General features: G+C 45.1%; 8 protein-coding genes and 1 long non-coding RNA gene across 26 annotated transcripts in view; 7 read left to right on the top strand and 2 right to left on the bottom strand.

Moving 5' to 3' along the window:
- The window catches only part of GPR132 (G protein-coupled receptor 132), an 18,664-nt gene extending 2,402 nt beyond the window's left edge, over positions 1-16,262 (top strand). The window contains exons 1-2 of one of the 2 annotated variants that reach the window (XM_060271514.2): positions 14,189-14,328; positions 14,685-16,262. In XM_060271514.2, coding sequence (XP_060127497.2) covers positions 14,716-15,726 — 1,011 coding nt within the window. In that variant the 5' untranslated portion in view covers positions 14,189-14,328; positions 14,685-14,715 and the 3' untranslated portion in view covers positions 15,727-16,262. Of the gene's footprint in view, positions 1-14,188; positions 14,329-14,684 lie in introns of those variants that run through there. The other variant, XM_035104748.3, reaches the window with a different exon arrangement.
- Positions 16,263-25,513: 9,251 nt separating this feature from the next.
- On the top strand, positions 25,514-39,841 carry CDCA4 (cell division cycle associated 4). Of its 6 annotated transcripts, none has more exons than XM_088673696.1 (4): positions 25,514-25,576; positions 27,505-27,557; positions 32,622-32,706; positions 36,618-39,841. In XM_088673696.1, exons 3-4 carry the CDS (start codon positions 32,668-32,670, stop codon positions 37,365-37,367), a joined length of 789 nt encoding a protein of 262 aa, XP_088529822.1. In that variant the 5' UTR covers positions 25,514-25,576; positions 27,505-27,557; positions 32,622-32,667; the 3' UTR covers positions 37,368-39,841. The 6 variants fall into 6 exon arrangements, with proteins under 6 accessions (XP_088529822.1, XP_088529839.1, XP_088529831.1 ...); XM_088673713.1 differs by having other exon boundaries at positions 27,505-27,626; XM_088673705.1 differs by having other exon boundaries at positions 25,514-25,646.
- Positions 39,842-53,540: 13,699 nt separating this feature from the next.
- On the top strand, positions 53,541-74,766 carry LOC118079958 (SERTA domain-containing protein 2). Of its 2 annotated transcripts, XM_060271525.2 has the most exons (5): positions 53,541-53,681; positions 61,117-61,228; positions 62,400-62,502; positions 62,944-64,503; positions 71,209-74,766. In XM_060271525.2, exons 4-5 carry the CDS (start codon positions 64,430-64,432, stop codon positions 72,065-72,067), a joined length of 933 nt encoding a protein of 310 aa, XP_060127508.2. In that variant the 5' UTR covers positions 53,541-53,681; positions 61,117-61,228; positions 62,400-62,502; positions 62,944-64,429; the 3' UTR covers positions 72,068-74,766. The 2 variants fall into 2 exon arrangements, with proteins under 2 accessions (XP_060127508.2, XP_034960690.3); XM_035104799.3 differs by lacking the exons at positions 62,400-62,502; positions 62,944-64,503.
- A 78-nt stretch (positions 74,767-74,844) lies between these two features.
- On the top strand, positions 74,845-86,919 carry LOC148687745 (uncharacterized). Its single transcript, XR_015950939.1, has 4 exons — positions 74,845-75,081; positions 76,333-76,408; positions 83,165-83,286; positions 85,534-86,919. It is a non-coding gene; the product is annotated as an uncharacterized LOC148687745 (long non-coding RNA).
- Positions 76,853-99,073, bottom strand: CLBA1 (clathrin binding box of aftiphilin containing 1). 2 transcript variants are annotated; one of them, XM_035104775.3, is made up of 6 exons: positions 99,027-99,073; positions 92,394-93,098; positions 89,586-89,734; positions 86,914-87,043; positions 82,970-83,080; positions 76,853-79,284 (listed from the first exon to the last, which is right to left on the bottom strand). In XM_035104775.3, the coding sequence occupies exons 2-6, from the start codon at positions 92,868-92,870 to the stop codon at positions 79,117-79,119; spliced, it is 1,035 nt and encodes a 344-aa protein (XP_034960666.3). In that variant the 5' UTR covers positions 92,871-93,098; positions 99,027-99,073; the 3' UTR covers positions 76,853-79,116. The 2 variants fall into 2 exon arrangements, with proteins under 2 accessions (XP_034960666.3, XP_088529797.1); XM_088673671.1 differs by lacking the exon at positions 82,970-83,080.
- A 10,379-nt stretch (positions 99,074-109,452) lies between these two features.
- Positions 109,453-136,181, top strand: LOC148687744 (inverted formin-2-like). Its single transcript, XM_088673662.1, has 13 exons — positions 109,453-109,906; positions 110,681-110,823; positions 111,230-111,291; positions 112,452-112,554; positions 113,891-113,976; positions 115,409-115,509; positions 116,757-116,827; positions 120,306-120,413; positions 128,017-128,087; positions 128,668-128,788; positions 131,997-132,161; positions 133,570-133,669; positions 135,710-136,181. The coding sequence occupies exons 1-12, from the start codon at positions 109,462-109,464 to the stop codon at positions 133,663-133,665; spliced, it is 1,572 nt and encodes a 523-aa protein (XP_088529788.1). The 5' UTR covers positions 109,453-109,461; the 3' UTR covers positions 133,666-133,669; positions 135,710-136,181.
- A 4,958-nt stretch (positions 136,182-141,139) lies between these two features.
- On the top strand, positions 141,140-173,673 carry ADSS1 (adenylosuccinate synthase 1). Of its 2 annotated transcripts, XM_035104825.3 has the most exons (13): positions 141,140-141,423; positions 152,482-152,584; positions 153,928-153,990; positions 154,784-154,834; positions 155,914-155,980; positions 159,244-159,351; positions 159,664-159,745; positions 160,748-160,874; positions 161,668-161,822; positions 163,366-163,490; positions 167,916-168,013; positions 168,642-168,791; positions 169,749-173,673. In XM_035104825.3, exons 1-13 carry the CDS (start codon positions 141,223-141,225, stop codon positions 169,799-169,801), a joined length of 1,383 nt encoding a protein of 460 aa, XP_034960716.1. In that variant the 5' UTR covers positions 141,140-141,222; the 3' UTR covers positions 169,802-173,673. The 2 variants fall into 2 exon arrangements, with proteins under 2 accessions (XP_034960716.1, XP_034960725.1); XM_035104834.3 differs by lacking the exons at positions 141,140-141,423; positions 152,482-152,584; positions 153,928-153,990; positions 154,784-154,834; positions 155,914-155,980 and adding an exon at positions 158,684-158,800.
- A 2,108-nt stretch (positions 173,674-175,781) lies between these two features.
- SIVA1 (SIVA1 apoptosis inducing factor) lies at positions 175,782-183,297 on the top strand. Its single transcript, XM_035104848.3, has 4 exons — positions 175,782-176,066; positions 178,720-178,911; positions 179,383-179,539; positions 183,039-183,297. The coding sequence occupies exons 1-4, from the start codon at positions 175,949-175,951 to the stop codon at positions 183,094-183,096; spliced, it is 525 nt and encodes a 174-aa protein (XP_034960739.1). The 5' UTR covers positions 175,782-175,948; the 3' UTR covers positions 183,097-183,297.
- Positions 183,298-185,055: 1,758 nt separating this feature from the next.
- Positions 185,056-286,444, bottom strand: AKT1 (AKT serine/threonine kinase 1). Of its 9 annotated transcripts, none has more exons than XM_088673615.1 (15): positions 286,177-286,444; positions 286,092-286,140; positions 267,117-267,278; positions 218,643-218,771; positions 212,379-212,490; positions 210,582-210,729; positions 208,642-208,773; positions 208,394-208,459; positions 204,601-204,669; positions 203,194-203,319; positions 200,113-200,241; positions 192,678-192,892; positions 190,551-190,638; positions 188,387-188,489; positions 185,056-187,136 (listed from the first exon to the last, which is right to left on the bottom strand). In XM_088673615.1, exons 3-15 carry the CDS (start codon positions 267,160-267,162, stop codon positions 187,057-187,059), a joined length of 1,443 nt encoding a protein of 480 aa, XP_088529741.1. In that variant the 5' UTR covers positions 267,163-267,278; positions 286,092-286,140; positions 286,177-286,444; the 3' UTR covers positions 185,056-187,056. The 9 variants fall into 9 exon arrangements, with proteins under 9 accessions (XP_088529741.1, XP_088529750.1, XP_088529756.1 ...); XM_088673624.1 differs by having other exon boundaries at positions 286,192-286,444; XM_088673630.1 differs by having other exon boundaries at positions 286,195-286,444.
- Between the last annotated feature and the right edge of the window lie 328 nt (positions 286,445-286,772).

Here is a 286,772-nt window from a genome sequence, read left to right as displayed (position 1 = left end):
TTAAGGGTGCTGGGAGTTGTAGCTCTGTGAGGGGTCCCTTAGCAACTCAAAGCACACTTAACAAACGACAGTTCCCAGTATTCTTTGGGGGAAGCCACAAGTCTTGGGCTGGGAGGGTTGTTGAGGGGTTTGGGGAGGGGGTTGTTGCTGTTCATGATGTTATTTCTTTGGACCTTTGTTTTGAGATCTTACTATGATGGAAACTGTTCGGTTTGGCTGTGTGCTATCAGTGCATTTTATTTATCATTCTTCACCACTTTCCTTGCATTTGCAATTCATAGAATCATAGAGTTGGAAGAGACCACAAGGGCCATCCAGTCCAACCCCCTGCCAAGCAGGAAACACCATCAAAGCATTATGTGAATCTTTTAATGTGGTAAGCCGCCTGGAGTGTGGTTTTAACTATGGAAAGGCTGCGTACAAATAAAATGATGGTGATGACTGTTTAAAGCGGTATAAGAGTATATCTTGTGGATGTGAGCTTAGTGGTGGGCTGGCCCAGCTCTGAATTAAGAGTTGATGGCTGTGTCTTCTCCGGAGCACAGCAACCCAGGGATCCTCTCTCATTGCCTCACCTTTATTTCACAACCGGGGTTATTTTGTACATTCCACCCATTCCATTAGCTCTTTAAGAAATTATGAAATTGAGAGTTGGCAGAAGGCTTTTTCATTCTTCCATCCTCCTCCCAGATGCACCATTTGCCTTGCCTTTCTTCCCTGTGACTTTGCTAAGGGCTCTGGGTGCTAAAAGCCCGGCACCATGATTATTGCTTCTGCGTCCCACTTCTCATTGGTGCAGGGGCCTTACCCTAGAGGTCAGGGACAAACTTTGCACATCCCTTCCTTGTTGGACGGTTGCCTGTTTATCTGCTCTGTAAGTTGACTCGCTGCTGCTTCCTTTCCCAGTCCATGGTTGCCATAAGCATTGTGTTTTCGTTTTAATTTGGGCGTGAGCTAATTTGCACTTCCTTTGGATGATTTAGATCTAGGGACATCCACAATATACACACAAACAGAGAAAGAATTGCCTTTATATATGAAAAATACACATATTTACAAGCAATGCCACAGAATCATCCAAAGAATCCTAGAAAATGTAGTTTACTCTTCTTCTTCTTCTTCTTCTTCTTCTTCTTCTTCTTCTTCTTCTTCTTCTTCTTCTTCTTCTTCTTCTTCTTCTATCACTCGTAGTCAAGTAAGATTGTCTTCCATGAACACAGTTTTAACAATGAGTCTGTAAGCGATTGTGGAGGCCAATTCTGGACCCACAGGTTCTTCCACAGTGGGGACATTGGTTCCCGGGCGGGAGTTGATCACGGTGTGGATTTGCCAAGCGTGCCTTCCTCTTAGCACGTTTCTCCCTTGTGTCCTGAGTTTGAGCGTCTTCAAAGCCCATGACACCTTTGGTAAAGGCTGTTCTCCAATTGGAGCGCTCACAGATAAGTGTTTCCCAATTGTTGGTGTTTATACTACATTTTTAAAGATTTGCCTTGAGACCTCTTTTGTTGACCACCAGCATTGCGCTTTCCATTTTTAAGTTCGGAATAGAGTAGTTGCTTTGGAAGACGATCATCAGGCATCCGCACAACATGACCAGTCCAACAAACTTGATGTTGAAGAATCATTGCCTCAACACTGGTGATCTTTGCTCCTTCCAGTACACTGGTATTAGTCTGCCTGTCTTCCCAAGTGATGTGTAAAACTTTTCGGAGACACCGTTGATGGAATCTTTCGAGGAGTTAGAGATGGCGTTTATAAGTGCTCCATGTTTCACAACCATACAGTAAGGTTAGTAGTACAATAGCTTTGTAAACAAGCATTATGTTTTCCCTGCGGATGTCCCGGTCCTCAAACACTCTGCACTTCAATCGGGAGAAAGCCACATTCGCAGAGCTCAGGCAGTGCTGGATTTCGGCATATAATTTTGTTGCAGGGGTGAGGCAATTCTCCATAGACATTGGTCAGTGTAGTTTAGATTGTAGAGCCAGGGGCCTAAAGAAGAGATGAGGAACCCATGGCCCTCCAGTCATTGTTAGACTCCAACTCCCATCAACCCCAGTTGGTGTGGCCAATGGTCAAGGATGATGAGAGTTGTAGTCCAGCAACATCCGGAGGGCAACGGATAAGCCTGGCATCACAGGATCTGGTGTCAGGGCTGGACCAGGCCTTTAGCCAGCATAAAAGTTCAAGGAGGGGCACTGGGGGGAAATATCCAGTTTATCCCTTGTTGGTATCCATTTGTCTCAAGGGTCAGTGACCTCTCTAGGGCGCAAGTCTGGGCAGTGTGTCTGGAGGTCCTGGGCTGCCCAGACAATGACCCCCCCCCCATGGCCTTGCTGATGCGCTTCAAGGGAAAGCAAAGCAATACATCTGGCCTTAGCTTGGCTGCAGAAGTTGCTAGAAGACACCCCTCTTAGGGACTCCCTTTTGGATTTGTGTAGGGTTTACTCCAGAGCCTATCCTTCTCCTGAAGATATCCTGCAAAGTAGCAGAGGTTTAGGATCAGAGTTTTCCTTCTCCTGATAGGTCACCTTCCCAGGTGGATGAGCCCCATCTGCCTCTCACTTCCTTCTACAGTACAGTGGTACCTCGGTTTAAGTACTTAATTGGTTCTGGAAGTCAGTACTTAACCTGAAGCATACTTAACCTGAAGCAAACTTTCCTGTTGAAAGTAATGGAAAGTGGATTAATCCATTCCAGCCAATGAAAAACACCCCCTAAAACAGCAATTGAACACGAATTTTACTGTCTAACGAGACCATTGATCCATAAAATGAAGGCAATAATCAATGTACTGTACTATAAAATAAATAAGACAGTATTTTAGATGAAAAAAATTAACATTTCCAGTACAGCATACCTGCCAAGTTCCTGCCGGAAAAATAAGGGATCGGACCGAAAGTAGCAGATCGGAAGTAGCGCTGCCACCATTTTGGAACTGGGCGGAGCATGCTCAGAACCGACTTTTGATGCTGCTCTGCCCAGTTCCAAAATGGCCGCCACACCAGAAGTCGCGCTGCAGCCATTTTGGAACTGGGCAAAGCAGCATCAAAAGTCGGTTCTGAGCATGGGGGGGGATTATTGATTTCATTTGTGTTTTGAATGGTAATGGTTGCATAACTTGTTTTTGGTTAGTGTTTTGATGTAATATGCTTTTCTGGATGTTTCAACTTTGTGCTTGTATTTATGGTTTTTAGTTTTTTTAATGGTTTTCAGTTGCAATGAACTGAAACACAGGCTTTTTTCTAAATTCCCATTTCCCCAAATTTTGCAATACAGTTCTCCAGCCAAGAACTGTGTAACAAAAACGCACCTGCTACAGTAAAGTGTACACATAAATGTGTGCATATTAGTAAAAATGACATATAAAACATGAATTATATTGTGAGAAACGGCTTATAAAAATGTGTATATTTGGCAAAACTGCCTAGAAAAATAAGGAAAAAATCAGCCTATAATGTTGATGGATTTTCACAAGGAATTTTTTTTAAAGTACTTTGAAAATTGCATTGTGTCAGGTGTGATGAGGGTGAGAATGGGCTTCTCTAACAACTGAGTTAGCCCTTGTAGAACAGTATCAAATATTCAATAGACACCACCAGTAAAATTAAACTTGGAAACAGATAGACATAATAAAATGCATCAGGGTATAGACAAATAATAACCAGCAGTTTTTTTTAAAAAAAAAACACCTAATAACATTACATTTCTGGGTAGGATCACAAACTTTTTAACGGTTGTCAAGAAAAGTACAGCAAAGGCACCAGCCTAATATCAATAGGCAGGGAGTTTCAGAGAAGTTTTGCCATACTAAAGCATTGGTGGTCTCTTGCAAGTGCAGGACAGAGATTTATGTTGTTGTTGTTATGTTATGTTATGTTATGTTATGTTATGTTATGTTATGTATGTTATGTTATAGAAATTATATTTCACCCTCATATAGAAGAGGGTGAAATGTTTTTTTCTGCTGCTCCAGAGAAGCAGACACGGAGAAATGGATTCAAACTACAAGAAAGAAGATTCCACCTAAACATTAGGAAGAACTTCCTGACAGTAAGAGCTGTTCGACAGTGGAATTTGCTGCCAAGGAGTGTGGTAGAGTCTCCTTCTTTGGAGGTCTTTAAGCGGAGGCTTGACAGCCATCTGTCAGGAATGCTTTGAAGGTGTTTCCTGCTTGGCAGGGGGTTGGACTAGATGGCCCTTGTGGTCTCTTCCAACTCTACGATTCTATGATTCTATCTATATGGTGTTTGCAAAAGTGCCAGTTCCATAGATCACAGCAGTCGAGTCCTACTCAGAGTAGACCCACTGGAACAAAAGGTTATCTTAGCCATATTCATTAACCTATGGGTGTAACCTGCAGAGGATTAGCATTGGCATCAACCCCCATATCCTGTTATATTACATCCTGTTGCCAAGTATTACTTTCCCCTCGAGATGGTAGGCAAATGAGTCCTCTAGCAACTCGCATTCTCAGGTGCCCTTTAAATGTTACAGAAACCAGACATGACAGAGGTTTGACGTGGGATGGAATTCATGAGAAAGACTCTCCTATGCATCAAGGTTCTTTCGCCTCGCTAGCCTGTGGGCAGTGGGTTAACCAAGCTGGAAACACCATTTCTTTGCAACCAATTAGTGGTTGCTGAGCTTTGTGAAGAGGAAAGAGTTTTGCTAGCTGCCTTGTGGTTTGGTGTCTCCAGGGCTACCCATGCCCAACAGAGTGCAGAGTGCCACAGGCCCTTGTAGAGGTCTAGAAGACATTCAGGCATCTATCTGTTTTGCTCAGGATCTGGGCAGAGACAGCAGAAGGAAGAATCATTGTTGTTTAGTCGTTTAGTCGTGTCCGACTCTTCGTGACCTCATGGACCAGAGCACGCCAGGCACTCCTGTCTTCCACTGCCTCCCGCAATTTGGTCAGACTCATCTTCGTAGCTTCGAGAACACTGTCCAACCATCTCGTCCTCTGTCGTCCCCTTCTCCTTGTGCCCTCCACCTTTCCCAACATCAGGTTCTTTTCCAGGGAGTCTTCTCTTCTCATGAGGTGGCCAAAGTATTGGAGCCTCAGCTTCACGATTTGTCCTTCCAGTGAGCACTCAGGGCTGATTTTCTTCAGAATGGATAGGTTTGATCTTCTTGCAGTCCATGGGACTCTCAAGAGTCTCCTCCAGCGTCTTTTAATTTCGTGACTACTGTCACCATCTGCAGTGATCATGGAACCCAAGAAAGTAAAATCTCTCACTGCCTCCATTTCTTCTCCTTCTATTTGCCAGGAGGTGATGGGCCAGTGGCCATGATCTTAGTTTTAGGAAGAATAACTGAGTATTATCTTGGAGTGATCGTTTCAAATATTTTCAAGAAACCTTGTATATACAGCTGACAGTTTGGATAGTTTTATTCTGTATTCCTCTCTGGTCCTCCCCCCCCCCCCAGGCACGCTCTGGTCCTTTTAAAATTCTTTATTCCTCTCTGATCCTTTTTTCTCCCTGTGTGGGAGGCAGGGAAGGGAGAGATCTCCCAGGGTGAGAGGCTGGGGAAAGAAAGGGATGCTTCCACGTGAGAGCTGGGAGGACACACCTTTTTCTGCATGGGACAAAAGTTAAGATACAGTGGTACATTGGTTGTCGAACTTAATCCGTTCCGGGAGTCCGTTCGACTCACGGAACCGTTCGAAAACCAAGGCGCGGATTCCGATTGGCTGCAGGAGCTTCCTGCACTCAGTCGGAAGCCGTGTCAGACATTCAGCTTTGAAAGAACGTTCAAAAACCGGAACACTTACATGCGAGTACCAAGGCATGACTGTATGTCTGTGAGAGAGGGCTTCACATTTTTCTATCTCTTTTTCTTTCTCTCTCTCTTCTTCTTTCCTTCTTTCTTTAGATTAGTTTGTTTTTTATTGTAAAACCTCATTTTTTAAAAAGGGAACTGGGCAGAGATGGTAGCAAGCAAATGAGAGCAAGTTGTTGTCTAATAACCCTGGAATGTGTGCTACGAAGGTTCTTTTTTCATGTTACTTTCCCCTGTAATTCTCATAGGCAACAAAGATCAAATTAACTCCCCATTGTCGTCATCCTGTATCTATACCATTCCATAGTAAACTACACTCAAGGCAGATCACAATCCCAAATAATTCCCCCGCCCCCCCTCCTCCCGCCCCGCAATTCATAAATTACAGAATACAACGAGCTGCTTTCTGTTTGCTTCATGTTTATTTTTATTTTTAAAAAATAAGAAACCAAACTTTAAATCCTCAGGGTCCCTTCTACAAATCTATGATTAAATTATTCTATGAAATAATCGGTATGTTAGTGAAAGCCTCTCATCCAAAAAATATTCCACAAAATTAATCTATACCCTTAATAAGGTCTAACAACAAAATGCAAAAATTAAAAATAATGCATCACCAAAAAATTAAATCTTGGTGTCAACAGAAGCCTTAAACACCACACCACCCTGATCACAGAGCAGCTCACAAAATATACTATTATTATAGCTTTTGCCAGCCTGGCACTTTCCAGGTGTTCTGGACCGCAGTTCCCATCAGCCCCAGGCAGCGATGATGGGAGTTTGCATCTGGAGGGCACCAGGTTGACAAAGGTTGGAAGATGAGACAGCAAACAACTAAAAACTGGATCAGTTCATAACCCAGTAACCTAGCAGTAAAGTCAACAGGAAATTTGGTTGTCGTCGTTATTTCTTCACACTCTCTGTCTGTTTTTGTCTGCTCTTCCACCCCGCTTCTCACACACTGGCAACCCATGTTGCCACGCGGACATGCCTGGCCTGGTGTGATTTCCTGCTTGGTTCAGTATCTAAACACCTCCGTTCTTTTCACTTTCCCCTACAACAACAGGACCGACTCTAGGTTTGAGCCAAGCTGGCACCCTTACCCAGAGAGGCAACAGGCAGCAGCACCCTAGTCTGTGCCAGCCACCGTTTAAATTTCCCACAGTGCCTACATTGCTCCAGAATATTGTGGGAAATTAAAACGGCAGGTTCCAAACCCCAATCGAGAGGCCCCCATATTTGTTTCCCACAATGCCCCGGGGAAACGTTACATTAAGGGCATTGTGGGAGATTCCTGGAATTGTGGGAGATTCCTGGAATTTTTCCGCATGCAAAGGGGATGCCTCATCACTGTGCTATGGTCCTTCCCAGTGATTTGGGAATCAATGCTTTTAAGGTGTGAGGAGATCCCGTATTTTTCGTTCCATAAGACGCACTTTTTTTCCTCCTAAAAAGTAAGAGGAAATGTCTGTGCTTCTTATGGAGCGAATGCGTGGTCGCCTGGAGCCAAATTGCCCAGGGGCTAAAGGCAGATTGTGCTTTTTAAAAAAAGAAAGAGCTAAAGGCTAACAAGAGGGAATGAACTGAAAGGAACTGGCTCAACAGCTGATTGCAAGAGATCGGGAGGGAGATAAGAGAGCTAGCTCCCTTCCCGGCCCCTCCCAGCCCCTTGCCTAGGCCTCAATTGATGTCTGCAGAGGGAGACATGTAACTGGCTGATTAGATTATCTTTCTGGAAACTGTAGAAATGGGCCCCTTTCCTTTCTTATAGACAAAGCTGCAGAACTGTGAGTTGAACCCCATACAAACAGGATTTTTTCCCTTTGCAAGGAAACTCAGCAACTTTGAGCTGATCCTTAAAAATGGAGCTTTCCCCCTTTGCAAAAAAAAAGATGCACAACTCTAAGCTGACACACACACCCAAAAATGGGGCTTTTCCCATTTGCAAAAAAAGCTGCTTCCTCAAATATTTAATTGGGGGGGGCAAAAGCATCTATGCCTCTGGAGTTGGTTGCTATGCCTAGGACAATTCAAGAAAGCAAAAAAAGTTTTTCTTGTTTTCCTCCTCTAAAAACTAGGTGTGCCCTATGGTCAGCTGCGCCCTATGGAGCGAAAAATACGGTGATATTGTTACAAAAGTTGTGTGCCACTCACACCCTCTGCCAAGCTGCAGCAAGAGCCCATGGGGTGCCAGGCATTCACTCAGGGTCTGTGTTCCTTTGGAGAAATGAGACATGGCAGGAAACTGTCGTAGTTTTACGACATATGGCTTATTCACCTATTTACATATGGCTTATTCACCTATTTACACTGCAGTCTGCAGTCCACATCTTACAGCATGGTCATTTCAAGAGGGGCTTGTCCCTCACAGCAAAACAGCCCTGGAGTCCAAGGCATCTGCCTCAGCCAGCCTTCAGCCAGCCTGCCCAAGATGAATCCCAGTCTTTATTCTCCCTTCTTCTTCCCAGAACACCCTGCTAAAAACTCTCTTTTCACCTCACACCCAGTTAACCCTGCCAACCTTCCAAAGCCCCAGTCTCTGTTCACACCTCAGGGCAAGGGGGAGGACAGTTTCCTTGCATTGCCAATGCCCTGCAATGGCCCTGTATTGTTTCTTAATGTCCCCGACTTGGCCAGGTCGTTTTGCATAGGCTAGCTCAGGAATTCCTCTGCAGCTTGTATTTCTCCCTTCACATCCCATTTATTAATTTCTAGGGTTTAGTGCTGCCGCCCCATCTATAGCAATATTATGCAGTTAAGAACTCTCCCAAAGGGGAGCTTTGGGGCATTTTTGAGTGGGCGCCAAACCGATTTCTCTACGATTTCCACATCCTCTTTCATAGAATGAGATCTCTGTTCTCAGATCCTCTTTTGAAAACTAAACGTAAGAGCGGCTTCCTTAACACTGGGGAGAGGAACCCAGCCATCTTGCAGACGTCTCCACAAAATCAACCCACTGCCATTGAGTTCTTCAGTGGAACCGTGGGTGGAGCTGTTGGGGCCATGGGACTTTTTAGTCCAGAGAAAAGGCATGACAGAAGTCTATAAAAGTCTTGTGAAAAGGAAAGTGGTGGCAAAACCCACACGGAAGTGTGGAATACACCATGCTTTGACACAGCTCCATTTAACCACTTTGTAAACAAATCAAGATAAATGCTCATCAAATAGGCAACGTTGTATAATCTGCAGAGGGATCAGGAGAAATGCTCATAAACAGCCTCACATAAGCAAATCCGGACAAGTGCTAATTGATGTATAACCTCCCTGCAAGCAAATCAAACAAATACAAGAAATGGAAGAAAGGGAAAATCCCAAAGGAGGAGTATAGACGAATAGCCAGTGGTTGCAGGGTGAAGGTCGGGCTGGCTAAAGCTCAGAATGAGCTCAGGCTTGCAAGAGAGGCTAGCAATATTATTATTTTTTAAGGTTTCATAGGATGTGTCCGAAACAAGAGGAGGAAGAGGCAAAAGAGGTTTAGGGAGGTTTAGATCTAGGGAAGTAATAGTACCACTGTATTCTGCTCTGGTCAGACCTCACCTGGAGTACTGTGTCCAGTTCTGGGCACCACAGTTCAGGAAGGATACTGACAAGCTGGAACGTGTCCAGAAGAGGGCAACCAAAATGGTCAAAGGCCTGGAAACGATGCCTTATGAGGAACGGCTTAGGGAGCTGGGTATGTTTAGCCTGGAGAAGGGAAGGTTAAGGGGTGATATGATAGCCATGTTCAAATATATGAAAGGATGTCATATGGAGGAGGGAGAAAGATTGTTTTCTGCTGCTCCAGAGAAGCGGACACGGAGCAATGGATTCAAACTTCAAGAAAGAAGATTCCACCTAAACATTAGGAAGAACTTCCTGACAGTAAGAGCTGTTCGGCAGTGGAATTTGCTGCCAAGGAGTGTGGTGGAGTCTCCTTCTTTGGAGGTCTTTAAGCAGAGGCTTGACAGGCATATGTCAAGAATGCTTTGATGGTGTTTCCTGCTTGGCAGGGGGTTGAACTGGATGGCCCTTGTGGTCTCTTCCAACTCTATGATTCTAGGATTCTATGATTCTAAGTCCTCTGCATGGAGATGATGGAGAAAGGTTGTTGGGAGACAGTGAGAAAGCAGAACTACTCAACGCCTATTTTGCCTCTGTCTTCACCCAAAAGGAAAGCAGTGCCCAATCTGGTGATAACAGAATAAATGATGTAAGGAGGGAGGGAGTTGCAACCCAAGATGGGAAAAGAGGTGGTAAGGGAACATCCATCTACTTTAAATGAATTCAAATCTTCAGGACTTGATGAGCAGCACCCAAGGGAACTAAAGGACTTTGCAGGTGTAATCTCAGAGCCTTTGTCTATGTTCTTTGAGAATTCTTGGAGAACAAGTGAGGTCCCTCCAGACAGGAGGCAGGCAAATGTTGTCCCCATCTTCAAAAAAGGGAAAAAAAGAAGACCTAGGTAAATACCAACTGGTGAGCTTGACATCAATATCAGGAAAGGTCCTAGAACAGATAATTCAACAGTCGGTCTGTGAGCGCTTAGAAAGGGATGCTGTGATTGCCAAGACCCAGCATGGGTTTCTCAATGCCAGGCGAATCTCTTTTTTTTTTTGATGGAGTTACAAGCTTGGTAGATCAGGGGAATGCTGTGGACATAGTGTATCTTAATTTCATTAAGGCTTCTGACAAAGTCCAACTCTATGAGTCTATTATTTTATGAAATATATGATAAAGACTGACCATAATCTATCCTCCCCGTAGGCTTTGTTCAAGCAAATCAGGATGAGCACCCAATAAATAGGGCAGCTGGAGGAACCCATAGTTACAAAACCCAGCCAAAACTAAATACATAAACAACAAAAGCATCACAAAGAGGACCCATAGATATGAGAACACAAGTGCCCCCCCCATTTTAATACCCCTGTTGTTTCAGCAGGCTTTGCTGCTTGACTATCCTACCCGCTCCCTAAAAGCCTGCCCCACCCTGTCAATATCCTGTCCTGCACTGGCTTCTGAAGCAAGGTGTGTTAGCAACCTGACCGCAGCCTGAAAAGCAGATGTTTTATCTCACAAAGGATCTGGCTATTCTTAGTATAGAATAACCACAACTTAAAGACACACAGCAACCGTTGCTTTCTGAAGTACCAGTTCCCGCCGGGGCTGGGAAGAGCAGTAGATGTGCGTACAGTGTTTTGTGTCCAGGCGCATTGATCTCACTTTTATTTACTGATAACGTTATTTATATGCCACCTTTAAGATTCTAGACCAGCCAAAGCAGCCCACAATATCGTAAGGGCACAATGGATGCTGTTGCGAACACCCTCTGAGTGGCAGGAGATTCCAGGCGTGCCAGCACATAACCAGGGTTGGGTTTCTTTGGGGGTTTTCCACAAGTTTTTCTAAAGGACTCTGAGCAACTTGCAGAATTAATGATTAACTCTTTCTCTGCCACCCGCTTTTTTTTTTTGTCAAGGGCCACATGAAAGCACACCAAGGGCTGGTGTTTGCTCACACCTTGTCCTCCAGGAATGGACTGCCTTTCAGCCAGGCTGCTCAGGACAACTTGATGATAAAGAGATCCCTGGGATACCTCTAAAGTTTTTCATTGAGGGATGTTTCAAAACCTTAGGAACATAGGAAGCTGCCCTGCCCTCAGTCAGACTATTTGTCCATCAAACCCAGTGTTGTCTACACTGGCTGGCAGCAGCTCTCTGGGGTTTCAGGCAGGAGACATTCCCAGCCATACCTGGAGATGCCAGAGAGAAGAACATGGGACCTTCTGCGCACAAGGGAAATGCTCTAGCACTGACTCGTGGCCCTTCCTTCAGAAGAAACTCCTTGAACATAGTTTCAAAATTTATATCATCAAATTGCCCAGGGTGGCTTAACTGAAAGGCAGTACATTCCTGGAGTATTGCAGATATTAATATCGTTCAACTTGAAGCAAATGGATGCATAAAAACTGACACCTCTTATTGGAATAAAACATTGTCCAGACAATGTATTAAGTAATGTATTGATGTGTTAAGTATTGTTCAAAAATTTACTTGCAGAACTTTCTTCCAAAACAGGTACAAAACAATCAAAGATACATCCAGATAGTTCCATAAGGCACACGCCTGTCCAGGGCATAGGTTCATCTTCTTTGAAATGAGCTCCATTAGCCTGCATTTCAGTTCAAGGCTGTAAGCTCCTTGGAGTGAGTAATTTGCACATCCTTCACTCATGGAGCCTGGGAACAAAGAAAACAGCCACCAGCCTTCCAAGATGGCGATTTGCAATTGAATACCTTGATTATGTGATCTAAGGTTAAACACTCATGTGATAGAGCAGAGAACATTCTCAGTTAATCGTTAACTTAATCAGAAAGCTCTTAGTATGCTGCTATGGAAAATCTCCAAAGTCAGCAATACACATTCAAGCATTCTCCATTTTGGTGTCAATTAAACAATTATATTAACATGGAGGGCAGGGAGTAGGCAAATTTCAGCCCTCACATGGCCCTTGGTCTAGGGGGATAGCAGAGAGAGAAAGAGAAGGAGGTGAGCACCTCCCCTGGCAGATAATCCCCAGCAGCCCTACTGTAGGGCGACAGTTAAGTCTGGCCAGTGAATAAGCCCGCTACAACATTCCCCATGATCCTTTGCCTCATGCAAGTGGAAGGTGTGCCAAGCAGAAGTGCTCCTTGTTATACAAGTTGGTGCAGAAATGAAACAGCCTGCAAAAACTTTCCCTGAAGCTGGAAAGTATCAAAACCACAAGCCCAAAGCAAATTCTAATTTGTCCAATCCTCTTTTAAAACCAACTAAATTGGTGGCTGTTACGGAGCGAGTTCTGTAGTTATCCACATTTCCACATCAGTCCTTATGAAAATTCCCCCTTCATTTTAGTGCAAATTCCTCCTAATATCCTCATTTTTAATTTTATTTTTACACAATCTTGCCTAATACACACGTTTTGCAAAACAGTTTCCCCTAAGATAGTGCAATTTTGTATGTTATTTTCGCCAGCATGTGCATTTCTGGAGAAGTGCATTGCAAAATTCAGAGATCCACACATTTTGACGGTAGGCATCATTTTGGGTTTTTTGCATCATTTTGGGGAGCGTGAACCAGGTAGGTTCGCCGTGAAATGTGAACTTCTCCAAACGTTGTGATGCCGTTCTCCTGCAGAGTAAGTCGTGCATAAGTGAAAATAACATACAAAAACATTCCACTTTGGCTGACTGACATCCAATGCCCTTTTAAAATGTGTTGGGAAAGGGGGAAGGTTTATTGGTTTGTTTTTGTTAATTATTTCTGTTATGTATTTCATATTTTTATATTGCGATTTTGTGTTGTAACCGCCCTGAGACCTGTGGGTCTAGGGCAGCATACAAATTTAAATAAGAATAGGAATAAGGATTTCTTGCACACACAAAAGTATATTAGTCAAAACTGCATGCTAAAATCTGAATATTAGAATAAATTCAAACCAAATGCTGGAGAAGAGAAGGTTAAGGGGTGATATGATAGCCATGTTCAAATATATAAAAGGATGTCATATAGAGGAGGGAGAAAGGTTGTTTTCTGCTGCTCCAGAGAAGCGGACACGGAGCAATGGATTCAAACTTCAAGAAAGAAGATTCCACCTAAACATTAGGAAGAACTTCCTGACAGTAAGAGCTGTTCGGCAGTGGAATTTGCTACCAAGGAGTGTGGTGGAGTCTCCTTCTTTGGAGGTCTTTAAGCGGAGGCTTGACAGCCATATGTCAAGAATGCTTTGATGGTGTTTCCTGCTTGGCCCTTGTGGTCTCTTCCAACTCTACGATTCTATGATTCTATTCTAGGATTTTTTTAAAAAATTCAAATTTCTGCAGAAAGGTGAAGAACTAGAATTTAAGCCCGGAAGGGGGGGGGTGAAAAGCAGGGAACCAAAACTGGCAAATCTGTCCATCCTTAATCTATCGAAACGTGTTGGGTTTTAAGGTGCCAAAGGGGGTGTTCTCTTTCTTTCTTTCTTTCTTTCTTTCTTTCTTTCTTTCTTTCTTTCTTTCTTTCTCTCTCTCTCTCTCTCTCTCTCTCTCTCTCTCTCTCTCTCTCTCTCTCTCTCTCTCTTCTCTCTCTCTCTCTGTCTTTCTTCCTAGCTGGTGCCACTTGCATAATTTCTTACACATAGTGGCGCAGGAAATATAAAAGGCAGAAGGAACTGAGAAAAGGTGGGGGCCTCCCTGGGAGGGGGAGGGCTGTTTACGTTAACTGGGGCCCCAGCCATTTACAACTTTCTCTCGAAGGCAAGGCTTGCAGTTGGATTCTGTGCGAGCTTTGCGAGAGGCGATGGTGCAAGGACTGTTGCGCCATGCAGGCGCTCTTGCTATTGAGCTCCAGTGGGCTTCCAGAAGTGGGGCAAGACCCAGGCAAAAAGTCCAGAGAGGAGGGAAGTCATGGCTTTGAAGCAGATCGTGAAGCTCGCCAAGGAAGAAGATAAAAGTCCCTACCGGAGAAGAATGGCAGATCAAGTTGCTGGATTGCACCGAAATGGCTAAAATGACCGGAAGAATCAGAAATCAGGAAGAACAAAATTGTAATAAGGAATGGGGGGAAATTTGTAATTTATCTTAAAAACCATTGTAGACAGTTAAAATTGATAGTGAGATTGGAATAACCCTTGTAGTTGAATGGTGAATTTTCGACACAATGGAGAGGGGGTAAAAGGTTTTGATTATTATAAAAGGTTCAGGAGAAAATGATTAACAATAAGACCCATAAAGGGGAGGAGGGAAGTCCAGGAGATTCTTTGGAACCTTGTTTCTATGTTGGATAGGTGACTGCAAAATTTTAATCTGAAAAAACCATATATACAAGCAAATGCAGACGGGCTGGCCAGGGAGGGTTTGCAAATTCCTTAGCGCATCTTAACTTTCTCCGTTTTGCTTCCAGACCTTCCAAAGGCCCAGATGAAGAAGCCCAGATGAGTAACCCCACATGCAATTCCACGGCCATGCCGTACAGAGACAGCCAGAATCTTCTGGTTGCGGTATACAGCATCGTCTTCATCATAGGCATCCCAACCAACTGCTTAACTGCCTTCTTGACGCTCGTTCAGATTCGCAGGGGAACCATCACTGCCATCTACCTCTGCGCCCTCTCCCTCTGCGAACTGATGTACCTGTGCACCCTCCCTCTTTGGATCGTCTACTTGCAAAACGGCCGCGAGTGGAAGATGGGGGACCTATCCTGCCAGGTGACCGGATACATCTTTTTCTGCAACATCTACATTAGCATTCTCCTCCTGTGTTGTGTCTCTATCGACCGCTATGTGGCGGTCGTGTACGCGCTGGAAAGTAGAGGGATACGGTCCCAGAAGGTGGCTGCGATAGTCACCACCTCCCTCTTTGTCACGGTCGCCGTGATCTACTGCCCCGTTTTTTTCCAGGAAGAAATACAGGACAAGAACAGCACGATTTGCTTTGAAACGCCTCTCAACCGCCGTTTGGCCTTTTACAACGTGGCACGGTTCTTTGTGGGCTTCCTCGTTCCGTTCACCCTGCTCCTTTTCATGAACTACCGGATCTTCCAAAGTATCAAGAGCAGCTGCGGCCTCAGCCCACCCCAGAAAACTAAAGTGAAGTACCTGGCGATTGCCATCATCGCCATATTCCTGGTCTGCTTCGCCCCTTACCATGTTGTGCTGCTCATAAGGTCCGGGGTCTACTTCCTCTACCCAGCGGAGAGCTGCAGTTTCGAGAGAGGCGTCTACACTATATCTGTGGTGTTCCTCTGCTTCTCTACCGCCAACAGTGTGGCAGACCCCTTCATCTACGTGCTGGCTAGCGAGAACGCCAGGCGTGAAATTTGCCGGGCTTTCGCGGCGTGTGGGATTTCACTGTCCATCAGCTCCAGGACGGACAGCAGCAAGGCCGACGATTCCCAGAGGCCACCGAAGGAGATAGGCACGTTAGGAAATAAAGAGGACAGGTAGCGCCAACTCCTCCGTAGGACTTCTGTGTTAAAAAGCAAGTGGGTGGTGGCCGTTTTCTTCAGAAGGGAGGGAACGCCTTCATCTCCCCCTTATGTCACTCGGGCTGAGTAACAACTTGCCCACTTTGGAGGATAAGCACTGGCCAGTGTATGGTGTGGTCTCGTTTGCATTGTGTCCAGTGAATAGCCCTTTCTGCAAATCCTGGCTGTTATACATATCAGGATGATGTCATGATGTCGTGACTTGCAGCTGAATCTGGGGGATGCTTGTTGATGCACCAACGAAAGACCCCACAGCACCGGGAGACCCTGCTGGTGAGGAAGCCGGCGTCGCTTGTGCATGGTTTATTATTTATTGTCCTCTGTGCTAAGAGGGAAGGGTTGGAATATAGCAGTTCAAGAGAATGCTAAATGCAAAGAGGAAACTATTGCTTTACCTCTTTGGGGTATCCTTTTTTTTGTGTGTGTGCGATATTGGACCTTGTACAAAAACTCACAAGTTTGTATCTTGAATAAACGACCCACTTTTTCACTGCATGCATGACGTCTAATGTTCACAACAAACGCTGCACGGAAAGCGTGAGGATCTCTCTGTGTGGGGGGTTAATCGGGGGGGCCAGTCGCACTAGGGCAGGCATGGCCAAACTTGGCCCTCCAGCTGTTTTAGGGCTACAATTCCCATCATCCCTGACCACTGGTCCTGTTAGCTAGGGATGATGGGTGGGAGTTGTAGTCCCAAAACAGCCAGAGGGCCAAGTTTGGCCACCACTGCACTAGAGCAACTGTTTCACACAGTTGTTGATGGTGTCGTCATTTAAGATGTCTGTGTCTGCATGGCAAGATCCTGGTTCTGGCTCCCAGATGCTGAAGAGCAAGGAGGATTCTTTCCAAAGACTTTAATGTTGAGATTGCTGCGGTACATATGCAGATCGCAGGCATCAGGCAATACATATAATCAATCCTAAACACAGCTGCATCAAAGGCAGGGGCTCTACCTGCCAAAGTGTTGATCTTTGCTATCCTATATACAGGAATAGGGCAGGCAAACTTATATATATATATATATATATATATATATATATATATATATATATATATATATATATATAAAAGTTTGTAGAGACAGGCTCTGTAGAGCCTATCGACTTCCCGCCCGCCCGCCCCATGGCTTTCAAAATTAACCTTTATATCATTGCATTTTGTACATTTTCCAATTCTAATTACACTCATTATAAAATGGCTCAAACTTTAAATAAATATAGAAAGACAGAAAATTTCTCATTACAGGTCTTCAGACAACCCTGCTAGTGATGTTAATTGTTTACAATAATCTTTCAGATATCAAAAAGATTTACTCCAGTCCTTTTGGAATACTTGATGGTGCTGGTTTCGGATTTTTCCTGTCAGCTTCGCCAGTTCTGCAAAGTCCATCATCTTCATCTGCCACTCTTCTTTCGTTGGTACTTCTTGTTATTTCCATTTTGGGGGCTAAAAGAATTCTTGTTGCAGTTGTTGCGTACATAAACAATCTTTTATCTTCCCTTGGTATCTCTTCACCCAGTAAAAAGGCTTCTGGTTTTTTAACAAAAGTATTTTTAAACATTTTCTTTTAATTCATTATATACCATTTCCCAGAAAGCCTTTACCTCTTTACAAGTCCACCACATGTGGTAGAAGATACCTTCCCTTTCTTTACATTTCCAGCATTCATTAGTTCTTGTCTTGTACATTTTAGCCAGTTTAAAAAGGTAAAGGTAAAGGGACCCCTGACCATTAGGTCCAGTCGTGACCGACTCTGGGGTTGCGCGCTCATCTCGCATTATTGGCCGAGGGAGCCGGCGTATAGCTTCCAGGTCATGTGGCCAGCATGACAAAGCCGCTTCTGGCAAACCAGAGCAGCACATGGAAACGCCGTTTACCTTCCCGCTGTAGCGGTTCCTATTTATCTACTTGCATTTTGACGTGCTTTCGAACTGCTAGGTTGGCAGGAGCTGGGACCAAGCAATGGGAGCTCACCCCGTCACAGGGATTCGAACCGCCGACCTTCTGATCGGCAAGCCCTAGGCTCAGTGGTTTAACCACAGCGCCACCTGGGTCCCTTTTAGCCAGTTTAGCTGGTGTTAAATGCCATCTGTACATCATTTTCATAACATTTAGGGCAGGCAAACTTAGTGCAGTGAGCATTCCTGCAATTTCTCACAGGCTCCTCCTCTACCTAGGTGAAAGGGAAAGTCTCTCTGCCTCCCCAGAGGCCGCCAGGACCAGCAGAACATTCCCCTGTGGAAAGGCAGAGTGATTCCCAGTATCTTACGGTGCCGGGGTGGGTGCCATAGGCAGGTACCATGGAAGTGTCAGAGGGAGACCCCGACAGCTGTTGAGAGGGAGATGGGGGGCTGGAGAGGGAAGCAGGGGTCACAACTCTCATTGCACAGACAGATGGGACTAGAGAGCAGGTTGAGGGATCCTCGCTATCAGGCTGCCCCAATCCTGGTAGAGGCTCACATTCCACTGGAGCCCTTCGCCTGGGTCCTTGGCAAACCCACCATCTGAATTCTCCCGACTCGGCCAGCCCACAATGATAATCTTGGTGGTGGTGATGATTAATTACATTTGCATACCGTCCTACATGGGACACGGGTGGCGCTGTGGTCTAAACCACTGAGCCCAGGATTTGCCGATCGGAAGGTCGGCAGTTCGAATCCCCGCGATGGGGTGAGCTCCTGTTGTTCGGTCCCAGCTCCTGCCCACCTGGCAATTCAAAAGCACGTCAGAGTGCAAGTAGATAAATAGGTAACGCTCTGGCGGGAACATAAACGGCATCTCCGTGCACTGCTCTGGTTCGCCAAAAGTGGCTTAGTCATGCTGGACACATGACCCGGAAGCTGTACGCCGGCTCCCTCGGCCAGTAAAGTGAGATGAGCGCTGCAACGCCAGAGTCGTCCGCGACTAGACCTAACGGTCAGGGGTCCCTTTACCTATACCGTCCTATACCCACAGGTTTCAGGACGGTTACAACACAATATAAAGACACAAAATACATAATAAAAACAAAAGCAACCCAATAACACCCCCCCCCCAAAAAAACCACTGACCATAGACAGAGCAGGCATTATCTGTGCAAAGTTTCCCAGTGTAGGCAATGGCATTGTTGGCAGCCTTCACGTGGCCCCTGAGACGGGCAGCCGTCAAGTGACAATTCCAGTTGCCTGGATGCTAGTTCTGGACTCAAGTTTGTATTTGGGAAAGAACAAAGTTTGTATTTGGGAAAGAACAATCCGTTTACTTGTCTGAGATGCAGTGTGTGGTTATGGTCACTAGAGGGCAGAAAAGGCTAGGCTATTTCAGCAGCTATATATATATGGAGGAAGAAGAAAAAAACAGCAGTTTAACCACAATCCTTAGTATAGTCATCAACATAGAATTGCAAAGTTGGAAGAGACCCAGGGGTCATCTAGTCCAGCCCCCTGCAATGCAGGCATCTCAGCTAAAGCACCCATCACAGGTGGCCACCCAACCTCCAAGGAAAGAGGGTCTGCCACCTTTCATGGGAGCCCGTTCCACTGTCAAACAACTCCTACCGTCAGAAAGTTTTTCCTGATGTTTAGTCAGAATCTCCGTTCTTTTAACTTGAAGCCATTGGCTTGAGTTCTGGGCATGGGGACAGTGTTTTTTTTTGTTTGTTTGTTTTTTTGCTTGCTTACTTAAACGACTTCCCACAAAATATCTCAAAGTGATCTTATAGTCAAAACAACAAGCAATTAAAAGAGTTGCACAGATAAAAAAGCAATCAAAAACCATTTCAAATCCAGTACAGAGGCAGACTGGGATTACGATGAATGAATGAAAAGGATTTCCAAAGGGGAGATGCCACCATGCTGAAGGCCTTGGGTCTACTCTATGCCCACTCCCAAGCTTCTGCCGCCCCCGCCCCGAGATGGCTGCCTCACTCTTGTCTAATGGTAGGGTCGGCCCAGCAGTACTAATACTTCTCCCGTTGTTCTCAGTGTAGCAGTGGAGCCATTCATAACTTGTTTTTAAATATATCCTTTTTGTCCAGCCCTTCCAAGTTCTCAAGAGTGATGTTCATAATCTTCCCCGTCTTAGGTTTTTATCCCAAGAACAACTGTGCAAGGTAGGCTGAGAGAGGCCTAGGTTCAGCCAGTAAGCCTCACAATTCCGTGGGGAGCCAAACCCCCGTTTTTTTGTTAGCAACACGCTAAGTGCTGCACCACAGATGCAGGCAAAAATGGCAGGTTCCAACAAGTGTCTGGCGGGAGTGGGGAATCTAAAAAGAATAGCAATAGATATATACTATGAGGCCCAGCTGAAACTGTCACAAAGCAGGCATGCTAAGGCCAAGAAGAAGAAAGTAGGAAGGGAAAGGGGGGGATTACTATTTATTTTATTTCTGTGCCGCTTTTCATGCAAATAAGTAAATAAGTCCTGGAGTGCTGTAGTTTGCAAACAATACAGAAGAAGAAGGAGGAGGAGGAGGAGGAGGAGGAGGAGGAGGAGGAGGAGGAGGAGGAGGAGGTGGAGGAGAAGGAGGAGGAGGAGAAGGAGGAGGAGGAGGAGGAGGAGGAGGAGGAAGAGGAAGACGAGGAGTTTGAATTTGATATCCCGCTTTATCCCTACCCGACGGAGTCTCAAAGGTGCTAACATTCTCCTTTCCCTTCCTCCCCCACAACAAACACTCTGTGAGGTGAGTGAGGCTGAGAGACTTCAGAGAAGTGTGACTAGCCCAAGGTCACCCAGCAGCTGCATGTGGAGGAGGAGCGGAGACGCGAACCCGGTTCCCCAGATTACGGGTCTACCGCTCTTAACCACTACACCACACTGGTGGTTAGAACATAGCAGAACATCACAAATACATCATAAATCATATTTTGTTGGGTGTGATGGAAAAGAGACCCAGTCTGCTCATTGCAACAATCCGGAAGAGCTGCTTTGCGGACAGAATTAGGTCCCTGGTTTTAAAATACAGTACTAATAAGAAATATCAGGTTGCAGCAAGGCATGCTGGGTGAAGCAGCGTTTGAAAAACCTAATAGCTACCAGCAATCCACATCAGAGGTACCCTACATCTGCTGAGGGAAACGGCATGCATTTTGTTTACAAGCAAAGGAGGCAAGCAAGGGGGAGGCTCATGGTCCAGACAAAGAACAGAAAACAATGTTTCTTGGGGCCAAGGGAGAGGAAGAGGGAAGACACATGTCAGCTGGAGGGAGGAAGCAAAGACCAAAGAATCTAAAAATAAGTCAGGAAGGTCTCCTTATTAAGGAGTACATATGGCAGAAAGTGGGCTGTGATTGGCTCTTTTATCAGTCACCTGACTCCCAGGGCTCAGAAACGTTGGTCCGAGCATGAAACTCCTGCAGCTCCAGCCTCTGGCCAGTGGTGGCGGCAGGGAGCAGAGAATCCCCAGCAGGGCTGAAAGGCAGCTGCTCGTGACTCACTTGCAAGATCTGCAAAAAGTTTCCTACAGATCTGATGGCCCAGAGGAGGACACAGAAGGAAAAAGGGTTGAGGAGGGAAGAGGAGGTCAAGCAAATTCAGGCGCTGATTTTTAAAGGCTGTGTAGACAAACTGCGGGAGGCGGTGGAAGACAGGAGTGCCTGGCGTGCTCTGGTCCATGGGGTCACGAGGAGTCGGACACGACTAAACGACTAAACAACAACAATACATATTTTATTCCGGAAGAGAGAGAAATGGATGGGGGAAAGCGATTTTGGCAGGGGGGTATGGACGCCACCTTCCTTTAAACTGTTCACTAGCCCTTTGCGGAAGGGCTTTCAGAACCCCTTGAGAGCTGCTGCTATTAAACAATACTGAGCTAGAGGGAACATTTTCTGATCCAGGCTATGTTCACATTACCATTGTGCTCTCATTGCTGGTGTTTGAAACTGTGTGTAGGGATTATAACTGGCAGGGCTGTGTCCTAGACAGCACCTTAATGGGGAAACCGCACAAGGTATTTGATTGTCTGTGTGAATAAGGTTACATCCTCACCAAACCTTTAGAGAGTGCATGGCTTACCTGCCCTCCCCCCCCCCCCAATCCACACTCATGCGAAGAAACCTTGGAACTGCAGTTTGTTAAAGGCACTGGGAAGTGTCGCCTGTACGAGGGGTAACCATGCAGGCTTCCCACAAGCATCTGGTTGGCTACTGGGAGAAGAGGATGTTGGAATAGATGCTCCACTGCACCCATCCAGCAGGCTTGCCTTATGCTCTTAAAACCACAGTTCCCAGGATTCTGGGGTGTGTGGGGGAGAGTCATGTGTTTTGAATGCATGGTGTGTGGATGTGACCTAAAAGTCATGATTGCCAATGAATGTCATTTATCCATTTTGCACCAAGGCACTTCATTTCTTGCCTAGTTTGCCTTTGTTTTGTCTCCAACCCTTTTGGCTTACGTTGAGTGACGCTGACGCAGAGCCTCCGACTAAATATAAGACTTGCAGTCCCCACCATTCTTGGTTTGCCCAAAAAACTTTTATTTGCTCTCAGGCAGCTCAAGGTCCTCTCTGTTGTGTCTCTCCTAGTAGTTGGGCCCTTTGTCTGACCCTGCTGTTCTGAAATCCCTGTGTGTGTGTGTGTGTGTGTGTGTGTGTGTGTGTGTGTGCGTGCTCGTGCGCTTTGCTTCTACAACAATTCTCCTTTCTTCATTTTCTCTTTCCAGGCTCCAGCCCTGCCTTCTCTCCCCCCCCCCCAGCTCCTTGCTTGCCTTGCCTATAAAGATCCTTGTTCTGCAGGAAACTGCAGCTTTGCTACTGCTTCTCTGGCTGCATTTCACTCCTTTCTCCTTTGTCGCCTGGAGCAAACCTGCTTTCTTCCCCTTCCCCCTCTCCTGATCACTGAAAGGCAAGCAGGCAGGCTGGCGGCACCAGTGAGGAGCACCCTTTTAGCAGAGCTCGACACGATTGGCAAAGTTTCAAAAACAGGCTAGGCGAGCTGGAAAGCAAGAGAGAGGAAACAAACAAAAAAACAGCAAAGAGGGAAGGCATCAGGAATAGCTGGATATGATGATTGCCAGAAGCGCCTTACTAAAAAGGTTGCCTGTTATATTTGCAGAACCTTCGTCCAACACCCTAATCCAGAGCTTTCCAAACTGTGTGTCGCAACACGTTAAGTGTGTCGGCTGCAGCGTGTAGATGTGCTGTGCAAACGCTCCCTGCACTTCTCCCGGGGCTGGGAAGGGGTTAGTTTAACCTCTGGTTTGCTAGTAAAACTGAATTACTGTGTCACGAAATGATACATGTCTAAAAAGTGTGTCACCGACATGAGGAGTTTGGAACGCTCTGCCCTAATCACTACACACACACACACCCCGTTCTCGCCAGTGTCTGTGAACAGAGCTCAGAGCCACCTCTCTGCTGCCTCATTCCCAGGGCTTCAATACCGTGGTAGTTTTGAATCAGAGGTTTTGAAGCAGCACATCAGTCATAGGCACCCATGTTCCTGGAGATGCCTTCTCTGGCACCTTGGACGGCCTTTCTACCTCTGAAACTGGGCTTTGGGGGGGGGGAAGCATTCTCTTGTGTTCCTGACAATCAGAGGTAGCATGCCTTTGAATACCAGCTGTTGGGAGTCACAAGTGGGGCAAGAGTGCAGTGGAGCTCAGCTCCTGCTCATGTGCTTTCCATTGATACCTGGGCCAGCCACTTTGAGGGCTCTTAAGAACATAAGAACCTGCTGGATCAGGCCAATGGCCCATCTAGTCCAGCATCCTGTTTCCCCCAGGTAATGGATAGCTGATTCTGAAAGCAACCTCTGAGAAGAGGAAACAGAAAATAGGCAGATGAGTGGCGCAAAGAAAGTCAAAAGGATAAAATGACTTACTTTGTGACATTTTAACAGGTCATTACCAATAACGCTGGTAGTGGTTAAACCACAGAGCCTAGGGCTTGCCAATCAGAAAGTTGGCGGTTCAAATCCCTGCGATGGGGTGAGCTCCCGTTGCTCGGTCCCAGCTCCTGCCAACGTAGCAGTTCGAAAGCACGTCAAAGTGCAAGTAGATAAATAGGTACCGCTACAGCGGGAAGGTAAACGGCATTTCTGTGTGCTGCTCTGGTTCGCCAGAACTGGCTTTGTCATACTGGCCACATGACCTGGAAGCTGTATGCCGGCTCCCTCAGCCAATAACGCGAGATGAGCACCGCAACCCCAGAGTCGGTCATGACTGGACCTAATGGTCAGGGGTCCCTTTACCTTCACCAATAAAGCTGAACAACACAAACCCCTTGATTCTGCCCCAATTACTTAATACCACTGCTTCTTTCTGTACCAGAGCAATTAAAGTTGAAAGGTTGCATGGTCAACACCAAAAGAGAGCGAGATTAAGATGATTAAAATTTTGTACACAATTTGTAGCAATAAACTCATGGCATACAAGCAGTGCTTTTTTTCTGGGGGCACAAGAGTCTTGTAATCTGGTGAACCGGGTTCGTGTCTCCGCTCCTCCACATGCAGCTGCTGGGTGACCTTGGGCTAGTCACACTTCTTTGAAGTCTCTCAGTCCCACTCACCTCACAGAGTGTTTGTTGTGGGGGAGGAAGGGAAAGGAGAATGTTAGCTGCTTTGAGACTCCTTCGGGTAGTGATAAAGCGGGATATCAAATCCAAACTCTTCTTCTTCTTCTAAACATTTTGTGAATCTTTGTACTTTTGTCCATTTACTGTATTTATTTTTCCCGATTTGAACTATAAAATAAAATGGTGGTTTTCTTGAGTCAAAATGAGAGTACCCCTAAACATTTTTTTGGGGGGGAGGAGCACTGCATACTAGGCCTCCCTGTTTCCTATTGAGTGCTAACCATAGCTTAACACAGGGGAGAGGGGCTTTATTTCACCCTGGCCAAATAAATTTTGGCATGTGTATGTGCATTTACACACACACACACACAAACAAGCTGGGAGCCTCAATGGTGTCCTTCTGGAGGCCTCCCCTGGGGCAAAAAAACCCGTCTAGCCCACCCCATGAGTGTAGCCAGGATTAGGGGTGGGCAGGCTTCATTTTAGGGGGGGTTGAACCTCAGTTAAGTATTTTCATTGATTTTACTTGTTGGGGGGGCAGCTGCCCCTTGGTTACACCCATGCGCCCCCCCCCCAGCTACCGTTCTGCATTAACAGCAACTATGGTTAGCACGTGGGCCTTCAAACCAAAAACGGTAGCCTATGGTATCTGATTTAAACCACAGTTTGCAGGTTTCGGATATCATAGTAAACCAGGGTCAACGTTTAAAAGGAATCGAAGTGGGAGTCCACGGAAGTAATGCGTAGGGTTGCAGCCCGACGTTCGGCGAGGCTTACTCCCATGTAAACGCGCGTGGGATTCCCCTCGCGTGGGAATCCTGGCCAGCCTTTGGCAGGAGTTTGAAACTTCGCCTGCCTCCTGGCCAGCCACTTACAGCCGAGGGGGAGGGGCTGAGTGCCATGGCAACCCCCTGCACCAATGCCCGGCCGAGGGCCCAAGAATGAGAAGGAAAAACGAATGGCGGGTGGGCGGGACTAAATCCCCGTAGCGATCTCCACCCCCACCCCCCACAACAGCGCGAATGATCTCAGCGGAGAGCGTCTCCCCCGCTTCCCTCGCGACCCAATGGGAAGCCCGAAGCCTGCGACGGGCGGTGCCGAAGGCCTCCCACGTGCCTCCTCCGCGCCAATAGCAAGGCGGGAGAGGGAAGAAGGGGGCGTAGGCGACCGTTTCTTTGTGGGGTTTGACAATAAGATGGCGCAGGGGGGAAGGGGGAGGAGCTCCCGGGACCGTTGGCCCCGCCCCTTTCCTCTCAGGCGCGGAGATCGTCCAGGCGGGAGCGGGAGCTCGTCTGGGGCAGGCGGCGCGGGCCGGCGGGTAAGAAGAGTCGGGCGGCGGGCTGGGCCACGGAGGGGGCCGCTGGCCCCGGGTCGCTGACTCGCAGTAGGTGAGGGGAGGAGACGGGGAAGCGGACGCGGCAGGGCCGGGCCAGCCGAGGAGGAAGAGCCCGCGGAGGGTCACGGAGCCGCGGCTCCAAAATGGCGGCCGAGGAGGAGGAGGACAGGATGAATCATCCCGCCCGCTTCCCCTGGCGCCCCACAGCAGCAGCAGCCACGTCGGGTCTTGCCCCACATGCTCTACTGCTCCCTCCGGCTTCTCTCCTCGCGGAGAAGAAGCAGCTTTGGCTATCCTCTCCTTCCACCCGCTTTGGCTCCGCTCCAGCAGCAGCCTCGCTCCCCGTCCGGAACCTGCTTCTACCTCCTTCGCCTCCTTTTCTTCGCCGCTCCGCCGCCGCCACATCATCCCCGTCTGAGCATCAGGAGTGGGGTCGATTGGGGGGGGGTGGCGGCTGCTGCAGCTCCGGTTCCCCTTCCCCACTCCCGCCCCGAGCCCTTTTGAAACGCGCTCATCCCCCGCTTCCAGGCACATGCACGGGAGTTTCCACACCCACGCGGGTCCCTTTACGTTTCTTACATCTTGCCCACGTTTTCTCTTTTCTGCCCGCTCCCGCTGGAAAACATCTGCTGCTCCTTTTTTTCTCTTCCTTTTTTTCTAGTAGAGGAGAGGGGAGCAATATAATGTAATGTAATGTAATATAATATACACACACACACACACACATTGCGCGCGCGCGCGTGTGTATTGCCCTTCATCCGTAGATCTCAGGGCGGCTCGCAATACAATGTTTCTCTTGCTCTCCCCCTCCCCCACTAGAAAAAAGCCCCGATTGAAACCTGGTGCTCCTAGTCCCGTCAAGCCCCACTTCCCCACACCCCTCCTCCGACACGTGCGCGCGTACGTGTGTGCCTTTCTCGCAAGCAACCGTGGCATGTCTTTTCCCCCCACCCATCAGTAATTGGTGGGTCGAAGCTTCGGAGGTGTATGGGTACAAACAGGAGTCATTGGAAAGTTGGGTTCTCATACTGTATCTCTTAAGACAGTGCAGGGGAGGGTGATACAGGCAGACAGGGTGGGTGGTTCTCTTTTGTGGTAAGAGAAGGGTTAGGTCAGGCATCACCAAACTTCGGCCCTCCAGATTTTTGGACTACAATTCCCATCATCTCTGACCACTGGTCCTCTTAGCTAGGGATCATGGGAGTTGTAGGCCAAACCATCTGGAGGGCCGCAGTTTGGGGATGCCTGGGTTAGGTGGTCTTCTTTACCATATGTGGGATGTGTGTGATGATTTATGATTTAGAATAAAGATGTGTCAGCATTTAACATCACCTACCTGCCTGACTCCTTTATATACCTTGACTGCTGTCCTTCATCTCCACCTTTGCCCTGCACCCTTTCTTGAGTGAGTATTGTCTCTCAAAGCAAAGTATAATATTAATATTTGCGTTCCTGCCTTTTCATACTTACTTTTGACTTGAAATTATTATATCCTCTTGGACTTTTTCCTCACAGCCATTGCATGCTGTCTTCCCTATTGCCAAAGAATTTTTCCCATAATTACGTCATCATATTTATCCATATATCGTTTCATCTGTGACTTTCCATCTTTTGAAGCAGTTTCTCAGTTCCCCATGAATTCTTCACAGTTATCCTGTTCTTTTTGTCCTTTCTGTGACACCATATATTTGATTCTCTGGTCTACCTGATATTCTGAACTATCCCTTTTACAGAAACAGTTTACAACACAATTGTAAGAATGCATATTCTGAAGTCAGTCCAAGGGGATTTGCTTATTAGTAATTGTGTTTAGGAGTACAACTTTAGTTTATTACAATTGTCCAAGGCAGAAGTTTTCAATTATCTGACTTCACAGTATTTTAGTTAATAATTCTGTTCTATTTGTATAGATCTCTTTCAGTTGTTCGACCCACATTTCAGTTGGTTGCTTAAAGCGACTGAGGTAAGATTTGATATGTGGGACTTCTCAGTTTTTAAGCCTGCTAGAAGGTTCAGACCTAAGGCAACTGAGGTAAGATTTGATATGTGGGACTTCTCAGTTTTTAAGCCTGCTAGAAGGCACAGACTTTCATTAGTCAGAAGAACCCAGTTTATAAGGAGATACCTACCGGATCACATCAGTCCATCTTAGTACAGTGGGCAGTTGGATGCATCCTCGGTGGTGGCGCCTACCCTGTGGAACGCCCTCCCAACAGATGTCAAAAAGGAAAACAACTACCAGACTTTTAGAAGACATCTGAAGGCAGCCCTGTTCAGGGAGGCTTTTAATGTTTAATAGATTATTGTGTTTTATTCTTTTGTTGGAAGCCGCCCAGAGTGGCTGGGGAGACCCGGCCAGATGGGCGGGGTATAAATAATAAATTATTATTATTATATTATTATTCATTAATCCCACAAGTACAGAACAAAGGCAAAAATACACTGTTTCCATTCCAAGTTAGTGGTATTCAGTGGCATGCTGGCTACTTTTGGATACATTGCCAAAACATGGTTTTCTACATCAAAAGAACAAACCTAGCTGCACCTCTCCTCAGGGGCAACAGTGAGGAGAAAATTGGGTTGTTCTGCTTCTATTCTATATTAACCACAGTAGTGTACAGTCTGAACCCTGACAATGGTTAACGTTAAGTATGTTTAATTAAAACAAGTTATCTGAATAAGCTGTGGCCTGAAGTCAGCATGTTTCCACTAACCATAGTTAAGATTGGCCACAGTTTGTCAGAGTTCAGATAGAATAGCAAGCTGTGGTTAATCCAAAATGAAATGTAAAGTTTCTAGACTCCAAATCAGAATGAGGAAGTATATGCGAGCCTGTGGGAGGCTAGGTTTGTTCTCTTATATATAAACTTGGTTAATATTGTGTCCTAACCACCTATTAAGTATTCATGAGTTTGTCTAAGCCCTTTCTATAGCCATCCTAAACCAATGAGCATCACCCATGTTTTGTGGCAGGGACTTTAATAAAACCATGTTGCATGAAGTACTTTTTGTCTCTCCTACATCTACTACACATCAACTTTTATGAAGTAAAACCTTGGTTTATTAAGGGAGGGATTCTATTTGGTTTCACCACACAGTGCATGATTTCAGCTGTTGCTCTTAGTTGTCTTTTTCTAAACCGAAAAGCTCCACACGTTAGCCTTTCCAAACATTGTCCCTGTACAGTGGTGCCTCGCTAGACAAAATTAATTCGTGTAACGAATTTTTCGTCTAGCGAGTCCGTTTCCCATAGGAATGCATTGAAACGTAATCAATGCGTTCCTATAGGCTCTGGGGGACTGGCGGCGGCGGCATGCAACGGGGCTTCGGAGAAGGTCTCCGAAGCCCCGTCCGATGCCGGCTGTGTGCAAGGCGGCGGGGGGAGAAGCTCTCTTCTCCCACCACCGCCTTGCCTGCCTCCCCTGACACGGAGCACAACTTCGGAGGTCTCCGAAGTTGTGCTCCGTGCCGGCTGTGTGCGGCGGGAGAAGAGCTTCTCCCGCCGCCGCCTCCCGTCTGCCTCCCCCGACACGGAGCGCAACTTGGGAGGTCTCCGAAGTTGCGCTCCGTGCTGGATGTGCGCGTAAGACGAAGCGGTGGTCATAGAAAATTTTGTCGTCTTACGAATGCCTCTCGGATGTGCGCGGCGAGAGGCGGCGGCGGGGGAAGAGCTTCTCCCGCCTGCCTCCCCCGACACGGAGCGCAACTTCGGAGGTCTCCGAAGTTGCGCCCCGTGCCGGATGTGCGTGCAAGACGAAGCGGTGGTCATAGAAAATTTTGTCGTCTTACGAATGCCTCTCGCAACGCAAAACTCTTTCGTCTAGCGAGTTTTTCGTTGTGCGAGGCATTCATAAAGCAAGGCATCACTGTATTTAGTTTTGCAAGAGGCTTCAACAAGCCTCCCTTTTGTGTCTTATTACATAAATTCACTCAGTGCTAGAAAAGGTTCTAAGTATTCAGTTGCCCTAGCACTCAGAAACTTGATCTTGGCAGCCCTATGCCTGGCTTGTGCTTAACTTCATCTTAAAAACCTTAAAATAGTTTTCCAGCTGGACCAGCCCTTGCCACGTCACTTTGGTAACACTTATCCTCACATCCTACATAATCTAGTAATTTCTTGGCCTCTTGTGTCATCCTCCAATCCTTCTCTTCTCATACATTGGACAGAGTTGTCCTTACTATCCTGTACACAGAAACATTGTTTCCTGATTTTTATCTCTATATCTCACACAAGCATCCCACCCTATCCATACAACTTACTGCAGTCCATAAAGTGCCACCTATCTTTCCTTACTGCAGTAACTTGAAAGAAACTAGTCTCTCTAACTTTTACAGGTATATGGCGATTAATTCATAGAGACCTTAGTTGTCCAGGCCCCCACAGCCCATCTTTCATTTTATCAAATATCATGTAGGAGATCACAAGATAAGTCCTCTCAAATACCTTTCACCATTACATTTAAATATGGTGACATGACCTGAGCCATTGTAAATTAAAACCTCTCGTATAGTTAACTCTCGAATGAAGCACTTGGTGTATCCTATGCAGGACACATTTGGAATGTTAATGCAATCTCAAAGTACAGTACTGTGGATTTTCTACTTTGGTAATCATGTTGTCTGCTAGTATTATGTGGGTGACTTGGATTCAATCCACAGCAACTACATATTTTTTGCAGGAAAAGGGAAATTTTAGAATAACATCAATAAATATTAATAAGGTAGAGAAATGTAGATGAGTAAAGGGACAGGTATCTTGGCATGTAAAGAAGCAAATAATAATCTTTGAAGCACAATAAAATCTGATAAGTAACTGGTTCATACCCCAGGTTTTAGAGATCCATGAACTATACATAAGCAGTAGCTAAAGGGATTAGCTGGCTGCATCTAGCTGGTAGATTTTAATTCCCCATTGAGGGAGAAAGTAATTAGCGTTGTTAGGACATACAACATATTTCCAACAGACACAGGTGGCGCTGTGATCTAAACCACTGAGCCTAGGGCTTCCTGATCAGAAGGTTGGCAGTTCGAATCTTCGCGACAGGGTGAGCTCCCGTTGCTCAGTCCCAGCTCCTGCCAATCTAGCAGTTTGAAAGCACGCCAAAAAGTGCAGGTAGATAAATACCGTAGCAGGGTGGATAAAAATCAATGATTTTTTTTAAAAAAAATCAGATTTTTTGATTTAAATCAGATTTTTTAATTCCGCTTTTTTATTTAAATCAGATTTTTTTAAATAAAATGCTTTTTGAGGAAAATATATTACCATCCAAAGGTTGTTCCATCATGAAATAAAGATTAGTTTTTTTATTATGTAGAATAAGGCTGTATATGTTTATTTTTTTGGGTAAATAAATTCCATTAATCCATTCACAATGTCATGCTCTTCCAGAGGTTTTTGTAAGATTATTGGGCCGTTTCTCTGCCTACAAGATATTATCACAGATGCTTGGTTTACTTTTGCAGTTCTCAAAACTGAATTTGACTCAACAGAGATCACATGCCTCTTCCTTCACAGCAAAAATGTTATAACATGAACAGAGTTGAGAAAAAGACCTTAATCCTATTGTTCTACAAACCTATGAATACAGAAACAACCCCTTCAGTGCTAAGTTTAAGTTTCTTAAAATATATATATATTGTTTTTGTTAGCCAAATTAGTTAACAAACATGGATTTTTGTTTAAGCAAATAACATATGCTGTAATATTATTGTTTCAGTTGAATAAATCTATTTAAATTGTTATTATTAAGGTAATGATTATTTTTCTCCTTCCTAAGTACAACAGTAAAGTTGTCTAAATTTGAATGATTAACCTATTAAACTGGGGATAAAAAACTAATATGAAAAGTTGTTATTCTAAAAATCTTCATCTACTTGCATATTAAAGTTATACCAGCAAGTATTAGTCTTTAAGCAGAAAACTATGATTTAAATCAAGCCTTAATGACTAGTGATTTAAATCGTGATTTAAGTCGTGATTTAAATCAGTTTAAATCAAATCCACCCAGATAAATAGGTACCGCTCCGGCGGGAGGGTAAACAGCATTTCCGTGCACTGCTCTGGTTTCACCAGATGCGGCTTAGTCATGCTGGCCACATGACCTGGAAAAACTGTCTGCGGACAAACGTCGGCTCCCTCGGCCAGTAAAGCAAGATGAGCGCCACAACCCTAGAGTTGTTCATGACTGGACTTAACTGTCAGGGGTCCTTTACCTTTTTACAACATATTTCCAGTCTCAGCAATACAGTATTGGTGAGTGGGCAGGGGGTCACCCAATGAAATTGATGGCAGTAGATTCAGGACTGAAAGTACTTTATTAAAGGCTGCATTTATAACATGTAATCTACTAACGCTTCACATTCATATGTTCTAACAAGAACATGAAAAAATTGAAAATCTAACTAAAATCAGCAGTAGAAGTGAGTTCCTTTACCCTGGGATACCACAGCTGGAGTTGAAGGTATTGGACAATAAGTCCCAGCTCTGTTGACAATGATACTAGCTGCTAGCTCCTACTATTGCTATGTGAGACAAACGTGAGTGAATTGACAGTTTCTAATTATAAGGTCACCTGCCCTTGAAGTCTGTGTATGTATTCAAATCAAGTGTTTTGAAATCACATCCTTAATTAAAACACTAGGTGCCCTTAGACAAGTGTGGGCCGCCACCAATGCTTTATCCTTCACCACCACCCATCTACAATGTAGGAATAATACTGATCTATCTTATTGGGTGTTTGCAAGGATTGCAACACTGTAATATATGTGAAATGCTTTGAATGCTTGGAAGCTCTACATAAACGTTTCAAGTTTCATCAGCCATAGCTGCAGGGGCTGATTTGGGAGGTTTACTGCATACTTTCTGAGAGCCTAGCTTTCACTTCACATTATTTTGTCAAGTGGGAGAGGGAACGCATATGGGAAGAGAGGAAATAAGTCTACTTTGAAAATGTTTCTATCATATTTTCTGAGAATTTTCTTTCTAACTGACGGAATGCATATTTGTTTTTTCACCTGCTGCTTTCAGGTAGGTGGTGCTAGAACATTTGCTGTATGGAATCTTGCTCTGTAATATGGGGGAAGAGGAAGGACTGCATCAGACACAATTATTGGTAAGTGGCGCTGTGGGTTAAACCACAGTCTAGGGCTTGCTGATCAGAAGGTCGGCGGTTCGAATCCCTGCAATGGGGTGAGCTCCCGTTGCTCGGTCCCAGCTCCTGACCTCCTAGCAGTTCGAAAGCACACCAAAGTGCAAGTAGATAAATAGGGACCGCTCCGGCGGGAAGGTAAACGGCGTTTCTGTGCGCTGCTCTGGTTCGCCAGAAGCAGCTTTGTCATGCTGGCAACGTGACCCGGAAGCTGTCTGCGGACAAACGCTGGCTCCCTCGGCCTATAGAGCGAGATGAGCGCCACAACCCCAGAGTCGGACACGACTGGACCTGATGGTCAGGGGCCCCTTTACCTTTAACTTGTGGACTAAAGTTTGTCTGGTAAGCATTTCTGGACTTAGTAAGTGCTCTCAAGTCACAAGGTGCAGGGACTCAAGGAAATGGGAATTTAATGGGTTAAATAGTTACTTGTGATAATCTCTGCCACCATATGTGTCTTGACTTTAGTAGTCTTATATTTGAAGTAGCCCTGAATTCAGGGTGGTGGTCATAATGCACTCAGCTCTGACTTGCCCTGGTTTTTCTCTTCCATATAATCTGCATGGAAGGAAATATTCTTTTTCTGTTTCACTGGAAAGGGGAAGGCAAGAGAATACAGTAGGGGTGAAACTAGAATTCTCCTGTAATGGTAGAATTGGAGGGTGCATATTGCTAAACAAAATCAGAATAGTCGCTGGATCCATGTGGTGGCAGAAATCTGTCCATATCTTCCTCATTGCAACCAACAGATATGTGGGATGAGTTGATTTTGAGAAAAAGGTAGTGATTATCTTTGGCTCTATGATCTCTCATCTTGCTTGAATGTCAGGCGTGCCAGTTCCCATTTCCCCTATAGTTTTGCAGTTGCCCTTGAACTGGGCAAACTGATTTGTCCAAATTATTTTGCCTTTTTCTGATATACCCTCAAACCCTGGTTTGATTAGTTCATGAAGTTTGATTGAATTGAGCACGTGGGCCTGAGAATTGGGAATGAACAGGCTCTGCCACCAACTTTGTCTTTTGGCGCACTCTTCTGGAACACGCTTAACTAGCCTTGCTTTGGATATATTCCCTCACCTCCGATGTCTGGGGGACATGTCTACTCAGCTATTGTGAGAATAGTTTTGTTGTGGCACCGTGATGAGCATTCCCTTCTATGGTGGATTTCTGCCAGAACAACCACCATAAGACACAACTTCAAGTCCCCAGAGATAAGACCAAGAGGTACACTGCTTTATTTGTAGCAGCATATTGATATTTAGCTCCTTGATCACTGCAGATGGTGACAGCAGTCACGAAATTAAAAGACGCCTGCTTCTTGGGAGAAAAGCAATGACAAACCTAGACAGCATCTTAAAAAGCAGAGACATCACTTTGCCGACAAAGGTCCGTATAGTTAAAGCTATGGTTTTCCCAGTAGTGATGTATGGAAGTGAGAGCTGGACCATAAAGAAGGCTGATCGCCGAAGAATTGATGCTTTTGAATTATGGTGCTGGAGGAGACTCTTGAGAGTCCCATGGACTGCAAGAAGATCAAACCTATCCATTCTTAAGGAAATCAGCCCTGAGTGCTCCCTGGAAGGACAGATCGTGAAGCTGAGGCTCCAATACTTTGGCCACCTCATGAGAAGAGAAGAATCCTTGGAAAAGACCCTGATGTTGGGAAAGATTGAGGGCACTAGGAGAAGGGGACGACAGAGGACAAGATGGTTGGACAGTGTTCTTGAAGCTACGAACATGAGTTTGACCAAACTGCGGGAGGCAGTGCAAGACAGGAGTGCCTGGCGTGCTATGGTCCATGGGGTCACGAAGAGTCGGACACGACTAAACGACTAAACAACAACAACATTGATATTTAGAGTTGGCAGGAAGAGTTTGAAAGAGAAGAAGAGAAAATCATTGTTTGTTAGAATCATAGAATGTAGAGTTGGAAGGGACCACAAGGGTCATCTAGTCCAATGTCCTGCAATGCAGGATTATTTTGCCCAATGTGGGTCTTGAACCCACAACCCTGCGATTAAGAGTCTCATGTTCTACCAACTGAGATATTTGTAGTTCCTAAGTGGGTCAGAGAGCTGCTTGTTCTCTTGCAGTCTTGCTTCTTGTCAAACTAGCAGGAAGACAAAAGCATTCACCCAAGTATTTGTTTCCTACGGAAGGGGCTGCATCTCAGTAATGCTTTGCATGCAGAAAGTCCCAACATCTCCAGCTGTGGTAGAGAGAGATACATGTCTGAAAACCTAGAGACTCACTACCAATCAGTGTACAGAATGCTGAGCTATACCGATGGTCTTTCCATTTCATATGTTTGAAACCTTGTTTGTGTTGAATCACAAGGAAATGGTGGTAAATGTGATTGAGACTGATCTTCCTAGCAAATCTGCCTGACACATTTAAGAACCTCCTTTTTCAGCATTGCAAACAGCAACAGGAGCTTTTCGACACCTCAGTCACGTAATCCAATATTATCTGGATAAGGGTTAATAAGATGAAGCTTAGTCTAGGCTATGGAGATTTTGATGGTGAGCAGCACAGAAATCAAGAAATAGGTAGATTGCCACTTCTAGGATGAGTCATGCTCCCACTGAAAAAGCAGATTGGAAATTTGAGGGTGCTTATAGACTTGGTTCTGCATCTAGTTGCTGAAATGGCACCACCAGTTTTGGTTGGTCTGCCAACTGCAGACTTCCTTTAAAAATTCTTCTTCTTTCTTTGGCGATCACTCGTAGCTGAGTAAGATTGTCTTCCATAAACAGTTTTAACAATGAGTCTGTAAGTGACTGTGGAGACCAGTTCTGGATCCACATGTCCTTCCACAGTGGTTTCCGGGCAGGAGTTCATCATGGTGTGGATTTGCCAAGCATGCCTTCCTCCTAGCACGTTTCTCCTAAAGGCTGTTCTCCAACTGGAGCGCTCGCAGGCCAGTGTTTCCCAGTTGTCAGTGTTTATACTACATTTTTTTAGATTTGCCTTGAGACAGTCTTTAAACCTCTTTTGTTGACCACCAGCATTACACTTTCCATTTTTAAGTTTAGAATAGAGTAGTTGCTTTGGAAGACAATCATCAGGCATCCACACAACATGATCAGTCCATCAAAGTTGATGTTGAAGAATCATTGCTTCAACTAGTCTCTAGCCATTGACCTATGCCTGGCTTGGAGTCCAGGATCCCCTAGGGAGCACTTGAATCCCCCCCCCAAAGGATATGACAAACTGGATTTAGCTCTGTTCCTTATGGCCATCTTCCTTTCTCAACAGCAGTATCTATACTCTGTAGCACTTTCCATAGGCAGACTCACAGGGCTATGGTTTTTAGGCATCTTTTGAAAACCCCTTTCATTCTGAATTGTAAATATTGTGATGTTGTATGTTGATTCTTTCCATACCAAGAAAAAGGGAGGTAGAATCAGCCTGTATTAGCTACTCTCTCATGCAGAGATGCTCTTCTCTGGTGCCAGGATGTCTGAATGTACCTTGTAGCTAAATAATTCAGAACATTTATTTACTGGTCCCAGGTTAATTGTCCTGGAATGGAGTGGCTGTGCACAAGCTATCTCATTAAGACAGTACCTATTCTGTATTGATCAAATGTTAGGTGTGTGCAAATCACATTTGAAAATGATTTTAACTCACCTTTTTATTTAATAAGAGGAACCTGCAGATTATTATTCACTTGTCAAAAGCTGGTTTCACCTGGGGTGCCTTTAATATTACTTTGATTGTGACAAATGGTGAGTTCAATTTCCAGGGGACAGACTAAAGGAATGCCTGATTAATCTCTGTTTTGTAATAAAGCTGTTTGATTTTAAATATAAAACCTTAGAAGACAAGCTCTGGATTTGTTACCTAATAGCCACTTGCTCTGTTTTCAACAGGACACAATGTTTGTACGTGGACTGAAGAGGAAATGTATTGATGGAGAGGACGATATTGAAGGAACGTTAGCTGGTTTTAAAGCCATTCCTTCATATAACCTGCAGCGCCAGTCTCTACTAGACATGTCTTTGGTTAAACTTCAGCTCTGCCACATGCTTGTTGAACCTAATCTGTATCGTTCAGTACTAATAGCCAATACAGTACGGCAGATTCAAGAGGAAATGACCCAAGACGGAACTTGGCAGATGATAAATGCACAGAGTACAGGACCAACCTCTCTTGATCGGCTGGTTTCAACAGATATCCTCTGTCGGTCTTCGAAGGAGCAAGCTGAAGAAAAGCTTGTTCAAGGTTATAGTGGCTTCTCAAAAGACTTTGAAGACGCACAGTCAGAAGAGAGTTCAGAAATCTTAAGACCTGCTCCACTACAAGCTCCCAGAAACCTGCAGAGTAATGTGTGGGACATGGAGAGCCCTCCAGAAAATAGAGGAAACTTCCACAAGTCATTGGATCAAATATTTGAAACCTTAGAAACAAAAACTCCTGACTCGGTTGAAGATCTATTTTCAGAAGTTGACAGTTCCTATTACAATCTAGACACAGTATTAACGGGAATGATGGGCAGTACAAAAATGGGACACTGTGATGTACTTGAAACTTTTCCTCAAGCAGCCACAAATTCTAACTCTAACTGTAAATCTGACCTTAATGAGCTTGATCATTTTGTGGAGATTCTTGTTGAATCTTGAAACAAAGAGTGAAGGAGATATCCTTTAAAAAAGCCAGATCCCGAGTAGTGAAACTTCCAAATAGTTTGTCTTCTCAAAGCTGCACATGATCTTCCAAAAGAAAAAGAAAAAAGAAAAAGCACTTCATTTTGCAAAGTTGTGTTAATGTATAAAGTTAACCTGCAACTTGTAGTGTTTGAACTTTACATATTTTCAACAGCCACAATTCAGGGAGGTATTCTAGGCACATCAACCAGTTCAACCAGTTGCCAGCCTACTGATTTTGAAACCTTGTGACACCCCTATGCCATGCCACAAACTGCATTGGGAACTTCCTGGGGCTTCAGCCGTGGCTTCTCATGTCAAAAGACTCCTGGGTGCACAAGGTTAGTCACGCCATTTCTCTGTCCTGCACCCATACATTCCCCAGACTGCCTCCTCAGGGCCCAACACTTCCAAAACCAGATCATTTTCCTAATTCCTTCTAGGATTTAGAAGGAGCGTAAAATGGTGTAGCAAAATTCCTCCTCCCTCGACCATCTCCTCCTCCCCTGTAAGGTGCAAGTGCAAGATAGATTCCAGTCCTCAGCATGCAAAAGGTGGGCTAAAACGCCTATGCTTAAGTTGAAGCCCATATTTTATCTAGGCTGGGAACCTTCCACCAATCCTTTGCATTTGTTGTTGCTGGTTTAATCATATGACTTTAGTGGGACTACTTTTGAAGTAATTGGCCTGAGCACCAAAGGTTTGGTTTACCCTTCCCACGCCTTTATCCCAAGTAAATACTTCACAGACTTCTCTACATTTATTTGCCGTATAAGCTCTTGGAAGAGCCAAAAAAGCAGCGGTGCCCATTATCCTAGCTAGCTTTCTCTGTCATTCTTTCTTTTCTGTTTTTAAATAGTTAATAGTTTTGAAAAAAAATGTTTATCAGTATTCAGAACCTTTCAGCTATTTTCTGAAGATATATTTTTGCTATAAATCTTCTGCCAACTGCTTATTTAAAACCTGAAATATTTGCAGTTGTATTTTTTTAAATCACTTTGAAAAGGGGATTTTTTTCTTTCCATATTGTGGGCCTCTCTCCACAGCTCAGCAGAAGTGTGTAAATATCTGACTTCTTAAGGTAGGAGCAGTTGACCACATTCAGTCTTGGGAATACTATGAAAAGCAGCTTTCTCCTATCTAGTGCTCCCCAGACATTTTTTACTTCCAGGCATTTTAGATTTTAACTGCCACTGGCCCCAGTCAGCACAGCCAGGTTGGCTGGGGCTAATGGAAGTTGCAGTCCTAAATATCTGGAGGGCACCAAGTTGAAGAAGGTTGGAGTAAAGAGTTAAGATAGTTTTGACATGAGAACATCAGAGGAGGAGCATTCATCAGGCTGCAGGAGCTCTTGATGCCTAAGTTCAAGCCATGTTTTTGTTACCTTCAAGCATAAATTATGTGGGTTTTATTTATAAGTATTTATATGTTTATGTCATCAAGTGAATTATTTGGCTGAGGTTTACCATCCTACTTCTCTGTGTTTGGAGGGGAAACACCCCCTTCACCTTGCACTAATTACTACAAGACTGTTACAGAGGCCTTTCAAGAGTGTTCTCCAAACTTAACTTGCTCCACTCATGCCAAGTGTGAATATGCGTTCAGCTGAGTCGTGATTAACTAATGTTACCATAGCAGGTTAACATTGAAGAAAAAGATGAAATTGTTTGAGTGCGTATGAATTGTCTTAACTCCTCGAAGCGGTTTCCAGTGAGAGGGTGTGTTGTATGTGATAACCTTTGCAATACAATTGCCCAACTTTTGCCTTGGTAAACTGGTAATACAGGAAACAATACTGCATTGTGGGAAAATAGAAAGCGCTGTGAGTACTTTGATTATTTTGGGGAAAAAATTCATTTAACAGTTAAAGGAGTATATCTGCCACCTGACAAAGCAATTTTAGCTACCTTGCATCTGTTTGCATAGATCAATGGAAATGTTGCTTTTTAAAACTCATTTTGATTTCTGCAGCTGTGACACTGTATGCAAAAGACACATGTCAAAATGTTGGAGGCCTTATCTCCCAGCAAAAGGTTGTAATATCTTTGCAACGGGAACTACCATAGCCCTCAAAGCCAATATGGCTGCGCACCATGCACAACCCGAACAACTCTTTCAAAGCATAAAGATCCTTGTCATTGTGTATGTATAGCTAAATGTCTTTGTCTTAGTTTAGGTTGCAATTTGAAACCACTTTGCATAAGTAGCCCCTCCTGAGGTTAATGGGGCTGCTTTCAAGGAAGTGGTTTCATTATTGCAGCCTTAATAATTTAAGTGCTTTTGAAGCACCTGATTTGAAAACAGCAGTGTATGTTTTTCAGACCTGGCAGGTAGATGCCTATTTCTGTAACTCAGTTTTTGTGCCAGATCATGCAGTTTGTAAGGGGAAACTTTCTAATGCATTTGAAAGTGATTAATGTCTTTTTATATTAAAGTTGAATATGAAGTGACTACTTTGCTTAGTAGGTTCTTTTCAATCTGGATATATTCTGTGCCTGTTGGTAACTTGTACTTAAAGAACTGGACTCATGAAATTGCTTCATGGGTGCTAGTTGAAGGGTCATCACCATTTATTGCAATTAATCAACTTTGTAATCAACCCCCTGCAATGCAGGCATAAACAGATGTCCCATAGGGGTGCAACTGAGGAATGCCAAACAGATTAAATTGGTTGGTCCATAATAGTATGTTTGGAAAAGCCAATTTCCAGCATTGCAGGTGCCTTCCATTCCCACTCATAGCCCTACCCTTACTTTAGCCACAGCCTTTTCTCTCAACACCTGCTCAAGATTTCCTTTTCTTGATTCTACCTCAGGGATGAGGAATCTACAGGTGTTGGATCAGGGATGATGGGAACTGTGAGCTTTCAGATGTGTTGACCTGCAAGTTTTTCATCTAAGTTTTCTCTCTCACTTGAATTTTGGCATATGCATGAGAGCACAACACTTTTATGTGTGAATGCTTGTTTAAGATGACAGCTACCAGGAGGAGTTGGCCATATTTAGTCAGTCGGAATAAAAAAACAGCTCTTGCAGCTGTTCAGGCTCCAGTCGATGAAAGCGTATGCCACAATAACTTAAAAGCCAAGGTGAGACCCCCAACATTTACTTTGTGTGTGTACACTTGAAAGTGCATTAAATAGCAACACTATATACTTTTTGAAAAAGATGGCTAAAGCAACTATGAAAGCAGTAGACCTATGTCATCTGAAAATCAGCCACTCCAGCATATCAGAGGGGCTCAATAGTTGTCCTGGGACAGCAGGAAATTGCTTAAGTGGTGCAAAGGAGTCTTTGCTGGTGGTCTGCGCTACAAGAGCGGAGCTACTATTCAGGGTCTACCACCAGCCTTGCAAGATACACTGCCACCACTACTGTCCAGCCAGCCTGGGACAGGAGACTCAGACCTTAGCAGGCCACCCCTAAGACTAGAGAAATGGCAGTGGCTCTTTTACTCCTTGAGCCTCAGGATCACTAACTTGACAGCAAGCGACCAGGAACTTAGGAACTGCATTCAGTACAAAGGCTTCACCCAAACAGACACACACCAATTTTAAATGAAGTGGATTAATAATAAATAACAAAATAAGCGATGGCATAAAATGGGATAAAAATTCTCGTAAAAACTAAAGTTAGAAAATCCAATTGTCAAAACAGCTTGGAATTGTAAACCTGAACAAAATAGCAAAGCTAATTTATTCTAACTATAAATATTGCCAAGCATTGAGGATACCGGATATAATCCATGGCAAGTATGAATTTGCTGGTGTAGGGTGTTAACTAGGGTTTAGTAAACCTGGTGGGGGACGTCACATTATGCTCCTCCTGGGGTAGTCTGTCCAGTTGTAGTCCCCATCCTGTGCTCAGCTGTCACCTGTGCCTCCTAGAAGCTGTCAGCATGCAACAATGGCCCAGGATACGGCTTTGACTGGCCAGCTAAACTAGGTGAGGGGAGCTGATGGGTCTCAAACGCTTGGTGAGTTATGGACTTTCCCAGCATGCCGAGACAGTTAATGCAGTAAAAGCAACATGAGAGTTGCGAGTTACAGGTCTGCGGCCACAGCAGGCAAAATAATACTCCTGTGGTTTGACTTTGCCCCCCCCCCCCGGGTCACTCCATTGCTTTTCGAGACAGGCGGATGCCAAAATAGTAAAATACAGTGATACCTCTGTTTACAAACACAATTGGTTCCGGAAGTCTGTACTTAACCTGAAGCGTACTTAACCTGAAACGAACTTTCCCATTGAAAGTAATGGAAAGTGGATTAATCCGTTCCAGACAGGTCTGCGGAGTACTTGAACTGAAAATACTCAAACCGAGGCGTACTTAAACCAAGGTATGATTGTATATATATTAAAATTCTGGTGAATGCCCTGAACCAATCAGAAGGCTTTGATGCTAGAATCTCCTGGTACTTTTGTTTCCCTGCAGCAGAAACTGCTTCTCAATTACCAAACCTTTCCCCTGCCCTTAAAACACAGTAAGCCTAGATACGGTAACACAGGAGCTTTAACCTGACAATATCATTCTAATTGCAAAATGCCACCTATCCAAATGCCACCTTTTACTCAGATGCCTAAGCAAGGGAACAATTGTCTCGACACCCTCTCCCCCCCCCCAATTATAAATTGCCACCCAACACACTTGGAAGCTGATTTTGGGGAGTCATGAAAAGGCAAGGCATGGATAGCTGTCCTTACTGTTGCTGAACTGTTCTTCCCAAAGAAGGACGAGAGAAAATTGTGAGATTTTTCTATCCCAAATACCAAAACAAATTGGCTGGCCCTTTGCACTAGGCACCTTGACATGCACAGCAGGTGGGAGGCAGAGAGAGAGACAGCGCACTATTTGGTGCTCAAGCAGCAAAACGCCCTGAGCACACCTTGGTCCCTTTCGCTGCAGGTTTCCAAATGTTTGTTTGCAACCTGGCGTAGGGAGCAGGGAGTGGCTCTAAGGATGATTGGGAGCAGAGAAATGATTGACAGAGAAAGATGAAGCGACTCCTCTGTGCTGCTGCTCTACTCCAAGTTGCTGCCTCTCCCATGATGCTTTTGCAGCAAAGAAGGAAGCCACTGGGCTTTTAATAGAATCGTAGAATGATGGAGTTGGAAGGGACCCAAGGATCATCAAGTCCAACCCCCTGCAATGAGGGAATCTCAGCTAAAGCACCCATGACAGATGACCATCCAACCTCTGCTTAAAAACCTCCCAGGAGGGAGAGTCCACCACCTCCCGAGGGAGACCTTTCCGCTGTCGAACAGCTCTTTCAGAAAGTTTTTTCCGTTTGTCTAGTCGGAATCTCCTTTCTTGTAACTTGAAGCCATTGGTTTGAGTCCTACCCTCCAGAGCAGGAGAAAACAAGCTTTCTCCATCCTCTATGTGATAGCCCTTGAGATATTCAAAGATGGCTCTCATATCTCCTCTCAGTCTCCTCTTTTCCAGGCTAAACATACCCACCAGCTCCAACTGATTCTCATAAGGCTTGGTTTCCAGACCCCGGGTCATCTTGGTTGCCCTCCTCTACACACATCCTCCCAGCTTGTCAATATCCTCCTTAAATTGTAGTGCCCAGAATTGGATACAGTACTCCAGATGTGGTCTGACCAAGACTGAATACAGGTGGAGCGGCACTATTGCTTCCCTTGACCTGAACACTAGAGTTCTGTGAATGCAGCTTAGAATGGCATTAGCTTTTTTTTGCTACTGCAAAACCTGTCACCCACTAAGACCTCTAGATCCTTTTCACATGTACTACAAGTAAGCCAGGTGTTCTGCATCTTATATTTCTGCAGCTGGTTACTCCTGCCTAAGTGCAGAACCTTACAGTACATTTGTCCCAATTGAAATTAATTTTGTTAGCTTGCACCCAGTTCTCCAATCTGTTACGGTCATTTTGAATTATGATCCTGTCTTCTGCAGCATTAGCTACCCCTCCCAGTTTGGTTTCATCTGCAAATTTGATGAGCATCCCCTCAATTCCTTCATCCAAATTGTTCATGAAGACGTTGAACAACAGCAGGCCCAGGAAAGCCTGCGGCACCCCACTTGTCACTTTTCCCCAGGATGACGAGGAACCATTAACGAGTATTATTTGGGTTCGGTCAGTGAACCAGCTACAAATCCACCTAACAGTTACCGTACCTCATTATTACAAGAGTTTGCATGTACCATGTAGCTAAGTTTCTCAGCACCCCTGGCCAGAACCAAGGAATACGGTTTTGTACTAGACTGCACCATTTAAAAGTGCAGGAGGGTTATACACCCCACCCCACCCCAGTTATTTATTTAAGTTCTCCCTCTGTACAGAAAATGATTTTGTTTTGGGTATGGGGTGTTCAAAAACACGTGTGCACATAGACACCTATGCAGCCTTCAGTGGGTACAGTAAAGGGAAAGGCGCTTTGAGTGTTTAATACAAAAGGTTAATTATGAGCAGCTCCCTGTGAGTACGTAAAACTGGAACGACTGTTGCTTAGCAGTGATTTACTCTGAGTCACAGCATTGTTTAATTATTGACTTGACTTATTCTCCACCGATTTCAAAAGTGCACATGCTTCTTTTTTTAAAAAAAAGGCATAACCATTTTTGCCAGCCTCTTTTGGTTGTGTAAGGGAAGCAATTGCCATTGGGCCACAAATGGCCATGGTAAAATTGATTAAGTTTGTAGGTTTGTGCAATACTGCCACCCCACACTACCCTGCAGGGTTGCGGGGAGGGGCAAACCTAGAAGAAGGAACAGGGTCCCAGGTTCAATCCTTGCCATCTCTAGGGTAGGGCTAACCCTCTGAAACCCTGGAGCAGAGGTGTAGCGTGAGAGGGCTGCCAGGGCAATCGCCTTGGGCACATTGGGGGGGGCACACAGCTCCCGCCGCCCTCCCCAAGCCAGCCATACACCACTTTGCGAGACCATGTGGGGAGAGCGGCATGAGAGGGACAGAGCCACCGTGCATCCTTTGATTGTAGCCTCACATAAGACTGGGACTAAGGCATGTACGGCTGCTTGCCACGTTCCCACACTGCCCTCCCAGCACTGCCTTGCAAGGCTCAGATCCGGGGAGGGTGCCAACTGGAGAGTGCAACAGCCATGCCACTCAGGACTGGTGTCACTCTAGCAGTGGTGGGGGCTGGCAGGCAAATCTTTAAAAAAAAGTAGTATAAACACTGACAACTGGGAAACACTGGCCTGCAAGTGCTCAAATTGGAGAACAGTCTTTACCAAAGGTGTCATGAGCTTTGAAGACACTCAAACTCAGGATGAAAGGGGGAAACGTGCTAAGAAGAAGGCACGCTTGGCAAACCCTCACCATGATCAACTCCTGCCCAGAAACCAATGTCCCCACTGTGGAAGGACATGTGGATCCAGAATTGGCCTCCACAGTCACTTACGGACTCATTGTTAGAACTGTGTTCATGGAAGACTCTTACTTGACTACAAATGATTGACGAAAAAGAAAGGTGGGGGGCGGGCAGGTGTGGTGGGCTCCATTTGTTTTTCACCCCTGGCATGGGCGTGCACACACACCCCACCTGGGCAGCTTGGAGACATGCTCTGCCGCTGCCCTGGAGAACTGCTGTCTACCGGCATAAACAATACTGGACTGGATAGACCAATGCTTTGACTTTGTACAGTATATGGCAGCTTTCTGTGTTTTCCCTAGTCAAGGAAGCTTAGCTCCTTGGTACACCTGAGCTTAGGGCAATGACACCAGCTGGGAGATGGCTTGAATGGAAGTAGGGGAAAACTCTGGTTGAATGCAATCAAACACTGGTGAGGGCTCATTATTGAACCTACTCAGCCGCCCATGTGGTTGTATTGTGGCCAATGCTACCATTAGGCCAATGAGGCAGCCGGCTATGGTGCAGACCTCAGAGGGTTGCAATGCTGAACTAAGGGAAGCACAGTTTTATACAGATTAGTTTTTGTCATATCTTATGGATTTATGACAATGTGTTACTTTTATATTTTGAAGAATTTTATTATTTTTGGAGTAATTTGTACATGAGAATTGTTTTCTCGGTATATATAGCAGTAGCTTGAAGACTTCCAAAGTCTATGCTGTCACAAGGAGTATACTTCTCTTCATATGACAACAAAAACTCCTGGATAATTTGCCTAATGTTTCCGTTGCTCTAAGCATCCAGGGTCAGTGACAAGTGGTGAACGCCGTTTCTCAAAGCTCAAACTTATAATAACGTACGCTCAACTATGTTGCAAAAGAGACGAGTTGAACATGACCAAACATCAATGCTTGACCTGAAGGAATCGGTGACAAAATTTGCAAAGGGAAAGATACACAAAGTCAGATCTTGATGCGCCCGGAATTGAAACTTTAAAGAGACTTACGTTTTAACACCACAGTTATCAAGATTATTTGAAATGGTTTGCACGCTAAGACTTTTTCTTTTGTATTTGAGAAAGATGATCAAAGATTGTCGTATTGCTTATTTTTGCGATGCAAAATAAATTTAGTTGTTTCCGTTGTTTAAAAATATGTTGGTTGTCTTTTAACTGATTTCATTGAAAGTTGATTTGGTGTCCCCAAAGAAAAGCAGGATCTACAGTATATTCCCTCTAGTTCTGATTTAATGCCACTATGGTGTGGCCTTAAGAGCTGGCGCCAAGAGAGAATTGCAGCGCTGTTCTTCCCAAAAGTAAAAGATTAACAGAAAATGTGCTAATGTGGTTACTCATGACGTTTTATCTCTTGGCAGCTATCCTGGCACGCCAAAGGTTCTAGTAAATGGTAGGACACAGCTTGAGGCAAGGGGGGGGGAGTGTATTGCAGTCATTCTTGCATATAAAGCCCTAGAAACACATGGAATACTCACCATACCCGGCATTTGGGTAAGGGCAATAACTGTCAGTAAAGAAGCTGTCCGCTGACTTCATGCATACTGAAAAGGAGTTGAAATCAACGTGCAGAAAACCACTCTCGTACACCTATGCAAAAACCATAAATCTACTACAGACAAATTTGCCACCCAACAGTTGTGGGGACTGAGCAGATGAGAGAGCCCAGAGCAGGCCCAAGCTGTCTGTGAATACAACCTACCACCCAAATAATCAACATGTATGTATGCTGTTATTTAGCCCCATATCAACTGGTAATGTGCTGGGCAGGTGCTGGGCACTGGACTTTATTGGTGCTGCCACCACAGCTTTGAAACATCCTCCACAGGGCAACCTATTGTACATGCTATTAGGTGAGCTGTCAACCTTTTTTTAGGAAGGCATTTGGTATGCCTACGCTACTTTTTTATATATTTTATTAAATGTCCTCACTCCCTCTGGTGTTAGGCAGCATGCTTCCTGAATGTATTTGGGATCTCTGAGTTTTCAACCCTTTTGCCCCAGGTCTGCATAGATCAAAGGGAGGATGGCAGGAGGTCAGCTGAGCTAATTAAGAATGATACTCTTTTGAGTTACAAGACTATACCAATGTTTCTCTTATCCGTCCAGCAGAAGATAGGTGCTTTATTCACTTGCAGGAGAAAAAAATAATCTTGATTTAGAGTAAGTTCCTAATACAGAGAGTTGGCATGGTCGTTTTTAAAAGATATAGGAGTATAATTATGGATCTGTTATTTTATATGCATTTACAATGCATTCATCAAAATATACGCCTGACACCCAGCCTCTTAATAGTGCATTACATATGCTTAATAAGTTTGTATTCCAAGTATCTGAAGGAAGGGAGCAAATATCTTCATTTCCTAAGTTCAATCAAAACTTATCTTTGAAAAATGTATTTCTTGGCCAGAAAATGAACATGGGACCTAAGGGTTTTCCTGACATGGTTGATTATTACATGACAGCTTTTATCAATTTGGTGCTGACTGAGGCTGATGGGAGTCATAGTCAAAAATATCTGAGGGCACCAGGCTGGCAAAGGTTGCAGCAATACTGACTCATGGTGTCTGTAATGCACATCTGAACTTGCCAGTCTGCAGAGTAAATGGACCCATGTCAGTACGCTGTTAGTACCTAGTTGAAGACTGATTTTTCAAAACCCCTACCTTACACACAGACAGTGCAATCATATCCATGTTGACTCAGAAGTAATCCCACTGAGTTAAATCACTCCCAAGTAAGTGTGTTCAGGATTGCAGCCCAAACCACATATTGCACACTAACCTATACAAATTCCTCTCTCTCTTCCTTTGCTCACCTACCCAACTAATGCACAGGTCCCAAGGAAAAGCCTTACACCAGAGATGTGTGTCTCTGCTCCATTTGTTATGTGGGTGTTATGTACTGAGCTGAATCCTAGAACAATAGGATTCAGAATCAGCGGGAGCTACCCAATCCAACTCCAGGTGGAAGTGAATCCGCAACCTGATTGGCCTGCTGGAGCAGCCAATCAGGCGGCTGGCAGAAGTGAATCTGCTACCTGATTGGCCTGTAGGAGCAGCCAATCAGGCTGCAGGCAAAAGTCAATCCACAATATAATTGGCCCACAGGTGTAGCCCTGAAGTAGCCAATCACGCAAGGCCCATTGTGTAAATAATGTATATAAGCAGATGGTTTTGGGAAAAGAGCCATTCGTCTTCTCTTCTCCTCCTTGATGACTATGAGCTGAATAAAGAGCATGAAATTCACTCTTGACTCCGAGTATATTTCACTGGCGACGAAGGTGGGATCCTGCTGAGCTGACCGCCACCACGCACTGCACCGCAGCACCGCCACCTGCTGCACCGCTGCATCGCACCGTGCATCCAGGCTTCAGCTCCAGGACCCAAGGAACCCAGAATGGCAACCGACAGCAGCTTCTCGCCATTCAAACCAGCATCAGGAGACTGGGAAGGGTACGCCGCCCGTTTCAACTTCCTCCTGCAAGCGAAAGAAGTCACCAACGACGCCATGAAGAGGGCGACATTCTTCAGCGTCTGTGGAGAGGAGACGTTTGAAATCGCCCGGGCTCTCCTTGCACCTAGAGATGTCGCTACCGTCTCTTACAAAACAATAATGGAACGGCTGAAGGAGCACTTCTCACCACAGCCCTCGGTGGTAGCTTGCCGAAATGCCTTCTACGCAAAACGGCAAGCCCCGGGGGAAACCATAACTGGGTTTGTGACCTCCCTCCGCCAAGCCGCCCGGTTATGCAACTTCTCAGAATTGGAGAACATGCTTCGTGACCGCCTCGTCGGTGGCCTGAGGGACGAGATGTTGCAACGACGCCTCTACGCCAAAAAAGACCTCACGTTCCAGATTGCTCTGGAGGAAGCCCTGGCAACCGAAGCCGCCAAGAGGTCAACGCAAGAGGCACGACCGGCCCCGCCATCCCAACCGAGGGTCTACCACGAAGACCTCACCGACGAATCCGAATCTGACAGGGAGGAAGTACACCGAGTACAGCGGCGCACTCAAGCAGCACACACACCACAGCAGCCTCGACGAGAAGGAGGGAACTGTGCAAGCTGCGGGGAGAACCACGAGAGGAGGACCTGTCGTTTCCGTAACGCAGAGTGCAGGCAGTGCAGAAAATTGGGACACATCGCCCGGGTGTGTCAGGCTCGACTCACCCGTCGACAAGCATCAGATGACCGACCCAGGAGCCCCAGGTCACACGGCACCATGCACCAAGGCAACTCGACGGAGATCACGGACTACCAGGTATTCCAGTTGCCCCATCCCAGCACAGAGAAAATTTATATAGAGGTACAGATAGAGGGAGCCCCATGCCGCATGGAGCTGGACACGGGTTCAACTCTATCCATAATCTCGGCCCGAACATTAAGGGAACTGTGCCCTAATGGGGGTCCCAAACTAAGGCCGGCCCCATTCACCCTCCGGGACTTCCAGAAACGTAAGGTCCCTACTATGGGGGTGGGGACCTTCAGGGTGCAATATCGAGGGCGAAAGCAACAATTGGACTTGCTGGTAGTTAAGGGCCCCTACGTTAGCTTACTGGGACTGGCATGGTTTGGACCTCTGGGGCTAGCCGTTACCGGGGTGAACCGCACTAGCTTACAAGTGGACGTGGACGCCATATGCAAAGAGTTTCCAGGGGTTTTCGATGGGGCATTGGGACGATATACAGGACCCCCCATTGCCCTACAGCTAGACCCTGCTGTACGACCCATCAGGCACAAGGCCCGCCGGGTCCCGTTTGCCCTGAAACCCCGCATAGACGAGGAATTGGACCGGCTCGTGGAGCAAGGAGTGCTGGAGCCGGTGCCCAACGCCCCCTGGGAAACTCCAATTGTCACACCCGTCAAGCCTAACGGTTCGGTCCGCATCTGTGCAGACTACAAATGCACCATAAACAAGGCTCTCACGGCCCATGCATACCCAGTGCCAGTGGTCAGCCATGTCCTCGCCACCCTGGCTGGGTCAAAAATCTTTGGCAAACTGGACTTGGCCCAAGCGTATCAACAGTTGCCTGTGGACGAAGCCACAGCAGAGGCTCAGACGATTGTGACGCACAGAGGGGCATTCAGAGTAAAGCGGCTGCAATTTGGCGTTAGCGTGGCACCAGGCATATTCCAGAATCTAATGGACTCTCTCCTTAAAGGGATTCCTGGTGTCACCCCCTTCTTCGATGATGTACTGATCGCCGGGCCCACACCAGAGGAATTTGAGGACCGCCTCCGCTCCGTCCTGCACCGTTTCCAGACGGCGGGCCTCAAGGTGAAGCGGGAAAAGTGTTTACTGGGAGTGCCGCAGGTGGACTTTCTGGGATTTAAGGTGGACGCAGAAGGGGTCCATCCAACCGGTGACAAGGTACGGGCCATTTGTGAGGCCCCAGCGCCCAAGAGCAAGCCCGAACTTCAGTCATTCTTGGGACTATTGAACTTTTACCATGCCTTCCTTCCCCATAAGGCAGCGGTAGCGGAGCCCCTACACAGACTCCTAGATAAAAGGGCCCCTTGGGTGTGGGGCCAGCGACAAAGGGCCGCATTCCAGGCAGTCAAGGACTTGCTCGTCTCGAACTCGGTCTTAGCACACTTCGACGAGAGGCTGCCAGTGGTGCTGGCATGCGACGCCTCTCCCTATGGCATCGGCGTTGTCCTGGGACACCAACTCCCGGATGGAAGAGAGGTGCCGGTGGCATACTTCTCCCAGACGCTTGCTGCAGCCGAACGAAACTACTCACAGATTGACAAGGAGGGTCTGGCAATCGTGAAGGGCGTAAAAAAATTCCATGATTTCTTGTACGGGCGGCCCTTTACCATAGTGACTGACCACAAGCCGTTGCTTGGCCTGTTTGCCCCTGAGAAGCAGACCCCCCAAGTGTTGTCTCCACGTGTCCTCAGGTGGTCAATTTTCCTTGCCGGCTACCAGTATGCACTAATCCACCGCCCTGGGAAGGCGATGGGCCACGCAGACGCCCTCAGCAGGCTACCACTACCAGAAACAGGCCCCGACCCAGCGCCTGCGCAAGAGGTTATGACCCTGGAGCTGCTTCCCGACCGACCCATTCAGGCACAAGAAGTTGCGCACCATTCCACAAAAGATAGGGTCATCTCCCGGGTCCTGGACTGGGTGTGGCGAGGATGGCCCAGCAGCAGCCCCGGGCCAGAATTCGCTGGCTACACAAACCGCAAACATGAACTGTCGGCCCACAAGGGGTGCCTGTTATGGGGAAGCAGGGTTGTTGTTCCCCAGCCCCTCCGCAAAAGGGTCCTCACAGCCCTACACGAGACACACCCAGGGGTAGTGAGGATGAAGGCCCTTGCCAGGAGTTATGTGTGGTGGCCGGGGATTGACAGAGAGATAGAGGCCTGGGTCCAACACTGCCAGACCTGCCAAGAATCCCGCCCGGATCCCCCTAGGGCCCCAGTCCAGCCCTGGGAGTCCGCCCGACATCCATGGTCACGCTTGCACGTGGACTTCGCTGGCCCCTTCCAGGGAAAAACATTCTTCATAGTGGTGGATTCCTACACCAAATGGCTGGAGGTCGCACTGGTACCATCCACTTCTACGGCGGCAGCCATCCGGGTACTACGTAAGCTGTTTGCGACCCACGGGCTCCCTGACACCCTCGTCTCGGACAATGGAACCGCATTCACGTCAGAGGAGTTCCAGACCTTCACAGCGCAGAACGCCATCCGCCACATCCGCTCAGCACCATTCCACCCTGCCACCAATGGCCAAGCGGAGCGCATGGTGCGGACCACCAAGGACAGCCTCCGCCGCATGACACAAGGGGACTGGGAATACCGCCTTGCTGCATTTCTTCTAGCACAGCACAGCACCCCAAGCACAACGACGGGCCGGAGCCCAGCGGAATTACTAATGGGCCGGCGCCTTGCAACTAGACTGGACCGACTTCACCCCGACAGAGCTCAGGATGAGGTAGTGGTGGGGAAAGGCAGGAACCCCCGGACATTTGTGGCCCAGGACCCAGTGTATGCAAAGAATTTTGGGGCAGGCCCAGCATGGGTACCCGCCACAGTCACCAAGGTGACCGGTCCCGTGTCGTACGAGGTACTAACGGAAGGGGGGCAATGTTGGCGCCGCCACTGCGACCAGATACGGCGACGATTCCCAGGAGGAACCCGGGAGGAGAGCGGGACAGAGGGGTCCCAAGGGGACAGCAGGGCAGTGAGGCCTGTAGAGCGAGAGGGGTGGGCAGAGGAAGCAGAAGCAGTAGGCACAGAGTGGCGCCCCGAGGCTGGAAGGACATCGGAACCAGAGCTACAACCTAGTGGTTCAGTGGCGCCAGACCAGACAGCCCCGGCACAGCCAGCAGCCTCGGAACACGAGCCAGAACCAGAACCCCTGACCAAGGAACACCCCAGGCCACAACGCACACGGAGGCGGCCAGCAGACCTTGGGGACTACGAATGCAACTTCCCGGGCAGGACTGGAACTTAGAGGGGAGGGGTGTTATGTACTGAGCTGAATCCTAGAACAATAGGATTCAGAATCAGCGGGAGCTACCCAATCCAACTCCAGGTGGAAGTGAATCCGCAACCTGATTGGCCTGCTGGAGCAGCCAATCAGGCGGCTGGCAGAAGTGAATCTGCTACCTGATTGGCCTGTAGGAGCAGCCAATCAGGCTGCAGGCAAAAGTCAATCCACAATATAATTGGCCCACAGGTGTAGCCCTGAAGTAGCCAATCACGCAAGGCCCATTGTGTAAATAATGTATATAAGCAGATGGTTTTGGGAAAAGAGCCATTCGTCTTCTCTTCTCCTCCTTGATGACTATGAGCTGAATAAAGAGCATGAAATTCACTCTTGACTCCGAGTATATTTCAGTGGGTTTGTTACCATTCTTACGTACCCCCCCCCCTTTATGCACTGCCTTTTCATCCTTTTTAGTAAACTTGTAATCTTGTTTCACAAAAGGTTTGTGGTCCACATTGATTATCACCCCATATCTGTTTTTCAGCTGGCTGCAAATAAAGGAAGTCCTTGGAAATGAAAACCACTGAATTAAACCGGGGTCCTCCGAGGAAGCAGGCACGCGTGCATTCCCCGCCTGCTACCTTGAGGGCAACAGTTACTCGGCAGCAAACATCATTTAATAAGCCTCGGAACAAATCCGCCCGCCGCCCTTAGCACGGTTACTCGGACGTGGATCAGATCCACCTTGCAAGGACTTAACTTCTCAGGAAACACGCGCAACTCGCGCCAAGTCATTTAGAAGCAAGTCTCAAATGAATGAGGGTTCGCTTCCCACTAGAATGCCGACAGCCCTGCCACGCGCGCCAAGCGCATCCAGCAGCAGCTGCCCTCGCGGACAGACATTGCGCGAGAAAAGCCTCTTTGCAGAGTTCCAAAAAGGGGGCGGGGAAAGAACGGAGAAAGAAAGAAGGGAAGAAGCAGCGAACGAGCACCTCATTGGACAGCAGCCCCGGCGGGAGCTCCGCCCCCTTTGGCTGGGGCTTGCTTCCTCATTGGCCAGCCGGACGAAGCGGACCCCCGCGAGCCCGGCAGCAAGTAAGAAATCGGTTGCCGGGCAGGGTGGGGCGTGGCCGGCCAATGAGTGAGAGGAGAGGTGCAGCGGTGGCGGTTGAAGGCGCTCGCGCAGGCGCGTCCGCGTTCTGTAGCAACGGCCGTGGAGGTGGGGGAGGAGGAGGAGCCACTGCTCTTGTTGTCGTCGCCGAGATTCGGCGGCGGCGGCCGTGGAGGAGGGCAGGTGGGTGGCGCTCTCTGCCTCCTCCTCCGCCTTCTCCCCTCCCAGCGCGCAAGCAGTTGCCCGTCGCCAGCCCTCTGAGGGAAGGCTGCCTGGCTGGCTGGCTCGGGAGCCGGCGGCGCGGTGCCCCCAGCTGAGGGAGAGCGGCCGGGGGTGGAGGGTCCCGGTCCTGGCCTCCGCCCTCCTTCAGGAGCCCCAGCAGGTGAGCCAGGCTGCTGCAGCTGAGGGATAAGCGGTGGCAGCAGGAGGGCACGGCGGGGGGGGGGTGAGGAGAGAGGAAGGGTGAAGGCGGCCAGCCTGGGGGGGGGAGGCGGGGGGCATATATATATATATTGGGGGTATATATTGGAGGGGGCGATAAAAAGGAGCCAGAGGAAACGGACTTCGGAAAGGGGGGGCAATCCTGGGGTGGGTTTTTCTTTTGCTGAGGTGGGGGCTGGATTGGGGTTAGTGGTGGGGAGGAGTGGGGGATTTTGGGTGAGTGCGAAGGATCTACGTTGGGGAATGAAAGGGTCGCGGGTTGGATCGGGGAAGGTGGCAGCTGCACACCCACAAATGCACACCCCACCAATTGTGGGGCTGTGGTGTGGAGGGAAGCAGGACACATATTGGGGATGTGGTAGGAAGTAGCGGAAGAAACAAGAGTTTTTGGGTGGGGTAGATGACTGGGGCTTCGGGTTATAAATCGATAGGGCAGTTAATGTTTAGTTTTTTTGGGGGGGCTGTTAAGATGCAAGTGGAGTAGAAGGAATGTGATCGTTAGGCTACCCGGGGGTGGGGAAGGATGGGGTGCTGGCTGGGGCTCGGGGTGTGTGTACGTGGATGTGTGGGGAAATCACTATCGTGGTGAGGTTCTGAGGAATTGTGGAGCTTACGCCTCCTGGCTTGCCTATGAGTCTCTGAATACGGCCCACTGTAGCTGCACCAGTGCATAGGTTTGGACTATTAGTGTATAGAGTGTATAGAGAATGGGATGGCGGGAGAGCAATGGGGAGAAGGGAGGAGATGTTGCTTGTGAGACCTGTCTGGTGGGTGAACGCTACTGTTTGGGAATATCAGGAGCAAGTGGGAGGAGGAGAGGTGTTGGGAGCTGACTCATGTTAATACCTGGATAATTGGGAGGGGGGGAGGTTGCTTTTAGCAGATTCCCTGTTTGTGGTGGGGTGAGTGGCTGGTGCTCCTTAGACATGAGACTAGGTATTGGGAGGGGGGAGGTGAACATTATAGATCAGTAAGAAGTTAGGGGATGGGGGAAGGTGGGCATTGGGTAGGGGATTCTGGTGGAAAAGAGAAAGCAGCAAGAGTTGAAAAACTTGTTCAGTTAGACTGCAGGGGTCAGCAAACCTTTTCAGCAGGGGGCCGGTCCACTGTCCCTCAGACCTTGTGGGGTGCTGGACTATATTTTGGGAAGAAGAAGAAAAGAATGAATTCCTATGCCCCACAAACAACCTAGAGATGTACAGTGGTACCTCGCAAGACGAATGCCTAGCGCAACGAAAAACTCGCAGGACGAAAGCGTTTTGCGATGTTTTTGGTGACTCAAAGACGAAGTTTTTTATGGCCGTGCTTCGCAAGACTAATGTTTTCTGCGGGGTTTTTTGTTTGTTTTTTGCCGAAGCAAACCACGCTTCTCAAGACAAAATTACCGCAAGATGAAGCGACTCGCGGAACGAATTCATTTCGTCTTGCGAGGCACCACTGTATTTTAAATAAAAGCACACATTCTACTCATGTAAAAACACCTGGCAGGCCCCACAAATAACCTAGAGATGCATTTTAAATAAAATGACATATTCTACCGTGTTTCTCATATTATAAGACACGTCTTATAATTTTTTTTACTCAAGAAAATAAGCCTATGGCTTATTTTCGGGGGGTGTCTTATTTTTTTAAAAAAATTACAGTATGGTACCTCCCCTGTCGCGGCTCGGCGCCCGGAACTGGCTGCTGCTGCGCTGCTGGGCGCGTTGTTGGCGCTTCAGCAGGGCGCGCTGCTGGGTCCCGCCGGGTCGGGGCTTCACGCGGCTCTTGCTGCGGCTCTTGCTGCGTCCCGCCGCTGGGTCGGGGCTTGGAGCAGCGCCAGCGCCAAGCGCCAAGCGCCAACCCAGCGGCGGGACCGGCAAGACCTGCAGCGCGCGCTGCTCCAAGACCTGGCGCGGCGGCGGGATGCAGCAAGAGCCGCAGCACGCTCAAGCTCGGGGCTTTCTTCACTCGCTCCTGCTTGGCGCTGAGCTCCCAGCGAGACTCACTGCCGCTGCTGCCTCCGCGCACAGCAGTTCAAAGCTCCGGTGGGGCAGCCTCTTCGCAAAGGAGCTCCGGGAGGGACCAGCGAGTGGCAGCCGCGGCGGCCAATGAAGGCTCGGCCGGGTGTTTTTTGTTGTTGTTGCTGCGTCCCGCTGCGTCCCTCCTCTTCCTGTCGCGGCTCGGCGCCCGGAACTGGCTGCTGCTGCGCTGCTGGGCGCTGCTGGGCGCATTGTCGGCGCTTCAGCAGGGCACGCTGCTGGGTCCCGCCGGGTCGGGGCTCGGAGCAGCGCGCGCTGCGGCTCTTGCTGCGTCCCGCCGCCGGGTCGGGGCTTGGAGCAGCACGCGCTGCGGCTCTTGCCAGTCCCGCCGACGGGTCGGGGCTTGGCGCGGTGCATGCTGCTGGGCATTTTGGAGGGGCAGCAGCAGCCGGTTCCGGGCGCTAACAGGCATCTTCCTCTTCCATGGCGACATCCATACCTGCTCCCACCACTACGGCTTATTTTTGGGGTATGTCTTATATTTCTTCAACTCAGGAAAATCCTGCCATGGCTTATTTTGTAGGGATGACTTAAAATATGAGAAACACGGTACTCATGTAAAAACACCCTCATTCCTGGACCATCCGCGGGCCGGATTTAGAAGGCGATTTGGCTGGATCTGGCCCACGGGCCTTCGTTTGCCTACCCATGAGTTAGTCAGGGTAATACCTGGGTATGGAGAGATTCTGTATTTGAGCTAGCTGAATAAGGTGCTGGAATGGGCAGAGATGAAAATTCATGAGAAAAAGATGGGCTATCATTTTATTTACTTATAAAAGTATTTCTGTGCTGCCAGTTCATACAATACTATGTGGTGGTTAATGCTGGTACATATGTTTAGAGAGATGGTCTGAGGGGGGGATAATAGGTGCTTGGCTGGGGATTGAATTGATTCGGTTTTGAGCAAAGTGTTAGAGGTAAATTGATTAGAATTTGTGAGTGGTGCTGAGAGAGACAGCACAATACTGCGCAGCTGAACAGAGGTCATGGGTTTGGGGTAGTGGTCATGGAAAATAAGATAATTGTGTATGGAGAAGGGAGGAATTTAGGAGAACCAGAGTAGGGTCTGTTGTTCTGGAAGGAAGTGAGAGTGTAGATGGGTTATATAATAGTGCCAGTGTTGTATAGTGGCTAAAGAGCCAGAGTAGAAGCCAGATTAAAATTTCTGTTCAGCAGTGAACATCACAGGATGATCTGGGGTCAGTCGCTCTCTCTCAAACTAAACAAAAAACAAAAAAAACCGCACAAATTTGTAGTGAGGATAAAATGGAAATGGGAACCAGGTACACTGAGCTCTTTAGCAGAATGGCAAAATTTAAATGACAATGAATTAATGTTCTTCATCAGAATTTGGTAGACAAATTTTGGAGTGGGTTGTGAGGGATATATGGGGTGGTGGTTGATGTTTATGGCAACTGATCTGATATTGGGAATGAGCTGGAGATAAGGAGAAAGAAGAGATGCATGGAAGAGGAATCATTGGAATAATTTCATGTAGGGCTTGAGCAGTGTGGGGGGAGTTCACTCTGAGAAGTAGAAACTGTATGGTGGCAGGGAAGCTGTCTGTGAATGAATGAGTATGTTGAAGAGGAGAACTGGGTGAGCAACTGGCACCTAGTTTTAAGAAATTAGGTCTGGCAGCTGCCTGCCTTGGATCAGGCTGGCTGAGTGTAGCCATTGAGCAAATCTAATAGGCTTAGGGATGTGGGGTTGGTCACTGTGGCCAAAAGCAGTATTGGTTGGTTGATTTTTTTTGTCTGAATTGGTGGGGAATGATTGGTCTCAGTTTTAAACAGGTGGCAAGAAGTTACAGACTAGCTAGTGTGGTTGGTAGGACAAAAAAACCAATTTGGTTTATGCTGTGGAAGGAAAGTGGATGTGGGTACAAGGTAGTATGAGTGAAAGATTTTTAGGCACTAGTAAGAACAGGAACGTCAAAATGCAAGTAGATAAATAGGAACCGCTACAGCGGGAAGGTAAACAGCGTTTCTGTGTGCTGCTCTAGTTTGCCAGAAGTGGCTTTGTCATGCTGGCCACATGACCTGGAAGCTATACGCCGGCCGGCTCTCTCGGCCAATAATGCGAGATGAGCGCGCAACCCCAGAGTCGGTCACGACTAGACCTAATGGTCAGGGGTCCCTTTACCTTTAAGAACAGGATATGGTTGATAGTGTGTGGGGAAATTAGTCTGAATTATCAAGTAAGCTTCATACAAAGGTAATCAGTTAGAAGCTGCACAGAGTGTGGGAGTTAATTGCAAGCTAAATACTGGTAAGGGACTGATTGGGAATGATGAAATGCACAACTTGAAACATTCAGAGTTGGGGCATTTAGGAATCCCTAATATTTTTCCAGTTCTCACAAGAATCAGGAAAAGGGGCATTTACTGGAGCAGAATCTTCTGAGTGTAGACTAGAAGGAAGAATTGGCCATTGGGTCCAGTTAATACCTATGTTTGAGGAGAACATGTAACGATTGTGCTGCACAGAAGAAAACACTATGTGAAATTGCAATTGTTGTGGTAGGAGCTGGATATAGTCAGAAGGATTAAGGTTGGGTAGAGCTTGTTAAAAACAGAGTGCTCTCCTCCCCCCCCCCTTGGTTTGGAGGGCTAGAGATATACCGGTAGAACTCATTCTGCCTGAGGCTGAATATTGACTCCATGTGAGGCAGCCTGGGAAGGGAGCTATGATTTGGACTGCTCTTAAGTTAAGGCTTGGATATGAGGGGGCTGACTGAGTATGTCACTTAGTATGAGGAGGCATCCAGTGTGAAGGGGGAGAAATGTGTGATGGATGCGAGAAAGAGCAGGCTAGCTCAGGATTAGACATGTCCAAAGTGTAAGATTGATAGAGATTTTGAGAGTCTCCAAGGACAGCTTGGAATAAGTAGTAGTCTTTTGGAAGGTGACAACAAAAAGTACCATTTTATGGTAATAATAGGTCATATGGACCATATAGCTCAAGGCAGGGTTGGGGAGTTGACTCTGTGTAGGGATTTCTCTTTGCCAAAAACAGTTTTGTGAGTAATTTAAAATGATTTTCTAACATTGCTGAGTTGTTAAGCTGGGTATAACTAGATGCTAGGATAACACTGTGTCCTTATAGTGCTGGGTGAAACATTTAGAGAGAAGCTTCCTGTTAACACAGTTGTGAGTATTACTCCCACTCAGGAACTGGGGAGGCGTGAAAGAGTGCAATAAATTTGGGGCGGGGGCTGTTATTTGGCTGCATAGCAGAGGTATAGTGTTGCTCTCTGGAGAAGCTGCTTGGCAGCTTGGAGCAGAATTGGGATGAGGTTGTCTTTTTTGTTATAAATAGCCGCTGAAGGGAGAAAGGAGGAGACAGAAGGGAGAACTTCACCATCCAGCGAACACAAATGTTATTGCAAGCTCCTGTCTTGCTACTGTGGGAGGTTCAGACAGCAGCTTCCAGGAAGTTCTGTCTGGTTTCTTTTTTGTGCACACTATGTGGTGGCTGCCTCCCTTGTGTCTTATTCTTATAGGAAATGAAATGCAAAGGGAGGAGAATCTCTCACTGCTCTAGTACCTTATTTCAGAATTTATGAGCACGTAACTGCATTAATGCTTGCTTTAAAAGAATACTCTAATTGCAGCTAACACTAAAGTGCTTTATATCTGTGCCATGTGTCTTGAGACTTCCTGAATTTCCTATAAAGAGCTAGGCTTTGATCTGATCTTAATCATTTATGTCTCTCACCAGCTTTGCTAGTAGTAGACATGATCAGTCATTTCTATTCACAAGAGTCATGACATTTATAGGTCTGGCTTTTGACATTAACATAACTCAGTAAAATAAGCTTCAAAATATAGATTTGAGGATAGCTCAGCAAAGCAAATAGAGTCAGCTTTGCCCATTCAGGTCTTACAACATGGTGTACAATATTCTGGGGTCAGCTCTTCATGCCTTTTGCGGAGGATCCATGTGCAGAAAGCTATGGTCACCTTTTACCTATCTGGTGCCAAGTACTTCAGTGTGGCACAGAGAGATTTTCTTGAGTGCTAGCTGTTATAAATTCAATACCATTTTAGGATTTCTGGAAATTGTGATGTGGGGCTTGGCAGCAAATGATTCTGCAGTTTCCTCATTCGGTGGTTTCCTCATGTGAAGTCATCCGTGTTTCTTTTCTGTGTCTCTGTCTGCCTGTCTTTAGAATTTTCTAGACCGAAGTATGGTCTTGGTACAATTTTCATTTGGTCTGTCATTTCCGCTCTCCTATGTAAAGAGAAAATCCAAGAGTCCACAGTTGAGAACTGACTACATGTTTTATTTATAAAAGTATTTATATAACACAATCTCAAAAAATATCAGGGTGGTGTCATATAGTAGTGAGCAGCTTTTTGAGTATTGTTGGCTGGATAATAAGCAAAATAATAGGAATTGAGAGGGAGTGGGGTGGGGGAGCTGGACATGATGGAAGACCCAAAGTCTGCACCAACATCATGTCCATCATTTTTCTGTCTTCTCTCCCTCCACTCCTGTATTTTGCTTGACATCCAGCCTGTAAGAGAGTTCTGGAGAACTTGAAAATGGTGATAGTTTGGTTGGTCCTTATAAAGGTATTACCCTACTGTGGCTTTTGATGATTTTTCTAAGGGACCAGCACAGTTTCCTATGCTTTTTGAATGGGTGAATAGAAAACTACTAGTAAAATGTAATTGTCTGAAGGCAGCCCTGTTTAGGGAGGCTTTTAATGTTTAATTATTTCATTTCATTTTTCTGTTGTAAGCTGCCCAGAGTGGCTGGGGAAACCCAGCCAGATGGGCGGGGTATAAATATTAAATTATTATTATTATTATTATTATTTATTGTCTGTTAAAGCTTTCAGTTTTTCAAGGCAGAATACTAATGGAAGTTTGTGGATTTCTCCTGGGGCCAATAGCCTTTGTTTCCTGGCATTCACCTGAGTGGCAAGTGTGCACACAGCTACCATAGTGAAACACAGTAGTACAGAGCTACTGAGGGTGCATGTACAGCCAGTAGCCTTTTAAGACTTGAAGAAAGTAGTGAGCAATTTGTGCAACTGCCACAGTCTTGTGTTGTGTAAACCCTAATGCAGTACTATAGCAGCTGTGCACATCTTTGATGCCACTACAGTTCCTTGGCTCAGAAAGATACATGGAATCACCTCTGTTGATGGAGATACATTTCACTTGATAGCTTTTGTGGGGAAGAAGATGCGGAACAAGGGAGGCGCAGTGGCTCAGCAGCCTCTGAGTAATTATATGCAAGTCTTACAGAAATCCATAAAGCAGTAAATTATAATTGGGATGTTGCAACTAATTATTTGTTACATAATACCATAACCAAATGTTTCTCTAATTTTTTCTTGAAGTTGGATCACTTGACTGAAAAAGGATTACTTCAGCTGTTATCAAAGTTGTTCTTAACCTCTTCACACCATATCTGGAACATTCTGGCCTGAATTCACTTTTTCATTTTCAAGGGTAAGATTTTATATATATATTTAATATTTTTATATTTTAAAAAGCACCTAATTATTTGGGATTGTCTGACATCACAAGGGATCCATCTTTGCAAACTAAAGGATAGTTCAGATGTTGCAATAAATGGAAGTTGAAATTTAACCAGCTACTCTTTCACTAGGAGAGTAACTTATCTTCTCCTGCAAATGGCCCCAGAACAATACTCCCCCCCCCCACTTTTTAATTCCTGCAAACATCAGTGTGAGTCATGAGAAGGTGGGGAGTGGCTGAAAGCTATCCCTGAAACTAGCAGCATAAAAGAATGTCTCCAGTGTGACTATAAACCAAGAGGTAAGAGAGCAAGGGTTAATAACCAGCGTTTCCCAATTTGTAGCATTACCTGAATAGCTTTTACTTGTTTACCATTATGATTGCTAGGTTTTATGGTACAATAAAGATACAGAAGCTCTTCAGACATTTTCAAATCTCTTCATTCTCTTTTTAAAAAAGGTTACATAGTACTAGCAGCGCTGTTGTTAGACAATTTTTAAAAAACAAAAACAAAAAAACCTGTGTACCAACTGGTTAAATACTGTTATATTTTGGTTGATTTGAGGAACAATTCCATGCCTCAGTTATACTGGCTGTGGGATGACACATTTTGGCAGAAGCCTTGCTACAGTAGCAGGACAGGAAATATACCACTGCCGTGACAGATAATACCAACAGAATGTTCTGCCAGTAAATATGTGGTAGTGGGATGGGCAAAACAAAAGTGGAGTAGTGAGCAGAGGCAATGCTGGGGGAGTAGCCTGTATCTATGATGTATCCTGTACTCAGACCACGACTGCGCCTTTGTAGACCATTCGGCTTTACATCACCACCATAACCGGAGCAATTGATCTCCTTCTCATCTACTAGTGGGGGACAAAGATAGCCATCGATGTTCAGTCCACTCATGTTGCTGCAACCGAGCATAGAATATGGTGTAACTTGGTGCCCAACTGCTGCACACCAGTACGGGGAGCCCACAACTTGGATATTAGAGCACGGGGCCTATATCTCTCCAGCCCCATGTTGTGCACATTTTGGAGGGGGCACTTTAAATAAAATGGGAGCACTTCACAAAAAGCAGCCTGCCTGCAGAACACTCAGCGGAGCTTGAGCACGTTGCAATAATATTTCTGTCTAGAACCCCTACAGGTACCTTGCCATGGGACTTCACATGCAAACACTGCAACAGCAATTGTCATTCCACTCCAACTGGGAATACCAGGATAGAGTACCCAACACAGGTAAGCAAAGGAAAGGGGGAATCATGCTACATTGTCTTAACTGCTTAAACTGTCACTTATGCCCACACACTTTGCAATATGGGAATACTATGTCTTACCTAAGCTGTATTTTTCTAATGTGTCCCTCACAACAGTGGGAAGCCATTTCCCCTATAGACAATGGTGGTACACATTGCCACACACAAGTTATCTATTGACAAAGGCAAGGCACTGCGCTTTAGCTATTACTATTGTTGGTCAAATACTCATGAGCACTCTTGCCTTGCAGGATCACAGCTCACCTGCATGAAGTAAATCAAGCTGTCACTATAGACACTGAGTTTCACTGCAATTCTAAATGGGTGTGTATACTCACAAGTACTGCACACCCATTCAGGAACTATGTGCTCCAATTGCTGACTTTTCCTTATTACTTTCTGTGTCTTCTCTTACCTTCCACAGGACAGTCTCCCACGTACAGGATCCATCCTGCTCCCTGCTGTTTGCAGGCCATTAGAGACGTCCATCTCATGAGCAACAGCAATGACCAGACTCCTGGTTTTTCCTTTGTAAGGTTGCCCCAGAGAGGCTCCTGCATCCCTGTAAGCTGACATACAGTTATGCAACAAGTGAAGAAGCTTCTACCTTGGAGCTGGTGCCATAAGCAACAGTGTACTTCCTACCCTAACTGTCTGTTAAGCCAATTTCCAAGACCCAGGAACCCTACTGGATTGACTCCCCTACGCTTGAATTTTTCTCGTTCAGGATCTCGTCTATTCTGGATGCTATTCAATAAAAGCTATGACTTTGTGATGAGTGGCATTTTTTGTTGCTAGTGAGTAGGAGATAGGGATCACTTTGCCTTTTGTAGTATGACATTGCTTCAGCTGACCTCGGAACATGACTCATGGGCTTGAGCATTTGATGGGCTTTCAGGGGCAGTGGTCCTCTATCCACTGCTTGCTGACTCTAGTCTGGACTACAAGAGGCACACAAATGGAATGAGTGCTGTTGTCAGAGTGCATGAGGCAGTCTCCTGTTATGGCTGAGTGGTTAGGACAGTGTTCTGTGTCGCTTGCAGTGTGGATGCAAGTCTTTGGAGCTCCTCCTTTGCCCTTGACATGACTGGCTTTGGGAGGCATTCCCCCTTCTCCCCAGTGTGTCTTGAAAATCTACCACCTGCTTCCCAACTTCATGCCACTTGCAGTGAACCACTGGAAGTTGCTGCCTTCTGTGTCTATGGCTGTACTTTGTGTGTCCAGTGTTCTTTTTTGATGGCTAGGCAAAGGGTGTTTTCTTCCATGGGTTTTGTCTGATGTCTTCAATTCAGAGCTCCCTATCAGTGAACTACAGGTGAAACTCGAAAAATTAGAATATCATTGAAAAGTTCATTTATTTCGGTAATGCAACTTAAAAGGTGAAACCAGTATGTGAGATAGACGCTTGACATGCAAAGCGAGATATGTCAAGCCTTTATTTGTTGTAATTGTGATGATTAGTGCATAAAGCTGAAGTAAACCCCAAATTCACAATCTCAGAAAATTAGAATAGTGTTTAGCTACTCAATCCATAACACCTGCAAAGGTTCCTGAGCCTTTAAATGGTCTCTCCGTCTGCTTCAGTAGGAATCACAATCATGGGAAAGGCTGCTGACCTGACAGTTGTGCAGAAAGCCATCATTGAGATCCTCCATAAGGAGGGAAAGCCTCAAAAGGTTATTGCAAAAGAAGTTAGATGTTCCCAAAGTGTTGTATCAAAGCACATTAATGGAAAGTTACATGGAAGGGGAAAGTGTTGAAGAAAAAGTTCCACAAGCAGCAGGGATGACCGCAGCCTGCAGAGGATTGTCAGGAAAAGACCATTCAAACGTGTTGGGGACTTTCACAAGGAGTGGACTGAGGCTGGAGTTAGTGCATCAAGAGCCACCACACACAGACAGATCCTGAAGATGGCCTTCAAATGTCGTATTCCTCTTGTCAAGTCGCTCCTGAACAAGAAACTATGTCAGAAGTGTCTTGAAGCGTATGTACCTTCTTTTCCTTTGTGCATGTATATTGTGCCAGTATTTGTGGACATCCTTGGGACTGGCACTATTTATGTACTGCCCAATAGTGGGTTCTTTGAGTGACTTAAAATAAATACAAAACAAGATAATTAAAACTATTGCAGCAGGAAATAAAATAGGCATGGCAAAACTCAGTGCAGCACCAAAGTTACATATATCGTAACACTCCACAAATACCCCTAAGATCTTTTTTAAGACTCAGTAGCCTGGGGAAAATCAGGGTCATTGGTGACTTTGCGACTGGGTGTGCTATGGAATCATTTTGTGTGTTGTGAAGTAGGGGTGTTTTTTCAGGGCCTTTCCTTGCTATTGTGAGCTCATTGGCTGTTGCAGAGTGTGGACAACATGTGAGTATCATCCCTGGCACAATTCCTGATTGGGTGAGCCTCTATTTGTCACTTCATCACTTGCAGGGGGCTGAGTGGCCTGGGCATGTATGCGAGGCCCATTCAAAAGGTGGAGAACCTGATAGAAGATGCAACCAGCCTATTCCAAGACCTCTAGGACTCACCCATAGTTGTTCCAGAGACACTGGTTTGTTGTATTTAAAAGTCTCATTCGGAAATAACCTTTCGTCTCTCATTTCAGTAGGATCCCAAGAAGTGTTGGGTCTGACCTTGATGGCATAAAAGTACTGTAATATTTCTTAGTATTAAACGTTCTTCTATGCACCTCTCACCTAAGGCTTCAAGGAAAACATCCTCCCTGCATATGCAGGACTTGTTATTTGTTGACCTGTGACTTGAACTCAATCTTCTGCATCTTCTGCTTCAGATGGGCTGCTTCCTGTTGAACTCACAATCTTGTAAACTTCTGAGTACAGCATATTGAAAGGGACAGAGCATAGAAATGGTATTCTGTGTTTTGATTGTATCCCTGTACCATAGGCCAGGATAAGGAAACCTAAATGCTTATTGCTGCTACATTTAGTGCCAATCGTAGGTTTTCCAAACCAGTAACCTGGGTGACTTTTTTTAAACCTACAACTACATTTTTTTAAATAGGAGAAAATTATGGTTGAGCCACAAACTAACCTATCCATTCACTTATTCATCCCTTGATACTGAAATGTATCTGATCCATGCAGGCTTCTTTAGAAATTCTGAAGAAGGTGAGTGTTGGAGCTAGAGAGTAAGCTTCAACAAGAATTTTCCTAAGCAATTTTAAGCAAATATTTCAGTCTGTTATCCTATGGCTAATATGGCGAGAATTCTGACCTACAGAATTGTTGTGGATAAGTGATCTAAAGTAGTAAATGGGAACCTGTTGGCTCTAGAGGTTGGCTCCATTTCCACTCTTAGCCCCAGCAAGCATGACCAGTAGTCAAGCATTATAGGAGTTGTGTCCCTCCAGATGTTACTGGACAACAGCATCCAGATCTAATTCACCATATGACCTAAATTCTACTTACGAATTTAATGCGTTCCGAACGCACATTTGTAAGTTGGAAAAAATTGTAAGTCGAAGCAACCCTATCTAAAAATTCGTAAGTAGAAAAAATCCTATCTAAACCGCATCCAAGATGGCGGACAGAGCTCCATTCGTAAGTAGAAACATTCGTAAGTAGAGGTACCACTGTAGTTCTGTTTCTGTGCCATCAATGAGGTGGATAAAGTAGGCTCCCATAGTGTTATAAGCCGAGAGAGAGAGAGACGCACAAAAATGGTGTTCACACTCCTTAGACTGTGGTGTGATTTCTTTGTCAAGTTGATTATTTGGATTTTAAACGTGGGGAAAATATAATTAAAATGAATAATTAAATCTGAAAAGACATTGGGTAGCTCTGTCTGACTGTTACAAACAATTGCTTGTAAATACTTTGGAAATTTGAAAATAATTTGAAATGTCTATTCATACAAAATAACTAACCTGGAAGCTGCTGGTGTTGATCTCCTGGTTTGCCAAAGCTGTATAGTTTAGTAGAGTTGCATACATACTACTTACAGAGTAACAAGCTTACTTTATCCAGAGTTACTGCCTGCTTTTTGGGGTGAATTCAAACAGAGGAAGTTTGTAATGTCTTGTAGTAACAAGAGAAAGCAAGGAAACTGAGTTCCCCATTGTGCTGAACATGGCAGGCTTTCCATTTCAGTTTGTATCCAAAGTTTAGAAACAGCAATTTGCTTTTCCAGCCAAGAATTGAAGCCGATTCTCTCCAGTCCCTCTTCCTTTATTGAAGTCTTGCAAGATGTTGGTTTTAAAAGTGGTTGCTTACTTTCCTTAACTGATCAGCTGAGAGCTGAATGACCAAAGTAAACACCTGTGATCAGCTACAATTGTGCCTGGAAAATAGAGCAAGGAAGCAGTTTAGGAGCAATGGTTCTTGGTGAAGTGCTTCATGAAAACGAGAGAATGAAGCCCTTTAAAAAATGGGTAATGAAGCGCTTTTGCTTTAAGTGCTTTCTTCTGCATGAAGAGCCATCTTTGTCTTTGCTTCATGTGTTGGGAGAGGCAGCTGTTTCTCTGCAACAGTTGGTGTCTGTGTCAGGTGTCTTGTCTCCCTTGAAGATGGTGGCTCAGGAATTGCATAGCTGCCACTTCAGAGTGAGGGGTTTAAGATTAACTCTTCCAGTGGTTAAGAATGTTTCCAGTCCTGACAACATTCACTGGCTCTCTTGAGCTCCTGTGCACAGGTGTAGCTTTAGCTGTCAAATGATGAACTTCCAATACCAGGCTGTCATGAATGTCCCATCAGTGCAACTACTGCAGCTTGCCAGTCAGAATGTTTCCTTTTCTTCCAGGGGTTCTTCTGACACCCCGCTGAGCCAGTTTTGGAGGCCATGTGGGGAGGAAGGGAACCCCATTGTGCAAGCGGAAGCTCTCATACAGGGTTTGCACTGAAAGGACTTGTTAGGAGGATCCTACCCAAAGTCTTTCACTTAACCTTTCCATTTGTTAATAAGTGCTGTGCTCACATGAAAAGATCTGCATTAACCAATTCACACAGTTGTGGTTACCATGCATCTTGTATACTTGCTGCCCCCCAATCTACATGTCCTGTGGTCTCCAAGGTGCTTCTAGTTTCTTTCTTGTGCCTGCTGCAAAAGGGACAATTATGCAGTCGAGATGGTCAGGATTCATGGTATTGGCATGCATTTTGTAAGGTTTTAAGAAGTCTTTATGTGGCACTTTTGTGGAAAGATGGGGGAACATCTCAGTAGATCAGTGCTGCATCTGAGCATCCTCAGACCTTGTTGGAGCTGCAGTGTTAGGGGAGGGTGGGTCTGCTTATTTTTTAAGCTGGGCAAAACAGTAATCCAAAATTTGTAATCTTAATAAGTTGTGCTTACTTACCTTTGCATATTTCTGCAATTGTTGGGAAGGGCACAGATCTGTGCAGAGGAGAGCAACAGAACATAGGTAAAATTTATGTATTTCAGGGAGGGAGAAGGGGTCCACTCAGTCATAGGAGAATCTTCATATGGTCGTCTTTAGTTTGGAAAATTTGTCTGGCCTGAACTGCAGTGTGGAGCTGGCACCCACTACTGTCAGCTGAGCAGCTGTTGGCTGAACCCAGTACTGAGATGAAAGGGAAGTTGGGAGGCCCTCTGCAGTGTGCAGGGACTACATACTTGCGTTCCAGTCTTAATCTGCCTTTCAGTCTCAAATTTATGCATCCCCAACACCACCCCTTTCTGTGTGTATGTTGAAGCAATTGAAGGATCTCCAAACGGTTGCCTACCAAAAGCAGATTTGCAAAGCCCAGATTTCACCAGTATCTATCTGCAACAGTGCAAATGCCCAGTGTACTTGTTTTGATGTTTCTGGATTCTCTCTTCTCTCTAGTACCAAACAAGGGAAGGACATGATCCTTTTTCTTGAGCCCATGCACCAAATTGTGGGAGGCTTGAGCACCACTCAGACCTTATTATTTCTAAAGCAGTTTTAAGCACTGTCCAGAAAAGGGGATGCATTAATAAGATTGCCAATTACTCATTTACATATTGACACATCAAATGATATTTCATACCAGTTGATGAGATTATCCATGAAACTTCATGCCACAGTAAATTTAGCCTTCGGTGTGCTCTCTCACTAAGGCCAAGTGCTTCTGTGTGGGAAATGGCACATAACCTACAGGGTTTGGGATAGTAAGTGTTGTGAAACCCACATTGGTATGGATTTAGTGGTAGAGAAGCAGAACTCAGTTAGTGCAGTGGAGGTTTCCTGGTGTCTCCCTCACATTACAGCCCCCTTCACCTCTTGAAAAGCCACTCCTAAGGGGGCTGTAGCAGGATGGGGAAATTAGGAGAATTTGGTGGGGCTGCCTAATGGAAGTGCCTTTCTGCTTATGCAAAACGTTTCTGGATTCAAACCATTACCTTCAGCTGCAGAAAGCAATGTTTTTGCGGCACTTTGAAGACTATATGATGCAGTGTGGCGTAAGCTTTTATGGACTAAAGTTCTGGCGTCTCAACAAATAGTTCTTTAACCTACCACAACAGATTTTGTTTTTATGGTGCAACATAGCTACCTTTCTCAAATTTGCCATTTGCCTTGTGTACTGCAAAACCACATCCAAATATGCCAGTGTGTGATCATGACATAAAATGATCTGCATGTGAATTGCAGATTTCTTTCACAAAAGTGTTTTCTATGTAGAAAAACCTTAATTGCTGCTCTCTTGTGGTATGACACTTAAACTGAGAGTGTCCTAAGGAAGTTGGCTTGAGGAATCATGTGTTAGGTTTTTATCATTATGAAGTACAAATTCTGTGTTAGGTTTTGGGATACCCTCTTTATGCAGCTACATGCCCACAACCCTTCCAAATTTTCCAAGATTGGAAGGGATCCTGATTAGAGTACAGTACTGTTCAAAGAGAGTGTCGTGCGCGTGCTATTTTTCTCTCATTTTCATTTTAAAAAGCTCTTGTGCCAGATCTCCACACTACTACTGAAACTTGGCAATGTAAGGGTTCTGTGGGAACAGCTGACAAAGGAGAAACACTGAGGAATTTAGTTGCAAGGATGGCTGGTGTGCACACCCTTTGCTGGACTTTGATCTACAATTGCTGTAAGAACTGCTGTTTCCTGCTTGGCTTCATTTGGGAGCATTTGGCAAGATCATTCCTCTCTCCCTCCCACCCAGCTTTCCTCATCCTGAAAGACTTTCTTCTTAGAGCTAAGAGTTCTGCTTAAAAAGTCTCTCCCAAGCACCTCATTGTCTGGAATTTTGAGCAAAAGCACTGTTGCTTTGAAATACATTGCGTTGTTTTTAGCCATGGGGAAGCTGTTGAGTTTGTAACAGGAGCAGAGTAGCAAGGCTTCAACAGCTTCTCTGAGAGCTATTTTCTGTGTTTGCCAAGACTAAAAGTCTATCTTCCAAGTTAGGAGGGAAGAGAGTATGGTCAAAATCAAAAAAATTATTGGGAGAACCCAGCTTTCCTTCAGCGCTCAAACCAGTTTTTAGATCAAGCAACCTAAAGTGAATACTGAAATCTCACTCAATGTTTAAACCATTTTTTGCAGGCTGGGGGATGGGGGAGGGCAATTGGGAATGAATCTTTAGTCTCTGAATGTTGCCACTGAAAACTCAACACTATGCTAAATTAAGGAAGTAAAAATTCTCTGACCTGCGAAAATCATGAAGATTAAGCAAAGGAGTGTTTTTCTTATTTACCTAATTTAATATGTAGCGTTTACTCTGCTGGTTTTGGGGTAGACTGGTTTTGGTTTTGGGTGGCGCTGTGGCCTAAACCACTGAGCCTAGGGCTTGCCGTTCAGAAGGTTGGCAGTTTGAATCTCCACAACAGGGTGAGCTCCTGTTGCTCAGTCCCAGCTCCTGCCAACCTAGCAGTTTGAAAGCATGCTAAAAAGTGCAAGTAGATAAATAGGTACCACTCCAGCAGGAAGGTAAACGGCGTTTCCATGTGCTGCTCTGGTTTCGCGGCTTAGTCATGCTGACCACATGACCCAGAAAAACTGTCTGCAGACCAACGTCGGCTCCCTCGGCCAGTAAAGTGAGATGAGCGCCGCAACCCCAGAGTCGTTCATGACTGGACTTAACTGTCAGGGGTACTTTACCTTTTTTTAAGGAGCAACATGGCCACTGAAGCCCCTCACTCTGATATCCGAATCATTACCTTGGGCTTCTAGAATTGCACTAGACATTGCCCACATGCTTCCAAGCATAAATTGGTAACTGTAAGAAAAAAAAACTTGTGTTTACAAAATTAAAGCTGGGATTCTTTGGAAGTTGAGGTCAGCAGCTTTTCTTCATGCTTGTGGCAAGCTCTAGCTATCCTTGCATTTCCGCCTTCTGTCCAGAGTCGTTGGCGAGTTTAGAGCAGATTCCTTTCCACCTCCAAATACAGCGATCATTTAGCTCTATGAAGGCAGTGATGGCCAAATGTGGCCCTCCAGCTGTTTTGGGACTACAATTCCCATCATCCCTGACCACTGGTCCTGTTAGCTAGGGATGATGGGAGTTGTAGTCCCAAACCAGCTGGAGGGCCAAGTTTGGCCATCACTGCTATGAAGAGATCTGCCACAGCACCCTTGTTGAACAAAAGTCTGGCTTATGTCTGGAAACTCTACTATAACACCTGGACTTTCATGGTAAAAAAGGATATATAACACATAAACCCTAGGAGTGTTGTTACAGCCATATACTTGACTGTGTTATACCGATCCGCAAATCATTGGTTTATGCTCTGTTTCAGGTTCATGTTGGGAAGAGGTCTGAAACGCAAGCTGAGTGATTATGAAGAGAACATGGCAGGTGTGTCAAGTGCCTTTGATTCCAGCCGAAACCTGCCATATCCACTCAAGAGGCAGCTGGTGCTCAATGTGTGCCTCACCAAACTACAGACCTACAAGATGCTGGCAGAGCCAAACCTGCACCGCTCTGTCCTTATCGCCAACACAGTCAGGCAAATCCAGGAGGAGATGAGGCAAGAAAATAGCCAGCAGTTCATTCATATGTGCAGTGGCTTCAGCACCAGCTCTTCCAGTTACCTGGGCTTGGATTTGTTTGGAATGCCGTCTCACATTTCCCCAGGCGTTCATCAGCAGGAGTCCAACGGTCATGAGCCACGGCCTGTGGAAGGCCCAATTGAGAACAACTTGCTGGTGGTTTCAGATAATGACATGTCCTCTGCCATTTCATCTATTCTGAAAGACTTGGACTTCATGGAGGATGTGAGCCCACCTTCGTACCTGGCTGGATCTGGAGATGATCAGTTTAAGACTTCTGAAACTTCAGGCTTTCGTTTGGAAGATGACAGACAAGACTTGAAGGGAGTGGAATGTGCGTTTGGTTCCTTCGAAATTTCAAGCTCAACTAGCTACTTGAAAGACTTGGCTATCGATGACATTTTTGAAGATATTGACACTTCGATGTACGATTCAGACTTTGACTGCCCCTCACTAACCCCTCCAAGAGCATCGCCTATGGCACGCACAGAAGAGATGTTGAAAACCTTCTCTTCTTGCAATTCCTCCTCAGCAAGCAACATCCCAATATGTAGAAGTGATCTCAGTGATTTGGACCATATCATGGAGATTCTTGTAGGGTCTTGATACTTTTTTAAAGTCCAAAGATACTTTTTCCTATGCTGCCACCCTATGCTGGTTTGAAGAAAAAGCCACAGAGAGAGGAATTGAACTACAAAGTGTTACGTTGGAATGGTAGTTAGACATTATTCTTAAGTGGTTCTCCAAAACTTATATATAAACCAAAAAGTGGCAAGCTGTTATATAAAATGGAGTATTTATTAAACCAATTGTGCAATTTTTTTAACCCTAGGGTAAATGCAAGGAATATGTCCCTTGCACCTTTCCCTAGTCCCACAAATCTCACTTTTTTAAATGTGCAATTTTTAATCTGTCTGAAAAATTTGCATAACAGTAATTTCCATAAGGGGAAAACATCTTCTAAAGTCTAATGATTCTATTTTTAATATAAAATGAGACGCTTTGTTGACATTCACTGGAGTTGCATACTTGGATTTGCAACCTCAGTAAATACAAATATATTTTTAAAGTATTTAAAGGACTACAGGCCTCTTCCCTTTTGTTGAAGGAGCTTCAAGATGCTTGGCAGCAAAATGCCTTGCATTTTGTAAAGCATTTGAAACTATTTATTTTTGTAAAATTTTATAGCCTTTTTACATTTTACTACATTGCTCCATCCTAGTTTAGAGAGAACAAAAGAGGCACGGCAAAGCACTGATCTGGTTGGATGGAGCTGGCACTACCTCTCTAAGCAGCAATGCTGTAACTCTTTCCAGTGCTTTGTCTAAAACTGCAGATTTTTTTGTTTTCTTGGATGGTGTTTGTGGTGGTATAAACAAGAAACTTCTCAGCGTCATGGCTGACTTCTGAAATTTTATGGTATTTAATTATACACCTTTACAAATGTAATTTATATGTAGATTATCCGATTTTAAACTTTGTCAGTATTATGTGCTTCAATTTGGGAGTAATATGGGCTTTTTAAATTTAGTATTTACTGTACAGGTAGAACTATTTTGACTCTTTGGAGAATATTGTATCTCTGCAACACGATTTCTAGATTTTATGTGCAATATACATCACTTAAGCAGACCATTTTTGCACACCTTGGATTCTTAAAGAAGTGCATCAAATCCAAATGGCAGGCACCAATTCAAGATACTAGAGGTGTCTGAAGTGTACTGTGTGCACTCTATCTCCTGGCAACTTTGTCCTGTAGGACTTGGGTAGGGCGTGCCTAAGAGCACAGCTGTGGCCTAGCAAGATTCCTTTTTGTGGGAGGAGGGGTGTTGCGTTGTTCAAAATGCTAATCATAGATTATATGCCTTTCATGATGGTTTTTATCTTTTTTTGGATGAAAAATGCTAGTAGTCTGCACTGTCCAAATTCCAAATTTTAGGAATTTGCACAGCAGTGATCCCTACAAATTGCAGAAGCAAATTTTGACATGTTGTAACATAGCCCTGCCATCAGCATCCAGTATGCATGAATGTGTCAGGACGCATGCACCCCATCGATGCCTACCAGGACTAAAGCCTCTTCCAGCTTTTCTTTGGTGCTACTGAGCAGGCCTTTCCTGCAGTAGTGTTGTCGATTGAATATGGAAACTCATTAGATATCTGTACCCACCTCAATTTCTGCCCACTCCACCCATTCATCATACCAATCTAAGAACAGATGGCGTCAAAGTATCAAAAGCCAAAACCGGCCATCCTCTTTGTCATAGCTTCCAGACACATTTCTAAAGGCAGAGCAGATTGCATTAGAATTAGAGGACACACACACAAGAACTCTCATAGGGAATTCCTATTACATTTTTGGGAAATGGAGGCTGGCAGCCCTCTCGCACTGGTTGGAGATGAGCTGCCACTTGGTTCCAGTAGGAGATACCCAAGCACCACAGGGAAAAGCAGGCCCAAAGCAGCATAAGCCAACATCAGTTCCTTGCCCTGTTGCTCTAACCACACTTGACTTGCTGGAATCATTGCTTCTCCCCTTCCCACCCAACTCCCATTGATGTTTTCCTAACCCCCAGTATTGATATGACAATGAGTATGTATCTGCTGTGGAAGGTTTATTCTGAGAGCATACCAGCTCAACAATGATGCATTTTGGGGATGAAAGGCTCCAGACTGGGGCAAGAATGTGGTTAGTTATGGAACAACCAGCATCACGGTACGTCCCTAGCATAAATGCATGAAGTAGTTCCACAGGTGATGTGGAGAAAATTATCCAGATATGTCTCTATCAGTAATATTGCTATTGTCAACCTTGTTTTCTAACTATTTATTTTAACTCTTTCATTTTATTGTTCATGAGGAATCCATCAAGCTTCAGATTTTTTATAATGGAAACAGAACCTTGTTTAATCTCAAAATAATTTAAACACTCTTATCTTGGGTTCCAAATATTGGGATGTTTTAGTCCTGACTCTCCTAATAATGGAACCAGATCCTGCAACTAATGCAGAATGAATCCTGTTTTGTTGCCCCAGTGCACAGCTTGGCAAGGAAAGTGTGTTTACATGCACAACCCATGCAAATAGATCTATACCACAGCAGCAGAACCTTCGGCAAAATGCTCTCAATCTTTGATGCAAAGGGATTTGAGTATAAAGAATGTTCACAGATTGTGCAGAAATGCCTCTTTGTATGTATAAATATGAATCTTGAAAATGGTAAGGGCCTTCTGCACTGTGATGAAGCAGAATTGTGGTTAAAAGAATATTTTTTAAAATTTCTGTGATAATAAATATTTCATTCTAAGTTCTCATCTATGGAAGTAATTCTTGGTTAATTTGAATATTTGTGTGTACTTACAACTGTATTCCTGTTTGTCCTTAGTTTTCTACTGATACATAATGCCGGCAGGGCAAATGATCTGACTTGGGCATGAGAGGTCCCTTTCCTAACCAAGAGATACTGACTTGCACTGTGAGCAGCACATTTTGTGGGTCTAACTACATTACAGATGTGTGAAGAAAGCACTGTTTTGTAAAGAAACATGGCACTGAGGAGAGGACCACTACCTTTTATCTGCTCCAATTACCTCCAGCCACTTTTCCAGAGAAGGTTTTAGAGGTGCGTTAAACACATTACAAACTTCACAGAGGAGAAAGTTAGCTGGGCAGCAGTTTGGAACACAGAAATGCTAGGTGGGTAGATAAGTATTGACTCTGCTGGTTCTCTGTGGGGCCCAGAGGGCTAAGTTGCTGTGTTGGCATGGAATGCTTGACCCACAACCCGTCAGGATGTTTATAGTTCTTTGAGACATGGGCTAGTTGTCTGGCTGGGATTAGAACCTCACATTGGCCCTAAAAACAGAGTATTTTTGTGTGGCTGAGGAAAGGAGGCAGGGAAACTCTGAGCCCAGAAGTGAGGTGGCTGGAGGAAAGGTACAGAATAAGCAATGAACAGGAAAGAAGTGCAAAGGAGGAAAAGATGTGCAGAAACTTGCTTGAAAACCTGATTCTGGTCCAGGCTTAAGGCTTAGTTCTTATTTGTCTTTGATGTACAATCATTTTCAGTATTTTTAAACTGCCCCTTCATCTATGAAATATCAGGGGAATATACAAGAAAGATTAGGTAGTCGTGTGTATATGTGTGTCGTAAATTAATGAAAGACTGATAAAACTAAAAAGCAGACTAAATAACTGGCTTTGAAATACGTTAGCAAATATTTATGACCAGGTGTTCAACTGATGGTAGCAATGGTGCCAGCTGTACTTTTATGGGGGTGGTTATGGCGATCTCAAGACACGGGGAGAGCTGCAGTTCACCAGGTAATTTGTCTGAAGCTGGGCTTCCAGTGACAATGCTCATTCCAAGACTATCCCTTGCCACCAAGCTAAATTTATATTCTTTCATGGGGAGTGCAACCCATCTTGTACACCCAATTGCTGGACATGAGAACCACCTCCATGTTGTCATATGCTTCATCTTACTAGCTTACATCCAGCCCACTTTGCAAAACCAGGCACTGGTCTGAACAGCCTCATGCTGCCATGTTACTACAAACACTTTGATAGCCTCACCCAACAGCTGCTTATAAAATATTTTAACTCAGATGGACTAAGGTAATGGGTGGTATACAAATACAATTCATCATGTGGACAGGATAGGACCCTGTAGCATTCAGAAGCTTGAGCAGAAACCCTCCAATCCTTTCTCAAAGTGACCCTGTATATTGGGGGAGGGAAGGGAAAGATGCCTTTGTAAGTCCACTAATGGCCATGGCTAGAGGCAAAAGTATGCAGAGCTGTAAATGTGTCTCCCCACACACTCTAGGCTGGTTATTTCACACTGACACTTCCCTCCCTATCCTCTATCCAGGTAAGGAAGAAGCACTGTCAGAGTTCAAGGGTACATCCCAGCCAAGCAAAGCAACTCAAGGGTGGTGTAAAACCATGTGGGTAAGAGGTCTGGCTTAGGGGGAAAGCCTTGTACAGTACTGTATTTGTGATAAATGTTTATGCCTGGATGAGGCTTCAATCCCATGCAGCTGGCCTCAGCAGGATACTTCCCACCGAACTGCTATAGAACCAACACCTAACTCCTAGAATCTGAGGGAGACTACTGGGTCATAAATTCCTACTCAACAAAGACAATTGGAATGGGGCCGTTTATTGCATAATAGAGTCGCAGGTCAGTCAGTTCCAGGTTCACATAGCAGGTGATGGGAAAGGCTCTGGGGTCTCTTGAGAGATGCTAACAAGCTTGTATAGACAGGGAAAGCTAGTTATGTCAAACCTGGCATAAGGCAGTTTCTGAAGTACTCTAAAATTCCACCCAAACATCTAAGCGAGTAGCTTGTAGGGCAGCGTTAGAAGAAAACATTTAACAGCAAAACCTCTATATTGTGAATAGTTTATTAAAGGCAGAGTTACAAAACGTATCAGTGCAGATTTGTTCTTTATCAACTTGCCTGTAAGAGGCATAATTTTTCCAACTTTGAGCTTTGTCATATTACAGGCCCTCCCACCCACTGGTGGGGGCATGCCATGCTAACTGGGTGCACATGTTCCACTCCACTCATTGTTAAGCAGCTTTAAACAAAGGCAGCTGGACACTGAATTTGACCTATTGCTATTAAAGTAATAAGGACACACACACAAAAAAGTTTCTCCTAAATTGACAACGGTGCCCACCAAGTTTTATTCCAGAACTGAGAACACAGCCCATAAAATTTTCTATAAGCTATACTTGCATGTAGATTATGCTGTGTCCATACTGGCATTGACTGCAGTTCTGGGATAGAGCCTTACCCATCATCACTTGCCCTGACCTTTCAAGAGAAAATTCAGGACCAGCACCTTATATGACAATAAGGCTTTCTAACATTTCATGGTTGTAAAACAGTTTTGGAATTTAAAATACGCTCAGTATAAAATAGAAGGAAGTAAACTTTCTCTTTCCATGACAGAGTGTTAAAAGTGTATCATAATTGCATGGGACAGAAGCAAGGTGAGCAATTGCTCTCGCTCTCTCTGCTCCCCACCCTGCCGTTTATTCAGACAGACTCTCAAGTGCAATGCTTCCCAAAGTGGCAGTGCTGGAAGAAGTTACTCTTGACCTAATGTGGGACTGATGCTGCTAGGATGTAAATTATAAAACATGGAGTGACACAGTGTAGCTAAGTGAGGGGAATGTTACAAGTAATACCAAGGCAGGGGCATAAAAGATCTAATATAGGTTAAAAGAGGGCTGTTTCTTGAAGTTTGAGCAGTACTTCTTAGTTCCTGGACTCCTTTGTTCTAGTGCAGCACTGCTCAAACTATTGGGGGTTTCTCAGAAAGGTAATCCAAACCAGAAGACAAACTTTTCCCTTTGACATTAAAGCCACACTTCTTCTGCAATGTGCAAGTGAAGGAGACTTTGAAGGTTGTATGCAATCATGCTGTTGATGTGCACACAAAACGATTTCTTCTCCCATAGCAGGGCCCAATCTCTTATCTTCTCCTTAACATCTGCTCTGGAGAGGTGCCCCCCCACCCTGAGCAAATTTTGTGAGTTTATAGGGAATACCTGTGGGAGTATAGGAAGGTGATGGAAGCCCCATTGCACCAACAGAAGTCAACCTGTGTAATAATTGAATTCCACACCAAATATGCTCAAAGTTGTTCAGCTCAAAAAAGGGCAGCTATGCAACTCACATGGAGTGAGTGCAGTCTCTGAAACACTCCCAACCAGACTCTGTTGGGAGTGACTAATCAAAGCCTGAAAGTCACTGCTTTAGTGTAGGCTCCTTTTAAGATACATTGCAGAATTCTAGCAGAGGCCAGAAAACAAGGCCAAGCCTTTCTTGGGAGAGCAGTTGAAAGGCCCTTAAAGGTTGTTGGTGCAATGCTATTATTAGAGGCCCATTCAACAAATATATTCAGGACTCAACCATTTTGGTTCATTCGTATCATGCAGAAGTATCCTCTCTTGGCATAGACGTTCAAGGAAGTATTTATCTCTAATGCTAAAGGAGAAGGCTCAAGAGAGAAGGACAGTTGTTCAACAGTCTTCTGATGAGTTGCACAACAGGATGCTTCAGATACAAACCAAGCAATATAGAGAATTGTGGCTGATACGCAAGTTTGCCCATCTCCCCCAAAGGCAATTCATAAACCAGTTATACTAGTGGAGGCACAGGACTGCAAGTAGGGATAAATAAGAGAGCAGTTAGGAAAACCTGTACAATGTGAGTTAACCACAGAAACAGTGAGCTGGAGAAACAAAGGTTAAAAGGCACACAAACAACACACATTTTAATTTCGGGGCATAGTTTAAAAAGTTTGACGAATGTCATTAATGCTTAAAAGATAATGGCAGGAGTGGGTTAGCAGAGCACAACCCATCCTTTGTTTATAAAAGCTCAATTCTAGCTAGTTTACCATAAGATGTAACATGATTTGCCTGCAGTTCCTGGCAAAGGGACATAAAATCATAGAATTGTAGAGTTGGAAGGGACCAACCCAGCTTGTTTACTCACATCCCTGATGGTAGACTGAAATTAAATACACAGTTTAAGGTTTTATTTTCTTCCTCCTAAAGCGCTTCATTTTAAATTAATAATACAATATAAGCTTTTTTAAACAAAAAAAGATCAAAACAACAGAAATATGTTGGTTATTAGCAAACATTGCTGCTGAACATTTTCATCTTTAGGCTTCGTGTAGTAAAAATCCTCTTCTTCTGTGGAACTGTGATATATTGCATATTTCCACCAGATGGGGTCTTCTTCAAGAAAAGGTTATAGGAAAAGAGGTGGCTCTGTTTTGGAGCAGGAGATACAGAAAGCTGTGCCAAAAAACAAAGGAAAAAAATAATGTGAGGGCCATTCACACATGACATGGGGGTGCAAACTGGGGTTGGCCAAAGGTGTGTGGCAAGGTTTTGCAGCTAATTCAGGCTTATGTATATCAAGCAGACGAAATTTTGCTCATTTTGTCTTTCACAATATCTACAATGGCAGTATCAAGAATACAAGAAGTAGCTGGCTAGCAATAGTGGTATCCTAAAATTTCCCAGAACACTGGACACAAATGTTAAGCAAGCCAGCTTCATAGTACATAAGCAGCATCTCTTATACAAAGGAAAGGGGAAATACTAGCAGTGCACAAACAAACATTCAGCAGACTGGATAGGAGCTACAGATTTGGAATCTGAAACATTTCCCAAGTGACGCCTTTCTCATCTCCCCACTGTTTTTGCTTGTGGTTGGAGGCAGGGGACCATAATTTCTGACTGGCCAAGCCAAACATCATAATTCTCATATCTCCCACCCACCTCATCTCTCCTGACAAGCATATCACTCCTGCAAGCATGCAAATTTGGGTGGAGTCTTTGCAGAGTGCTGCCCAATAATCTTGCCCGGCCCTTTTGCAAGGGAAGGGCCAGTGGGCAGTGTGCCACATTAGGTGTCACTGCAGAAGATGCTCTGAACACCTTGCAGTAGTGACATACAACACCCAAATCCTTTTGTGAAGAAGCACCAACAGTGGCTGTTCGAAGGTGTGCACCTTCCAGGAGTGGTGGTCAGTCTTCCCCACCTTTTCTGTCCCAGAGCAGGAAGGGTTGGCAAGCGTTTGTTTTGTATTTTTGGTGGCTTGGCCCTGTGTGACCAACACTCTCCTGGCAACTTAGAAACAAACCGCAACTTTATTCCCAACTTCAGAGCTGGGACTGTGGTAGGGACTACTGCATCACTGCTGGGGTGATCCTTGCCTCTGCCACTTCCAGGTTCTGAGGGAGGCTGGCAGCAAAATTGAGACCTGGTTATGGGCTATGGGCTTGCCATGATTTAATGGGAGTGCTGAGAACCCACAAAATGTGGTACTGGGTGCAGAATCCATCCTCCTGAAGATGTAAGCTTTCTTTTCCCCCATTTTTTTTATTTTAAAAGCTGCTAATCCAGGCATTCCCAAACTTCGGCCCTCCAGATGTTTTGGACTACAATTCCCATCTTCCCCAACCACTGGCCTTGTTAGCTAGGGATCATGGGAGTTGTAGGCCAAAACATCTGGAGGGCTGCAGTTTGGGGGTGCCTGTGCTAATCCATATGGGCATGAAGATGCTTGTAAGTGTATAGACAGGACCTAGGGACAAGTAAACAAGGTTGGTGGAATGTTTGATTTCTCAGTGCCTTGCAGGTCTTCATATGCCTAGCAAAAAACAAGAAGGAGGAATACATAGACCAGGCATCCCCAAACTTCGGCCCTCCAGATGTTTTGGACTACAATCCCCATCATCCCTGACCACTGGTCCTGTTAGCCAGGGATCATGGGAGTTGTAGGCCAAAACATCTGGAGGGCCGCAGTTTGGGGATGCCTGACATAGAATAATTGTACAGATCATAGAATTTAGAGTTTCAGGGTGCAGAATATTAATATTTGTAGTATGGTGTGAACACTGCCCCATGTATTGGTTTCATATTAATTGGAACAGGGAGCGTTTTGAGATTTCCTCCAAGCAGCATCTACACACCAAAAAAAAAAAAAAGGCTACAAGACCCAAGACCCACCATTCAAGAAAAAGAAAACGGGGGGAACTCCACAAAATATAACTAGAATGGAGTTTTTTTTACAGTGTCTTTGCCTTATATTTGTTCTTTAATGCCATTTTGCCTTCCTTCATGTCAAGCAATGTTCCTTCAATCTCATGTCACAAAGAGCCCTAACACTACTACCTTTGTGACATCTTTTTCCAGTAATGTACAACCCAAACCTCTGAATCACCAGCTGCTTGAAAGACCGGTTTGGCACAATTACTCAATCCATAGCTTTTATGGCACCTGTTCCCTTCATGCTGTTTCACTATATACTGTTGGTATCTGACAGTTCTTTTCCTTTGTCCAAGGTGTTTGTCAATGCCTTTTAAATTAGCAATTGGTCCTCCTTAGTTGGCAAAGGACCACTTCTGAGGCAGCAAGCCACAACATCGTAGTTCTGATAAAGGGTAGCTCAAATTGCCTAGCCAAGTTCACAGATCTTGTCAGGTTGCACTTGTACAACTACCCCTGTCTTCTGCCATTTGATTAGTTAAAACTGAATGATCTGAAGCTCAGACCATCTCACTCCTAAGACAACATGATAACTGTGCATTGCACCTAGATTAAAGCAAGTAACAAGATAATGCAGCATGGCATGCTCTGATTCAGGGTTTTAGCCAGCCATGCCTTCTTGCAGGATATGCCATTTCATTCCTCCCTGCTTCCAATGGTGAGTCAGCATCCCAGGGCCAATCAGAATGCTCAGTCCTCATTGGGCTATTCCCCCACTTCTCAAAAATTGTTCCTTGGAGCTTACTAACACCTCCCTTCTTGTGCATGGTTGGTGGCATTTTGGCTACACACACCGATAATGAGTTTTGTTAGTATATAGGAACATCCCCAGAAATTTGCAAAACCAGACAGAGTTGAGAGACAAAGCTAAGCAGTTTGCATTAGAAAGTCATGGTATATGAACACAGGAAGATATATTACTAATCATGAGCTGTAAGTGAACAGGACAGTTGCAGATCTACTTATTTATTCCACCTGGCATTTTGCTAGACTTTCTACTAGGTTTGGTGCATCACCACACTGCAATTTTGTATGTGTCAGTCCAACCAGTAAGAATAACTACTGTCAGTGTGGCACAGCATGAATTGTGTTGGGCTTGGAATGAGCACGTGTGAATTCCAATTTACCATCCTATATAATAATGTCCAAGTTGTCCCTGCGTCCAAGCTGTCCCGTGTGTCCCTGGGTCACTGCGCATGTGCCCCAGGGATACAGGGATTGGACAGCAGAGACTGCGCGCACGCACTCTCCCCCCCTCCGCCTCCTCCAACCGCCGCTCCCGCCGGACACCGCCTCACTGCAGGGCACGTCAGGGAAGCGAGGGTGGAGGCCGGCGAAAGCCTCCTCACAACCCTCCCTGGCCGTGAGGAGCGGCGGTTGGAGGAGGCAGGGGGGGGGAGAGTGCGCGCGTCCTTCCTGTTGGCGGCAACGCAGCGCATTCTCCTCCTCCGTTCCTGTCCCCCTGCCGCCGACAGCAAGGACAGGTCCCAGGGTTCGGAGAAGCGCTGCGCAAGCGCTTCTCCGAACCCCAAGATGTTCTAGCGCCCGTTATTAAACGGGCTGAAATACACTAGTTAAGTCTATAAAGTTCCCCAGATAGCTTTGGAAATGTCACTCACTTCAACCTATCCTATACAGTTTTGCAAAGATACAAAGGGTAACCTGCATACACTGGCCAGGGCTCTTTAGAAGGATGGAATATGAATGGGATAACTAAAATCTGTGTAGGCCTGAACTAAGGAAATCTCTTGGACCCTAATATAGGCAAGGGAAACACCAACAGGCAGGTGACTGATTGCATGGAACTTGTGCCAATTGCAAGCAGGATTAAGAGAAACATTGAAGATTACAGATACTTATTTGCAGCACACAAAACAGACTATACAAACAAATAAGACTAACAGGATTATTTTCTATTCTCACCTTGGTTTGAATTAGTGCTTTACAAGTGCTAATGTTGAACTTGTCAACATTGGAATCTTCGTTTTCACTAATGCTAGTCTCCAAAATATCATTCTTTCCTTCTGGAACAGCCTAGTAAACAGAAATCACATGAGATGCTTACAAGTAATCCAGATTCTGCAAACCTATTTAGAAATGTTAACTCTTTCTTTACAGATCACCATCTTTTCTATAGGATCAAGCTGAAACTAAATAGATGCAATTGGAAGCCCCCAGACCTGGAGCCCAAAGTAATCTGATGCAGCAGAGACTGCTGCAAAACAAAAACAAAACAGCAAGTGAGTCCTAACTTCTGCCACTTTGTACTGCCTAGATGACTTTATCCAAGTTATAACACTACTCTGCAGATCCTCACTTTCTTGCCAGCAACAGCCAAGGATGTAAAGTGGTGATGTAAAGTGGATGTAAAGGGAAAACACAGAAGGTAATGACATCAAGATATGGGAAAACCTCCACTGTGAAGAAGGTGAATTCCATGTTATATAAATCCATTGTGCACTTGGAATACTTTGTACAATTCTGATTGCCAAAAAAGACACTGTAAAGCTGGAAAAGGTTCAGAAAAGGGCAAGGGGGAAAACTCACCTATGTGGAAAGGTTACATTTGGAGCTATTTAGTTTAGAAAGAAGGTGAATACAGAGAGACATGTTCAGATGTGGCGGCACATATTCAGATTATGCATTGTGTGGAGAAAGTGGATAGGGAGTGGACTGGGACACTAGAACCCAATGAAGTTGAATGTTGGAAGATTCAGGGTGGACAAATATTTTTTTTTCTAGCAGCAAATAGTTAAACTCTGGAATTCGCTCCCACAAGAGGCAGTGATGGTCACCAACTTTGATGGCTTTTAAAAAAGGTTTAAATAAATTCATGGAGGATACATTTGTCATGGCTACTAGCCATGATGACTATAAAGTTGTACCTTGAAGGCAAATGGAATCTGTTCCGGAAGTCTGTTCGACTTCCAAAACCTTCAGAAACCAAAGCGTGGCTTCCAAATGCCTGCAGGAAGTTCCTGCAGCCAATGGGAAGCCGTGGAAGCCCCATTAGACATTCGGCTTCCAACAATAGTTTGCAAACTGGAACAGTCACTTCCGGGTTTGTTACGTTCGGGAGCCAAAACGTTCAGGAACTAAGCTGTTTGACCTCCAAGGTACAACTGTATCCCCCACCACTTTCTGAGGCAGTATGCTCCTGTATACTAGCTGAAGGAAACTGCAAGCAGGGAGAGTGCTGTTGCACTAAGATCCTGCTTGAGGGCTTCCTATAGGCACCTGGTTGTCCAACGCAAGAACGAAATTATGGACTACATGCACCTTTGGTCTGATCCAGCAGGACACTTCTTTGACTCTCTCCTTGGTCAAACCCTTATAGGACACATTTTAGTTTGTATTCCTCACTTCTCCATTTGTTGCTTGGAAAATGGAATCATTATATTGCTGCTGTTTGAGCCAGTGCAAATGCTGCACTAATGAAAAGTTTACTGGGGTTTTTATATATAGCACCTGGAAAGGACCTGGGATTCAGCCTAATTTCGACAAATTATATGTGAAAACCTGCACTAAAAACTGATTTACTCTTCCTCATTTTAGAAACCAAGCTGCCTAGCACTTTCTTTGTTTAATGTTCAAATGTGCCAGGAGCCAAAGAGCCTCATGTGCTTTTGTACATCGACATGGAGAGGTTCGCCAACTCCTCACCCCGCTCTCATCTGTTGCCTCCATGCCACATTGCACACTCTTTGGACTGCCTCTAAATCTCCAGGAGTGGCATCTCAGAGGATGGAAGATACAATGGACTGTTAAAGGGAAGAGAAAGTCCCGCAAAGCCCAAGCAAACACACAGTCCACCACATCTGGCCCTTTGGATCCTGGCCTCATTTACCAAGGGGCCTAAATTGCCTAGGGACACCATGATTTCTGGAAGAAATGTAAAACCTCCCCTAATAATAGAGTCACTGCTAATAAAACAGATTCTGAATGAAAAAGGAGGTTTCATACTCCCCCCCCAGTCTACCCTTGCAGTTCATATTTACAGTTCACACTTCATAACAGCAACAAATACAATCTTTTCCGTTGTTCTTACATGCAGGGGTAAGCAACAAATTCAGAGCACCTATCTATGGCAGTTAGCAATGGTGAGAGGCCAGAATTGTGGAATGGGCATGGATGGAAGATGGGGTCAGATGCCCAGAGAAGGAACTGGGGGGAGAAGTGGACTGCTTAATGGGCAGCGTGCAGAAGCAAAAGTTGGGAGAGGAGGGAGTAGGTTGGGGAAAGAGGCAGGCCAGTTATTTGAGGGGTCATTCATTACCTGTAGTTCAGAGCCCCCAAAAATGCAGGCCTTGTGTCAGCTTAACTGAGAGCAGGCCCAAATAAGTACTGCTGGCATCTCAGAAAAGGAAAAATAAAGTAAATTAAAAGTGACCCAAGTTGTTCTTATACGGATTAAAGTATACTTAAGGTGGTATAATGCTTTTAAAATTTTTTGTTTTAAAACACATTTCTCTCATTTTGAAAAGCAGATATTCCAACATGGCATGACAATATCTTTCTTATGGACTGAACCAGTGCTCATTTAAATCAGCAGAAAACCTCTACACCGGACTCACAACCCGAACCCTTGCATACAAGTTCTGCTAACCGCTCCATCATGGACATACATAGTCAAGGTATTTTCTAACATTATCAGTTAAAATATCAAGGTGCAATTCAAAGTGGCCAGTTATGCCACACCATATTTAATATTCATTGTGTATTTTTTTAATCATCTCTATAGCTAGTCAAATGTTTTCAGTAGAGTAACTCAATAACAAGCAACCGTTAATAGCATAGCTTCACAAATATACTTGCCAGTTTACCAGTGGTGTCCACTCCTCCCTCCCTCAAATTATGCAAAGAACTTGGGGTGGGAGTGGGGGCTCATCTTACACTTTGCAGTGGCTCTGCAGAAAGCAGAAGCAGCATGAAAGATTTGTGCTACTTCTGCCAAAGACAGAAAGCAGGGTCAGCCCAATACATTTTGGCACCTGAGGCAAATTAGGAAATGGCAACTCCCTGTGAAACATCCTTTGTTAAGGACCCCATATACATATATGTATGTACACACCCTCTTCCCCCTCTCTGCAGATCGCCTTCTTTCATTCACATCTATTTTTGCACATTGCCTCCACTCTGTCCTTTTTGGAACAGACAATAGGGCTCCCAGGGAGGGGAGAAGAGGGGGAACTTGCCAAGTGGCTTCCCCTCCCCACTGCCTCACTCCCTGGGTAATGTTAGAAAATCACCCCAGCCTGCAGCAGTTTCTCCAAGCCATGGACAATACCACCTAGGTCACCCAGGCAAGTAAATGGGGTCCTGGTAGCTGCCCTGCATTGTGTGAGTAGCTGTTCTTAGCTCCATAGGCTATCACTAGTTCTCCTACTAGCTCTTACCTAAGGAGACTACAATATCAAGAAGCCATTGCAAAAGGGTCATCAGGGATTCTGAAGATTGCTGGTGGTTCTGAGATTGGTTGCAAACAAGGAGCTGGTCTTAAAGGCATAGATGTGCTTTGCTTAATGATTTTTTACTCAGGATGGGAGGGAGCTAGGTGAGTGGCACCCTGATCCAAATCTGGGTGGGTAGCAGGGGGTGAATCTGCTGCCCCTCTCAGCTCTCCAGACCTTGCTGCCTGACCCTGAGAGACAATATACCTTAACGTCTCCATCTACTGGTACACACGAAGGGAGGAGAGGGAATCAGTTGCAAACACAAATCATGGCAAATAAGGAAAACCAAAATTTGTAGATTCCCAAGTTTCGGAAATTCTATTTTTGTTTTCTCTGGCAACCTTAAAACCATAATATCTGTTAATCTTAAAAACAAAATGCTATTGCATTCTATAAAATATTTCAGAAGAATACCTTTTGATGAGCATCTACTCCAAGCACAGCTAGAAGGTTTTCTTGGTAATGAGATTCGTTCCAAGGACGTCTTAAACTGGAAGGGTTAGTGGATTGAGTAAGAGTTTTCCATAAGTTCCCAGAGTCAGTGCTTTAAAAGGAAATGCAATTCAGATTAATCCAAGATAACCAAACACATACAAAACTTGGAGAGACTTATGTACACATTTCCAGCCAAAGAATATGCCAATTTTGTATATTGTAGCATTAGAAAATATTCCTGATTCAGGTAGAGGGGAAGTAGCAAAAAGGTTTTTCCTGCAAAGTAGTTAAAACTTGGCTGTTTCTGTTCTTGTATTCTTTAAGCTAGCTGGATACTTGCAAGGGTAACTTATCATTCACATCTGTGCTTTTGTTAGGATAGCTATGACAGACTGCTTCATGGCAGTTAAACAAGTTTAGACTGCCATGGAAGCAAAGAACAAAGCATAAGAACCATGTAATCAACTGGCAAAAAAATGGCACATTATACGTGAGATTTTAAAAGACAATCCACCTGCCACAGAGAAGTTCAAGTATAGCTGAAGAGGGCAAGCTAAACATTTGTCACCCTATCAGAAGGATGGAATAGATGGCACATATGTACGCTGCTGTATATATATTTTTGTGTAGCATATATTTTTTATGTATACTGATTAGACACTTGGGTAGTTAAGTGGTATATAAATATCTTAAATAATATATTCCTAATTTTCCAATCACCATAGCAAGCCTTAGACACAGGCGGTTCTTTGCCCTGTACTCCATCTATAAAGTGGTAGCATTTTGATCCAATAAAGGCAGATTTCATATATTTGGCTGCATAGTCTACTCAAGGCCATTTTGACAATTATATGCCTTTTGGCGGCTTCACATACATGTTTTAAATTAATCATTATGACTGCAGCAGCAAGTGGTGACTAACGTGTGTGAATGAGTGATCACATATTTTACATATCCTTTCAATGGAGTCAGTTTACACATTTAGCTATCAAGCATTGCTTCCCTCAGAGTGACGTGAATCAAGTACAGTACAGTGGTACCTCGGTTTACAAACACAATTGGTTCCGGAAGTCTGTACTTAACCTGAAGCGTACTTAACCTGAAGTGAACTTTCCCATTGAAAGTAATGGAAAGTGGATTAATCTGTTCCAGACGGGTCCGTGGAGTACTCAACCTGAAGTGTACTTAACCCGAGGTGTGAGTGTAATTGGTTCCGGAAATCCGTACTTAACCTGAAACGTACTTAACCTGAAGCAAACTTTCCCATTGAAAGTAATGAAAAGTGGATTAATCCGTTCCAGACAGGTCCGCGGAGTACTTAAACTGAAAATACTCAAACCAAGGCATACTTCAACCGAGGTATGACTGTACTGTATATGCATGTCTCTGCCAAATCTCAACATTAACTGTCCCAGAAGCCCCAAAGGGCTCATCTTTCAAACAGGAAAATAAAGAATATTAGTGACTCTCTAAAGCAGAGTACACTACTGAGCTGGAATTTGAACTCAGATTTATTTATTTTAAAATTATATCCTGCAGTTCTAGAAGTTCTGACATTCCTGTCAGTGCAAAGCATGAATTAAAAAACAGTCTGCTAAAAAAATGAAACTATAACATCCAACCTGCAATCCCACCAAACAAATACCAAATGACACACTCCAGACATCTTAAAACAATCTAAAAGAAATGTCAAGGCACAATATAGTTCCAAGTCCATCCCCAATGCTCAACTCCCAGGATTTGATTGAAGGCAATTGATTCAGCTGTCCAGCTGAGCCACTGATTATAGAACCACAGGAATCTAAGCAGCTACAGTAGCTCAGGAACCATTACTCATTCTACTTTGTAGCTAAAATGCATGCTGATGAATTCAGTAAATTGAATTTCTAATTCACTTATTGTCAGCTTTCGGATGATGTATTTTAGTCCCATGATTAGTATGGTTAGCCAAAGTATAGGAGACTTTAAGATTACTACACTTCAAGGAAAGGAGGGTGAAAGTGGTGAGTGGGGTAGAGGGGACAAGACTATTGGTCTTGTCCACTCAATCAACTGGAGCCTATCTTTGCATGCATTACAGTGGTACCTCCAGTTGCGGATGGGATCCGTTCTGGAGCTCCGGTCGGATCCCAAGGTTTCTGGAACCGGAGGGACTGCTTCTGCGCATGCGCGCAGCAAAACCCAGAAAAATACTTCCGGGTTTGCTGTTCGCATCCTGAAGGATACACAACCAGAGGTGTGTGTATCCAGAGGTACGACTGTATTGTGTATTTTGCAAATAAATGATTATGCTGAAATTATATTGATTCAATAAATTGTACATACGGAAGTTATTCTAACATTAAAACTGAGAGAATCCCACAGAAGTTGCTCTCTCGAGGCATTAGGGAGAATCAACACAGTGGGCAGGGAGCTGTTACTGCCAAAACCAAAACAAGACATGCAGGAATAGGAAGCAATGAGTCAGTCAACAGGGATCCAGTTTTATCAGATGAACTCCCACTATTCCAAGCTACCAAAGTTCCAAATTTATGGTATATTCTTGTACCATCACCACATTTTCCAGCAACTTCGGAAGCCTTTCTGCCTTCCAGATACCAGCACAACCCAAATCCTTGCACTAGATACAAGAACAATTATTAAACAGTTACCAAAGTTGTTTCGTTGTACATTCAGGAATGTCTGTGTCTTCTGTTTTTGTATAAAGTACTTGATCCAAGCTGCTAATTTTCTCCAAGAACTGTGGTACAGGAACTTCTGGAAAACTCAGTTTAATAATATCTTCAGAGCTGAGGACAGCCTGGAGAAAGCAAGGTAATGATAGTGCATTGAGGCCAATGCTTTGTTGTTATACAATGACATACAGCATAATTTCTTGCATCCTCTTAAATATTCCTCATTTCCTACCAGAGAGCTAAGCCATAAGAGGATTTCAGACACACTTGGACAACTCAACACTACACAATCCCAGCACCTTCGTTTCAGAGATGCAGCAGTCCTGGGTCCCAAAGCTTTTATCCACGATCAGAAAAATACTGTGGTACTCTTTTAGAGGGCAGTCAATGTAGTGCCTTCCAGATGTTGTTAGGCTCCAGTTATATGGGAGGGGTTTCCAAAGCAGGGTGGGTTTTTTTTTTAAGTGCTTCACTTTTTTGTGGAAAAGTTTCCATTTCATAAATTTACTTGTGTCGGAAAATTACTGCCAATTGCAAATAGAATATCGGACTAGCTTACAGTTTCAAAGCTTTTAGCTTTACTTACTAACTAGAAGTAAACTAAGCAGGCTAAATTAGATTACTGCCTAAGCTATCAAAACACATTCCATTGAAAGTTGCCCTAATTTGCATAGGAAACTTTTCCAGTTCAAAAGTGTCCACCTTTTCAGTGTTCAGTTCCAAACCTCAGCAGATGCCGCTGGCATGGCCAGTGATGATGGGAGTTTTAGTCCAACAGCATCTGTAGAGCACCACACTGGCTACCCCAGCTCTAATGTACTGAACAAACCCATGCAAGACTGGAGGCCCCCACCTTCCACCTCTGTGTAACTCTTCGGGTCTTACAGTCATTCTTACAATGCTGTAGAAAAACTTAAGAAGTTTCAATCTTATCACCTCTGTGCACAACATCCTCAACTCACTGCACCATCTTGGAGGTCCCCCATCTTTTGTACAGACATCTATGGTGATTTTTAAATCAACATGTCTATGTACTCATGTTTGAAACGAGAGGTGGATAAACGCCGCTTACAGAGCTTTGTGTTTGCTTTCACCAGCACTGAAATGCACCACCCCTTTTGGATTTGTTCAAATATATTTGTATAGTTTCCTCTTCACATTACAGTAAAGGTAAAGGTAAAGGGACCCCTGACTTTTAGGGTCCAGTCGCAGACGACTCTGGGGTTGCGGCGCTCTTCTCACTTTACTGGCCGAGGGAGCCGGCGTACAGCTTCCGGGTCACGTTGCCAGCATGACAAAGCTGCTTCTGGCGAACCAGAGCAGCACACAGAAACACCGTTTACCTTCCCGCTGGAGCAGTACCTATTTATTTACTTGCACTTTGACGTGCTTTCGAATTTTTATTCTTTAATAATAGACAATACAAAGGAGGAAAAATGTGTTGGAATGACAATTAGAAGAGGGGAAGCTAAAAATATTTCATTTGAAATGTATTGGTATTGGGTGATAACACACTGCCATTTAATTCACTGATGAATCTACATCCAATGGGATGATATAATGGTTGCCCAAACAAAAATCCCAAAGGCCACCGCAATCAATAAGATTAAACAGCCAGTGGGCAAGTAAGTTAGAGGGCTACATGAGTAATGGAGAAGCAAAAGTGCTCCAGGAAGCAGAAGCAGCTGCCACCAAAGAAACAAAACCGAACAGCAATCATAGGCAAGGAGAGAATTGGCTGGGGGTGGGGGAGGTTGCCAAATGAACAGTAAATATTAAAACTGAGGACTATTCAACAGAACTCTACTTATAACAGCAGCTGTAATGTCACAAGGGGAAAACATGTGACAGCTGAAGGTATGTGCTCCTTACTCACTTGCATGACTCTTACTCATGCAAGTAAGCTCATTGAAATTCACACAGTGCCTTGTTCTTCTTAAAAGGGTACCTGTGTGACTAAGGATTAGGCAATCACAAATGGGAGCTGCAACAAACAGAGTGCTGCTGTTCAGGATGTCAACTGTGTCGTATTCTAGAATTTTCCATTCCACCTCCAGTTAGCTTTTCATGGCCAATGAGCAAGCTTAGTTTTCACTGGGCCATTTTGGGGGTTTTCCCCTGACTTAGGCCTTTCCTCCCCTAAAGTTTTCCTTTATTGGCACTTCTGCAAACCTTTGGGCTTTCCCAAGCCTGCTGGTATATGACACTTGTATTATGATGATGTTCTTTTAGCTACGTAACAGCTTCAACATAAAAAATGGTGGGAATGATAGTTTTGTTGAATATCAAAATGGTTTCCATTATATAAAGATCTGTTTAATATTTAAAAGTTCTTAACATTTTGAGTTGCAACAAAATACTAAACAGGAGTCAATTGCACAACTTTCATTCACAGTTAGACCAAGAATGCAAAATTCTATAGACCAAAACTGATTGTTGCACAGACACAGGTGCAGACAAAGACACATAATGCTTGCACCGGGAGATGGTAGCAACAACACAGGAAAAGGGAGGCATTTGAAGAATGCATCTGTTTAAAATATATTTCTACCTTTATCATATTCAGTTGTGCTATGTTTACCATGTAGCAAAATAAAAAAAGGAAGTGAACTGATGTTGCTATCAGTTCCTTACTGCATTTAATGAAGCAATGTGTTTTGGTTCCGTATTGCCAAATATTTAAAGGTGACACCATGGAAACTAAGAAAATGTAAAGCATTCTTAGACAGGAGAGAACCGGACTCTGAAGAGGAGGTGGATCATTCTTAACTTATTAAAACATACCTTCACTGAAGTGTTAGCAAATGTTTCTTTTCTGTTGTGTCCAGTTGTTTTGGAAAAGAACTGTCTGCATGAGGTAGTGAGGCAGCTGTCACTGACATCCACATCATTTGTGTAAGTTTGTTTTCCATTTGGCTTCTCCAAAGACTCCAAGGTGTTGCTTAAATTCTCCTGCTTGACCTCACTGAAACTTTCAAAGTCACCCCAAGTACTGCTGGATTCCACCAAGCTGGTGTCAGGACTCTCCAGCGATGCTTCATAAACCCTTTTGTCACCACACTCGACAGGAAGGCTTTTCTGAATCATTTCCAGTTCTGAGCTTTCATCAAAATTTCCATTTTGGTTTAGACAATGTACATCAGTTCCACTGCTGTTTTCACTGAGAGAGGTGACACCCGTCTCTGTTGACAGAGGTTTCAAAATTGACTGGCTTGAAACTTCCACACCACTATGTATTTCCACTAAATTCTGGTCTTGCATTTTCCTCTTATCACAGCAATAAAATTCATGAACATCAACCAAAAAACATGGTTGATAGCAAAAGACAAAACCGTTAATGTTTCAAAAATATAATGAGTGCTTCATTGTGCCTTGAATAGCTTGCGAAAATGTAGCTTAGCAAAACAGTGTGTCCTTCAAGGTCTCCCTAAGTCATCAATGCAGTGCTTGTTTTTCAGTCTTAACTTGCTTCCCAATCCAGATTTCAGGCTGCAAAAAAGGGTTATAAATAAAGACCTTTCTGATAATGCTGTGGTTAAGGCTTACAAAAGATAAATGATTAGGCAAGAAAAACGTTCATGCTTGGACAAATACATTCCAATGCAATGCAGTGAATTCTTGCAAGAACAGAAACCTAACAAAAAGATTAGCCTAGTTGAATTTTTACCCACAGACTGGGATTTGTGTTTCTCCAATAGCAGCCTTGTGTGACATGGTGAGCTGCTTTCAAAACTGAGGTCTTTCCACACACTTTGTAACTGAGCCACCTATGAACACAACAAATCTGAAGGGGCTTAATCATACAGGTATTTCCATCAGTGGTTAGAATCTCTAATATAACTGTGAGCACCTTAAACTGTAATTTCCTGGATTTTGGGGAGGAGGCGGAGAAACGATTGTTAGAACATGTTATCAAACTGATATATAAGTTTGAATGAAAAATACACCTGTCTTCAATAATTTTTCATTATTCAAGCAAAAACCTTTATCATATGCTCTTAAAGATATTTTAAACTAGCTCAAGAAACCTGCATAGGAAAGATGCACAGGGCAAACCAATACATGTTTACTCAGAGGTCCCCCCCATACTCAATGGGATTTACTTCAGATAAGTGTATACAGGATTGGAGCCTAAGCCACAACACAATAAGCTATTTTCCTATATAAAGGTATTCCCATACCTCACTAAATAAACATTGTAAAACAGATTGTCTACAGCCTTATGCTCCTTAAAAGCTAGCCTTCCTCAAATAAAACCCCTCTAACAAGTTGGGAAACATTGTTGAGTAAGGTGTACCCAACAGGGGAATTGCTTGGTGTTTAAAAATATAATTCTAGGCTAGCAAGTGATAAAATAAGGTGACTGAAATCTGAGAACTACAGTAGCAGCATGTTGTTGTTGTTTAGTCGTTTAGTTGCTGAACAACTCCAAGCACGCCTGGAAGAAGTGGACCATTTGGATCCCTTCCAATCGGGATTCAGGCCTCACCATGGGACTGAAACTGCCTTGGTCGCGCTGTCGATGATCTCCGTGAGCTAGGGACAAAGGTGAGAGCTGTTTCCTAGTTCTGCTGGATCTCTCAGCGGCCTTTGACACCATCAACCATAACATCCTTCTGGACAGTCTAGAGGGGTTGGGAGCTGGGGGCACAGTCATACAGTGGTTCCGCTCCTTCCTCCTGGACCGCGTTCAGAAAGTGGTGGTGGGGGGATGAGTGTTCAGACCCCTGGGCACTCACTTGTGGGGTGCCTCAGGGCTCTGTTCTCTCCCCCATGCTTTTTAATATCTATATGAAACCGCTGGGAGAGATCATCAGGAGGTTTGGGCTGGGTGTTCATCAGTATGCAGATGACACCCAGCTCTACCTCTCTTTTAAATCAGAACCAGTGAAGGCGGTGAAGGTCCTGTGTGAGTGCCTGGAAGCGGTTGGAGGATGGATGGCGGCTAACAGATTGAAGTTGAATCCTGACAAGACAGAAGTACTATTTTGGGGGGACAGGAGGTGGGCAGGTGTGGAGGACTCCCTGGTCTTGAATGGGGTAACTGTGCCCCTGAAGGACCAGGTGCGCAGCCTAGGAGTCATTTTGGACTCACAGCTGTCCATGGAGGCACAGGTTAATTCTGTGTCCAGGGCGGCTGTCTACCAGCTCCATCTGGTACGCAGGCTGAGACCCTACCTGCCCACGGACTGTCTCGCCAGAGTGGTGCATGCTCTGGTTATTTCCCGCTTGGACTACTGCAATGCGCTCTACGTGGGGCTACCTTTGAGGTGACCTGGAAACTGCAATTAATCCAGAATGCGGCAGCTAGACTAGTGACTGGGAGTGGCCGCCGGGACCACATAACACCGGTCCTGAGAGATCTACACTGGCTCCCAGTACGTTTCCGAGCACAATTCAAAGTGTTGGTACTGACCTTTAAAGCCCTAAATGGCCTTGGTCCTGTATACCTGAAGGAGCGTCTCCACCCCCACCATTCAGCCCGGACACTGAGATCCAGCACCGAGGGCCTTCTGGCGGTTCCCTCATTGCGAGAAGTGAGGTTACAGGGAACCAGACAGAGGGCCTTCTCGGTAGTGGCACCCGTCCTGTGGAACGCCCTCCCAGCAGATGTCAAGGCAATAAGTAACTATTTCACTTTTAGAAGACAACTGAAGGTGGCCCTGTTTAGGGAAGTTTTTAATGTTTAATGCTGTACTGTTTTAATATTCGGTTGGAAGCCGCCCAGAGTGGCTGGGGAATTCTCCACCATTTTCCTTCCAGAATGCCCTATGATGACACTTGATCTAGGGATCAGTGGAGAATGCAAAATGCTTCGTGGCTGCCAACACAGTTGCTATTGGCAGCAGTACCAAAAAGAACCATAGGTAAAAAGAAAAAAAGTCATGTTGCTACTAACTGTTGGAGAAGTTCTCTTCTGCCCATGAATATTCAGCAAAATTATTTCCCCATCCCCTCACCCCTATTTCACCACCCATGAATAGGGTAGAGATTTTAGGAGGCCATTGTTGCTCAGCTCTAATTTCAGGAATCAAGCTTGTGGAAGAACTCTCTGCAAAACCTTGGAGAGCCTTTGCAAGTGAGGAGTAGACAAGTACTGTAAGGCTAGATGAACTACCATAACCTAAAGGAAGATTTGAGGGTTCATAGAGTTTAGTGCATAAGGCTGGAAATTAATAGGCATAGTCAACCAGCTTGTTAACAATGAATGTATGCCTACTCCTAGGAATATTAAAGATTGTTTCGAACCTAGGTGTTAAACATTCCTGTTTGTTGCCTTTAACTGCGGAAGCAACACATTACATTTTGATGCAACACTTTTTCCTGGCATTTATATTTGGAGGTGCTAACAACAGTGGATTAAATAAAATAGGCATCCTGTGTGCACAGAGCTGTATCAAAAACCACTAAAATACAACTTGCACTGCCAGTCACAACATCTGCATGCATTCTTGGGGCAGATTCACACCATACATATTAGATTACATATGGGGAATTATTTCCAATCGAGACATGGATTGCCTTGGCGTTGTCTTTGAATGGGGCTATCTCTGCCACCCCCATTTCCCCTCTACCACTTCTCCCACACCCCTCTTTTCTCTTCTTCACCAGAGTCTATCTGCACAAGTCCTGAGGCTGCTCTAGGAAGTCCACCTCTAGTTTCAATTTCTAGTGAAGTTGTTACTTTGAGTTGCTTTTTTTATAAAAAAAGCTCCCACTCCCAGTCTCATTTGGCATCACACACCATCATTGTCACCTCAGTTTTACACTAGGAGATGAACTGAGAAAATGATGCATATTGAATTACCTTTTTTGGCCAAATTATGTTGCGAAAATTAAGGTGCGCACGATAGCACATTTACATTCACCTGCAAATACTATTTTGGTTTCAAGGTTCTGAAAATTGAGGTGCGCATTAGATTAGATGGTGCATTAGACTCAAGTATATACAGTATCTGTAATCTTAACTGCTGTTACCGGTAACTTCTTCACCATGTTGTAATGAGTTTAAGAAGTTTTAAAGAAGCCTGTAGTTGAATAATTGAAGCATGGGAATGGGATGTTAGGATAGGTAACTTTCTAAGCAAGCCATCAAATGTCAGAGAGAACATGTGGAAAGCTTTTTTAAAAATTCATTTATATAGTGGGGACTTATCTGTTTGAGGTACAGAAAGATCTGATGCATAGCAGTTGCAAAAATGAGCTGTCTATTCCCCCCACAATGATAAGCTCTCTAAGGCAGCAACCTTGTACTTTTTTTAGTTTTAACATTTGCTAGAGGTTTTTAAAAACCTTTTAGAAGCTATTGTAAATAAAGAAATCTGCACACTGTTTTGAGATCAGTTATTAGGACATGCAATAACTGTTCACCATGACACATTTCCCTAATGAAAAGGTACTTGTTAAATAGATCAAGTCTTATTAATGATCCATTTTGACACATATCTAAAGATAAAAAAAACAAGTAACGTCCTTTGGGTGATAAACCTGTATACCAGTGATGGCGAACCTATGACACGTGTGTCAGATGTGACACGCAGAGCCCTCACTGCTGGCACACGCCCCATCGGCCCATTCACGCTGTTGTTGCCCCCCAATTTGTTCTCCCACTCCTCCTACAGCTTGTCTCCACTACAGCTGTTAAAACCAGGATCCTTTGTTGTTGTTGTTGTTGTTGCTGCTGCTGCTGGTAGCCAGAGATTGGTTTTTTAACCCTTTCTGTGCTGGTTTTTCTGGCGCTTTGGCAGACTATGATTGGGTGTAATAGCGTTCTTTTTTTACCCGTTCTGTGCTGGTTTTTTGGGCGCTTTGGCAGACTATGTCGGTGCTGCGTGTTAGTTTGTCATTTATTTATGTTCTCTTCCCCCCCCCCCAAAAAAAGCACAGCAGCTTTGGGGCACCCCCCCAAAAAAAGCAAAGCAACTTTTGCACCCCCCAAAAACCTCCAAAACTTTGGTCAGCAGCTCCCCCCATAAAGCTCAACAACTCTGGGCGCTTTGTGATAAGGGGTTTGGGGTTTGGTTTGGTTAAATAATTAGTTTTTGGTTTATTAAATACAGTTATATATTACAATTATACTTTTTTGTTATTTAAACTATAAATATCACTAAATTATGCTTTTTTTCTCGAAGTGACACACCACCCAAGTTATGCTCGGTTTTTTTGGTGAATTTTGACACACCAAGCTCAAAAGGTTGCCCATCACTGCTGTATACATTTACTGAGGCAGAAGTCTGATGAATAAAGTAGGACATGCCACAGAATTAGGCTGGTGCTGCTTTCCTCAGCTTCAAGCTACCATTTGCAGTAGAGTTTAACAACAACACGATTCTACCTCACACTTTTTTGGTGAGAATTGCCAAGACAATATATGCAAAGTGACCTGAAACACTTAGGAAAAACAATATAAACTAGGGGTGGGGAACCCATGGCCCTCCACATGTTGTTGGAGTTCAGCTCCCATAAGCCCCAAATAAGGTGGCCAATGATCAGGAATGATGGAAGTTGGAGTCCAACAGGTTCCCCATCACTGAAAGATAGGTAGGTAGATTTTTCTGTGATGCTAAACTTTTATTTTTGCCAACTGTATACTGCTCAGGCACCCACACTTTCATTAAATCATTAAAAAAAAATAGAAGAAACAATTTCCATTTCCACCTGGGTGTTGTTGTTTTTAAATTAACTGCTGAGCTTTGGATATTTTTATACATTTATTTACACCCTACCTTTTCCCCTGATGGAACTCTGCCAGATGAGCTTGTGCCATTCAGTTCAAGGGGTGGGTGGGTGTTTCTAGCTCTCCATTTTAAAACTGAATGGTTTGTGCATGGGTCTATGTTCAATTTCACAGTGGCGAACCTCCTCAGGGGCGCTTTTACATCCTGAAAGGCAGCTCAGATAAATATCTTATAGCAAGTAGGCTCAGCTAGGCAGAGCACGAGACTCTTAATCTCAGGGCCTTGGGTTCAAGCCCACACTAGATGATCCCCAACTCTGGCGATTCTGTGAAGTAATAAACAAACCATTCACCTATATTTTGAAACCGAAGGCTTTTATATACGGCAATTTTCTATTTTTTATAATGAGAATTAAAGAATTCATAGGCACGCTTTTAAATTCTGAGAGGCAGAACAAAATAATAATTAATTTGATGAATATATATTTTTAAAACCAGTTAAGTTTTACAAGAACAGCGACAAGAACAATGCGGCGTTATCATTGGGAAGGCTTTAAAATCTGCACTGCCTGCTGACCAGAGGTTATTTAGGCTGCCTCGGCCTGAGGAGGAGGAGGCGGAGGCGGCTGAGCCCCGGAAGGCCCGCGCGGTGAGGGAATTGGGAGCCAATTGAGTGACCGTTAGGGAGGCCAGTGACGAAAAACGGGGAGAGCGCGCGCACGTTGAGGGGGGTCGCTTACCTGCTCCACCTCGCGCAGCTTCCTCCCTCAACCGACAACGGCTCTCTGACAGCTACTGGGAAAGAGGCGGGGGGGGCGGGGCAGGACGCAGGTGCCGGCCTGCGCGCGTCAGAGAGGAGGACCCGATTGGCTGGGTTCGCCTGACGGGGGGGCGGAGCTTGAGCCTGGGACAGCGAGTTTTTGCGGGGGGCGGGGCATAGGAAACCGACAAACACACAAACACCGCACGCAGGCACGCGGGGGCGTGGCCTATGGTGTTGTTGGGGAGGACGGAACCCGCGGGGGGGGGCGGTACGCAGGTGGCGGCCTGAGCGTCAGAGAGGCGGACCTGATTGGCCGGGTTTCGACCGACGGAGGGGGAGTGGAGCTTCAGCCCGGCACAGCGCGGAGGCGGGGAATGCAAAGAGCGCACAGACACCGCACGCACGCACGCACGCGGGGGCGTGGCCTAAGGAGGGTGTGGGAGGGTGGCCGCGACGCGCGTGCTAAGGGTGACCGGCGTCTCAACCATAGAGATAGGAAGCGGAAAAAAGAGTAGAGTTGCACGCTGTTTAAAACTTCTATTTCTGCAGAATAAGATAAACTATACTAAGTGAGAAAAAGCAGCACTGGCCATTTGTTCGGCTTTCCCTCTGTGTCTTCCTTCCTTAATGAGGCAGGGTTATAACGGCCGGAGCACAGGGTGCTTTCTCAAAAGCTATTTCTAAAAATTAGGACCGACACTTTGGAACTCCCTGCCTCTTGATATCAGACAGGCGCCTTCCCTGTATTCTTCTTGGCGCCTGCTGGACACATGCCTATTTCGACAAGCCCACCCGGATGTTTAGAGAGTTTGTATGAGTTTTAATTTGTTTTAGTCTGTGTGGTTGTGGTTTTAACTTCCTGTATACTGTATATATTTTTTAAATCATGGTTGAATTTTTTTTTTTAAAAAAGTGATGATTTTATTGTTTTATCTTTTTTGTGAACGGCTTTGAAGTTTCTTCTACAATTAAGCAGCATTTAAATGTTGTGGAACAGAATTAATAATAAATAAATAAATAACATGTCTATATCGTGCGGAGGGAGGGGGAAGCTGTGGCTTACAACAGCCCTGCAGTGTAGTCCCCGGTTCATATTTTAGGTTAAAGGAGAGGTTGGCTCGGATGTACAGTGGAACAACAGCAACCACGCACTATGCCCCTTGGACTGAAACAAAAGTCGGTCTATTCACAGTTTTCCCTGCCCTGTCCAAGCCCAAATACAGTGCTTGACCACATGTAGGAACCTTGTGCCCCGTCGACTAGCATGCAGGCAGACACATCACTCCTTCAATTCTGCAATTCTAGGCCTGGCTACTCAGAAGTGTGTTTATGCGACCACAGCATATATGTGTGTGTGTGTGTACAGTGGTACCTTTACACACTTAATTTGTTCCGGAGGTCCGTTCTTAACCTGAAACTGTTCTTAACCTGAAGCACCACTTTAGCAAATGGGGTCTCCTGCTGCCGCCACACCACCAGGGCACAATTTCTGTTCTCATCCTGAAGCAAAGTTCCTTAACCTGAGGTACTATTTCTGGGTTAGCGGACCTTGTAACCTGAAGTGTTTGTAACCCGAGGTACCACTGTATCTAAACGTTTCTTTTTACTCTAAATAAGTTCTGGAGAACACCATATCCTATTTGCCTACCGCCTTCTGTTTTTGGTTGGACACACTGCCCCTGCCCAATCACAGCTACGCTGAAATCCTAGATTTCCCCATTGTCTTCTGTGAGCAGCTGTTACTTCTGCTTCAGAGGAGCCGGAAAAAAAGAAGAAACCAGGAAATTCCACCTTCAGACCACAGATTCTATGACTCATCCTCCTCAAACTCCTTGCTTTGTGCAACAGTTTCGCCTGATGAAGAGGGATGGAGATTTCGATCGCTCCCTTTCTGTCTCAAGAACCCATTCTAAAGGCCTTGGCCTCATCTTGTAGTCAGAGAGGATAGAGCTGTACCATCATGAGCCCAGGTTTGGATGACTAGCTTCGCTTTGCTCAGTGTGGCCTGGGAGAGGGATAAACAGCAGCAAGTTTATCTCCAGTGTGAGCCAGTGTGGTGTAGTGGTTAAGAGTGGTAGACTTGTAATCTGGTGAACCGGGTTCGCGTCTCCGCTCCTCCACATGCAGCTGCTGGGTGACCTTGGGCTAGTCACACTTCTTTGAAGTCTCTCAACCTCACTCACCTCACAGAGTGTTTGTTGTGGGGGAGGAAGGGAAAGGAGAATGTTAGCCGCTTTGAGACTCTGTCGGGTAGGGATAAAGCGGGATATCAAATCCAAACTCCTCCTCCAGGAAGTGTAAGAGGAGCCTTCTACATAATTCTAGTCCAGCATCTTGTTCTTACGGGGGCCAACCAGATGCCTGCAGGAAACTCGCAAGCAGGACCTGAGCACAAGAACTTTCTCTCTTCCTGCGGTTTTCAGCGACTTGTGCTCAAAAGCATCGCTGCCTCCGCTGTGGAGTCTGAGCATAACCGTTGTTGCTAGTAGCCATTGCACATCTTACGCCTCTGACTTGTCCTCCTGCCTTAGTCTCCTATTCACAGGACATCAGCTGAACTTATAACCATCAGAGAAGGCAGAGTCGTTGATAGGCATGTCTGGACAAATATCTTGCCAGACCAGTTCCTGTGCTCATGCTAATTCTAGATCATTCACCATCAGGACCATATCCAGCCATCTGGAGTTAGCCCTGTATATGGAAGCTTTTTAAAATGTTTAATGTTTTGTTATGTTTTTATATATGTTGGAAGCCACCCAGAGTGGCTGGGACAATCTGGTCAGATGGGCAGGGTATAAATAATAAAATTATTATGGAATAGGATGTCCCTATTTTCATCAGAGAAATGTTGAAGGGTATGGTAAGCCAGTGTGGTGTAGTGGTTAAGAGCGGTAGACTTGTAATCTGGGGAACCAGGTTTGCGTCTCCGCTCCTCCACATGCAGCTGCTGGGTGACCTTGGGCCAGTCACACTTCTCTAAAGTCTCTCAGCCCCACTCACCTCACAGAGTGTTTGTTGTGGGGGAGGAAGGGAAAGGAGAATGTTAGCTGCTTTGAGACTCCTTCGGGTAGTGATAAAGTGGGGTATCAAATCCAAACTCCTCTTCTTCTTCTTCTACCTATGACCAGCGGCTATGGGAAATTGTCCTGAAACAAGGTCAGGGAACCTATGGCCCCTGCCAGCTGTTGTTGGACTACAGCTCCCATCATCCCTTGGGGCTGTTGGAAGCCCACCACAACACCTGGAGGTTTCCTGTCCTAAAAGAAACAGTCGTTTTAAACCTTGGCCTTCAGGACAGAATGATGCGGTAAGCCTTTTCCCAGAGAGAAAGCAGATTTTTTTAAAGCTGCAATGCTAACATGCTTACTACCAATAGGGAACAATGCTGAAGTTGTTTACATGTTGCTAGGGAGTACATCCTATTAGATGCAGCGGGCTGATACCCAAGGAAGCATGCAAGAGTTTGTCATTGTGCTTTTAAAAAATCTACGCTGCGGCCACAGGCTGCTTAGGAAAGCAGGCTTCAGCTGCTTCATGTTCCTGTGAGACTAAGGTGGAGGAGGGGAGGCTTGCTGCTCCAGGCAACTTGCCAACCTACTGTGGCAGTAATATGCACAGAAGCAGAAGCAGGAACAATAGCTCTCTGCCCAGGGTCAGTCCGGGAGAGGGAGACTCTGTCTCTGTCTGCTGCAGCCATACCGTAGTACAAACAAAGCAAAGCCAAACTAGGGAAATAGAGGAAGGATATTAAAAAGAGAAACACAAAAACTGACATGCATCAGTCTGTGTGCTCGTAATTTTGTGGGGTGGGCCTAGAAAAAAATGAAAAGGGCAGATTTGTGCACTAGAAGACACATTGTCTCTTAAGTTTATCTAAAGCAGATCCAGTTGAACAAAACTGGACAGTAAAACAATTCCTCTATTAAGATCAACCAAAGCTCACAGCATAGTATATGCGAAGTTTCAAGTTCTGCAGAACTGTTCCCTGGGTTGATTGTATTTTATTTATTTTTATTACTGATGAGTGACTTTTGAACACAAAGGAGATCTTTATTATTATTTAGGACACATACATCCTACCCATCATGGAACTTAAGTGAGTACATACCTAAGGACAGTGCTTTTTTTCGGGGGGGGGGGACACATACCCCTAACATTTCGTGAATCTTAGTCTGGCCTCATTGAGGGTCAGTATTTCAATATGAGTAGGAAAATGAGAGTACCTCTAAACATTTTTTTTAGAAAAAAAGCACTGCATAAGGGCCACTCCAAACAACTTTTTTTATTATGCATTCATGATTATTTGTGCTCATGACATTATCAGGATGGTTATACTCAATGCCATTTTCAATACTGCTTGCACATGAAAAAGTTCCAGGATGGACATGCTACAATCAGTCAACGTTCTGCAGCTTCCTTCTGATATCCTATAACATTTATTAGCACTAATGTCCAGTATTTCCCAATTTGCTCTGCCTTTGTTGTCCTATGAGACTATGATGCACATCTGCACCACAGCTGAAAACACACATTTTCCTAATCTGCTTTGTCTGCTGAAGGACTCCATGGTTCCGAAGCACTCCATGGTTCCACACCTCTCCTAAAAAGGTAAAGGTAAAGGTGAAGGACCCCTGACAGTTAAGTCCAGTCGTGAACGACCCTGGGGTTGCGGCGCTCATCTCGCTTTACTGGCTGAGGGAGCCGATGTTTGTCCACAGACAGTTTTTCCGGGTCATGTGGCCAGCATGACTAAACCGCTTCTGGCGAACCAGAGCAGCGCACGGAAATGCCGTTTACCTTCCCGCCGGAGCGGTCCCTATTTATCTACTTGCACTTTGACGTGCTTTCGAACTGCTAGGTTGGCAGGAGCTGGGACCGAACAACGGGAGGTCACCCCGTCGCAGGGATTTGAACTGCCGACCTTCCTATCAGCAAGCCCTAGGCTCAGTGCCACCTGTATCCCCCACACCTCTCTTATTTTTGCTATTTCCAAATATTGTTGTGCAGGAGCCACACTTATCTGCCTATTTGTATTAAAAGAGGTTTAAAGACTCTCTCAAGGCAAATCTTAAAAAATGCAGTATAAACACGACAATTGGGAAACACTGGCCTGCGAGCGCTCCAATTGGAGAGCAACCTTTACCAAAGGTGTCTTGGACTTTGAAGATGCTCGACATCAGGACGAAAGTGACAAACATGCTAGGAGGAAGGCACATTTGGCCAACCCTCACCGTGATCAACTCCTGCCCAGAAGCCTATGTCCCCACTGTGGAAGATCGTGTGGCTCCGAGTGAAGAATTTCAGATATAGAGTCTCATTTCTCATTTAAAGCCCATGGACACACATGTAGGCAGGCCTACATATAAAGGGTTGTGGTAATCTAACCTAGAGGTTACCAAAGCATAGACAACAATAGTTAGTCTGTCCTTGTTGAGATAAGGGCACAGGAGCAGCTCTGGGACGTGGAAGGCGGCACCCTTATTTACTCCTGAAAGTATTCCTTGCTGTGTCCAACACAGCCAGGCGCAACAAAACTAGCATGGATCTGATTTCTTCGCGGTGCTTTTATTTTTTCTGAAACTCTTCTCCCTTTGCCCCCTCCCCCTTCCCACTTCTCCTGGCTCAGGAAAAGCAGCCAAGCAGATATCTTTCTGGAAAGGCTCGCGCATTTCTGCTTCAGAGCAGTTGCATAACAAAGCCATTTATGTACAGCTGCTGCATTGTGTGTGTCTGGTGGAATGGGTAACCCTTGGATGCAGAGCGGCACCCTCACTGGTCCCTGGGTTTCCCAGGTGACCAAGAATTGTCACCCAATGGGAAAGGACATAGGGTAGCCAAGCTTCTGAAGGATGGACTACCTAATGAGCGTGCACCATCTAGTGGGGGAAATATGCTCTTTCCATCTTTTCCCAGGCTGGTCTCAATGCATTGCTTTGCATGCGTTATTAGCGCAACAGCTCTCAAACTTCCTACCTCCAGGGCCTCTTTCCCCCTCCCAGAGCTACAGTCCTCAGAGTGCTTTAAACAGCGCCCAGCACACTAAACAAACTACAGCTCCCAGAATTCTTTGGGGGGAAGCAATGACTGCTTAAAGTGGTATCACAATGCTTTAAGAATATGGTGCAAATGTGACCTACCGTATCTGTATCTCAGGTGTAAGTGTTTGAGGTAGGATTGGTTAATTAGGATGAGTTGACAAATTTACTGCTGTTTGTTAGCTGCAAGTAATACACTTGGGGGTTTTGCTTAAAAGTACTCCTGAGTCAGTTGTTTTGAATATTTAACCAACAAAGTAAGGTAAAGTTCTCTTTATATACAGGGATAACACAACTCGTTTTTTACAGGCAGTAGTTTTATAGTATGTTTCAAAAAGTAATCTGTGTAGGAGTTTCATATTGTTATTTCTAAGTTTTATTTTTTGCAATTTAATTTTAGTCTCAATGTTTTCATTAGGAGGTGGGTTGTTATTTTTCTCCTGTGACATAACTACTAACATAGGTACCTTTTAAACTCCACAGTTGTTACCCCGTCTGTTTCTTGAATCACCTTAACTGTTTGGGTGTCTTTCAGCTTTGAAAGAGTGCAAATATCAGCATAAAGACTTTTATCAGAAACTCAAGTCAAATAACTGTATCTTGCATCCTGAAAGTTTAATACAATAATGTCTGGATAATGTAAGTGGGATCTGCAATGAAATGTTGCAGCGTGAAGCGCTCTAGCTACGCTTTCTCTTCCATGACTCTCCATTCCCTTTCCTACCCCACCTTGTTTTCTGTCTGTCCTACCCCTAAAAGCCAGTCACTGTTCACTGAGCATGCTCAGTCCCCACTTAGCTGGTTGACCTTTTGACTGTGCTCGTTTGGGCAGGTAGGGAGTTTCGGTTCCTTGGCTCTTGTTTCCTAAAGATTTTTTTGTGCTTCTGCAAATCTTTGGGACCCCTTGAACCTGGGGCAGGGCTGTAACTCTGCAAGAGAGCAGCTGCTTTGCCCATGCAGGACTTCTTAGCAGGCTTCATGTGTCAAAATCCAGAGACAGGCTTCAAAGTGGGGTCTAGGCAAACACCAATTACTGCATGGGGCAGTGAGGTTTTGGTCTCAGAATCCAAGAATGGAAGCAGAATTTATTCTGGTGCAAAGCGAATATTTCTTTAAGATCTTTCTGCTGCTGAAATGTCACTTGGCGGAGAAGCTAAAAGGGCAAAGGGCTGCCCAGTCCCCTTCTTTAGTTTCTCTTCTAAAGGGTAAAAGGAGTTGGGCAGAGCCATCTGTTGGCAAAACTGATCAATCTAACCAACTGAGTTATCTATATTCTGCAGTGGCTCCTTGTTTGTGGAATGCTGAGCCCAGGGAGGGCTTGCCTGGCTCCTTCATTATATATCTTTAGATGCCAGGCGAAAACGTTCCTCTTCAACCCAGCCTTTAAATGTGTGGAAGAGGGAGGGTGGGTTATGGGTTTTCCTTACGTATTTTGTGTTTTTATCCTGCATTTTATAATAATGATACATAAAGTCCCAGATTCAGCCTCTGGTATCACAAGATAGGGGCTGTGCGTGTCCCCTTTCTTGAAATCCCAGAGAGCTACTGCCAGTCAAAGTAGATACTACTGAACTAGATGGTGTTGGGATTTTAGTTCTCCTTAGCTGCTTCAGCAAGGATTATTATGTTTGGTGTAAATCACATGAGTGTCTGAGAGTGTGAGAACGGAAGTTTCTCTTATCTCCTCCATCTCCACCTCTTTCTCCACCTCCATCATTCTGCCCGGACACTGAGGTCCAGCACCGAGGGCCTTCTGGCGGTTCCCTCGTTGTGAGAAGCCAAGTTGCAGGGAACTAGGCAGAGGGCCTTCTCGGTGGTGGCGCCTACCCTGTGGAACGCCCTCCCAACAGATGTCAAAAAGGAAAACAACTACCAGACTTTTAGAAGACATCTGAAGGCAGCCCTGTTCAGGGAGGCTTTTAATGTTTAATAGATTATTGTGTTTTATTCTTCTGTTGGAAGCCGCCCAGAGTGGCTGGGGAGACCCGGCCAGATGGGCAGGGTATAAATAATAAATTATTATTATTATTATTATTATTATTATTATTATTATTATTATTATCTCTTCCTTCTGAAAGTGTTATTGTATTGTCAGTTTCACTTTCGCGTTGTTGCAGTTCTGTACAGTGGTACCTCTGGTTAAGAACTTAATTCGTTCCGGAGGTCCATTCTTAACCTGAAACTGTTCTTAACCTGAAGCACCACTTTAGCTAACGGGGCCTCCTGCTGCCACCGCACCGCCGGAGCACGATTTCTGTTCTCGTCCTGAAGCAAAGTTCTTAACCCGAGGTACTATTTCTGGGTTAGCGGAGTCTGTAACCTGAAGCGTTTGTAACCTGAAGCATTTGTAACCCGAGGTACCACTGTACTGGTGTTCAGAGAACGCAGACGTGATTATGAAGCCTCTGTAGATAGCTGGTTAAATAAAGTACAGTGGTACCTCGACTTCCGAAGGCGATCCGTTCCGTGGCGCTCTTTGTAAGTCGAAACCTTCGGATGTTGAAGCGTCCAGTTTGCGCATGCGTGAAGCGCACTTTTGCGCTTTGTGCATGCGCAGACTGCACGTGCCGCTTCTGTGCAGGCACAGGACACGCGCGGGGCGAAAATACTTTCTGGTTTGCCGACTTCGTAAGTTGAAACCTTTGGAAGTCGAGGCATTCAGAAGTCGAGGTACCACTGTAGTTTAGAACTATGGGTGAGTTCTTTCTTCTCACTGCAAGATGCCAGAAGACCAGCGTGCTCTTCTCGAGAGGGTAGGGTTGCACATTGACGGCACTCTGGACTGAAGGGGAAATGCCAGCCAGAGGTGTGCCATCCTGGGTACGCTCAGAAGTACTGGGGGTCCGCCGTCTCCCCCAGGGGCTTATACCGTCAGATGGGCCCAAGGGTCTGATAGAGCAGTTGACTGTATTCCTCTGGTACTTCCCTGTTGTGTGTGGTTGGTGCTGTTTTGGCTAAGTAAGGAACTAAGCGTACTTGGAGAACTGAGCTGGCTATTGGATATATATGACCCACTTTCTTTCTTTTTTAAAGAAACAGCAAAGATAGCTTGAACACAGTTGCATATATGTCATGTTGTGTGTCTGTGTATGGGTCCCTCTAGCTCAATATTATCTTAAACTGGAAATGGCTCTCCCAAGATTTCAGCCAGGGGACATTATCCACCTTACCTGGAGACACCAAGGACTGTATGCAAGGCAGATGGACTACCACGAAACTATGGTCCTTCCCCAGAACACGAGGGCTAGAACTCAACTCGAGTTTTCCTTTTGAGAAGAACAAATGTATTTTGGGCACAAGTCTCTGTGCCAGAAGCACTGGTTTTGTAAACTACAGGGTTCCATATACAGCTCTATCTTTAATTCGAGATACATCTTCTAGGATAATAATGCCCTCATGCATCACAAAGAACTCATAACCCACTTACTCTCAGCAACCAGAAGCACCATAACCAGACACTGGAAAGACGGAGTAAGCATGGAGTAAGCATGGACGAATGGTACCAAATAGTATGGGAAACAGCCCTACTAGAAAAATTAACCAATAAGTTGAAACTGACACGGGGACAAATAGAAGAAGACGGCTTCACCCCGGTATGGTTCCCCTTTATCACATACACAGCCCAACAAGACAATGACAAAAATCCACCAACAGCATACGAATCAATATGGTTAACCTGACCCAAAACACTCACCCACCCCACTCACCCACAAAACAAAGACCACCACAGCTAACCACAAAGGAACAACCATATCCTAGGCCAACCCCAACATCTCTCACCATCAAAGGAAAACAAGTGAACAACAGAGAACCTACACAAGCGACGCTGACAAAAAAACCCCACACTTATTAAGCAAAATAGAAACATTGTCACCCCACCCTACCCTCCCCCCATCTACTTTCCTTCCCCTCTCCTCAGCAATGTCTCAACAAATGAAACTGATTTGTAAAAATGCTTAGAGAGAGACATTGCACATATCTTTGTAAACCAAGAAAACCCTTAATAAAAATTTATTTAAAAAAACAAAAACATACACATGCCCAAAATGTTGTGATTCCATTAGCCTACTCAGTGCAAATCATAAAAATGTAGAGTTGGAAGGGACTCTGAGGATCATCTAGTCCAGGAATGTGCTGCTGTCCCATATGGGAATCAAATCCATAACCTTGATATATTTTTTTTTGGTACTGGTTTCAATGTCCTTGTTTATGATTTCAAATATGGCAGATTCAACACAATCATCACCGATGTTTTCAGAAGCATTGTTAGATACACCGTGGATGCAAATGCGCTTGCTTGACCCCAGTTTTGAAAATAAATGTCTCCATTCTCTTTTGGGGTTGTTGTTTTTTTTGGAATGAAAGGAAGAAAAAGCCATGACGGCGCAACGTCTGAGCTGCAAAGAATGCTTTGTGAGAAGCCACATGGGTGCAAAACACCTTACCAAGAAAACAAGTAAGTGCATTCAGGTTGACATGGACTTGGAAGAGGAACCCTCAAGTGGAAAGAGAAGCTCTCCAGATATACTTGACCCATTGGAAGCCACGGCAGCATCTCCATCCTCTGAAAACTTGCAGACTTGCCAGCTTCCAACTGCACATGCCACGCCCAGAGAGTTCCCATCTCTGCCTATGCTGCGGCTTTCACCTTCACCTCCGCCACCCCCTCCTTGCCCTCCTTTGGTTCCCAGCATGAAGGCCACATCTCTGTGCAACAAGGTCCTGCCTTCCTGCAGTGTTGAAGGCTCCACGAGGGCTCAGAGGCCAGTGCTGCAAATGAAGCCGTTCAACTGGCAAACGCTTCCCTTAGACGCCACGAAAAGTGAGTATGATGGCTGTGTTCCACCTCTGCTACCCACTATGTTGCATTCAGATTCAGCTTGGGCATCTGGTTGGCTACACCGAGAACAAGCCAACCCAGCCTGATGGGGTATCTATATATATATAAAATGTAAAAGGTCCATGTTTGTGTTTTATGACCTTTCTCCGCAACCGCTTGACCGATTGCGTTGAAATTTGGACACAACGTCACATGCGAATATCCGAGGGTTTGCATACCATTTGCGTAGACAGATGTCACACCTACGGCAGGTAAAACCCACTGTTTCCGAACACAAAACTCAGACAGCCGGGGATGCTGGGAGCACAGGAGAGGTTGCACGAAAGCGGCCTCTAGCGGCGGCTACACTGGTACTGCAGGTAGGAAAGCTTCCCTCTCCACAACATCTTGGCTTGGCTTTACAGACTAGGCCGAGTAGAGGTGGGGACTCTCCTGGGTGGGGGGTGGGGGAGGAGGGGGAATAGGTCATGGGTCAGGACAGGGTGGGGCCAATCACAGGGATGACCCATGGCAATGCGTGACCGGGCCAGCTAGTACATAATAAAATTATTATTATTATTATTATTATTATTATTATTATTATTATTATTATTAAGATGCTGGACTGGATGGGTCTTTGGTCTGGCTCCAGCAGGGCTGTTTTTAAGCGTGTTCTATAATAAACCAGGGGTGGTTATAATCTGTGGCACTGCAGATGTTCTTAGAATCATAGGATTGTAGAGTTGGAAACGCTCCATTATTGTGCATCTTTTCCAGGTGGCCATTCTCTCTGGACTTCAGCATTGACCAATAGTGATGAAGATATAGAGCCTGATTATATTAGCATAGAGCGACTTTTCTGTGTACCTCAGGCAAGCCAGCAGGAGAAAACAGAACTCAGACTGAAGAAGCCAAAGGAGGTACAATAGCTGAGCGTCATTCCCCGTAATTATTTGTGTGTGTGTGTGTGTAAATGGGTGCCCTTGATGAGGGGAGGAATAACATTTCTCAGTGCTGGAACACATGTTTGTATACAGAAGTAACAGGCTTGCTTCCGAACCAGTTGTTTAGTCTCGAGCTGCATCTTTTGTTAACTTGATTTTGCCGAGAATCTATTGACAACATAACGTAACGTAACGTAACGTAACGTAACGTAACGTAACAACAACAACATAACCACATCACATCAAGCACTATAAAAGTGCTAGGAAGGTAGGAGATGGTAAGAAATCTCAAAACCACTGCACATTCTCTGTGTTTCAGAGCTTTGTTCAAAGAAACTTGTTCCTGCTACTAATTTTTTTTAACCCCCCCCCTCTTAAACAGATTTCCTTCGTAGATCGAAAGAAAAGTCTCCATCTGAACATAGTGCTGAAGCAATTTAAATGGTGAGAGTTACTTGGTCAATGAAATGCGTTGGGTGGGATGAGGGAAAGCGATGACTAAACCTGGCCCCCAGCAGCTTAAGCGGAATTTCAACATGAGCAAATATGAAGCCTTGTAGGGCATCAGATCGTTGGCGCATCTATTGTCTAGTCTGATTGGCACTGGCTCTCCAAAGTCTCAGGCAGAGGTTTTTCCGAGATCCATTTTAGCAGGAGATGCCACTGAGATGATTTCTCTACTTCCAGTTTGTTTCCTCTCTACCACCAGTAAGAGCATATAAGTACTGTATGACAAAACTTTTTAAGAGGGTGGCCAAGCTGGCTGAACACAGCATGGGAAACCAAAGGAGATGTCTACGTAAGGCCAGAGCTTTCCAAACTTTTCATGTTGGCAACACACTTTTTAGACTTTTTCACGACACAGTAATTCAGTTTTACTAGCAAACCAGAGGTTAAACTAACCCCTTTCCAGCTCCCAGGGGAGGAGCGTTTGCACGACACACCTACACACTGCAGCCATCACACTAATGTGTCGCGACACACAGTTTGGAAAGTTCTGACGCAAGCCATCTGCCAATGGATTTGTGCTGTGATTTCACTTTGCATGGGTCCTTCAGTAATAAAGCATGTGAACTGGATCCACCCGGTCAACAACCCTGTCAATAAACTCTCCCATTTACAGGCATCCCCCCCAATACACTATTGACTTTTGCACAACCGCGTATAGGTGCGCCGCTAGGAAATAAGTAAATAATTCCATTAAAACCTGGAAATTGTGGGAGAGAGCTGCTGATGAGTCCTCGTGGCTTGCAAGCAGACCCTCCCTGGAGCCCGAATAGGATGTCAGTGAGGGTGGAGGAAGCCCCAAAGAGACATGAGGCACAGTGGGGCTTTGTTTACAATGCTCAGCCTCCCCGCATGTCCTCTCGCCTCCTCCAGAGTTTCAATTCTAGCTGTGGATATTTTTGGATCCAGTACTTTTGATTGAAGAGAGGGCGTTTAAAGGGTGTTTAGGGGGTGCTCCCCACTTGATTTGATTCCACTTATGCATGTGGGGCCCCAAAACGTAACTCCCATGTAAGTTGGGGGACGGACGGACGCCTGTGCTGAGATTTCTTCCTAGCTTTTATGTTTTTCTTAACCATTCCACTTATTTCCTGTAGCTCAAATCAGCAAATAGCTGACATGATTTGGAAAGGAGACAGGAGCAAGTTTGACGCCGAGGCCCTGAAAAACCTAATGAAGCTTCTGCCTGAAAACCACGAGGTATGAATATTGGCTCCCTCCCCCCTTTATTAATTTTAGATGTGCTTAGTAGTGCACCAAGAAAGTTGTCGCAATTTCCCTGGGCCTGTAACAGCCGAGGGCATTATGCATGGCTTAATTACATGCAGATGAGAAGGTCGGAGGAGGGAGAGAGAAAGGGGGAGAAAAGGGAGTGGCCCTGACCCGCCTACTTTTGCCTGTGGCCCCACCCACCACTGGCACACAGAAGAACCTCCAGGGGAATGCAACCCCCAAATTGGGAGTGAAGGTTCCCCACTCCCCACTGTCATCACTGCGCCAGACTAGCTTTCTTTCATTCATGGAATTGGAACCCATGCCAGATGTCTTGCTATTTCTGAAGGTTAAGTTAAGAAATAACTTGAGGGTTGTCTCAAAGCCATTAGTCATGCTCTGCAACTATTAAGAGAGCATATTAGGCAGTTGCTAGGCAACCCCAAGTGTTGCTCCTGACCTCCCTGGAGCTGGCAAGCCATGTGGGTGCATACATACCATAAGACGAGCCCATTGTCGTCTCAGAGTGGCCACCCAGTCCAAAGCTGGGCATGAGCTCCACAGCGCTCTGCCCACCTGCGATTCCCAGCAAGTTGTATTCAGCGGCATGATGCCTCTGACATTTAAAGAACATTGCATCCCCCAAAGGGCTCTGGGAATTGTAGTTCACTTCTTAATATTTATTTCTTCTATATATATAAAAATGTAAACTGGGCATGTGGGTTAGTCTCCACTTTTCTCCGAAACTACTTGACCGATTGCGTTCAAATTTGGACACAACGTCCCAAGCAAATATGCGAGTGACCATATACAGGTTGTGTAGAGAGATGCCACACCTATGGCAGGTAAAGCAGGTAAAACCCACTGTTCCCGAACACAAAACTCAGACAGCCGGGGATGCTGGGAGCACAGGAGAGGTTGCAAAACAGCGCCCTCTAGCGACGACTACACTGGTACTGCAGCTAGGAAACTTTCCCTCTCCATAGCATCTCAGCTCGGCTTTGCAGACTGGGCCAAGGGGCCAGGATAGGTCATGGGTTGGGACAGGATGGGGCCAATCACAGGGATGAGCCAGGGGTGGGGGGAGGAGGGGGCAGAATAGGTAATGGGTCGGAACAGGGTGGGGGCAGTCACAGGAATGAGCCACAGCAACACGTGGCCGGACCAGCTAGTAATTTATAAAATGCTTGTTGCTTCATAAAGTTAAAGGGGGGACGACGACACACTCTTTAAGTGATTTACAAAAAAAAGCAATGTAATATGTCTGGGTATCGCTGCTTGCAGTTCAGCGCTGATAGTGACAGGTCTTACTCTCTTTTGTCAGATAGAGAGAATGAAAGCATTCAAGGGCGAAAAAGCCGAGCTAGGAAATGCAGATCAGTTTTATCTGTGTCTCATTGAAGTTCCCAGGTAAGGCTGTCTTTTACTTCCCCTTGCCTACAAGTTCTGCATGACTAGCATAGGCGTTTGCAGGGCTGGTTCTACGGTACCATTAGGTAGAGTGATGTGGCTGCCTCAGGCAGAGGGGACTGATAGCAGGGGATTGTGAGTGATGCATTGTGAGTGAAACATATGTGCCACCTAAGTCTGCATCTCTACTGGAATTACTATATTTTTAACGGTTTGGCTACGCGCAATTGTTTTTAAAATGTTTGTATTGTTTTTACGTATGGAACTGTTTTTTACCCTTTTCTTGTTTTTACATTTGTAAGCCTTTCTTGCCCCTCTGAAAAGTCAACAGAATGCTGAGGAATGATTTGTGCAGTATTTCTTTTCCCTATTTTTCATTCTGAACCATATTCTATGAACTATCTCAGATCATACAATATATTACAGTATTGTCTTTTTCTTTGCCTTGATTTTGGAGCGGCTTGCCTTTTGAGGGCCCAGTTTCATTGCTGTATCCTGTCGTTTGCTACCCCCAACTGCTGTGCTAGAGGCCATTGTCCTGTCACCAGTGTGACAACTGCCAATCAAGTCAGCTTCTAGAAGTAGATTTTGTTTTGTTTTGTATCGGAACACCATCTTACCTTTCAGCACCCTAGCCCTGGGTGTTTGTCAGGGCAGAGCTCTCCAAGGTGAGCCAGGAGTTGAGTCAGAGCCAAGAAGCAAGGAGCAATTGGAACTGAGAAGCACACTAGCGTTAGAGAGAACCAGGAAGGAGGACCTTGGAAATGAGGGACAAACAGGAGCTGGATTGGAAAGGGAATGCAGAGCTATACTAGAGCTAATAAGGCCTTGTTAATCAGGCAACATCCCAGTTGAAACATGAAGTCTTCCAAAGACCTTTCTGTCCAAGAGGGCCCAATGGCTTGGGTGTAGGCAGGACCAGTCGAGAACCATAGCTGCCAGGAAGATGCTTCAATCGCAGCTCTGGACAATGGTTATGTACTCCTTTTCACCAGCCTATCCATGGATGCTAGACAGGGGCAAAGTCTGTTGTCTCCTGAAAATACAGCAAGAACAAAGGCATGTATGGTTCATGCTAAATAAGGAATGCTCCGGCTTCTAGAGAAAGCACACATAGGTTAGAGATTACATTTTCAGCTGCTAAGGGTAAAAAAGTTCTGAAATGCGCTGGTCTTCAGAGATTGGGTGAAGCTACAATGGAGGTTGGGGTAGTAGTGCCAGAGGAAGTAGAGTTTCAGAAAGGTCTTTTGGAGAAGGTGGTGAAAGAAATAAAATTGGGGAGCATTGCTGGGATGGAAAAGTGACAAACTGTTACGTGAGTATTTTTTGTGAACTAATGTGAGCTGAATGTTCTAACAAGATCTTAGTGTGGTTTTTAATTGCCTCGTCCATGGCTCCGTTTACTAGGTCTGATTATTTTTTCTCTTCTTAGCTACCACTTGAGGATTGAAGGGATGTTGATATGTACAGAGACCAACATTATGCTGGATCTGCTTTGGCCCAAAGCAAAATTGGTCAGAGCAGCCGCTGAAAGTAAGTGGACCGCACAATTTAGGAACAAATGAAACAGGTTCACAGCATTGGTCCATCTAACCTAGTGTTGTTGACATTGCCCGGCAGCGCCTCCCATCCGCACAATCTGTAAACTCCCTTTAAGAACCTCAAACCCAAGCTTTCAATTTTATTTTGAGTTTTGCATCTGGTACCAAATGCTGCTCTTGCCCAGTCTAAGGGTGGAATGATTCATAGCTGCCAAGTACCCCGTTTTCTCCGGGAAAACCCCGATTTTACTTACCTTTTCCCGGTGGTCCCCCGTATCACTTCGTCTCCCGTTTTTCTCCGTTATTTTCTCCTGCTGGCGGCCATTTTTTCCTTTCCGATTTGCCCTTCTATGGGCACAAAAAATGGCCGCCGGCGGCTTCAAACGTCGCATCTACGCATGTCCAGAAGTGCATAGACGCGACTTCCGGTGTCGGCGGCGGCCATTTTTGGTGCCTATAGATGGGCGGAGCGACACCGGAAGTTGCGTCGACGCACTTCCTGACATGCGTACAAGCGACTTTCGAAGCCGGCGGCGGCCATTTTTGGTGCCCATAGAAGGGCAAAGCGACACCGGAAGTTACGTCGACTCAACTTCCGGTGTCACACGGCTGCCGGTCCTGGATTCTGCAGTCCGGGACTTGGAAGGTAAGGTGGAATGGCAGTATAAGAACATAAGAAGAGCTGTGCTGGGTCAGACCAAAGACCCATCTAATCCAGCATCCTCTTCTCACAGTGGCCAACCAGATGCCTCTCAAAAGCCCACAAACAGGAGCACAGCAGGAGCCTCAGCCTGCTTGTGATTCCCAGCATACTGCCTTCAGCAGTGGAGGCAGAACTTAGCCATTGTGCCCAGTAAACCATTGGCGATCCGGATTAAATAAATTGATTTGCTCAAGTCACCCAAACGGGTGAAAATAATGCTAGCCGAAAACTCTAATGTCTTTTTGGAGGTGGTTTGGTCTTTATTTGCATTTTTATAGGACTCGCGCACTTCGTAGTTCTGTGTAGCTTTATATTTTATCAGTGACTTAATTGGACACCCCCGGTTACTCATCATTTAAAGACAACTAAAAAGTCAATACAAGAGGACTCAGAAGAACTGCCCACTGAGTTCAGTTTTCAATTGCAACCTAAATATTATATTCTTCCTAAATTTAAATGCAAGATACGGAGCAGCAGGGGTGTTTTTGTGTGGAAACGCCAAGAAAAATTGACATTTGCATCTTTCTCTTTTTCAGCACTTCTTACAAACCGGCGTCTGCCAGTGTTCTGCCAGTTGATTCTGAAAGTTGGAAACTTCTTAAATTATGTAAGAAGGCGGGGAGAGTGGGGCAATACCTACCTGTCTCATCTTTTTTATCTCTTCTTCCCACCAGGGAACTTTAGACTGGTGCATATGGTCCTCTCCTACCCCTGGTTTATCTTTGCAACAACCCTGCAAAGTAGGTTAGGCTAGGACAGGGGTGGGGGACCTGTTTCACCCTGAGGGGCCACATTGCCTTCTAGGCGACCCTTGGGGGAGCCCTATGCCGGTGGTGGGTGGGGCAGGGGCAAAAGTGGGTGGAGCAACCAACGTAAACTTTTGCCTTCGTACAGTAGGCTAGTTTATACACACATGTGCTTAACCCCTTTCTATTGTCCATCCAGACAGGGAAGAAAGAGGCGTTAGGGGAATTCAAGGATCAGGGCCGTCTTAAGAGTATCCAGTGCCTGGTGCAAAAATCCCTCCGGCGCCCACCCTCCCACGTTTCCCTCCCAGAGTCCTCGGAGAAGGAGAGAGATGCGGCGCAGCCTCTCAGCTCGTGGAGCGCAGGGCAGAGGCGGGCGCATGGAGCCGCATCTCTCTGGCTGGGGCTCCTGCTGACGCTCCCTCTACCTCCCCCCTTCTTTTTATTTTTAATGGAAGCGATATGCAGATTGGGGGCTGGCTTCCGAGCGCGGAGTCCTGGCCAGACCGCCCGCGCTCACTTGCGAGGCTCCGGGGCGCCTCCTCCTCCGGCTCGGCGGGCAGCGGCTGAAGTGATTCCCGCAGCCAAGGGAGAGGAGGTGGCGGTGGAGGAGGAGCCATAGGGCTTAGTGGCTGGTTGCGCCCCGCAGGAGCCCCAGCCAGAGAGAAGCGGCTCTGTGCGCCCGCCTCTGCCTTGCACTCCACGGGCTGAGAGGCTGTGCTGCGTCTCTCTCCTTCTCTGAGGACTCCACGCCGCACCTCCTTCTCCTTTCCCCAGCGCTGGGTTCTGCTCAGTCGAGCTTCGCCACCAGCACGTGCACCGCGTGGAGCGCAGTCCTGGCCAGACTGCCAGAACCCCGCGCTCACTTGGCGCCCTCCAGCGCCTGGCGCCGTGGTTCGCCGTGCCACTAGCCTCTATGGCTACGACGGGCCTGTCAAGGATGCATTCTGGCCAGGCAAAAACATTTGGGCCACTGAAAGTTGTAGCCTGGGGTGGGTCCCATGGGCCACATAGAGAGGCCTGGAGGACTGCGTTTTGCACATCCACCGCACCTCAGGCCTGGTATTCCCTATCCCTGGGGTAAAAGGTGCTGATAGTGGCAAAGTCACCCAGGAAGTTTCATGGCTGAGTGGGCATACCTTTTGTTGTTGTTCATGTACTAGACTCCTCAGCAACTATTGTTTGTTTGTTTGTTTGTATACCGTCCTATACCCGCAGGTCTCAGAGCGGTTCTTGGCATAATATTTCATCAAAACCACAAAACATATAATAAAAAACAAAGGCAACCCAATAATCCCCCCTCCCCAACACATTTTAAAAGCGCATTGGATTCAATCAGCCAAAGGCCTGGTTGAAGAGGAAAGTTTTTGCCCGGCACCTTAAAGATGTACAGTGGTACCTCTACTTACGAATTTAATGCATTCCGAACGCACATTTGTAAGTTGAAAAAATTTGTAAGTCGAATCCCATAGGAATGCATTGGGAGAAAAAATCCGTAAGTAGAAGCAACCCTATCTATCTAAACTGCATCCAAGATGGCGGACGGAGCTCCATTTGTAAGTACTGTAGAAACATTCGTAAGTAGAGTTGTTCGTAAGTAGAGGTACCACTGTATAATGAAAATGCCAGGCAAACGTCCCTGGGGAGGGCATTTCAAAGACTGGGAGCCACTGCAGAAAGGGCCCGTTCTCATGTTGCCACCCTCCGGACCTCTCGAGGAGGAGGCACACAAAGAAGGGCCTCAGAAGGTGTTCTCAGGGTCCGGGTAGGTTCATATGGTAAGAGGCGGTCCTTGAGGTATTGCAGTCCTGAGCCATTTAATTAGCCGTGGAGATTGGTCCAAGGTCACCCAGTAAGCTTTGTGCATGGCTGAGTTTTCATTTTTGCTGTTGCTAAAGTACAGTGAGATTCCTCACTGATCTTCTATGGATCCTTTAGGGATTGGGGAACCTGTCGCCCTCCAGGTGCTTTTGGATCCTGTAATCCCTGAATACTAGTTAGGCCAGCCCAGAGCTGATGGGAACTGGAGTTCAACGTCTGGAGGCCTACTGGTTCTCCATACCATACATTTTTATTATTGGGCCCTTTTCATTCATTCAGAATGACCTTAACAGATTAGACAACTGGGCCAAAGCAAACAAGATTAATTTTAACAAGGAGAAATGTAAAGTACTAGACTTGGGCAAAAAAAAAATGAAAGGCACAAATACAGGATGGGAGACACCTGGCTTGAGAGCAGTACATGTGAAAAGGATCTAGGAGTCTTGGTAGACCACAAACTTGACATGAGTCAACAGTGTGATGCAGCAGCTAAAAAAAGCCAATGCAATTCTGGGCTGCATCAATAGGAGTACAGTACAGTCGTACCTCGGGTTACGACCACCTCGGTTTGCGAACAGTTCGGGTTACGAACTGCGCAAAGCCGGAAGTGTTTTCGCCGCGCGCGCGCACGATCGCGCGATCTGCGCATGCGCAAAGCGCGAAAATCGCACTTTGCGCATGCGCAAAATGGCGGCGCCCATTGCGTTCGGTTTACGAACTATTCGGGTTACGAACTGCGTTCCGGAACGGATCGCGTTCGTAACCCGAGGTATTACTGTATAGCATCTAGATCAAGGGAAGTAATAGTACCACTGTATTCTGCTCTGGTCAGACCTCACCTGGAGTACTGTGTCCAGTTCTGGGCACCACAGTTCAAGAAGGATACTGACAAGCTGGAATGTGTCCAGAGGAGGGCAACCAAAATGGTCAAAGGCCTGGAAACAATGCCTTATGAGGAACAGCTTAGGGAGCTGGGTATGTTTAGCCTGGAGAAGAGAAGGTTAAGGGGTGATATGATAGCCATGTTCAAATATATAAAAGGATGTCATATAGAGGAGGGTGAAAGGTTGTTTTCTGCTGCTCCAGAGAAGCGGACATGGAGCAATGGATTCAAACTACAAGAAAGAAGATTCCATCTAAACACTAGGAAGAACTTCCTGACAGTAAGAGCTGTTCGACAGTGGAATTTGCTGCCAAGAAGTGTGGTGGAGTCTCCTTCTTTGGAGGTCTTTAAGCAGAGGCTTGACAGCCATATGTCAAGAATGCTTTGGTGGTGTTTCCTGTTTGGCAGGGGGTTGGACTGGATGGCCCTTGTGGTCTCTTCCAACTCTATGATTCTATGATTCATCCTTTCGTCTTGCATGCTTGGTTTGGTGCTGGTCTGGTGGCTTCTCAAGATATCTAAATGTCTGTGATGTCTATTACAGTTGCCATCCTGCTGTGATGGCAAAGGGCTATGTTGTGTGTGCCTTTTTCTTGTAATTGTGTGGTTGGCTCATATTACACCTGATATTTCAGGGGCGTTACAGTGGGAATGCTGGAGGCTTCAGAATCAGCACGTTGCTCAAACTAACCGAGACAAGAGCAAATAAAAACAGCATTACTCTGCTTCATCACATCCTAGAGGTATGGATGCATTTTCTGCTTCTTCCTTGCTCTTGACTTTGATTCTGAGAATACATTAAGAGCAGTATTGTTTTAAGACAAAACAAAACTCGAATCCCTTATGAGAACTGATTGCACTTTTAAAAACATTAATTTTATGATTGCAGTGGTACCTTGGTTCTCAAACTTAATCCTTTCCAGAATTCCATTCCAAAACCAAAGCATTCGAAAACCAAGGCGCACTTTCACATAGAAAGTACAGTGGTGTCTTGACTTACAAATTTAATCCATTCCAAAGGCACCTTCGTAGGTCGAAAAATTCATAAGTTGAAAAGCGCCATTGGAAACGCGATTTCCCATAGGAATGCATTTGAAACGGAAAAATTCGTAAGTCAAAGCAACCCCATCTAAAAATTCGTTAGTCGAAAAATTCGGTTGTCGAGTCGTTCTTAAGTTGAGGTACCACTGTAATGCAAAATGGATTAAACCAGACATCCCCAAACTGCGGCCCTCCAGATGTTTTGGCCTACAACTCCCATGATCCCTAGCTAACAGGACCAGTGGTCGGGGAAGAAGGGGATTGTAGTCCAAAACATCTGGAGGGCCGAAGTTTGGCGATGCCTGGATTAAACTGTTACAGACTTCTAACACCTGCAGAGGACATTAAGGTCCACAAATAATAACATACTGGAGATCCCAAGTCACAAGGTGGTTAGACTGGCCTCGACCAGGACCAGGGCCTTCTCAGTACTAGCCCCCAACCTGGTGGAACACTCTCTCTCAGGAGACTAGGGTCCAGCGGCAGTTGTCATCTTTTCATAGGGCCTGCAAGACAGAGCTGTTCTGCTTGGCCTTTGGACTGACTCAGTCTGACCCCGGTGTTCCCCTCCCCTACGGCTTTATCCTACAGATATTTAAATGAGGTTGCACTTGTAGTTTCCTAATTATAAATTGAATTTTAACATTGTATTTAATTTGCATTTTAATTGAATTATTTCTTTTATGCTTGCTTTGATATTCTTGTTGTTAGCCACCCTGAGCCCGGTCTTGACTGGGAAGGGTGGGGTATAAAATTATTATTATTATTATTATTATTATTATTATTATTATTATTATTATTATTATTAAAATAACCCCTAAAACAGCAATTTAACGTGAATTTTACTAAGGAGACCATTGATCCATAAAATGAAAGCAATAAACAATGTACTGCATTCACACAATCAATCAGTAGCTGAACTGGGTTCCACACAGTCACAAAAAGCCGCAAAAAAACAAAAACACAAAATAAATAGCAAAAAAAGACAGACCTCAGTGTAACACTCAAAACGGAAGTGTGGCACTCAAATTGGAAGTGTAACACTCAAAACAGAGCACGTTTGGCTTCCGAAAAAAGTTCGCAAACCGGAACACTTACTTCTGGGTTTGCAGTGTTTGGGTTCCAAGTTGTTTGAGTACCAAGGCGTTCGAGAACCAAGGTACCACTGTATAAATATGCTACAGGCTGTTGCCTTTCCTTGATCTACTCACCAACCCCACACCCCTGGCCAGAATCTCCCTTTACACCTAAACACCCCCTGCCCCCCCCCATAGCATGTCCCTCCTTCCCCACCAGCTTGCCCCAAACTCCTCCTGCAAAGAATCCTGGGAGCTATAATTTGTCAAGGGCGCTACGAATTGTAGCTTGGTGAGGGGATAAAGTGCAATTCCCAGGTTTCAATGTATGGTGTTTTCTCCTTTTTTTTTTTTAATTAAGAAATTTTATTAATGCAAAAAAGAACAGTACATGCATACAGTACAAGCATATATATATATACAATATATGGCTTCAATTTTATACTGTTTACATGAAGTTAAAATCCCAAAAAAGAACTAAGAGGCTAAAATGAGAATAAAAAAGGGGGAAGAAAAAAGAAAAAAAAAGAAAGGAAAAAAGGAAATAGAAAAAAGGGGGGAAAAGGAAAAATCAGAAGGAAAAAAGAAAAAAAAACGGGGGGGAAAGGACTGAATCAACAGCCTTCTCTTACCTACATTCTTTACATCTAACATTCCTTCCACTGCACTGAACACATAATTAAACCTTTCTTCACTTTTATACAGTTGTCCTCTCGATAGTAACCACTTTTACGTGAATACAGAAAATAATAATAATACTTCAAACCTCTATCAATACGATTATCCTACACAGTTATTCTAGGCACATCCATGTATCTTTTCCCATTCCTGAGTTCTTTAAATAATCATTTAGGCATTCCCACTGGGTCCTGACTCTATTTCTAGGTTTGTTACGTATCCAATCCGTTAATTTAGCTAGCTCCAGATATTCACAAAGCTTGTCAATCCACTCTCCTTTCGATGGTATAATAGGTTCTTTCCAAACTTTCGCTATTGTCATCCTAGCTGCTGTTGTTGCATATAGGAAGATATCTATCTTATCGGGTGGAATATCCCGATTGAGAATTCCTAATAAATATGCTTCTGCTCTTTTCCTAAATGATATCTTAATTAATTTTTGGATCTCTTGATGAATCATCTCCCAAAACTTTTTAATTCTTGGGCACAGCCACCACATGTGGTACATTGTCCCGGCAGCCTGTTGGCACTTCCAACACTTATTGTTACCGCTTTTGTTTATTTTTGCTATTCTCACCGGGGTCAAGTACCACCTATAATGTACTTTCATATAGTTCTCTTTCAATACATATGAAGCTGTAAAATTAATTCGTCTCTCCCAAAATTCTTTCCATTTAGTATGTTCTATCGTGTAGCCCAAGTCTTGTTCCCATTTTTTGATATACTTATTTTTTATTTCCTGCTGTTGTTTGGGTTGTTTAAATGGGAGTTCCCGGAAGGACTATCATTTACTTATAAAGAAAGAAGACGTTATTTTAAATCAGTTAACGATACCAAAAGCTTCTGGAGGAAGTACTGGGAAGAACTTGGTGGTGAAAAACTAGAATTAGAATAAGAACTGTTGCTGGACTCTCAACAAACTGGCCTCTCTGAGTATTTTGACATTGAGAGGTGTCAACCTCTCTTTCCACCTTTGGCGGTGTGAATGGGCGAGAGTGACTGTGTGGATGTGCATGTGTGTGTGTGTGTGATTAAGGCGGTCATTGGGCCTCCCTTCCTTCCCCCTTTTGTGTTCGTTTGTTTGTGGTGTTTGTTGTGTTTGTGTAGATTTGGGTGTGTTTGTGTGCCATTTTTTTGTTGTTGTTGTTGTTGTTGTTTGTTTTTTGCTTGTTTTGTTTGTTTGTTTGGTTGCTTGTCTTCTCTTACTTGTCCTCTTTAGGTTGAAGGAAACATCTGAAATCGAAGAATAGTAGATATAAAGTAGGATTTTATTAACTCAATAAAGGTGTTATAGAATGACGATGAAATGTATATCGTGGAATGTAAATGGAATGAATGGGAAATTTAAAAGAAACAAAATAGAATATTGGTTGAAGAGACAGAAGTGTGATATAGTTTGCTTGCAAGAAACTCACATGTGTAGTAACCACGTGAAAGTATTAAAAAATGGTAGACTAGGAGAGGAATTTGTGACAGCAGCAACAGAAAAGAAGAGAGGGGTTGTGTTATATATTAACCCAACTTTGAGACCACGGATGTTGTTCAAAGATGAAGAAGGGAGAATCCTAGGAGTGGAGATCTTCACGAAGGCGGGAAGGGTGATCATAGTGGGGATTTATGCCCCGAACAATAGGAAAGAAGAATTCTTCAATAATGTGCAAGAAATGTTGTGGGATTACATGGGAGAAAATATTATAATGATGGGTGACATGAACGGTGTAATCTCCATAGAAATGGACAGAACGCCCAAAGATAGAACTAACAATGCCGGTAAACTACCTCTTTCCTTCTTTCATTTATCTGAAAATTTTGAGTTATATGATGCATGGAGGATTAAAAACCCTACAGATATCACCCATTATTCGGACGCTCAAAAATCTGGTGGAAGAATAGATTCAATTTGGTTAACCAAGAAATTAACGTTAAATTTGGATAGAGCAGAGATCCAAAACAGATCTCTCTCGGACCATAATCCGGTAATGATCCATCTGAAATTCGGGAATATTACAAAGGGAAGGTGGAGGCTAAATGATGAGATATGGAGAGATGAACAGAGGGTAGCAAAAGCAAAGGAAGTTCTAAAAGAATTTTTTGAGATAAATGAAGGACAGGAGACAGATAAGAGAATTGTATGGGAATCAAGTAAAGCTTTTATGCGAGGTTTTGGTATTCAGCAAATGAAAAGAATAAAAAAAGGGAAAGAAAGGGAGATAATGGAAATGAGTAAACAAATAAGAGAGAGAGAAAAAGACTTAATAAAAAACCCTAGTAACGAAGAGATGAGACAACATATTAAAAGATTACAAAATCATCTCTCCGAAATAATTAACAATGAAGTTAAGAATAAAATACTCTGGACTAGACAAAGGTACTTCGAACATGCCAACAAACCAGGTAGAATGCTAGCATGGTTAATAAAAGAAAGACAAAGTGATAGAATAATAAATAATATAACAGAGGAGGGTGAAGAAATTACAGATCCGCAACAAATCAAAGAGTGTTTTGTAAATTATTATAAAAGACTCTATAAAGAGGAAGGGAAGGTCGAGAAAGAAATTCAAAATTACTTGACTAAAAATCAGTTACCAGAAATTAATGAAATTAAATATCAACACTTAAATGCTGAAATTCAAGAAGAAGAAATAAAAAGTGTGATAAGGAAAATGAAAGAAGGGAAATCGCCTGGACCAGACGGGATTTCGGTCAAATATTACAAAGTATTAGAAGAGTTGGTAATCCCAAGATTAAGAAAAATAATGAATGAAATTTTAGAGAAAGGATTAATACCAAGGTCATGGCAGGAAGCTTTAATTACATTGTTACCTAAAGGAGACGCAAATAGAAAGTTAATTAAGAATTATAGACCGATTTCATTATCAAATATAGATTATAAAATATTTACCGGGGTATTAGCAAACCGGATGAAAAGTGTCTTAAAAAGAATAATTGGGAAAGACCAGGCTGGCTTCTTACCCGGGAGGCAAATAAAAGATAATATCAGGATAATCGTTGATTTGATGGAATATTTGGATTTAAGACCGAGTACCGAAGCAGCGTTGCTATTAGTAGATGCTGAAAAAGCCTTCGATCGGGTCGCATGGAATTTTATGATAAAAACTTGTGAAAATTTGAAGTTGGGGCAAAGATTTAATAATGGAATTAAAGCAATCTACAAAGAGCAGAGGGCGAGATTATTTATAAATAACGAAATTACGGAACAATTTAGTATAAATAGAGGAACAAGGCAGGGCTGCCCCCTGTCCCCTCTACTATTCATCACAACCATGGAAGTCCTACTAATAGCATTAAGGGAAAATGCCGAGTTAAAAGGAATAAATGTGGGATCTCACTGCCTTAAAGCCAAAGCATATGCTGATGACTTAATTATTATGACTGGAAATCCTGAGGAGGGAATTTTGGCAGGACTGACTGAGATGGAGAAATTTGGTGAAGTGTCGGGTTTTAAATTGAATAAAGACAAATCGAAAATATTAACGAAAAATATGAGAGGGAAAAAGAAAGAAGAATTGGAGAGGATCACTGGGATAAAAATTGAGAATAAAGTTAATTATTTAGGGATTCAAATCACGAATAAAAATACAAATTTATTAAAAGATAACTATTTGGAGAAATGGAAAGAAATAAAGAAAAAATTGGTAAAATGGAAGCATATGAATTTATCTATTTGGGGTAGAGTCTCCATGATCAAGATGTCGATCCTGCCAAAAATCCTCTTCCTGTTTCAAAATATCCCCATCATTATTGGAACTAAATATCTAAAGGAATGGCAAAAAGATCTCGCTGATTTCATCTGGCAAGGCAAAAAGGCTAGAATGAAAATGGAGGTATTAACGAATTCGAGGGAATGTGGAGGATTTGCCCTACCGGACCTGGAAAAATATTATGAGGCAGCCTGCTGGGTCTGGATTAAAGACTGGTTGACCTTAGGGAAACCTGACATATTGGAGATAGAGGGTGTAAACAAAATCTATGGGTGGCATGGTTATCTACTATATGGAAAGGGAAAGAAAAACAAAGAATTCCAAAACCATACTGTAAGAAGGGCCTTGTGGGAGGTGTGGGAGAGAACCAAAGAAAAAATAATAGAGAAAACTCCCTGGTGGGCATCGCCAGTTGAGGCAAATGCCACCTTAAAATGTTATTTGAGACAGGTGTGGCCAACATATAGGGATTTAACCGAAAATGTTAATGGACATATTAAACTTAAAGAATATGACGAACTAAAGGTTAAAGGAATGTCATGGCTTGAATATTTTCAATTGAAAGCAACCTTTGAAAAAGATATTCAAACAAGGGGGTTTGATGAGGTGAATACAAGGTTTGAGAAAGAAATTCTCAATAGTAAAGACAAAACCCTCTCTAAAATGTATAGATTATTAAGGGAACCCAAACAACAGTATGGTGTTTTCTCCTAACATGTATGTGCAGTGAGCGAACCACAGGTAACATTTAGGCTTCTTCTCCTGGGGGGGCTCTGCTTTTTACCATTTCCTAGCTTGTGGGTGTGGTGCTAATAGTAAATCATTGAGCACAACCACCCTACTGTGTCGTTTGAGAAGGCAAACTGTGTTCATCCTGCATGTGGCAAGCATCAGATATAATGCGGCCCAGAAATGGCTATCTAGCCCTGTAGATTAAAGCATATATTTAATGAGAGTGCTTTGGATTGGGACTAGGGGACTGTTGGCTTCGATTGCCTCAGGTTCTCATTTTTCTAACCTTAAAGTTCAGTTCTCCACATTTCCACATAAGTTTGCAATTTAAAAGGGGGGGAAAGTTCTCGTGAAAAATACGTCAGCACATTTGTGCGAATTTCTCCTAATACAGTCAAACCTCGGTTGTTGAAGGTAATCTGTTTCAGAAGATTGTTTGACAACCGTAGATCAAAGGGTAATAAACAATTTCCCCTAATTAGGGGAAGGTCCCAGGTGCAATCTCTAATGCAGAAGGTCCCAGGTGCAATCTCTAATATCTCCAGGTAGAGATAAAAGGTAAAGGTAAAGAACCCCTGACAGTTAAGTCCAGTCACGAACAACTCTGGGGTTGTGGTGCTCATCTCGCTTTACAGGCCGAGGGAGCCGGCGTTTGTCTGCACCGCAGACAGTTTTTCCGGGTCATGTGGCTCATAACTAAGCAGCTTCTGGCACAATGGAACACCAAAACCAAAGCAGCACATGGAAACGCCGTTTACCTTCCTGCCGGAGCGATACCTATTTATCTACTTGCACTTTTTTGGGTGCTTTAGAACTGCTAGGTTGGCAGGAGCTGCGACCGAGCAATGGGAGCTCACCCCATCGGAGGGATTCAAACTGCCGACCTTCTGATCGGCAAGCCCAAGAGGCTCAGTGGTTTAGACCACAGTGCCATATAACACTTCCTCAAATCCTGGAGAGCAGGCCATGGCAATGCTGAGCTATGAACCCAATGGCCTGACTCAATATAAGGCTGCTTCCTGTTTTCTAGCGTTTCTAATAATTCTAATTCTAATACACGATTATTACTTTTTTCCTGCTTTTTTATTTTGTTTTAGGAGGTTGAAAAAAAACACAGAGACCTTTTGCAGCTTCCCAGTGATCTGGAGTGCGTTTCAAAGGCAGCTGGGTAAACTCTCCTCCCTGCTAACATTTGAAATAAAAAGGGTTAATGTGTGTTTGTTAAAGCAAAATTAGAATATGAGCAAGTGGAGAACTCTGTGGCATGGGGGGGGCGGGGGACGACACAGAACTACGGTAAGCAAAGGCACTCCCTTCCCCTCTTCCTCCTGTTACCCCAACATCCTTGAGCACTGGTCCTGTTAGCTAGGGATGATGGGAGTTGTAGTCCCAAAACATCTGGAGGGCCGAGTTTGCCTATGCCTGCCCTTGTGTTTTCAGCATTCCTAAATGCTTAGCTTTGGAGCACCTTGTGGCTAAAAAGCGCCCCTTTTGTGCTGGATGGGGTAGCTGTAGGGCACTGGGGACAAGGACCCTGCAGAGACCCTGCTGCAGAAATGTGATTCCTGTACCCACAAAGGCTCCTTGCATACATGTCTTGCATACATGATCTCTCTCACCACAAAGACTCTCCTTCTGCGTTCCCCATTGAGAGATATGTGGAGGTGGGGGTGTTGAGGAAGGGAAGCTTCCACAATGGGTTTGCTTATAGATGCTGCTTGTTATTGTTTTTACTAAACCTCTTCCAGAATCAATTTAAAAGAGATGCAAGTGGAAGTGGAAGGCCTTCTAAAGAAATTGTTGGAAATCGAGCAAAAAATATCTTCATCCAAGGATGATGTGAAAGTCCAGTTTGGGAAATCTATTAAAGTAAGTTAAAGGTAAAGGTACCCCTGACCATTAGGTCCAGTCGCAGACAACTCTGGGGTTGCGGCGCTCATCTCACTCTATAGGCCGAGGGAGCTGGCGTTTGTCCACAGACAGCTTCCGGTGGCCAGCATGACTAAGCCGCATCTGGTGAACCAGAGCAGCACACTGAAACGCCGTTTACCTTCCCACCAGAGCAGTACCTATTTATCTACTTGCACTTGACGTGCTTTCAAACTGCTAGGTGGGCAGGAGCTGGGACCAAACAACGGGAGCTCAGCCCATCACATGGATTTGAACCGCCGACCTTCTGATAGGCAAGCCCTCCTAGGCTCTGTGGTTTAGACCACAGCGCCACCCGCGTCCAGTATTAAAGTAAGTTACGTGGATTTAATAATGGTACTCAAGCTTCCTTTTATTCCAGAATGTTTCTTAGTTGTGTCTGCCAAATGGGTTTCACAGGTCCTTGCTCTCTTTAAGAGTCATGGGTCACATCCACACCATGCATTTATTGTACATGTGTTGCCCCCCCCCCCAAGAAAAAACCACAAATGGGAACTGTAGCTTACCCTTGATGGAGCTACAATTCCCAGCACCCTTAAACTACACTTCCAAGGATTGTTTAAGGGAAGCCATGCTCTAAATGTAAACATGCAATGTGGATGTGTGACCATTGTTTCCTACAAAGAATCCTGGGAACTGTAGCTTGTTACGGGTCTCCTAAGCCAGTGATGGCCAAACTTGGCCCTCCAGCTGTTGTGGGACTACAATTCCCATCATCACTGACCACTGGTCCTGTTAGCTAGGGATGATGGGAGTTGTAGTCCCAAAACAGCTGGAGAGCCAAGTTTGGCCATCACTGTCCTAAGCTCTCTGCACCATTTATGGTAACCAGATGTCCCCGTTTCCCGGGGACAGTCCCCGGGATTCACAGCTTTCTCAGCATTCACATGTACATTGCAAACAATAAGTGTCCCCGGATTCATTGAAAAAAATCTGGTAACCTTACCATTAACAAACTACAGTTCCCAGGATTCTGTGGGGGGAGCCATGACTGATACAAATACTTTAAATGTATGGTGTGAATATGAGCCAGATCAATGGTCCATATAGCTCAGTATTGTATCCTCTCTCCATGACCCTCTGAATGGGCCAGGGATCGAACCTGGGAGCTTTGTGCATGCAAGCCACGGAGCTATGACCCCTCTGAAATGAAAGAAAATGGAGTGGCCCTAACATGGCTCTGCTTGCATGCGCTGGAGCACCTGTGGTTTTTCTTAGAATCATAGAATTGGAGTGTTGGAAGGGGTCTTGAGGATCAACTAGTACCACTCCCTGCAATGCAGGAATATGCAGTTGCCCCATACAGGGATCGAACCTGCAACCTTGGCGTTAACAGCACCCTGTTCTAACCAACTGAGCTATCCAGGGGTGCAGTTTGTGGAATAACGTTTAGGAGAGACCACTGGTGCGTGGTGGTGTGGGGCGAGACTAGCCGTTTATTTTTAATTTGTCACCCTACATTTATTTATATATTATCTTTCTTCCATCATGGGACTGGCAGCATGCATGTGGTTCTCAAGCAGTGGCTCATCCTAACGCTGTCCAGACCCAGCCCGGGTGCCTTGGTTTTTTGCAAAGTGGGGCCTCGTGCACCTGGGATGCAAAACCATGCTGCTCCCCTCCACCCCATTAAGAGACGAGGTGAATGCATGTTATCTTCAGCTGGCTGAAAAGAACAAATAGACTTGCCTGGTTAATTTAGGCAGCCTGTCAAGCAAAATTCTGAAAGCAATTCCCCTTGCTGCCAAGAGATTGTGTGCACGAAAGAGTGAGAGATTGACAAGATGTTTGCCCGCATTGTGGCTTAAAGCCAGTTGGATCTTTCTGCAGTAGAGTCTTCTTCTCCTTCAGTTGACGGGTTTGCCATTTGCACAAGCATATTCTGGACAGTGCTGCAGATTGCAGTGGTCTGGCTAGCTGGAGAAAGATTCATCGTAATAATGCATTGTGAACTGAATGGTGCGAAACAAAATAAAAAAGTGCTTCCTTGAGGAAGAAGTCTGGATCCCAAGCAACAACTGAGAAAAGCAGCTTGTTTTCTCCTGCTCTGAAGGGTAGGACTTGAACCTGTGGCTTCAGGTTACAAGAAAGGAGATTCTGACTAAACATCAGGAAGATCTTTCTGACAGTAAGAGGTGTTCAGCAGTGCAACAGTCTCCCTTGAGAGGTTGTGGACTCTCCTTCCTTGCAGGTTTTTAAGCAGAGGTTGGATGGTCATCTACAATGGATACTTTAGCTGAAATTCCTGCAATGCAGGGGGTTGGACTAGATCAGGGGTCAGCAAACTTTTTCAGCAGGGGGCTGGTCCACTGTCCCTCAGACCTTGTGGGGGGGCCAGACTATATGTTGAAAAAAAAATTGAACGAATTCCTATGCCCCACAAATAACCCACAGATGCATTTTAAATAAAAGGACACATTCTACTCATGTAAAAGCACCAGGCAGGCCCCACAAATAACCCAGAGATGCATTTTAAATAAAAAGACACATGTAAAAACATGCTGATTCCCAGACCGTCCGCGGGCCGGATTTAGAAGGCGATTGGGGCGCATCCGGCCCCCAGGCCTTAGTTTGGGGACCCCTGGACTAGAGGACCCTTGGTTCTACGATCCTACGATTTACTAGGCTAAAAGATGATTGGCTAGAAAGGCCTTTATTCTATTTATTTCATAAAGTTGCTCACAAGCTGCTAAAGAGCTCTTTTGAACTATTTTCACATACTTTTTTTCTTGATTTTTTTATACCTTACCTTATTGTTGTTGTTGTTGTTGTTGTTGTCTGAGGCTGCTTATGATAATATCATTTATATCAGTTGTTGTTTTAACTAAGGTTTATTACGAGAAGTTTTAATCTATTTTTATGGATTAGTATTGAATTCTAGAGTTAATGATTTAACTAATACAAGTCTTATTTGTTGAGTCTATATGTTAAATATTTTATATATAATATGTTTGAAAAGCATTGGTCTGTTATGCCTAATAAAGGTTATTAGATTATTGAATTATTGATAATATTAGCAAGTAATGGTTAAGCAGAGCATTAAGACCAACGAAATAGAAACTGTAAAAAGCAGTCAAACAAACCGCACCAGGTGCAATGTTATTTTGAACAATGTTTTCTAACATGCGCAAATTGTGTTTGCAAGTAGGATAGCGTAAATGCTTCCAAGGAACTGGGTGAGGAAATGAATGCCCTTGTGGAAAAGAAAGCTGAGCTTGCTGATTATCTCTGTGAAGATCGAAACACACACTCATTAGATGATCTTTTTAACACTATGAAAACCTTCAGGGATCTCTTCATCAAAGCTCTCAAGGTTTGCAATAATAAACAAGGTTCGATAATGACAAGTGGGACCCGCAACAAAATTTTGCTATGTGGAATGTTCCCATCCAGGGTTCCTGCCAGCCATGCCCTTTCCCAATATATTCCATTCCCACTCCACCCAGTTTTAATTTCTTGTACCCCAGCAGCCAGCAATTTTGGGGGAGGGATACTGCTTACACTTTGTTCTCATTGGGCTGTATATTGTGAATTCCTTCTCTTATCTCCCTACCCCCGCAATCATTTTTCTGTTGCTGCAAAACTCGGGGTTCCCCTGAACTTACTGGTTCTTCCCTCATGTTTGTGGGCGAATCTGTTTTGGCTACATAAGTAATGGCACTCACAGCCTGAAAATCGGAAATAAGGGGGATGTAGTAAAGCTACCAATTAATGTCAGAAATGCGTGAAACTACCATTGTGGGAATAAAAAAATTATTGGGCTTCACAAAACTGCGTACTTAAAAATTCCAGCCATTTCTGGTAGAAGGAACCACCAGCAGCTCCTTAGTCTTTGCTAGAACTGAATATAATCCTCAAATCTCTAGCTTGCATGCTTCTTGTGGGCATTTTGATACCAAAGGAATTACGTGCGCATACAGCAGTGTGTTTGACTTTCACACGCTTCTGCATGCACAGAGGCACCAGCACAAGCCCTCTCCACTATACTTGCTGATAGCAAGCCACTTCTGAAATTCGAAAGAGGGAGTTGTAAGAATAATTTGCAATGTTGCGTGGGGGCTTTTGTTTGGAAGGAGGACATAAAGAACCTTGTTGAGAAAGTCTTTTCATCTACTCAGAACTCTGCTTTGTAGCCTTTGTCTGGTATGAGCAGCTAAAGTAGATAACATGGTTATAATAAAGCACATGCTACTTCTCTACGCATGGGTAGTGCAGCAAACTCATTTGACTCTTTTTAATAACAAATGAACAGGGAGTTGTACAATTGCTGCTGAATTTAGTAACTGGTTGTATGTTGTAATTACCGTATTTTTCTGTGCATAAGACTAGGTTTTTAAAAATTTGGTTTAAAATTGGGGCGCGTCTTATACATGGAAAAATACGGTGTATCCCTGCACATTTTGTGGCTGTGAATCCCATACATTAATTCGTAGTTTCATGAAGCAGTATTTTCCTCCTTGCATGTCCTGAGCCCACCGCCAGTCAAATTAAATCAAATTGCATGCCGTTGACTGCCCTGATCTCATACTACTTTAGCATGGTTTCCGTCCCAGTGCACAGTGATCTACTGTGGTGGTTTGTAAATTAATTCAAGGAATGTGTTGTTGTTTTGTTTAAAAAGTGGGCTGCAATTTTCAAATTAGGTGGGTTTATTATCCATGTGCATTATTTTTTTTGTCAAGCTTCTATTGAATTTTAGATTTTTGTGTGTTGGAATGTAGGAAAATCAGGACAGAAGGGAACAAGTGGTAAAGGCAGAAAAGAGGAAGAAATTGCTTGAAGAGGAAGAAGCAGCTAAGCGCCGGAAGCATTGTTAAAGAGGTATAACCTTTGGAAATAAGTTTTCCTCTGTTCCCCCACTTTTCATTTATTATCACAACCAGTTTGGGTAATCCTTTTTAACATTTGATTTTTTAAAACTGGGTCCATGTACAGGATGCAGGGATGCGGGTGGCGCTGTGGTCTAAACCACTGAGCCTCTTGAGTTTGCTGATCGGAAGGTTGGCAGTTCAAATCTGCCCAATGAGGTCAGCTCCCGCTGCTCTGCCCCAGCTCCTGCCAACCTAGCAGTTCGAAAGCATGCCAGTGCAAGTAGAAAAATAGGTACCGCTGTGGCAGGAAGGTAAATGGCATTTCCCTGCGCTCTGGCTTCCGTCACAGTGTCCCATTGTGCCAGAAGCAATTTAGTCATGCTGACCACATGACCCAGAAAGCTGTCTGTGGACAAACACCAGTTCCCTCGGTCTGAATAGCGAGATGAGCGCCGCACCCCATAGTCGCCTTTGACCGAACTTTACCTTTTAACCTACCTAGATGCCTTCCTGATTTCAACAGCTAACGCCGGTTATTAATTTACTTATTTACGGCTCCTTAAGTGTGTGACGCTGTGGCCTAAAATGCCCATCATTTCCCTTTTTATAACAAACGTAGGGCTTTTTTGGGGGGTGGGGGAGAGAAACGGGGAGAGGCTGATCACAAAGGAGGAAGTTAAAAACAAGTAAACTTAAAATGGTTCCATGTTCCACATTGGGATTAGTGGTGGTTGGGTCCCAGGTTCCAAAAAGATTGAAGGTTTGGTAGATGCTGAACTTAAGATGCTTAAGACGGGTTTATTTTCCTTTATTGTCTCAATTTGGCCTCCTTTTTTTTAGTGAACGTTGCCATATCATATTAGGAGAAGTGGCTTGTGGAGCCGGGGGGGGGGGGGGGTAGGCAAGTGGATTGTGATGGAAGAGGGACCCTCCAAAGACCAGCTCCAGATGACCCCATAGATCCCTTAGGAACCCTGATAGAGCCTCCACACTGGGCGACAACAGCAGATACCATTTCTGACAGCTACCACTGTCACCTGCAGAAATCCCCCTAGCAGCATGGCAGCGTGTTCCTGTTCCATAGCTGCCAAGTTATCCCTTTTTTACAGGGATTTTCCCTTATGCTGAATAGGCTTCCTCGCGAGAAAAGCGAAAACTTGGCAGCTATGTCCTGTTCGCTCGCTGTTTTGCTCGCTGCTTCTTGATTTGGGGCTGTGGTTAAAGGCACCTGAGTGAGCAGCATTGAGAAGGGAGCACTTAAGAACTTTCTACAGCTGCAGTCACTTGGAGACCTCACCAAGACATTTTAGGGCTTGCTTCACGTTTAGGGTTTCCAGACTCAATAGAGGACAGGACTTCTGTGCCTTTAATTGCCCTGCTCTCTTTTGAGTCTGGAAACCTTAAAGAGAATCCAGCAGACCTTTGCTTGGAAATTAAACAAAGGGTCTGCTGGTTTCTCTTTAAGGTTTCCAGACTCAAAAGAGAGCAGGGCAATTAAAGGCACAGAAGTCCTGTCCTCTATTGAGTCTGGCAACCCTATTCACGTTTCATATTTAAGGTCCTAATCTAGAGGCCAGGAACCTTTGGGGCCAGATCTTGATCTCTCCCTCACCACCCCAGTGGATCAACTTTGAGAGATGGGTAGAACTCTTCATCTGTCAGTGCATCCTGACATCATTGATGATACCAGGTGACTGATAAGCGAGCAGTCCTACCCACATGTCAGAGTTGACTGGCAGGATGGGGGTAGGCTGGTAAAACATGATTAATAGTAAAATAATGCCCAGCAGGATTGAACCCTATGCCTGCCAGCTGATGAACAGAAGGTTTATTCCTGCTGGCTGCAGGGGTCCGGTTAGCCCAGCGTATTGTCTGCAGGGAACATGCTGGCAAAGCAGCACCCAGCAGGACTGAACCCTCTGCTGATGTACATAGACTCAGGCTATTAGTCATTCTGTTTTTTAATTCAAAGGCGCTGGTATGTATTGGCATGATTTTTACAGCATACAAATGTGAGGCATATTCTCTCCCCCCCTCTCTCTCTGCATAGCCTGAAAATGAGCTGCAACAAAGGAAGCTGGCATCTTTGATGCTTTGTCGAAGAAAGGCTTTCAGTTGTGGGAAAAACCATCAATTCCTGGAAACTCTATGCAGGAGCTGTCTTAAAAAAGAAATAATGAATCTGGCTCTCTTTTTTTGGGGGGGGGGAGGCTTGTACTTCAGTTTACTTTCTTAACTGGAAATAATAATACTTCATGTCCACGCAGTTATTTCCCCCTCTCCAACTTATTAAATGAAAAAAAATTGAATTATTGTTATGTATATAAAAAAGAGGAACTTGATAGTGGGTGCTTGTTTAGATTTCTGTGCTTTACGTATTAACATATTTATTAATTTATTATTTCCATTGTGTCAGTTTTGGCAAGAGCAATGCCTTTATTAATTACTAAGCCGAACAACCTATGGAAGAAAATAAAAAGCTGTAATATAATAAAGTTTGAATAAAAAACAAATAGATATGTGTTCCAGTCCTGTAAGGAGTACACAATATTATATTTTAAACACTAAGGAGGAACTTTTTTATACATAAAAAAGTTTTGAGGCGAGCAGAGAGTTATAAGAAAAAAAATGGGGGGGGCATCAACACATTTTCCTACAGTAACTTTAAAAAGGCCAATTTGAAGTGTTGTTGCTGCATATTTATATCCTGCATTTTTCCCTAACAGGGAAAGCTTTGTACCAGTTTAAATCAATGCCCATGCATTCCTTTTCCTCCTTTTTTGTGTGCAATAGACAGGTAATTTACAGCAAAATTTCTAGAAGTGCAGCACTCACTACTGGGGAGACTGAATGTTGCACTGTTCTGGCATTGGTTTGAGGCCAGCAGTGTAATATTAAGATGCAGTCAATTTTATTTAAATAACTGAAAAGCCAGAAATGAAATACTGTAATGTGATAGTTTGGGGCAAAGCAAATATTTGAGAGCCAGCATGCTGGGCTTGGAGCGGGTGGCCGAATGGGTTCAAATCACTGCTCAGCCTTGGGCTGGTCATGATTTCGGGTTAACTGCTTCCCTGACAGGTTTGTTGTGCAGCAGATAAAATTGGACAACGCCCGTGTGCATTCTGAGTGCCTTGCTGGTTGCACAATATGTCATCTGTCCCTCCACCCCACAATGGGCCTGGCTCTATTTCTAAAGGAAAGGGATAGCAGTGTTGTGGCAAATGTCACCACCTCTGCTTCGGGGGAAATGTCAGCCAGCCACTTATTTCCCTATAAAGCATGCCTGCTCCTCCAGAGAGGGGAATATGCTCTGCTTAAGTAGCATGCCTGCCAGCTGCCTGCTGCTAAGTGAACTTCGCCTGCCTGGCCTTTTGCTTGTTATTCCTTCTACGCTGTCATCCCTGTGCCCTGTGGCGTGGGAAGGCAGAAATGGTCGTGAATTTGACATGAGGATTTACTTAATTCTTTCCAGTTTTTTTTGCCTCGAAACTGTAGAGTGAGCATGGGGAACCTGTGGCCCTCTAGGTGGGTGCCGCTGAGTGGTTGTGTGCATCTACTTTCCAAGGTACCAAGGTTCAGTCCCCAGGAGATCTAGGTAGGTCTAGGAGAGCCTGTCTGGAGCTGCCAATCAGTGTAGACAGTATTAAGCTAGGTGGACCAGCAGTCTGAATCTGCATAAGGAAGTTTTCTGTATTCTGCGGACTACAATGCCCATCGTCCCTGACCAGCCTCAGACAGCATGGCCAATGGTAGGAGTTGGTCAACAACAGCTGGAGGGTCACAGGATCCTCACCCCTGATGCAGAGGAAAGGACTTGCAAATTGCTGTTTCTTTAAATCAAAAGCAACTTGTATGCATCAATGCAGGACTGTATATGCATTTATTTAAAAATATATAAATTTGCTCCTCTGTCTCACTACAGTTTCATGGTAAAGAAGGAATTCACAAAAGTCCCCCCTTACCACTAAACCAGGTGATCTAATGCCACTAAATATGTTCATACCTGAAAGGTTGTTCCATTATTGTGATGGAAGGTCTAAAAATATTTTTAAATGAACTTCTTTAAAAAATAGAATGATACTTGGGAGAAAATGGCAATGTAGTTCTCTGGATTTTGGAAATGAATTAGTGGCAAAAAACTATTTTTTGACATTTTGCCACATTGATGGACAAAGCGACTAGTAAAAAATTGTAGATATAAGATATACTATTCCTTCCTTCCTTACTAAATTTTTCTGCCGTCTTCCCCCCCAAAGGAGCCAAGGGTGGCAAACAGCAAAGTGGTAAACCAATACAATTAATTGATGTGTTTATTTTAAAACAGCCACATACCATCATAGGTAACAGTTTCAAGGTTACCAAGCACATTATCTTTCAGCCATTAAGTACCTAAGTAAATGAATATGTTTAAAGTTGCTCCTGAATTCTTTTTTGGGGGGGGCCAAGGGTCCCCTGCATGCCTGTACCATAAGATTAACCTCCTCTCATTTGCCATGTGTCTCTGTCATGCTTAGTCTCCCTCAACCTAATGTAACCCTACTTCTCAAAATTGTGCATACCACAGACCATCCCATGCATCTCTTACTGTAAATAGGGTAATTGAGGGAGTGGAGCTCTAGAACTTTTCTCAGGACAGGAGTGATGCAGTAGCATGTTCCAAAGTTCCAGGCTAATTGATAGACCCCCCCTTGTTTTGGCCAGTGAGGTGATAATGAGGCTTTCAAGTTTGTGGCAATTAGCATAGAGGAAGTCAGAGAACGTGGAAAATAAATCAAGCAGAGACTGGATCCTTCTTTCCTTCCTTTGACGGGAGTCCCTAAACTTTATAAACGGTAACACTTCTTTGCAAGACTGCATTTCCAATGAAAAGATAAAGGTTGCATTTTGGTTGGCTGCTTAACAGTGGTTGGACTCTTGCAGTCAGAAAAAAGCACCACTGAATTCTGTTGAGCTTAGAATCATAGAGTTGGAAGAGACCATAAGGGCCATCTAGTCCAACCCCCTGCCAAGCAGGAAACACCATCAAAGCATTCTTGACATATGCCTGTCAAGCCTCTGCTTAAAGACCTCCAAAGAAGGAGACTCCATCACACCCCTTGGTAGCAAATTCCACTGCCGAACAGCCCTTAAGGTCAGGAAGTTCTTCCTAATGTTTAGGTGGAATCTTCATTCTTGTTGTTTGAATCCATTGCTCCATGTCCGCTTCTCTGGAGCAGCAGAAAACAACCTTTCTCCCTGACATCCTTTTATATATTTGAACATGGCTATCATATCACCCCTTAACCTCTTCTCCAGGCTAAACATACCCAGCTCCCTAAGCCGTTCCTCATAAGGCATCGTTTCCAAGCCTTTGACCATTTTGGTTGCCCTCTTCTGGACACGTTCCAGCTTATCAGTATCCTTCTTGAACTGTGGTGCCCAGAACTGGACACAGTACTCCAGGTGAGGTCTGACCAGAGCAGAATACAGTGGTACTATTACTTCCCTTGATATAGACACTATACTCCTCTTGATGCAGCCCAGAATTGGATTGGCTTTTTTAGCTGCTGCATCACACTGTTGACTCATGTCAAGTTTGTGCTCTACCAAGACTCCTAGATCCTTTTCTGGATCTGAGGGAACTGTGCATAGGAATGCAATCAAGCTGATGTTAATAAACTGGGTTTTATACGATACACCTTTGCTCTTTGGGGTACGTGGCACAAAAATGCTGCTGGCATTTTTGGACTCTCCTTGGACACGTGGCTATGAAGGACAAACCATGGTAGCTCCTGCCATTTATATGCCACCATGGCTCTCTAGTTTTCCTGTGATGCAGGCTCTCTTCATATTGAGGCCGGGCAGGCCCACAGATGAGGTGACTGCCTCAAGGGCCGGAAGCCCCAAAGGCAGCACCAGTGCTGCCCACCCCGCCACCTCTCCAGCTGTACTGGTTTCCAGTGCTTTGTGGGTGCTGCCACGGCACGCAGGTAAAAGAGGTGGAGTGGCATCAGGGTTTGTGGCAGGTTGCTGTTTCGAGATGCGCTGCTCCTGGGTCAGTGTGTGTGTGCATGTGCACACATGTGACGCTAACTTCCCTTAGCCACTTACACACCATACATTCAAAGCACACGACTTTCCCCAGAGAAACCTGGTGGAGCCAATGTGGCGTAATGGTTAGTGTTGGATAATGACCAGGGCTATTTTTCTAGAAAATGAGGTGCCGGCGCTCACCAGGAACTTCTCCTTTGCTGTCTTAGAATGGCGATGGCGCCCACCTGAAAAAAAAAGCCCCGACTGTGACCTGGGAGACCAGGGTTCGAACCCCAACTCAGCTCACTGGGTGAGCTTGGGCCGGTCACAGCATTGTGGCCTAGCCTACCTCACAGGATGGTTGTGGGGATGAGGAGAACCATGTTTCACCACCTTGAGCCCCTTGGAAGATAAAGGCGGTATTTAAATGAAACAAACAAACAAACAAACAGTCATTTATGCCTCACAGAACTGCGATTCCCAGCACCCTTAGTAACCTATAGTTCACATCCAGGATTATTTTGGAGAATCCATGGTGTGTGGTTGTGTCCCATTGGCCTGAGGTAAAATTCCAGCCAGGGCTGTCTTGACTTCAGTGTGCTATATTAACTTTCATACACAGAAATTTCTTTAAAAGTTTTCATCGGGGTTTATTTGCCATTTGCAAGATACGTTTACATTCTTCAGGGGAGCGAACTCTTAGGTGACAAAATGCTTGGTTTTAATAGTTCTTTCAAATGCGTAATGTGTTTAATTCCACATTTTGGTTTTTTGGTAGATGCACAAATAAATAATAATTGCATTAACCGTTATTTGATAGGCATCCTATGCCCTTTTAAAGTACACATGTGAGGGTTATTGAGTTGTTTTTGTTTTTATTATGTATTTTGTGGTTTTATATTCTGATTTTATTTTGTGAATCACCCTGTGCCTGCAGGTATAGGGTGGTACATACCGTATGTAAATTCTAATTCTTACTCTAATAACAACAATAATAAACACCTTTTAATAAATAAATAAATCTTGATTTCAGTGTGCTATATTAACTTTCATACGCAGAGATTTATTCCTTTTAATTTTATTTTTTAAGTTTTCGTCTTGGTTTTTTAAACTTTTGCACGATAGAGTTGCATTCTTAAGGGGAGCGTAACTCTTAGCTGACGAAATGCTCGGTCTGAATAGTTATTTCAAATGCATAATGAATTTTATTTCGAATTTAGTTTTTTTTGGGGGGGGGTAACGAACGGCTTCTATCTAAACCCCCGCCGCCTGCTTCGTCTGAGGCGAACCGCGCTTTCCCCTCAGGAACGCTTCGCGCGCCCTTTGGCGACGCCCGTAGGCCCGCCCACAACTGCTTCCCCCGCCCCACCTCCAGCTCCCAGACACCCAACCCCGCTCCTCCCCTTGCCCAACGTCACGGCTCCGGCCGCCGCGATTGGCCGAGGGCCGGCATAAAAACGCGAGCGGGAGGCGCGGGCACTCGAGGTGGGCTAGTGCGAGCAGAAGGAATTCCTCTCAGTCCGCCGACAGAGCCGTCCAGCCAGCGTCATGTCGGGCACCCGGGCGGCGACGGCCGCGTCCAATGACCGCGCCCCTCACCCAGCTGGCGCCGGTGGCCTGAAGCGGCTGCGGAGTGAACCGGGCGGCAACCGGGTGACGGTGGTGCTGGGCTCGCAGTGGGGGGACGAAGGCAAAGGCAAGGTGGTGGACCTGCTGGCCACGGAGGCCGACGTCATCTGCAGGTGCCAGGTGGGTGTTGGCACTTCAGCCCTCTTGAAGTCTTCCGTGAAAGGCTCGCTGCCGCTTTTTCTCTTGCTCTTGTATTTGTGACCTTTCTATCCTGCCCTGCTTCCGAGGGAATCCTAAGTGGCTTATATGGTGGCTGTGGTAGTTTCCGCCCTTTCAAATCCTTCCATTCTCCCTTTCAAGACTGTAGCCTTTCCCCGGGGTTTCCACCTTCTTTTTATCCGCACAGCAACCCTGCGGTGTAGGCTAGGCTGGGAGAAGCACGACTGGCCCAAGGTCACGGCCACTGACTGAGTTTCATGGCTGAGTTGAGATTTTAACTTAGGTCATATTCATCCTCTCATCTCCTCTTCCTTTCCACTTATTTACTATTATTAATATTATTAGCTGCTGTAAATTTCCAGTGGTTTGACCTTACCCCAGATGGTGCATTCTTCCATCGTCTCTTGAGACAGATTGATGCCAACAAGGAATTATTATTATTATTATTATTAAGTTGGTTAGAGTGTGGTGATGTTAATGCTGAGGTTGCAGTTTTGTTCCCCGCATGGGACAACTGTCTATTCCTGCCTTGCAGGTGGTTGGAGATGATCCTCAGGGTCCCTGCCAACTCTACAGTTCTATGATTTTGAGGCATTATTGTTCCCCCTCTATTCCCCCCCCCACCATTTTGTATTGGTTTACCCCACCATATTTCCCCTTCTTCACTTTCTTCCACACAGAGGAGAGTGGCGCCCTTTAACACTTGCTGCAGACTGAATGCCGCTTGGGAAGAGGAAAGTAAGCCCGCACGCCTTGAGCTACAAATAGAAATAGCTGACCCTTGGCGATAAATGACATAAGATCCCGAGATCCAGACAAGCATGGTCTCAGTGCCAGAACCTGTGCGTCTGGACAGTAGTGAATCTGCCGGAGGCGGGTATTTGCAGCAGGTGTCAGGTGACGGCCTTCTGCAAGGGAAGGTTGCTGAAGGTGACTAGAGCAGCCCAACACACACACATAGTATGCATTGTTGTGGGCCAAGCTAAATGTGACGAAGGTAGCAGTGTTTCTTTATTCTTCTGCTTGCCTTTTCCAGTCACATATTAAGATTCTAAATGAGCTGGTTGAGGGTGGCAGCGGTAGTATAGATTTAGGACTGGGGAGATGGGGGTTCATAGCCTTTAAGCCAATTAGAGTAGTCACATTTTCTGTCTAGCCTACTTCACAGCGTGGTTGTGATGATAAAATGAGCGCTCTCTCTCTCTGTGTGTGTGTGCGTGCACTCACTTGAATGGTGAAATAAACCAGATATATGAAATGCAGTTGTGTATTGTCCAGTTCTTTCCACTATCAGTTGTGTTGTGATCAGTTGGGGTTTGTGAAAATGTCACTCTGGGACTTGGGAACATCATTCAATTGCAGTTAGTAATCATCTAGTGGCTTCTCTCTGAACAAGCGCCTCATCCAGCCAGGTTCAAGTTGTTATTGTTGGCATATAAAACCCTTAACAGCTAGGAGCCAGTTTGCTTGCGGGATCGCCTTACCCCATGTATGCACTCTCAACTGCTTTGGTCTGTGGAACTGTCACTGTTACAGGCACCAAAAAATATGTGCTTTGCAGTTGTAAGAAATCAATCTAATAAAATGTAGGCAGTGCCTGCACTTCAGAATTCCCTGCCTGTTGACATCAGGTGCCTTTGTTGGACTCTTTTCAAGGTCTGCTCAAAACCTTTTTGTTTAAGGAAATCTTTTTTTAAGTCCCATGGACTGCAAGAAGACCAAACCTATCCATTCTGAAGGAAATCAGCGCTGAGTGCTCACTGGAAGGACAGATCCTGAAGCTGAGGCTCCAATACTTTGGCCACCTCATGAGAAGAGAAGACTCCCTGGAAAAGACCCTGATGTTGGGAAAGACTGAGGGCACAAGGAGAAGGGGATGACAGAGGATGAGATGGTTGGACAGTGTTATTGAAGCTACCAACATGAGTCTGACCAAACTGCGGGCGGGAGGCAGTGGAAGAAAGGAGTGCCTGGCGTGCTCTGGTCCATGGGGTTACAAAGAGTCGGACACGACTAAATGACTAAACAAACAAACAAATCCAGGCACGTTGCTGTTGAAATGATTTACTCTCTTTTACTAGTGATTTTCTTTATTTTTAAATGCTTTGAATCATTTTGAAGTGGTTTTTATTTATAATTTTAATGTTTCATGTGAACCACTTAAAGGTTTTATTATGGTCAAGCGGTTTTATAAATTTTGTTAAATGCAAATAAATCTGTAGACGGGTCCTCTCCATGGCACTAAAGAAATTATTCTGAGAAATTCATGTTGCTATCAATTAATTGTTTTCTGCCTGGGCATACTTTCTAACTAACCCAAGCACTTAATCAGTTTATTTAAAATATCTATCTAGTGCTTTTCATAACATATCACAGGATGGTTCACCATGAAGTACAAATGAAAGATAAGATCATCAACATAACTGGTCAGGGAAAAGGCCTCAGAGAACAGATGGCTCTTTAGCAGGCATTGAAATGGCAGCCTTCCTTTCTTTTGCAGAGGAGGTTGTTCCACCACAATGGTAACATCTGCAAGTTGTGCCATGACCTGGGAAGGTTCAGTAGTGATTAGGCAGGTCTGTATAGATAAGACATTCTGTTAGGTAACCTAAGAACAGGGTAGTTGGGTCAGACTTTTGGCCCACCAAGTCTAGCACAGTGGTTGGACCTATGGGAAGCCCCACAAGCAGAAATTAGTGTAACAGCACTCTTCTGAAGAAGTGTGCATGCACACGAAAGCTCATACCAAAATAAAAACTTAGTTGGTCTTTAAGGTGCTACTGAAGGAATTTTTTTATAGCACTCTTCCCATTTGTGATTCCCAACAACCTTTATTCAAAGGCATATTTTCTCCCAGCAGTGGAGCTAGTATATAGCTTTCATGGCTACTAACCATTGACAGCCTTTTGCTCCATTAATTTACCCACCCCACTTTTAAAGCTGGTTTTGCCAACTATTTCATCTTGTGGCGGTGCATTTCTCTGTGCACTGTGTTAAGAAATACTGTACTTCCTTCTGTCTGTCTAAAACCTTCCAACATTCAGGTTCATTGGATTCTAATAGTATGAGAAAGGGAGAAAAACATACCTGCTTTCTCCTCACCACACATCATTTTATATACCTCTGTCATAACCGCCCTATTCACCTTTTTTTCTGAACTAAAAAGTTGCAAATTTTGTAACCTTTCTTGTGGGGAAGTTGTTCCACTCCTGATAATTTTGGTTGCCTTTTTGCAACATTGTGTAGCTACAGTAACCTTTTTGATATGTGACAGTTCAGGCTCTGTATTATGTAGGATTTATTATTTTGTTTCAGTGTGCATCACTTTGCACTTGTTTACAGTGAATTGCAGTTGACATTTTAATGCCCATTCACCTAGCTTTGGGAGATCCTTTTGGAGGTGGTCCCAAGTTGTTTAGGTTTAGGGCTTTGTAGGTTAGTACCGAAACCTTAAACATGGCCCAGAAGCTGATTGACAACTAGTGCCTTGCTTTTAAGAGCAATGTTACAGGTTCGTGGTAAGAACCTTGGCACCTAGCATTCACCACATTCTGTATCATCTGCAGTTTCTGGACCAAGAACAGTGTCATATAGAACACATAGGTATGCAGTAGTTCGCTCTTGAGTTTATCAACACATGTGTCACTGTGTCCAGAAAGTGTTGCAGCTGGCATACCACCTGAAGCTCTTAAAGATGCTTCCAGCCACACAGCTGCTTGTGTCTTCAGCGACAACGATATATCAAGGAGCACCCCTAAACTGGACTGTCTAGCCACAAGATCTCCAACTTGCCAAGATTCACCCTCAGTATGTTGGGCGTCATTCTGTAGCATCCAGACACTTATCAAGAATTTGCATGGCCACACCTGTTGCAAATGCAACTGAGAAATAATGCTGGGTATGAATACTGATTATACCATGCTTGAAATCCCTTAGTGTCTACTCCCAGTGGCTTCATATTAAGGCTGGAGGGAAGCTGATACCATAGCAAGAACTCTCAGGTTATCTCTTTACATTTTTTAAAGCTCAGGTTCTGCTTGCATCCTTCTTATAAACATCTGGTTGATCACTGTGAGAACAGGATGGGTCACTGGCCTGATCCAGCTTGCTCTTATGATCTCACTTTTAAATCTTATGATAGTTTTCCAATAGTAAAACTGTTAGTAATGATGTGGAATTTTTAAATAGTTCGTTTTCCGTCAATGAATTTAAATTTCTCTGATTTTCATAGTCCCCCCCCCACTTTATTTTTACACATTTTTCAAATTAAATAAAACCTAATATATCCATTCATCATCTTATAGTAAGTAAAGACTTCCAGACTTATCTTTCATTGGCATCCTGTCTCCTTGATCCATGCCCATCCTGGCTTATAAAAGCTAGCTGGGAATGGCTGGGCGATGGGCTTTGCGGGTTGGTAAATGCTTCTCTCTGTGAGGGAGCCTTCCCAGACCCGCTGAAAGAGGCGGTTATTAAACCGCTTCTTAAAAAACCATCTTTAGATGCGGCCAATATGGTCAGCTATCACCCAGCCTCAAATCTTCCATTCTTGGGCAAGATGATTGAGCAAGTGGTTGCTGAACAACTCCAGACACGCCTGGAAGAAGCGGATCATTTGGATCCCTTCTAGTCGGGATTCAGGCCTCATCATGGGACTGAAACTGCCTTGGTCGCACTGGTTGATGATCTTTGGCGGGCTAGGGACAAAGGTGAGAGTTGTTTCCTGGTTCTGCTGGATCTCTCAGCGGCTTTTGACACCATCGACCATAACATCCTTCTGGACCATCTAGAGGGGTTGGTTGCTGGGGGCACTGTCATACAGTGGTTCCACTCCTTCCTCCTGGGCTGCGTTCAAAAAGTGGTGGGGGGGATGAGTGTTCGGACCCCTGGGCTCTCACTTATGGGGTGCCTCAGGGCTCTGTCCTCTCCCCCATGCCTTTTAACATCTACATGCAGCTGCTGGGAGAGATCATCAGGGGGTTTGGGCTGAGTGTTCAGTATGCAGATGACACCCAGCTCTACCTCTCTTTCAAATCAGAGCCAGTGAAGGCGGTGAAGGTCCTGTGTGAGTGCCTGGAGGCGGTTGGAGGATGGATGGCGGCTAACAGATTGAGGTTGAATCCTGACAAGACAAAAGTACTGTTTGTGGGGGACATGAGGCGGGCAGGTGTGGCGGACTCCCTGGTCCTGAATGGGGTAACTGTGCCCCTGAAGGACCAGGTGCGCAGCCTGGGAGTCATTCTGGACTCACAGCTGTCCATGGAGGCGCAGGTCAATTCTGTGTCCAGGGCAGCTGTCTATCAGCTCCATCTGGTACGCAGGCTGAGACCCTACCTGCCTGCAGACTGTCTCACCAGAGTGGTGCATGCTCTGGTTATCTCCCGCTTGGACTACTGCAATGTGCTCTATGTGGGGCTACCTTTGAAGGTGACCTGGAAACTACAACTAATCCAGAATGCGGCAGCTAGACTGGTGACTGGGAGCAGCCGCCAAGACCACATAACACCGGTCTTGAAAGATCTACATTGGCTCCCAGTACGTTTCCGAGCACAGTTCAAAGTGTTGGTGTTGACCTTTAAAGCCCTAAATGGCCTCGGTCCAGTATACCTGAAGGAGCGTCTCCACCCCCATCGTTCTGCCCGGACACTGAGGTCCAGCACCGAGGGCCTTCTGGCGGTTCCCTCATTGCGAGAAGCCAAGTTGCAGTCCTCCCATCAGATGTCAAAGAAAAAAACAGCTACCAGATTTTTAGAAGACATCTGAAGGCAGCCCTGTTTAGGGAGGCTTTTAATGTTTAATAGATTATTTTATTTCATTTTTCTGTTGTAAGCCGCCCAGAGTGGCTGGGGAAACCCAGCCAGATGGGCGGGGTATACATAATAAATTATTATTATTATTATTATCCTAATCTATATTCTTTAGTTTGCTACATCTCCTTATGTTTCTCTCCTGCCCCTTTCTCCATCCTTTGTAAACCCTTGTCTAGTCAACTACTGATCATAAACTTACCCCACTGGCCAGTTAACCTTGATACCTCCTTTTAAAAAATATTCTCCCAAATATTCCCACTCCTTGTTTTCTTTTCATCATTCTCAATTTGTTTAGAGCTTTTTCATTCCAGTCAAGGCTTTTATTGGGTCATCATCTGTTTAGCACACAGTATTAAATCCTCAGGAAGTTAAGGTACATTCTTAAACATTTCATCTCGAAAGAGGAAGTAGAAAATATATCTTCAGGATTCATGGAGGTTATTTAAAACCACAATAATAGAGGGTCATATAGAATCTATACCACAGATTATGAAATTCAAGCGGATGCCAGCTGCTTTATGAGCAACATCAAGGAAATCATGAAAGGCAAGAATACTTCCTTTAAAAAGAGAAAGTCTTGCCCAACTGAGAACAGAAGGAGCACAAATTGGGCTAAACAAGCAAAGCAACTGAACAAGGTGCTCAGCAACATGCATCTTAAATTATTTTAAGCTGAATAATTAAAATTTCTTTGAATAAGAGGCACTTGGACAGTTAGATGGAAGGGCAGGGGAGAGAGAAGCTGAATATATTGTCTTCCCTGTGGGAGATGTTGGGCACATCCTTATGTCAGAATGAGGTGTTTGGGTGGGGTGGGAAGGTAACTGAAGAATGAAGTCAAAGAGAGATGTTAAGAAATAAAAAATGAGAGATCTCACTAATACACCCAAGCATTTTAACAGCACAGTTCTGAGTTCAGAAATATGTCTGAGTTCAATAAATCTGAGTTCACTGGTGCTTACTCTTGTGTCGGTTTGCCTCTCAAGAGTACTCAAATGTGAGTTGATAATTTTGTGTCGGTTCGCCTCTCAAGAGTACTCAAATGTGAGTTGATAATTTTAACAAAAATCTTCATCTTGCCACTAATAAATACCTCTTTAACTAGAGGTTTGAAAGGTAGCCATTTAAAAACAAAAAAACAAAACAGGATTAAGAACAGAGCCAGATTTCTGGCTTTTAATACCACAGAGTTATCTATTAAAATGAAAGCTGGTACCTTATTTATGCTGTCATACATTTTCTCAAGTGATGGAGAAAGCTTTCAATTAAGAATGAGGGCAAACACTACTTTATGTAGTGTTAAACAAAATCCGAACTCCCAAGTCTAATGGGTTAAATTATTTTTATAGCCCAACACTGGTGTTTTACTGGGGTAATTGATACATTTTGGTGCCACAGAGGCAGAAAATCTAAGTAGCACCACCCATGGTGGTAAAAAAATCTATTTTTTTCTCTCTCTCTCCGGCGATCACTCGTAGCCGAGTAAGATCATCTTCCATAAACACAGTTTTAACAATGAGTCCGTAAGTGACTGTGGAGGCCAATTCTGGACCCACACGTCCTTCCACAGTGGGGACATTGGTTCCCAGGCGGGAGTTGATCACGGTGTGGATTTGCCAAGCGTGCCTTCCTCTTAGCGCGTTCCTCCCTTTCATCCTGAGTTCGAGCGTCTTCAAAACACATGACACCTTGGGTAAAGGCTGTTCTCCAATTGGAGCGCCTGCAGGCCAGTGTTTCCCAGTTCTCAGTGTTTATACTACTTTCCTTTTCTTTTTTTAGATTTGCCTTGAGAGAGTCTTTGAACCTCTTTTGTTGACCACCAGCATTACGCTTACCATTTTAAAGTTCGGAGTAGAGTAGTTGCTTTGGAAGACGATCATCAGGCATCCGCACAACATTACCAGTCCAACAAAGTTGATGTTGAAGAATCATTGCTTCAACACTGGTGATTTTTGCTTCATCCAGTACACTAATATTAGTTCACCTGTCTACTGTATGCTTGTGAAACATGGACCACTTAAAAAACCCATCTTCAACTTCTTGAAAGATTCCATCAACGGTGGTAAAAAATAATAAGCCAGTGGTGGGGTAGCTGTGCTCTCCTGGCTGCAGGTCAGTCACTGCTGCTCACTGGGAAGTAGATGGGGAGAAATGCCATGTCCCCTTGCTCCTCTTTTTGCATCAGCTGGTAAGCAGCAGTGATGTGACTGATCGGAGGCCAGGTGAGTGTTTCTGTCCCACCACACTGTACCCTACTGAAATAAGCTAAAGCCACAATCATGCACTTACCTCGACATAACCCTTCGTGAACACAGTGGGGCTGCCTTCTGAGTATGCGTGCACCCCCTTTGATACAATTAACTGAACCTTTATTGACATCCTTTTAATGATATCCCAATATTGTTAAATGGTGGAACAGCCTCCCTCGGGAAGCTGTAGACCGGCATCCCCAAACTTCGGTCCTCCAGATGTTTTGGATTACAATTCCCATCATCCCTGACCACTGGTCCTGTTAGCTAGGGATCATGGGAGTTGTGGGAGAAAACATCTGGAGGGCCACAGTTTGGGGGTTCCTGCTGTAGACTCTCCTTCCTTGGAGGATTTTAAGCAGAGTTGGATGGTCATCTGTCATGGATGCTTTAGCTGAGATTCCTACATTGCAGGGGGGTTGGACCACTTGGGGGGTCCCTTCCAACTCTATGATTCTATGAATATCTGCCACTTTAAAACTGGCCCTTTCATTACCCAGAGTGAGGCAGCCTGTCTAGTAACATAAGCATAAAAAGCAAAGCAAAAATCCCATGCATCCTGAGGAAGCTTGCTTCTGACAGCATGAAAGACAGAGAAGAATAAAATGAGTAGTGAGGGGAGATACAGATATGTAGAATCATAGAGTTGGAAGGTACCCTGAGGATCATCTAGTCCAACCCCCTGCAATGTAGGAATATGCAGCTATCCCTTAACGGGGATTGAGCCTGCAACATTGGTGTTATCAGCATCATGCTCTAGAGAAGAAGAAGAAGAAGAGTTTGGATTTGATATCCCGCTTTACCACTACCCGAAGGAGTCTCAAAGCGGCTAACAAGCTCCTTTCCCGTCCTCCCCCACAACAGACACCCTGTGAGGTGGGTGGGGCTGAGAGACTTCAGAGAAGTGTGACTAGCCCAAGGTCACCCAGCAGCTGCATGTGGAGGAGCGGAGACGCGAACCCGGTTCCCCAGATTACGAGTCTACCGCTCTTAACCACTACACCACACTGGCTCTAACCAACTGGAATATGATAGTTTCATGATTGGTTTTGTTTCAGTCTCTTTCTTAGGTTTTGAATGTGGGTATCTTAATTTATTTTTACATCTCAAGACTAGAAAGGTTGTTCGTTAATACATTTTAGAGGCAACCTTGTTTATGCTTCTTTGTTTATTATATCTATCTCCCGGGCATCTGTTTGCATTTGAAGAAAGAGCTTCGCTTATGGGAGTCCTTACATCTGTGGAGGATTTAAAACTACATGGTGACATTGCTATTTTAAACTTGGGCTTCTCCTTTGGGTACTGATAAAATCGCTCCAGGATCACTCGTATTATATGAGAAGGTCAAGTTTAAAGTTACCAAAGCTCTGTAAGAAAACAAGGCTGGCTTGCAGTGCCCTCATTAAAATCTTAGGTTTATTATCCTGGGTAACAATCAAGTCAGTAACTGAAAATTATGTTGAAATGATACTTGTTTTATCTTCTTTGTTGTTTGATTTTATGATACTTGCAAGCAAGTTAATATCAAAGCTCACTTCCTTGTATAATTTACCTGGATGAGTGGGGTGTTAATACTGTGTTTCTATAATTTGATGAAAGGGAACAGAGGCAATTTTACTGTCTAATGCCTTTTAATCTAGACTTTTAATCACTGCAGTCTTTTATTTTTTAATTTTTAGACACAGAAAATACAAAAGGCATCTAATGAAATTTGTCTACATAATCATGAAAAGGCCTCTTGGGCTACTTGTGTACAAAGCACATGCTGCACAGCTCAGTAAATATGTTTTGCTCTTTTCCCTCTTAAAAGTCACATTTATTCCCACATCACCTTGACGATTGTGTGCATATGCATTACAAGTGTTTCTAATTTGAAACGGAGAAGGCACCTTTAATTAGAATTAAGGTGTCTTGTGAAAAGGCTAACAGCTGTAAGAGAAGAGTAGGAAAAACAAACTTCGCATAGTTTTTTTGTATAGTTACTGAGTAAGAGTAAATAAATAAGCTAGATTTGGTAATAGCAGCTGGACTCACTTCTACAGTAAGTGCATTCCACATCTTAATGGTGTCAAAATGCAAAAATGTCCATGGATATTTTTCAGAGAGGAGAATCTTACAAGAAACTATATTTTGGTTACATTAATGTAATTTTGTTTTGCTTGGTAAGTAAAATCTATGTAAAGTTGTGCATATATATATAGCATTACCTGACATTTACAGAAGGTAAAATAAAAATTCTTTGGTTTTCCAAAAGCAAGATTACGTAGACTTATCAATCTAAATGTTGCCCAGTCACAAAAATAATAGCAGATTTGAATTTCTCACACCCAAACACATATTTTTAAGACCCCCTCAATGAAGAAATTTGTGAAAATTAAGTTTCAATTAGCAGCTGCAGCTGAAAGATTTCAAGGAGCAGAAGAACCAAAAATTAGTGCTCTTGCAGTAGAGTTGATGAAGCCACGTAGTCCAGTTTTTCTCTGATGGAATGGTTGATGGGGATAACAGTTGTAGGAGGAGCCTGGCAGAACTGGTCTTAACAACAGAGCAGATGGGAAAGCTCTGCAGCCTGTTTTATGTGACCTACCTTAGTACAGTAAAAGGCAGCAAACAAATATTGAAGCAAATGAATTAAATCAGTTACAGAGTAATCCTAAGTGGTGGTGGCGGTGGGAGTGGTGGGAATAAAGTGACTGGGGGGGGGGCAGTGTTGCTGTTTTTCTTCTTTTTTTGTCTTGGCAGTTCTCCATCGTGTGACACCCTCCTCCCCACCCCCTCTGAAGCAGATGAGCAGTGAATAATAATAGCAGTTTAATATAGTTAGGCTGAAATTCAGTTAAATATGAATGCGATAAAAAACATGAACACATATTTTCAGTTCAAATCAATAGCATTCTTTGCTTATAGTAAAAACAAGTTAACATTATTTAAGTAATCATTTTTTGTATTTGTTTTGGCAGGGTGGAAATAATGCAGGCCATACTGTGGTTGTTGATGGGAAGGAATATGATTTTCACCTCTTCCCTAGTGGTATAATTAATCCCAAGGCAATTTCTCTAATTGGTAAGTATACATGTCTTGTTTGGAGACTTGAGTTCAAGTTGGGGAAATTCAGCTATAAATGGATTCTTTATTGCATGAACAATAACATTTATTGTTTCCACTTTCCACTACTGCGGCTTGAATCAGGTTAAGTTTAAACAGTCAGACAAGATTAAACACTCAGCTTTTTCTTCCCTCCTTTGATATCACAGGTGACCTATTGATTGTCACTAGTATGGAAAATACAAAATTTCCAGAAGATTCAAAGAGAAGAAATTGCATAGAGGATTTTTTGGTCGGGGTGGGGAGTGTTATTGGGAACAAAAGGAACAGCTGTTATCATCCCTCTACATTTCTAATCCTCCTGTATCTTCAGCATGATTGCCATTGCTCCTGGAATTTAATTAGCAGCTTTATAAAAAGTGTTATGTACTGAGCTGAATCCTAGAACAATAGGATTCAGAATCAGCGGGAGCTACCCAATCCAACTCCAGGTGGAAGTGAATCCGCAACCTGATTGGCCTGCTGGAGCAGCCAATCAGGCGGCTGGCAGAAGTGAATCTGCTACCTGATTGGCCTGTAGGAGCAGCCAATCAGGCTGCAGGCAGAAGTCAATCCACAATATAATTGGCCCACAGGTGTAGCCCTGAAGTAGCCAATCACGCAAGGCCCATTGTGTAAATAATGTATATAAGCAGATGGTTTTGGGAAAAGAGCCACTCGTCTTCTCTTCTCCTCCTTGATGACTATGAGCTGAATAAAGAGCATGAAATTCACTCTCGACTCCGAGTATATTTCAAAAAGTAATAGGAATTCACGTATCAAAGCAGCTGCTTAGAGCTTAGTCTATAGAAGATCTACTAAGTTTGGACTTGTATGCTTGATTGAATGGTCCATTCACTAGCATTCCAAGTGAATGCATTGAAGGGATACAGATCGGGCATAGGCAAACTCGACCCTCCAGATGTTTTGGGACTACAACTCCCATCATCCCTAGCTAACAGGACCAGTGGTCAGGGATGATGGGAGTTGTAGTCCCAGTTGTAGTCTGTAGGGCTGAGTTGGTCTATGCCTGGATACAGATCTTTTGTTTTTATATGTGTTAAGCCACCCAGAGTAGCTGGGGCAATCCAGCCAGATGGGCAGAGTATTGTGGTGGTGGTGGTGGTGATTGATTGATTGATTGATTGATTGATTACTTCAGTTAATGGAGTTGGGAAAGCGTTTTTGACCCAGTCCATTGTCAGTTGGTCTGACTTAGGCATTAGGACAACTTCTAGTACCTTAATACTTTGTGCATTACTTTAAAAGATGACTGTTTAATGGTTTGCTGTCACAATTACACATTTCTATGTCTTTTTTAGGGAATGGGGTGGTCATACATTTGCCAGGCTTATTTGAAGAAGCTGAAAAAAATGAGAAAAAAGGTTTGTATGTAATGCTTCGATTTTCTATAAAAGCAGTGTCTTTTTCCTATTGCAGGTAATTTCACATTTATCAGGGGAATTTACAGGTCATGGTTAAATAATGGTATGCCTAAATCTACATGCATTCAAATAATAAGATGTTTTAGGCATGCTATTATTTAAACATGGCATCCAAATCACAAGTGAATAAACAGACTGTATGAAAGTTGCTGGAATGTTCACCTGGTAAGGAACTCCTGAAGTTTGTTCCACACATTGCCTGCCACAGCAATATCCAGAGGAGGCTCTTCTTAATGTAGCATATCATCATTTGCAAATCACAGTTGAGTAAATATGCTGTCACAAAATTGAGTTCCTTGAATGCAAGGAGGAGTAATTAATGTTTCAAACAAACACAAAACTGCTTCATATCTTTGCATTTTACAACTCCTACTATGAAAGGAGGTGAAAGTCACTCCTGGGGCCAGAGCATGGCTGTATTTTTGTGCTTTAGTTAGCTGAATATAGCTGTGGAGGGAGTTGTGTGTAAAACAACAACAACAACAACCCAACAATCTTGGGGGCTCCTTACTATGTGAACTTTGCCCTCTTAACAAAAGCTGGAGCACATATTGATTTGGTTTTGGTTTTGCTCATAAGACATTACATGCGTGTTTGCTGCATTTGATGTGTCTGCCTTTCTTTTCCTTAAATAAATAACCTTAAACTGATGGGACAACTGAATAAACTCGTATCTCGGTGTTGTAGCCTCTTGGGAGCAGAAACCTAACTGCCACCGCATTTCTTCTGACAGGTTTAAGAGACTGGGAGAAAAGACTCATCATATCAGACAGGGCACACATTGGTAAGTGGCAGTCTGGTAGAGAAAGTCTTTATATACAAACAAATTATAGACACTTTGCATTCCTAGGATCTTTGTTGGCCATCAAAACCCATTATTTGCACTGAGGAGAGTTTGTGTTTTGTAACATAGATGGCGAGTAATCTCTATCTGGATATGGTCAGTGCAATAATTAAGAGTTAAAAAAACAACCCACCTCCCCCTGCTTAGTATGTATGGGGTTGGATCAATACTTCCCATGAGTTGAGTTCATTGTCCGAGTACTCCAGTGGAGGAGGTGGGGAGGTGATTATTGCCAATTACTCCTTGCTCTTGAAGCTCCCTGAAAACCTGTTATGGGTTTTTGAAGCAGGGGGAAGCCCCAGAATAGCCGCAGGGGAGAGGTGGGCTCTGCAAAATTTGTCTTCTCCTTCCCTTCCTCCAGCAGGCGCCTCTGTTGAACTAGTACCTTATGTGAATGCCAATATTGTGATTAAGTGCATTATACAACAAAATTAATACTAATATTAATAAATATATATATGTATATATTTAGCATAAGTTGCTAACTGCTGGATATCAGTAGTACTATGTATTGATAACATAACAGCATCCTTTTATATACATCAATTTCTAGTTAATAACTTTCAGTATTAAAATGCCAAGTGTGATGCAAAAGCCTATTAATTTTAATAGAACTAGGAGGGAGCATTTAACTGTACCTTCCAGTAGTAGAAGTTATTTTTTTATTAAGATACATTTAAAAGTTGCTGTCAGTTTAGTATTTAGCATTTAATGTTGCTGTTTCTGGAAAATAAACCCCAGATATCGTCCATAATATAAATAGATTACAATGTTAACAAGGTAACAAAACAAATGCAGACACAGAGACAGTTGGAGCCGGCACTCCATGAACATCACGGATCCAATGTCTGGATCTGATCCACTTGCTTGACTCTCAGAAATGATGTTACTAAGAATCACAAAGGCTTATTTAACTTGGTCTCTTTGCGACTCAAATAATGTGTGTGAGATACTTGAAAGCCCAAACTGTTTTTGTCTCCTTTGATTCTTCTCCATGCGGCTTCTCCTGTGCTGTGCAGTGTTTGATTTTCACCAGGCAGTGGATGGACTTCAAGAAGTGCAGCGGCAAGCGCAAGAAGGGAAAAAGTAATTATGCGTCTTGGTATAACTGAATTCTGCTACATAGATGTGGCCTGAGTCTGTAAGAATAGGGCACCCTGTATTTGATCTCCTCAGCATATTAATAAATAGAAATGATCAATACATATTGACTTCCAAGAGGGCTCTGCATGACCAAACTCTAGATTTACAGGGACCACAGGCAACATGACAGCACCCTGATCTTAAATGGGGCATGTTGAATTCCTGGATGGAGTAAAAATGTTGTGTGATGAAGAGAATAATAGGGGCCCAGACAGGAAGCTCCTGCTCAGAAAAGTCTGATCCGGCAAACTTTTAGTTTTAATTGCCTTTAAGTAATTACCAAAATATCAAGGGTGTAGTATATGTGGTGCTGATCTCCCAAGAACTCTGGTTGTTTCTTCTCTAGGCTACTTCAGTGCTGCTGAAGCAGTGGTCTTTCACAATCACCTGGAAGCAGAATTAAAACAGTAGTTCCACATGACAATATTGTGCTTTATTTCCCATAAAAATCCCACAAAGTCTGTTGCTTAGTATGTTTTAATTGAAAGTAAGTCTTGCTCAACAATGGTTTCACTTACTCACTCCTAGCCCTTTAATTGTTTTCACATCAGCCATGGTATTTCTGAAATGAACTTTCAGTTAGTTCTTGGTACCTACTGGCATATGTTGTTGTTTAGTCGTTTAGCCGTGTCTGACTCTTCGTGACCCCATGGACCAGAGCACGCCAGGCACTCCTGTCTTCCACTGCCTCCTGCAGTTTGGACAGACTCATGTTGGTGGCTTCGAGAACCCTGTCCAACCATCTCGTCCTCTGTCGTCCCCTTCTCCTTGTGCCCTCCATCTTTCCCAACATCAGGGTCTTTTCCAGGGAGTCTTCTCTTCTCATGACGTAGCCAAAGTATTGGAGCCTCAGCTTCACGATCTGTTCTGGCATATAATTGTGGTTAAAAAAATAAACAATTTATCTGGCTTAACAGAATAAATAAGTCATTAGAAGACATGCTGGCAGGGTTTCAATTAACTCATTAATTAAAAGGATCAGTTCAGGAAATCATTGAATCATAGAGTTGGAAACGACTTCAAAGGTCATCTGCCATCGCATGAAATCAGCATCAATGAATGGTGCCCCAAAAGATTGGGGATATTGCCAAAAAACCACTGGAATGAGGCATTTTGACATCAGTGTCATCTAGAGTCTATAAAAAATAAACAAATTATTTCTGTTCTAGGGAAAATAGCTGGTTTGTTAGCAATGCTCATGAGCTTGGTTAGGCTGAGGATGGTGGCTGTCCCTGGGTCACTATCCACTGTTCTTATTAGCTCTTTCACCTCCATGCAAGATGTTCTGCTACAGGTCCTGCATCTTAGAACATGGTGGCTCTTCCTTCGTGACACTACACAGAAATGGCAACATGTTGCTTCCTCATTATGGGAAACCTGGGCACTATTGATATCCTGTACAACTTGGACATTAAAAAGACATTAAGTTGTCCAGAGGCAGATTTGGGTGTTGGAATACCAGTCTGATTCTTTATGTGAGCTATATATTAGAGGTAACAAAATTGATGTATGACAGTCTTTCCTTCTGCAGTGCCCCATTGTTCAAGATGTTTCCCTTAATAATGAAGTTGACTTGACCAAAATATATTTGCAATCTGGTCTAGTCAAATTCAATACTCCTTGATTGATTGCTTTAGGGCAGACATAGGCAAACTTGGCCCTCCAGATGTTTTGGGGCTACAACTCCCATCATCCGTGACCACTGGTCCTGTTAGCTAGGGATGATGGAAGTTGTAGTCCCAAAACATCTGGAGGGCGAGTTTGCCTATGCCTGCTTTAGGGCTTGGAGAAGCAGCCGCAATCGGGGAAAAGAGCAGCTGGGATTTCCCCCTCTCCTCCATTATGTTTGTAGAGTTACTGAAGCTACTGCTAATCCTGGACCAGATAAGGTGTAGCAATATATGGGAATCTGCCCTCATGGCTCTATGGAAATAATGTTGCATGCACACCCTGAGACTTGATAAGAAATGGAGCAAGTAGTCCAGCTCACAGCTAGTCTCAACCCACCCAGGCAGGCCACAGAAGGAGACGCATTCTTTTCTGTAGTTGGAATCGGATCCAACAGTGTTCCCTAGGTATATGTCCTTCATGAAGCTCTGCAGCAGTTTATCTTCCAGATAGGTTGTATGTATGCCAGGATCCCACAGTGTCTGACCAGCATGTGGTAGGGGAAATTCAGCTTCAAGTAAAAGTGAATTCCTCCTCATTAGGAGCAAAACCAGTCTTCCGCCTATGATGGATGGCAAAGGCTTCCAGTATTTTACCAGGCTATACTTGCAGTCATGCTTCTCTCCCTCCCAGTCCACCCCTGTCATGCCCATGTACTGGCTGTTATAGTAGATAGGTCAGTGAGCTGGAAAGTGATACCTCGTCGACCTATTTAGAACAGCTCTGAAAGATCTGGCAGGGCAGTAATGAAAACAAGCAAACCTACTGGAGCGTAGGAAGTTGGCATATACAGTTCGGCATGAAAAATCAGTTTTATGTACCCTGCTTTCTTGTCCTGTGCATTGTTTGTTGTGCAATAGTGTAAACTTTGTTAATAATGCTCTTGCTGAAAGAAATCATACTTAATAGTATGTAACTGAAGCACAGACTCAGGGTGACTGACCCCTAGTGGATGTTAAGTCCAGAGAAGGAAGATTGGGAGCAGATTGGAAATTAACTGTGAATTAACCGGGTTTCCCCACAGCAGCACAAATCCACGTAGTCAGGCTTCAGGAGTGCTTGATCTCAGTTCAGTGTGCCATCGGTCTTCAACTGGTGAGTCAGACGCTAACTTAAGAAGTGGGGGGGGGGGTTGCATCTGCGGTACTGCCACTATTTTCTTCATTTGAAATGGAGAAACAAGCAAGAGAGTGTGGTCAGACACAAAGGACAGCATTCATTTATCTTTAGTAATTGTATAGAAGGTTGTATTTTTGTGTGTGTGCATGGCCAGCTTATTTGGGAAAATAAATAAGTCTTTACGACTATTAAAAATACAGGAGCGCCTCGTTCCTTTACATCTCAGCCAAAAGAGCAGAAAGAAACAGGCAAATAAATGGAGGAGAGAGGAGGGTTGAAGAGTCTCTTTTTAATGGTTTTGGTCATCAAGCAAAAAGTATACTTTCAAACAATTTCTATTCTAAAGCATTCAAAAAATGTGTCTCCATAAGCCTTTTTAGTTCAAGACTTGATACCACTCATTTGTCTTCTTTCACTAGCATTGGCACAACAAAGAAAGGGATTGGACCAACCTATTCTTCCAAAGCGGCACGGACAGGACTTCGGATATGTGATCTTCTGTCAGACTTTGATGAATTTTCTTCAAGGTATCCTACTGAAGCACATAGCAAGAAGTGGGTGGGGATTTTTGCTTAATGTGAAATCTTTTTCTTATTGCTTCTATACCCCTTAAACGCAGGTAGGGGGAACTGGGAAGCTATAAAGAATAGTTGTGTAAAATTGTCATTAACAATTTCAGACGAACTGGTGCCTGGACAAGAGGTATATACCAGGTCTCTAGTTGGTTTAGAGAATCCTTCCATTTTGTGGCATTCTGTGTGACCTGTAGCCAAAGGTCATTATATAATAAGACCCAACTTTAAAAATATGTGTGCTAGGAAATTGTTGATATTTTACAGATTTAAGAATCTTGCTCACCAGTACAAGTCGATGTTTCCTTCTTTAGAAGTTGACACAGAAGGACAGCTAAAAAAACTAAAGGTAAACTAGTTATACTTTAGTGTTTAAGACAATAAAGCAAGGTTATATAACTAAATTATATAACTTATTTTTATTTTCTATAAATAACAAAGACTATGAAATAGAAAAGAGATTGAAATGAAAAGGGAAATTTGAAACTGATAGCATATGTGGAATGCAGTATATTGCTTTCCATTGATCTCAGAGTATATAAATATTTTACCTAGAAAAGATAGTATACTATACTGTAGTACAGTGATTGAAATCTTTCACTGTTAAATACCAGTACCCAAGACCAGCTCGCTTGTTGTACAATACCTGTGGTCACAATCCACTAGGAACCTTTCCTGCGCAACCCCACAATATGAATGGGAGTTGCACAAGAACACTTTGGAGAGACTGTGAGTGAACACTTCCTTATGGTTTGGCTGATAGTTTGGTTTGGGGCCATTTGCCTCTGTATGTGGCCTGAATTGTCCTGCCTATACTTGGGCTTAGGGATATTTGGCAGATGATATAACAGTGAATGGGAATTGTGGGGGTTCATGAGTCTGACTGTTGTGGGGCTCCAAGGAGCTTTCTGCATATGTGCCAACTAGGGTTCTAAGGCATAGTAGAAAGGAATATGCATCTGTTTGATGGATATGTGCGATTATGTCTGGCATGTTTAAATTTCAGAAGATGAAAGTACACTTGAGTTGCACCAGATATAATGTTGACAGTATGAGTTCCATTGAAAATGATTTGTGAACACAGAAGACCACTTTCCATACTTGGGTTTTATTCCTTCTGTCTGCATAGCAGTTTGGGCATTGCCCTGAAAACATGTGACTGTCCTGGGTAAAGTGAAACTTACAGGAAACTACCCTGATTTTATTCTTTATAGATCCCTCCACCTAGTTAACAGTTTAGAAATGGTTACGGTACTTTCTGGTTTGGCTTTTGGTATGCTTTTATTCTTGGCTTGCAGCCAATCTTCTAGAAACATTTGATTTAACCTTGTGTGTGTGTTGGATCTTGCAGGGCTATGCTGAAAAAATAAGACCAATGGTCCGAGATGGTGTTTATTTTATGTATGAAGCGCTGCATGGCTCTCCAAAGAAAATTCTTGTGGAGGGTGCCAACGCAGCACTGCTCGACATTGATTTCGGTACGTCTCCCTGTACAACATAATATTTTTCTACCTCCGTAAGATCTCCTGTGTGCAGAGGTAGGAAAGGTTATACACCTATTTCTCAGGTAAGGTATACACCTGGTGAGATGAAACTTTATATACCTTCACTGAAATCTGGCTGGCCAGTGTGGGAAACAAGATGCTGAACCGGATAGGCAGAGCTCTTCTTCCATATGCATGCCTGCTTATTTGTGACACCTGTGTGACACATGGCATATTAGAAGATGTCTGATATGTGACTAAATTTTTGTGTTGGCTTGGGAGGAGTGCACCAAGTCAGAACTTACTAAAATCTGAGGGAGTTAGGATACTTTATACTGCTAAAGGTATAGCTAGCTGTTCTTATCAGTCAACTACTAAACCACCTGTTCAGCCTCTCCCATCCTGTAACAGGGTATAGGGCAAGGGCAAGGGGAACCTGTCTCTCTCCAAATGTGTTCAGAATCTACCTTTCATCAGTCCCTGCCAGCCTTGGCATTGGTCCAGAATGTTTGGAGTTGTAGTCCAACAACATCTGGAGGGCCACAGGTTCTCCATCCCTGGTGTATGTCCTTTTCTGTCAGCGTATATATGCGGAATTTTGCTCGTGCTTCATCTTCTGTGCTGTGCATACCTTCATCTTCCTTGATATGACCAGGGGTCCCTTATCCCCATATTTCAAAGCACCTTGAAGTAACTAACAATGCACATGAGAAGCCATCTTGAAATAGAATAAGCAAAAGTCATTCGTTTTTCCCCATGCGTAGTTCATCTTTCTTTCGTTTGGCAGGCACATATCCCTTTGTGACGTCCTCCAACTGCACTGTGGGCGGTGTGTGCACCGGGCTTGGTATTCCTCCCCAGTATATTGGAGAAGTGTATGGTGTAGTGAAGGCCTACACAACAAGAGTGGGAATTGGAGCCTTTCCCACTGAACAGATAAATGTAGGTTTAGTGTTACCAAAGGCAAAGACATAAGGTCAGTGGGATAAAATGTCGTAACAAGATGATGGTCTCCTGCTAATGCACACATGTCTTAGACTATGCCAAGGGGCCGTATTTTATCTTGGGGCCGCAGTAGATTCAACACAAATCTCAAGCTTCGTTCCAAAGTAAGAAACGCACCTATGTGATAACTTTACTCTTCTGGCTGCTTTAATTTTCTTATATATGCTGCTTATGTACTCTCATAATTCTGTTGTTTTGGGTATCCCTGTTGCCAGGGTCATCCTTGATCTGAATCGAAAGTGATCTGTCAGTATCATGGCAGAATCAGTATTTCTTTCAATTTGGAATTTTTATTCTGTAGGATTTGTCTACATCTGCAGCTACTATTTGGTGGATGCAATAGCGCTGGTGGTGGGGAAAAGAGCCCCCTCCTCCCCAAAAAAACCATATTTGGAGACAACTGTCTCAAAGGCAACTGATTAAAATGAGCTGCTAAAAACAGAATTCTCGAACTTAATCTGTTCTGGAAGTCTGTTCGACTCCCGAAACGTTTAAAAACCAAGGCGTGTCTTCTGATTGGCGCAGGCACCCTGAAAACAATAGCCGGCAACCGCATTGGATATTTGGCTTCTGAACAACATTCGAAAAGTGGAACACTTAATTCTGGGTTTTTGGTGTTCAGGAGCCGATTTGTTTGTCAACTAAGCCAGTCGAGAACCAAGGTTCCACTGTATAAGCTCAGATACTCTCAGATTGGTGATTTGGTAGATGGTGAACAAGGGTTGACCTCTTTCCCTCTCCTCTGCTCTTACATGCAGTGTTCCTCTCTGTTTCCTGTAATGTGCAAACTGGCAGACACTGTACTTTCAAAAGGGTTTCTGACTCCGGTTTGGAGGGCAAATGCTAATTAAGATTTGCCAAACTGGATGTTGGGGTAAACTCTGGTTACTGCAGAAGAGGATGCTCTTTTCAGATCCTCCATTTGGAGGCAAGGATTATCTGAATTGAGCATCCTATATCCTGTGACCTGCTCAAAGAATTTATGTTAATGGTGTGGAATACATATAATAAAAATAAATAATAATAAGTGATTGATGAAAGAATATTTTTGATGGTCAGTTCCTTGTGTACTTCTGGCGCTCAGAAAATAATTTTACATATCAATTCTTAATGTTGGCTTTTAACGCTGTAGGTAGTGTTTCTCCATCTTTTCTGTTCACATTCTTGTGAAACCCTGGTAGGCAAACATGGAGTGATGTCCATCAGATTTCTCCTTCATGGACCAAAATTCAGGCATCTCATACAGTCCAGCATCCTAAGTTGTATTGTTCAATTAAGCAGAAGTGCTTTTTCTGAGTTGATGATAAAATACACAATTTATAATTCAGATTAAAAATGCATAATTAGTATGGAAATTAGAATTCTTGTTCTGGTTTTTAGTACATCACATACCTGTTGAGTTTTAAATAAAACAAATACGTTACATTGATGCTTAGGATTAATGTTGCAGAAATCTCACCTAAATATTTGTCTCTGGCAGGAAATGGGAGATCTCTTACAGTCCCGAGGCCATGAATGGGGAGTGACCACAGGCAGAAAAAGGCGCTGTGGCTGGCTTGACCTTGTCATATTGAGATACGCTCATATGATCAACGGATTCACTGCGTAAGCATCACAGATTTTGAGCTACACTTGGAACTCATAACTTTTTATCCCGTGGAGTACAAATATGTAGGTAACTGTTATGTACTGAGCTGAATCCTAGAACAATAGGATTCAGAATCAGCGGGAGCTACCCAATCCAACTCCAGGTGGAAGTGAATCCGCAACCTGATTGGCCTGCTGGAGCAGCCAATCAGGCGGCTGGCAGAAGTGAATCTGCTACCTGATTGGCCTGTAGGAGCAGCCAATCAGGCTGCAGGCAGAAGTCAATCCACAATATAATTGGCCCACAGGTGTAGCCCTGAAGTAGCCAATCACGCAAGGCCCATTGTGTAAATAATGTATATAAGCAGATGGTTTTGGGAAAAGAGCCATTCTTCTTCTCCTCTTCTCCTTGATGACTATGAGCTGAATAAAGAGCATGAAATTCACTCTCGACTCCGAGTACATTTCACTGGCGACGAAGGTGGGATCCTGCTGAGCTGACCGCCACCACGCACTGCACCGCAGCACCGCCACCTGCTGCACCGCTGCATCGCACCGTGCATCCAGGCTTCAGCTCCAGGACCCAAGGAACCCAGAATGGCAACCGACAGCAGCTTCTCGCCATTCAAACCAGCATCAGGAGACTGGGAAGGGTACGCCGCCCGTTTCAACTTCCTCCTGCAAGCGAAAGAAGTCACCAACGATGCCATGAAGAGGGCGACATTCTTCAGCGTCTGTGGAGAGGAGACGTTTGAAATCGCCCGGGCTCTCCTTGCACCTAGAGATGTCGCTACCGTCTCTTACAAAACAATAATGGAACGGCTGAAGGAGCACTTCTCACCACAGCCCTCGGTGGTAGCTTGCCGAAATGCCTTCTACGCAAAGCGGCAAGCCCCGGGGGAAACCATAACTGGGTTTGTGACCTCCCTCCGCCAAGCCGCCCGGCTATGCAACTTCTCAGAGTTGGAGAACATGCTTCGTGACCGCCTCGTCGGTGGCCTGAGGGACGAGATGTTGCAACGACGCCTCTACGCAAAAAAAGACCTCACGTTCCAGATTGCTCTGGAGGAAGCCCTGGCAACCGAAGCCGCCGAGAAGTCAACGCAAGAGGCACGACCGGCCCCGCCATCCCAACCGAGGGTCTACCACGAAGACCTCACCGACGAATCCGAATCTGACAGGGAGGAAGTACACCGAGTACAGCGGCGCACTCAAGCAGCACACACACCACAGCAGCCTCGACGAGAAGGAGGGAACTGTGCAAGCTGCGGGGAGAACCACGAGAGGAGGACCTGTCGTTTCCGCAACGCAGAGTGCAGGCAGTGCCGAAAATTGGGACACATCACCCGGGTGTGTCGGGCTCGACTCACCCGTCGACAAGCATCAGATGACCGACCCAGGAGCCCCAGGTCACACGGCACCATGCACCAAGGCAACTCGACGGAGATCACGGACTACCAGGTATTCCAGTTGCCCCATCCCAGCACAGAGAAAATTTATATAGAGGTACAGATAGAGGGAGCCCCATGCCGCATGGAGCTGGACACGGGTTCAACTCTATCCATAATCTCGGCCCGAACATTAAGGGAACTGTGCCCTAATGGGGGTCCCAAACTAAGGCCGGCCCCATTCACCCTCCGGGACTTCCAGAAACGTAAGGTCCCTACAATGGGGGTGGGGACCTTCAGGGTGCAATATCGAGGGCGAAAGCAACAATTGGACTTGCTGGTAGTTAAGGGCCCCTACGTTAGCTTACTGGGACTGGCATGGTTTGGACCTCTGGGGCTAGCCGTTACCGGGGTGAACCGCACTAGCTTACAAGTGGATGTGGACGCCATATGCAAAGAGTTTCCAGGGGTTTTCGATGGGGCATTGGGACGATATACAGGACCCCCCATTGCCCTACAGCTAGACCCCGCTGTACGACCCATCAGGCACAAGGCCCGCCGGGTCCCGTTCGCCCTGAAACCCCGCATAGACGAGGAATTGGACCGGCTCGTGGAGCAAGGAGTGCTGGAGCCGGTGCCCAACGCCCCCTGGGAAACTCCAATTGTCACACCCGTCAAGCCTAACGGTTCGGTCCGCATCTGTGCAGACTACAAATGCACCATAAACAAGGCTCTCACGGCCCATGCATACCCAGTGCCAGTGGTCAGCCATGTCCTCGCCACCCTGGCTGGGTCAAAAATCTTTGGCAAACTGGACTTGGCCCAAGCGTATCAACAGTTACCTGTGGACGAAGCCACAGCAGAGGCTCAGACGATTGTGACGCACAGAGGGGCATTCAGAGTAAAGCGGCTGCAATTTGGCGTTAGCGTGGCACCAGGCATATTCCAGAATCTAATGGACTCTCTCCTTAAAGGGATTCCTGGCGTCACCCCCTTCTTCGATGATGTACTGATCGCCGGGCCCACACCAGAGGAATTTGAGGACCGCCTCCGCTCCGTCCTGCACCGTTTCCAGACGGCGGGCCTCAAGGTGAAGCGGGAAAAGTGTTTACTGGGAGTGCCGCAGGTGGACTTTCTGGGATTTAAGGTGGACGCAGAAGGGGTCCATCCAACCGGTGACAAGGTACGGGCCATTTGTGAGGCCCCAGCGCCCAAGAGCAAGCCCGAACTTCAGTCATTCTTGGGACTATTGAACTTTTACCATGCCTTCCTTCCCCATAAGGCAGCGGTAGCGGAGCCCCTACACAGACTCCTAGATAAAAGGGCCCCTTGGGTGTGGGGCCATCGACAAAGGGCCGCATTCCAGGCAGTCAAGGACTTGCTCGTCTCGAACTCGGTCTTGGCACACTTCGACGAGAGGCTGCCAGTGGTGCTGGCATGCGACGCCTCTCCCTATGGCATCGGCGCTGTCCTGGGACACCAACTCCCGGATGGAAGAGAGGTGCCGGTGGCATACTTCTCCCAGACGCTTGCTGCAGCCGAACGAAACTACTCACAGATTGACAAGGAGGGTCTGGCAATCGTGAAGGGCGTAAAAAAATTCCATGATTTCTTGTACGGGCGGCCCTTTACCATAGTGACTGACCACAAGCCGTTGCTTGGCCTGTTTGCCCCCGAGAAGCAGACCCCCCAAGTGTTGTCTCCACGTGTCCTCAGGTGGTCAATTTTCCTTGCCGGCTACCAGTATGCACTAATCCACCGCCCTGGGAAGGCGATGGGCCACGCAGACGCCCTCAGCAGGCTACCACTACCAGAAACAGGCCCCGACCCAGCGCCTGCGCAAGAGGTTATGACCCTGGAGCTGCTTCCCGACCGACCCATTCAGGCACAAGAAGTTGCGCACCATTCCACAAAAGATAGGGTCATCTCCCGGGTCCTGGACTGGGTGTGGCGAGGATGGCCCAGCAGCAGCCCCGGGCCAGAATTCGCTGGCTACACAAACCGCAAACATGAACTGTCGGCCCACAAGGGGTGCCTGTTATGGGGAAGCAGGGTTGTTGTTCCCCAGCCCCTCCGCAAAAGGGTCCTCACAGCCCTACACGAGACACACCCAGGGGTAGTGAGGATGAAGGCCCTTGCCAGGAGTTATGTGTGGTGGCCGGGGATTGACAGAGAGATAGAGGCCTGGGTCCAACACTGTCGAGTACATTTCAGTAACATTAAGATAAGATTAGCTTAGCCAAGTGTTACGTTTTGTGCATTGATAAGAGCCAATTGTTCCAGGTGTTATAAGGATGATAATATCTGTCTATATGGAATTGCTGACAGGATTGCAATATACACTGCTCACAATGTTTAGGAATGAAGCAGTCGATAAGAGCCAGGCAAAAGGAAACCCTGTTCATGGCCATGTGCTTTGTTGCTTGAACATGGAGTTGCTTGGCAGTTTGGCAAGATTAGGGGAGGGGATAAAACACTCTGCACTGCAGTTTAGCTAAGCTGGAACAGCGATCAGCATTAACCAAGGTTCATAGGCTGCTGGCCTAACAGAAAAACATGGTGATGAGAATGCTTGCTTGAGAGAGGAGGGTTTTGAAGCAAGAGGGCTTCCATGGTCTGCCCCTAACCCCTTAGCCCAAGGGTCAAATTGCATTTGCACTGGTCCAGGGGCATGCCATAGAATGGTTTCCTAGTCTACTCTTGGGGTTTCAAATTTGGGTTGGTTCCAGCAGATCAATAGGAAATTTAAAAAAATCACCCCCACACTGCATTCAGTTTTTTAAAATGCATTTGATATTTACGAATCGTACCTAATCTTTAAAATATATGCATGTAATGCTTGACTTCATATTCTGCAAAGTTTCTGAACATGTTTATTAATGTACCTATAATATGCCTATTTATGATTATTTATTCCATGATTACTCTTGTGTTCATATTTATTCATTCAGTTTGGCCGAATGAATTCAGATGAAGACAGATGGAGGGGATTAAAGAAGGTGTTGAGTGAGGATTTGTTTTACTCGTAATTTTACCTCATGTTTCTTTTGGGCAGCCTGGCATTAACAAAACTGGATATTCTGGATGTATTTGATGAAATCAAAATTGGTGTAGCTTACAAGCTGGGTGGCAAAAGAATTCCATATTTTCCAGGTATGTATCAATTGCTTGGTTTCTTAATATCAGGCTTCCTCCCCTTCCTCCTTTTAACTGATACATTACAAGTGTATGCACACAGCTCTGCTGGTAGATCATGAGATTCTTAATCTCAGGGTTTGAGCCCCACCTTGGGCAAAAAGATTCCTGCATTACAGGGGGTTGGACTAGATGACCCTTGTGGTCCCTCCCAACTCTACAAATATATGATTAGTGCTGTTGCTTGTATCAACAGGTCTCTAGAGTTGACTTCATATTTGTTTTAAAAAGTGCCAGAATTTGGTAAACAGAACCAAATGCCCTCTCCATTATTCCCTGTGTACATAGGAAGTTGCCCTTATATAAAGACAGACCATTGGTCCATCTAGCTCAGCACAATTGACACTGACTGGCAGTTGCTCTCCAGGGTTTCAGGTTGGAGTCATTTCCAGCCCTCCTTAGAGACTTCAGAAATTGAACCTAGAATCTTTTTGTTTGCAAAGGACATGCTGTACCGCTGAGCTGCCATACATGTTTCATGCAATCTAGTTTAAATTTAGCCAATTACACTTTGAATTTTGTTCATGCCAGTTGATTGCAACCATTTAGCTCATAGAAACATCCTCACTTTGTCTCATTTTTGAAGCTAACCAGGAAATACTGCAGAAAGTGGAGGTGGAGTATGAAACAATGCCAGGGTGGAAAACCGACACAACAAGTGTCAGAAAATGGGAGGAACTTCCGCCTAAGGCACAAAATTACATTCGGTTTGTGGAGAACCACGTCGGGGTAGCAGGTACATATCGTTTTGGCCCCTCTTCCTAGGGGGGCATTCCATGTGTCTACCAAACCATGCAAAATTATTTCCAGTTGGGCAGAAAGGTTGTTCCAGGTCTGGGGGGGATTTGACTAGATCAGCGGTTCCCAAGCACTGTTTGCAGTACTCTAGAAAAACTTTGTAGTGATTGACCCCTCTCCTATACTTCCCTATCCAATGTTTAGAGCCATCCATGCTGAAGTCCTGCATTGGACTGTGCCCCCCCCCAATCCAAAAGGCACCTGCCCCACAACATGTAAAAAATAAATAAATCCCTGTGCCAGCTTTGAATATTTACAGGATCTGAACTGGCAGTCACTGACCAGGAGCAATATATATTTGAGGCACAGGGGATACCTCCATGAAGATGTCAACCCATTGTCCAACTGTGAAAAATGTGAATTCTATGTTAGGAGTCATTAGGAAAAAGACTGAAAACAAAACTTCCAACATCGTAATGAAATATTGTGTGTAGTTCTGGTACTCTCTCCTCAAGAAGGATATTGTAGAATGGGGGGGGGGGGAGAAGGATATTGTAGAATTGGGGGGGGGTTCAGAAAGGTAAACCAAAATAATCAACAGGAGGGAGCAACCCCATTTGAGGAAAGGTTACAGCATTTGGGGCTTTTTAGTTTAGAAAAAATGTGAGTAAGCAGGAAGATGAGATGTATAACATGGTGGGGGGAAGGGGGCAGGGAGAAGCTTTTTGTGTGCCTTTTAAAAAATGAAGTAGGTCTGTATAACCTCAGAGGCAAATCACAAGAATAAATTGTTAAATGTTAAAAACGTCTATCTGCTACTACACTGCAGTTCTGAGTTAATTTGCTCTTGAAGACTCTGGTCTACACATTAGAATTACATCATAAAATAGATTCCATTATGTTGTTTACTCCCCAAGTAATTGTTCTAATAATTTTTTATTTCTCTCCTCTTCAGTGAAATGGGTTGGAGTTGGAAAATCAAGGGAATCGATGATCCAGCTCTTTTAAACACACAAAGAACATATGTGCCAAGAAGCAGTTTATTGTACATCTGTTCCTTTCTGTACCCAAACCGAGATGAAGATGCTGTTCTTCCTCGACTATGATTATACATGCCTTGTACTTGTCATATTCTCAAGTAAACGTATCCAAAAATTAGGAACACAGAATAAGAACAGAAATTTTGGGGAGGGGAATCTTAAGGTCACATTTAAAAAGTGCCAAACCTGCACTGAATTATTTCTCCAACTTGCTACCAATACAGTGGTACCTCTGGTTAAGAACTTAATTTGTTCTGGAGGTCTGTTCTTAACCTGAAACTGTTCTTAACCTGAAGCACCACTTTAGCTAATGGGGCCTCCTGCTGCCGCCACGCCACCGCCGCACAATTTCTGTTCTCATCCTGAAGCAAAGTTCTTAACCCGAGGTACTATTTCTGGGTTAGCGGAGTCTGTAACTTGAAGCGTTTGTAACCCGAGGTACCACTGTAGTGAAGTTTATTCCAGATTGCAGAAGGTGTAAGAAGGAGGTTCCTATTCCTATGTCAGGAAGCAATAATATGGCAGTGTTCAATGTATGTGGCATTTAAAATTGTGCTGGTTATGGAGCACTGCACTTGTGTAAAAGCCAGCACAATTCAGTAATTCTCTTTCAAGCCCAGCAGTCAAAGTGACTACTTATTTTAGAAATAAAAGCTCTTCAGACATAAAGGGAGAAGAGATGCAAAAGAAGTTATGTCATGGGAGGAAGGAAGGCAATAGCTTAAGTCCTTTTGTTGGCAGTGGGTCAAACTGAAAATAGCTGACAGACCTAAGGGATAAAGAGCTTCCCTTGAAATATTTCCCAATAGGCACTCCACATGAAGTCCTTTGGAGATGGTGCTCTCTTGTGCCATTGTGCAGTAGGCACAAGGACAAGGAAACCACAGCAAAGTAAGAAAATGTCCGGGGAAGCCAGTCTTTGCGACATCCTGAAGTGCATCACCACATGGCCAGTGTGTGAGTTCACTACATCCTTCATTACAGCTGAGTAGAGCCCCGGTCTTGGACCCTATGTTGCCAAGCCATAGCATGGATTCCCTTCCACCAACATTACTTGCCACTACTTAGATAGGTAGATTTAAAAGAGGATTAGATAGATTAATGGAGGATATCTATTGTCATCTACTAACTCGTGGCTGTGTTCTGTCTCCACATCTGAATACCAGTTCTGGAGTGGAGAGTGTCTGTTGTACTTGGGTCCTGCTTGTGTGATTCCTGTGGGCACCTGGTTGGCCATTATAAGAACAGGTCACTTGCTTCAGCCAGAGGGCTCTTCTTATGTTCTTAAAACAAGTTACCTAGAGCAGCTCCTCATCAGCCTTTCAAATAATGAGTACAGAATGATAGTGTTTTTTTTCCTATGGAGCTGCGCTATTTTGGACTGTGGGGCAATTCTTTTACGTACAATGAATGTCTCCAATCCCAGCAAAATAAGCAGTGTGTATGAAGGAGGAATCCTTTTGATTCATGCAGAATAGCAGTGGTTTTTTAAAAATTATTATTCTGTGTTATTATTATTCCATGTGAAGAAGAGGGCCTAGGGCTTGGATCTGTTGCTGCTTGCCTCTATTTTTAAACAATGATTAATTGTGCCATTGGAACTACATGTTCCCCATGAATATGAGTGTGTTGTGGGGCAATGAAGTGCCAAGCTGGAATGACATAAAGGTGAATGTTGGTCTGGATGCACTTTTAAGGTCACTGCTTCCAGTAGCAAAGGTTGTGACGGCCTCTGTCCATCCATCTGTATCACGGAGGATACTTGCCTTACTAGGTTGTTTGAAGCATTATAACTAGATATTGCCTGTGAAGTGCCTTGAACCCTAGAAAGGGCTATACAGATTCTAAGTATTGTGATTCTGACCTTATTGAGGCCATTACACAATGAACAAGTTTTAAAAGAAAGCAGCCAAGGTGTGTTGCAACTGGATGCTCCTGAATTGTTTTTATTGTGGGGGATTATGGCCCCTGCCCCTTGCAATACCATTGCTTTGGACAGCTTGGAAATGGAGATCATAGTTTAGTTATTCATAACTAATAGAAACTCAGGAACAGAGAGCACTGCATTGAGACTCACTGCCTTCTGCTTATTAGTTAACAATGGTTACAATTCAACACTGAACTAAGCACACCTAAGCCCAGTGAAAACCAATGAGCTTTGGTGGTTTGGATTGTGACCAATGCCTTTCCTGGGATCCAGAGTAGTGTGTGTGCTTTCACAAAGGTGTCTCTTAATTTTTCCTTTTGGTGGCATCCTCTCACGGAGGCTGCTGCCGGGAGAGCTGAAAAACCTTGTGGACAATCTTTTACATCTCTGGTTCCTAGTCCATATCTCTGCCTTAGTTTTGCCAGTTGGAACATGGCAGGTAATACTTGCTTACCTACCTCATGTAGACAAAGTAGGCTCTAGCTCGCACTCAATGCTACACTTGTTAGTCTTTAAGGTGCCGGAGGGTTCTTTGTGTTTGCTGCAACAGACTGCTCTGGAATAATTTTTGTATGTTCTTATGAGAATCATGGTGGGCCTCAGCCTTTTGAGAAGACTAACTTTCTGACTCACAGATTATGTTGACTTAACTTTGAGACTTAAATGTTTTGTTAAATAATTTGTAAAAGCGCTTTTAATTGACAGGGATCTAGGAGGACCACTGCCAGGTCAGTTTTCGTTGCTGTCACAAATAGCCCAAGAATTCTTCCCTCAACCCATGGTGCCTTGGCGTATATGCATTTGGACAAAGTACACCAAAGTGGCCTTTTGCCTTGCAGTTATCAAGCTTTGCTCTATAATCACTTAGGAGTGACTTGCTTACTGTACCTTGTGACTTGCCTCCTGCTTTGTAATTTGAAATGGCATTGTTGTCAATTATTTTTGCCCAATCGACTTTTTTTTCACACTACTAACAAGATGCACACAGAATTGTTAGAGGAGGAGGAGGGGTCCTTGTAGGCCATCTTGTCCAATCTCCTGATTGTGACTATCCAGAGCTAGTGCGTCCTTAATAGATAACTATTTGATGTATGCAAAGCCTGCTGCTGAAGTCTTGCAATATAGGATGCTTAAACTTTTTCCAAAGTCTGTGTCAGTTGAGCAGCCTAACCTGGGGCAACCTGAACCACAGCCTGCTGGGAAGTGTTCCCGTGCAACATCCAGTGAAATTAATGTGAGCTGTGCAAGAATGTTGCTTTGATAAATCACATTCGCTTCAGTTGAGCTGGCATGGAAGAACTCACTAGAACACCATGCCCAATGACATCAGGCTTTTTAGTTTGCACTAAATCACAGTTGACCTTGTGTTCTATAGCTTTATTCTGTTTTAACTCATCTATGAAGAATGTTATTAAGTTATTTTAATTGCAATCTGTTCTCAGTAAGTAATAGCACTGAATAAAATTCAATTTATTTTTATTTATTAGGGAATCATGTTACAGTCCACAGTTATTCAAACCAGCATAAGAAATGTTTTTCTGTACAATGCATGCTTCTCTCTTGACGGTATCCTGTTAAATATTATATTGGCCATTCACTTGAAATTTGGTTATAATTAGTTTCACAGGTTACATTTAATATTCATAACCTGAAGCAAATTGGTATGGTTGAATTAATAGGGTTGAAAACAGCATGGCAAGACAGTGAAAATGTCTTAATTGTGCATCACAGCAAGGACTATAGTAACACTTTTGTGATGCTCTATCACACTTGCTGATACTAGCTGGGTGCACACAATTCAACAGATGCACTAGAAGTGTTCTCTTGATTTATTTTTGTATATGGTCAATCAATAGGGATGTACACTTTTATCTTACAGCTCTTTGCTTTATAAAGCCTTACAAGAGTAAGAATTTGGTCTCTTGAGTCTTCTTTTGCAATCACAGAAGATCTTGATCAATATTCCACTACTGTTCATGAGAATCTGGCAAATTAGCTAATGTATGTCCAAGAGGCAGTTCTGGTTTTTACATCAACTTGGTTTGTGTGTGTGGTAAAAGAAAGGTCAGTGAAACTATTCTAACCTGGTCCCAAAAGCTCAGCTGAAACCTCTTTGGGGAAAGGGTTCTACAGCTGGGGCAAATCCACAGCATAGGCCCTTAATCTCTGAATGAGATCTTAATAACTGGGCAGGTCCATATTTCTTTACTCAAGTTTCTTAGATCTTGGCCTTCCTCCCATCTTGAGTTCAGGGTAGCTAGTAACCAATAAATAATCATGCAAAACAACACAATATAAACCACAATATTGTAACAGTAACAACTAAGCAGCATAAAATATCAGTAAAAACCCACCTGAAAATAGTTTACCCCAGTATACAAATGCCTTGCCAGTATAAAAATATCTGTGCTACAGTCTGTAATGTGGAGCAGATAGTCCTTGATCTAATCTACTGCCTACTGTGTTTTAAAGAAAACCCAGTATCCTGAATTGCACCTTAAACAGATGGGAGATCTTTGAATATTGGTTAACATTGGTAAAATGTATGTTCCATGTTGCTGGTTTCATTAAATAATCTTAGCTCCAGCCTTTTAGAACCCAAGGGCACATTTAGAAAACTAAGAATGTCATGGGTACCACCTCAAACTGTCTGCCATTGGGTTAGTAGTGATTTGTGTTTGTGGTAGACAGCCAAAAGAAGACAGCAGAGGAAGAGGATCTAGGAAGACAAAAAATAATAATGGGAAGGCAGAGTGGCGCAATCCTACAATCATTAGAGCAGCATATCTGGGCCTTCAGTACTCAGCTCTCTAAAATTCCTGCCAAGATAATTCTGCTCCTGCATGAATAAAGCCATTGAACTCCAGAAACTTCAGGAGCAGCAGGATGCCAGAGAATGTGAAGTGGCTGCCACCTGGCGCACCTCCACTGCCCATCATAAGGAATGCTTTGCAGGTGAAGACCAACAACCTGGCTCAATACCTGGTTATGCTGGGCTATGTGAAGCTTGCACTTTGAGCAGCCTGCTGAGTTCCCCAAGATATAAGAAAAAAGCCCAACAAAATTTGTAAAAGAAAGATTGGGAGGGGCAAGGTGCTCCCCAGATCTGGCAGAGATTCCAGAATTAGCTACTGTACCTTGCACCAGATGGTGTTTCTGTATAGTTTTCAAAGGCTACAATTTACTGGCCGGTTACATACCTGCACTGGTAGAAGGGGTTGCAAATGGAACATCAATCTAGGTTCCTTATTTGAAAGAAAGGAGGGGGGCAGTTAGAAACCACTCTGTGCCCTTGTGAGCTCATGAGCACACAAAGAGGTAAGTGCATGAGAAGATGGTTTAAGAAAGGAGGAAGCTGCGTTTGGGAATAGCTACTTTCTCGCTGCAACATTTTGAAGAGTAAGCTCCTTGGCGAGGTTATTCTCAGCTGTGCGCAACTGCTACCTTTAATTGAGCATCTCACAAAATCAGCAACGCAACAAGCCAAGCCCAATGAAATAGAATTTTTTATTTCATAAGCATTTATTCAGCGTTTGATTGTAAGCCAGAAAGCGGTTTACAAAAACATTAGATAGATAGATAGATTTGTTGTTGTTGTTGTTTAGTCGTTTAGTCGTGTCCGACTCTTCGTGACCCCATGGACCATAGCACGCCAGGCACTCCTGTCTTCCACTGCCTCCCGTAGTTTGGTCAAACTCATGTTCGTAGCTTCGAGAACACTGTCCAACCATCTTGTCCTCTGTCGTCCCCTTCTCCTAGTGCCCTCAATCTTTCCCAACAAGATAGATAGATAGATAGATAGATAGATAGATAAGATAGAGCAACAGTACGACTTACCTCCACGGAAGCGCCTCGGCCCCACCCCCTAGCGGTGTCATCAAGGCTACGGTTCCTGTGGTAGGAGGGCCTGCTTCGAGTCCCGCCCACACACCCTGTCATAAATCCCGCCCACGCCAGCCCCGCCCACCTATGCTTTCAAGGCGCTCTGCGTCCTTCCTTATTGGCTGACACACCTCGTGACGTAGAAGTAGGTGGGGGCGTGGCGGCGAGATCTGAAAGAAGTTTGTGTTGAGTCGCCGCCGCCGCCGCTGCTATTTTCCCGCGCGGGAGGGCCCAGCCAGCTACATAAAAACAAGCGCTTTCCTGCCGGCGCTGGTCTCCTCGGGCGCGTGACGTGAGGGGAAGGGGATGCCGAAGCGCTCCTGCCCGTTCGGGGACTCTTCCCCGGTGCAGCTGAAGACCCGCGTGAGGCTGAGGGAGCTGAGCCAGGGCGTCCAGGGCGAGCGCTACCGCCGCGAGATCTTCGGTGAGGAGGCGGCGGCGGCCGGGCGCGAGGGAGGGACTCGGAACCGTGTTCTCCCGAGGACGAAACTTTGGTCAAGGGCGCCGCTTCCTGACCAGTTTTTCACTCTCGCGAGCACTGAGTTCATTCTCTCGCGAGAACGGAACGCTTCAGCGGGGTGGGGGTAGGGGAAGGAGCAGAATGGAGCAAAGGCCCTTTTATTCTTGAGGGGAGAGTTGTGTGAAGAGATTCCTCCGTCTCCACATCTCCCAGCCTTTTCTCTGCTAAGCACACAGCTCAAACCTGCCTGGTGTTTGTTTCCTCTGAAGGGAAAACACTCTGCACATGCCCAGGCGCTGTGGTTCTTTTCATGGAGAGCGTTTTTTGAAGAGATTTCCTCCCTCTCCTCTGCTGCACCTCTCATCCTTTCCCTGCCTGGTCTTTCTTTCGGCACATGCCCAGGGACCAGTGGGTTCTCTCTTGAAGCTGAGACACCCCACCCACTCGCCCTGCATTTCTAAGCATAGAGGTGCTTGACCTCGAACCTGCCTGCTTTTCCTTATGAAAGGAGAGCACTCTGCACGCGCCCAGGAATTAGTGTTACAGTTAGGCAATTTTTACACACCAGACTTCTCTTAACTGCCTTCGCCTCTTTGGGATAGGAATGGGTATTGTGTGATGAAGCACATGGCAGACCAGCTCTGCTGTGTTTTGGGAGGAAGATTTCTGATTCTGCTGCCTTAATGCTCTGGACTTCTACCCCAAAGGCCTCCCCTGCAGGCACTAGCGCTTAGGCAATGCTATTGTGCTCTTGCATCTTCTGTGGATGCTGAATCAGGGTCTGAAAATGGGGCCTTTTTGCAAGAGGGAACTAGGATTAAAGTAAAGGTAAAGGGACCCCTGACCCTTAGGTCCAGTCGTGGACGACTCTGGGGTTGTGGCGCTCATCTCATCTTGACCGAGGGAGCCGGCGTACAGCTTCCAGGTCAGTGTGGCCAGCATGACAAAGCTGTTTCTGGCGAAAGCAGAGCAGCACATGGAAACGACGTTTACCTTCTCCTGTAGTGGCACCTATTTATCTACTTGCACTTTGACATGCTTTTGAACTGCTAGGTTGGCAGGAGCTGGAACCGAGCAACGGGAGCTCACCCCGTCACAGGGATTTGAACTTTCGACCTTCTGATTGGCAAGCCCTAGGCTCTGTGGTTTAACCCACAGCGCCACCCACGTCCCACCTACTCAGCAAAGGGGCAGAGAGATTTTTCTCCTCTTTAACCTGTCAAGGAAACACAAGCGGTTGCTGGTGAGGCTGTGACAGCCTAGTTCCCCTGGCTTTGGAAACCACATGCAAATCAAAATGGATAGAAATAAACATTTCCATAAAGCTGTGGTTGCCGCTCCACTTTGAAGTTAGGCTTGAAAGAAGCATTCTATTTTAACCAAAAGAATAAGTTGTGTACTTGATTGTAAGTGTGTGTGTGTGTGTGGTGCCCAAGGTCCCCCCAAAGTTGGTGACTCCTGCTGCAGAGCCACTCTGCATTGCACTTCCTAACTTTAATCCTGGTTACATTCTGCAGTGTGATCTCTCTTGGTAGAGTCTCCAATGTGATTTTAAGATTTTCAGCTCCTTGCTAATTAATTTGGTTTGATCTCCATTGTACCTCGCTTTCTTTTTAATTGCATGTTTATTCATGTGTCTTTATCTACGTCACACATTGGTGTGCTTTGTGTTTCTGGTGTAGTAGGTTTTTGTGTGTGAAGCCACACAGCTTTGCTTTTGTGCACATGAATGCATGGCCACGCATTGGGTGGAAGTGCATATATCCTCCCGCCCTCCCTGTACACAAATCTTCTGTCTCTCCCCCTCATTTTCACCCCACGGGGCATTTCCTATGCCCTAATTTTGCCACAGTGTTCTTTCTGCCACAAACTAACACAGTTGCAGGGATTTGTGCAACATAAAAACCTTTCAATGACAAAGCTGGTATATCTGTTACACATTTAAATATAAGAATGCAATGCATGTTGGGAAATCAGGTTCTTATTACTGTATAAGCTATTGCTTGGACATAAAAAGATTTTTGACTAACAACTGGTGGTCATAAGAGTTTGTGTTCTAATAAGCTGATAAAATACAAAGTGCAGATGAGTTGCATATGTTTATGTTTCTGTTCCTGTGTGAGAGGAATCTGGGGTCAGTGCTTTATCCTGTGAGTAATGAGCTGTGGCTGAAATGTGGACTGGTGTTTTCATAATGGGGGATTGAATGGGGATACAGTGCTGGGAAAGTAGGGTCTGTTACTTGGGTTGTTGCCATCTGGGCAAGTTGTTAGCTACTTCACATTCTCAGAACCTAGCGAGTGATCTGTAGATAGCATAAAGAAGCAGCCTTCCTTTCCTCCTTTGAAGTGATCTTTGAATTGTAGAGTAGAAGGTACCACAAGGGTCATTTAGTCTACCCCCTGCAATGCAGGAAACATTTGCCCAATGTTGGGCTCAAACCTACAACGCTGAGATCAAGAGTCTCATGCTCTACCAATGAAACAAAAGCTGTTGCAGAATAGCTTTGAGGTGGTGGTGGAAATGTTTCTTTCTTGGGGAAGATGATATTCAGTAGAGTGGGAAACCAGTTCGAGATAGTTTTCTGTTACCATTCCCACCTTGTCCTTTTTTGCAGAGAAAACAAAGCAACTGCTCTTCAGGGGTGCCCAGGCATACATGGATAACACATGGAATGGCAGCACGGCGGGAGCACACTCTCCAGAGCTGCTTGCAGGCAGACCAGAAGTTTGCTCTCGGCTTAGTTGCAGTGGACAAATGTTAATTGGGCAGGATGGAAAACTTATACAGCCCTGTGCAAGAGAAACAGGTAAGCAAGTTTAGCCAGCTTTCAAGTACCTGTGCAGTGGATTCTGTTTCTGTTCACTTTTCTTCTATTGGGTTGCAGTGTTAAGTTCAGTGTAACTGTGATATGCATGTATAGAGCAATTGACTTGCTCCAGTTGGGCTTCTCTGGAGGAACTGTAAGCCTTGATCTTTGTGTGGCGTAGGGAGCAAACTGAGGCTCACAGGGCATATTCAAGTTGTCTGCAGCATTTCTGTGAAGAACAGCAGGCACAATTCCTCCCTTCAGAGCAGCTCAATAGGATTCCATATGTATCATCTAGTTTAGATTTCGGCATCACAGAGCCTTGGAATGGATGATCCTCAGGGTCCCTTCCAACTCTACAATTCTTTGTAGATGGCTTGAAGATTGTGATCTGCTTTCTGAAATGGGTGCTTTTTCTGACACTTGATGCTCAAATCTGTTCTAACATACAATCTGTACGTTTCTACACAGCTCTGCCGGAATGCGTTTCCACGGCCTGCTCCTCGTGCATAAGAACAGTTGACGTCAAAGAAACTTGCTCTCAGTGCGATCGGCACATATGCCAGAATTGCAGTAAACTCTGCAGCTGTTGCCATGTAGTTGCTTGCTCCTTGTGTTCTGTTACAGAGTAAGTGTCCATGCAGACTAGGCATGAGTTAAAACTTCCTTCAGTTGGTTTGGGTCACTCTGCATGCTGAATGTAGCAAACTGGTTGGTAATAGCATTCCCCGCAAAATTGGTTTGGAGAAGTGGGACGTATGCCAAAAGCTGCAAGGAAGCATTGACACATTGTGAGATATATGCAATGGCCTTTGAACCTCAGATTTTAGTTTGAACTTAGATAATATTAAGAAAATCGAGGAGAGGGAAAGGCAGTCTAGGTTAGCAGAACTCCCTGCAAATATTGGCATCAGAAATTTTCTCATGTCCTGGAGCGGGGCTGGAGAACCACTTCCAGCCACCAGTGAGCCAAGTCCCCAGCCCTTGCAGGCTATTTTAACAGTGTGGCAAATCAAACTTGCGAGCAAAGGCACAAGTCATTGCAAGCACTCGCAACCAGCTGATTAGCACCGTGTGAAAACCCCACTTCTGCCAGGAAGCAAGCCTTTTACCTGGCCTACAGGTAAAGGGCAGGAGAGGGGCTTGGCTTTGGCACCAACAGCCTCATGGGCCGAATAGGGAGGCTTCTCAGCCTGGGCCGCTTTGGGAGGAAAATAATATACATAAGCTAGTATCTTGAAGCCCATTAAAATAACGGGTGCTAGAGCAGACCTCTTGTCTTCCTTCATCCCCTTGGTACCGTGTTTCCCCTATTTTAAGACGTAGTCATTATATAAGCCATAGCAGGATTTTAAGCGTTTAGGAAATATAAGCCATACCCCGAAAATAAGCCATACCTCCGAGGAGCGAGACTGCTGAGTGCCCCAGCCAGCCAGCGGGACCCAGCACGCCGCGGCAAGAGTATAGAAATAAGAAGTAAAGCAGAGAAAGAAGTCACAGCGAAGAGGGGTGTCCGGCAAGCGGCGTGGGCTACCGCTGAGCAGGGCCGCCGAGGGGGAGGCAAGGGTGTGCGCGGATCCTCGGGGCCCCGCAGGCAGAGCTCAGTGCCGGACCTTGCGCTGGACTCCTGAGGGGGGGGAGGCGAGGGGGCGCGAGAGTCGATTGCTTTTCAGCAGATGCTGCCGCGCGAAGCAGCTTTCCGCGTCTCGGGAGGGAGTTGCGGGCGAAGAGGCGAACAATGTGAGGCTCGAGGTGGGCGAGACGGAGGGGCGGAGAACAAAAAGTCTGGGCAGCAGGCGGCTGCACGCACCGTGGCCTCGAGCGCAGGCTGGGGAAGAGGAGGCGAAGGAGGCGCGCTCAGTGCTGTGGGGGCTGAGGCATGGTGCAGTGCCCCGAGCCTCTGGGAGCCGGCAAGAGCAGGAGGCGGCTTGCCAGGTCAGCATCCAGCAGTGCGCGCGGAGCACCCCGAGCCTCTGAGAGCCAGCAGGACGAGGAGGAGGCTTGCCGGGTTGTCGCCCAGCAGCGCGCGCGGAGCGCCCCGAGCCTCTGCGATTGTTGTTGCTGCTGCTGGCTGCCGGAGGCTCGGGGCGCTCCGCGCGCGCTGCTGGGCAACGACCCGGCAAGCCTCCTCCTCGTCCTGCTGGCTCTCAGAGGCTCGGGGTGCTCCGCGCGCCCGAGCCAGCAGCCTGGCCTCTCTTTTTTTGCCTGCCTGAGGCGGCCTGCCGCCCCACCACCGGAACCGGCGGCTGCGGAGCGCTCCGCAGCGCCAGGCGGAGCGCAGCGGCCTGGCCTCTTTTTTTTTCTTTTTTGCCTGCCGCCCCGCCACCGGAACCGGCAGCTGCAAAGAGGAGCGCTCCGCAGCGCCGAGGGCTCGGAGCGCCCTGCAGCGCTGGGCGGAGCGCAGCGGCCTGGCCTCTTTGGTTTTGGTTTTTTTGCCTGCCGCCCTGCTACCGGAACCGGCAGCTGCAGAGAGGAGCACTCCGCAGTGCCGGACGAAGCACTGAGCCAGCGGCCTGCTGCCTTGGTGCCTGGAACCAGCTGCTGCTGCAGCGCCACACAGAGCGCCCAGCAGCATCCCAGCCAGCTGCCTGGCCCCTCCGAGGAGGCCTTAAGGTACAAGACATTCCCTGAAAATAAGACACCGTGTGTTTTCTTGAGTAAAAAAAAGAATAAGACTGTGTCTTAAAAAGGGGGAAACACGGTACACGCGAGTGTGCGTACGCACGACACGCATACATGCCGCTAGGAACCCGACCCCGACCCGGTGGGGCACCTGCTTCGCTGGGGCAGCAGCAGCATCTTGAGCAGCGGGTGCGTGTAGAGCCAGAGGCCGCTGCGAGCCAGGCTCAGCACCCGCATGCGGGGCTCCAGGATCCGCAGGTCCATCGCGGCGGCGGCCCGAAGCTCGTGTCTCGGCAGCGGCAAGGCCGGATCGCAACCCCGCCGCTCGGCTATAGAAGCCGGGGCTGCGGCGCCACCTCCTTGGCCAGGCCTGGCCTACGGGGAGGAGGCTCGCCGGCCCCAGGATCCACCCACCGCCACCTCCTTTCCGCCCCTTGGTTGCCTGCCACCATGGGCGCTGCTGGGAGAAGGAGAGGTGTTGGGGCGCTAGAACGTATGTGAGAGGAGCGGCGGGGCCGCGGCCTTCCCTCCCTCTCTGCGCTTGGCTGCGGGGTGCGCCAGGAACGCAAGTAAACAAACTCGCTCTCCTGTCATGCCCTGCGGCTGAGCGCAGAGAGGGAGGGAAGGCCGCGGCCCCGCCGCTCCTCTCACATACGTTCTAGCGCCCCAACACCTCTCCTTCTCCCAGCAGCGCCCATGGTGGCAGGCAACCAAGGGGCGGAAAGGAGGTGGCGGTGGGTGGATCCCGGGGCCGGCGAGCCTCCTCCCCGTAGGCCAGGCCGCAGGGGAGCGTCGTGGATGCGGCGTCGGCGTCCAAGTGTCTCTGCGTTCCAAGTCCCAACGGCTGTCCGTGGGGCACATGCGCAGTAGCGCAAACCCAGTGACACAGGGACTGGACGCAGAGACACTTGGACTTTATTATATAGGATAAGCTCCTCTGCAGCCAACATGAAATTGAACCATGAGTAAGCATGAGTGAGTTTAGGTGATTTTTGCCTCCAAATACCCACACACTACCTGTTCCTGCTGTTGCTGATCTCCCTGGAACTAAGCAGGGGAGGAGCAAAGCAGGGTTATGATGTTCCTATGAGTATCCACATACTTTGCTTAGTCATTGTATGGCTTAGCATTGCATGAGAACTGTTCCATTGTTTAATTTGTTGCAAGAGTTCACAGTTATACCTGCCCTTCATTAATTGTCTCATCTCTCAAAGCAGTTGCCCACTGTAGCTAAATGCACCCTGCATGTACAGGTTATTCTGGTGTGGGCCTCGATTTAATCCAGCAAGGTGATTCTTTGGTTTTTTGGTGGCTGGGGGAACCCGGCCAGATGGGCGGGGTATAAATAATAAATTATTATTATTATTATTATTCCCTCACAGCTTAATTTATTCAACCTCATGACTTCCTTTGCATGTGGTAGAGGTGATGGAGCTGGCGTTCTCTTCCTAAACCGTACAGAACACAAAGGTGCACTGAATTGCCTGTTGCCTTCTTTCTTCTAGGTCCGATGACATTGGCGAGCGAATACTTTGCAATGGCTGCTCCATGTTTGAAGACTAAAATGCTCGAAACGACAGTACTAAGTTTTAAGGACATAATTATCTCCAGGATCTGTAAAGGAACTTGTTTGTTTAAATAGGTGGACAATTCCCGCCCCACCCTCCGTCTTGCTACTGTGACATTGGGGTGCCGCTTTATAAATAGTGTATATTTCTAGAACTGTAATTTTAATAGAATAAACTTTTTATATTATCTCTCGTGGAGGGTGCATTTGGCTAGCCTTGCTGGCATCTGTTCTGATTAGGCGGAAGAGGAGTTTTATTCAATTCCTTAGAAATGCAACGTAATGGAATGCTGAAGCTCAGAGGGAGCTCATTCTTCAGATGCGGAGTCTCTGGTTCGATCCGTGGCGTCTTTAGATAGGGCTGAGACAAATGGACAACTGTTGCCAGACAGTGTAGACAAAAATGAACTACAGGGGTCAGTAATCTGACTGAATAAAGGACCTTCCCATGCCCCTAAACTTTGATGTGGTCAGAATCTGATTCAAAGTATTCACGGTAAACCTCCTTTTTCAGTGGCTTGGATCATTTAAGCATCTTGTGTTTGCAGCATCTAATACTGCTTCTAAACAGACTGTCCAGATTCAGTTTGTGAATGACTGTCTCTTTCCCCCCAGTTCTTAAGTAATGCTTTGTTGAAGAAATGAGCCATCTAAATTGTTCTATGTATTTTTTTTTATAAACCTAGACTCATAGGACTTATTTTAACTCTCTTCCTTCCAAGTAAGAGTGTTTGGGTATACATGAAAAGTTGAAACAACCCTGCTCACATAACCTTCAAAGAGGCTCAACCACAAACTTGTAGACTCTCCTGATACTACACAGGAAGTGGTCACAAGTCATTTCACAAATGATGCCAAGTGGTTGTTCATGACACCAGTTGCATTACATAGGGGACAGATAAGTAGGAAAGTTTAGGTCAGGCATCCCCAAACTTCAGCCCTCCAGATGTTTTGGACTACAATTCCCATCATCCCTGACCACTTGTCCTGTTAGCTAGGGATCATGGGAGTTGTAGGCCAAAACATCTGGAGGGCCACAGTTTGGGGATGCCTGGTTTAGGTACTTTTAACTATCAGTTTCACATTGGACACCCAATTGTGTAACCTCACTGTATACAAGTTGTACAAGTGACAATAAAGTATTTCAAGTGACAATAACGTATTTCAATTTCAATCAGGAAAAAGTCAAGATAGGAAATGATGCAGGAGAGCAAGTTATAGCAGGCTGAATTTTGGGATTGATTAATTATCAGAGTGCTTTATTTCAAGCTAGAGCTGCCACATTTATGTCCAAGTAGTAAAAATCCACTGTTGGAAAGCAGGTTTTGGATCTGAAAGGTTGCCTTTTGTGTGTGCGTTGGGGTGGTGGTGGTTTAAAAGCCCTCATATGCTGCTGTCAGCCAGATTTTATTGCACAAGTGAACCCTTTGTAGTAGCTTTCTCTTTGGAGAGACTTTTTTTCTCAGGCTTCAGCCCCATTTCCCCAAACAGCTTTCCCCCTTCCCACCCTCCTCCTCTCACACTCGCTCGCTTGAGCTCAGCAGCATTGCTTCTTGCACATCTCTGTACCAAGTCTGACCAATCTCCCGGTCGTGGGATCTTTGTGGCAATCAAAGTCCTGCTAATGAGACACTCCTTAAACACTTCCCATTTTGTATTTCCTGGAAATGAAGTTCTTGTTACGGCTGAGCTCTCGCCTCTCCCCCCCCCCCCCTTGATGGCAGGTATATATTTTTTATGTATAATGTAAAATCATACACACACCTCAGTCTGCTGATTATTCTATTGTAGCTCCTTGGCAACAGCTTGTGTGCCCCACCTTCTTATAGCAGGCTGATAATTCAGCCTTTAGCAAGGTTCTCCCAAATCCATTGCACAGCAGGCAGGGGAAAAGGCTGCATCCAGTTTTGCTCTTTCAAAAGTCTGCATTGTTCCACCAAAGCCAAGGCCCGAGCTAACTTGTTAAAGCACATTTTATTGAAGTATTCTGAGGGAAACTTTCATATCATAAGTAAAAATACTAGAGTTGAATGTTGTAAAAAAACAAAACAAAAAAAGAACACACAAAATGATGGGATTTCATGTAGAGGGAAAACTGAGGGTATATTCCCTTTCAAATTAAAAAAAATAAGTGTTAAGGGACTGCAGTATATTCAATCAACTTTTTTTGCACAGGTAAGAGAACAGAAACAAAAGCATATCTAAAAAGAACATAAAGCCACAACTGAATAAACTCATTCGCGGCACAAGCAAGCGTTCAGAAATCCTGGCCCGTGTCAAAAGGCAAAGAGACAATTTAGTTACAAATGTCTGGCAGATTCAAAATGAGGTGGCTTCTGTGAAAATGCAAAACAAAGTGATAATAAAGGGGAGGGTATGGGGGAAGAGAGAGTTCACTTTTCGAACACATGAAGTTTCACCCAATTAATATTTTTTACACCCATCTGCAACTGCAAAAGGCAGAGCTTCTCCTCACCAGGGACGGGGAACTTGCAGGCACATGGATGTTGTTGAGAGCAAACACAGCAGCGTCCAAAGGGCCACGCATTCCCCACCCCTGGATCCAAGTGCTGGTGTCACCACCGAGCTTTCCTCCCCACCCCCCTAAAAATAATCATTAAAAATGTACACCGAAGCATGTGACGGAACACATGGATGTAGTAATATCAACGTGCATTTCACGTTCCCATTTTAGAACTGCCTTTTATAAATATACGAACAAAGCTATGGCTTCGTTGCCTGAAATTTGACTTGTCAACTTGTTTGGCAAGATGTTTCGTCGCTTAAGAATATTGTGCGGTTGCTGTCGGCATTTTTCCTTTTGTCATTTAATATACAGGCATGCCTGCCCACCCCTCTCCCCGCTGGTCAATTCTGCAACTAATAAGCGTTTGTGGTCCCCCCCCCCCAGTTGAAGTTGGTAAAACTGGCTCGTTTCTCCAAGGCACAACTAGTAGGAAACTGGGATGAGAAAATATTCTGGGAAGATGAGTTCAGAAAGACCCTTGTACGACTTCTGCTGGTTTCAACATGGGCCATGGCAAGAGAAAATGCCTGTGGATATCTGCTGATATTCAGCAAGATTAAACCTAGATAAATACACTCAGAGGGAATAATTAAAACTCACTGCCTTTAGTAGACTACCTCCCAGTGCACTGCAGAATATGGATCAAGTTCCATACAGCTCTGTTTGATATGTAACTGTACTGTCTTTTAAGAAGGTGTAGTAGCATAACTATCAGTTCTGCTGATAGTTTACCTCATTGAGGCCATTAGTGCCATTCCTATAATTAGTATCTTAACTTTGCTGACATTTTTTGTTTTGTTTCTGTCCAAATAGCGGCTGAACCTTTTGTTGTCTCCAGAGTTTGTCCAGACTATTTTTGCATTGTTGCTTGTATTGCACTACCTAAATCTGTCTCTCATCCTAAATATATCTAATGATTCAGAGTGCAGGTTCACTACTTACATAATGAAATGGTATGCAATAAATAAAAAAAAAGAGGTTTTCTCAAATGGTCACTGCTGTTGCTGCTGCTAGGTTGAAAACCTTAAACTTCATCTTTTTTACTTTTTTCCACACAAAAAACCCCCAAAACCAAATAATAATGGAAAATCTGAAACTGCTAGAAATAAAAGAGTTTTGGTGCATATTCTTAAAAACCAAAAAAAGGTCGTTTTTCGGAAGAAAAAGCCTTTCTCTTACATTTTCAATTGCGCTCTATGAGTGGATCCTTTGTCTTCCTTCCTCAAAATCGCTTCAGAGATTCCGATTCAAAAATGCATCAGGATTGTTTTAAATATACAACCTGTGAGGCTTCCTACAAATTCAACTAAACTGTAGTACAAACATAGTTTGCAAATCATGTATCGTAGAGAGATCTCTAGTGTCCGTCGAAATTATAAGGTCCCCAAAATGCAGTCTGATTGGTTCCTGTGAATGGATAAATGAAACACTAAGCCGTTCCGCTGGCCGAATAAGAGAACTGAGGGAAGTGCGGCCGTCGCTCGCTATCGACGTAATCCATATTGTCATCTGGAAGCAGAAAGAAAGCATTCTATTAATCTGCTGAGATACCAGTGCGTATAATGCTTTACAAGCAAGGCTTGAAAGACTTCAGGCCTGTTGGATCTACTTTGTTTAATTTTGTTTTGGTTACCCAAGACCTAACTAACCAGAGCTAGATGCAAAAAGATGCGTTGTCTTAGAATTAAAAAACAGGGTGCCTCTGAGCATATTCCGAGCTGGGGGCTTTGCTTTTCAGTACCAGAACTAAACTGAGCTCACAGTCCTTTCACACAGGAGTTAGGGGCTTCATGCAGAAAAGTCCCAGGTCCAATTTGTGGCATCCCCAGGAGAGACCCCCTTGCCTGAAACCTGGGAGAGATGCTGCCAGTCAGGACAATACTGAGGAAGATGGACCAATGTTTTGACTTGGTCCAAGGCAGCTTCCTATGTTCCTAACCTTTCTTTACCTTAGCAGCCTAATATAGTTGGAAAAAGTAGTTTTGTTGCTGCAATTGTTAGGATTCAGAAACCCCTTTTTGTCTACTTTGAACCTCCCAGTGATCTCCAAGAGGCTCTCATTCTATCTTTCGTCCACTCCTAGTTTACCTGGCAACTTCAAAATGCACACATTGTGGCTCTCTGTCTCAAGAAGCTAAGTCTACAGGTTGTCTAGCCAATGAAGGGGACTTCCTGGGTCATTCACGACTGCTGGCCATGCTGGCTGGAGCAGATGGGAGTTGGGAACAGGCAGGTGAAGCCAAACAAAGTCGAAAAAGGGGAGCCTGCAGAACGACTTTCAACCAGCCCAGCATTCCTGTTTGGACTTTGTAAAACCAGAGGTTCAAACAGGAGCTGGTTGAAAAACCTCTATTTTTGGAGGGGGTTTCAATGCAATGCCCTTCCTGAATCAGAAACAGGTTTGCATGGGATCCTGCTCAGCTAAGGAGGCAGGGGTTAAATCATGGCTGGCTTGGGTGAGAAAAGACGTGCATAGCCAATGCAGGATTTATCACCCTTCTCCTCTCTTCCAGTTGACATCTGAACCACTCTCAACCATGCTGAGCCCTCATGGTGGGCTGAGATTGGCCTACAAGCCAGAGGTTCCCAACCCTCGATCTGCAGTGCTTTCGATAAAACTCCAAAGAACTAGATTTAAGTCTTTGCTTTCTGGGAGATACTGGCTGAATCCCTGTCAGTGCACACAATCCTTTCATTAAGACAAACCTGGTGATACAGCGTGATATAAGTCTTTATAATGACAACCACAGCAGTTTTACCTTGATCAGGAGGGGTGATAGTGATCATCTGTGCTGTGAATTCTTCATCAAAGTACCGCGTGTCCGTTTCAGACGTCACCTGCGGTTTAAATGGTGGTACGAGCTGGAAATAAAGGAGAGAAGCAAAACCATCAGTATTTACCATCCTACCATAGGTGGGGGGTGGTTCCGCTCCTTTTAAAATGGCTAACTCACTCTGCTGATTTCACTTAGCATAATGTAGTTCTGGCACCTGATCTGGCTTTTTCACCCACTTTATAAATGATTGCCTGATGTACTGAACTTGAGAGGATGGGCGGGTCGTTTAGAGCTCAAGACCTCACAGAGCAGACAACTGGACCTTAAAGCGTGATGCTGACCAATTTAAATACGTCTACAGTATGTTGTTTTAACTTTTTTTGTTTGTTTTAATTCACAATCCGAAGCGATGGAAAACAAGGTTATGATGCGCACAATTTAGGGGTAAAAAGCCAAGTGATTATACTGTCAGTTTTAGAAAACAGCGGAACTAGTTTATACATAACCACCTGCTCACATAAAGCTATGTCCCAGCGCAGGCTACACGGGTCCATTTATGGCATGTTGCTAAGCCAAGAGTAGCCAATGTGCTGCCTTCCAAACTACAACTCCCATAATCCCTGACCTCTGGCCAAGTTTGCAAGGGCTGATGGGAGTTGGAGTCAAACAACATTGTGTAACTGCCCAGGGCTAGTGGGGGCTGGCAGGGATGGAGAACCCGCAGCCTTCCAGCATTGCTGGGCTACAACCCCCATCCTCTCTTGAGCACTAGCCATGCTGGCTGGGGCTGATGTGAGTTGTAGTTCAGCGACGTCCGGAGAGCCACTGGTCAGCCACCCCAGGGTCAGAACAGTATTGGCATCAGGTGGGCAAACAGAGAAAAAGGCTATGCAGAAGAAGATAAAGCTGAACCACCACTATTGTGTGTTAAGAAAAGATCAATAAGGGGTTGTTGTTTTTCTTGGAGGGGGGAGGGAATTCTGCCATTATAATTCTGTTGATTGTGCATGCCTGGCCTGCATGGAATAAGAGTACTTTCCGTACTCATAAAAATGCTGGACCACTTCCCAACACAACCTGAGAGCCAGCAGTGCTGGATCTGAATTCATAATGACAAGGCATCAACCAGGAAGCAGAAGACAAGACAGCTGAAATGTTGGTTCCAAGGTGCATCGCAGGTTACCTACACGGGAGACTATTGGCGCCCAGGAATTTGAGCAAAGGCCTCTCCAAAGTGCAAGCAATGGGGACACCCCCATATCTGCTTACACAATGCAGCTGCACTCCTAGGAGTCCTTGCGTGAAGTTGGGGGTGGCGGCAAGGGAGAGAACAGTCTGTTGCAAAACTATTCTGGTTTGCTGCGAAAAATATTAAGGCTTCAACCTGAAGCATGCTGTGTAAAGATGCACAGAGATTGGCCTTTAACTCTACACCATCGCAGTGCGAAAACTGCAGCGCAGCAGCCAGAGAAAATAGTAGACTTAAGCTATGAAAGTGTTTAAATTCCATGTGAAAAAGTGCAAGACACGGAGCCAGTTTTTTAAAGAGATGCATAGCGGAAATGGAGGTAAATGAGGGCATGGGCTGCCACTCACCCAACCTGACTCACCCCTTCCATTTTTCTCTGCAAGAAGCTTGGAGACAAGGGAACCAGGATAAGGTCTGGGAAGTTTTATGGGCTTTGAACAGGCAGGGACAGGAGGAAGATGCTGACACACAGGGGGCAAATGGAACTGTAAACCATCTTTCCCACCTGATTGCACAAAGCCTTTTTAATTAACCTGAATGGCATGATACTTGGAAATGTCCATGCTGACAGCAACGTTCAGTGAAATGTTAATCAAGAAACCATCCTCAAGGTCGCTGAATCCAACAGCCGTCACTACGTGAGCCAAAAAAGCCCATTTGTGAGCCAAAAAGGCCCATTTTGATCAGCTAACAGCCAGCCACACCAGCTATAAACTTTTGAGGGTGTTGAACACTAGAGGGTGGCAGAGAGCCACACTAGCAAAGCCATGGGTTATGAGGAAGGGGGGGGGGAACAACCATCTTGCGGTTCCCAATGCCTGGTTTTCAAGAGCATTCCTGCCTCCAGGTATGAAGCACCAACAAATCACATCTTCCAACATGCAAAACTCTGAATACCTTTTTTTCATACACATCTTGCCATACGATGCCAGCAAAAAATTTGTGTTGCATAATCTCCTTGGCGTCATCCTGTCCACCGCCTAACCTGTGGGGAGAAAAATACCAGCGCCACTTTAGCATGGTGCAAACGTTTTGGGTTTATACGCGGTTTTATAATGGTACTCATTTGGCCTTTGGGAAACTGACTCGTTGCTAGCTAAGTGACGGTGCAGAAAAGTGTGGACGGGGATGATGCCTCTACCAAGGAGGCCCTGTGCAACCTTGCATGCTGATCGCACCACTTATTTATTTAACAAAATTTAACAAAAGAGCCTCTAGTAAAGCTCTAATAAAACAAGCCTGTAATAAAACCTCTAAACAGTTTCAACGATGCATTAAAATTATCAATTAAAAGCAATTTGAATGCATTTAAAAATAATTAAAATTAACAGCAAGAAAGGATAAAACACATCAACAACTACATGCCTGGACAGGCTTGCCTAAACATATATTAAACATGCACTTAAAACATTTAACAAAAAATAATCAACAGTCAAATAATCAACTTGAACTGCAGTAGATTTTTTTGTGGGTGGGTGGGTGGAGTGGAAGAAACACTTCATAATCTTTACTTGCTCTATGACAGGCATAGGCAAACTCGGCCCTCCAGATATTTCGGGGCTACAACTCCCATCATCCCTACCTAACAGGACAGTGGTCAGGGATGATGGGAGTTGTAGTCCCAAAACATCTGGAGGGCTATGCCTATGCCTGCCCCTATGCCTGCTCTATGATATTCCATTTCCCCACATTTGCTATTAAAAGGAGCATGAAAGGAGCAGCCAAATTCTATAGTTAGCAGAAATGCTGTCAGATTATACGGACATTGGGATGACACACAAGGCGTTTCACTGCTCATTTTAGAGGATGCTTCGAAGCAACGTCAGGCACAAAGGGGAACACTGGCTTAAACAAGCCAGGAATACCAGCACTAGAGCCGACTCACAGGAGAACAAAGAGAACAATGGCCCATCTAGTACGGCTGGGCGGTATCTGGTTTTCAGCATCGTGACACCAGCTAAACAGTGTGATCTATCATGAAGTCTGAAATAAGGAAGGAGCTATGAAGAGGCATCAGCTGGCTTCACGGTTTTCCCCACATTGTGATTTTTGCATAGCACACACACCCTGTGATTCACGATACATCGCCATGTCAAAAATGATGATGCCGATTATCACGATATGGACTTCAAACCACGGTGTCTCCGAAAAATCTTACACATCACTTGGGAAGACAGGCGAATTAATATCAGTGTACTGGAAGAAGCAAAGATCACCAGTGTTGAAGAAATGATTCTTCAACATCAACTTCGTTGGAGTGGTCGTGTTGTGTGGATGCCTGATGATCGTCTTCCAAAGCAACTACTCTATTCCGAACTTAAATGGAAAGCGTAATGCTGGTGGTCAACAAAAGAGGTTTAAAGACTCACTCAAGGCAAATCTATTTTTAAAAAATGTAGCATAAACACTGACAACTGAGAAACACTGGCCTGCGAGCGCTCCAGTTGGAGAACAGCCTTTACCAAAGGTGTCATGGGTTTTGAAGACACTCAAACTCAGGACACAAGGGAGAATCGTGCTAGGAGGAAGGCACACTTGGCAAATCCACACCATGATCAACTCCCGCCCAGGAACCAATGTCCCCACTGTGGAAGGACCAGTGGGTCCAGAATTGGCCTCCACAGTCACTTACAGACTTATTGTTAAAACAGTGTTTATGGAAGACAATCTTACTCAGCTACGAGTGACTAGTAACTAGTTCAGCATCCTGTTCTCGCAGGGGCCAACTAGATGCCCAGCAAGACTCTTCCTACCTGAGATTCCTAGCCACTGGCTTTCAAAGGTGTGCAAGGCCATTTGATAGCCTCCTCCTCCTCTTCAAATTTGCCCCATCCTTTTCGGAAGCCATCCAAGTTGGTGGTTATCCCTGCCTCCTGTGGGGGGCAGTTTAACAATGGACTGTGTGTGTCCATCTTAGTTTAACTACGCCTTCTGGGAAGAAGCACTTCCTTTGACCTGCCCTGAATCTGCCTCCGGGATTTAGGAGCCGCTTGCATCGGAAGACCAGAAATGCCAAGGCCTCACCTTTGCTTCGGATCCTTCTTCAGCAAGCCTGACAGAAGTGACTTTGCTTCGGGCGATAACGTGCGTGGGAACCGGATCTCTTCGCTGAGAATGAGCTCAAAGAGCTTCTCGTGGTCCTGGTTGTAGAAAGGGAGCCGCCCACACATCATTTCGTACATGACGACTCCTAAGCCCCACCAATCCACTGCACGGCCGTAGTCGTTGTCCTCCAGCACCTGCAAGAAGGCCAGAGCTTTATGTCAATGGCAAGTCTAACTTATTCATGGGTCAGATAAGCGGAAGTAAGGAATTCCTGTCCTGTAACAGTCTGCTTGCCTTTTGTTTCCTGCACAGCATCCATTTAGGCCAGGGGTGAGGAACCTTCTCCCCACCCTCCATGGGGTCTTAGTAGGACACAAGGGTCTGGAAACCAAGCCTTATGAGGATTGGTTGGGCGTGTTTAGCCTGGAAAATAGGAGACTGAGAGGAGATATGATAGCCATCTTCAAATATCTAAAGGGTTGTCACATGGAGGAGGTAGCATGCTTGTTTTTTCCTGCTCTGGAGGGTACGATCTGAACCAATGGCTTCAAGTTACAAGAAAGGAGATTCTGACTAAACACCAGGAAGAACTTTCTGAGGGTAAGAGCTGTTTGACAGTGGAATGGTCTCCCTCGGGAGGTGGTGGGCTCTCCTTCCTTGGAGGTTTTTAAGCAGAGGTTGGATGGCCATCTGTCATGGATGCTTTAGCTGAGATTCCTACATTGCAGGGGGTTGAACTAGATGACCCTTGGGTCTCTTCCAGCTCTATATTTCTATGATTCTGATAGCTTCCATCATCCCTGATAGCTGGACATGCTGCCTGGGAGTAATGGGAATTGGCGGTGCGTAACAGAAACCTGGTACCCAAGACAGTCCGTATGTTTACGCATATGCAAAAAGAGGCTACTCTAATGGGACAAGAAATGGATGAAAGGGTTTATCATGATGGACAATGAAGCCAGTATTTAAAATATGGGTAGATGCACAGGAATACGTATAGAAATGGAGAATGCTTTGCATCAGATGAAGGGGTTTACTGTTGCCATTATACAAAAGAATTACTGAAGTACTTCAAAGCTTTGACAAGTTCCATTGCCACAATGGCACTCGAGAGCATTTTAACCTAACAGGCCAGAGATGTGAAAGCTCTCCAAAACTCCTCCAGACCTTTAACTATTCTGTTGGCAGTTGTGCCCCCACCCCACCCCGCTCTCACACACAACTAGGAACTCTTAACGGGTTTGTTTGTTTTTAAATGCAGGCCAAGAACTTAAGTTAGAAATTGTCTTGCAAATTCCACCCATCTGAAACATAAACAGAAATCTATGAGGTTTCAACACTGGAGCGCGCGGGGGGGGGGGAGAGGACACACCACACATACATTTGCAATGCCCAGCATAAAAAAACAACAGCTCACAACAAACTTAGGAAAAGTACCCCTCTCCCCTACCCCACACAAAGAGAGAAGTGTGGATGAGCAAAACAAACAAACAGAAGAGATCAAGTGTTAGGAAGAACAGTTTGAAAACTTTTGTGTGTTTAGCTGGGGGAGGAATTACAGGGGATGGGATGAGCGCAGTGGGGTGTGCAGTGAAACAACAGAGGGTGCAAACTCACATGCTCCCAACCCCCTAAGAATGACTCCCTTATTGTTATTGCTACCGATATGCACCGTGCAATAAATTACACAGCAGGATTGCTGCAGAGGTTTTTACAGTTCTAACACTCTTCTTGTTAAGGCAGTCCTTGTTCCTCTGTTTAAAAGGCTGGCCAAGAACAACTGCAATTTGGCCGCCCTCCCCCAGAAGCGCTTCTGCTGTGAGCCTTTCCAGCGGGTTGCATCTCAAAGAGCCAGTGAGAATCACTCCATTGACTCAGAGGAGGCTCAGCGCCACTTGGCTCACCCTCCTCGTACCTGGACATTTTAACCATCATGTAATTTTATGGAATACCTTTCTTTTAAGCCACCTTGAGAGCACTGGCAGAAGGTGATTTACGAATGTAAAAAGCAAGCACAAATAGTCATGTAGGCTGATAGAATCAGTCATCTAGTCCAACCTTCCCACAATATAAAAATAAAGGAAGCCTATCTTTTCAGTGCCCTCTACATATTGTTGGTAGTAGAATAGTGCCATTTTAAAATGTCTGGGGTGAGGAACCTTCGGTCCTCCAGATGTTGCTGAACTACAACTCCCACCAGCCCCAGCCGGCGGCCAGTAATGATGGGAGTTGTAGTCCAGCAATTTCTGGAGGGCCTCGGGTTCCCCTTCTCCGGGTTAGAGAGTGTCGGACTAGGACCTGTGAATTCAAATCTCGACTTGGCTGTGATGCTCACTGGGTGACCTTGGGTAGGTAGGTCATGGCCTCTCAGCTTGAGCCTACCTCTCAGGGTTGTTGTGGGGATAAAAGGGAAGGACCAACCATGCTGATCTCCAAGGAGGAAAAATCGGATAGGAGTGCAATAAACAAACCAGCACACAAAACTAGTTAAAAGCAAGAGGGTTAGAAGCCTTAAACCTCTGCAACAATCCAAATTATTCTGCCCTGCTTTACGGAACTAGCCTTACAACTCAGAAAGGCAAGCTGCTCACGCCTAAGGAATACTGAAGTGCCTTGAACGATGATGGAGAGAAAAACCAAACATTAGAGAGTTTGCTCTTCTCCCTAGACTTGCAGGCATGTCCAAAGTCCATTTTGGGGGCCTAACGTGGCTCATCCTGGCCCCTGTGGCAGTTTATTTCCTGGGGTAAAATCCTAAAAGGTCAACAGCTTCAATCCTAAAAAAAATCTCAACAACTTGGGTCGGCCCTCACACATGTTCACTTCATCAAATCTGGCCCTCTTTGGAAAAAGTTTGGTCACCCCTGCAAATCTAGAGCCTGCCAACTGCTTAGTACTCTGCTCTGCGGAGGGGGTGAGGAGTGTGGAGGGGGGTGGGGATAGGACACTGGAACCTGGAAGTCGGCCTGCAGCGAAAAGCCAGAGGCTGCCAGGTATTGGATTACCCCACGCAGGTCTATTTACAGCCTGCCTCTTGCCTTATGATTCGCACCGAGCGACAGCTGGCTCTGCAGCTGCCCCCATATATGTAGAAGACCAACACAGCTGCCTCGTCTGCCAGGATTCCAGGAGCCAGCCTCATCATCCTTTACGAGCAACCGGGACAAGGGCGGGGGCACCGAGGGTGTGTGTGTGTGTGGCGGCTTTGGGAAGGCTTCGCACGCCGGACTGTGTGACAATGCATAGGTGCCCTTTCCTGACAGCACTTTCTGTTCGCACTTCTCAAGGCCCCCTTGGAGCAGTTGCAAACAGAGACAGAGCAGAGACTTTGCTATTGCGGGAGATTCACAGAATCGTAGAATTGTAAAGCTGGAAGGGACCACGAGGGTCATCTAGTCCAACCCCATGCAAAGCAGGAATCTTTTGCCCAATGTGGGACTCGAACCGACAAGCCTGAGATTAAGAGCCTCATGCTCTACCCACTGAGCTGTGCAGCAAGAGGAGAGAGGAGAGGAAGGCTGTTCTCTTTTGGCAAGGCCCAAGAAGAGCTCTTGCAAGGCCTATGCCCAGGGTTCCCGAGATGCTGCCATTGCAGCATGGACAAAAAAGAGTAATTCCCCTCCCATTGCTGTCGGGGAAGTGGGAAAGAGAAGAGAGGTTGGGAATGCATCTTGACCCTGCTGCGCTCCCAGTGATGTCCTCAGAAGTGTGTCAGGGCTACAACTGGACTCAGAAAGGAGAGAAAAAGCAATGCGACTTGCAGACAATGCCTCTCTGAGGCAGGCAATCCAGGTGTGTCCTGTGGTGTCTTCCTTCTGGCAAGATCTTATTGTTCGCATTGACTTTGTTTTGGAACAATCCTTTTCATCTGTGGATGCTTATGCACTTCTTAATTGTAATTCCTGCGATGTGGGGGCTTACAAAGGGACGTCAAAAGTGGACCCTCTGAGCTACCGGTATTATGATTGCAAAGAGGCTTCAAGGTTGGAAGGACAAACACCCATCTTTTGCTGCTCAGTGGGTCTGAAGCTCTCACAACCCCTTTCTATGTTTGAATGCACAACTTGTAATCATCAATCTCATTTGTACTTGGGACATGTGGATAATCTACTTTAATATATATGTTTAAAGTTACAACTGCATTCTATTCTATTGCTAATGTGAGCCAACAATGCTGCTGTTTTCTTTTTGGCGTGTCTGCAAAATGAAATTTTGAAATGCACGAAGTTGATTTTGTTGCCTTTATTTTTTAACTTGTGCCCCAAATTTTACCAGCTAGGATATTTTACGACAGCTTATTCCATCAGGAGGGCCAGAGTCTCTCTGGTAAAGCTGATTTCATAGAATCATAGAGTTGGAAGAGACCACAAGGGCCATCCAGCCCAACCCCCTGCCAAGCAGGAAACACCATAAAAGCATTCCTGACATATGCCTGTCAAGCCTCTGCTTAAAGACCTCCAAAGAAAGAGACTCCACCACACTCCTTGGTAGCAAATTCCACTGCCGAACAGCTCTTACTGTCAGGAAGTTCTTCCTAATGTTTAGGTGGAATCTTCTTTCTTGTAGTTTGAATCCATTGCTCCGTGTCCGCTTCTCTGGAGCAGCAGAAAACGACCTTTCTCCCTCCTCTATATGACAACCTTTTATATATTTGAACATGGCTATCATATCAAATATATAAAAGGATGACATATAGAGGAGGGAGAAAGGTCGTTTTCTGCTGCTCCAGAAATCCTCCTTACTCGTAGAGGATTACAGTAGCCGGGTACAGGGAGAGAGCTATTGTCCTGCGTTCTTAAGAGAATCTGCAGGACCTCCAGGGTGGGGAAGGAATAAAAGACATCCCTAAAACGAAAGCCAGTGTGGTATAGTGGTTAGAGGACCTGGGAAACCAGGGTTCAAGTCCCAGCCATGAAGTTCACCGGATGAACTTGGGTCAGTCACTCACTCTCAGCCTAACCTACCTCACAGGGTTGTTGTGAAGATACAAGGAGGAGGAGGAGAACTATATATGCCACCCTGAGCTCCTTGGAGGAAAGGTGGTACTGTATATAAATGCAATAAATAACAACAACAGGAGGAGGAAAGTTTCTGATCACAGAGATCACTCCATATAAAAATGCTATTTTACACATGTTAAAAAATTTGGAAGAGAGTAGCAAGGAAAAGGGGGGAAAATCATATATTTTTATCTCGGTCTATAGTGTTGAACCAAAGGTGAGATGTTAGGAAGCTCTGCAAACGCCATCTTGGTAGTCAAGAGAACCCCACAATTAACTGGTAGTTGTTGCAGCAATGAACTCTTATATGTCTACATTCATTTGCTTTGATGTAAGCAAATTGGCTTGCATTGATGTTACATCCTTATCTGTGGGCTTTGGGTGCCGGGCTCTAAGCCCAGAAAGGGGAGCTATCTGTTAAGACTTGGGTATCTGCCACCTATGTCCTCATCTGGGCAGGTGAAGGGATGGGAAGTCTTAAGACAAAGTGACGCATGCTGCTTTGCGTATACAGGACAAGTCATCTCCTTGCTGCGGTCTCCATCCCTGGTCTTTAAAGGTTGGGAGACCTGGCAGGCTGCTTTGCTGCAAGTCTACGCCTTCTTTAATAAAGAGCTAGAACTGGCCCTTCTGATGTTTTTAACATCCTTCTTTGGTATCCCTGCGGTTCAGAACGTCTGTATTTTGAGTGCATCTGCAGCAGCACCACAGGGTGCTTCCATCTGCCCCAGCTGCAAAAAAACATGTCTCCCCCCCCTATCGGTCTCTACAGCCACAGCAGGCGTTGCAACCATCCAACAGTTTGACTTTACCCACGAAGGTGCACAAAGGGCTTTTTTTTTTCAGCCAGAACTCACTGGAACCGAGTTCTGGCACCTCTGAAATATTGCGGTGCCGTTTCCCAGATGCCCTCATCTGCCCCACTGAAACGTCTCTCTCCCATAGCGGTCTCTGCAGCCACAGAAGACGCTGCAACCCCACAATGGCTTGACTTCACCCCCCCCCCCCAAAGGCTCACTCCTCTGTTGTCTCTGGAGACAGACGGAGGCCACCATCATCAAAAACAACATCTTTTTATTCATATTTAAGGAATTATTTTCCAGCCACAATTTATAATAGTAGGGGGGGGGGGTGAGCAGAAGGCCAGAGGATAAAAAAGGTCATTTCACTTAAAATAAGTGGCTAGTCAAGTTGGGAGCCAACAGCTCTGAACAGCTGCACGGGTGGAATTTACAAGAGAAGGCACAACAGCTGTAAACACCTCGGCGAGACCGACGCACCAGGCACATCAAAGCCGGCCGCTGCCATCTATGTCCCAAATTCCAGCGTGACCCTAAAACAACTATGCAGCAACTGTACAAACAGGCTCCGAGGCCAGGTTCCGATTACAAACAGATGACAGGGATGCCAGCAGCGCCGCTCCTTTTCTCTTTTAAGAAACGGCGAGCGGCTTCACGGACGCAGGGAACTCGCTCTCCGGATTGCTCAAATGCTAAACCGCCCCACTGGGTGGCAAAAGGGACCGCGCGGAACCTAACGCACATGCACACACTGCAAACCGGAGGGCAAGGACTGTGTCCGAGACGGAAACAACAACCGTCCTTGGCACTCTCGGGATAACTCAAGGCACTCCCCGTACATCTCAGTCATTGTTTCAACACCCCCAAGTTGTGATTCTGCCCTTGTTGCAGGTTAAGAGAACCAGTGAAGTGGTCAGGGTGCTGGGTTATTGGGAACATACTGTGGGGGGAACATTGTTGGCTTCACAGGTCAGATCCTTATCAGGATCATTATGACGCCCCATGATTGACAGGTGAGTGGCCTGCTAAAATTGGGGGTGTGTGGGTGCTTCAGCAAGTGGTCTGCTAGCATTGGCCAACAATCTTCTTCTTCTTCTTCTTCTTCTTCTTCTTCTTCTTCTTCTTCTTCTTCTTATTATTATTATTAACATTGCTATACAGCCCTTCATTCGAAGATCACAGGGCAGTTTACAATACAAAAACACAAAAATATGTATCATAATAGCAAACAAAAACAATACCCCCCCCCCAAGTTTAAAAGGCCATAGATTGTTTAATACAGTGTTTCCCAACTTTGTGCCTCCAGCTGTTTTCGGACTACAATTCCCATCATTCCTGACCACTGGTCTTGCTAGCTAGGGATGATGGGAATTGTAGTCTCAAAACATCTGGAGGCACAAGGTTGGGAAACACTGGTTTAATTAGCCAAAGGCCTGGGAGAAGAGGAATGCTTCAGCCTGTTGCCCAAAGATAGGCACCAGGAGAGCCTCCCTGGGGAGAGCATTCCACAAACGAGGAGCCCCCCCCCACATGCTGCCCTATGAACTGCTCTCTATCTTGTGTTACAGGAAGCGTTGCTTGTGATGATACAATCAAGGGCTGCATGCAGTGTACCTCTGGCGCAAGGTATTCCGGGGTGCCACAGAAAGTCTTCATTGTTGCTCCATCTTTGATCCCTTCTTTGCACAGCCCAAAGTCTGTTATTTTTATGTGCCCGTCTTTATCCAGCATCAGGTTTTCCAACTTAAATGAAAAATCAAATTTAAAGAGAGAGAGGGGGGGGGGGAAACAAGTCAATCATTTGGATAGTCAGTGCAGAATCTTCATGTTATTTTTTTTACAAAATTGCCCCCCCTTTTTTTTAAAAAAAAGAGAAGTTTCTCCCTTCTCACTGCCTTCCCATTGTTGTTTATTTATTCAAAGCATGATCACCCTGCTCTTCAGCTGAAAAGGCTCCCCAAATGGCTTACACAACAAGATAGCTCCTGCCCTCAGGATTACAATCAAAAAGACGCAACACAAAAGGAAAAAGGGATGGGGAGGGAGGAAGAAAACAAGCGGGCCTGGGCACCTGTTATGGATCCCTTTGAACTGCTTTTAAGTTAATAATAATAATAGTAATAATAATAATAAGGATTTCTGAAGTTATTTTTGAGTGTTCAGCGCGGTGAACTCTACATTATTGAGAAAATTCATGCAACAGCCTTGTCAGGTAGCCTGTAAAATTCCTCATTATTGTGGACAGCTGGGAGCCCAAGGCAGAGAGAATAGTGGCGGCATGGGGAAGGTCAGCTGAAGCCTGTGGGTGCGCCAGTCTGGACCAGGAGGCTCCCTAGCTTACACTTTTAGGGACAAACTTGACAGGCGAAGGAAATCCTTCAGGAGACCTCTCATCTCTCTGAAACTCTGCAAAAAGCAGGCACAGAGTTACCCAGCTTAGTTTAGGACTAAAGCAGAGAGAGGGGAAGGACTGATGTTTTGGCCCTGCATCCTTTTTTCAACATAGATCGGTCTCCAAACATACTTGTTTTCTCTAATGGGGAGAGTGCCAGTGATTGGAAGGGCAGAGGGGATTATCCACAGGAAAACAGCATGGGAGAAGTGAGAATAATCACACACAGGCACACCACTCAGGCCACAGGCTCATCTAGTCCACAGTGGCCAACCAGATACCCCAACATAAAGCCCTAAAGTAGGACTGGATGCCTGGGGTGGGTGAGTCCTGGGCCTGGAACCTTCTGCATGCAGAACAGATGTCCTGCCACTGAGCTATGGGTGCTTCTTCCTGCTTCTTGATCATTCTGCCTGAAGGACAGGAGCTGGGGGGTTTTCTGTATGCAAAGCAACGAGCTTCACCACTGAGCTCTGTTTGTTCCTGCGCAGCTGGCAAAGAGACCCGTGTTGTGTGTTAAACCAGGGGAACTGCCACAGGGGCTGCTTGCACAGCTCCATCCTCCTTGGCCGTCCCAGCACCTGAGAGTGGCTAGATGGCAGGGGTACGGAGAATGAAAGGTGGGGAGAACAGCAGCCGGGCAAGCAGAGCGGTGGGTGGGCTTGCCTCTTCTTCAGCGCTTTATTTCCAAAGCTGGGGGAAAGTATCCATGGCAGCCACCAATGGCAATGCATGAATAACTCAGGTGCTGTCTGTCTTCCAGGAAAAAAACTGCACAGCGTTACCAGGTGGGGAACAAACACACACAGAGAAAAGGAAGGCAGCTGGGAGGGTGGGGAAGAGAAGAGAGGGACCCTTTTTATTTACTGATTTAAGTAGGCAATATATATACTCATGCCCCGAATTAGCACGTTATTCAGGACTGTCATGAGCAGTGGTGCTTCAGTTAAGTACTTTTTAAAATCCAACCTGAACCTTCCAATGTTCGCCCAGTGCAATTAAGTGCACCGATTTGGCGCAAGCATGAATGACTTAACCATTTTGCCACGCAGCCCTGTTTGTCCATCTAGCTCAGAACTGCCTACTCTGACTGACAGTAGCTCCCCAGAGTCTCCAGCAAAGGAGCTCCCCATCATCACCTACTACCTGACCTTTTAAGTGGAGATGCCAGGGGCTGAACTTGCTGCCTTCTGCATGCCAAGCAGGTGCTCGGCCACTGATTTATGACCCACCCCCATCTCTGTGTCTCTGTTTTAACACGCTGCAGAGCACCTGATAAAAAAAAATAAGGGCCGCACGCTTTTAAACACAGGAGTGTGGAGCATGCTACCATGGGCTCATCCAGGAGCTTTAAGAGCACACCAGTTATTTTTATTCTGAGCCCAACTTTGAAACTGGTGGGTTACTGTAATACAAAGTGAAAAGGAAAAAATACCTTGCCTTCTGCTACTGAATATATTTTTTAAAAAAGCTATTACAACACCTTTCCTTCAAATGCATGGAAAGGCACCTCTATTTAAATACCACTGATCTAATCGGTTGAAAAGAGTGGCAGGCGATTAAACAACTCAAAAATTCTTTAATTGGCGAATTGCCTAAATGAAAACCAACAGGATTGTAAAACGTCTCAGCCACCTAGCCTCTTCCTGTTTGCTACAGCGGGTGACTCTGCCCATGCAGAGATTTAACAGGGCTGCTGCTCATTTGCATATGTTAATTTGAGGAGATATAAATTTTAAAAGCTGCTGCTTAACTAGAGGCAAGGTGAAGGAAAGAACAAAACAAGTATATCCCCAACATCTGGAGGGGTGAGGGAAGAGAGCAATCAACCCCCTCACATGCTGGATTGGATTTTACCACTGAATTGTGTTGCTGGGTGGGTTTTTACTGCTGAGCTGTTGCATCTGTGTGTTCTGATTTTGTTTAACGCCACTACCATATGCAATCTAGAAAATGTGTCTTATCCCCCTAGCAGGGACTCAGTTCTGCCACCTCTTCGGTGGGCGCCACTGCCATTTTAAGAGAACAAGGGAGGCGTTCACAGCGAGTTCCAGCACCTCTTTTTCTAGAAAACTAGCACTGAATATGAAGCTGGGGGATATCACGCCCCTGAGGGCCGCATGCTGCATTTTTGTGTCTGGATTTTCACTTGTTGAAATATGGCAGCCCTAAGCAAGACAAAGTTCGAAACAGATATACCCCAAATGAGATTTAGCACCATGAATGTGCTCCAGAAACGCCCTTTTCTTGAGATAAATGAGAAAAGGCTGGCCTCCCAAACTCACCAGCTTCCGCTTACCTACCTTTAAATCTCTATAAACCACGTTCTTCTCCGAGTGCAGGTAGTCTAGAGCAGATACAATCTCAGCCCCATAGAACCGGGCCCGGTCTTCAGAAAAGACGCGCTCTCTCGATAGATGGAAGAACAGCTGGGAGGGGAAAAGTACGCGTTAGCCTAAATTGGCACACCACCATGTTTACTGAAGACCTGTAATTAGGGAGGGACCACGGCTCAGCGCTGGAGCACGTGGCTTGGATGCAGGTTCGATCCCGGACATCTCTTCATTAGGAAGGTCTGGCAGCAGATAAGTTGGAAGGGAAATACTGGGCTAGGCAGGCAAATAGTCTCACTGTTATACCTCCAGGTCAACAAATTTGGCCCACCAGGGCTTTTTGATTTAGACTAAGAGGACCATCTGTATCCACTTTGGCAAGCCAGGAAAGCTTCGGTCTCTGTGCTGCTTTCACAGTACTGGGGAGTGAGAAAGAGGCCCATTGGGAACAAACAGCCACTTCCCCACCCCATTCTGAGGTCAATAGGACTTTCTTCCTGGCAACCTTTTTGATTCTTGAGCTGCATACCCCTTCCCTCACCTGAAGTCACTTAATACGGAGTCAGGCTATCAATCCACCTAACCAGCATTGTCCATCATCTAGGGCAGGCATGCCCAACAGGTAGATCATGATCTACCGGTAGATCACTGGACGTCTGCGGTAGATCACTGGCTCCCCGCAAAGAAGTTGAACAACTGTGGCTCCCCTTAAAAAAGCTCAACATTTTACCTCCTCCCTGAAAAAGCGCAACAACTTTGAACCCCCCCCCCAAAAAAATGGGCCTTCCTCCTTCCTAAAAGAAGCTCAACAACTTTGACCTGAAGGGGGTAGATCACTGCCAGTTTTTAACACTGTGAGTAGATCGGAGTCTCTTGGGAGTTGGCCACCTCTGATCTAGGGGATTAGCAGTGCTAATGCACCTCAGGTCTTTCCCTGCCCTACAGCCTGAGATTCATGAAATTATTAATACTATGCCCTGCCCTCTACCACTGAGATATGCCATGCCCTTAGGAAGCTCTTAGAAGGTTCCTATGACGAACTTTGAAGATTTTCAATGCACCAAATGTCAGACTCAAGGCCAAATGTCTCTCTCCAAATGTGTCTCCAAGCCACAACCCTCACCAACCTTGCTTCACACCTACTTTCAGTGCTTTCCCCTGGCTGAAGTTCATCACTGTAATGCTATAATGTCTGGATGGAGGATGGAGAGGTTTGTGTGGGTGCAGAACCCAGGGACTCGTGTGCGGCTGAAACGCAGCCCAGTGAAGTCATATCTGTTCATCGTCTTCCTTCTCCTTCCAAACCCAGCCGCCATTGGAATGTGGCACTCAGAATGCACACCATTAACATTCGACAGAGGTGAACGCGATCCTTACCTCGCCTCCGTTTGCGTACTCCATAACAAAGCACAAGCGGTCGTGCGTCTGGAAGGAATACTTCAAAGCCTACGAAAAGCAAATCACATGTGAGCAAAATGTGATTTTATTTCACGTGCAGTTTCTGGAACTGCTTCCAAATTGATGTAGCAGAGCAAGTTACTAGCACAGATTTTTTTTTTTTAGCTGCTATCATTTCCACACTACAGTTGGGGTATTAAGGTAAAGCCAAGACCAATCTTTTACCACAGTGGTTTTAAAACACTCTGTCCCACCCACAGTGACGTGTACTGTTTTAATCTGTTGTTGAATTGTTTTGGGCACCACATGATTGAAAGACAGCATCTACCGTCTTAAGAGAGAGAGAGAGAGAGAGAGAGAGAGAGAGAGAGAGAGAGAGAATGAATAAACATACTTTGCAACCTGGAATCTGCCTTTTGAGGATAATCCACACCCTGCTTCCATCAGTGGGAGGTGTGATATGGATAGTACTGCAAGACAGGGCATTCTTGGTGGTGGCCCCACATTTATGGAACTCCACGCCCACCAGCTGAAATCAGGTTGTCTCCCCACTTTGGCCATGATTAGGTGAACTCTTAAAACCTATTTGCCATTTAACAAAGTGTGTGCGCTGTTCCAGACTTGGCTGTGTTACAAGGGTTGGACTAGATGACTTGTTGGGTCCCTTCCCACTCTAGAATTCTGTGATTCTATGTATTTATGTCACCTTACATAGTAAGCTGCTCTGCGCTCCCTTGTGAGAAGGAGGGATACAAATGCGATAAAATAATAAAAGTCATGACATAATCTTGGGACATCTCATCTCATACACCAGTATACCTGAAGGAGCGTCTCCACCCACATCGTTCAGCCCAGATACTGAGGTCCAGCTCCGAGGGTCTTCTGGTGGTTCCCTCACTGCGAGAAGTGAGGTTTCAGGGAACCAGGCAGAGGGCCTTCTCGGCAGTGGTGCCCACCCTGTGGAACGCCCTCCCAACAGATGTCAAGGAAATAAACAACTATCTGACATTTAGGAGACATCTGAAGGCAGCCCTGTTTAGGGAAGTTTTAAATGTTTGATGTTTTAATGTATTTTTAATCTTTTGTTGGAAACCGCCCAGAGTGGCTGGGGAAACCCAGCCAGATGGGCGGGGTATAAATAATAAGTTGTTGTTGTTGTTGTTGTTTCATCCCCTACCCTTACTCCTAACTCAAGCTTAAAAAAGATATTGGGTTTCATCTACAGAGGAATACTGACACCCAATTCCTGATCCAAAAGCTGGATGGGAAGGGGGCAAAGCCTGGGATGTAGCTGGCTGGGTCTGCTACAGCGGAGGTGGGGAAATGGATCACCCTTAACCTCCATTCATTTATCCAATCCTCTTTTCGAAAGCCGCACAAGATGGTGGCCACTGCAAACATCTTGTGGGAGTGAGTTCCACAGTTTAACTATGTGCCGTGTGACCAGCTGCTTCCTTTTGCCTGTCCTGAATCTTCCAAGATTCAGATTTGTTGGGTTTCACCTCCAGAGAACAGGAAGGTAGGACCCAGGATGAGCCAAGAGATGCACCAGCCGCAGCCCATGGTGAGGAAGGTGGGTATTTTCAGCCAGGACAGAGATTTCCAATCTGAATGCCCAGTGGCTTAGGAGGCTGGGAGTGGTGTTGGACCACATGACTTTGCCCCCTACCTTAGGGATATTTAAAACAGATGCAGAGCCATGATTTAGGGCTATTTCGAATCCAAATGGCCTGCGACTTAAGGGGATGAAGGACCCAGATTGAGCCGAGAGATGAAGTGCGTGCAGTTCAGCCTGAGAAACAGGGGTCTTTCCACAGACAACCCTATGATGTGTGGCGGAACTTGGTCAACGCAGGAGATCCTCTGCAGCTCACTGTGAAATTCGCCCCTCTTATCCAGAAATTATCATCATTATCCAGCTCTTTGCTGCAGCTCCATGGATGGCAGCTGCCCAGCTGAGGCATTCCATCGACATAAATCCGCTCTCAACTTGGAAGGTGAAAGAAGGATTTGGGGAGGAGGCATCTCTCTCCCCCTCGTTCGTCCTCCCCCCACCCCACTCACAAGGGCTGGTGCCCTTCCCTCACGTCACACGCATTCCTACATCATGAGAACCGCCAGCTTGGTTTGACGTGCACTACATTTTGTTTTGCTTGGGCTGCAGCCCAGAAGTTACAGCTGGGGTTTCAGAGCCAGAGAGGGGAGTCACAGCTTTGGCTTTAGATAAAAATAAACATCTCCATAAATAATAACGGGTTTTACAGGCACCATTTTTTTAGGATACGTAACAAGACTTAAATATATCTATCTATCCATCTATCTATCCATCCATCCATCCATCCATCCATCCATCCATCCATCCATCCATCTATCCATCCATCCATCCATCCATATCTAACTCTGGCCGTGAGATCTGCTAGTTCAGGGGCAGTCAGTTTGTGGTGGGTCACTTGTAGATCTTGGCGCATTTCACATGGCACTTGCCTTAACTTCATGCGTGTGTTAAGGAGGAGGAACATCAAGGGGGAAAGGGGTGGCAGAGAGAGAGAGAGACAGAGGGTTTTGCTAAGTAGGTAAGTGGTGCCCTGTTGGATCAGGCCAGCATCCTGGTATTACATTGGCCCAACCAGACACCTGTAGGAAGCAGGGGTGGGCGATATCTGTTTTTCAACATTGCGATATATCACCAGCTAAACATCGCAATATACTGATATATCACAATGTCTGAAACAAGGATGGAGCGATGTTGAGACACTGGCTAGCTTCACATTGTGATTTTTGCATAACACACACACACAGAGAGAGAGATTCACAATAAAGGAGTAATAAAATGAGAATTAAAAATCATGCAGAGTCTAGCACAGTGCACTGTAACAGGCTGTCACAGCAGGCAGAAAAAAACCATTAAGTGGTCCAACCAAGGCAAGATCTCAATTCTCAAGTGGTCAATTGGGGGGGGGGGAGAGAGAGAGTTTAGGAGCCGCTGTTCTACTGTGTGCATGTGAAGTACAACAGGCAGACACACACTCTTAAAAATAAACAAGAGTGGTCAAAGTGCTGGTTGGCTGTAACCAACAGGACCGTCATGGCCATCTTTGGAAGAACGTATCTTTGCTTAATAAACTGAGATATAAACAAGTTTTTTGGCCAGGCATGCAACCCATTTAGTGCCGTCATGAAGGTAGCCATGAGCAAGCCAGGAAATCCTACTTTAGCTCTACTTCCCTGTTTTGTACAAGCTGGGAAACCACAGTAAACGAGTCTGAAACAAGCCGGAATATTTAGCTGCAATCTGAAGTCGACAGTATCCTGACTTATTCTGAAGCAATCATCCATTGTTTCCCATTTCAGATGAAACTGGAAACTGTGGTTAATAGAAGGCTTCATGGTCCGCCTGTTCTTGCTACAAAGGGAAGAACAAAGCGGCTGAATTGTGCCGGGGGGGGGGGGGGCAAGATAATAACTCAAGATTCCTATGCCAAGATTTGGTTGCCTGAATGAGGCCTGTGTGTTTAAGAGTAGACATTCGTCCCCTTCACATTTGGGCGTTTAGTAGAGGGAAATATCCATGCAGCTGCGCTATGCGCAAAGTAGCTCTGAATCCCATTACAATCAATGGGGAAATGGTTGGCATGCCATCAAGTACTTAAATCTACCATTCTCCGATTTGGAAAAACATATGGCTCCAAGGTTCCTATTAATTAAAACGACCAAGGCACGCACACACACCCATCTCACAGATTATGGACTGCCCTTAAGAGAGAACACATACCGTTAAGAAAGGATGTCTAGAGTTCTGCAAAACACGGTTTTCTGTCAGCGTATGAGCCACTTCATCCTGAAGAACAACCCAGTAAGTCATGAATGAACAACAGCTATCGGACTGCTATTCCTTTGATGAATATATAGATGAAACCTGTTGTTGTCATTACTGTTAGCCCTCCCCCAAAATCTTACAAAATTAATCTAAACATTTAAAAAAACAAAGTGCTCCATTACAGCAAAGCTCTAATGCCCTACCTTTGCGACAATGACTTCCTTCTTCAGAATTTTCATGGCATAATATCGCCCGGTTGCTTTTTCTTTTACTAGGATCACCTTTCCAAAGGTACCTTTCCCCAGAAGCTTAAGATACTCAAATTCAGTCATAGTCTGTTGAAGACATGTTTCAAAGGTGGTTAAGAGGCTTTACAGGCCAACGACCCGAAATATTTGAACAAAGCAAAATGAATGACAGCATTGAGGAATCCTTTATTTACATATGTATGTGTGTATATACAGGCAACTCCCCATTTATGCGCATTCGAGTCACTCGCGACTGCACAGGCACACATACCTAGAAGCGGCACTTGAAGGGGCAAAAACGTCCCCCCAAAGAGTGTGAAAATGACAAAAATGGCATGAAGTTGTTGCTTGCTTTCTATCACTGTGCCATTGAGAGCATGCTCACGTATGGCTTATATGTGTGGTACAGAAGCTGCACTTGTCGGGATAGGACAGTGTTGTGCAGAATTATTAAAACAGCAGAGAGTATCATTGGTTGTTCACTCTCTACCTTAGAACATATATATACCATCAGGTGCCACAGAAAGGCATTAGATATATCAAGAGACCCATCGCATCCTGGTCATCGTTTCTTTGAGCTCCTGCCATCGGGACGGAGATATAGAACAATGAAGGCGAGAACAAGCCGTCTCAAGAACAGTTTCTTTCCTAGAGCAATTTTGGCCTTAAATGGAAATTCTGGACTTTGAAGTCATTTTATTTTTATTTGTTTATTGTTCTGTATTGTATTGTATTGTATTGTGCCTATTAATATTTTAATTAATGTGGAGTGTCTTAATTGAGTTGATACAGCAATCAAGAAATTTCGTTGTTCCCACAAGGGGACAATGAGAATAAAGATCTATTCTATTCTATGAAAAAAGTGTCTGGCAATCCCACGAGCCTTTGATAGCACAATCCCAGGATTGCTGCTGGTTTTTTAAAGGGTTTATCAAGGGTTTCCCAGAGGTTTAGAAGGTGCTTGCAGGTTTTTCCAATGGTGCTCCTAATATATGCTATTTTGCTTAAAACATGTGATGCCTCGGAACATAACCCTCATTTAAATGGGGAGTTGCCTGTATGTGTGTGTGTGGAGACTTAAAGGAGAATCTTTGCCAACCACCATCAAGAAGACACAGATAAAGAATGGCCCTCTCGCGAAACAGTAGGATCAGCTTGAGAAAGAACTCAATTCAAGGAGACAAATAAAAATGCGTCTTAACTCTGAATGATTACGGCGCTGTGTGTGGCGTTGTCTCTGAAGATTGTTCACACACATACATCTGTAAAAAAAATCAGCAGCCAGGTTGCTGAGGCCAGAAGGTTTGAGCATATTACACCAATCCTGGCCTGACTACACTGGCTGCCAACTAGTTTCCAGGCCCAATTCAAAGTGCTGGTTTGGACCTAAACAGCTAAAGCCCTAAACAGCTCAGGACTGCAATACCCTGTTTTCCCGAAAATAAGACACTGTCTTATATTTATTTTTCCTCAAGAAGACACACTATGGCTTATTTTCAGGGGATGTCTTATTTTTTTATTATGCGTCGAGCCTCGCCTCTTCCTTGGCGCCCTCCAGAACTGCGCCTATCATTATGTCTTATTTTCGGGGTATGGCTTATATTGCGCAAATGCTTAGAAATCCTGCTGCGGCTTATTTTGTGGGTATGTCTTATTTTCGGGAAAACGGTACCTCAAGGCCTGCCTTCCCTTATGAACCGACCTGTGCCCCCTCCACAAGAGAATGGGCCTTTTCTTCAGTTGTTCCCTGACCACTAGGGATGAGTGAGAGTTGGGAGTCCAGCAACATTTGGAGGGCACACCAGGTTGGCTACCTCTAGGCTCTGTAGCAACACAGGCCATAGGGAATATTTTAATGCTTGGCCTAGAAAACCCACCTAAACCCAAATACTTACTACTTTGTGTTTTGGCTTTGTCATAGAAATTTCCATTTCTTCGGCCCCTGAATTATCGCTGGGCGAACCGGATCGAAAATCCATTATTTCCTCTTCTTGTTTCTTAAGGCTGTCTGCTACGGTTTGGATGGCTTTTGTCCATTCATCCCTAAACAAACAAGCAGTCACGATTGAGATCCCTACCCACCACAAGCATATCCCATCATTGCTTAAAAAGCTGCTAAAACACAGGTGGGTTCCAGGTACTTTGGAAAAGAATGCTGGCATAAACGCAAACTCATGAAGCCGCAGTTTGGTTAACATCTGGGGGGGGGCAAAGGTTTCCACACCTGGCTTAGATCTACACTGGGACCCCCCAGTTCCCCCTAGTTGGCTCGTGAGGCAGTTTTCATGTCCCCATTCTTGACATGATGTCAGGAATGAGGCAGGTAAGGATGGAACTTAAAGCTTCTGGATATTCCTTTATTTATTACATTTATATACAGTGGTACCTCGACTTACGAGTAACTCGATATACGAATGTTTCGAGTTAAGACGAGAGTTCCGTCCGCCATTTTGGATGCGGTTTAGATAGGATTTTTTCGACTTCCTTTTTTTTAATTCCCCCCCCCATTGGCTTCTACTTACGATTTTTTCGACTTACGAAGGTCCGTTCGGAACGGATTAACTTCGCAAGTCGAGGGACCACTGTACCACCTTTTTTCTTCCAAGGATCTCAAAGTGGTGTACATGGTTCTCCCCCTTCCAATTTCATCCTCACAAGAACCCTGTGAGGTAGAGGTTCGGTGAAGGGATGGTGACTGGCCCAAGGTCACCCATGAGTTTTGTGGCTGAGTGGGGATTTGAACCCTGCTTTCCCAAGTTATAGCTCAACATTCTAACCATTATGCCACACGGGCTCTCCCACCCACCTATCAGACAATGGGCAGTGGGAGCACCCCTCAGTCAAGGCTTTGAAATGCATCTCGCTCTCCTCCCTGCATTTCTCCTTCAAACCTCTGCAGAGGTACAGATGGGGAGAATTTGAAGAAGTGCTCCCACCCGCCCATTACCTGATCGAATCACAGAACTGCAGAATTAGAAGGGGTACCTGTGGGTAATCTAGTCCAACCCCCCCCCCGCCATGGTGGGATATCATCTATGGCTCCCCGTTTGTGGAATGCTCTCCCCAAGAAGCCTCAGCTGGTGCCTTCATTCTAAACCTTTAGGTGCCAGGTGAAAATGTTCCTCTTTAACCAGGCCTTTGGTTCATGGATGTCTGATGCCCTTTTAAATGTGTTGTGGAAGAGGGGGTTATTGGTTTGCTTCTGTTCTTAATTTTATCATGTATCCTGTGCTTTTTATATTGAAGTGTTAACGTTGTGAACCGTCCTGAGATCTACAAGTATAGGGCAGTATAAAAATTTTTTATATAGTAATAATAACAAATAACTCAAGTACCCATGACAGGTGGTCATCCAACCTCTGTTTGAAAACCTCAAGGGAGGAAAGTCCACCACCTTCCGAGGGAAACAAACAGATAGCCTGGAGGGGGGAGCATCATCTTCATCTCCAAATTTGTGTGCATGTGTGTACACACACACACACACACACACACAATCAGTTCCTTCTGGAAGAACCTCTAATCCACCCCCCACCCAAGTGGGAAAATGAGACTCTTAAAACCCACAGCACCAGAGCTCGTAATAAACAAAGCAAAGCTCTGGAGAAGAAGGCGCGCTCTTAATAACGCTGAACATTTACATCCATCTGCCTTTTTGCAAGTTGCCTTTGTATTTAAGCCTGAACGAGACATACCGCTCCTCCGGAGTCTCCACATGAAACGTTCTTTCAATTACTGTAGTCCACTGCAGGCACCGGATGATGAATGTGTTTGGTTTGGGTCTCTCTGTCTTCATCAACTGGCACTCTAGCACAGATCGAGGGAGGGAAGTCATGGTACGTAAGCAGGTTTAAATAATCATTTGTCTTTATCCTTATCTAACAAACTGTTGCGATTAATCAGGCGTGTTCCACAAGTAGCTCTTCGGGAGAGGGGCAGCCGCCGGCTGAGCAGAACAAACAGAACAGCCGGGTGGGTGGAATGCCTTCAAGATGCTGCGCTCTTGATAGCGCGGAATATGGCCGCCGGAAATTCTGCCCGGCCAAAGATTATTATGTGGGGGCCCACGCAAAGCTCAGTTGGCGTCGTGCGTTTTCCGCAATCCGCAGGACAGAAGTTTAGCACAGCACAGAGAAAGTGCCCCACATTCTGCAAAGATTTGACACCTGTACGCATGCCATGCTTTAACCTCAAGACACACACACACACACACACCCCACACAAAAAAGAAATCTGTGCTCACAAAACTGAAATTCTGCACCAAGAAAAACTGGATTCTGCAACTTGTATAAAATGAGCTGGCACAATTTATCCTGGGTCCACCCGCCAGGAGGCAGGGATACAAAAAGTTATGTTGTCCACTAAATAACAATAACAATAATTTTATTATTTATACCCTGCACATCTGGCTGGGTTTCCCCAGCCACTCTGGGCGGCTCCCAGCACATATAAATACATAATAAAACATCAACCCTTAAAAATGTCTACCTCCAATGGACACTTTTTTCAAAGCTACCCATCTGGCCTCTGACATTTCGGCCAGGCACTGCCCAGGCACTTTCAAACATACCCTTGGGCATGTGGCCTTCGGAAGGCTGCCCAGCAGGGAACATGGCCCTTGGGTTGACCCCCCTTCCACTGATCTATAGTGTCTTTCGTGCCATTCCTTTTTCTTGCACCCCGCTTTGTGAGACAGCGGCCCCCAAAAGCAGGTTTTAAAACATTTCCGAAGTTCCCCACCCTCTTTCTTGTAGCGTGTGGTGATTTTTTAAGGAAGTATGATGTGAAATCTCCAAGTTGTGCATTGTGCTTATGTCACCGGCAGCCAACAAGAGATTTGCTGTTGCTGTTTTTTAAAAAACTAAACAATTCCCCCACCCATTTCATTTTAATACCACACGCTGAATTGACTTTTGCTCCAGCAAAGCACCCTTGCTTACACAGTGTGCTTGAAACCTCAGAGTATTAATGAAGATATGAACACAAATCTGCTATCAAGAGAATATAACTCACTCAACTTGCAAACCACTAGCTCTTTGGATATTTGCCATGCACACACTCTGCCCAATGGTGGTTCTATTAGTGCAGCAACTTAAAGAGCACGCCTGCTTTTAAAACTAAAAGCTTTTAATTTGCACACTTACAGCTAGATTAAATATTTATTGCCATTGGCTGAGTTTTCTCCACACACACACACACACCCTTTCACCCTCCTTTAGATGCTGCATTTTGGACCGTATAGTTTATGCCTCATTTGCTGCTGAAATTGAGAAGCTTCTCAACGAGTACTTTCTGTGTGTGGGTTTTTTTGTTTTTTGTTTAATGGCAAGATCATCTAGTTTTTCATTCATGGCACACCAAGGTTACACAGCGTCCTACTAAAGGGAGTGCAATTAGGTTTTAAAAGTGCATTAAATGAGTAATGAAGAATGAAAGGCGCGCTTTAGTGAGATCAGCACACAAATGCCCTAATTCTGCTAAATCTGGGAGTGTTAAAACTGGAAATGCAGGAAGAGCCAGAGGCGTTGTCGTCACCTGCGCTTTTTCCCAGCGTGTCAGAACCAGCACCTCTTAGGTGGGCGCCATTGCCATTATAAGAGAATAAGGGAAGTCTTCATAGTGAGTTCTGGCACTTCTTTTCCTAGAAAAATATTGCATTTAACTGACCTGCACCAGAACCAGGGGCACCACCATATGTTCAGGGCTGCCCTGAGTTGCCCGGCGACTTACTGTAACAACCTCATGGTGAGTTCCGGCACTTATTTTTCTTGAGGAAAAAGCACTGGTCACCACAAGTCTGCAGTCGTGGGTGTCACCTCACCCACTCAACACGGGTGCATACACATCTCCTTTCCAGGGTTTTCTTGACTCTAGACCAGTAGTTTTCAACCAGTGTGCCGTGGCACCTTGGGGTGTCTTGAATGATGGTCAGGGGTGCCCTGCAGGCAACACTGGCCTCTGTCCCTCTTTTCTTCCCTCCCTCCTCTGATGCCCTCTCACATCTCTGCCTCCCAAAGGCTTGCACAGCTGTTCGTTGCAGCAGCCCTAGCGACATGTCCAGCAGGTAAATGGTGCCTCTGGGAGGCACCTCTCTTTGGAGCAGAGGGGGCAACTTAGAGATCAGGGGCAGCAGCAGCAGCTGCCCAAAGAACTCCCGAGGAGAGGGGAGAGGAGAGGAGGCTGAGGGAACACTCCCCAAGGGAGGGTGTTTGAAAAGGGGTGAGAGGTTGCCAGCTCTGCAGGCAAGGGGTGGCGTAACTAGGCTCCTGAGCACCACGGGGTGCCACAGGAAGGATGCAAAATAAAAAAATTCCTTCCAGCAGCACCTTAGAGACCAACTAAGTTTGTCATAGGTGTGCACTTTTGTGTGCATGCACACTTCTTCAGATACTTCTTCAGGGTATCTGAAGAAGTGTGCATGCACACGAAAGCTCATACTTATGACAAACTTAGTTGGTCTCTAAGGTGCTGCTGGAAGGATTTTTTTTTATTTGGTTTCGACTACGTCAGACCAACACGGCTACCTACCTGTAACTAGAAGGAAGGATGTAGTTGGTCAAGGGAGCCGTGGGCTCAAAAAGGTTGAAAACCTCTGCTCTAGACTGTTGGTTCATTTACAGCCAGCTTGGGGCTCTCGATGCCCCAAGTCTACTACTGCTCAATCAGGGCTTGGGAGAATTCTGCCAATCCCTTGCATTTGTTTGTTTTCTTCCTTGGCTTGATGGAGAAACGAGGCGGCCATTTCCCCAGGTGCAAAGGCAAATGGCACCTGCTAGGGCAGCATTCGGCAACTCTGGTTTGGACTACAACTCCCATCAGCCACAGGCAGAACAGCTGATGGGAGCTGTAGTCCAAAATATCTGAAGAGCACCAGAGCTGGCAAAGGCAACACTAGGCACTCCCACCCCCTGCTATTTGGCATGGGGGGGGCGGGGTTGAAGACACAAAAGCCAAGATTAATCAGCCACTGCCGATCCCAGCTTGGACTAAAACATGTGTTGGCAAAAGTGTGGAGAGCAAGACAGGAGGAGGAAAACGTGGCAGCAGTCGAAATTATTCTGACCTCAAGTATGACACCCTATTATTGCTTTTCGATACAAGGAAAGGAATGAGGCCATTTAGAATCGACACGTTTCCTCTAAATCAGCGCTGCCCCGTTGATATTTGCTAAGCTTGCTGATCCAGCAGTCCTTAAAAGCCACACATCAAGATGAATAATAGAGATTTGTCAGTTAATAACCACTATAATTCAAGTATGTCACGCAGAAATGTTTTGTTTAGTGAACAATATGCTGTCTAATTACCCTGCTCAATCATTACAGAACGCATCAAGAAGGGGAGAAAGCTTCGTCTGAAAACTTGCACGGTACTTTAAAAGAAAAAAAAGGGGGGGGGGTGGAATTATGCCACTTCGCTGTGCTTTTTTAACAAGGCCGCTTCCTGAACTACAGCCTCACCCCACCCAATTCAACAGCTTAAGCGCACTGGCAGTAAGAAAACTTGCACTGCATTGGGGATTCCAAAGGATAGCTGTGTTGTTTTTGGAAGTGTGAATTAGGACACGCCCCCCATTAAGACACCAAATGAACCTTCTCCTGGGCTTCACATTGGAATCCAGTTGGCCACAGTGAGAAGAGGATGCTGGATTAGGTGGGCTCTTTCCAGTGTTCCTGGGATGATGCTACATCGGGCATTCTGAGACATGGTGGGGTTTTATTTTTCATTTTTAAATAGCTAGCAGCGTTCCAGCTGCAGTTGCCAGGTAAGCCTACAGCTTGGAGCACCACGTCGAGAAGGGGAAGGTTTCCACGCACCAGCTCCAGTAGGTTCTGCCAGAGTACCTGAACTCCAACAGCCGCTAAGGATGGCGCATACTGATGCCAGGATTCTTGTTCCCAGCAAGCTCTTTGCAGTGCAGTTGTGCTACGTTTCCAAGCGCAATTCGAAGTGTTCATGTTGACCTTTAAAGCCCCAAATGGCCTTGGCCTTGTATACCTGAAGAAGAGTCTCCACGCCCATCGTTCAGCCTGGACACTGAGGTCCAGCTCAGAGGGCCTTCTGGTGGTTCCCTCACTACGAGAAGTGGGGTTACAGGGAACCAGGCAGAGAGCCTTCTCGGTGGTGGCGCCTACTCTGTGAAATGTTAAAATTATGACTTGTTTGTGTTGGTTGGCTCTCTGAAGGGTAGGTTGGACGGTGCAAAGTGTTTCTTATGTGAACAGACAACCGGCATTCATATGCAAATTGTTGTTGTGAGGGTTACAGGCACCAGGCATTATACCAGCAACTTCCTAGAATGTCAAAATATTTACACTGCCTCCAAACACTTAAAATGAAAGGCAGAGAGAGGGGGGAAAGTCCCTTTTCATGCAGTGGTGGCGTCAAACTGGCTCCCCCTTTGATGACACTGAGATCAGCGAGAAAGGATTCTTCAATTTCCTGTTTGTCACTAGAACATAGCTGACAAGTCTCCCGTTTTTCGCGGGAAACCCCCGTATTTTAAACCATTTCCCGCTGGCAGCCCGGATTGGAAAAAATCCCGTAAATCCCCCGGATTTCCTACCTGCCAGGGAGGCTCCATTTTGGGTGCCGGCACCGCCCGATTTCCGGTGCCCAGACATGGGTATTGCGGCACCGGAAGTCGCTTCTACGCATAGAAGCGACTTCCGGTGCCACACTACCCTTGTCTGGGCACTTCCGGTGCCACTCTGCCCATGTCTGGGCACCGGAAATTGGGTGGCGCTGGCACTGGAAATTGCTTCTACGCATGTCCAGACATGCGTAGGAGCGACTTCTGGTGCCACGCCGCTGCTGATCCCGCATTTTTCAGCGGGAGACTTGGCAGCTATGCACTAGAGGGTTTTCTAAGGCAACTGGGGAAGGTGCAGAAGTGATGCAAAGAAGGCCGTTGGGATACCAGGCTGCTTTCAGAAGCACAAAATAATGGGTGAAATCCTAGAACTAGCAGCCACGCTGCTTTATTAATTACTTCTGGGTTCAGGTGCAGTTTGGGTTTCCCTGATGGATGGCCTTTATCAAGAGCTGGACAGTGACTTCATATGGATCTTAAACAACACTGGGGACAAGACTGCACCCTTTTCTAGTAGCCTGTTGGGTTTCTATGCTGAGCACACAGGGGTCCATTTCTCCACCACCGGCCAGTTCATACACATGCATGAAATACCTAGTCACCTATAGCTACCAGAAAAGCCCTATAGACGACTAGGAATTCCATGTAGGAGACTGAAATAAAAGGCAGGTTTTGTTGCAGCGAAACAAAGAGATTGATAGTCATATGATTCCTGGTCCTACGATCAGTGAGTGGCCTTGTGGGTTTTTTAACCAGATTTTATTTTTCAACAGGTCGTTTGGAAGGAGTTTTTGTTATGTCTCTCTTGACTTTTTGATTTATCGGCTAGAAAGAAGCCCTTGCTCATTGGTGTGCATGGTTGTTTTTTTTAAAAAAAAGGAAATTAAAAATAATAATTCATAAAATTTATACACCACTTGATTGTGAAACAACAACAACCCTCAAAGCAGCAACTGAGAGATGAGAGATGTGGGGTAACAAATACAGTGGTACCTTGGAAGTCAAACAGAATCCATTCCGGAAGTCCGTTCGACTTCCAAAACATTCAGAAACCAAGGCACAGCTTCTGATTGGCTGCAGGAAGCTACTGCAGCCAATCGGAAGCCGCATCAGACGTTTGGGTTCCAAAGAACATTTGCAAACTGGAATACTCACTTCCGAGTTTGCGGCGTTTGGGAGCCAAAACTTTCGACTCGCAAAGCATTCTGGATCCAAGGTACGATTGTATAACTAAATAAATTAAATATGCCCATGGTACCAAGTCTGCAACAAACACCACAGACCATTGAATCAGATAAATTATGCTTCAAATAAGTTTTAGTAAGCAAGCAAGAAACACCAAAGGGATGGTTGTTGAGAAAATACTCACGAGCCACAGAAAAGTTATTTAAGGGGGATTCTCTCTGGTCCACATCTTGCGGCCGCTCCTTGTAGCCAATGAACGTTCCATCATTTTTCAACAGGAAATACCTTGGCCTCCATGTTTTAATGTACTCCCCTGGAGAGGTTGATGTGAAGAAAAACAAAACAGTGCCTGGTAAATGTGGATAATTGTATCCGCTTCAATATTTTCTACGCCACTTGGCACCACAGTTTTTAAGCGGTGCATAAGGATGAGGTTGCAATGGTGACTCGTAAGATAAAACTGGTTAAAATGAACCGTGGAAATCCGAGAATCTAATTTAAAATGCCCAATGAAATAAATACTGCGCTGAAGCTGAAACGCTTGCTGCAGATGAACACCTACCAAAGTTCAATTCTGAGTAGACCTGTGAAATGAAACCAAGTTAGTCACATGCAGAAATTTCAAATACAGTGGTGCCTTGCTAGACGAATTTAATTCGTTCCACAGGTCTTTTCTTATAAAGAAAAATTCGTCTAGCGAATCCCATAGGAATGCATTGAATTTTTTTCGATTTTTTTTTTTTTGCCCATAGGAACGCATTAATTGAATTTCAATGCATTCCTATGGGAAACCGCGATTCGCTAGACAAATTTTTCGTAAAATGCATTCGTCTAGCGAGGCAACCTCCGCTAGAAAAAACTTTCATTAAGCGGAAATTTCGTTAAGCAGGGCATTCGTTAAGCGAGGCACCACTGTAGTCCACCCTACACAGGGACTAACAGTGGATGCAAACTGCCTGCATTGAAAAGCAGAATCTACTAAGAAAGGAAAACAAACACCACCAACTGGACGGTGAACCCAGACTACGCCACGTAACTTAATAGTTGAATTATGCTTTAGTTCACTTATCCTGTTGTTTTGGGGTGAGACCTATATCCCCAAACGTAGCAGGGAATTGCAGAGATGGCGAAACATTTCCTCCAACCCTACCTAGCACACTGAGTGACTCTGCTCATGCCAACAGGAAACCTGCAGTTGTGTGCAATGACACAGGGTGACCCATAGGGGGCCTCCCTCCACACAGTCACAGAGCGTTTTGCTAGAAAGTCTACAAGGAAGAATCTTGCGGCACATTAAAAGGCCAACCCGTTTTTATAATGGGATAAGCTTTCATGGACTTCTTCTGCAAGTTGCAAATGCACCTGCAGTTAGCTTTTCTTCTGCAGCTGCATAACTTGATGCCTGTTTCATTTCTTAACAAATACGGGGATGGGAAGATGGACGACTTGTAAAGCAGCGAGAAAAACAAAGATCTGTTGACAACTCCCCAAGTTTTTGGAATGCAGACCCGTTTCAACATCCCCTTCCTATATATATATATATATATATATATATATATATATATATATATATATACACACACACACACACACACACACACACACACACACACACACACTACTTCGGAGTAATAAATAAATAAGAATAAAAAAAAGTTTGGGAATCACAAATCACAGCAATCACAACTTGTCCTAAAACCGTTCAGAGCTTCTAGAGATTCACTTTCTGAGCAGGGAGGAAAGCTGTATGTGCGCTTTCCCCCACTCAGCATCAAAGCCCATAATAATAAATGCAGTAAATCACTTATTTGATCCCCTAATTGCGACGCCTGATTTGAAAGAGATGGCATTCTCCCCACAGTCCTCTCTTAACACCGAAAGGCACATCAGTGTGCTTGATGATATTATTATTATTATTATTATTATTATTATTATTATTATTATTACCCCATCCATCTGGCTGGGTGGCTCCCAATCGAGTGTTAAAAACAATACAGCATAATAAAAAAATTATTATTTATAGGCCATGCTTATTTCCCGAAACTCAGATCTCTATTTAAAGCAGCTTATTCTTTTTTAAGTACTACTGCTACAACTACCGGGAGTTGTTGCAAAAAAACACCTGTAAGCAGTGAGGCGCCGGACAAAGAGAGAAGAAATAGAACAGCTGTTATGTTTAAAGTTCTTTTTTTTAAATGAAAAAATGCAATTTCAATAAAAATGGAAAGAAGCAACGTTTACTTTGTGCAAATAAAAAGGAAAGTATTTAATCACCCTGGAGTCCAGACAACTGGGCTAGAAACCAGATTCCAAGAGAAATTCTACTCATACACCAATTGTTGCTGGCATCTGTCTGCCTCGAGAGACAATGGAACGTGCCTCGGGGGGGGGGGGGGTGAAGTCAAACTGCTGCATTAGCAGCACCGAAGTGACTACCCTGGGGTGCAAGCCTGGGCATTGTGTGTGTGTGTGTGGAGGGTCCTGGGCTGCCCAGACAACAAGGCCTCACTGATGTGGTCCAAAGGAAAGCAGGCCAATACGTTTGGCTGCAGGAGTTGCCGGAAAGAGGAGAAGAAGAAGAAGAAGAAGAAGAAGAAGAAGAAGAAGAAGAAGAAGAAGAAGAAGAAGAAGAAGAAGAAGAAGAAGAAGAAGAAGAATAGTAGTAGTAGTAGTAGTAGTAGTAGTAGTAGTAGTAGTTTGGATTTGATATCCCACTTTATCACTACCCGAAGGAGTCTCAAAGCGGCTAACAAGCTCCTTTCCTGTCCTCCCCCACAACAGACACCCTGTGAGGTGGGTGGGGCTGAGAGACTTCAAAGAAGTGTGACTAGCCCAAGGTCACCCAGCAGCTGCATGTGGAGGAGCGGGGACGCGAACCCGGTTCCCCAGATTACGAGTCCACCTCTCTTAACCACTACACCACACTGGTGGAAGGAGGCGTACAAGGTGCCATCCAACTGTCTTAGGAACTTCACTCTGGATTTGTGTAGGTTTTAGCCTTTTCTTCTCCCAAAGATATCCCGCCGGGCAGCAGAGTTTTAGGACCAGGGTTTTCCTTCTCCTAGGAGGACAACCTTCCCAGGTTGATGAGCCCCATCTGCCCCTCACTTCCTCCTACAGAACGTGCAGAAACCACCTTCTTGACCGTTGGACCCACTATTGGCCTCGTTCGTTCAATCCCCTGGAGCCTGTCTTTGCATGCAGAGGAAGTCCCTAACTCACCAAGAGTTCGAGACCCATTGGCTACCCTCACCTGGCTTAGTTGGTCAGTCAAAGACACCCCCAGGGTGTGGCCTCTGTCGCACACTGACAACTTCTAGGAGCCGCAAGTGAGAGCTGAGTGCAGGGTGGGGACCAAAGGTGGACAAACTACTCCAGAAGGAACATAATGTGCCCCCCCCCTCCCATATCACCCCTATACCAATAGTGAACTCACAATCTGAGTCTGTGTCCACCCTCACACAAGGGGTTGGGGGGTGGTATCAGGTCTGGGGAAAACCCCAAAGCACAGAAATTGATAGGGTGGAGAGTCCAAAAAGACCACATGTGGTGGGGTTGGGGGGAAAATAAAGAGCTGTTGGGAACTTATATACAATGAATTTTTTTATATATAAAAAAACCCTGTTCAAAATAACGTTGAATAAAAAAACCTGAAGCCTTCCTATTAGGCATAATAGCATCAGACATCCTAAAGGAGAAAAGAAGGATCAACGACAGAGAGGATGCTGATTGTCAGGGGGTGGAAAGGAGATAAAACTCCATCAAAAGAGGAATGGCAAATAAAAATGCTTGAATACAAGGAACTAGCATATATGACGGAAAAGATCAGAGATTGTTCAACCCAAAAGTTCAAAAGGGAATGGGAAATCTATAGACGATATTGAAAAGAACAGCGTCCCCATATAAAAACTTTAGAATGCTTCGAATAACTCTCAGAACTGATTAAGGTATAATGAAGTCAAATAAGATTTAATAAGGATAAAGTGTATTGAAAAATAAAGGCAAGTAATTAAGAATACAAAGAACTCATATCAGGAAGTTGATGGAACATTTCTGTGAATCTGTGACATATTGTTCTATTGTTTTTTGTTTGTAAGAGATCTATTGTGCTTCTTTTGTTTAGTTTTTATTTTCTTTATTTTCTTTTTTCAAGCTTTTGTTGTGTGTGTGTTAATTTAAACCAATAAAGATTCATTAAAAAAAACCAGCTCAGTGAGAACTGCGCATGCTCAGTGGTTGTGGAAAGCTGGGTAACTGTTTTGGGGAAATGAAATGCTTGGGGAAGAAGGGGTAATGGAACGGAGTATCCTGGGAAAGGCAGAGCTTGCTAGCTGGAATCCTGAACAACGAACATTCCACATTGCAAACCTTTTGTTGCAAGTCCCACTAGTGTACACCAAACCACAAGAATATAGGAATGAAAACAATGGTCTCTGAACTGAAGGTGAGCAGCACCTGGAGAGCTTTTTTGTGCCTGTATTCCTCACTTGATAGAAAATTATTTATGCACAGTAGTGCTGCACATGTCTTTTCTGTCGTTTAGTCGTGTCCGACTCTTCGTGACCCCATGGACCATAGCACGCCAGGCACTCCTGTCTTCCACTGCCTCCCGCAGTTTGGTCAAACTCATGTTCATAGCTTCGAGAACACTGTCCAGCCATCTCATCCTCTGTCGTCCCCTTCTCCTAGTGCCCTTCTCCTAGTGCTCCTAGTGTCTTTTCTAGCTTGACGCAACTACTGGGGCTCTGACTGCTTGGCCAGATAATCAATAACAGCAATAGTGCTGAACTGCATTTGGGGTTTGGAAGTGGGAGGAGGAACTCCAGATTTTCTCCCCCTTACTCCCTTCGCCGGCAGGCGACCAGGACCAGTGTTTCTTTCCAATGCTCAGTCAGGTACCTGGCTTTTGCATTCTGCGATTTTGCACAGAATGTTCACATCGAAACCAACAAGAGATTCTTTTTTTTTAAAAAAAAAAACCTGTTTCCATATATCAGGTAAGGTTTCAGACCTTTTACACATGGTGCTCACTACCAAAAAGATCTCATTTAAAAAAATGTTTAAACAGCTCCGTTTTTCTTCTTGACCAGCTAGCAATTTAACTTTCGAATCTTACCATCATTTGCCTGAAGTGCATTTTAAAACCCTGCCTTCAGAAGAAAAAAAAGGAAAGGGAAAAAAACCACACACAGCAGATGTCCTACATATTATTTTTCTGCTATTGTCATTTTTCATAGTGACAAGTGGAGATTTTTTCCCATTTACATTTTGCAGTGCAAGTGTTTTAAAACAATGGTTTATTTCACTAATTAGCCTGCTGTTTTCTCAAACCAACACAACAACCTGACCTTCCAGGGCCTGGCTAACACACTATGCTAAGCACCCTTTTTAAAAGAACATGCCTTAATAAGGGTCACACACTCCTTTTTGTAGAAGGAAGGTCCTTCCACGTCCCAGAACCAGCCCCTGGCTATGTGCTCCCAAAAGGTGTTATTTACTGTAAACAGCAGAAGCAAAAAGAACAGTTGAGGAAGCAGATGCTGAGCAGGAAGCTGCTGAAGGGAGGAATGAGGTAAATCCACTCTCCCCAGGTCTGGAATATACTTTATTTTCCTTGAAAAAGATAGTGACCAAAGTTCAGTACGGTTTTTCTTAATGCAATGTGCAGTTTGCCTCCTCCCCACCACATTTCAGAGCATCACTAATGCTCTGTAAAGCAATGCTCCTCAAACCTGGGTGGCAGCTGTGGTTGGGCTACAACTTCCACCATCCCCAGCTAGCAGGACTAGTGGTCAGGGATGATGGGAATTGCAGCTGCAGACCCAAGTTTGAGAAACGCTGCCTTAAATCAGGCATAGGCAAACTCGGCCATCCAGATGTTCTGGGACTACAATTCCCATCATCCCTAGCTAACAGGACCAGTGGTCAGGGATGATGGGAATTGTAGTCCCAGAACATCTGGAGTTTGCCTATGCCTGCCTTAAATTATCTGATGGTGGAGCACAGGAGATCTTGCAAGATCTTCATAGAAGCCGCCGTTTCTCTGGCGCTGGCAGGACGCTGCCTCTTGGCGTTCTGACGCCTGAAGCAGCTGCCTCAGCCTGACTCATGGTCTGGCTGGCTCTGATGCTCAGGTCCCGCTTGCAGGCTTCCCATTGTGGCATCTGGTTGGATTAGACAGAGCAACAAACCCCACCCCACCCCGAATTCTACAAATATTCAAAATATTAGGAACAGAATGAAGAAAACACACAAAATAGCAAACTTTGTACACACACACACAAATACACGCGCGCGCACACACACACACACTTACTTCTTTGGCGATCATTCATAGCCAAGAAAGATTGTCTTCCATAAACACAGTTGTAACAATGAGTCCGTAAGTGACTGTGAAGGCCAATTCTGGATCCACACGTCCTTCCACAGTTGGGACATTGGTTTCCGGGCGGGAGTTGATCATGGTGTGGATTTGCCAAGTGTGCCTTCCTCTTAGCACGTTTCTCCCTTGCGTCCTGAGTTCGAGTGTCTTCAAAACCCATGACACCTTTGTTAAAGGCTGTTCTCCAACTGGAGTGCTCGCAGGTCAGTGTTTCCCAGTTGTCAGTGTTTTTACTACCTTTTTTTTTTAGATTTGCCTTGAGACAGTCTTTAAACCTCTTTTGTTGACCACCAGCATTACACTTTTTGTTTTTAGGTTCAGAATAAAGCAGTTGCTTTGGAAGACGATCATCAGGCACGCGCGCGCGCACACACACATATATAAACATAAACATAAACACAAACACACACACACACACACACACACACACACACACACACACACACAGTAATAACTAGCACAGGAATTGGGGTTCAGTTTATGTTCTCCTTGTATAAAACTTAGGACATTTTTAAGAAGTAAAGTCTGAGATCAGTTGTCATTTTTAGAATGTTTTCAGAATGTCCATTATTAGCTGTTGTTATTATTGCTTAAGGCAATAAATAAAAATTATAATAATAATCTTATTATTTAACATGGCTTTCTCTAAGGCAGCATTTCAGCCAAAATATATCATCCATGTGCAATGCCAGCTGAACCATCATTTTGCCTCTCATTCCATATTTTCTGACACTAACCACACAGGAATAAATAAGCAGCAACCATGTATTCATCAATGGGCAAACGCTTCACACATGGATGAAACCAACTGATAGCAACTTTGCTTTCTTGGGAGTTAAATTTGTCAGGGACTCTTCCAAGCCATTGGAAAGTCCCCCAATGTTTACTTCCCCACCCAAAACCTTTTCAATTACTCTCCTGCAAACTCTGGGCAAGGTGGGTCCTTTCAGAGGGAACACACCTTGGGAGAAAGAAGATATTTAGGTGCTTTTTGAAGAGCAACATGTAAAGGAAGAAGAGCAACTCTTCTTACAGAGCGTCATTTTCCCAAGAGTCTGTTCCCTTTCGTGCTAGAAACAGAAATGGAGAAAGGACATTAAGAGCCTTACTGGCTCAGGCCAGTGGCCCATCTAGACATCAAATTGTAGACCTGGAAGGGACCCCAAGGGTCATCTAGTCCAACCCCCTGCAATGCAAGAATAAATAGCCCAGCATCCTGTTTTCACAGTGACCAACTAGATCACAAGTGGGACCCAAGCACAAAAAAACTCTCTTCTCCTGGGATTTCCAGCAACTGGAGCTGGAAATCAGAGGCATTTACTGGTACTGCTTCTGACAGTGGAGGCTGAACATAGCCATCCTGGTCCAGTAACTGTTGATAAGCTTTGTCCTTCGTGAATTTACCCATTTCCCCTTTTAAAGCCATCTAAATTGGTGGCCATCGTTGCCTCCAAGGGGGGGGGGGAGTTTTGTGGCTTAACCCTGCCCTGCTTGAAGAAGTGCTTTCTATTATCTTCTAAACGTTCAGCATTGCTGGGTATCCACAAGTCCTAGTGTTAAAAGAACAGTGTTAGAAATTAGCCAGGTGAGTTTTGCGACTGGCATGGGACCCATAGCGACCACGTGGAGATCTCTGGGTGCCAGGTTGGTGACTGACATCTCCATCTGGCTGGACACTCCTGCTTCTTAAGGAGGTAAGCATTAGAGCTTATTTACTGCCTTTATATCCCACCCTTTTCTTCAAGGAAACTGTACATGATTTACCTCCCTCCTCAGTGGATCCCTAAAACGGCCCTGTGAGGTAGGTTAAGGGGCTGCAACTGTCTCAAGGTCCCCCAGGGAGCTTCATGGCTGAGTGGGGATTTGAACCCTGATCTCCCAGGTCCTAGTCCGACACTCTAACCACTCCACCACACTGGCTTCCCAGATGACTTCTGCTATGGGGCAGCTCTATACATTAAGTAGGTAAACAAATAAATAGGGGGAAAGTAGAATGTCACTTCGAGAAGAATCTGAAATATTTTCTGTGAAGCTTGAATTTCATTTAATTCTGGATTGCTTTTTTAATGCTTTGTAAACCGCTTTGGGACGCGGGTGGCACTGTGGGTTAAACCACAGAGCCTAGGGCTTGCTGATCAGAAGGTCGGCGGTTCAAATCCCCACGACGGGGTGAGCTCCCGTTGCTCGGTCTCTGCTCCTGCCAACCTAGCAGTTCGAAAGCACGTCAAAGTGCAAGTAGATAAATAGGTACCGCTCTGGCGGGAAGGTAAACGGCGTTTCTGTGTGCTGCTCTGCTTCGCCAGAAACGGCTTTGTCATGCTGGCCACATGACCTGGAAGCTGTACGCCGGCTCCCTCGGCCAATAACGTGAGATGAGCGTCGCAACCCCAGAGTCGGTCACGACTGGACCTAATGGTCAGGGGTCCCTTTACCTTTACCTAAACCGCTTTGAGTTTTTTCTTCAAAATATAGAGGTACAAAAATGATGGTGATGATGATGATAATGATGATGATAATAATAATAATAATAATAACACTAAAAATAAAAAGCGCCTAGGCAGTCCATTATGGCGACCGTAATCTAGGTTTAAGGCACCATTTGGCGATGAGTTTATATCTCTGAGTTTCTAGCACTGTGAGAAGAACTTTCCTCTATTCCCTTTCTGCATGCCCTATGTAATTTTATAAACTTCCTTCATGTCACCTTTCGCTTGCCTTTTCCAACAAAACCCACAGAAGACATACTGTATATTCCTGCGTATAAGACTACTTTTTAACCCAGGAAAATCATCTCAAAAGTCAGGGGTCGTCTTATACGCCGGGTCATATTTCTTATGCAGTGACTATATCCCAAACTCTATATTTTAACTGGAAAAGTTGGGGGTCGTCTTATACACCCAGTGGTCTTATACGCCGGAATATACGGTATATATCCGGGTTTTTTGGGGGGGGATCAGTCCCACGACACGGCCCAGGTGAGGTCTATCCATTTCTATCTTCCTTTAAAAACCAATAGAAAAAAGATGCTACAAAAAAATTAAAGGGGGGGGGGCAATGTGTCTGCCGTTTATTGTGTGGAACAGCTACCATCAAAGGTATCCACACACGAATTCGAAAACGATGCCTTGTACTTAGCAGACAGAACTTCCAAAGTGCTTCTCTCCTCCCTTATGCCTTGCCCACTCCAGCTGTTCTATCCTCTTCCAAGAAATGTCTCCCCTGAGAACATGGACCTTGCCCCGGACACTCCCCTACAGATGGTGCTCCTCCGCGCCCCCCCCCCACTTCCCACAGCCCTCCCCTCCCTCTGTTGGAGCCGCCTGCCACCGATTCTCTCCCACCTGCCGAAAGGCTGTTTTGCTCCTCATCAGCGCTGACCCTCCTTCTCCCTGCTCAACACACATAACCAGCTGGCTTCCCTAGCCTCACTTGGGTATCACAACATTAGTTTTGCTTCTGATTTTTTTTTTAAAAAATTAGCCAGTGCAAGTGTTTCTCTTCCCCGTTGTCTTGTTGGGGGGTGGGAGTGAATGGAGCACCCAAAAAAGCACGCACACACCCCGGTAAACAAACGAAGATACACCACGTTTAGTTCTGGTTGCTTTTTCTTTTTCTTAGTAAGTCCATCTTGCAGGTAAGAATACGAGAGACAGAAATCTCAAGTTGTGCCAACACTCCTGTTTCAGTTCACTCCCACCACCAGTTTGGGAAGTGTTAGTCACAATCCAGATCTATTCTGGATCTATTCTGTCTTTTCTGTCCTATAAAATATTGCTTTTTGATGCATCCTTCCCCCAAAGTGGCTTTGATCCGAATTGAGCTGCATTTTAAGCTGGCAATGTCTGTACTTGGGGTCTTCAGGGAAGCAACATCATGATTCACTGCATCTCAAGTGTTGTTGTTTTTAATTCCACACACCTCTCTCCCTCTCCCTCTCCCTCTCACACACATCCCAATGACAACCATGTTTGGCTACGCCAGCTTCTGCTGGGAAAAGGGTGTCTTGGAAGGAAATGAAACAGAAGGTTGGGATGGGTAAATAGCAAATTTGGGCAGGGTAGGAAAGAATGTAGATAGAGAGGTGGTTCTTGCAGGTGGCAGGTGCTGCAAGGGGCATTTCCAAAAGTGCAATACGAAACATTTTCCTGTTAGTATGCTGCAGCAAAAGCAACACAGTCTTGTGGCAGCTTAAAAAAACACCCACTAAGTTATTAGGGCATAAGGCACAACAGCTTAATACCATAATAAAGCTGCTTGTTTTGAGTTCCACAAATTCTACACAGAGGTAAGCTCTACTGTATTACATGGGTCTTGCTTCCAAGTAAGGGTGTTTAGAACTGCAGGCCAACAGGGGAACAAATTGCAAACTTCCGTCTCTCTCAAGGAGCGATCCATGACTTTCATAGAACCCTAATCCAGAGATTCCTAAACTGAAGTTCACAGACCACCAGTGGCCCGCAAGTTTCATTCAGGCGCTCCATGACTTGTCCACATTAAGCATCCACTTTGATTGTTAATTGCATTTTAATTGCTTCTTTGATTTCTTACATTGTGCTTCAATGTACAGTACAGGCAGCAACCATTTTGCATAGGGGTTCCATTCCTGGATCCCACACGTGTCGGCAGAGTGCATATAAGCCCATCCTGCTCTGCCCCCTCACTCCACCCCCATTATGCCCTCTTCCAGGTCCAAAACGACCCGTGCATCAGCAGTCACATGTCACTTGGACGTGCGCAAAATGGTCTCTGCCTGTATTATAACTTGACCTCAATGAAATACAAATTGTAGTAACAAAATAAAAAATAAAAATAAATAAAAATACAGCTAAAAATCATACAACACCTAGCACAGCGTGTGACATATTGCTAGCAAAAATCAAGCGGTCCACTAAGACAATGAGCAATTTTCAAGTGGTCTGTGGGGAAAAGTTTGGGAACCACTGTCCTAGGCTTCCCCATCTGCTTCTGCTCTCCAGGGAAATAACCAGCTTTCCCAAACTTGATGCCTTCCATGCTTTGCACTACAATTCCCATCTATCCCTGCCAGGACAATGGATGGCGGCACTATTTTCTACCAATCACGTTGGAGCACAAGTTGGACATGTAAAAGCTTCATCAAAATATCCAATGAAACCAACAGCCACACAATTCAGAGGTGCGAAATTCAAATCGAGATCGGAAATTATGACAGGTCCACAACTCAGTGGCAGATTAACGAGTGCTGCATGTAAAAAAAAGGTTCCCAGTTCAAGTCCTGACATCTCTAATTAAAGTAGATCAGGTAGCAGGGGATATGGAACCACATTCTCCCTCAGCGTTTGGACAGCTGCTGCCAGTCAATAGTAGGTATTTCTGAGCTAGGTTAACAAATAGCCTCCCTATCTTTCTAGACCTGTAGAATCATGAACATCTTAATGGAACAAAGATTCAAGACCTATTTATATTGCAGCATCACTTTTAAAGGGTTTTGAAGGGGTGCACAGGAGCCTACTTTTGCCGTCCTCACGTACAAGCAATCTATGGGTCGTATCCAATTGAACAGAACTGCACACGCATGGTTTTTCCGTATATGCAATGGAACTTCTCCCTTTCCTCTCCCCTCTGCAGCCTCCCCAAATCTGCTCTGGAGTGTTGGGGGGAACGGCTAAAGCAGATTTAGGGGTGTGCAAGAAGAGGAAAGGGAGGAGAAGTTCCATCCTTGCATTAGAGGAGAAGATATACTTGCATTAGTAGTGAATCTATTTAGCTGGATAATGCCCTATGAACCACAGGATAGACATACTGGTAAACTGCCAGAGCAAAGTCCAAAATATCAAACTGGGCACCCAAAACCCTCCATGGGTAAAGCATTGGGGGTCTTTAAATTAAACCTAAGTTATTTGCTTTATATTGCACGTTTCAGCTATGGAACTCAAGGCGGCACAGGAATCTTAAAGGCAAAACCTTGGTCAGATCATGCCCTGCTCAGCTGTGTCAATATCACAGGTCTTCATACACAAGTCTGTTCTGCACCCTTTCTGCATCAGTCTGTGACTTATGATTATTATTTAAATCTCTCTAAAAAATGTAATATTTACATGCGTGGTGGGTTTTTTTTTTTTTTTACCTCAACAGACATTTTCAACTCAACGCACACATTTCCAAATGCAGATTATCTCCCCCCCCCCCAAAAAAAATGTGTTAACTGCTGTTTGGGCAAAGCGCTGTACAGTGGTACCTCTACTTACGAATTTAATGCGTTCTGAATGCACATTTGTAAGTCAAAAAAAATTGTAAGTTGAATCCCATAGGAATGCATTGGGAGAAAAAAAATCGTAAGTAGAAGCAACCCTATCTAAAAATTCGTAAATAGAAAAAATCCTATCTAAACCACATCCAAGATGGCGGACGGAGCTCCATTCGTAAGTAGAAACATTCGTAAGTAGAGTTATTCGTAAGTAGAGGTACCACTGTATTGGAAAATTTGGACCAATGCAAAATGCAACGGGAAACTGCGTCCCTGTCCATCTAAAACGCCAGGTGGAGTGTATCAGGTTAGTTCCCTAAAAAATACAAAGCAAATGAAACTCATCCCTTTCTCCTACAGCTCCATATCCCTTCAGATCATGCCCAGCGACCCACCAGTAATCTGTTTGGAGGGATGCAGAAAGACTTTGGGGCTAGAAGTTTTTGGTTCTTTAAAAAGGTTAAGACTGACTATTTAACACAGGAGAAGCTCTGTACTTGAAAATAAATAGGCTACCAATAATAGGGAAGAAATGCTGCTTTTTGCTCATGCTCACCCCAGAAAGCACCTTCAACCAATGCTTATATTAGTGTGCTATATAAAGCGAGGACAGTCAAATCAGCAGTGCCTGCCATTGTACTTACAGAAGTTGATTAGTTTAGCCAACCTTGCAAAACAGAGTGCTTCCATCTAGTCAGCAGTGGTACATACAGATATATCATAGAATCATAGTATCGTAGAGTTGGAAAGGACCACGAGGGTCATCAAGTCCAATCGTCTGCAATGCAGGAATCTTTTGCCCAACGTAGGGCTCGTATTTGTGTGTGTGTGTGTAACACATATGCACACACACACACACACACCACACAAAGGCAGCATAAAGGATTAACCCTGCTATCACTGTGCCCAGCCACAACACATCAACCCCTAATTTTATATTGCACTGACTTGCATCATCTTTTAAATCGGTGTAGAAATTCCCTATAATATTCTCTACCCCCACCTCCATAATCTGCTGGATGAAAAACAGGCAAGGCCATTTGGATAATCTGACAAACAAAATATTGGGGGGGGGGAGAGAGAAGAACAGCCCCATGCACATGACAAGATGGGGCAGCCGCCCCACCCCAACCCTAAGTTCTGACTCTACTTCTGCTTAAACCACATCACACATCACATAAGGGCCTTGAGCACAGGAGATTTAGATGAGCTGGTTGTAGACAGCAGAGAAAGGGCCAGGCAGTATTGAACAAAGACTGGAAGCATCCATGAGGTTTGAGACGAAAGGGAGGGTGGAGAGTTGCGCTTCCAGTTACTGGGGTACAGCGCAGGAGAATGGGGGTGGGAGAAGAGGGGAACGAACGGAATGGGAGAGTGAAGGGATTCATAATAAGGAAGCCCTCGTGCTTATATTTTATTTGCTTCCCTGTTTCCTTGCCTTCATGAGTGGTAGAAACTTGCACACCAGGATTGGGAAGAACACATGAATGTGCACCCAGAATGCACCTAGGCTATGATGAGCTGCAAACTGGCCACGCAAGGAAGGGGACACAGCTCCAGCATCAGAAACACAAAAGCGAGGATGGTGTTCAGTTTTGGCAGTGTGGGAAGGACCAGGGCTGGACAGTACCACTGAACAAACACGAAATGCAAACATAGCCCTTAAGTTCCTCTTCTAGTTGTAAACAGGGGGGGGGGGAAGCGGGAAGCCCTCCTAACAACTACCACATTCACAAGGGGAAAAAAAACAGGTTTTAAATTTGAATGTGAAGCAATCCACTTCTGCATCATTACAAAACGATTAAAAGAACTTCACCTCCTGGGCCCCGCCCAACACTTTGATTACATATTCCCTTAACCTCCTCTACTCCAAGCTAAATATACCCAACTCCTTCAACCGTTCTTCACAGGGTTTGGTTTCCTTGCTGGTCCATTCTCCCTTCCTCCTTCATCTAATCTTCTTCCTCATCAGTTCTTGCCTTTGTATGCCAGCAAATGTCTTTTATTTCCTGCCCCCCTCCCCAAATGTGCATCAGTTGCACCTATGGGGGCTGATTCTTTAATGCACGCCACCAAAAGAGGCAACAACACAAGCCAGAACCAGGTCATTTTGGCCGCAACTGCACTGCAGGATAACTCAGTTCCATTTGATGCAGCACTGCGCCTGCTACAAGCCTGTACTCAGAGACACGATGGCGTTGCAGCAAAAAAACACACACATAAGCCTTCGCACTCTGCTTGCTGTTTTCAATACAAGCAGTCTCACTACTGAAGTTGGGGGGGGGAGGGGAGAGAAGGCAACATTACTTTTAAAGCCAACATTTTAATTGCACGAGTAATTTATCTTTCATTATATATTACTACGTTTTAAAAATCTCGTCTTTTCTCCAAGGAGTTCAAGAAGAGGTACCTGTTTCTCCTGTTCCCACCCACCCCGTTATAGCATCAAAAGCACCTTGTGAGCATGGCGTCTGCACCCCATGAACCATAATCCCCATTTTTTCATTTTTAAACCTCTTAGCACTAGAGATACCTGAGATGTGAGACAAAATGTGCAGACACCACTATTCCCACTAGTCAGAAACTAGCCTGCTCCTTGCTTCCTCTGCTGCCGCCCCCCCCCCAAAAAAAAACCTGGGGGAAAGTCCTGCAAATGCCCATGTTTGTGCTGTGAGATAGTGACTGGCCCAAGGCCAACTCACAAGAGCGCCATGGTTGAGTGAGGATTTGAACTCTTACCTTCCTGGTCCCAGTCCAACACTCTGACCACAACACCACACTGGATTCTGGCCACTGCATTGCAGCTGTTCCTGTGATTGTGGCAGTTTCAGGTCTGCCCACCCTCCACCCCCTCTGATAATCTCACAAGATGACTTCCCTTTTGCAATGTATATAAGTTGCTTTGTCGTCTGAAGTGGAGTCTCAACATGGTACCTCTGACCTCTTGGAGAAATGGTTCAAAGCTGAGCTTGCATTATTAAACAAAAACACAACTCAGTGATGGAGGACACATATTTTTGCATGGAGAAGATTCCAGGTTTCAACCCTGGAATCTCTAGGAATAAAAGGATCACAGAGCAAGCAATGTGGAATACCTGCTGCCTAAGATCCTGGAGAGCTGTCAGCCACAGCAAACCAGGGTTGAGGGAACCTGCAAGAGTGCAGGTGGCGGTGAGGTCCAGTTCAAATCAGCTCCAAGCTTTCTGTGGGAAAAGGCCCTGCTCTCTCATGTACCAAGAGATCACATGTACGAACTTCCAGAATCCACAAGCGCATAATAGGTTCTGTCTGAGAGGAAGATTGAGAAAACCCCAGTTTGAATTTCCACCACCTCCCCCTGCCTACATCCTCCCAATTCCTGGAAAGTTGTCAAACCGGCCACCTAAGCAAGCATGACCTGCGTTCTGACTGTCTGGAGAAGTTCCAGCGAAGGACCAGTCACAATAGTTATGTTCTATGTCCACTATCACAAGTGGGCTGTTGCGCCGATGTCCAGCTTGCAGGGTACCCACAAGCATTTCATAGATCTATTCTTGGCTCATTTTCAGAATTAAAACACTAACAACCATGCAAAGGAAATTATCTGCCCCCCCCCCAAAAAAAACCCACAAATGAGATGAGTGATAATTTTTAGGTTGTAAAATGCTTGTTTAAAATCTACTCTGCTTCCAACTTGCCTGCTTTTAAACAGAAGATTTAAAATCTCCACCGACTGCAGTTGCCCCAAAGCAATTTTCGCACCGCTGTTTCCACGAATGCACACCCGTGCAAAGCACAAAAAAAGAGATTTAGCTTCCACTTTTTCTCCTACCCCATATGCACACAGCACATTAAAATTCTCTGTACATACTTACTGCCAGACTTGCTATGCCAAAAAGAGAGGGAGAAAGCTATCCTACTAGAATGTGCTACCCCCCTCAAATAAGTGTATACATGCACTTAAATATTTCAGAACAGGAAACTCTGTTTCATGAAAAGTTAATTCTGCAGAGAATTGGACAATAAAATGCAGGGCTGTGTTGTGTTCCCTTCCACCCAACTTTACACCACAGTGTATTAACCAAATTGGGGAGCTGTCTACAACTGATGGAGTGCTGAACATCAGAAACAGCTGCCACTCCCTGGGAAGTAAGTAGAGAATAATGAACAGAAAAGCACCAGCAGAACAAAAGGAAATCCATCTTTATTTACCAACTGCTGCAAAGCTTGTTGCTGCATCAAGCCGATTTCAAAGCCAAAACCACGCCCTCCAATTCGCAGCAGAGGACATTTGAGCAAGAGTCACTTAACAATGGTTTTATACTTATGAAGATTGCTACATGAATGCCAAGTACAAATGCAGAGTTGAAAAACTGTTCTTTGCAGTGCCTGCTCTGTGTATGCTCCCCTCTCACACTACTCTTAGCAAACTACTCTCTCGCTCAGAGAGATAGTCTCTTAATGATAGTCTAATAGTTGACTATGGTTGTAAAATCACTGCTTTTTCTCCTTCTCCATTCCCCACCACCATCTAGGATCTGTGGGCTGATAATTATTTAAACTTCTTAGCACCCCACATGTATGTTTCTGCTACAGGCTGGCATAAAGTTGCATATATATCTGAATCTGGACCCCATATTTGCTACACAAGTCTAAGCCAATCCTCGGCTTATCGAAGCTGCACAAGTTGGGAAGCTCCCAAAGAGGACTTCTCAGTCACTTTGCTCCTCGCTGGTCCTTTTCACTGCCATGCCACAGTGAAACCAAGGTCTGGCTTCACATGCCATCCAAACCATGACCTGAGGTTAAGAACAAACCTTGGTTATGTACACCAGTGGTCCTCAACCTTGGGCCTCCAGATGTTTTTGGCCTACAACTCCCATGATCCCTAGCTAGCAGGACCAGTGGTCAGGGATGATGGGAATTGTAGTCTCAAAGACATCTGGAGGCCCAAGGTTGAGGCCCACTGATGTACACGACTAGTGAAGAGACAGCTTAACCATGAGGCCCAGTCTGGACAGCGCGCACTACGCCAAACCCTGGTTTAGCTTGACACAGCAGTGAAAAAACACCAAAGAGTGCCAAAGTAGCTATAAGCTCTTCTTCAAGAGCCATGGGAAGTCCTGGCTTATGGTGCTGTGCAAACCAGGCCAGCAAGACTTGCTCATTTTGAACTGTAATGGCTATGCTCTCCCTCCATTGTTGGAGGCAGCATGCCTCTGAATATCAGTTCCTGAGAACCACAAGTAGGGAAAGTGCTGGTACGCTCAGGTCATGCTTCTGGGTTTTCCAAAGGCATGTGGCAAGAGGATGCAGGACTAGATGGGTCACTGGCCTGATCCAATGGGTTGGTCTTACGTTCTTATTTTTTAAAAAATTGTTCCAATGAAGAAACGTAATTGCTTGAGGCAGGGTATGCAGAACTTAATTACATTTCAATTCTTGCATGTAATTTATACCAACAGGACACCAAGAAATCTTTTTAAGACTACTGATGAGCCCATATTTGTTATTATTAAAGGTTAGAAAATAACACCAGTTTAATAAAACAACAACAAAACGTCATTTATATTGCATCCTGAGCGTTCAAAATGTTTCACACACGCTGACACTGCAATCCCTGCAGAGGTAAGAAAGGCCTGTATTATTATTCTCACATTGCAAATTGAAGAAAAGATGAAGTTAGAGATAGATTGCAGCTGTCCACATTTCAATACTGTCCAGAGCAGCTTTCTGGGGTTTCAGGGAAAGGAGATTTCCACCCCTACCTGGAGATTGTACTTGGGGTGGTCTGTATACACTACCACTAAGCAATGGGCTTTCCCCCAAATTGACTTCCTCCCCACCTTCACATATGAAAAAAACCCAGCTCCATCGCCTTGATGTCTAGCTTGGCCTCTCATTCAAAGCAGAGGTAGGATTTGAACTGGGGATTCCCTAGTTCCCCGCTAAAGGATTCTTCAACCACATTGGTAGAAAAACAACAACCACAACTACTACAGGAATTCCTCCTTGCCATCAAATGTACATTGCTATTTTGCACTTCTGGAGAACGGAAGGGCATGCCTGCATTTTCTCCTACGCAGTACAGGAGTATCTGGAAGGAAAGGGAGAAATTTGCAGCACTATTTTTCTCAGGCAGCTGGAAACAGGGAGGGGGACGGGGGGGGGACGGGTGTGGGCTGGGTCGGCAGGGGAGGGGGAAGGGAACGAGCAAAGCACAAAATATGCTAATGCTACTCCAAATATGCTGCCGGAAAAATGAAGACTCCTGGGCTCACCTATTCATAGAGGCAGACACACACACAAAAGTGACAGTTGTATGATTCCACCTCCCCCTTTCCCCCGCCTCCCCCCACTCACAACCCCCTTCTTGGGCCTGTTCACCCCCTCTGGATGTGCGCTGAGACTTTGCCTCCAGCGGACAGCTGCGGACGCCTGGGCTGTGCTCCGCATTTCAATGAGCCCACCGAGACTGCTGCGGAGGGTGCTCCCCAATAGAGGAGGTCAAGCTGGAGTCAGCATGTCTGTCTGCACCCAGAGCTGGTCCTTCCCCAGGCTTAGACTGGCTCTTTTGCCTTTTTAGGAACCAAACACGGGAGCCTGCTGTAATAACAAGCTAACTTGGGGGGGGGGGGCAAGGCCAAATTTATACATGTGTTTGTGTGTGTTGCTTTCCTTTCGTTTTATTTGATGCATTTCCCCATAATGCTGGATAAGGGCTGGAGACGACCCCCACCCTCCCCCCACGATTCTAGCCCGCACAGCAATGATTGACAGGAACGGCAACAGGTTAAGAAGAATGGCCCTCCAACCTCACGGCCCTGACTCTTCTTCTGAACCGACTGCTGTTTCTCACGGCCCGTGGAAAGCTAACAATATACATGGCACCTGCTTCATTATCATATCTTCAGGGAATTTGCAGGCGGGGGTGAAGGGGGAAAGAGGGATGTTAGGGGTAGGGGTGATTAAAAGCAGGCTCATGTTCAGAGCAATGTTGTTTATAAAGGGGGCAGATGGGGGCGGGCTTTTTACACTGTATTCAGAAGCAAGCTCTTGAAGAGGAGGAAAAAGAGGAGGACAAAATCCATCTGGCATCAGCACACATCTGCATCGAAGAAGATGGTAATTACCCTGGCTGGGTCAGGCAAAAGAAAAGGAATGAATGAAAGATCCATCTACTCCAGCATTCTGGTTTTCAACTGTTGGCGCTAAGCATGGTCCAATTTGTCCGTTTCACTTCTCTCAGTTTCTCATTTTTCCAGTCTTAAATTCGATTATACTGCAGCAATCTGCAATATTTCTTCATGAAAATTCATTAGCGTTTAAGTGTGAATTTTCGCATGCGGTTCTGACCCATGTACAAACTTTTGCGAGCAATTCCCCCTATCACAATGTGTTTTTCTACGCTATATTCACAGTTTCTTCCCGTTTTAGGGAGGGGGGGGGGCTAACCGTTGGTTGGAATATGGAACCACAAAATTCAGAGGTGTGCAAATTTCAAAGGGCAGCTGTGTTTCGGTTCTCAAATTGTCTTGAAAAGTGTGGATTAAGTAGTTTCACCTTTAAATGTGATCTTAATCGAATTTCATCCTCATTCTTAGTTGCCACATGGATGTTTCCACAAAAGGAAAAGGTCCTCTCTCCTGTTGTGGGACCCAGCAGGTGGTATTCAGATATACTCTCTCTGAAAATGGAATCTCCATTTTAACTGACAAGGACAACAAAGCCAAATCCTCTAAGCATTTGTTGCCATCCAAATTAAGCGATCCTTGCTATACAAATCAAGAACGACCTAAATTCATCTTATGTCACCACTAACCAAACAGAAGCTTAACGGTCAAACAAAACAACAGGAAGAAAAAGTTAGAGGTTTCGGTGGGAGTTGTTTAAAAGTATGGATTAAGTTTTGATCAATTTACAAGGGATGGATCTAATTTAGTTAGCCTTTGGCTAATTAAACAATCTGTGGCCTTTTAATCGGGGGGGGGTATTGTTTAGTTGGTTATCACATGTATATTTTTGTGTATTTATACTGTAAACCACTGTGATCCTCAGATGAAGGGCAGTATAGAAATTTAATAAACAAAATTAAAAATTAAAAACAAAAACATGTGTATGAAAAAATGATATCATGCTGTCTTTCAGATAACCTGCCATGAGGTGTCAAAAATGGAGGGGGGGGACCACTTTGGGGAACATGATAAGTGAGGAATCCCCCTCCAAATGTACAATTTGTGACTCAGGCCTGTTTTTACACATTTAGAACAGTCTAAATTGGTACTTTCCACATACCTTGGTACTTTCCACATATTTTGGACTGCAACTCCCAGCATTTTGCTGGCTGCGGCAGCCTTTCATGTAAATATATCCCACAGCAGCTCACAATAAAAATTTACAATGGAAGAAAATTACTAGCCTTTCTCTTTTTTTCTTTAAGAAAAAGCACTTTTCAAACTGACCACCACTTCCAAACCAATAGGCTATGCCTATGAGGTAGTGCTCAAGGGAGAGTGTCCAGCTGGTAGTCAAATTACTCCCCCTCAAAGTAGACCTATTGAAACCAATAGACAAGTATTTTGTTTATATGCCACTATTCACACACAAAAAACACCCAAGTGGTTTACACCAAATGCATGCAAAACCACACAATAAAAGCAACCTTTTATTCCGGCTTGTTCTTATAACTATTGCATCTTGTTGTTGTTATAATTATTGTATTTAAACTGGTGGTCCATGACTGTAATAAACTGACTGATGGGTTGGCATTAAAATCAGAGATCAGCTAATTATTACAGAAGGATGCCTGCATAGGTAATAGCAAAGTTTTCAGCAAGCAATTAAAAGTTGAAGCAGGAGGCACCCGTTGAATCTCTACTAGCAGCAAATTCCAGACAAGGCCCAGTTTCTTGCTGGTGCCCAAATGGGCCCTGCCAACAGTTTTAACACCACTCATTTCATAGTGGTTTTCAACTTTGAGCACAGCTCTGTTGGATTCCACCCTGTGCTTTTGGCAGACTATGACTTCTTTCTGAAAAGGCTAAGCCACATCCTTCACCTCAGTTATCGCCCCCAAACAATCCTTCCTGACGGGTGGAGGCAAAAACCATTTGGCCACTGTACCAAGGGCAACCCTGATGACTGGCGCTCTCTCGCCATGTCAGAAGGAAACAACTTGTCTTTCCCAACCACAAGTTAAGCACAGGCAAGGGCGCTGTCCCCCAATAAAAGTGGTTTGCCTTGCACGGTTTATGCCAGCAATTGGCAGCTGCCCTGTTGCCCCTCACATTTGTGGTGGGGCGGTGGCCGACTTGCCTCCAGCTATATCATCTTGCCCAGGCATAGGCAAACTCGGCCCTCCAGGTGTTTTGGGACTACAACCCCCCATCATCTGTAGCTAACAGGACCAGTGGTCAGGGATGATGGGAACTGTAGTCTCAAAACATCAGGAGGGTCTATGCCTGTTCTTGCCTCACATGCCACTGAAAGGAACCGTGAGCATCTACAGGAATATTTTTCGGGGTAGGGGAGCTGAGGGGACGGTAAAAAACACTGATAGGGGTGAGCGAGCTAGTTTCTGACGCAAAAATTAAAATGTAAGAATAGGGCCTGTACATTTTGTTGTGTTTTTAAGGTTCTACAAGGGCTAGAGAGGTGGGGTTTTAAAAACAAAATAAAACAAAAGCCACGGAGGATAGGGTTGATCAAGGGAAAGCAATTTATTGATTGATCGATGGTATTTATGTCCTGCTTTTTCCTCCAAGGTGCTCAAGGAGGCATATGTGGTTCTTCCCCCTCATTTAATCCCCACAACCACCGTGTGAGGTAGGTTAGGCTGAGAGGCAGTGAGTGGTCTAAGGCCACCCAGGGAGCTTCAAGGCTGAGTGGGGATTTGAACCCTGGTCTCCTAGGTCCTAGTTCAATACTCTAACTGCTACCTGACACTAGCTCCACACCCATTAAAAGCACCCGTGGAAGAAACACCACTCAGGTGAGCTACTGATTACTGATCCAAAGTCATCTTTTGAAATCGGGCCAGCGCCTTCTGTGGCCAGAAATCAGCAGAATTGCCATTTCGTTGTTTAAAAACACATGTGCGTACTGCACCACCCATAAGCATGGCATCTTATGGAGTTGCGCAGGCAGCGTAAGGCAGATCTCTGTCCCCAAGCCTAAGAACGCAGATCTAAAATAGGCAGTGGTGAAGCAACAGAAAGGAAGGAACAGACAGATAAGCGAATGGGGAGGGGGGAAGGCAAGCAAATGCCCTTACATGTACTTAGAAGTTTAGTTACAGTTGGGAATGAGAATTAAACAATAAACAGAATGCCAAACGCTCTGTGTGTGCGTGTGGTGCAACTGTTTTTGAAGGTGGCCTATCTTCTACCGGTATATATATAAAAATACTAGACTGACACTGACTGACACTGACACTGACACTGACACACACACACACACACACACACACACACACACACACACTGCAGTGTGATGAGCCAGCATAGGCTTGTGAATGGCTGCCCACTTGGTCATTTCTGGGGAGTGAGAATCGCTTCCTGGCAAGCAGAGTGAGAATTGGTTCTTTATAACTTTGTTTAGTCCAGCCTTGCAAATAAGCCCATCGAAGCTACTAGCCTGCTGAGGGCTGGCAGAAAACGCAGTGATAGGTAGTCCCCCTCCTGAAACAGCCCAGTTAGGCTGGGCGATATATTGAAATATCATCCCAAATGGGTTTGAAATCCCTATCATGATCTTGGTTTCATGGTTTTTGACCTGGCATTATATCGCGAATCATGGTGTGGGTGTGGGTGGGTGGGTGCTATGCGAAAGTCACAATGTGGGGAAAACTGTGAAGCCAGTCAATGCCTGCATGCAGCTCCATTTTTATTTCAGACATTGTGATGTACAGTGGTACCTCGGTTTAAGAACAGCCCTGTTTACAAGCTATTCGGTTTACGAACTCCACAAAACCAGACGTAGTGCCCCGGTTTGCGAACTTCACCTCGGTCTAAGAACGGAATCCGAACGGTGGAAGGGCACCAGCGGCGGAAGGCCTCATTAGGGAAAGCACGCCTTGGTTTAGGAACGGTTTTGGTTTAAGAATGGACTTCCGGAACAGATTAAGTTCGTAAACCGAGGTACCGGTACCACTGTATCTTGTAACGTTTAGCTGGTGATACATCATGATGTTGAAAATCAGATATCGCCCAGCCCTATGCTGGGCATAGAAATTCTCCTTTCCCCTGGAGTGTATTCAGGGAGGAAATTGTGTGTGATCTAATGCCCTGTCCAGAACAAACAAGTAAACTGAACAATCCAGTAGCTGCAGCGATTTCTGAGCAGGAAGAGTGGGACTGGGACACGAACCAAGGGTCTTTGAATCAATCGCTGCGCAAGGAAGGCCAACAGCACATTTAGGCACTGCCGTTTTTAGAACATGTCATTCTACATTTTTTGTCTCTTGGTTTTGGTTCCAGTGGATCTTATGCCGACAGCCTCCCTGGACACCCTTTGGGGAGGAAGGGTGGGGTATAAATTAAATAAGTAAATATGATTTCCCACAAATATGTGTGTGTGTGTGTGTGTGTGTGTGTACTTTCAGGAGAAGGAGAGGGAGGAAACGCCGCCCAAAGTTGTGCCAATTCTTGCCATTCAATCCGGAGTCACCTTGTCTTAATCGAGTCTAATCACACTGTTTCAAAAGCAAATAAAACAGATCTAAGGGCGCGTACACGGGTTGTTGTGTTGCGTTGCTGTTTTCTGCAGTGCTTTGGTTTAGAAGGTCAAACAAACAACAACCGCTGCCATATTGCTTACAGCAATCAATTCTCACCAATGCGAGATATTCCCAAAGGGAGTGAAAGGGGATTAAATCAGCATATAGAACTCCTGACGCTTCCCTTTGGCAGAGCTTACTCAGACTAGTCCTTAACCTACAGCTGCTTCTGGTGGGAAAAAATGCAAATGAAGAAGCCTCATTAAGCACTAAGATCTTTACAAGTTGTTCTTCCCTTTCCCCCCCTTTTTTTTTTTTTAGGATAGCTGTAGCTCTTAAAAACAACAGTAGTTTCCTCCTTTTAAAAAAGTAAGCCTGGGCGTCAGTTTCGCCTCTTAAGAACATTGTGGCTGGAAGAATCACAAAAGACTATTATAATAACACAAACACACACAAAGAAATCTCCACACAGCCTGAGCTGCTGGGACCTACTCTACAAGTTTGTGCATAAATTAAAGTTTCCAAAAAACAACAAAACTCATCCCTTTCCTATCTAGTTTTTTTTATGGGTAGAATTCCTCTGAATGTGCATTGTCTTTTAAGGTTATGCATTATTATTATTTTTGTTGCTGCTTTTACATGAATATCACACGCAGAAGCAAGACCCTCTTTTCTCTCTCTCCCCACCCACGCACACAAATGCATCACGTAGGGTTTTGCACTAAATTTAGATGTGTGTCTTGAATCCTTGGTGGACCTGCACCCAAAATATGCAGTCAGTACAGTGGTACCTCGCTAGACGAATGCCCTGCTAGACGAATTTTTCGCTAGACGAATACGTTTTGCGATTGGAGGTTGCCTCGCAAGACAAATTCGTTTTGTGAAAAATTCGTCTAGCGAATCGCGGTTTCCCATAGGAATGCATTGAAATTCAATTAATGCGTTCCTATGGGCAAAAAAAAAATTCAATGCATTCCTATGGGATTCGCTAGACGAATTTTTCGCAAAACGAATTGACTCACAGAACGAATTAAATTCGTCTTGCGAGGCACCACTGTATAAGTAAATGTACCACCACCCATGATTTTCTGCACATATTTATTAAGACAGATGTAAGCACCCTCTTAAAAAGTGTTTCTTCTTCTGTCCTTTTTCCTTCTTGACAGCCAGGGATGCCTGCTAATCTCTTTCTTGCCTCCTAGGGACTTCTAATGCCATTCCTGCAGTTCTACCTGCCATCGTATCTTCTTTAGAAAAAGGTGATTAAACATATTCTTCTTCAGCAGCTTCCACGGCATACAGTAATGTGGGATCTATGCAATTAGATGAGTGGTTCAAATATATCTGTTCAAATATATCTCTACTGCGACTGTTGATTTGCATGAATGTACATCAAGAATGCAAAAAGCTTTCTTAGGCTGAGCCAATCCATTGGTGTGCCTAAGCTCAGTACTGTCTACACTGGCTGGCAGCAGCTCTCCAGGAGTTCAGCAAGGGGACATTCTTGGATACTGAGGAGCGAAACACAGGAGATTCTGCAATGCTTTGGCACTTCCCATCGGGGATGCTAAAAGTGGGGAGAAGGGAGCAGAAGCCATCTGTATTATTTTGCAAATATTCCTATGATTTTGTTAGACTCCACAGGTGTTTCTCCAAGGCAGGTTCAGTTTTGTTTTGTTTTTTTAAGGAAAGTGGGGTGCTGAAAACTATTGGTGCTGCTTGCAATAAATAACGGTAATTCCAAAAAGGGGTGCATAAGAAACTCACATGGCTATGACAACCAAAGAGGAAAAACGATTCTCTCCTTTGCCTGAACTACACATAGCATAGCTCAAGCTTCGCCAACCTGGCACCTTTCAGGCTATGAAAGAGGGAATGAGAAACACAGAATCATAGAATTGCAGAGTTGGAAGGGTTCACGAGGGTCATCTAGTCCAACCCCCTGTAATGCAGGTATATTTTGCCCAATATGGGGCTTGAACGCATGACCCTGAGATTTAAGAGGGCTCAGTTCTTTGGACACAAAACATTCCCTTCTTATTGTTCTGGATCCATTTTCTCCCCATCTTTCTCCCCCCCCCCCGCCACTGCAGATGCTCAAGGTTTTGCTGCTGGCACTGCAGGGGTCAAGCTGACAGAGGCCACCCTGAATAATTCTGCTGGTGCCAGCAACTTCAAGGGAGGGAGGGAGGGAAGTAACACTCAACGAGAAAGAGTAAAAATTGCTGCTGCTGCTGCTTCCCCAGCTGCAATCAGCTGCACCAGAATTCTTGCTTCCACTGCTGGGGGGGAAAAAACACAGAGGGCAGCTGTAAAGAGAAAACCAACTCCCACCCTCGCAGACAAATGGCTATTTTTGCTGCTCCCGTTGCAGGGATGATGCCGCAGCAGCCACTGCTATGAGTGGAAGCTTGGAATATGTTGTCTGGCCCTCCTAAGTCATCCACTTCCAGTAACATTAAGGTCTAACTCTCTAGACTGGGGGTTGAGAAGTCTTTTTTCCGGTTGAGGGCCACATCCTCTTCTTGGGGGCCACATGGTGAGGAAGGGCCAGAGGCAAAAACGAGCAAATAATGCAATTTTTTCCCTAGGCTAGCTTCTACAAACACTAAAAGAGCCTCAAGAACATAAGGGCACAAGAAGAGCCTGCTCTCACGGTGGCCACCCAGGTGGCTGCTGGAAACATGCAAGCAACATGTGCTTTCCAGCAACTGGCACTCAGAAGCATCGCAGCTTTCGATGATGGAGACAGAGCACAGCCATTATGGCTGGTAAGTCGCTGGTAGACTTCTCCCCCATGAATTTGTCCACCAAGCTGGTGGCCAGCTCAAGGAATTTTGGCTTTGCAACAGAACTCCCCCCCCCCCGCCTGCACCCTTCCCCAATGTTCTCCAGAGGTCATGGACACCCCATCCCCACCCCTGAACAGATTTAAAGGGCGCATGAGGAGAGGAGTTGGAGAAGAAGTCCATTGCACACCCATAAATCATTACACTGGCAGAATAAGTGCACCAAGTACTGACCGTTGTTTTTACTGTGTTAGGAGACTTTGATCAGCAATGTGGGAGGGAAGCAAAGGAGCCCCAAAGGTTTATTTCACGCAAGTATGCAGTGACATACCTGAATTTATCCCTAAATGTACCCGCAGCACAGGACCCCGGCCGGTTGCAGCTCCCTAACAGATTTATGCACGTAGTATGCAAGTTCCTGCAAACAGAAGCTTATCCACACTTGACATTTCCCAGTGTGGGCTTAAGACATCTTAGGCTTAGGTGCACACCTAAAAGAGAGTGATGTGTAAGGCAGCTCTTAATTAGATTATAAACAGGCTACGCTGGTAAGCTTTCAACCAGCACAAAACTACACTGAGTCGGGAGATGGGGAGAGAGCATTTGAAGAATGGAAGAAAATCTCCCACTGGAAGATTACCACCAGAAACGTGGTAATGTGGCATAATTTGAATCTCAAAGGTTCCTTATAACAGGCACGGAACAGGGCAGAAGAAATAAAAAAGCAGCCAGTTAATATATTAGCAAAGCTGGTGTTTACATCCGAAGGCAGGCAGGCAGGCAGGACACAGAGCCCATCGAAAACGAGCTGGACACTATTGTCAAGGGTTTAGACCAGGCATCCCCAAACTGCGGCCCTCCAGATGTTTTGGCCTACAACTCCCATGATCCCTAGCTAACAGGACCAGTGGTCGGGGAAGATGGGAATTGTAATCCAAAACATCTGGAGGGCCGAAGTTTGGGGATTCCTGGTTTAGACAACTTGGTGTCACATAGTTTTGAGAATAAAATTTCCAAACTCATGCAATGTGAATCATGCCAGTCTACCACTAAGCCAGGGATGGGGGAAACTGTGGCCCTCCATATGTTGCTAGACTACAACTCCCATCATCCTTGACCAGTGGCCATGCCGGTTGGCACCGAGGTGAGCTGGGAAGGCTACAACTCCAAAGGACGCAGGTTTCCCACCCTGGGACTAAGCAGAGACAAGGGCCACATCCGCACGAAACATTTTAAGCACGCTTGTGTCCAAAGGAACCTAGGAACCGCAGTTTGTTATGGGTGTAAAGTTGCTAGGAGACCCTTGTCTCACAGAGCTACAACTACCAGAGTGCTTTGTCAACCAATTTCTCCTCCCAGGGAGGCTCTAGCAATTGTAGCTCTGGGATCATCCACACTTTTGCATGTCCTGCACAGATCCGATGAGCTTTTCGTTTGTCTCCTGCCTCTGAGTGGTTCTCCCTTTGGTCTGCTACTTTCCCTCTGAAAATCTACTGCTTACTGCTCAATCGGAGCAGATGTCAACCTGAAGAAAACCGGATTGAAGTTAGTTCCGATTCAGGGGTAAATACCAGATTTCCCAGCGCAAAAGGGCAAAAACAAGCGGAAGTGCGGACAAGCCCTCTAGGAGACCTCCTAACCAGCGTTCAAAATTTGCAAGGCGCCAGGCACATTTTGCACCGGGCTACCGGCTGCTTCCGACCAAGTGAAGATGCCTGGGTGACAGGATGGCACCTGGCGTCTCCCTCATCTGGAGGTGCACTCCAGGGGATCCTTGGACCTTGCCTGTTTTCACACACTAACACCACATCCTGCAGAATTCTACCCATGATTCTGTCTGCACAGTCAGAACAAATTCCAGCAACCAAAACGCCGTATTGAAAAATAAAGACTTTTGAGCCGCCTTACCCCAAAATGGCAACTAGACATTCCATTTTGGCGACCGAAGCCCTGGTTTAAGGAAGCATTTGGCGCCTCGCATATATATCTGAGCTTCTAGCACTGCTCCAAACAACAGCACACTACTGTTCCCAGGATTCTTCATGGGAAGCCACAACTGGTTTAAGTGTTATAGTGATGCTTTAAATGCATGCGGCAGACGTGGTCAAGGACCACAAGCAACTGCAGTCGATGGAGGTCACTATTCCGACCAAGTTGGAACCCAAATCACTGCCGTTTGCCCACACAGGAGGATGAGAACGGGACAGCCTTCTGCATTTTCCTGGCAAATATTACAATATTGGGACAATAAACTTGGGTACGGAGAAGAGGAAGAGAGAGAGAGAGAGAAGGTTGTGATCCGTTTACATGAAGGTTTGGCAATAAAAGAACAGCCAAAGAGAATGGGTGGGTGGGTGTTGTACTGCGACAAGAGTTTTTTGATGGCTCGTTTAAAAAACAGACAGGAGACACACAAATTAGCAAATAAAAAAACCCAAGCAAACAGCCATTGCTCCAATCCCTCCTTCTTCCTTATGGGAAGTTTAATACACATTATCGCAGAGCTACCAGTGTTAAGAAAATTGCTGGGTGAACACTTGTGCTAAACCCGGCGGAATGGCTCCGCGCCAACCGTAATGCCAAACTTCCACAGTTGCGAAATGAGCTGTTTTTACACAGCAAAGTAACCACGCAGCAGGCCTGTGGAGTCTGAAGACAGCTGACAGAGATGACTGTGGCAGTCCCCCTGTCGAACAGACATCCATCCAAATATCAACATCTGCTGCACCACAATTTACTTTCTACACAACATTTAGCAAAACAGCGCCTCTCGACTGCAGCGTCGTTAAGAGGGAAAGAACAACAAATAAATCGCTAAGATGCGGGTCCCATCAGACAACCGCAAAATTAAAGAGTAGCTCTTCTTGCGTGAGCTGAGCTTCAGTTCCAGATTTATTTGACTTCTGAAGTCATGAGCAAAGGAATCCAATTTATTATTAAAAAGGGAAGAGACCTGAAGTGTTTTGGGGTTTTTTGGGGGGGTGGGGTGGGGTTGAGAGAGAGCAAAGCAGGAAAGGAGACACCGAATGCACAAGCCAGATTCCTCTCCAGCGTGACAAACATAATCCATCATTACAGTGAAAATTACAGTTTGGAAGAGAACGGGGTTGATGCAATAGGCAGCAAAAGCAGATGTCGTTGAGGCGCCCCAGCCGGCCCCAGCAACAAAACGATGAAAAAAAGATTACATTATGCCTTGAAGCATTTTTATTTTGGGAGGTGGGGTGGGGAGAGAGAGAGAATAGCATTTAAATGTCTATCCTTCTTCTAAGCAATCCAAATGTTCGTGCAGTAAGAAATTGGTATCTTAAGGCTAGAGAGAACTCTGAGCTTGTGCACATCCTCCGCATGTGTTCCAAGACATGTGCTCCTGTGTGCATTAGAGTCAGTTGTGTGTATATCCTTAGCATCAACGCCAAGCAGACCCATTTTACTTTTTGCACGCATGGACCGGCATAAACAAATCAGGCATCCTTCCAGCACCTGAAGAGGAAAATCCAGCAGGGGTGTGTGCATGCATGCCCCCCCTTCTCCCCATCCCCACCAAAAACAGGGATGTGGTGTGCAAAAACAGGGATGTGGTGCACAGAAATATCGGGGGGGACATTGCAATTCTAACTTCAGGTACACCTGAAATTAAAACCAAACAAATAGTTCTGTGCATGCTGATAAATCAACTTGGTAGGAGAAGGGGACGACAGAGGACAAGATGGTTGGACAATACTTTGGCCACCTCATGAGAAGAGAAGAATCCTTGGAAAAGACCCTGATGTTGGGAAAGATGGAGGGCACTAGGAGAAGGGGACGACAGAGGACGAGATGGTTGGACAGTGTTCTCGAAGCTACAAACATGAGTCTGACCAAACTGCGGGAGGCAGTGCAAGACAGGAGTGTCTGGCGTGCTATGGTCCATGGGGTCACGAAGAGTCGGACACGACTAAACGACTAAACAACAACAACAACAACCCCAAAATGGCAACTAGACATTCCGTTTTGGTGACCGAAGCCCTGGTTTAAGGAAGCATTTGGCGCCTCGCTTATATATCTGAGCTTCTAGCACTGCTCCAAACAACAGCACACTACTGTTCCCAGGATTCTTCGTGGGAAGCCACAACTGGTTTAAGTGTTATAGTGATGCTTTAAATCAGTGCTCCCCAACCTTTTTATCGCTGCGGACCAGTCAACATTTGATAATTGTTGCCACCTCATGAGAAGAGAAGAATCCTTGGAAAAGACCCTGATGTTGGGAAAGATGGAGGGCACTAGGAGAAGGGGACGACAGAGGACGAGATGGTTGGACAGTGTTCTCGAAGCCACCAACCTGAGTCTGACCAAACTGCAGGAGGCAGTGGAAGACAAGAGTGCCTGGCGTGCTCTGTTCCATGGGGTCACAAAGAGTTGGACACGACTAAACGACTAAACAACAACAACAACAGCCCTGTGATGCTGGGATCCCATTTTTATCAATATGTCATATCACTGGGACAATGAAAATTAAGGGCATTGAAAAGTAAACTGGTTTGGGTGACAATTGTGTGAGTGGAAGTTCAGGCAAGTCCTTCTCTTCCCAATCAATTCTCCACGGGCGGCCCTAGAACATGTACAATGGTATCTCGGTTTACAAACGGTGCCGTTTACCAACGCCTCAGTTTACGAACGCCGCAGACCCAGAAGTGTTTACATCCGGGTTCTGCGGCGTCGGATGCACAGACACGATCTGCGCAGCTCATGCATGCGCAGAAGTGTGCCTTCAGGGAGCGAATGCCTCCGTTTACGAACGCCTCCATGGAACGGATTGCGTTCGTAAACCGAGGTTACACTGTAGGGGGAAAGTTGAGGGTTCCTCTGAATATTGTCTTTCCACATCCAGAATCCATTCCTTTGCACCTCTCCAGATTTCTTGGTTACTTCTTTTAAAAAAAAATACTGTACCCAATATCAGAACCTCCTGGCTTGTATCAAGTCACATCTAAACTAGGAAACTATTGTTGGCAGGGCAAGCTAAAGTCATAGTCTGTCTGCTGGTTTGGGTGTACAGTGGTAGCTCGGCTTACAAACACCTCAGGTTACAAACACTTCGGGTTACAGACTCTACTAACACGGAAGTAGTACCTCGGGTTAAGAACTTTACCCCAGGATGAGAACAGAAATCGCACACTGGCGGCGCAGCAGCAGCAGCGGGAGGCCCCATTAGCTAAAGTGGTACCTCAGGTTAAGAACGGACATCCGGAACGAATTAAGTTCATAACCAGAGGTACCACTGTAGTAGCAAATTATGGTTTGCTGCAAACCAGGAAACAATGGTTCAGCATTCCATGTGAACCCAGCATGTCTCGTACTGTGCCCAAAGAAAAAACCGAGCAATATTATTGAGGAAGACTCTAAAGGAGTCAAGAGAAGAAAGAGAAAGGACAAACTGATTTTGATACTCAAACCATCTTGGAAAATTATCTTCAAGTAATTTAGCGGGGGGAAATCAGGTTAGAAAACAAATACATGATGAGAGTTCAGACAAATCATTTGTGGGTTGGGTAGGCCAAGATATGAATGAACATTTGGGTCATGCGCTCATCAGTTTTTGCTTCTCACTTAGCACAAAACAACGAACAACCCAGGAAGCCCTTTATTAGCTAGAGTTTCCCAGGGAACTATGGTTAACAGTTTCAGAACAAGCAAGGGTATTAACTCCATTTCAAGCCACAGCTTCTTAACTCGCTCTGAAGGTGTTAACCAAAGTTTCTTGGTATGAATAAAAACAAGAAAACTGGTTAGTGGAAGACTTCCTGGTTTCCTAGCATGCTTGAACAAAGGGGTTGTATATACCGTAAAAAGGCGCGCTCATATCCTGATTTAGCAAGACTTGACTTGGGGCTGCTCCCAGCCCCAGAGCCTATTTTTCCATAATGGGGGATCTTGGGATATTACTACGTGCAAGGCAGTTTGTACTGATTTATCTGCTGCTGCAAATGTGATTACGAACCACACATTTCTGATTTTAATGCATTTTGGTGATTCACCAAGTAAGGAGAGTCCACAACTCCCCCCCCCCCAGGGAGTCGGTTCCACGATCACAAAGCTCTTAAACTGCAAGAAAGTTCTTCCTGATATTTAATTTCAAGAAACTTGAAGGTCTTTCTTCTACAACCACCACATTGCTCTCTCATCCACTCCCAATCCAAATACAACCGTTTGAAACTAAATTGTTCATCCCTGTGCCAATGTGCTCAAAAAACCTTATAGACTAACAGAGTTGTTCCCAAACTTTTGCTTGAAACTCACTGACGGTCATGGTGGACCACTTAATGGTTTCTTTATTTATTTTGCCTTTTTGCACTGCGCTGTGGTAGGTGCTGTATATCTTTTAATCGCTTCTTTTATTTCTCATATATGGTATTTCAACTCAATTGCTTATTTATTTATTATATATTGTATAGCTGTTCAATTATATTTGAATATGGAATTCAATTTGTAATACGACTGTCCAACATTCAGCTTACACATGCATGCAAGTAGATTCCACCACAAGAATAAAAGCACTTTTTAAATAATAAAAATGAAAAGCTTCTTTCAAGACATCGCCAGACTGCATCCCATGGCAGGAGGCAGGGGTCGGGATCCTGGGAAGAAGAACAAATCCCCTGGACTGCCACTGTAAAGACTCCTCTTGCCAGCAAGCGTTTCAGCCAGGAGATCAGTAGAAGCTGTGCAGATACGGTCTACTTGGGTCTCATTCCAATCAGGAGGGGTGAGATCTTCTAGGAAAAGAAGACTCTCAAACCAGTTAAAAAGGGTGTGGTGACCTCCAGGGTCTGTTATACTATTTGAAAATACCTCGGGAGTGGGATTGTTAAGAGGCTGGGTAACTGACAAAAAGCGCCCTTCGCTCATGAACCAAAGCTGTGAAGGAAGCTGTGCTGTGTCAAAAGTATTTAACTGTCACACCTGTCATTATCTAAGTAAAGGAATCGAGAGTGAAGTGACAGAAACCGAGTTAAGCATTTTGCCACCTATTGAAGAAACCTGAACATCAACCTGAAGGGTAACGACCAATTTCCCCTTTCCTACTGGGTTGCGGCCCCTGGAAAGCTGGTAAAGGGACCCCTGACCGTTAGGTCCAGTCGCAGACGACTCTGGGGTTGCAGCGCTCATCTCGCTTTACTGGCCAAGGGAGCCGGTGTACAGCTTCCGCAAACCAGACCAGTGCACAGAAACACCGTTTACCTTCCCCCCGGAGCGGTACCTATTTATCTACTTGCACTTTGTGCTTTCGAACTGCTAGGCTGGCAGGAGCTGGGACCAAGCAATGGGAGCTCACTCCATCACGGGGATTCGAACCGCCGATCTTCTGATCGGCAAGTCCAAGAGGCTCAGTGGTTTAAACCACAGCACCACCTGCGTCCCTCTTTCTTATTAGCCATGATCAAGAGTGTGATCATCCTTGTACTGATTTTTAAAAAATTGCAGTAAACTGCCTTGAGGACAAACCGGTCCAAAAGGCAGGATTTAAAGGTGCTAACATTAAAACAAAATGACGGGCAGGAAAAGAATTACAGTGGTCAAAAGCGGCAAGCTGTTCCGCTTCTTGCAGATGTTCGGCACAAAGGCAGCTGCCACCGGTGGAGCAAGCTGGAGCAGACTGCCCTTGCCCAGGAGTGCCCGGAGAAACTACAGAAGAGGGTTTTTTGTTCTTCAGCAAAGTTCCCCACCCAAGTTTCACAGGCCCACGCTTGCTCTGCTCTTCCAAGGACAGCAGCGGCTCGCTTTCTGAAGGGTGCAGGAAGTCCAAAGGATTTATCCTGCAGGGCAAAGACCAACAACAGTATGTTTATGTCCAAACTAGCTGCGTCATGTGAATGGCCGGTTTCGTTTTAGACTTGAATGTTTGCCTTGTCCGTTGGCTGAGTACTTTCTGTTTTTTAAAAAAAAAGAAAGAAAAGGAAAAATAAGCTATTCTACTCTCGTGTGCTTTTAATGCTGGAAAAAGTTGTAACAGAGGAAGGAACTGTTCCAGAAGCCAGAAAACCTACAAAATTCTTACCATAACTTTGGCACAGTAGTCACAAAAGCCCATTATACTGCAGGGTTACTTCATTTCCCTGCTCCCAAGTAAAAGGAGCACTTTTTCCTTCTCTCCCCCCCCCCCCGCCATCCCAAACCCAGTAGGTTTTGCGTTTAATTATTAAGCTAGAATGGAGGGTGGGGATCTGGAAGACCCACTTCTCACTGAGCAATAATGCTCACTGGGTTGCCAGTGGCAGGCTGCTATCTAAACAACTTTTTAAAAGTGGAACTGAATTATAAGACATAGAGACATCACCTTGCCGACAAAGGTCCGTATAGTTAAAGCTATGGTTTTCCCAGTAGTGATGTATGGAAGTGAGAGCTGGACCATAAAGAAGGCTGATTGCCGAAGAATTGATGCTTTTGAATTATGGTGCTGGAGGAGACTCTTGAGAGTCCCATGGACTGCAAGAAGATCAAACCTATCCATTATGAAGGAAATCAGCCCTGAGTGCTCCCTGGAAGGACAGATCGTGAAGCTGAGGCTCCAATACTTTGGCCACCTCATGAGAAGAGAAGAATCCTTGGAAAAGACCCTGATGTTGGGAAAGATTGAGGGCACTAGGAGAAGGGGACAACAGAGGACGAGATGGTTGGACAGTGTTCTCGATGCTACGAACATGAGTTTGACCAAACTGCGGGAGGCAGTGCAAGACAGGAGTGCCTGGCGTGCTCTGGTCCATGGGGTCACGAAGAGTCGGACACGACTAAACGACTAAACAACAACAACAACTAGAAGCGGGATCCTGTTTGAGGTTTATTTGTAGATAAAAGTGGTAACACTTGGTTCATATTCCATTAATCTGAAAAAATATGAATACAGCAGCAGTTACAGAGCTAACTCATAGGCACTGGCAATTCAGCTTAGGAAAGCTTTGTAGAATTCAGCTCTAAATCTGCATCAGGCCTGGTTCATTTTTTGATGTTATTGTGTTGTCACCGAACAGCCTCTTGAACTAGTGCAAAGGGATCTCCCGGTAAAGTCCCCAAATCTCCTTTGGAGGGAAACCCAGAACGGATTTAGGGATATGTGGAAGGAGGAGATGGGAAGGTTTCATCATGCAAGTTTCATCACGCAAGAAAAAAATCCTTGCACCAACAGACCCAATGTAGCCTTAGCACTACCAATGTTTTAGATCACTGGCTGTGCTTTATCCAATTAAAAAAATCTGCATTTACTGCTTCCTTCTCCACTTTAGTTCATACATGGATATTGTTTGCAGGAAAGCTTTTTATCTTGGGATGGGCTTAAGAGGGTCTGCAGCTGGGCCAAAGAGACAGGGTGGGGATGCTACTGGTCTACTGACCACCCTTGTTGCCCAGCATGGCCCACACTCAAGAGAGCAATGGAGCCTGACATGTTCCTGAATGCTCTGGGGAAATTTTCTAGTTACATAGTTCTCCCCATTTTGCCTTCACAACAACCCTGTGAGGTAGATTAGGTTGACAGCCCATGAATGGCCCAAGGTCACCTAGTGAGCTTCATCGCCAAGTGGGGATTTTCAAACAAGATGAAAATACACCTGTTGTTTAAAACATGGAAATCTGGCCAGGAAGAATGTTCAGTATTTTTGTTTTCCAATGCATTTCTCATCAATAAAAAAATTTGTTGCAGCACTAGCAAATTTTTATTCTGAAAATGTGGCCCAGAGAACAACTGCTCTAACCGCTACACCACACCAGTTGACATGATTGCTCCTGAATGTCCTCTTGGTATTCTGGGGAGATTCTGGCTATGGAGCAAGTCAGATGAAGACTAGAAGTAGTTCCAGACTCACACAGAAGCCAACTGACCATGGGTTAGCACATATATTTGTGCCTAAGATATAGTTTACCCACCTCTAGCTATTTTCCACTGCAATACTCAGGAAAATAATACACTGCCTTATACAGACCAATGGTCCTTCTAGCTCAGTATTGTCTACAGTCATTAGCAACACCACCTCTCCAGAAATTCAGAAAGAGGACAACTCCCATCCCTAAAACAAGCAGGTCTCTATGCAGGGAATATGGAAATGTGGAAAGCTACTTTTATATAGAGTCCGATTACCGGCCATTCCCATCTCTACCTGGTGATGCTGGACATTGAACCATGGACCTTCAAACCCATGCAAATGCTCTTTGTCGCTCAGCTACAAAACACAAAAATGTTGGGAGTGTTCTATGGTCCATGCATGGCAACAGCTAGGACCAACAGGCAGAGCCAATTCCCCCAGGGGAACTGAGGGGGTACCCCCGGGGCATGCCACAGAAGCATCAGCAAAGGCACTGGGAAGGTGGAGTGGGCAGGGGCACTCTTTGGACTCCATATGCCAAGGGGACTAGCTACCAATGGTGTAAGAGCTGGCAAACCAGGGTCCGAGTACACACTTAGCCAAGACGCTCACTGGGCCACAATGGACTAGACTAACCCACCCCACAAGGTAGTTGTGATGATAAACTGAGGAACCTAAAGGCCCCAAAGAAAGAGTTGTGGCCTGTCCTGTGATCTCTTTCTAATCCGAGAGGGAACTAACTGTGCATCTTCCCTGTAGAGTAGATAAGAACTTTGTAGAACCAGGACTAAGGGCTGCTGCTGAAGGCTTTTCACGTTCCTTGCCAGCTAGGAAAAGCATGAGCCAAGACCTGTATCTGACTGTACGAGGATGTTTTTAGTCAGGAAAAGAGAAAGGTCGGGGTTATCCTGCTTTAAAAAGAAAAGAAAAGAATAGAAAGCTGTACATTTGTCCCCCAATCCAGAGCTCACCAGCACCCAAACAATGATACCATATAATCTCAAAAACTGTCCCGTTGCCTCCGGGTTAGCAGCAGCCAAAACTGAAAATCTGTACTGCAGGCCCTACTGAACCAGTATCCCTAGGGTCTACTCCAATACATGGCCTTGTTTAGATATTTGTTTTCTCTTTTTATTTATTTAAACACTGCATCTCTGCATCTATCAGAATTTTTTCTGCACTGTCTGTGCATAAAAACCTCTTAATATTTTCGTTTCTGATTTTGTTCAGTTGGTTATGGTCCTTTTTTGTTGCTTTTGTTAAATTTTTGATTAGTTATGTTTGATATGCAACTTAGGGAAATGGTAAAAAGAATTTTTTTTAAAAAAAAAAGCAAATGAACCAGATTAAGCCACCCGCCGAGCTGCAGATATGAGGCAATCCTTGTGAAAACTGGAGAAGCCCAGAGTTAGCTACAAGTGATTTGAAGTTTGCCTAGTCAAAATAAGAAATAGTATCTTCACCTTTACTGGCTGCTGATAAAAAAAAAGTATCTGAAATGCAGAAATCCTCCTGAACATAGGTCTTGCTTGGTCTTTTGTCAGCACTAGCAGTGGTTCAGATCCAGAGGACAACAAGGATTTAGCATATAAGCCAGCCACAAAGACATTGTGCACTGGTGACAAGGGCCCAAAATGCACGTACGATATAATCTTATCTAAAGTATGGTTTTGTTCACGCTGGTCCAGAAGATCGAGCTAAAACACCACAACGTGTACTTTGTTGAGAAGTGCTGGCTAAGGTTAGTAGGAAACCCTCAAAGCTGAAATGACACCAGAAAACCTAGCACAGTGAACCCACAACAAAACCAACTGAGTTCTCCCAGCAAACATCACCTAATGAAATGGCAGCAAGCGATCGCTTGTGAAAATGGCTCCCATAAATTCTGCAGTACTGAAAGGATATTTGCAGGTAGCTCTACCTACAGGAAGAGTGAAGAAGCCACACACTTCAGCCAAAGAGCTTACTTTCCTATCTGCTGTAGACACTGTTGAAAACAAGTGAGATTCCTGCACTGCAGGGGGCTGGACTAAATGACCCTTGGGATCCCTTCCAACTCTACGGTTCTAAGTCTTAGGAGAGCACACGGTGAGCGAGATGCATGCCGTTCCTCTTTCGAATAACGACAGCAGCCATCAAATTCCTGCAATGCCAGATACTGTGAATGAACAGTTAATCGATAGATGTTGAAAACTACTTTGCAATACAGTTGAGATGACTCAGCTGATGTTGCAAATTGCTCAACACTTACGATTTAGGTACGCTTTGTTAATCCCGTCAATGCGGTTATTGAGGAAGCAAGTTTCAGAGGTGCCAACACAAACCACGGAAGAAAAGTTCTCGATTGTTAAGAGAAGCTGGCGACTGAAAGTGGTTTGGACTGGTTTAAGTGTGTTGGTGCCACCACAGATGGAACGGCAGCAATGGCAAGTCAACATTGACGGTTAATACGGCGAGTTATAAATGTAGATCCCAATGCTGTATCTTATCACTGCTTCATAAATTGTGAAGCATCGGCAGCCAAAGAGTTAGGTGCAGTACTTCACGCAGGACATGAAAAGGCGTTAGGAAGTATAAACTTTAGCAAAGCCAGTTTGCTTCAATGTACTTTTATGTGACATCTTACGTTCAGGGATGGGTTTCGAATGTGTATACTTATTGCTTCACACAAAGGTTTACTGCCTGTCGTGGTGGGGTGGGGTCAGAGTCTTGTTCCAAATCATTTGGTCAACACAGGCTGGCTAGCGAAATCAGTATACCTGGCCAACACGTTTGGTTAGGCTGAATTAGTTGACAAGGTAGGGAAGAAAACCTCTTTACTCGTGTAGCAGAAGTTGGGAGGTTTCACGATTAAAATGGAGCTCTGGGCAGTTAGGGTTTGAAAGGGAACAACAGATAACTTTCCCATGCGTGACAGAACTTCAGGTTTCACGGGAAGATAAACCATATGAGATTAAAAGCTAGCATTAAGCAAACAAGCATTAAGCAAACAACCATCAGCCACTTGGGACTTACTACATGGGAAATTTGTCTACTGGTTTCTGAGCGGGTGCAAGCAAAACCCAATTGAAACTGATGTCATGAAGTTGTCTTTGTCTGCCAAAAAAAAGAGAAGGAACTCATTGAAATGTCGTGCAGTAAGACCTTCAAAGATAAATTTTTGGAAATGTGATTACCAAATTTTAGCTGCTACCACTGAGAATCAGAAGCTTGCTGGTGGAGCAGTTATCTGTGCTGCTGATGTTTGGTAGTACTGTGCATAACTTTACAAAACAGGTTTTCCAGCATTGACTGCTGTGAAGACAAAATACAGCAATAATAATAATAATAATAATAATAATAATAAGAGTACATCTGACAACAATCTGCACTATGGTTAAAAGGTAAAGGGACCCCTGACCATTAGGTCCAGTCATGGATACCTCTGGGGTTGCGGCGCTCATCTCGCATTATTGGCCGAGGGAGCCGGCGTACAGCTTCCAGGTCATGTGGCCAGCATGACAAAGCCGCTTCTGGCGAACCAGAGCAGCACACGGAAACGCTGTTTACCTTCCCACTGTAGCGGTACTTTTTTATCTACTTGCACTTTGACGTGCTTTCGAACTGCTAGGTTGGCAGGAGCTGGGACCAAGCAACGGGAGCTCATCCCATCGCGGGGATTTGAACCGCTGGCCTTCTGATCGGCTCAGCCATTCAACTGACACTTGCCAAAATAGACTTCATCAATAACAAAAATGTTACAAATGTTAATAGTTCATTATATTTAATTGATTGATATACATGTCTCTTCCCCCTCCTCATTTAATCTCCACAGCAACACAGTTTATGAAGCAATATCCTTCATTCAGGTGGTTGCTGTTCTCACATTTTGAGAAACGGAACTGCGAATAATTTTGTAAGCACATACTGTATTAGTAAATGTTTTTGCTTTGAAGGCTCGAGTAATGGTTAAAAAATAGGGCCAACTAGAAGTGAAAATGCACCAAACACAGCTGCCGAAGACCTAAGGTCCACAATTCACGTGGCAATAATGTGATGAGTCATCATAACAAGCAAATTTGGATTTGTAGGTGCCAGACCAAAAAGGTTGAGAAGAAGCACTTGTCTAGAGCAGCCTTCACCTCTGGATGTTTTGAGCTACAGCTCCCATCAACCCCAGTTCAAAACATCTGGAGAGCACCAGGTTGACAAAGACTACTCCGTAGTTTCTTCCAGAACTAATTTATAATTCTATCTTTAAGGAAGAGGTAAGACTACTACCATACTTGTACAGTCATACCTCGGTTTAAGTACACCTCGGTTTGAGTATTTTCAGTTTAAGTACTCCGCAGACCCGTCTGGAACAGATTAATCCACTTTCCTTTACTTTCAATGGGAAAGTTCGCTTCAGGTTAAGTACGCTTCAGGTTAAGTACGGACTTCCGGAACCAATTACACTCATAACTCGGGTTAAGTACACTTCAGGTTGAGTACTCCGCGGACCCTTCTGGAACGGATTAATCCACTTTCCATTACTTTCAATGGGAAAGTTCGCTTCAAGTTAAGTACGCTTCAGGTTAAGTACAGACTTCCGGAACCAATTGTGTTTGTAAACCGAGGTACCACTGTAGCATAATTATATAATAATCCTGTTTTCAGGATTATTATACAATGCATAGATGCAAAGGAGTCCTATCACACAACATGAGGTAGAAAGTTTACCACCAACTGCAAATAAAATATTAGGCAATATTGGCAGTTTCAAAGTTGTACTTAATATTTCTCAGGTAACCGTCCCTAGCATTGTCTTTAAATGTTCGCAAGCATTTTAATAAAATTGTCTACGCAATTTAACATTTAAACCATATTAAGCGTGCCTTCATTTCCACCACCACCACCCCAAAAAAATTCATATGCTTTGTGTCATATTGGTGCAAATAAAAGCAAATATAAATCAACATGGTGTGCTTTATTTTTAGCTTTGTTTACCAAATAAAAGTAAAATAAACATGCTAAATTAGTTCACTCTCTAAGGCAGCAGAAATTTTTCCAATGCAAACAGAAAACCTTCCAATGCAAATTAGCCAAATTTATTCCTTCTCTTCACCACCCTTGCCCCTTCCAGTTAAGGGCATGTGAGCAGGAAAGGGCTACCATGTTCATGTCTTGTCTGCAAGCTTTCTGTAAGTATCTGCTTGGCCACTGGAAACAGGATGCAGGGCTAGATAGGCCTTGTGGTCCAGTCAAGAGGTTTCTCATTGCATTCAACCAAGATCTCCTGCAGCTTAAGCCCTCTGGAACAGCAAAGAAGATGTCTTTGCCCTCTTCTATGTGAAAGTTCACTAGGTTGTCTCTGTGCTGCCATGCCCAAAATGTCTAGCTAGATCCTTAGGAAACTGTCAGACTGTTGAACAATCTAGTTCAGTTTTGTCTACACTGATTGGCCAGCAGATCTCCAGGATTTCAGATAGAGGTCTCTCCCAGCCCACTGAGCTACAGCTCTTCCAGACTGTTAATTATTCACACAAAGCTCTTGACATTTGCTGCATTAAGTGAAGTGAAGTGTGCTAAGAGGAAGGCACGCTTGGCAAATCCACACCATGATCAACTCCCGCCTGTAAACCAATGTCCCCACTGTGGAAGGATGTGTAGATCCAGAATAAGCTGGACACCAAACGGCTCCTTAAACCAAGGTTACAGACGCCAAAACAGAACATCTAGTTGTCATTTTGGGGCAGGACAACTCTGAAGTCTTATTTTAAGACTGTGTGTGATTGATTCTCAGTTAACCATCTGGCTATTTCAGATGCCAAACTTGAGCTAGGTTAAGAGCTTTGAGAACTTAAAGAAGAAAAGTCACTTGATCCAGGGACAGCCCACATACTTATCGGCTGATTCCGACCTCTTTTTTCTTAATGGTGACACAAGACCGTTCATAATGTTAAGAATATTCTCCACAACTGTGAGCAGGGCAGTGGGGTGGGGGCAAGTGAAGACAACGCGACAACAATTAACTGTAACGTCGCTCACCGCTCTTGTTCAGGCTGCACAGGAAAAACATTTTGGTACCTGAAATTCATTCCGATTGTGCAGATAAAATATAACTGATAGAAATCTACAGGATGTGGTATTAAGAGTGTGAAAACCGGCCCTCATCCAATGATCCCCAGGCATGGTGGAGATGTCCCGGCACCCAGGAATCTTCACTTGGTCGCAAGAGGCCGATAACCAGGTACAAAATGCGCCTGGCTAATTTCGAACACTGAGTGAAGTGTGGTGCATTATGTTAGTGCCTAACCCTACCGATCAGCACAGGTTCGGATAGGATGTGCTGGTAGATCTCTGGGTGGCTTGCATTAGATCAGCAAGGGTTCCTGACTCCGAAGCAAAATAACTCGCCCATCTGAAAATTTGTTTATTACAATTACTCATCTACTGCCGGTCACGCAAGCGTCCCCAGATGGTGTACAATAACAAGATACACCAAACAAATAAAAAATACAGGACAATTAAAGTCAGAGGACATACAGCAGTCATAAGGACAAAGGAACATAGGAAGAGCTGTGCTGGATCAGACCAAAGGCCCACCTATTCCAGCATCCTGTTCTCACAGGGGCCCACCAGATGCCTATAGGAAGCCTGCAAGGAAGGAGACTTGAAACCACAAACCATTCTTAAAGACGAAAGCTAAGGTGGAGCAGGCTTCTGTGAGAAAGGGCGACAAAGAGCTGAGTTCTCTTCTGACACTGAAAACAAAATCCTAGGATCAGAATGCATTTGAAGGCAACCTGTTCTTTAACTCTGCGGCTTTTGCACGTGGGGTTGGTAAATCTTGGGGTTCTAGAAAAAGGCAGTGAAAATACAAAATGTCTGAAGTGTACACACTCCTGTCCTTAGTGCCTCAAGACTGACTCCAAACCCTTTTGTCTCAGAATTGAGGTAGACTGTGTCTATTGATGGCTGCCTCCCTCTGCGTCCAGTATTAATTGTTACTCTCAGCATCAGATGTTTTGTGACTTAACTTGCTCATTTAAGCTTTAACCTATCTCACTGTGTTATTGTTGTTGTTGTTGTTGTTATTTATTATTATCATCAAGAGATTATGGGATTTGCAGTTCAACAATATCTTGAGGGCAAGAGGTTCCCCCTACCCCTGGTGAAGATATTACTGGCACCACATGCTACTGTGGTCCTCCAGATGTTGTACAACTCTCACCCCCCTGATCACTGGCTATCCTGAGTGGGGAGGGTGGGAGTTAAGAGTCTGGCAACATCTGGAGGGCCAATGGTTACCCACCCCTTCCATTAGGGGTACGCATAAAGACGGGAGTCGAGGTGTGTCCTTGCCAACATCGACTACCTCCAATGGTTAAGCAGAAGTTTTTGACAAGAATTACCCTTTACAGTACTGTACTAAAAAAACCTGATGCATCAAGCCAAGCCATGACCAGAGCATTCTGTGATCTGGCCCTCAGCTGATATCTCCCAGCATCCTGCCCACCACCAAAAGGTCGATTTGAGTGTTGGAACAGAAGAGCAACAAAGCCACAAGATCAAAGTCTTCTAGTGCATTCAGTGCAACTCCTTTCTCTTCTTCCGCCCACCCCGACAGGTTCTCTGTCCCACATACCGTACTGACTGAAGAATGACCTCCCCACCACCTTTATAAACTTGTCCTCAAAAATGTTCTTCACCTACCATTCCTCACCACCATCAAGCATTTGCCTAATTTTTTACTGGACTATGTTTCTGATTTGCAGAGAGTTTATATTCGAAGAGTGTGTCTTGTTCGTTAACTAAGTTGTTTGTAGCCTACCATTCGATAAATGCTTCCAATGCGCTTCCTTTTCCTTCTAGCAAGGCACCACTGTATTATTAGCTGGCGCAATGGTCTGCCCTGTACAAGACAACATCCTATGCTCCTGGCAATGCTGACCCTCCCTTCCCCTTGTCACAGCTTCTGCTATGCGCTCTACATTCCCCAAGAGAAACAGAGGAAGTTATTGGTAATAGCTGCTGCTGTATTTGCAGATGACTAAACCCCAGGCTATTGCAATTAGGGTCACAGGGCTACTCAACACCCATTGAAAGCTGAAGAGTTCATTCATGAGATCTGCAAGCTTCTGGCTTGAGGTCAGGGAGATGACTGGACTTTCCACAAACAAAACATCTGCTGTCCTGGAAGTAGCACTTCCTTTAAGTGACTGACTCATGCCTCTGCCAGGAACTACCAAGACAGACATAGAGGAAGGAGTCTCATTTCATTTCTCCATTTAGTGCAGGGGAAAAGCACATGGGAGGCCACAGTGGAAACCTCTTAATACGGCTGCGCTCCGAAATATAATTCTGCAATATGCTTAGAGGAACACAGCCACTGCATTCCTGAACTCAGATATGAAATTCACATGGCCTATCAATCTTCTGGCAGATGGGGGCAAGCCAAGTTGTCCGATGAGTTTTCAACTTACTAACTTGAATAGACGGATCAATGGGTAAGAGTAGCTCCCTCTCATGAAATCTTAGAAAATAAAAAAGTTAGATTTTACAGCGCAAACAAACATCCTTCCAGCATACTATCCTAGATTTTTGAAGTAACTTGCACAGCAATGAGAACTAGAGACTTGATGAGGCTCCAGAGGGGAGCTTGGGAAACTTAGCATGGTCCTGAAGCTTGTATGCCTTTGAGCCACATACTAAAAGGTATTTTTTTTAAAAAAAAAAGTGAGTTCCGCATGCTAGTCCATTAAATACCAACACTCATGTGGGGAACATTTCGCCCTTCAAATGTCGCTGAACCAGAACTGCCATCAACCCATGCTGGCAAAGCCAATGGCCAGGGATGACGGGAGTTGTAGTTTGGTAACATCTGGAGGCCTCAAGGTTCCCCACATCTGCCCTATATACAAAAAGCTTAAGTGCCTCCCATTCACAAGAGTTCCAAAGCATTTTGCAACCTGAATTGTAAACCAAAGCAGCTCTCTAAATAAAGCTGTAACTGGATGAAGAACTCAATTAAAACAGCAAATACGCTATACTGTTCAGATGAGGGCATCTTAAAAAAATGAAACACCAGTGGCTCAGTTCACTGGTTTGTTTTCCTTTCAAAGGGAGATAATTTTAACAAACATACAGAGTTGCAGCCAAATAGGTTCTACCCATTAATTCTAATGGAACTAAGTTAGCCTTGTCCATTCATTTCAAGCATGACTAACACTGAGTACAACCCACCGTTCATAATCTGTATTTTCTTTCTGTAAGCTTTCCTTGTTGTAATTATAGCCTAAGCATGTTTCACAAGCTCAAAATATCAGACACTGGTTTTGGAAACATCCTGTGGTCGGTGCACTTGAAAACCTTGATGCTCTTTTCAAAAGCCAGCCAGGTTCTTGTTTTTGTTTTTTTTGCACTCCAAGTATATTTTTACAGAGGCATTGTTGTGAACGGAAAGCCACTATTAAAAAGGCGCACTCAGAAAAACAGCAGAAAAAAAAACAAAAGGTAAACGCAGGCCACAATTCCTGACAGTGTTAGCACAAAATTAAAATATCGTATTGCAAGACAAGTTGTTGCTGAAACCAGGAACAAGAGTTAAATGAGCATGTGCAGTCTCCAAGGCAAAGCTTGGGAAAAAACAGAACAGCATAATACTGAGTGCGCCAGATCAGGATTTGGAAAAACTGGGTTCAAATCCCACCCTAAAGTTCATTAACTCTCAGAATAAGAGCTCACCGCAGGGGTTGATAGCCTATCTATGACTTAATGCTGGGTTTTCCATAAACATGCGGTGTTAGAAACTCAGATATATAAGCACCTTAAGCGTGGGTTACGGTGACCACAACAGAATGTCTATTCGCCAGAGGGTTAGACTAGATGACCGCTGGGGTCCTTTCCAACGCTACGATTCTATGATTCCATGATCTCAACTACATTGCTTGACTGCAGCTTGCTCCCACACCAATTCAGTATGCAAGGAGAAACACAGTGGAAATGGAAATGATATTAACTACGGACTAAGGCAGAGGTTTTTAAACTGTGGCCACCAACCTGGCGCCCAGAAACCTCCACGTAGCTGCAAGTGGACCTGCGCCAGTAGCAAAACACGCCTGGGGAATTTCAAACACTGGGTGTACTGTGGGCAAGAGGTGGGTCCCTTTCTGAGACAGACAACGCTCCATAGGGCTAGTCAACCCAGCTATCAGAAGCCAACCAAGGCTCCTTGACACTCAAAACCGGATTGAAGCACACGTCAACATTCTACATGTCTGGATGGGGTTGCCTAAAACAAAAATGTTTTAGCAGGCACCATAAAGTGCACAGGGGGTGGTGCCTGTCTGATGTCAATAGACATGGATCCCCAAAGCACAGAGTTTTCTCCTGTTAGAACATTCCTCATCAACTCAACTAAACTTTCTACTTTTCTTTCATCATCACAGGAACTATTTTGTACAAAAAGCTACTAATCTGGTAACCAAGACCCCAACTGCACCAGCAGCAAATGTTTGCAAGCACCCCGGGTCTTCCCTATAGCAGATGGCCATTCTTAATCAAGGACCTTCACATGACTGCTTTTTCTCCCAGGAAGAATGTGTTGCTGAAATATGCCCTCAACACTTCCAGCACTAGTTATGGGTCTCCTTCAAAAGAGTCAGATTGGGTTATCGGCTGCAGCACGGAACTATGTATGTAAGAGAGAAAAGCATCCCTCCCGGTGCACAATCTGTCAGATACGTTTACCAACCTTCTCCCACAATGCTTTGCGTCAAAGGAGACATGTTACAACGGACGGACGATTAGCGCCATTCAAAGGAAGGTGCTATTCAAACTCACAAATGCACAGCCAAAAATTCTGGACATGGTGTATTTCATGTATATCAGTTTTCTTAAACAAAAAAAAAACCTGTAACCATTACATACAGAACCAGAAACACCCATCTCTTGGCAAACATTTGGAAGCCACAAAGGTCAGGCTGCCATATGTTCGGAATTCCTTGGACACAGCCAGAATACTGCAGTCGCAAGCAGAGTCTGGGCATAAATCGCCAAAATGTCCGGGAAAATATGGGTGCACGGCGACCCATGTCAGAAGTCTAGAGCTCGACGAATGTTTATAAAAATAGCTCAAAAAGCTGCATTATTATTTTTTGCACTTTTGCAGAAAAAGCTCGACAACTTTGCCCCCCCAAAAAAGCTGCTCAATAACTTTTGTTATTGTTCTGTTCCCCTTTTCTACTGTCTATTTCAGATTTTAACTTTTTGAAATATGGCAACCCTCCTCTAAGGCCCCATCCACATTGTACATTTAAAGCAATATCATACCCCTTTAAACAGTCCCAAAGGATCTTGGCAACCGCAGTTGTTTAAGGGAGTTACTAGGGGATTGCTCACACAGCGACAATTCTCAGTGGTTTAACAATCAATCCTTCTTCCCAGGGAACTCTGGGAAATGGGTTCCCCATACAACTCGCAGCACCCGTAACAAACAACAGTATGCCCAGAATTCTCTGGGGGGAAAGCCATGACTGTTTTAAATGCATAGCGGGGCCTACACTGGGTGACTCCGTTAGACCAGGTTTCTCCCGATTTTATTTATTTTCTTACACTGATGTCTTACTTTCCTATCATCACACACCTCAACCAAAGAACCCAAGGCAGTTTACTTGCGACTTGCATAAGTTATCCCGCATCCAGGCACTGACCCCGAACTAATTAGCTTCAGCAAAGGTGGAGAAGGGGAGGGGGGACAGTACTTACCTCGTTTGTGGAGCCAGCCCTCTTTCACTATTGCGACTTCATTCATAATGGCAAATTCCCCCTCGACCCAGCGATGGAAGCCAGACAGACGTTTGCCTACAGCGGTACACAGAAATTGAGCTCTTTCTCCCCGTCTTCCTCTTTCCCCTTTCTCAGCTATTCCTGAAATAAAAGATGCAAAGACCATTATAAATACAGAGCCAGGACCAAAGCTCTTTTGGTTAAACAAACAAACACACACACACACACACACACACACACACGATGCAATGGAAAATACACACGAAAACAGAGAAGGAGAACCGCCCCAATGCAAACAGGGGAAGCTGACATAATAGTTTGGGGATTCCTGCATGTTCAAGCGGTCAGGCAAAATACAGAAGCAGCCTCGATACTAGCACAGACCGTATCAGCCAGAAAGAGGAGAGACCTCTGGAATTAAGACCTTGTACTGGAAAAAGTGCAGATTTGCCTAGGAACGAATTTTAACATTGGCCTAGCCTTTAAACTTTGCCAAAGCAAAGGAGAAATGGTCAGTAATGCTTGCTCAAGGCTAGACTCCCCACTCACCCAACAGGGCCATCAACCATCAAACTGCCCTGCTGGAAGGCTCCCAGTGTGTTTTAAATCACAGAATCTTAAGAGTTGGAAGGTACCCAGGGGTCATCTAGTCCAACCCCCTGCAATGCAGGAATCTCAACTACTGGTGGATGCCAATGAAGTGCCCTTTAGGCAGCACACTGGAGACCCATAAATTACCGGGTAGGACAAACCAGGCAGAAGGGCACTTGCCTAACCTTGCATCCACCAATTCTAGTCTTTCACAAAGCAAGGATTTGCAGAAAGACAACAAAAAGCGTAAGTCTCTTTGGAGAAAGGAATGCTACCCTGTTGGCAAAAAAAGTTAGGTTAGAATCCATCTCCCTGATGCGTTTCAGCTGCCAGGTCCCTTTCAGTAATCTACCGGGAAGTGGCCCAGTCCCAATATGACTACAATGCAACTTTATTCTTTCTGTACTTGGAAATAGGGAGGTAAAACAATGCCACTGAAGTTTCAGCATCCGCTGTCAGCTTGTGATCTTATCCATTAGGTGCTGCAAAGCTGTCAACAGTCACGAAAAAATTGTTTTCCGAAATCGGCTTAAAAAAACAAAACAAAACCCAGAACCCTCACCTGCCTTTCAAAGCCACACAAAAACCAAGCAATGAGTCACTTGCCACATGAGATAGCCTATGTTTAAGCACAGCAGGACTGCTTGGACTCTGTACCAATAGAGCCCAGAAACATGAAGATTAAACTAGCATATGTTTACTTTCGGCACATTTGCAAGTGCAACACACACAAACACACACACACCAATGAGATTCCAAAGTCAAATGATTTGTCTTTTTTTTTCCTGGGATGGAACTGAGGAACAGATCTGGAGAGGCGAAAACGGCACAGATACTGGGAACGGGCCACGGTGGGGAGGAAGATGTGGACGGTGGAGACTTTGAAGAACACCCAGATTTGTGTACAAGCTGGGGTTCTGCAACCTGTCTGAATGTGCAATAATTCCCATATGCTTGCTTGCTTTGCACAAATTTAATATGCTATTATGACTAATTTAATTTATTTTATCCACTGCGGGTTTTTCTAATTTTTACCCAACCCTCTTAGAAATTTGGTTGATAACCACTTAGAAAGATGATAAAGCAGTATGCTGTGTGTGTGTGTGTGTGTGTGTGTGTGTGTAGGCACACACACAGCATCTCCTTTGCAAGCAGAAGATCATCCAGGGTCCAACTCTGGCATCTCCAGGGAGAACCTGAATGGTGGCCTGTCTGAAATTCTGAAGAGCTGCTGCCAGTTGGTGTAGACCGTACTAAGCTGGGGCGGACCAATGGTCTGACTCAGTGTTAAGGCAGTTTCCTATGCTCCTATAAATAGTTGAAATAAATAATAATAAAATATTTTTTTCTACTGTGATTCATGGGGAAGGGCAGGAAGCTCTGGTAGCTCCCAAAACACCACAGCCTGACCACCAGTCCCTGCTCAGCTGTTTCCCACCCCACTCTTTTGGGTTTCTGAGATTCCACCAGGAACTGTCCCCATAATTTTAAGTCTAAGTACAAAGTCTTAAAGCAGACAAAGCCACATTCATCCTCTCTGATTTGTGAGAAAATCGTTACTGAGTGGGTTGTTCTCTAAAACTGCTTAAGGCTATGTTGTTCTCCCATATATAAACCTTCACATTCATGGTTGTCCAACACAGAAGTGTTATGGGCACTAAATCCATCCTAGCTAGGATTGTCTTCACATCTAACAGAGCCTTGCCAGTGGTGGTACCCTCATTCCCATACTGCTGATGGAGAGCAAAGGAAAAGTGGAGCTAGTTTGCCCTGGACAGAGATAGGGAATGTGTGGGACTCTGGATGCTTACTACAACTTCCCTAAGCCCCAGTCTGCCTGGTCAGTGGTCAACTGCCAGGGATGATGGGAGCTGGACTTCAGCAACATCTGGAGGGCCACAGCTGACCATCACTAGCCTACGGTCACTGATAAAATTCAGAAGATTCAAACCCAGAGAGGTTGGATTCAGCCTTGGCAATTTAGGCTGATATCCAATCAGTTCAATTATACCTTGGCTGAACATTTTCTGTAACAGAAACTTTTCTAGTGGTGCTTTATTTTTCCACTGGCAATTTCCCCATTTCATAAGTTCATTGGTGACAATGAACGGATGCCACCCACAAAGAAATATTAAGAGAGTTTGGCGGTTTCAAAATTTTTAAGTTTTCTTTAAGCTAAGTAAGATAGATATGCTAAACTAGATCACTCTACGCCACCAGAAAGCTTTCCAATACACACAAAATAACTGTTCCTGAAGCAAACTGCTCCAATTCGCCCAGGAAAATTTCCCAACTCAAAATTTCCTAGGAAATCCCCACCACAGCTTAACAACCAAAAATGTGAAGAATCTTGCGTCTACGCATGCAGCCCCTTCCCCTCAAGTGTGCTGCAATTAACCTAGAAAATTTGCAACCAACCAGAGTTTCCCACTGTGTTAGAACTGAGAAACTGTGGTTACCAGATTCTGAAGCAGGCAGGATTTTTAACCAAATTTAAACCATGGTTTAAGATGTTCTGGGAAACTACAGTTAAGACTTCCCGACTTTTTGCAGCACTCCAAAAAAGGGAAGGAGAAAATGGGTTGGAGGCAGATGAAGCACATGGCAGATGAAGCACCATGCCAAGGTACGATAATCAGAAACGGCCATAGCCTATAAAAGGTACCGGATTTTGCAGATGGTACTGGACTGGTTGGTTTCATTTTCTGCTGCAGGCTATTATGAACTGCTTGTTGTTATTACAGTGGTACCTCTAGTCACAGACTTAATCCGTTTCGGGGTGCCGTTCGCACCCCAAAAAGTTTGCAACTAGAGCGCCTCTTCTGAGCTTGCACAGGCGGTGAACCAGGAATTAAACACTTCCAGGTTTGCCACGTTCGTAAGTTGAAAGTCCGTAACAAGAGCATAACGCAACATGAGGTATGACCGTACTGGTATGACTGTACTGGTGTTTTTAATTATTGGTTCCAATTTGTATGCAACGTTTACGATTAAAAGTGAGTACAGTTTAGAACACAGCCAGAACAGAGAAAGAGGATCCTTTCCCCATAGTTACCGAGTCAAGCTGACGATTCAAAACAAAACAAAGCACACATAACAGCACCTTAGCAACTCCCAATTCCTGGCTGTAGCTGTAGCTAATTTTCCTATAAGGAAAGTTGGCACAAGTAAATGCAAATGTATGCAAATTGATTGAGGAAGAAAAACAAAGTCTGTTAGGAAGGCAGAAAATGCACGCACGCACACACCCCACAGAGAATTTCAAACTGCTTCCCACTCTTCCCAAGCTCTTACTCTCAGTATCATTCCCCCCACCTTTTTTACATTGCGCTGGTTCACCCACATGGCGATGTGTTCACCGTCTGAAGACCGCAACAACAGGTCCCATTTGCAAAAACAAGCAGTGACGTCCACCCAAGCTATATCAACCAAATCCATCTGGCTACAAGTAAATTCAAATGATGCATTCAAACACTAGGGCTGGTAGCCATAGGCAAAAAGGAATTCCATGCAGGTCACTTAGCAAGCAAAACGCACCATCCCGAGTCACCCAGGCTAGCTGACCTTGCAGTGACAAAGATGGATTCAGGTGCCTCAGAACCTGTTCTTTCAGAAGGAGACCAACCCCATCCAGAACAGGCAACTGGCCAATCTCCCAGGTGCAGGCACCCCAAACCCATAGTGCCTCCCCCTTTCCAAGGTTCAAGCTTAAGTTTATTGGTCCTCATCTATCCCAACAGGACACAGGTGGCGCTGTGGGTTAAACCACAGAGCCTAGGGCTTGCTGATCAGAAGGTCGGCGGTTCAAATCCCTGCGATGGGGTGAGCTCCCGTTGCTCGGTCCCAGCTCCTCCCAACCTAACAGTTCAAAAGCACGTTAAAGTGCAAGTAGTTAAATAGGTACCGCTCCAAGCGGGAAGAAGGTAAACGACATTTCTGTGTGCTGCTCTGGTTCGCCAGAAGCGGCTTTGTCATGCTGGCCACATGACCTGGAAGTTGTACGCTGGCTCCCTCGGCCAATAGAGCGAGATGAGCACCGCAACCCCAGAGTTTGTCACAACTGGACCTAATGGTCAGGGGTCCCTTTACCTTTACCTATCCCAACACTGTGCCCTAGTCTAATAAAAACCCACAGCATTTTCATGCCAGTCACAGTGCTTCCTGCAAAGCTAGAACCCGTCTCTCCTGTGCAAGCAGCCATTCAAGCTATTCAGACCAAGGATGGGGGGACCTGGGGCCTTCCAGATGTTGCTGAACTACAGTCCATGCTGATAGGAAGCAACATCAGGAGGGTGCCAGGTTGGAGGAAGCTGTTCTAGTCTCTTTTAAAAGCCGTCAGTGGTCACCATCACATCCCAAGAGCCTGCAGGGTCAGAGCAAAGGGCCGCCATCCAAGTCCAATATCCTGTTCTCACATTGGCCAACTGGACTAAACACACCAGCGGGGTCAGCTCAGACACAAATGGCAGAGGTGTGGGGTACAAAAAGTTCCAGAGCTTTATTTGGGGGGGGGGGGGTGATTCCCCCCCCCCACAAACACAAATGTCATCAGCTAATTAGTAACTGTGAACCTATTGCCAATACAGTATTAGGAAATCATTGCCGTTTCAAAGCTTTTGGCTTTACTAAATATAAGCAAAATGTTGTTGTTGTTGTTTAGTCGTTTAGTCGTGTCCGACTCTTCGTGACCCCATGGACCAGAGCACGCCAGGCACTCCTGTCTTCCACTGCCTCCCGCAGTTTGGTCAGACTCATGTTCGTAGCTTCGAGAACACTGTCCAACTATCTCGTTCTCTGTCGTCCCCTTCTCCTAGTGCCCTCAATCTTTCCCAACATCAGGGTCTTTTCCAAGGATTCTTCTCATGAGGTGGCCGAAGTATTGGAGCCTCAGCTTCACGATCTGTCCTTCCAGTGAGCACTCAGGGCTGATTTCCTTAAGAATGGATAGGTTTGATCTTCTTGCAGTCCATGGGACTCTCAAGAGTCTCCTCCAGCACCATAATTCAAAAGCATCATAATTCGTAAGCAAAATAAACATGCTAAAATAGATCTCTTGCTAGGGCAGTAGTCCACCTTTATAGTCCCACCTTCAACCAAAACATACCGTATTTTCTCATGTGTAAGACACCCACATGTATAAGACGACCCCTACGTTTTTGAAGCCAAAATTAAGAAAATAATATTTTTGCTGAGCTTTTTGGGGGGGGGAGATCACTTGAGTTGTTGTGCTTTTGGGGGGGAGGTCACCGCTTCCCATCACTCACTCACCCCCCTCTGCATTCACTATCCATGTATAAGACGACCCCCAATTTCTGCCTACATTTTAAAAGCCAAGAACACGGAAAAATACGGTTACTTTGGGGGATCTACTTCTCTCTTCTTCTTTTTTATCCCATATTTGTATGCTGGTAGTGCTGCTGTTGCGACCCACCTCAAATCCTAACCCACCAGCCAAAGGCCAATCTAGGACACCAGAAGAATTTCCAATGAAAGTTACTCTGATATGCGTGGGAATTTTTTCCTCCAGGAAATGTTTCCATTCAACATTTTCTGAGAAGCCCACATCACAGGGTTGGACCGGCACAGCGGTTGAGAGGCGGTGAGATGTGGAAAGCGAGTAGAGATAGAAAGCAGGAATGAGATGCTAATAACCACCTGTTTCGAAGAAGCCAGGGCGAAGAGACACAGCTGCAATTCAGAAGTGGATGGGTGATCCGCTCAGAGAGGCAACTTAGTAGGACGGCTCTCTCCCACCAAGGGACCATCAGTTTCAGTCAAACACAAGGCAGCCAATGAGGTGTCCCTTGATCCAGGAACCCTCGCAATGAAGTTACCCCCCCCCAAAAAAAAATATCAAGGAAAATATTTACTTTGAGATAACATTGGCTTGTGTCTCCCGCCAAGATTCTGACTGTTCCCAAGTTAGAAAACAATGTGGTTTGAAAAGCAAGGAGGCAGCAAGAGGCAGGAAAGGTAAGCAATCTAGCTAGGCTACAGAGCAGGCATAGGCAAACTCGGCCCTCCAGATGTTTTGGGACTACAACTCCCATCATCCCTAGCTAACAGGACCAGTGGCTAGGGATGATGGAAATTGTAGTCTCAACACATCTGGAGGGCCGAGTTTGCCTATACCTGCTACAGAGGAAACCTTGGCCCCACATCGCATCCATGGGGCTTGATGAACGAGTTACATGGGGTATTCCAGAGAGTCAAATAATAACCAAATGCCTGAACCAACTGGTGCCCAGTTATAAGAAGGTGCCCAGTTATAGGAAGCAGACTTTCTGATGGGCTTTAGTTGTACTGTAGTTCCAAAAGGTGACCTCGTTAAGGGCAGGGCTGGCCAGAAGAGACATTGAAGGAAAGTTCAAAGGCCGAGTCGTTACAAGTTTCAAGACTAGCTTCAGTGGCAGGATCGTCATGAAAAGCCCCAGACCATTCGGAACTTACAACCTGAGATGTCCTTTGTGCAGAAAAAAAAATGAATTTCTAAGGAACTGTAGATTCAGCCTTAGTCCAACTATTAGCAGAAGGTGACTGCCTTGTTGTTACGGCCCAGAGTTAGTCAATGCTAAACAAGATTGTAGCAGAGCTTCCAAGAATTGACTAGGCTGCACTTGCCACTTTCATCATTGCAGGGAAATCCCCCTATACGACAGGTAGTATGGAAGGGGTATTTGGCAAGAGCTTCTCAAAGGGATAAAGTGAAAGTAAGCTCACAGTCTGCAGAGTCCCATTTGCACCAGGCTTTTGGGTGGCAAATGGTTAACTAGAATCTTACTTCATTTACTTTTAAGAGACAGGTTCTCTGGATGCCGAGTTCTGTGGCCGCTGTCGAGTTTTACATTGCCACAGTTTTCACGCAGCCTAACCCAACCTTAAGGCTGCAATCTTGTACACACAATATGTTTAACTGGGTGCAGTAGGTCTCAGTTCAGAGTACCACTGCTAATCTGTTTGCACCAGAAATCACGGTTCTAGGCTAGAAAGAGAAACACATTTCTAAGAACCCCTGCTCCCAATAAAATAGTTTACAAGGGTCAAAGCAGTTCACAGTTGAGAATGAACAGCTTCAGAGCAACAATGCTGCAGAATCAATGCAGCTCGCCAGCCAAGAGCCATTTCTTATCCTGAAAAGATTGCATAAAAGGACAGTATGTTAATGCGCAACTATGCAAAATCTAAGCCTGGCCTTGCAGCGCACGATGCGTTTCCCACACTGCTTGAAAAAAAGTTCTCACCCCTACAGTCATTTATGCAGAAAGAAAGGTGAGCGCTTTTGCCAGACGAATGGCGGGGCAAATTATAAAAATAAAACGAACAAATAAAACTGGGCTGGAGAGTGACCTCACTTGGGAGCAGTTCCTAGAGTTACAGTGAATAGGGGTCACCCGAGGTGGCTGTGGCCTGCTTGTCTAGCCACTGACCACGTGACAGTGCTGTGCCAAAGATACAGAAGTAAATCAAAATCAAAACGCACAGATATAAAACTCCCCCTAGTTTACTCAGCACCAAAAAAATGCAACCACTGTCTCCCCTCGTCTCGCAGCTCAATAAAGAACAGTCAAGAAACTAAGCGTGCTTATGCCTCACTGCAGTTTATACTGTGCTAATTTATTCATGCGCTGACCAAAGCATTCAAGCTGTGAATACACCACGGAGTGTTATTTTGAAGAGACAATCTGGGACTGCAGAATCTCAGTCTAACTATCTCAATGCAGAGAGAGAGAGAGAGAGAGAGAGAGAGAGAGAGAGAGAGAGAGAGAGAGAGAGAGAGAGAGAGAGAGAGGTTTGCTTTACAACCACCAATCTTTCTACTCAAGCAGGGATGCAGCTGGTTGTACACCAAAAGGTAGCAGTTTTTTTAAAAAAAACCTCTTTTTTTGGTGTGTGTGTGTTGGGGGGGGGTTCTCTCCAATATGCTGATATGCTCAGCACCACACTTTCCCAACCTTTAGCAGAAATGCATGACAGAGACATGGGAGGTGCAACAGGAAGAGAAATGCCAGAAAATGCACATGGCAAACTTTTCTGGGTTGGAACTGTAGTGTCCCTTTCACTTTAACCTGCAAGAACAAACTTTCTCTTCTTTGTTCTAATAAAGTTTTTATTAATGTAAAATCAAAATATAAGCCTGGGGGGGAGGGGGGAGTTACAAAGCATAGGAGCAGTGCAGAGGTTGCATAAAAAAACCAGAGAGCAGATTATGTAGAAAACTAAAAGTAGCAAAACAAATAATAAAATCCATGAAGTTGGAGAACATCTGGCCCCCCAGGTCCAACCAGGCCCCCAGGACTCTTCCCTTGGTTACTCCACCCACTGTTCCCTCTGACCCATATCCATCTCCTGTGCTACAGCCCTTCTCCATTTTAAAGCTGCTTAAAAAAACTGTGGAGTACTATAGCTCAGTCCTCCAACTTGACTTCACCCATGAAGGCGCACTCCTCAACCGTCTCCTGAGACAAACAGATACCAGTCCTACCTGGAGATACCGGGGATTGAACCTGGGACCTTCTGCATGCAGAAAGGTCATATCGCTTATTTACCAAGTTAATCCCTGCACTCTCCGAGCGAGGGCCTCCTGTAGGTACAATCTAGGAATCAGAGGCCTTTTCTAGTGTTGCGGCACCTGCCCCTTTGGAACGCCCTCCCATTCTAAATATTAGACAAGTGCCATCTCTTATTGTCTTTTCAGTGCCTACTTGAAGACCTTTCTCCCAACAAACCTTTTAAACTGAGATTTCTTTCCCAATCTGCATCTGTAGGTGGAATTGTTCTTATGCAGGGGTCGGCAACCTAAGGCCCATGGGCCACAAGTGGCCCACGGGGTCATTTAACTGGGCCCCGAGCTGCCCCCGAACTGAGCCGCCCGCTTGCCAAGTCCGTGCACGCTGCGCTAAAGCGGCACAGAACGGGGACTCGCTTCCGTGACACCAGAAATCGCATCTGCGCAGACGCCGGAAATCGTGTCTGCACAGACACCGGAAATTGCACACACACGCGATCCGGCCCATGGAGGGATCTCCACTGGAGTGAACCGGCCCAGGCGAGGTAAACCTTGCCGATCCCTGTTCTTGCAATTTTGTTCAATTTTGTCACCTCTTGTTTTTGACACCCTGGTTTCCTTTGGGACAAAGTGCAGGATGCAAAGCACAGCGCATTTTGAAGGGGTATGCAGAGAATCATAGAATCATAGAGTTGGAAGAGACCACAAGGGCCATCCAATCCAACCCCCTGCCAAGCAGGAAACACCACCAAAGCATTCTTGACATATGCCTGTCAAGCCTCTGCTTAAAGACCTCCAAAGAAGGAGACTCCACCACACTCCTTGGCAGCAAATTCCACTGCCGAAGAGCTCTTACTGTCAGGAAGTTCTTCCTAATGTTTAGGTGGAATCTTCTTTCTTGAAGTTTGAGCCCTCCCTACGTACATGCCAGGCATATTCATATGTCATGTGAATGCAAGAGTGAGTGCAACCAGGGGATGAGTTGGCAGGAGACTTGGCTCTCGCTGCTCAGCTTAGCAAATAAATAAATAATACTCCACCCATCTGACTAGGTTGCGCCAGCCACCCTATGCTTCCAGGGTAGAACATTATGGAAGGAAAGGAAGCCCTCTCCTCTCCTCTCTTCAGCACTGTGGAATTTGGTTCCACGGCTGAGTAGGTATTAATCAACAGGCGCAGTAGCTCCTGTTCATGCATCCTATATGAGCCTCAAGGGGCCTGCTTTCGAGAGAAAAAACCATGCTTAATTGAAGCCACCGGATTGTTCCTAGGCTCATTCCAGCTATCAAAGCCCCATCAATTAAAACGTGGCAATTAATGTAATTTCCTAGCTGCCTAGCCACCACTGCCAAAATAAAGCCCACAGCCACCGCTCTTTACAGCTATGCCACTCTTGCTTCTGGTCTGGCAACGGATGAGGCCAGCTCCTGCTTACCCTATGGCCAGGTTTAGCTTTGGGGCATCCAGTTGCTAATCAAGGACGGTAACCCAGCTCCCCCTTCTCTTCAGCACAAGGGTTTCCACCTTCACAACAGAACATTCTCCCTCTCCTCTCCCCGGGCTTGCCCTGCACCCTCTCCAAATCTGCTCTAGAGAACTGGGGGAACCCCCTCCACCAAGAACAGATTTTTTTTGGGGGGGGTGTTAAAACCACATGCTGACAGCACAAGAAAGTTAGCGCTACACTGGATTCTACCCTTTGTGACTTGGGAAGACTTCAATAATTGAATTTGGGGAGGGGGGACCTTAATGAAGCCTGTTCCCCGAACCCCAAACTTCACTACTGTTGTCTTTATTTCCCAAATTGTGCAGACTTCTAAGAACAGTGGCTATACGACAGATCACAAAGGTAGTGGGAGAGTGGATCCTGTGGTCACCTGTGATCTGAGCACTGGAAGACGTCAGATGCTTTCAAGGGGAAATCAAGCTCCCCAGATATAGCAAGAAGGAAGTTTGCATGTGGATGTGACACGGGTTCAGAATAGAAGCTCCTGTTTGTCTCCTCTCCTCTCCCTGCAACCCCATGTGCACTCTCAAGGATGAGGGACCTTCCAGAGCAGATCTGGGGGAGGGTTGGGGCGCAGAGCAAGGAGAGGACGTCCCACGGGACAAGCGAAGCTCTGCTGAGCTGGACACAACCCTATGAAATGGAGCTGTTTCCGAAAACCAGAGATACCGTACTTTGCAGGGTTAGAAGGTGCCTGTATTGTGCAAGCCTGCCAGGCCAGCAAAAGCCAGACTCCTTTGCATAGTTTTTGCTGCTGCTGCTGCTGCTGCTGCTGCTGCTGCTGCTGCTGCTGCTGCTGCTGCTGCTGCTGCTGCTTAAGAACCAATTCACAAGACCTGGTTTAAATACCACATTGGATGGGAAGTGCCTCAGCTCAGATGCTTTGCTTGCAATCTGCAGCATTTCCAGGTAGGGCTGAAACCCTGGAGAGCGTCCGCCATTCAGTGCAGACAGTTCTGAAGCAGATGGACCAAGGGCCTGACTCTGTGTTCAAGGGAGCTTCCTGTGTTCTTCCTAACATGTTTTAATGTTAACAAAATAGGGGATGGGCAGCCAAGGACTATGCTACATGCACAGGCGTCTACACCCTGGCTACAACCAGGACACTTATTTATTTGTATTTATCCAGCAAGATTTATAAACCGGTTAATTAAAGAGCTCGCAAAAAAGTGAATGCAATAGGATGGAGAAAGCAAGCTAAAATCCATTAAGCGATCAAAAATCAAGCAATCGTCAATGAGAGACAGATACAAAATCAATAAACCTCTAAAAATGAATACAGGTAACTCAATAAATGGTGAATAAGGGGCCCAAGAAGAGAAAGTTAGGGCTGCGAGTGTTGAAACCTTGGAAAGCCACTGCCAAACAGTGCAGACATTGCAACTAGATGGACCTAATGGTCTGACTCGGTATAAGTCATCTTCCTATCAGTGTTAGAAATTCCCCAGGCTCCAGGTGTGTCTTGCGACTGGCACAGGTCCATTTGCGGCCGGTGTGGAGATATCTGGATGCCAGGTTGGTGACTGACATCTCCATCTGGCTGGCCCCTCCAGCTTTCTTAAGCAGGTAAGCAGAAGAGCTAATTTATTGAATTTATATCCCACCTTTTTCTCCCAAGGAGTCCATGGTTTACCTCCCTCCTCAGTTAATCCCTACAATGACCCTGTGAGGTAGGTTAAGAGGCTGTGACTGACCCAAGGTTACCCAGTGAACGTCATGACTGAGTAGGGATTTGAACCCTGATCTCCCAGGTCTTAGTCTGACACTCTAACTCAGGCATCCCCAAACTGCGGCCCTCCAGATGTTTTGGCCTACAACTCCCATGATCCCTAGCTAACAGGACCAGTGGCCAGGGATGATGGGAATTGTAGTCCAAAACATCTGGAGGGCCGAAGTTTGGGGATGTCTGCTCTAACTACAACACCACACTGGCTTCCTAGAGTACTTCTGCTATGGGACAGCTATATAAATTAAGTAAGTAAATAAATAAATAGGGGGAAAGCAAAATGTCCCTTAGAGAAGGATCTGAAATATTTTCTGTGAAGCTTGGATTTGTTTTATTCTAGATTGCTTTATTTGATGTTTTAATCAATGCGTTGCAAACTGCTTTTGAGATTTGTTCTTTTAAATATAAAGCAGTACAGAAATGAAATGGATAATAATAAATTTCACTGGAAAATAAAAAAAGGCGCCTAGACAATCCAATGTGACGACTGCAATCTAGGTTTAAGGCACCATTGTTGATTAGTTTGTATATCCGAGTTTCTAACACTGCTTCCTATGTTCCTAGTAAAAGATGTTGATTAGTAAGAATGTAGGCGGATTCTGGAATTGCAATCAGGATTTATTCTGAATGCTTCTGCTGGTGAGGAAAAATCTCCCCGCATATAGAAAAGTAGCACATCAGGAAGGAAGTCTGAGGAGTGGTCTCTCCCCTATATGCTAGATTACCACAAGCAGGGGCCTTTTTATATGGAGTGTGTTTGTATTTACAAACAGGATGGCTCTCTATGCCTGTTGTTCGATAGAACAGCCTCCACAGTATAAACAGCCTTTCCGCTGCCAGCATAGGTTGCGTCTCGCAGAACAAGCCTTCACACGGCCCCAGAAAGCCAAACATGAAGAAAAGGTTACAGGCCAGCAATGAACAGTAAAGACAGCAACCGTCAAGTCAGAAGAGCAGAGATGGTGCAAGGGTAAAGCCAGAACGGCCTAGGAATAAGAAGAGGGACTTGGATGCGAAAAACTGCTCTGACAATAATAAAAGGGAGAACAGGTCCCAGACACAGAAGGCAAAATAGGCAGCGCAGTGACTACTACAGCAAGTCTCAAATGCACCCATAGGTGAGAATATTCTGTTGACTTCGCTGGTGCTATCTTGTGCCATCAGGATTCCCCCTGCATCCACAGCATGCGCACGCAAAGCACTGAGCATAGCAAGTGCTGCTCTAGCACATCACAAATCACGGCACTATGCCAGCACTGCAGTGGCCCAGCGGAGGTGTCGCAGATACACACCAGGGCAGATTTTCAGAAAACCGCTGTTGTGGGTCTGCTCTCTCAAAAAATACACATTTGAGCGGCGGAGGTTAAGCCTAAAGGAGCTTCTGGGAAGTTGTGCTGAGTGGAACCACTAGCCTGCCTAGCTCTATACTGTCTACACGGACTGGCAGCAGCTCTCCTGGGTTTCAGGGGGAAGGAGCCTTTCCCAGCACCCTACGTAGAGTTGCGGGGAGTTGAGACTGGGATCTTGTGCATACACAGAAGGTACAGAGGGACATACATCTGGTGCTCCAGGCTAGGGTTGGAAGATTTTTTCCAGGCTGAGGGCCACATTCCGCTTCTGGGCAAGCTTTTGGGGGCCACATGCCAGTGCTGGGCTGGTCCAAGGGCAAAAGTGGATGGAGTAACAAACGTGAATTTTACAAATGTGCATTTTCTGCACATACCCCTCTCTACCCTCCACCCAGGCAAGAGAAGAGGCACCGTCAGAATTTAAGGGCATATTCCAGCCAGACCAAAAACACACAGGATGCAGAGAAGAGTTCAGTGAGGGTGTGTGCCTTAGGGACAAGAAAGGAGATTCCGGCTACACATCAGGTAGACCTTTCTGACAGTAAAAGCTGTTCGACAGTGGAATGGTCTCCCTTGGGAGGTGGTGGACTCTCCTTCCTCGGAAGTTTTGAAGCAGAGGTTGGATGGCCATCTGTCCTGGATGCTTTAGCTGAGATTCCTGCATGGCAGGGGGTTGACTACATGACCCTTGGGGGTCCCTTCCAATTCAATATTTTTCTTAAAGTTCCAAGGGCCACGTAGAAAGGCTTGGAGGGCTATAGTTGGTAGCCAGGCCTGAAGCTCCCCATGCATGCACTAAGTTGTGGGGCTTCATTTTAAAAAAAAGAGGCAAGTGATGCTGGAATAGCAAAGAGGTGTTTTTGCTCATTTTTCCATCTAGAATGAGGGAAAACAACTTTCCTAAACTCTGCAAAACTTCTCGTATAGATGAGTTGCAGTAATACAAACATAGGAAGTCCACTACAGCACACATACTGAGGCCATTTGTAACCCAATAACAGCTACTCCCACTGGCTGTAGCTCTTAAGACAGTGGTGACCAAACTTGACCCTCCTGCTGTTTTGGAACTACAATTCCCATCACCCCTGACCACTGCTCCTGTTAGCTAGGGATGATGGGAGTTGTAGTCCCAAAACAGCTGGAGGGCCAAGTTTGGCCATCACTGTCTTAAGAGGTTCCAGGCAAAAGTCTCGATCTATGCTAGCAGATAATCTTTTAAGTGAAGGTGCAAGGGATTTAACTTGGCATCTTCTACAGAGCGAGCATGTGCTTTACCACCAAGTAGTGGTGCCTTTCCTAAGAAGTATACAATATGCAACTGAGCACTTCCTATGCATCTTTGTGCTGTTTGTGGGCATAGGAATTCCCTAAATCTCCTCCATGTGTTGGGAAAACTCGTTGCTCACCTAATGCGAAATCCCCACATGGTCTTCCTTGACCCTTCACCGAAGAGGGTAGGCTAGCCCATGTGCATATGGGGCTTCTGAGTCACACGGGCGGCATGCAGAACTATTTAATTAAAATCATATGCTTTTTATTTACTCGGGCAGGATGAAAGACAAATCTTTTTAATCCCAAAATTACTCCTAAAGAAAGTAATTAGTCCTAGTAAAAACCGTACTCTCCCTAGCCTGAGAAGAAAACCTAGAGGGCTGGTTCGCACTTTTAATTTTTTGAACTCATGTTGAGTATGCAGCTTTTAAACAACACGGCAGGTTGCAAACGGCACATGACATGGCTGGCTCTCCCCAGAAGGTTTTGTAGCTTCCGCGCATATGGCTGTGAAGTTTGGGGCTCTAAAAAGTGTCCTGTTCACAAGCGATGGTGCCATGCGTCCATTTTACCACTTAAAATTCTGGTTTTTACACACACACCAGCTGAATATGTATGCTGCAAAATAAACCAACACTTAAAGAGATTTAGCTGCCTCAACCTGGGTAAGTGAGATCAGCATGGAGGTTTTTTGCACACTCCCAAACAAATAAAGGGAGAAAACTTAATCATGTCAGGTAAACCATCTGCGTGCGAGACAGCAATGTGGTACAATGGATAACGCACTAGACTTGGACTATGGGAAAACTCAGGATCAAGTCCCTGCTTGCACATGAAGCTCACTTTGGGACCCTGAGCCAATTACACTGTTTCTTCCTGCCCAAAATTGCGTCTAGATAGATCAGACAGACTTGACCTCCTTCGAGTTAATATGCCTTTGCCTCCACCTTACACCTAATTCCTTATATTACTGCTGCAGCAATTCACCTACTCCAAAAGCAGTAATTCCTGGCACAAAGGTTTTTACACATTCAAAATAGCGTGGGCCCGAGATAATTAAATGAAACTATTGTGGGTTTGAAGACGGAAGTTAAACAGCTACATTCTGCTGCAAACACAGCCTATTGAGCACATTTACCTGTAAACAGATCGTGAAGCTGAGGCTCCCAATACTTTGGCCACCTCATGAGAAGAGAAGACTCCCTGGAAAAGACCCTGATGTTGGGAAAGATTGAGGGCACAAGGAGAAGGGGACGACAGAGGACGAGATGGTTGGACAGTGTTCTCGAAGCTACGAACATGAGTTTGACCAAACTGCGGGAGGCAGTGCAAGACAGGAGTGCCTGGCGTGCTCTGGTCCATGGGGTCACAAAGAGTCGGACACGACTAAACGACTAAACAACAACCACCTGTAAACTAATGAAATAGCCAACCCTTTAAAAAAAATGGAAGGGAAAAGATCCTGACTTTTAAATACTATAAGCTTACGCAAACGTGCAGAATGCAATAAGGGATCCATCCTTTTGTTTTCTCATGCCAGAGAGAAGACAAAGGGGGGGGGGGACTACCTAAAAGTATTAACAATGCTACCCTAGACAAAACAACCTAAAAGTGTTAACAATGTTACCCTACCCTCAGTGGGAAGCGGGTCCCACTGAGTTCTGTAGGGCTTACTCTCCTAAGTGGGTACAGGCGTGCCACCTACAAAAAAAATCTATAACAATCATAGTCTGTTCACACAGCAAGGTTTTTCTCCAAATAAGTAGAGGCCTGTCCTTGGCCTTCCTTTGGAGTACGCATTCGCATGGGCAAATGTAACTTTATTACTTATTTTTTTCATTCAGCCCATCCTCCAAGAAACTTGGTGCAGAACTGACAGCCCATCACACCGCCGCCACCCGCAAAAGGCAGGCAAGATCAGGCCAGTGGCCCACAAGCCCGGCCTCTCTTCCTTTCGTTGTTCCCGCAAGGGGACAATGACAATAAAGATATCTTATCTTATCTTTCCTGCAGTATCCAGCAACTGGTACTCAAGAGGCATTGATCTCTGCCTAATTCTCCTTAAAAAGCCATCTAGGTCAGTGGCCATCCCTGCTTCTTTGGGGAGCGATTTCCAATTTGTCCTCATTAACAACCCTGCAAAGTAGGTTAGCTTGAGAGTGGTGGCCAGCCTTGAGGCACCCAGCGTTGCTGTCCCATGCCGAGTGAGAATTTGAACCCGTGTCTCTCTGCTGCTATTCCAACACCACTCTATCCCACAACACTCATGTCCCAACAGGCAGCTCCATGGAAATGCAGCAGTATTCCTGCATTCATGCGGGACCGCCAAGTTTGCACATTGTGTTTGTCCACACAAAGTAGTACAATATCTAGAAACTGTCAGGATTGCCTGTGTGGACAGAGGAACACAAGACTATGAACAAGCTCCAGAAACAAAACCACAGATCTTACAGAGTTACACCCAAGTGGATTCTGTGAAACTCACTTAGGCCTCTTAGTACTTCGGGTATAACGTGCTATAATGAAGCTCTTAGATATTTCAGAAGGATAGTAAACGAAACCCACTGTATATTCCTGCGTATAAGACTACTTTTTAACCCAGGAAAATCTTCTCAAAAGTCGGGGGTCGTCTTATACGCCGGGTCGTATTTCTTATACGGCGAGGATATCCCAAACTCTATATTTTGACTGGAAAAGTTGGGGGTCGTCTTATACGGTATATAACATCCGCTCCAAGCAATCCAGGTTAAGCGAGGGAGAGAACGCCCACGAAACTCCATTTAGAACAAGTTAGCCAAAAATCTAAAGTCCTTCATACTTTTTTTGTTTTGCTTTAAGAGAGAAAACCAGCTATTTTCATTACCTCCAAAAGCTCATTAGGAGGATACAGTGGTCCGAAGACCTGGGGGTCTGCAACCGAATTGCGCACCTCACAAGGAGCCACAACCAACAGTGGGTGGGGTTCTTCTGTCAAGCGTTTCCCGCCCCCCACGTGATTCGCCGTTTTGACTCATCCGCTCGATACTTTTTTAAGGTGTACAATAAAAATAAAATAATGTGTGAATCAGCCCTGCCTGTCTCACATCAAATATTCAGTTGGCAAATCAGAAGGTGGGGGGTGGCAAAGGCCTGGTTTTTATGGCACAGGGTTTGTGAGGTTGCCGGGGGGGGGAGCATTATAAGAAATATGAAATAATCCAACGCCTGGAAAACATATACTTTGCTGGTGCGTAGGGCAGGAGACCCAGTTACCTCAGAAGTGGAAGGGGGAGGGACCTGAAAACCTCCTTCCTCCTCAAACAGCTGTGGGCAGCAATGGAGAAGAAGCCTGAGGTAAACAAACACCGCAGAGAGGAAAGAAGGGGGGGTTAAGAGAGTAAGGCAAATAGAGTGGCATCCGAGGGTGCAAACCCAGGACCCACCACAAGACCCCCTTACCCACCTGACACCCCACAACGCAGCGGTCCCAAAAGAAAAAAAAGAGGGTTGGGAAAGGTGCAAGTTTTTTCCACAAGGGGAGAAGCCCCCCAGCGCGCACCCCACCCCAAAGGTACGCACAAAGAGCCTATTCCCCTCCTTCCTCTCTCCTCCCACCCCTCTCGCTTTTGGGGAGCAGGCGTTTCCAAAGCCCAGGCGCATCTGCAGGCAGCAGCAAAGGGAGCCGCCGCCGCCGCCACTGCAATGCACAAAAAAGAGAGGATATTTCAAGATATTATTTAGAAAAACACACACACATCTCATCTAAGGCCTGCAAAGGGGGGGGGTCACTTTTGCAGCGGGAGGTTTGCAAGCAAATAAACCGCCCCGGAGAAAGGGCCAGAGCGCCGCGCCGCTCGGAACAAGCGCACCAGACAATGCACCAAAAAAAGGGGGCCACCCCCCCAAAAAAAAAACCACACGCGCGCGCGCACACGCACCCAAGCCAAAGGGGGCTGAGCAAGGCCCCGCGGCTGCTCCTCCCTCCCCATCCGAGGCCCGGAGACGCCGGCGGCCACTTACATGCCTGGGAGGGTGCAAAGCGGAGCGGCTGGCCGGAGTCGAGGCCTAGGCGGACTGCTGCTGCTGCTGCTGCTGCTGCTGCTGCTGCTGCTGCTGCTGCTGCTGCTGCTGCTGCTGCTGCCGCCGGACGCCGCCGACTCCTTGCAGGGAATCAGCCCATTGAGCTCCCGCCTGCGAGGGCTATGAATGGGGAGGCGGCCGGCGGCTCCCGGTCTCTCCCGCGGGGCTTCCTCGGAGCAGCGCTGCTGCCCGGGCGTCGCGAGCTCGACGCGTTGCCGTTGCGGTCGCCGCCGCTGCTGCTGCTTTTGCTGCTGCTCCCAGTTCCTCCAGCCTCCCTTCCTTTCCTCTCTTTGAGTCACTCGCGCGCACACTCACACGCTCACGCGCACAAACACACACACACGCCGGCTCTCGCCCGCGGGGTCCTACCGCCCGGCATGCTCCACTCCCAGTTTCCATGCAATGTTTTTTTTTCCCCTTTCCCCTGGAGAAAGAATAGTCAGGAGGACGCTGGAAAGACACCCGCGCGTTGCATGCATGCGCTTCCTCAGGCAATTCAGCGCACGCGACACACAAGCGCACGCACCCGCTCAGGACTCTCTCAAACCCCCCCACCCCACATGCACACACACGCATGCACTTAGCACACTGCCGCATCCAGCACACGCTGGACACTCACTCGTGC

Source organism: Zootoca vivipara, chromosome 1 (genome assembly GCF_965207765.1).
Source record: "Zootoca vivipara chromosome 1, rZooViv2.hap1.1, whole genome shotgun sequence".
NCBI classification, from domain to species: Eukaryota; Metazoa; Chordata; class Lepidosauria; order Squamata; family Lacertidae; genus Zootoca; species Zootoca vivipara.
This window is presented reverse-complemented; position numbering and strand designations above follow the sequence as displayed.

Bases quoted from the DNA above. Each gene is read 5' to 3' on its own strand.
- LOC118079958 (XM_060271525.2), top strand. From the start codon at position 64,430: ATGGCCTTCAAATGTCGTATTCCTCTTGTCAAGTCGCTCCTGAACAAG. The intron at 64,504-71,208 runs GTATGTACCTTC...GCTCTGTTTCAG, and splicing joins TGTCAGAAGTGTCTTGAAGC to GTTCATGTTGGGAAGAGGTC.
- LOC148687744 (XM_088673662.1), top strand. From the start codon at position 109,462: ATGACGGCGCAACGTCTGAGCTGCAAAGAATGCTTTGTGAGAAGCCAC. The intron at 110,824-111,229 runs GTACAATAGCTG...CCTCTTAAACAG, and splicing joins GACTGAAGAAGCCAAAGGAG to ATTTCCTTCGTAGATCGAAA. The intron at 112,555-113,890 runs GTATGAATATTG...CTCTTTTGTCAG, and splicing joins TTCTGCCTGAAAACCACGAG to ATAGAGAGAATGAAAGCATT.
- CDCA4 (XM_060271557.2), top strand. From the start codon at position 32,668: ATGGGGGAAGAGGAAGGACTGCATCAGACACAATTATTG. The intron at 32,707-36,617 runs GTAAGTGGCGCT...TGTTTTCAACAG, and splicing joins TGCATCAGACACAATTATTG to GACACAATGTTTGTACGTGG.
- ADSS1 (XM_035104825.3), top strand. From the start codon at position 141,223: ATGTCGGGCACCCGGGCGGCGACGGCCGCGTCCAATGACCGCGCCCCT. The intron at 155,981-159,243 runs GTAATTATGCGT...TTCTTTCACTAG, and splicing joins CAAGCGCAAGAAGGGAAAAA to CATTGGCACAACAAAGAAAG. The intron at 168,792-169,748 runs GTACATATCGTT...TCTCCTCTTCAG, and splicing joins GAACCACGTCGGGGTAGCAG to TGAAATGGGTTGGAGTTGGA.
- AKT1 (XM_035104871.3), bottom strand. From the start codon at position 267,162: ATGAATGAAGTCGCAATAGTGAAAGAGGGCTGGCTCCACAAACGAG. The intron at 208,774-210,581 runs GTAAGTATTTGG...TGTCTTCAACAG, and splicing joins CAAAGCCAAAACACAAAGTA to ACTATGACTGAATTTGAGTA. The intron at 203,320-204,600 runs GTAAGGATCGCG...TTCCCCTCCCAG, and splicing joins AGTACGCAAACGGAGGCGAG to CTGTTCTTCCATCTATCGAG.
- SIVA1 (XM_035104848.3), top strand. From the start codon at position 175,949: ATGCCGAAGCGCTCCTGCCCGTTCGGGGACTCTTCCCCGGTGCAGCTG. The intron at 176,067-178,719 runs GTGAGGAGGCGG...CCTTTTTTGCAG, and splicing joins CTACCGCCGCGAGATCTTCG to AGAAAACAAAGCAACTGCTC. The intron at 178,912-179,382 runs GTAAGCAAGTTT...GTTTCTACACAG, and splicing joins GCCCTGTGCAAGAGAAACAG to CTCTGCCGGAATGCGTTTCC.
- CLBA1 (XM_035104775.3), bottom strand. From the start codon at position 92,870: ATGCAAGACCAGAATTTAGTGGAAATACATAGTGGTGTGGAAGTTTCA. The intron at 87,044-89,585 runs GTAACTGTTTAA...TTCCTTTTAAAG, and splicing joins TGTACAACGAAACAACTTTG to CACTGACTCTGGGAACTTAT. The intron at 79,285-82,969 runs GTGAGAATAGAA...TTTTTGGCACAG, and splicing joins AAGCACTAATTCAAACCAAG to CTTTCTGTATCTCCTGCTCC.